Source organism: Podarcis muralis, chromosome 2, assembly GCF_964188315.1.
Source record: "Podarcis muralis chromosome 2, rPodMur119.hap1.1, whole genome shotgun sequence".
Lineage (NCBI taxonomy): Eukaryota > Metazoa > Chordata > Lepidosauria > Squamata > Lacertidae > Podarcis > Podarcis muralis.
Window position 1 is genome coordinate 126,438,605 of NC_135656.1, and position 212,616 is coordinate 126,651,220.

Here is a 212,616-nt window from a genome sequence, read left to right on the forward strand (position 1 = left end):
ATGGAAAATTAAACAAATGAGACAAAGGACTTTTGAATCGGCTAATAAATGTGGGAAATTGCTTGCTTGGCAGATGAAGAAAAGACAAAAGCTTAACACTATTACTGACTTGGAAGGAAAGAACATTCAGAATCCAGTGGAAATTAGAAAATGTTTCCAGAGGTATTTTAAACAGTTATATACACAAGGGCCTCAGAAAGAGTTTGACATAGACCAATTTTTGAAAACAAATGGATTACAAAAAATCACTCAAGAAAATAAGATAATGCTGAACTACAAAATTACAGAACAGGAGGTAGAAGGTGCCATTCAGAACATGCAGTTGGGCAAATCTCCAGGGCCGGATGGTCTAACCTCAAAATATTATAGAACTTTGAAGGGGATTTTCGGGGGGGGAGGGGTCTCCCGGCTGGGAAGCCCCCCTCCCCCCCCCGAGCTGGAGGGTGTTTTGGGGGGGTGTCTGGAGGGAGCCATTGCTGAGCCCAAGGCACCTCCCGCCACTAGGCAGCCCTTCGCCTCTTCTCCCCCCCAGGAGATAAGGGGGGGGGGGGCAGCCCCTAGAGCGCAGGCGCAGAAGCAGGAAAACTGGAGGCAGGGAGAGGGAGGGGAGGACTCGGCTTGGCAAGGGTTAAAAGGAGCAGAGCGGGATTCCTAGAGAGGGCAGGAAGTGAAGGGGGAGGGGCAAGGTCCTCCAGAGCAGGAGCCCCTCCCTCCCCCTGCATTCCTGCTTTCTTCTCTCTCCTTTGCAAAAGCCCCTCCTGGACTCGGGTGAGTCTCCTCTCTCTCCCCCCTGAGGGTGCAATGGGGAGAAGGGGGTCCCAGGGGGGCAGGGAGGGGGCATGGGGGTCCCTGCTCAGATCATGCCTGATGGGGGGAGACCCCCAAGTCGGGGAGCAGAGAGTCCTCCTTTGTCCTCTCTGCCAAGCCAGGGAGGGGCCACTTCGCAGGAAATGTGCAGCTCTGCTCTTCCTTGGGATCCAGATGCTGCCTTCCTTTTGGGGGGAGGGGGCTTTGGGTCAAGGAAATAAACCCCCTTCAGAGGGAGGGAAAAGTCACCTTTGGGAACAGAGGCTGCAGCCAGAGGGGAACATTCCCACGTGGGGGGAGCACAGGGAGAAGAAAAGCCCGTCTGCATCTCCAGACCACTTCCTGTGTCCCAGATGCAACAACACATGTCTCTCCCCCAGATCTCACTCCCAAAGACACACTCTTCCATGGTCCCCTAAGACAGATGGATGCCAACCAACCAACCATGCCCTCCCCTCCCCCTCCTGGTGCCCCTTGAAGTTGGCTTGAGGGCAGGGGGAGGGTCTTCCCCACCAGATGAAGAGAGAGGAGGTCCTTCCATCTGGAAAATGGGAATGCTTGCAAAGATTTACCTGAAGATGAGTACCATATAGTTAATAAAATTATTATTGTGTGAATTCCCCCATTTACAGTGGTACGTCGGGTTAAGAACTTAATTTATTTTGGAGGTCCATTTTTAACCTTAACCTGTGGTACCACGTTAGAAAATGGGGCCACCGCTGTGCAATTTCTGTTTTTTACCCTGAAGCAACACTGTACCCATCATTTAAATACACAACAAAATTGTTACAGAAGAGAACAGAGCAATGTGTAGAAGATCATCTTTATTCTCCCTTTTTCTCTTAGGGTCCGGTGTGCTTTGAAGACGTAGCTGTTCCTTTCACAGACGAGAACTTGGCTTTGCTGGATCCTGACCAGAGAGCTCTGCAGAAGGAAGTCAAGGAGGACAATCGTGGGATCGTGGCCTCTCAGGTAAGACTCCCTGTTGGATCCTGAAATCAGCTTTGGAATTCCATACAGATCTCTGTAGGAGAAACGAGAGAGCCAGTGTGGTGTAGTGGTTCAGAGCGGTGGATTCGTAATCTGGGGAACCAGGTTCGCATCTCCGCTCCTCCACATGCAGCTGCTGGGTGACCTTGGGCTAGTCTCTGAAGTCTCTCAGCCCCACTCACCTCACAGAGTGTTTGTTGTGGGGGAGGAAGGGAAAGGAGAATGTTAGTTGCTTTGAGACTCCTTCGGGTAGTGATAAAGCGGGATATCAAATCCAAACTCCTCTTCTTCTTCTTCTTCCTCTATTTTGAGGGAGCCCAATAGCGCCACCTACAGCATCTGAGATGTTAACACACCCACAACTCTCCATAGGAGATGCATCTCCTGTTCTGTCTGGGAATATTCTTCACCAGTCCTGCCTTTTCCAACCAGGATGAGGCTGCTCTGAGCTGCCCAGGCCTTCTTCCATGTAGGCTTCAGAGATCTTAGGGACGTGGAGGTACATCCTGTCTAATTTTCTTTTTCCCTTTCTACATTTGTCTGGCTTCGTTCTTTTGGTGAATCTAATTTTCCATGAAATATTTCCTACAGGGGACTGTTTAGAATGTGGAAAAAGCTTCACCTAGGAAACCAGTCTCAGTTTTTAGTTCTTCATAAACCGTATCCCAGAAGCCCTTGATTTTATCACATAGCCACCACATATGCAGAAGTGTCCCCTCTACTTGGTTACACCTCCAACGTAATTTTGATTTTGTTTTATACATTTTACATATCTTGGTTGGTGTTATATATCATCTATAAGACATCTTTATCAAATTTTCTGTTATTGCCTCACAAGCCGTAAAATTCCAACTCTCCTTCCATAATTTTCCCCATGATGTTATTACTTGAATAGGTTTCCCTAAATCCATAGCCAATTTGATCATTACCGCCTTTACCTGTTCATCCCTATCCTTCCACTCCAATAATGTTCCATACATTTTAGAAATTACTTTTGTTTTCTTTTGTTTTGTAATAATCCTTTATCCAATACTGAAATTGCAAAACCCTTTTTCTTGACAGCTTTGAAGACCTCATTTATTTGGTGATACTGGATCCACCCTGTTAGGTGGTGTTTTATTTCCTCCCGCAGTTTCGTCAGACTCATGCTGGTAGCTTCGAGAACACCGTCCAACCATCTCGTCCTCTGTCGTCCCCTTCTCCTTGTGCCCTCCATCTTTCCCAACATCAGGGTCTTTTCCAGGGAGTCGAGTCTTCTCATGAGGTGGCCAAAGTATTGGAGCCTCAGCTTCACAATCTGTCCTTCCAGTGACCACTCAGGGCTGATTTCCTTAAGAATGGATGCATTTGATCTTCTTGCAATCCATGGGAGTCTCAAGAGTCTCCTCCAGCACCATAACTCAAAAGCATAAATTCTTCAGCGATCAGCCTTCTTTACGGTCCAGCTTTCACTTCCATACATCACTGTCTTTAACTATACGGACCTTTGTTGGCAAGGTGATGTCTCTGCTTTTTAAGATGCTGTCTAGGTTTGTCATTGCTTTTCTCCCAAGAAGCAGGCGTCTTTTAATTTCGTGACTGCTGTCACCATCTGAAGTGATCATGGAGCCCAAGAAAGTCAAATCTCTCACTGCCTCCATTTCTTCCTCTTCTATTTGCCAGGAGGTGATGGGACCAGTGGCCATGATCTTCGTTTTTTTGATGTTGAGCTTCAGACCATATTTTGCGCTCTCCTCTTTCACCCTCAATAAAAGGTTTTTTAATTCCTCCTCACTTTCTGCCATCAAGGTTGTGTCATCTGCATATCTGAGGTTGTTGATATTTCTTCCGGCAATCTTAATTCCGGCTTCGGATTCATCCAGCCCAGCCTTTCGCATGATGAATTCTGCATATAAGTTAAATAAGCAGGGAGACAAAATACAGCCTTGTCGTACTCCTTTCCCAATTTTGAACCAATCAGTTGTTCCATATCCAGTTCTAACTGTAGCTTCTTGTCCCACATAGAGATTTCTCAGGAGACAGATCAGGCACTCCCATCTCTTTAAGAACTTGAGTGTAGCACCTTAACAGCATCCTCTTTTAAAGTTTTAAATAGTTCAGCTGGAATATCATCACTTCCCCTGGCCTTGTTATTAGCAGTGCTTTCTAAATAATAATAATAATAATAATAATAATAATAATAATAATAATAATAATAATAATAATAATAATAATTTATTATTTACACCCCGCCCATTTGGTTGAGTTTCCCCAGCCACTCTGGGCGGCTCCCAGTCAAATGTTAAAAACAGTACAGCATTAAATATTAAAAACTTCCCTAAACACGGCTGCCTTCAGATGTCTTTTAAAGATAGAATAGCTGCTTATTTCCTTTGCATCTGAGGTGAGGGTGTTCCACAGGGTAGGCGCCACTACTGAGAAGGCCCTCTGTCTGGTTCCCTGTAACCTCACTTCTCGCAATGAGGGAACCCCCAGAAGGCCCTCGGCGCTGGATCTCAGTGTCCGGGCTGAGGGCTTTAAAGGTCAGCACCAACACTTTGAATTGTGCTCGGAAACATACTGGGATCCAATGCAGATCTCTCAGGACTGGTGTTCTGGATTAATTGCAGTTTCCGGGTCACCTTCAAAAGTAGCCCCACGTAGAGTGCATTGCAGTAGTCCAAGCGGGAGATAACCAGAGCATGCACCACTCTGGCAAGACAGTCCGCAGGCAGGTAGGGTCTTAGCTTGCAAACCAGGTGGAGACAGTCGCCCAGGACACAGAATTGACCTGTGCCTCCATGGACACCTGTGAGTCCAGAATGACTCCCAGGCTGCGCACCTGGTCCTTCAGGGGCACAGTTACCCCATTCAGGACCAGGGAGTCTCCGCACCCACCCGCCCCATGTCACCCCAAAACAGTACTTCTGTCTTGTCAGGATCAACCTCAATCTGTTAGCCGCCATCCATCCTCCAACCGCCTACAGGCACTCACACAGGACCTTCACCGCCTTCACTGGTTCTGATTTACAGGAGATTCTGATTCTAAGGCCCATTTGACTTCACTCTCCAGGATGTTTGGCTCAAGGTCAGCAACCACACTACCTGGGGTGTACGAGACATCCATATGTTTCTGGTATAATTCCTCTGGAGAGCCAGTGTGGTGTAGTGCTTAAAAGTGGTAGTCTCGTAATCTGGTGAACCAGGTTCACTTCCCCGCTCCTCCACCTGCAGCTGCTGGGTGACCTTGGGCCAGTCACACTTCTTTGAAGTCTCTCAGACCCACTCACCTCACAGAGTGTTTGTTAGACTTTCCTTTTGCTTCCAGGCATATCCGCAACTGAGCGTCCTTTCGGCTTTGGCCCAGCCGTTTCATCAGCTCTGAATCTACTTGTCCTTGTCCTCCGCTCTTCCTCAGTAGCATGTTGGACGCCTTCCGACCTGAGGGGCTCATCTTCCAGCGTCATAACTTTTATATGCCTGTTGTCTTTGTCCATGGAGTTTTCTTGGCAGGGCTACTGGAGTGGCTGGCCGGTTCCTCCTCCAGGTGGATCACGTTTAGTCAAAACTCTCCACTATATCCTGTCTGTCTTGGGTGGCCCTGCACAGCTTAGCTCATAGCGTCTCTGAGTTATTCAAGCCCCTTCGTCACAACAAGGCAGTGAAAGTGGCCCAATTCAATTCCATATTTTTCTTTTCCCCAGTTATTACTTCTTGAGGTGAAATCCACCAGGGGGTTTTAGGTTCTAACAACACTTTATGTTTTCCCCATTGTCAGGGCCGCCTCAGGTCCCAGCTCACAAGAGACCAACGCCAAGTCCACTTTATTTACAAAAGTCTTTATTGAAGAACTTTGTTTGCTCCACAGCCGAGGCGCGCAGCCCCACGTCTGTTACGCTTAGACCGCTGAAGTCCCCTCTGAATCAGTCCCGCCTCTACACCAGTTTAAGAGGCTTGTGCTAGTCCACCTCTTCATGTCCTTCCTTTTCCGCAGGGTCTTTCTGCCCCCCTGGGTTCCTTCCCTCCTGCTTTCCCCTGACGCTGAGTCCCCAGACGCCTGCTCCCCCCTCCTCCGTGCTTTGGGACCAGGCTCCTCCTCCGGGCTCTCCGCATTTCCGCGCGCCTCCACATTTGAACTTGGCGTGCGTTCGCTACCTCTGACCTTCCTCTTGACAGTTACACTACTCCCTGTACTACTCTCCGCCCCTTCCGGGAGGACGTCTTGCCCCGATCTCCTTCCCCTCTCTGCTTCCTGCTCTGCTTCTCCTGTCCCACTGGAAACTCCACCCCCTTCACTCCGTTCCGGCAGAGAAGCCGGCCCCGATTCCCAACTCCCACTTGGGGTTCCCCTGCTTCTCCCCTGCTCCTGACGAGTCCCCCCTGTGGCTCCCCTTGGCCTGACCAGGGGCGCCCCCTTTTGGGAATCCTCCGATTCACTTGAAAGACTCATGGAAACCCTCAAGTCATTGTCATCCTCCTCCTCCTCGTTCCGGGATTCTTCCCCCTCGCTCTCAGTCTCCTCCCTCATCTGTGCCTCTCTCCCTGAACCCCTGACACCCATACTCTATATATCAATTTTCTTATTATATGATTCAAAATTGATTTCTTTCCATGTTTTAATATAATTTTCTTTAAATAGATTGGTGTTTTCATTTGTCAGCCAGATTCCCAAATACTTAGTTTTATTTACTGTTTCCAATCCTGATATTTTATTTAGTTCTTTTTCCTGTGTTGACATATTTTTTGCTAGCACACTATTCTTATTTTTATTTAACTTAAATCCTGCCACTTCGAAATTCAAGGATTTTCCTTATTATTTTGCCTCAACACCCCTAAGAATATTTTCTCCGAGTCCTGTTTTTTCTGTAGTTTTTTTCATGGAGCTCCAAGAGATGTTGTCGAAGACCTTCTCCATGTCTATCAGCATCAAAATGGCTTTTTTATCTGCTCTTGCTTCTAAATATTCTAAAATATCAATTATGTTTCTCATTTTATTGTGCATGTGTCTGCCTGGTAAGAAGCCAGCCTGATCTCTATGTATTATTTCATTCAATATATTTTATATCATTATTGAACAATGATATAGGTCTATAATTTTTGATTAGTGTTGGATCTGCTCCTTGTTTGGGTCTCAGTGTGATAAGTGCTTCTTCCCATGATTTTGGTATTCTTCCTTCCTTTAAAATTCCGTTCAGTACTGTTTCATTGGTTCTGATAATATATCTTCTAACTTCTTATAAAATGCCGCCGATAATCCATCCATACCTGGGGACTTTCCTATCTTTGCTTTTGAGATTGCTGCACCTCCATCATCGCTGTTGGTACATTTAGTTGTTCTACTTTCCAATCTGCTATTGTCGGGAGTCTATTTTGTGCTAAGTATCTTTCCATTTCCTCCTCTTGGTCTTCTTCTTTTGCATGGTAAAACTTCCTATAGTAGTTTACAATTTTTTTGCATATTTCTTTAGGATCTTCAATTATTTTTCATTTCTCAATTACTCTCTCTTTTTGTTTTTTCTTCAATTGCCATGCAAGTAGCCTACCTGATTTATTGGAACCACTGGAGAGGTATAGAAATGGGGCTTCTGTTGGGAAGGGGCTGCCCCATTTGTGCTTCTCCCGGGGCAGGAGAATATCTAGGGCAGGAGAATCCCTGCAGGGCCTCTGAGGCTCCCTTTCCTTCTTCCTCTCTCCCAGGACCCTGCAGCTTCTTTTTTTAAAAAAAAGATATTTATTGAAATTTCAACGTTTTACAAAAATAAGAAGAAAAAAAGAAAAATACAAAGTAAAAACAGTTAAAAACAGATCCGTTTTTCCAAGTCTTATCTTTCATTTGCTTGTTTCCCTGACCTCCTCACACCTCCCTTTTTTGTATTCCAGTTCAATTAATTAATTCAGCAAATCCTTTCCCTCTTTGATTTTATCTTAATCTTTTATCTTAATATATTGTAACTTTATATTATCACCTGTTAACAAACCATTTTACATATTCCTTTATAACATTGCTACTAAAGACCGCTTAACTTCAATCCAACATCATTAATTTTGCAGTGTTTCTGTAAATAGTCTTTAAATTTCTTCCAATCTTCTTCCACCGACTCTTCTCCCTGGTCTCGGATTCTGCCAGTCATTTCCGCCAGTTCCATATAGTCCATCACCTTCATCTGCCATTCTTCCAGAGTGGGTAAATCTTGTGTCTTCCAATACTTTGCAATAAGTATTCTTGCTGCTGTAGTAGCATACATAAATAAAGTTCTGTCCTTCTTTGACACCAATTGGCCGACTATGCCCAGGAGAAAGGCCTCTGGTTTCTTCAGGAAGGTATATTTAAATACCTTTTTCATTTCATTATAGATCATCTCCCAGAAAGCCTTAATCCTTGGGCATGTCCACCAAAGGTGAAATAATGTACCTTCAGTCTCTTTACATTTCCAACATTTATTATCGGGCAAATGATAGATTTTTGCAAGCTTGACTGGTGTCATGTACCACCTGTATATCATTTTCATAATATTCTCTCTTAAGGCATTACATGCCGTAAATTTCATACCAGTGGTCCATAACTGTTCCCAGTCAGCCATCATAATATTATGTCCAACATCTTGTGCCCATTTAATCATGGCAGATTTCACCGTTTCATCCTGAGTATTCCATTTCAACAGCAAGTTATACATCTTTGACAAAATCTTGGTTTTGGGATCTAGCAATTCTGTTTCCAATTTTGATTTTTCCACCTGGAAACCAATTTTCTTGTCCAAATTATATGCCTCCATTATCTGATAATAATGAAGCCAATCTCGCACTTTATTTTTTAGTTTTTCAAAACTCTGCAATTTCAGTTTGTCTCCCACTTGTTCCAAAATTTCCCAATATTTCAGTCATTTGGCCTCCATATTGTTTTTCTGAACCTTCGCTTCCATCGGTGACAACCGCCTTGGGGTTTTATTTTCAAGTAAATCCTTGTATCTTATCCAGACATTATACAATGCTTTCCTGACAATATGGTTTTAAAAGGCTTTATGTGCTTTGACCTTATCATACCACAGATATGCATGCCATCCAAATACATTATTAAAACCTTCTAAATCCAAAATGTGTGTTTTCAAGAAGCAGCCATTCTTTCAGCCCGCAAAAAGCTGCTGATTCATAATAAAGTTTAAGGTCTGGCAGGGCAAATCCACCTCTTTCCTTTGCATCCGTTAGTATTTTAAATTTTATTCTAGGCTTCTTGCCCTGCCAGACAAATCTAGAAATGTCTCTCTGCCACTTCTTCAAACAATCCATTTTATCCAAAATTTGCAATGCTTGGAACAGAAACAACATTCTAGGCAATACATTCATTTTTATCGCAGCTATACGGCCTAGCAGTGAAAGCTTCAAATTTGACCAAATTTCTAAATCTTTTTTCACTTCCGTCCAGCATTTTTCATAATTGTCTTTAAATAAATTCCAATTTTTAGCTGTCATGTTAATCCCCAGGTATTTCACTTTCTTAACCACTGTTAAACCTGTCACATTCTGAAACCTCTCTCTCTCAATTGCTGTTAATTTTTCTCTAAAACCTTAGTTTTTAACTTATTCAATTTAAATCCTGCAACCTGACCAAATTCTTTAATCAGTTCCAAAACTCTTTTAGTACTAGATTCTGGCTCCTGTAATGTCAGTACTAAGTCATCTGCAAATGCTCTCAATTTGTACTGTTTAGCTCCGACTTGTATACCTTTAACCAACTGGTCCCTTCTAATCATATTCAACAGGACCTCCAGGACCGATATAAAAAGCAGTGGAGAGATTGGGCAACCTTGTCGTGTCCCTTTTTCTATCTTAAATTCCTCCGTCACCACATTGTTAACAATTAGTTTGGCCTTTTGTTCAGAATAAATCGCACTTATACCATTTCCAAAACCTTGACCCACCCCCATCCCCTGTAGATTCTTCTTCATAAAACTCCAAGAAATATTGTCAAAGGCTTTCTCCACGTCCACAAATATCAAAACTGCCTTGGTATTGATATTCACTTGTAGTTTTTCTAAAATATTAATTATGTTTCTCATATTATCAGACAAGTGTCTACCCGGGAGAAAGCCTGCTTGATCTTTATGAATCTCTTCCACTAACACTTTTTTTAGTCTTGTAGCCAAAATATCTGCAAAAATTTTATAATCCGCATTCAGCAGTGATATGGGGCGGTAGTTCTTGAGCTGTGCCTTTTCAGTCTCTGTTTTCGGTATAAGTGTGATGTACGCTTCCTTCCACGACTCTGGTGCCCTTTTCCCTTCCAATATTTCATTACAGACTTCCTTTAAAGGTTGTACTAACCATTCCTTTAAAGATCTGTAATATCTAGAAGTCAGTCCATCCGGTCCTGGAGATTTACCTAATTGCATATTCTGAATGGCACCTTCTACCTCCTGTTCAGTTATTTTATAATTCAGCATTAATTTATTTTATTGAGAGATTTTTTGTAATCATTTATTTTCAAAAATCGATCTATATCAAGTTCTTTCTGTGGCCCTTGTGTATATAATTGTTTAAAGTACTTCTGGAAACATTTTCTAATCTCAACTGGGTTCTGTATGTTCTTTCCTTCCACTTCTAGATTTATAACAGTGTTTAGTTTTTGTCTTTTTTTCATTTGCCAGGCCAACAATTTCCCACATTTATTAGCCGACTCAAATGTTTTTTGTCTCATTTGTTTAATTTTCCATTCTATTTCCTGATTCATCATTGTCATGTATTGTACTTGATATAATTTTATTTCTCTCAAAATCTCTTGCGACTTTGGTTTTGCTCTCAATTTTTTCTCACCTTCTTTTATTTTCTCCAAAATTTTGTCTTTCTTCTCATTTTAGGTTCTCTTCTTTATTGCATTCTGTTGTATCAGAAACCTGACCCTGCAGCTTCTTTTGGCTCCTTGACTCCTCAGGAAGGATGAAAGGGATTGATCCTGCAAAACTAGCGAAGATGGAAGGGGGAAGATGGATGGTTGACCTGGTCAGGTTGTCTCCTGCATCCCTCCTCTCAACCTCTGAGCGTTCCCTCCCAGGGACCTCCAAGAGATCTGGTGAGTTCCAGGGGAGGGGAGATGGGGACCTGGATGGATGGAGGGTGAAGAGGGGAAGGTCTCTGGCCAGAAATGAGATAAAGCAGGGATTTTGCCTCCCAACATATTGGGAGGCTTCCCCTCCAGCCAGAAAATCTCTGCAGGGCCTCTGAGGCTCCCTTTGCTTCTTCCTGTCTCCCAGGACCCTGCAGCTTCTTTTGGCTCCTTGACTCCTCAGGAAGGATGAAAGACACGGATCCTGCAAACCTAGCAAGGATGGAAGGGGGAAGATGGACAGTTGACCTGGTCAGGTTGTCTCCTGCATCACTCCTCTCAACCTCTGAGCGTTCCCTCCCAGGGACCTCCGAGAGATCTGGTGAGTCCCAGGGGAGTGGAGATGGGGACCTGGATGGATGGAGCCGGAGAGGTATTGGGGCTTGCTCAGCTGGGGGGGGGAGGCAGGCAGGCGGATGGAGATGGAGAAGGGGAGCACCTTTTCGGGCTCCCCCACCTGCCTGCCTGCCTGCCTGCTCCTTTGTCATCTGCAGGCAATTTGAGCTAGGAATAGATCACAGCTCCCCGACCACCACAGCTCAAAAGGTCTAAAACCAGTTCTGTGATCTGGATGCCCTGCCAATGTCAGACAACTCACTGGTCCTGCTTTGCAGTTTGAATGCAGATGGGGCCTCTGTGTGTTGTCTTTTTCTTTTTGGAAAAACTTCTTATTTGCTTTTAAAAACAAGGATCATAGGACTAATAAATGATACAGATACGTAGACTAAGCCTTCACATGCCATTTGCATATCAAAAATAGCAGAATAAATTTGCAGGAATATCTATAACATGGTTCATCATTAGTGGTCAGTGTATGAGTTCTGGGTGCATGAATTGCTTTCAACTGAGTTATAGTCACTTTTCCTCTTCTGTTGCTAATGAAAAAATGCAGTCTCCTCAAAGTGAAGAAAGTGCTTTACATATAAATTTAAATTTAGACCGACTAGATTGAGGCAACAGCTGATGGGGAGCGTTCAGGTGAAGGTGTTGCTGTTTGTTTCACAGACGAGACGTGGAGGTTCCATACATACCTGTATGTGATGAGCTTCAACTCTTTGGCTGGAGACCAACAGCGTCTGGGATTCTAATATCCCCCACCGTGAACCCAGAATGGAGGGATATCAACTGTTTCCTCTCTGAATGTTCTTCGTCTAGTCATGAATTTTAAAACAGTGACCAGGCTTCTCTGAACCACCCAGGCCTTCTTAAATGCCGGCTTCAGAGTTTTTAGGGAAGTTGATGTAAATTCTGTCAGGCTTGTTGTTTTTGCTTCTGTTTGCATTTGATTGACCGGGCTCCTCCACCTGCCTGCCTGCCTGCTCCTTTGTCATCTCCTGACCTTGGAGATGGAGTGGATTCCAGGGTTGAGCCAGAACAAAATCCATTCCAGATAAAAGCCAAGCAATATGTCAGTAAATACCAGCCAACCAAAGCAGTGAAAACTGTAGAAAGGCCCCACATCTAACTATTTTTAGTTCTTCCTCTATCACAAGCATTAATTAACTTGGTTCAATGATCTGGAGCTCCATTTCTTCCTGAAGCTCTAATTCGCTTCTCTCTTCATTGCAGATGGTGAGGAATTAGAAGGGAACAAAAAGGGGGACCACAAGAGAATCCACATAGTGGAAAAGTCATATAAACATTCGGAGTGTGGAGAGAACATCCGTCAGAGCTCCCATGGCACCTCCCGTCAAAGAAAGAGCTTCGTTCAGAGGGATAGTCTCACTGCACACAAAAGAGGACAGAGCAGGGAGAAATTGTATCAGTGCTTAGAATGTGGAAAGAGCTTCAGTAACCGCCGGAATCTCACTTTCCATCAAAGAATTCATACAGGGGAGAAACCATATCAGTGCTTGGAATGTGGGAAGGACTTCAGGCACAGTAATACTCTCACTTTGCATCAAAGAATTCATACAGGGGAGAAACCCTATCAGTGTTTGCAGTGTGGGAAGAGCTTCAGTCAGAGGAACAGTCTCACTTTCCATCAAAGAATACATACAGGAGAAAAACCCTATCAGTGCTTCAAATGTGGGAAGAACTTCCGGGAGCGGACAAAACTCACTTTGCATCAAAGAATTCATACAGGGGAGAAACCCTATCAATGCTTGGAATGTGGGAAGAACTTCCGGGAGCGGACGAAACTCACTTTGCATCAAAGAATTCATACAGGGGAGAAACCCTATCAGTGCTTGGAATGTGGGAAGTCCTTCAGGCACAGTACTACTCTCACTTCACATCAGAGAATTCATACAGGGGAGAAACCCTATCAGTGCTTAGAATGTGGGAAGAGCTTTCGTCAGAAAGGTGATCTTGCTTTGCATAGAAGAGTCCATACAGGGGAGAAACCCTATCATTGCCTGGAATGTGGGAAGAGCTTTAGTCTCAGGCACAGTCTCACTTCCCATCAAAGAACTCATACAGGAGAAAAACCCTATCAGTGCTTCGAATGCGGGAAGAGCTTTGGGGATGGGGCCAAGCTCACTTTGCATCAAAAAACTCATACAGGCGAGAAACCCTATCAGTGCTTGGAATGCGGGAAGAGCTTCAGCCGGAAGGACACTCTCATTTTCCATCAAAGAGTTCATAGAGGGCATAAACCGTATCACTGCTTGGAATGTGGAAAGAGCTTTAGTCAGAAGGTGAATCTCACTTTCCATCAAAGAATTCATACAGGGGAAAAACCTTATCACTGCTTGGAATGTGGAAAGAGCTTTCGTCTGAGTGGTGATCTCACTTCCCATCAAAGAATTCATACAGGGGAGAAACCCTATAAGTGCTTGCAATGTGGGAAGAGCTTCAGTCAGAGGCACACTCTCACTTCCCATCAAAGAATTCATACAGGAGAGAAACCCTATCAGTGCTTCAAATGTGGGAAGAACTTCCGGGAGCGGACGAAACTCACTTTGCATCAAAGAACTCATACAGGGGAGAAACCCTATCAATGCTTCGAATGTGGGAAGAACTTCCGGGAGCGGACGAAACTCACTTTGCATCAAAGAACTCATACAGGGGAGAAACCCTATCAGTGCTTCGAATGTGGAAGGAGCTTCACTGTTAGCTCCAGTCTCACTTCCCATCACAGAATTCATACAGGAGAGAAACCCTATCAGTGCTTGGAATGTGGAAAGAGCTTCACTAATAGCTCCAATCTCACTTGCCATCGAAGAATTCATACAGGGGAGAAACCCTATCAGTGCTTGGAGTGTGGAAAGAGCTTCAATCACAGCCACCATCTGACTTTCCATCGAAGAATTCATACAGGGGAGAAACCCTATCAGTGCTTGAAATGTGGAAAGAGCTTCAAAAGCACCTACCATCTCACTCGGCATCAAAGAATTCATACAGAGGGGAAACAAAAAAAGAGAAATAAAACAAAAAATATTAAACAACCCTTACAAAATACAATTGTATAGAAAGGAAAAGGGGGGGGAAATACACTAAAAATACTGTTTATGACCTTTGTATCATATATATCATATCATTCGTCAACACATAGAAAGGCAGGCTCCCCCACTTCTCCCCTGCGTGACCCCCTCTTCTCCCCGTATCCCACCCTGAGAGATCCTTCCTTCCCTGCGTTCCTTACAGGTCCCTCCCACCTCCAACTGTCCTCTTCCTGTGTGTGTCCTCCTAAATTCAAAATAAAGAATCTTAATATTAAAAAAATACAAAAAATAGATGATGATGATGTTAATGATAATAATAATTTATTTATACCCTTCCCATCTGGCTGGGTTTCCCCAGCCACTCTGGGCAGCTTCCAACAAAATATTAAAATACAGTAATCAATCAAATATTAAAAGTGTCAGGACTGGTCATTGTCCTCTTCAGATCACCACACAAACGCTTCTTGTTCTTTTATAACTTTTTATTGCGTATTAACAAAACAATCTTATAAACTGTTCTTAAATATTATTCCTCAGAGTCACTTCTTTCAGATACCTTCTGAGCTCTGCTTCTCCATGACCAGCCACTCTGAAAATGGCGAAGGCGCCCTTCCCTTCGCTTTCCCGCTCTTTTTCCTACCCTCCTGGCTAGAGCTGGCTTGTATCTCCCCTCCTCTGAATCTGAGCTAGAACTTGCCTTTCCTGGGAACTTGCCTTTCCTGGGTCCCTCCCTGTTGCTCTCTTCTCTTCAATTCACTGCTCTCCTCCCCCCCTTGGGGAATGCTTTCTCCCTCTGGGAAACTGGAATCTTCTAATTCTAACTCTTCCCTGACAAAAAGCTTCCCTAAACAGGGCTGTTGGATTACTGCCTGAGTCTGGCACGTTTCCTCTGCACATAAATTCTTCCAGGCAGCAGCAGAGCAAGCAGCGAGTGCTTTCCGTGTGAGATAAAGGAAAAGTCTGCACACTGTTTCTTCTATCTAAACACCACTTACCCCAAACACAGACCTTCACAGAACTCCCCATCAGCGAGGTTCCAGGCAGAGGGACTTTATTTCAATGCAACTAATCCAGCCCGAACACTCTGACACACATGCTGGAAACAGATGTCTGGGTGCTTGGTCCTGGCCTTAAACTGCTCAGATTCTGCCAACTTCAGACAGAGCTGATTGTCTTCCAAAACAGTGACAGGCATACAACTCTCCGCAGATCTCTTGAACCAAACACACATAGAACTCCAGTTCCCTGCAAATCTCAGAAAGCGCACTGAACTCAGCCTCAGTAGATGAGAGCGCTATGAGACTTTGCTTTTGGGAACTCCACCCAACCAAAGAGCTCCCAAATTTTACCACCATACTGGACACGGACTTCCTATCTGCCAGATTCACCCAATCGCTGTCTACCCAGTACGTCAGCTTGATGTTGCCCTTGACTGGCAGCTTAAGGCAGAATTCTTTGGTATCTTCCAGGTAATGCAGGACCCGTTTGATACCATTCTAGGCTTGCACACTTGGGCTTGAAGCTTCCCGGCTGAGCAGATTAATAGCAAAGGTTATGTCAAGTGTTCCACTGGGATAGATACAATAGGCTACCCAGAGCAGACTGGAAGAGCTCAGTGTTTTTGAATGCAGCGCGTTCTACTTGCTGATTGTCTTTCACGTAGCTAGTCTCCATGGGTGTCCTAACTACTGCACACTCAGACATTTGGAGCTTCTCAAGCAGTTTCTCAATCTTACCCGTTGTGAGGGAGAATACACCCAGAGACTCCATTGAGCTCATCTTCTGCATTGCCTCATGCCATTTGCTGGCTTCTTCCTGAGGCAGTTTCGGAACATCCTCAAAAGTTTCAGGTTCACACTGAGCCACACCAACCCACACACTTGTGGCTTCAAACCTGTCAGGCAGTTTACCCTTTGTGGCTTGGGTTGATCTCCTCAGTGTGAGCTCTGGTACCCCCTCTGACCCGCTAGGGCCAGCTAGACCATCCCCAGTGTCAAAGAACTCCCCCTCTGACCTGCTGCATCTTTTGAACCTTACAGCTGGACCTGTGGGCAAGCACAGCTCACTCTTTGGCTCAGACTTGACAGTAGCCTTTGGAGGGGTTCTGGGCCGCTCCTGCTCTGGACTCTGTTCTTCACCAACAGGATCAGTTCCCTCCTCTTCCTCCTCATCTGAGTCAAGAAACTGTTCTGAAAGAACATCTGGGTAACATGGATGCGTGCCCACCCACTTTGCTCACAAAACTCAGCACTGCTGCTCACAAGCAGCCGGGACTGGTTGCCATCAGGATATGCAAACCGCCACCCTCTGGTCCCTGGTTCATATCCCAAAAAGATCATTTTCCTGGACCTTGGGCCACCCTTTCTGCATTTGGCCTTTGGGATGAGGACCCAAGCCTCACAGCCAAAAACACGTAAGAAATGCACTTTGGGCTTCTTACCGTGCAGCAGAAAACAGGGCGTGTCCCCTACAGCTGAATTAAACACGCAATTCTGCATGAACGCAGCAGCCTTCCAACACTCAGCCCAAAAGCGCTGTGGGAGTCCTGCGTCAAAAAGCATGGCAGCCATAGCCTCTTGCAGTGTTCTGTTCTTACGTTCAGCAACACCATTCTGTTGAGGACTGGGTGGTGCTGTCAACCTGTGGCTGATTCCCTTCTGGAGGAAGAAATTCTGCAGGGCAGACCCAGTAAACTCCGCCCCTCTATCGCTCTGAAAGCTAATCAATTTTGTAGAATATTTCAACTCTGCCAATGTGATCCAATCTTTAATCAGTGCAGCAGCTTCCTCTTTGTGTTTAATCGAAAAAACCAAGGAGGTCCTCGAAAAATCATCCCAAAGAAGCAAAATGTATTTGGACCCGCCCAGACTCGCTACTGGCATTGGGCCACACAAATCTGCATGGAGTAGCTCAAAGGGCTTGCTTGTCTCTCTGCTAGACCTGGGATATGAGCATGTTTTTACCCTGGATTGCTTACAGGCTCTGCAATCTAAAAACTTATCACATCCCTTTAATTTACTCCACTCTGTACACTGGGGCTTTTTTGACATAATTCCAACAAGAATGCGCCAGTCTTCGGTGCCATAAATGAGCGCACCCATCGTGTGGCGGGACGTTGGAGCACTGCACCTGTGTTACCTCAGGGGGGTCATCATCTGCAATAGGCATCTCAACCACAAACAGCTTATTCTTGCATTCAACACTGAACAGGTGTTTCCCATCCCTGGAATTTCTGGAACCACAAAAGCCTGAACCTCATGGTCCAGGAATGAACAGTACAGAGTCCCAGACAGGGTCAGTGGGCATCTGCTTCCATCTGCCAGTGACACAAATCTTCCACTTTGCACAGTCTTGCAGTTCCGAAGAAGTCCAGCCGATGGCACTCAAGTCTGGGTAGCGCCTGTGTCAACAATAAAGGGGAGGCTGGCTTCCGGTCTGGATGCTTTCACTACTGCCATTGAAGCAGCCAGATGATACAGTGACGTCTTCTCTTTACTTTCACCTCGGTTGGGACCTTGGGAATTTTTCATATGCCTGGCCGCTGTTGAGGAGCTCCTTATCTGCATTCCTTTCTGGCTGACCTTCGGCTCCTGAGCCTCTGCAGGGCAATCTCTCACGAGATGCGACGTAGACCCACAGCGAAAACAGCGCTTGGAGACAAAGGCTTTTACTGTAGTCCTCACTGCTTCTTGCTGCCCCCCCCTTTCTTGGGGTGCAGCCTGTGCCTTCTCTCCCCGCCCTCTGGCATTTTTCCTGTTCATCAATCAATCTCCCACAAATATATTCAGTCGTCAGCTCCGCAGGCGGCATAACTTCCATTGTCAGAACCAGGTTCTCATAACTCCTGTCCAAAGAGCTCAGCAGAATGGAAGCTTTCAGCTCACCTGGGAAAGGTACGTTGAGCTGACGCAGCTTAGTGAAAATGGCCAGCATCTGCACAATGTGGTCACATACCGATTCCCCTGGGGACAGTCTTTTCTGAAACAGGGAGCGTATCACATGGATCTTGGCCCCAGCTGTTGTGCACTGGTGGACCCTCGTTAAAGCTTGCCAAATTCCGTGACAAGTCAATAAACCGTCAATGTGAGGCAATTGCGAAGCCTCCGTGGCCATTACAATATGGGACATGGCTTTCTGATCCTTTTTTGCTGCGCCAGCAGCCCTTTCCACTTCGGCCGCATTGGCCCCTGCAGCTGCCGGTACTGGATTGGCTTGGGGGCACTCCCAGAGCTGCTTGCCCATTAAGCAGTAACGAATCTGGCGAGACCAGTCGTCCCAATTGTGGCCATTTAGCCTTTCAAAAGGCACATTGAAAGATTCATGAGATTGCTGCTGTGCCATCTTCCTGGGGCTTTAAGCTTACTGACGCTTTCTGCCGGCCGGTGCTTCAAAGATGCTTCCTGCAGCAAGCTCCGCTTTCACCAGCGAAATCACAACTGCCTCAGCTTCAGGCAGGATCTCAGAGCTGGACTTTGCTTCTCACACTCAGCACAAAAACGTACAGCCAGAACCGCTTGGATTACTGCCTGAGTCCGGCGCGTTTCCTCTGCGCATAAATTCTTCCAGGCAGCAGCAGAGCGAGCAGCGAGTGCTTTCCGTGTGAGATAAAGGAAAAGTCCGCATGCTGTTTCTTCTATATAAAGAGCCTTTATTTACATCAGTAGGTAAAATAACAAACAACCCCACCAGAGCTCGGACACATGCTGTGTGTCTCTCTCTCCCGGACAGAAGTGAAACTGTTTCACACAGACAAAGAACCTGCAGCTTCCCTTTACGTAGGAAGCTCCTCCCCAGATGTAGGACATTCAGGAGGTTAACCCTATTACCACCACACTCCACAAGGGCTGCCTTCAGATGTCTTCTAAAAGTCTGGTAGTTGTTTTTTTCTTTGACATCTGCTGGGAGGGGGTTCCACAGGGCAGGCGCCACTACCAAGAAGGCCACTATCAAAAAGGAAACTCCCATCTCCGTCTGAAAATCATCTGTAGCAACAATTATTCATAATTTGCACTCCAGAATAAACCCAGCTATATTTAGTATCCAGCCTTTTTCCTCCTCTTCACCAAGATGACACTTTCCCTTAATTTCCCACATAACCAAATCTTAACCAACTCAGACGCTTATAAGGATCGTCTAATAATCCAAATTAGTATTTCTCCAGTTTCGAGGTCCAGTTTCTATAAAGCTTTTGAAAAACTGTTCCAACAAATCTCAGCCAAGTCACAATGGAAAATTCTGGTCTCTTATAATGTCCATCCAATCCTGCTTCCTCTTCTTTCTTTTTTCCAAATCTTTGGACATTTTAATCCACTGGGGATGGGGAAGCAGGCATCTTAATTCCCTTTCCTCAAACGAGATCACAGCTTGCCTTGTTCACCATTTCCGGAGTTGCTTTGCATTCTCTGCCTCTCATTCCCACACCAGCTCAGCCCAACCTCCTCTTTCCCTGGGGCTCTTTCTCTCTCCTCCTGCTCTTCCCTCGCCTGCTCAACACAACCTTCTGCCTCTCCCAGCGACTCCTTTCCAACGACTCCCACCTTGTGACCCACACATTCCCCTCCGTCTCTTTTTCTGGGTCTTCAATGCCAAGGCGCTGCAGAAGCTTCTTTGGAGTGGATGCATCTGCTTCCCAGTAAATCACGCAGAGGCAAAGTTCATTGGCAAAAGAAGAAGGTTTCTCAGCTTTTTCAAGGGATCCTTATTAAACTTGGGAATGCATGTGATCCCATCTCTACAGCTGACAAAAACACCAGAGAGAAGGAGGGCTGGAGCCTGAAAGGCGAAAGCATTGGCCTCGAACGCAGGCCTCAGGAACGCTTTCCCCCATGGAGACCTGGGACCCCTTCTCCTTCTGAAGGGACCTCCGAGGAGGAAGCCAGGGTGGATCAGTCCCGGGACCGTGGAGGCGATTCCAAGTGCTCTACATTTCCTAATGTCCACAATAATCTCTTTTTTTTTTCTTTCAGCTAAGGAGGAAGTTGTTTTTTCCTGTACCCCTCCCCCAACTGCTCAACATCCTCCCTATAGGCCGCCTCCCCCTCCAGCCGTGATTTAAACAACCACCGTTGTATCATCTGCAAACTTAATGATCTTATTACGGGGGTATTTGGGGGCACAGTCAGCTGTATGGAGCGTATATAAAAGTGGGCTCAAGGGTCAAGTCCCACTGGCAGACAAGATATGATACGGTTCCTTGCCAATTTTTGAAAACATTTCATTATAATGGGTGTCAATACCACAGGGCAAAAATCATTCAGACTGTCTATCTTTGGTGTTTTTGGCAGGGGTATAACGGTACCGGATTTCAGACAGGGTGGAACGGCGGCTTGGGCCAGAGGCTGGTTAAAAATCTTCATAAAGATTCCTGCCAGTTGGGCCGAACAATCTCTTAGCACCCTGCCAGCCACCGCATCCGGGCCCATAGCCTTCCTCGTGTTTACCTCCTTTCATATTCGCCTCGCTTCTCCCTCTTCCACCCTGACAGCATTTCCTGCAGGTAGTGAGGCCAATAGCTCTGACATCCCTTTTGGAGCCATTGTTGGTGTCACCTCAAATCGGGCAAAGAAGGTCTTCAACTCTCCCACCAAGGAAGCAGTACACTCTACCACTGATGTATTTCTCGATTTATAACCAGTCAGATGTTGAACTCCCTGCCACATTTGTCTAGTATCATTTCTTAGATGGTCCTCAATTTTTCCTCTGTACTCCGCTTTTGATTTCCTGATACCCCTCTTCAAGTTCGCTCTTTCTATACCATACGGTACCCGGTACCCAGTTCTAAAAGCAGAGTTTCTGGCCTTCAAGAATCTCCTAACCTCTCCCATCATCCAGGGATTCCTATTCGGATACAACTTAACATACCTTTCCCTGGTGCGTTTCCTGTGCTGAATCTAAGACCGTTGATGTAGAAGTTTCTAGATCTTGATGGTCGAACATATTCCAATCGGTCTCCTGGAAACAGTCCTGCAACTGCTGAGAGGCTCCCTCAGGCCACACCGTAACCATCCGTGTTTGTAGCTGGCCTTGTTTCCTGAGGGGTGTGTACACTGGTGTCAGAAGCAGGGACACATGATCTGAACCACCGAGGTGCGCCTCATATTCCCGTCCAATGTTCGTATACACCTTGTCAAGAGTACTTTCTCCCCTTATTGCACACTCAATGTGCTGATGGGATTTGGGGAGTGCTGCCCTCACATCTGTGTGAGTGAAGTCCCCTGCAATAATTGCGCTGCCTCTGGGTATCTGCTCAATTCAGCATTGATGTTTTCATGCATACTACTCATGGTCCTGCAGGCATTTGCAGAAGGTGCTAGATAAGAAAGCTGCAGAGATAGTGTAGGATAGTGCGCACCCCGGAAATGATCTCTTTCAGCTTCTGCCTTCTGGAAGAAGGTACAGGGTTATAAGGACTATGACTAGCCACCTGAGAAGCAGTTTCTATCCAAATGCGATTTTGGTTTTAAATGCAGTGTAAGGTAGTCTCTATGGGAGTATATTGTATTTAATCATGGGGTATCAGAGTTTTTAGGGGGCTAACCAGGTTGGGATAGCAGGCTTGTTGGTTTTTGAATGTCTCATGTACGTTTTTTCAATTTCGTTCTGTATGGGACAATGACAATAAAGAATATTGTATTTTATGGAGAGTCATCTGGAAAGTGCTATATCATGTTCCTTTCCCCACTTGCCAGGAGCCTGAGCTCCATTTGGGGTCCCTCCTTCCGCACCCCAAGGTTCCCCTAAAGCCTTGGGGAAGGAAACTGAGGCAGGCTCTGCTTGCTTCCCAGGGCCCTTGGGGGGGGGGGGCTGTCTCTTCCTCTGGCCATGGCACCCCCAGGAAGCCTTGGAAGAAAGGCAGGAGACCCTCAGCAGAGAACAGCCAAGTCCAGGTCTTCTCCGCAATGGCTTCCTCTTCTGAGAGCTCCCTCTCTTTCTTGTCTGGGCGGGACTGGGGGGACCCCAGTTCAGCCAGTTCCCCAGTCCCCACACTGGGCTCCACTGGGCCCGTGAGACCTCTCCTGTTGAACTACTGCCTGAGGCGGAGGAACAAGTGAGGGCCATCCAGAAAGGGCTCCTGGGACCCCGAGGGGCCAGAAGGGGAGTCTCCAGCCTTCTCTGGGGAAGAGCCCCCCTTTCCCTATGGCCTGCAGGTGGAGCCCTTCTCCTAGCGCTGACTCTGGGAGCGGCTGGGGCCTCCGGAAAAAACAAAATGGCGTTCCCTCCTATTTCGGAAAAGGGCGGGAAACCCCTTCTCCTGGTCCTGCCGCTTCCATGGGGTTCTCCTGGGCCTCCCTGGCATTGGGGGGGGGGATCCAGCTGCCCCCAAATACTGGGGGGGGGGGGAGAAACAGGAAGAGAGAAGGAAGGAGAAATGAAGGAGAAGCTGGGAGGGGGAGCAGCCATGAGGGAAACTCAGGGGGGAAACTCCCTCAGGAAACCGGGCGAAGGAGAGGAGGCGGCCCAGGGGAATCTGAAAGGGGATTGGCCAGCTGTCCAATGGAGAGGCTTCTGATTGGTCCAGCCCTGCTCTGGGGCGGGAAATGGGGTCACATGGTTCTGGGAGCCCAGTGTTACCGGAAAAATCCGAGGGCTCCCTTGGACAAAAACAAAGACACCAACCAGAGTAAATTGGAGGAAATCAGCAGCCTGTAGGCTTGACCTTTATTGAACTGTTGCAACAGGGTGCTCCCCTCACTTGCAGGGGAGAGGAAAGACCCAGAAAAATGATGTGCAAGGCCTTATTAAAACTTGTGAAATTCCCACCCTGTAGATCAAGCCCACCCCCAGAAACATCACGCATACATCACAGAAAGGAGGGGTTGAGGGAGGAGTTGGTGGTAACCTGAGTGTCCTGTCACCTGGCTGGTTCCCCCTTGAGTCCTTCCCAGGTGACAGAGGGGAGTTTCCAGTTTCCTGCCCCCAGAGGGAAGAGCTGATCATTGTCCTTTATTCCAGTCTGTGCTGAATCCACTCCCATATGCAAGTTCTTTGTGATCTTGATGGTCTTCTGCCTAGGACCATCAGGGTTGGCATAGCAACTGGGCAGGGCTCCTGTGGATGTGCTGGGATGCTCAAGGGATAATGGCTGCCCTGTATCAAACCTTCCCCATTTTGTAGTCCTTCCTTCATGGAGTCAAATAAAAGTGAAACAGTGCAGATCCGATGTATGGTTGATTTTCTATGAATTTATCACAGAAGCGTAGCGTATGTCGTGTGTGAGTGTGAGTGTGTGTGGAGTTTGTGCAAACTGAATGATTGGGGAGGGGTTTCCTGCTACACCAGGAGAAACTGGTTTTCAGGCAGGAAACTCGGGGAAAGGATGGTTGGGGTCCCTCTGGCTCTGAACCGGAGTCTGGTCCCCTCTCTCCACCATCCTGCTCTTCCCCTCTCTTTTTCATGCCCCCCCCGGGTCACGTGTGCGTTTCCTTCCTGGCCTGGGACTCTTCCTCCTCTGAAAAGCGGCTCCAGAAGCAGAAAAACACGCTTGACGGGGGGGGGGGTATTTTCGGGGGGGAGGGGTCTCCCGGCTGGGAAGCCTTCTCCCCCCCCCCGCCCCCCTGAGCTGGAGGGTGTTTTTTGGGGGGTGTCTGGAGGGAGCCATTGCTGAGCCCAAGGCACCTCCCGCCACTAGGCAGCCCTTGGCCTCTTCTCCCCCCCAGGAGATAAGGGGGGGGGCAGCCCCTAGAGCAGGAAAACTGCAGGCAGGGAGAGGGAGGGGAGGACTCGGCTTGGCAAGGGTTAAAAGGAGCAGAGCTGGATTCCTAGAGAGGACAGGAAGTGGAGGGGGAGGGGGCAAGGTCCTCCAGAGCAGAAGCCCCTCCCTCCCCCCTCCCTCCCTGCTTTCTTCTTCTCTCTCCTTTGCAAAAGCCCCTCCTGGACTCGGGTGAGTCTCCTCTCTCTTCCCCTGAGGGTGCAATGGGGAGAAGGGGGTCCCAGAGGGGCAGGGAGGGGGCATGGGGGTCCCTGCTCAGATCATGCGGGGGGGGGGAGAGACCCCCAAGTCAGGGAGCAGAGGGTCCTCCTTTGTCCTCTCTGCCAAGCCAGGGAGGGGCCAGTTCGCAGGAAATATGCAGCTCTGCTCTTCCTTGGGATCCAGATGCTGCCTTCCTTTTGGGGAGGGGGCTTTGGGTCAAGGAAATAAACCCCCTTCAGAGGGAGGGGAAAGTCACCTTTGGGAACAGAGGCTGCAGCCAGAGGGGAACATTCCCACGTGGGGGGAGCACAGGGAGAAGAAAAGCCCGTCTGCATCTGCAGCCCCACTGCATCTCCAGACCACTTCCTGTGTCCCAGATGCAACAACACATGTCTCTCCCCCAGATCTCACTCCCAAAGACAGACTCTTCCATGGTCTCCTAAGACAGACGGATGCCAACCAACCAACATGCCCTCCCCTCCCCCTCCTGGTGCCCCTTGAAGTTGGCTTGAGGGCAGGGGGAGGGTCCACCCCACCAGATGAAGGGAGAGGAGGTTCTTCCATCTGGAAAATGGGAATGCTTGCAAAGATTTACCTGAAGATGAGTACCATATAGATAATAATATTATTATTTTGTGGAATTCCCCCATTTACACAAAGATTAATACAGTGGTACATCGGGTTAATAGGGACGCGGGTGGCGCTGTGGGTTAAAGCCTCAGTGCCTAGGACTTGCCGATCAAAAGGTCGGCGGTTCGAATCCCTGCGGCGGGGTGCGCTCCCGTTGCTCGGTCCCAGCGCCTGCCAACCTAGCAGTTCAAAAGCACCTCCGGGTGCAAGTAGATAAATAGGGACCGCTTACTAGCGGGAAGGTAAACGGCGTTTCCGTGTGCTGCGCTGGCTCGCCAGATGCGGCTTTGTCACGCTGGCCACGTGACCCGGAAGTGTCTCCGGACAGCGCTGGCCCCTGGCCTCTTGAGTGAGATGGGCGCACAACCCTAGAGTCTGTCAAGACTGGCCCGTACGGGCAGGGGTACCTTACCTCAGGTTAAGAACTTAATTTATTCTGAAGGTCCATTTTTAACCTGAAACTGATCTTAACCTGAGGTACCACTTTAGAAAATGGGGCCACCGCTACCACCACCATGCAATTTCTGTTCTAGTCCTGAAGCAAAGTTCTTAACCCGAGGTACTATTTCTGGGTTAGTGGAGTCTGTAACCTGAAGTGTCTGTAACCCGAGGTACCACTGTACCCATCAATTAAATACACAACAAAATTGTTACAGAAAAGAACTGAGCAACGTGTAGAAAAATATCATCTTTCTTCTCCCTTTTTCCCTTAGGGTCCAGTGGGCTTTGAAGACGTAGCTGTTCCTTTCACAGAGGAGGACTGGGCTTTGCTGGATCCTGACCAGAGAGCTCTGCAGAAGGAAGTCAAGGAGGAGAATCCTGGGATCGTGGCCTCTCTGGTAAGGCTCCCTGCTGGATCATAAGATCAGTTTTGAAATTCCATACGGATCTCTGAAGGACAAACCTCCTCTATTTTGAGGGAGCCCCATAGCGCCACCTGCAGCATCTGAGTTGTAAACACACCCACAACTCTCCATAGGAGATGCATCTCCTGTTCTGTCTGGGAATATTCTTCCACCAGTCCTGCCTTTTCCAACCAGGAGGAGGCTGCTCTGAGCTGCCCAGGCCTTCTTCCATGTAGGCTTCAGAGATCTTAGGGACGTGGAGGTACATCCTGTCTAATTTTCTTTTTCCCTTTCTACATTTGTCTGGCTTCGTTCTTTTGGTGAATCTAATTCTCCATTAAATATTTCCTGCAAGGGACTGCTTAGAATGTGTAAAAAGCTTCACCTAGGAAACCAGTCTCAATTTCCATTAAATAAAACACAGCAGGGATAATCATAGAATTTTAAAAAATGGTATAAGGCATATGGTATAACTGGTATTAGGAAACTTCATGAGGAATTAAGGAGAAAGATAGCGTTGACCCGGAGTAGTAACAAAATTTATGGTCTCTTCCCGAGTGCCAGGGACCCTCCAAAGAGCGCTTTTTTTTGTCAGAATTATTTCTTTTTTTCCCAATTTTTGGCAATTAATTGCCAATAAATGTTCTCACTGCCACTGTGGCGTAAAGAAATATTTCCTTATTTAAAACATCTTTTTCAAATTTTCTGTTATTGCCTCACAAGCCGTAAAATTCCAACTCTCCTTCCATAATTTTCCCCATGATGTTACTTGAATGTTGTTGTTGTTTAGTCGTTTAGTCGTGTCCGACTCTTCGTGACCCCATGGACCAGAGCACGCCAGGCACCTCTGTCCTCCACTACCTCCCGCAGTTTGGTCAAACTCATGCTGGTAGCCTCGAAAACACTATCCAACCATCTCGTCCTCTGTCGCCCCCTTCTCCTTGTGCCCTCCATCTTCCCCAGCATCAGTGTCTTCTCCAGGGAGTCTTCTCTTCTCATGAGGTGGCCAAAGTACTGGAGCCTCATCTTCACGATCTGTCCTTCCAGTGAGCACTCAGGGCTGATTTCCTTAAGAATGGATGCGTTTGATCTTCTTGCAGTCCATGGGACTCTCAAGAGTCTTCTCCAGCACCATAATTCAAAAGCATCAATTCTTCGGCGATCAGCCTTCTTTATGGTCCAGCTCTCACTTCCATACATCACTACTGGGAAAACCATGGCTTTAACTATACAGACCTTTGTTGGCAAGGTGATGTCTCTACTTCTCAAGATGCTGTCTAGGCCTGTCATTGCCCTTCTCCCAAGAAGCAGGCGTCTTTTAATTTCGTGGCTACTGTCACCATCTGCAGTGATCATGGAGCCCAAGAAAGTAAAATCTCTCACTGCCTCCATTTCTTCCCTTCTATTTGCCAGGAGGTGATGGGACCAGTGGCCATGATCTTCGTTTTTTTGATATTGAGCTTCAGACCATATTTTGCGCTCTCCTCTTTCACCCTCATTAAAAGGTTCTTTAATTCCTCCTCACTTTCTGCCATCAAGGTTGTGTCATCTGCATATCTGAGGTTGTTGATATTTCTTCCGGCAATCTTAATTCCATCTTGGGATTCATCCAGCCCATCCTTTCACATGATGTATTCTGCATATAAATTAAATAAGCAGGGGGACGATATACAGCCTTGTCGTACTCCTTTCCCAATTTTGAACCAATCAGTTGTTCCATATCCAGTTCTAACTGTAGCTTCTTGTCCCACATAGAGATTTCTCAGAAGACAGATGAGGTGATCAGGCACTCCCATTTCTTTAAGAACTTGCCATAGTTTGCTGTGGTCGACACAGTCAAAGGCTTTTGCATAGTCAATGAAGCAGAAGTAGATGTCTTTCTGGAACTCTCTAGCTTTCTCCATAATCCAGCGCATGTTTGCAATTTGGTCTCTGGTTCCTCTGCCTCTTCTAAATCCAGCTTGCACTTCTGGGAGTTCTCGGTCCACATACTGCTTGAGCCTTCCTTGTAGAATTTTAAGCATAACCTTGCTAGCGTGTGAAATGAGTGCAATTGTGCGGTAGTTGGAGCATTCTTTGGCACTGCCCTTCTTTGGGATTGGGATGTAGACTGATCTTCTCCAATCTTCTGACCACTGCTGAGTTTCCCAAATTTGCTGGTATATTGAGTGTAGCACCTTAACAGCATCATCTTTTAAAATTTTAAATAGTTCAGCTGGAATACCATCACTTCCACTAGCCTTGTTATTTGCAGTGCTTTCTAAGGCCCATTTGACTTCACTTTCCAGGATGTCTGGCTCAAGGTCAGCAACCACACTACCTGGGGTGTACGAGACATCCATATCTTTCTGGTATAATTCCTATGTGTATTCTTGCCACCTCTTCTTGATGTCTTCTGCTTCTGTTAGGTCCTTACCACTTTTGTTCTTTATTATGGTAATCTTTGTACAAAATGTTCCTTTCATATCTCCAATTTTCTTGAACAGATCTCTGGTTCTTCCCATTCTGTTGTTTTCCTCTATTTGTTTGCATTGCTCGTTTAAGAAGGCCTTCTTGTCTCTCCTTGCTATTCTTTGGAAATATGCATTCAGTTTCCTGTATCTTTCACTATCTCCCTCGCATTTTGCTTGCCTTCTCTCCTCCGCTATTTGTAAGGCCTCGTTGGACAGCCACTTTGCTTTCTTGCATTTCCTTTTCATTGGGATGGTTTTCGTTGCTGCCTCCTGTACAATGTTACGAGCCTCCATCCATAGTTCTTCAGGCACTCTGTCCACCAAATCTAAATCCTTAAACCTGTTCCTCACTTCCACTGTGTATTCATAAGTGATTTGACTTAGATTGTATCTTACCGGCCCAGTGGTTTTTCCTACTTTCTTCAGTTTAAGCTTGAATTTTGCTATAAGAAGCTGATGATCTGAGCCACAGTCAGCTCCAGGTCTTGTTTTTGCTGACTGTATAGAGCTTCTCCATCTTTGGCTGCAGAGAATATAATCAATCTGATTTCGATGCTGCCCATCTGGTGATGTCCATGTGTAGAGTCGTCTCTTGTGTTGTTGGAAAAGCGTGTTTGTGATGACCAGCTTGTTCTCTTGACAGAACTCTATTAGCCTTTGCCCTGCTTCGCTTTGATCTCCAAGGCCGAACTTGCCAGTTGTTCCTTTTATCTCTTGACTCCCTACTTTAGCATTCCAATCCCCTATTATGAGCAGAACATCCTTCTTTGGTGTCACTTCTATAAGGTCTTGTAAGTCTTCATAGAATTGGTCAATTTCAGTTTCTTCAGCACCAGTAGTTGGTGCATAAACTTGGATTACTGTGATGTTAAAAGGTCTGCCTTGGATTCGTATCGAGATCATTCTATCATTTTTGAGATTGCATCCCAGTACAGCTTTCGCCACTCTTTTGTTGACTATGAGGGCCACTCCATTTCTTTTACGGGTTTCTTGCCCACAGTAGTAGATGTGATGGTCATCTGAACTGAATTCGCCCATTCCCGTCCATTTTAGTTCACTGATGCCCAGGATGTCAATATTTATTCTTGCCATCTCATTTTTGACCACCTCCAACTTACCCAGGTTCATGGTTCTTACATTCCAGGTTCCTATGCAATATTTTCCTTTACAGCATTGGACTTTCCTTTCGCTTCCAGGCATATCCGCAACTGAGCGTCCTTTCGGCTTTGGCCCAGCCGCTTCATCAGCTCTGGATCTACTTGTACTTGTCCTCCGCTCTTCCCCAGTAGCATGTTGGACGCCTTCCGACCTGAGGGGCTCATCTTCCAGCGTCATAACTTTTATATGCCTGTTGTCTTTGTCCATGGAGTTTTCTTGGCAAGGATACTGGAGTGGTTTGCCGGTTCCTCCTCCAGGTGGATCACATTTGGTCAAAACTCTCCACTATGACCTGTTCATCTTGTGTGCCCTGCTTGGCGTAGTTCATAGCTTCTCTGAGTTCTTCAAGCCCCTTCGCCACGGCAAGGCAGTGATTCATCAAGTTACTTGAATAGGTTTCCCTAAATCCATAGCCAATTTCATCATTACCGCTTTTACTTGTTCATCCATATCCTCACACTGCAATAAGATTCCATACATTTTACAAATTACTTTTGTTTTGTAGTGATTCTTTATCCAATACTGAAATTGCAAAACCCTTTTTCTTGTCAGCTTTGAAGACCTCATTTATTTGGTGATACTGGATCCACCCTGTTAGGTGTTTTATTTCCTCCCGCAGTTTGGCCAAACTCATGCTGGTAGCTTCAAGAACACTGTCCCACCATCTCGTCCTCTGGCGTCCTCTCCTGCTTGTGCCCTCCATCTTCCTGGTATAATTCCTCTGGAGAGCCAGTGTGGTGTAGTGTTTATGAGCGGTGGATTCGTAGTCTGGGGAACCGGGTTCGCGTCTCCGCTCCTCCACGTGCAGCTGCTGGGTGACCTTGGGCCAGTCATACTTCTCTGAAGTCTCTCAGCCCCACTCACCTCACGGTGTGTTTGTTGGGGGGGAGGAAGGGAAAGGACTCCTTCGGGTAGTGATAAAGCGGGATATCAAATCCAAACTCCTCCTCCTCCTCCTCCTCCTCCTCCTTCTTCTTCTTCTTCTTCTTCTCTGTGTATTCTTGCCCCCTCTTCTTGATGTCTTCTGCTTCTGTTAGGTCCTTACCACTTTGGTCCTTTATTATGGTAATCTTTGTACAAAATGTTCCTTTCATATCTCCAATTTTATTGAACAGATCTCTGGTTTTCTCCCATTCTATTGTTTTCCTCTATTTCTTTGCATTGCTCATTTAAGAAGGCCCTCTTGTCTCTCCTTGCTATTCTTAGGAAATATTCAATTTCTTGTAGGTCTGCCTTGGATTCGTATCAAGATCATTTTATTGTTGTCCCCCGTAATTTCGTTGTCCCCGAGAGGGGGCAATGACAATAAAGATATTATTATTATTATTATTATTATTATTATTATTATTATTATTATTATTATTATTATTATTATCATTTTTGAGATTGCATCCCAGTACAGCTTTTGCCACTCTTTTCTTGACTATGAGGGCCACTCCATTTCTTTTACGGGATTCTTGCCCACAGTAGTAGTTATGATGGTCATCTGAACTGAATTTGTCCATCCCTGTCCATTTTAGTTCACTGATGCCTAGGATGTCAATATTTATTCTTGCCATCTCATTTTTGACCACATCCAACTCTCTACCACTGGAGAGGTATAGAAATGGGGCTTCTCTTGGGAAGGGGCCGCCCCATTTGTGCTTCTCCAGGGGCAGGAGAATATCTAGGGCAGGAGAATATCTAGGGCAGGAGAATCCCTGCAGGGCCTCTGAGGCTCCCTTTCCTTCTTCCTCTCTCCCAGGACCCTGCAGCTCGTTTTGGCTCCTTGACTCCTCAGGAAGGATAAAAGGGACAGATTCTGCAACCCTAGTGAGGATGGAAGGGGGAAGATGGACGGTTGACCTGGTCAGGTTGTCTCCTGCATCACTCCTCTCAACCTCTGAGCGTTCCCTCCCAGGGACCTCCAAGAGATCTGGTGAGTTCCAGGGGAGTGGAGATGGGAACATGGAGGGATGGAGGGTGAAGAGGGAAAGTTCTCTGGCCAGAAATGAGATAAAGCAGGGATTTTGCTGTGGGTGGGGCCCCCAACATATTGGGAGGCTTCCCCTCCAGCCAGAAAATCCCTGCAGGGCCTCTGAGGCTCCCTTTGCTTCTTCCTCTCTCCCAGGACCCTCTAGCTTGTTTTGGCTCCTCGACTCCTCAGGAAGGATGAAAGAGACGGATCCTGCAAACCTAGCAAGGATGGAAGGGGGAAGATGGACAGTTGACCTGGTCAGGTTGTCTCCTGCATCCCTCCTCTCAACCTCTGAGCATTCCCTCCCAGGGACCTCCGAGAGATCTGGTGAGTCCCAGGGGAGATGGGGACCTGGATGGATGGAGCCAAAGAGGAATTGGGGCTTGCTCAGCTAGGGGGTGGGGGGAGGCAGGCAGGCGGATGGAGGTGGAGAAGGGGAGCACCTTTTCGGGTTCCTCCACCTGTCTGCCTGCTCCTTTGTCATCTGCAGGCAATTTGAGCCAGGAATAGGTCACAGCTCCCCAGTCACCACAGCTCTAAATGTCTAAAACCAGTTCTGTGATGTGGATGCCCTGCCAATGTCAGACAACTCGCTGATCCTGCTTTGCAGTTTGAATGCAGATGGGGCCTCTGTGTGTTGTCTTTTTCTTTTTGGAATAACTTTGCTTTTAAAAACAAGGAACATTCTGTCAGGCTTGTTGTTTTGGCTTCTGTTTGCATTTGATTGACCAAAGAGATGACTGACCTTGGAGATGGAGTGGATTCCAGAATTGAGCCAGAACAAAATCCATTCCGGATAAAAGCCAAGCGATATGTCAGTAAATACCAGCCAACCAAGGCAGTGAAAACTATAGAGAGGCCCCACATCTAACTATTTTTAGTTCTTCCTCTATCACAAGCATTAATTAACTTGGTTCAATGATCTGGAGCTCTATTTCTTCCTGAGGCTCTAATTCGCTTCTCTCTTCACTGCAGATGGTGAGGAATTAGAAGGAAAGAACAAGGGGGAGCACAACAGAATCCACATAGCGGAGAAGTCATATAAGTATTCAGAGTGTGGAGAGAACATCCGTCAGAGCTCCCATGACACCTCCCGTCAAAGAAAGAGCTTCGTTCAGAGGGATAGCCTCACTTCACAGAAAAGAGGACAGAGCAGGGAGAAACCCTATCAGTGCTTGGAATGTGGAAAGAGCTTCAGTCAGAGGGCCCATCTCAATTCTCATCAAATGATTCATACAGGGGAGAAACCCTATCAATGCTTGGAATGTGGGAAGAGCTTTAATCAAAGCGCACATCTCACTTCCCATCAAAGAACTCATACAGGGGAGAAACCCTATCAGTGCTTGGAATGTGGAAAGAGCTTCAGTCAAAGCAGCTCTCTCACTTCCCATCAAAGAATTCATACAGGGGAGAAACCCTATCAGTGCTTAGAATGTGGAAAGAGCTTTCGGGAGCGGACGAAACTCACTTTGCATCAAAGAACTCATACTGGGGAGAAACCCTATCAGTGCTTCGAATGCAGGAAGAGCTTCAGGTGGAAGGACAGTCTCACTTACCATCAAAGAATTCATAGAGGGCAGAAACCGTATCACTGCTTGGAATGTGGGAAGAACTTCCGGGAGCGGACGAAACTCACTTTGCATCAAAGAACTCATACAGGGGAGAAACCCTATCAATGCTTCGAATGTGGGAAGAACTTCCGGGAGCGGACGAAACTCACTTTGCATCAAAGAACTCATACAGGGGAGAAACCATATCAGTGCTTCGAATGTGGAAGGAGCTTCACTGATAGCTCCCATCTGACTTCCCATCACAGAATTCATACAGGGGAGAAACCCTATCAGTGCTTGAAATGTGGAAAGAGCTTCAATCAAAGCGCACATCTCACTTCCCATCGAAGAATTCACACAGGGGAAAAACCCTTTCAGTGCTTGCAATGTGGAAAAAGCTTCAGAAAGAGCTCCCATCTCACTTCCCATCAAAGAACTCATACAGGAGAAAAACCCTATCAGTGCTTCGAATGCGGGAAGAGCTTCGGGGAGGGGGCCAAGCTCACTTTGCATCAAAGAACTCATACAGGAGAAAAACCCTATCAGTGCTTCGAATGCGGGAAGAGCTTCAGGTGGAAGGACAGTCTCACTTACCATCAAAGAATTCATAGAGGGCAGAAACCGTATCACTGCTTGGAATGTGGGAAGAACTTCCGGGAGCAGACGAAACTCACTTTGCATCAAAGAACTCATACAGGAGAGAAACCCTATCGGTGCTTGGATTGTGGAAAGAGCTTCAGTCGGAAGGATAGTCTCACTTCCCATCAAAGTATTCATACAGGAGAAAAACCCTATCAGTGCTTCGAATGTGGGAAGAACTTCCGGGAGGGAACAAAGCTCACTTTGCATCAAAAAACTCATACAGGGGAGAAACCCTATCAGTGCTTGAAATGTGGGAAGAGCTTCAGAAAGAGCTCCCATCTCACTTCGCATCGCAGAATTCATACAGAGGGGAAAGCAAAAAAGAGAAATAAAACAAAAAATATTAAACAACCCTTACAAAATACAATTGTATAGAAAAGAGAAAGGGGGGATATAAACAAAAAATACTGTTTATGACCTTTGTATCATATATATCATATCATTCATCAACCCATAGAAAGGCAGGCTCCCCCACTTCTCCCCTGCATGACCCCCTCTTCTCCCCGTATCCCTCCCTGAGAGATCCTTCCTTCCCTGCGTTCCTTGCAGGTCCCTCGCACCTCCAACTCTCCTCTTCCTATGTGTGTCCTCCTAAATTAGAAATAAAGGAATCTTAATAGAAAATATTAAAAATATAAAAAATACAAAAAAATTGATGATGATGATGATGATTTATTGATACCCTTCCCATCTGGCTGGGTTTCCCCAGGTACTCTGGGCAGCTTCCAACAAAATATTAAAATACAGTAATGCATCAAATATTAAAAGCTTCCCTAAACAGGGCTGCCATCAGATGTCTTCTAAAAGTCTGGTAGTGGTTTTTTCCTTTGACATCTGCTGGGAGGGTGTTCCACAGAGCAGGCACCGAAAAGGAAACTCCCATCTCCGTCTGAAAATCATCTGTAGCAACAATTATTCATAATCTGCACTCCAGAATAAACCCAGCTGTATTTAGCATACAGTGGTAAGTGGTATTTAGCATAGAGCGGTAGATTCGTAATCTGGGGAACCGGGTTCGCGTCTCCGCTCCTCCACATGCAGCTGCTGGGTGACCTTGGGCCAGTCACACTTCTCTGAAGTCTCTAAGCCCCACTCACCTCACAAGAGTGTTTGTTGGGGAGGAAGGGAAAGGAGAATGCTAGCCGCTTTGAGACTCCTTCGGGTAGTGATAAAGCGGGATATCAAATCCAAACTCTTCTTCTTCTTCTCCTCTTCACCAAGATGACACATTCCCTTCATCTCCCTCCCTAGCCCAGCTTTCAAATCTTAACCAACTCAGACAGTGCAATATGACTCTTAAAATGATTGTCTAATAATCCAAATTAGTATTTCTCCAGTTTCTAGGTCCAGTTTCTATAAAGCCTTTGAAAAACTGTTCCAACAAATCTCAGCCAACTCACAATGGAAAATGATGGTCTCTTATAATGTCCATCCAATCCTGCTTCCTCTTCTTTCTTTTTTTCCAAATCTTTGGACATTTTAATCCACTGGGGATGGGGAAGCAGGCATCTTAATTCCCTTTCCTCAAACGAGATCACAGCTTGCCTTGTTCACCGATTCCAGAGTTGCTTTGCATTCTCTGCCTCTCATTCCCACACCAGCTCAGCCCAACCTCCTCTTTCCCTGGGGCTCTTTCTCTCTCCTCCTGCTCTTCCCTCGCCTGCTCAACACAACCTTCTGCCTCTCCCAGCGACTCCTTTCCAACGACTCCCACCTTGTGACCCACACATTCCCCTCCGTCTCTTTTTCTGGGTCTTCAATGCCAAGGCGCTGCAGAAGCTTCTTTGGAGCGGATGCATCTGCTTCCCAGTAAATCACGCAGAGGCAAAGTTCATTGGCAAAAGAAGAAGGTTTCTCAGCCTTTTCAAGGGATCCTTCTTAAACTTGGGAATGCATGTGATCCCATCTCTACAGCTCACAAAAACACCAGAGAGAAGGTCTGCTGGAGCCTGAAAGGCGAAAGCATTGGCCTCGAACGCAGGCCTCAGGAACGCTTTCCCCCATGGAGACCTGGGACCCCTTCTCCTTCTGAAGGGACCTCCGAGGAGGAAGCCAGGGTGGATCAGTCCCTGGACCGTGGAGGCGATTCCAAGTGCTGTACATTTCTTAAAGTCCACAATAATCTCTTTTGTTTTCTTTCAGCTAAGGAGGAAGTTGTTTTTCCTGCACCCCTCCCCCAACTGCTCAACATCCTTCCTATAGGCCACCTCCCCCTCCAGCCGCGATTTAAACAACCACCGTTGTATCATCTGCAAGCTTAATGATCTTATTACTGGGGTATTTGGGGGCACAGTCAGCTGTATAGAGCGTATATAGAAGTGGGCTCAACACGCACCCCTGCGACACCCCCATATTCATGAGATCCACAGAGACGTGGGAACCCATCCTGACCCGTTGGGAACAGTTTGATAGAAAATTTAATATCCCCCTGCACAAACACGGTGGAAGTCCCAGGTCTAATAGTTTGGGCACCAATCTATGCGGAAGAATAGTATTAAATGCAGAACTAAAGTTTACAAATAACAATCTCGCATAGTTCCCTTTCTTCTCCAAAAGAGTCAGGACACCATGTAAAGCCACAGCATCCTCCGTGGATCCCTTTGCCTTTTACACAAACTGGTGAGGGTCAAGTCCCACTGGCAGACAAGATATGATACGGTTCCTTGCCAATTTTTGAAAACATTTCATTATAATGGGTGTCAATGCCACAGGGCAAAAATCATTCAGACTATCTTTGGTGTTTTTGGCAGAAGAAGAAGAAGAAGAGTTTGGACTTGATATCCCGCCTTTCACTCCCCTTCAGGAGTCTCAAAGCGGCTAACAATCTCCTTTCCCTTCCTCCCCCACAACAAACACTCTGTGAGGTGAGTGGGGCTGAGAGACTTCAGAGAAGTGTGACTGGCCCAAGGTCACCCAGCAGCTGCATGTGGAGGAGCGGAGACGCGAACCCGGTTCCCCAGATTACGTGACTACCGCTCTTAACCACTACACCACACTGGCTCTCACACTGGCAGGGGTATAACGGTACCGGATTTCAGACAGGGTGGAACGGCGGCTTGGGCCAGAGACTGGTTAAAAATCATAGAATCATAGAATCATAGAGTTGGAAGAGACCACAAGGGCCATCGAGTCCAACCCCCTGCCAAGCATAAAGATTCCTTCATAAAGATTCCTGCCAGTTGGTCCGAACAATCTCTTAGCACCCTGCCAGCCACCCCATCTGGGGCCATAGCCTTCCTCGTGTTTACCTCCTTTCATATTCGCCTCCTTCTTCCACCCCGACAGCATTTCCTGTAGGTAGTGACGCCAATAGCTCAGCCATCCCTGTTGGAGCCACAGTTGGTGTCACCTCAAATCGGGCAAAGAAGGTCTTCAACTCTCCCACCAAGGAAGCCATACTCTCTACCACTGATGTATTTCTCGATTTATAACCAGTCAGATGTTGAACTCCCTGCCACATTTGTCTAGTATAATTTCTTAGATGGTCCTCAATTTTTCCTCTGTACTCCACTTTTGCTTTCCTGATACCCCTCTTCAAGTTCGCTCCTTCTATACCATACGGTACCCGATCCCCAGTTCTAAAAGCAGAGTTTCTGGCCTTCAAGAATCTCCTAACCTCTCCCATCATCCAGGGCTTCCTGTTCGGATACAACTTAACATACCTTTCCCTGGTGCATTTCCTGTGCCAAATCTAAGACCGTTGATGAAGAAGTTTCTAGATCTTGATGGTGGAACATATTCCAATCGGTCTCCTGGAAACAGTCCTGCAACTGCTGAGAGGCTCCCTCAGGCCACACCGTAACCATCCGTGTTTGTAGCTGGCCTTGTTTCCTGAGGGGTGTGGACACTGCTGTCAGAAGCAGAGACACATGATCTGAACCACCGAGGTGCGCCTCATATGCCCGTGTAATGTTCATATACACCTTGTCAAGAGTACTTTCTCCCCTTATTGCACACTCAATGTGCTGATGGGATTTGGGGAGTGCTGCCCTCACATCTGTGTGAGTGAAGTCCCCCGCAATAATCCGCGCTGGATTAGATTGGATTTGATATCCCGCCTTTCACTCCCCTTCAGGAGTCTCAAAGCGGCTAACATTCTCCTTTCCCTTCCTCCCCCACAACAAACACTCTGTGAGGTGAGCGGGGCTGAGAGACTTCAGAGAAGTGTGACTGGCCCAAGGTCACCCAGCAGCTGCAGGTGGAGGAGCTGAGACGCGAACCCAGTTCCCCAGATTACGAGACTACCGCTCTTAACCACTACACCACACTGGCTGCCTCCGGGTATCCGCTCAATTTAGCATTGATGTTTTCATGCATACTACTCATGGCCCTGCAGGCATTTGCAGAAGGTGCTAGATAAGAAAGCTGCAGAGATAGTGCAGGATAGTGCGCACCCCGGAAATTATCTCTTTCAGCTTCTGCCTTCTGGAAGAAGGTACAGGGTTATAAAGACTAGGACTAGCCGCCTGAAAAACAGTTTCTATCCAAATGCAATTTTGGTTTTAAATACAGTGTAAGGTAGTCTCTATGGGAGTATATTGTCTTTAATTATGGGGTATCAGAGTTTTTAGGGGGCTAACAAGGTTGGGATAGCTGGGATAGCAGGCTTGTTGGTTTTTGAATGTCTGATGTACAATTTTTCAATTTTGTTGTTCTGTATGGGACAATGACAATAAAGGTTATCGTATTGTATTGAGACTCATCTGGAAAGCGCCATTTCATGTTCCTTTCCCCACTTGCCAGGAGCCTGAGCTCCATTTGGGGTTCCTCCTTCCGCACCCCAAGGTTCCCCCAAGGCCTTGGGGAAGGAAACTAAGGCAGGCTCTGCTTGCTCCCCAAGGCCCTTGGGGGGGGGGCTGTCTCTTCCTCTGGCCATGGCACCCCCAGGAAGCCTTGGAAGAAAGGCAGGAGACCCTCAGCAGAGAACAGCCAAGTCTGGTTCTTCTCCGCAATGGCTTCCTCTTCTGAGCTCCCTCTCTTTCTTGTCTGGGCTGGACTGGGAGGACCCCAGTTCAGCCAGTTCCCTAGAGTCCCCCCACTGCCTCCTGAGACCCACAGGGATCAGGAGTGGGAGCGACCTCTCCTGTTCAACTACCGCCTGAGGAGGAAGAACAGATGTCTTGGCCCATTTGGGGAACAAGCGAGGGCCATCCAGAAAGGGCTCCTGGGACCCCGAGGGGCCAGCAGGGGACTCTCCAGCCTGGTATTTCCCTTATTCCTGCAGGTGGAGCCCTTCTCCTAGCGCTGACTCTTGGGGTGACCAAGGATGCTGGTCTGGGGGTCAAACTCCCCTGAGGGAACCCTCCACCTTTGAGGGGATACAGCCCTTATTATTATTATTATTATTACTAATACTACTGTTATTCTTCTCCTCCTTGGGCCTTTCCTTCCTGGCCCCCTTTGCAGACCCCGGCGGATCCCCCAAGGCCGCTTGCCTGGCGTCTCCCAACAGTGAGGCCTCCTCCGTGGGGCCAACATGGCGAGGAGAGAGGCTGCCCTGCGGAGGCCAAGCCATCATGGCAGGAAGGCGGCTGAGGACCAAAGGTGCCGCCCTCCTTCAGCCGGGAGGAGAGACCCCGAGAGCGTGGGACCCCCGAGGCCCACAGGGGAGCCATGGCGTCTCTGGGAGTGGCTGGGGCACCGGAAAAAACAAAATGGCGTTCCCGTCTATTTCGGAAAAGGGCGGGAAACGCCTTCTCCTGGCCCTGCCGCCTCCCTGGGCTCCTCCTGGGCCTGCCTGGCCATGGGGGGGGGGGAATCCAGCTGCCCCCAAATAATGAGGGGGGGGGGGAGAAGCAGGAAGAGAGAAGGAGAAGCTGGGAGGGGGAGCAGCCATGAGGGAAACTCAGAGGGAAAACTCCCTCAGGAAACCCAGCGAAGGAGAGGAGGAGGAGGCCCAGGGGAATCTGAAAGGGGATTGGGCAGCTGCCCAATGGAGAGGCTTCTGATTGGTCCAGCCCTGCTCTGGGGCGGGAAATGGGTCTCCTGCCTCCATGTGGTTCTGGGAGCCCAGGAGAAACTGGTTTTCTGGCAGGAAACACGGGGAAAGGAGGGCCGGGCTCCCTCTGGCTCTGGACTGGGAAGAGTCCCAGAGGGAGGGGCCGCCCCACTGAGCAACATGTTCCCCCCTTCTTGAGCCCCCCCCCGGGTCACGTGTGCGTTTCCTTTGTAGCAGGAACCCCCCCACCCCAATCATTCTGTTTGCACAAACTTCACACACACTCACACTCACACACTACATACGCCACATTTCTGTTATAAATTCATAGAAAATCAACCATACATCGGATTTGCACTGTTCCATTTTTTACTCCATGTGACAAGGACTATCAGAGGGGGGTGGCTTGGTTTCTGGTCAGCCATAATCCCTTCACCATCCCAGCACATCCACAGGAGCCCTGCCCAGTTGCTATGTCAACCCTGATAATCCCAGACAGAAGACAATCAAAATCACAAAGAACAGTGGATTCAGCACAGACTGAAACAAAGGACAATGATCAGATCTTCCCTCAGGGGGCAGGAAACTGCAAACTCCCCTTTGTCACCTGGAAAGTACTCATGGGGAGGGGGAAAGGAGGAACCAGCCAGGTGACAGGACACTCAGGTTACCACCACAACTCCTCCCTCAACCCCTCCTTTCTGTAATGTATGCATGATGTTTATGGGGGTGGGCTTGACCTAGAGGAGGGGAATTTCAAAAGTTTTTATAAGGTCTTGCAGCCCATTGTTCTGGGTCTTTTCCTCTCTCTTGCTAGTGAGGGGAACACCCTGTTGCAACAGTTCAATAAAGGCCAAGCCTACAGGCTGCTGTTTTGCTCCAAGTTATCCTGGTTGGTGTCTTTGTTTTTGTCCAAGAGAGCCCTCAGATTTTTTTCCGTTAACAGTTGGCGACCCAGATGGGACACTTGGTTCTCCTGCAAAGGTGAGAGGGGAGATAGAGGGGATCAGGCGCCACTGGGCAACCTTAGCCCAGGGATCCTTCTTCCTCTCCCTGCCTCCTCTTTGCGGGCGGTAATCAATCGTCACCAAAAGCCCAACCAGGGGAAGCAAAGGCAAGGTCAAAGCCGGCTAAGGGGAAAGGATCCCGGGATCCACGGGGGACATCTTCGAACGTGAGTATGGTTTGAAGTAAATACATTGGGAGGGGGGTGGGAAAGTAATGTCCCCACGACAGCCAGACTTTCCTTCTTTCATTTCTGGCGTTGCCCCTCGGAGTCGGCCGGGAACGCTCTCTCTCTCTCCCCTTTTCTCCCCCGATGTTCCCCCTCGGAGAGTGGCCAGGGAAATCGCGGAACTTTTCTGTCAGGCGTTACCTCTCGGAGTCGTCTAGGGACGTCTAAAACTTTCCTTTTTCTCCCCCGATTTTCTTTTTGCGGTGTGTGACCGGGAAAATCGTGGTACTTTTACTGTTTTCCGGTGTTACCTCTCGGAGTCGTCCAGGGACGCCTTAATCTCTCTCTCTCCTTTTCTCCCCCGTTTTCCGTCTTGGAATTGGTCCGGGAAAGCGTGGCTCTTTGTTACTTCTCTGACGTCCTTCCCTCGGAGTCGTCCGGTGGCGTCTTTTCAAAAGTATTTCAACGCAAGGTCATTTGCTTCCTTTCAAACCTTGGTTGTTTTCTTGGACCCCGATCTGGCACTGCACTGCGCAGGCGTTCAGTAGGGGATTCCGAACTTAGTCTCAAAGGCTAGGCAGGAGGCTGTCGTGGGTGGGAGAGGGGGTTTAGTCTTGTAAACAGCGCTGAGGTGAAGGAATTCCGGGCAGAGGGACCCGTGGTTTGAGTTTCCGGGCAGAGGGACCCGTGGTTTTGAGTTTCCGGGCAGAGGGACCCGTGGTTTGTTTCAGGTTCAGGTTTGAGATTTCCAGAAATTAATTCGTGGTTTATAGATAAGTAGGAATTGTGTTAGTCAAGGGTACTTTGAGTACTGAAAGGATCTTTTTTCTGTCCCCCCTTTCTTTCCCATTGCCCCTCCTCCCTTGTGTGTGTGTTTCCACTCTTTCTGTCTTTAGTGTACTTCGTTAACGGAAAAAAAAAAAAAAAAGCCAAATAATAACATTTGAGAGAATGGGAGCTCACTAAACACCCTAGCTGGACTCCTCCTGGCAACAAAGCTTCCATGAAGCCTTTTTGCCCCAGAGAGGATTCTAATATGCCCCTCCAGCATCTCCAGTTGAGAAAAAATAAAATAAAATAAAGGGGCAATGTGGTCTTTCAAGTACAAAGTACGAGACCATTGTAACTTTTAGTGGGTGGCTTAGGCTCACCACCTGGAACCCAGGGCACAGCAGCCACCTCAGGGATCCTTCAACAAAATCAGGGTGTGAACCCTTAGGGAGAGCTGAAAACGTCAAATTTGTGTTGTTAAACTATAACCTAAAGCTAGAACATAAAAAAAAAACCGAAAACTTAATGGTGCTCAGAAGGCAGTAGATATAACAGCCCAGCCTGAGAGCCCATCATTAGAGATCTTAGTTATTAAAATAATAATAATAAATGAATAAGAGATGTACTCAAAGATTTATAAATGTTTCAAGGGTTTGTATTTACATTGGCCTCGGCATCCACAGACTGTTCTTAAAATGCACATAGTTTTAAATTGCAAGCTTGCTTCAAAAATTTTAAATCTAAGGAAGCTATGTTGGGCCTTATCAATCTTCAGGACAAAATGGAGAATGAAGTGTGCAAATGTTTGTTATTTGAGAAAAGCTCTAAAAGAGAGTTTTCCTCACAAGTGGTAAAATCCTGTATACATGCTACCTGTGTTCTGAAAGGAGGATTACCCCACCTCCTTCCTCTAGTTTAAGTGAGGAGGGTGATTTTAAGTCTAGTGGTAAATGATGTTTTGTTGTAACTTTTGAGTTTGTGAGTCTACATCCATTTTCCAGTCTTTTGTTCCAGTATTTTGAAATGTGCTGTGAAAAAAACTAATGTTTCTGCTGCAAAAGCCTAGTTGAGCCAACTGCTCTCTCAAGCTAAAATGCAGTGTATGTATTTCATTAAGCACATGCCTATGAAAGTGTGGTGTTCTTTCTAAGAAAATTGTTATTAAATGTAGAGGCTTCCATGGCCAGCAAAATTCTATCAGTCCAGTCCAAATATCAGTCTCTATAAGACTTCCTGGCTTCTTTTCTTAGAAGATGCCCCCCTTGTTTCATTCTGTCTCTTTCAGGTTCCCCCCCCCTCTCTCTTTTCTTCTCCTTCTTACTTCTGTGCCAGGTAAATTTACTCCCGAGTAAGCTTCCTTTAAAGGAAACTGCAAGGGGGGGGGGGCATAGATTAGGCTTACTACTCCTCTGCAAATTCAGGAAAAATTGTTCACTTTTGTATTCCTTTTAAATCAAATCTATGGCTGTTTTAATTATTTGTGAGTGGTTATATCAATTGAATTAACTTTGCTTTATAAGAGATCCTCTCCCTATCTTACGAAAACTGTTCACTTCTTCCTTAAATATCATTTCAAACTCACTCAAACTATCTTAAGATATGCAAAAAGGGTTCTGTGTAAAGTTATGTACTTTTATTTTCCTCTTCCTTAGTACATGATATGAGCATAGATGTTTCCTTTCCCAGCTGTAAATCTGTACTTAAATGTGTATGCCTCTTTGGTAGTACAAATCTTGCTGCGAAATCTTGCTGTGAACCCTATATTTTGGAGGGTTGGACTAGATGACCCCAGGGTCCCCTTTCAACTCTCCCAATTTGTGGCTGTGTGGAAGGCTATGTGTCTGCAAGCATTGGAGGGTAATTCTTAAATTCTGGTGTGGTAATGGAACTGAAATTCAGCCTAGCTTTGCTCTTTAGTTTTAAAAGGTGAGAGGTGAAGCCCAACTGGTAATATCAAGCATTTGAGTGATTACAGTGTTTATCATTTTGTCTACTATTTAAAAAATCAGATTTAAAAGTCTACTCAAAGTTTAAGCACATACAAATGAATAATCAAGTAGAATTAGCCTTGACCATTCCTGTAAATAAAGGGCAGGAAATAATAATAATAATATTTTTTGTCTGCAAATGGTAAGGCTGAAATGGCTGAGAATGTTAAAAAAAAAAATAATAAAGAAAAAATCCTATGAATTCTGATCCTCTGGCCATTTTCCCCATATATAAGGGCGTGGCATTGTTCTGCGAATAGCCAGAGGGATATTAGCCCTTTCCTGTACATAAAGGAAGCAGTCTCGTTTGCTTGGGCTGAAATTGCTAGCTTTGGTGAATACTTAAATTGCTGAGTTTCTCTTTTGTTTAAAATCAAACCCTGTTTTCAAAATCTACTCCTTACCCTTCCTTTCCCTTATTCAAATGGTAATTTAGCCAAAGGATGCAACATTCTCAATAGTATAAAAGGTTTGCTGAGACATGAACTCTGCACATGCACAGAGGCTAGATCAGCTAAAGAAGAGAGAGAGAGGAAGGGGGGAACTGTAAGGGGGGAGAGGAGGTTTCTTCGAGAACTGCAGAGAGAAATTTATCCAAATGCAAAAACTTGGAACCATTGACGGAAATCACCCTAAATGTGTCTTTGCTCCAGGGGCTACGTAAGACAAAAGGCTTAAAAAAAAACAAAAAAAAACAAAAAAAAAAAAAAAAAAAAAAAACAAAAAAAAACTAGCCCATCAAAAGTCAAGAGCTTTCCAGGTTCCAAATCTTAACATGCCAAATTCTTTTCACAGGTAAATATCAAAGCATTCCCCCCCTCAATGGGAATTTTAGGAACAGCATTTCCTGACAGGCTTCTCACATGAAATAATTTTCCCTTTTAACAGGATATGTGAACCCTGATAACAAAGTGTTTGTCCCCTTTTCCTCCCACAGCAACTTTCTTTCTGTTCTGTGAAACAAGTCTGAATCCCTACTATATTAGTAACTTCCATCTCTTTGTGGCCTTGACACTTTTTTTAAGTTACAAATAATCTGTTTTCATTTATTTAATCCGTTTCTCCATGATGTCTATGAAGTTAATCGAAGCACAACCAAACATTGTTTCTGGAATGGTACTTGTTTACCTTCGGCCTGAGCATTTCTTATTAATTCTGTCATTTTGGCTAGTGCAAGGTACCCGCACAACTTTAAATTGCCATTCATTTTTCTTGGTATTAACTCATTTCCCAGTATTCTGCTATTAACATTACAGGATGTTGTCACATCATTTGGGATGTTAAAATGCCAAAACAGATTACTTCAGGTTACTTCAAGTTTCTTATTAATTGTGTGTCTTAGCATTTATTTACTTTTGGTTCCTCATAGGTAATTTTGTGTGTGTGTGTTCTACTTTGGGGACATGTTCATCACATGTTGAAAGTCAGTTTCATGAAGTTCTTTTATCAGATAGCACATGGTGAATTTAAAGTTTTTCTCCCCATGGTTTTCCCATTTTTTTCAGTCTAGTAGTAATCTGCGTGGTTTTTGATAATATATTTAATAATAATTCTTTTCAAAATCTGATGTCTTTGTGTCAAGTTTGTTTTCATCTGACTGGTAATCTAATTTTTTGCTTTCTTTTGTATTTTTTAACCTTTATATTTTTTACAGTTCTCTTTCAATACACGTGGAGTAATTTTATTTTATAATATGAAAGGAACAACAACAACAAAAACTAAGTGAAGGAAAGCAAACAAACTTAGCAGATAATAACAGTAATTATGTGGAAATGTGATAATAATATTGAAATGAATAAAATGCTTAATGTGCTAAGATTGTTATTATTTGCAGCTTCCCATGGAAACTGGAGGACATCCTTTTTGCCTTTTGCCCCTTCCTTGTCTAACTGTGTGTTTAAGTCCCCAAAACCCTGCCCCCTTACAGGATATCACGTCTACAGATGTGCAATGATGAAAAGCAGCAACAACCCCCTCAACTCAGTTCTTCGTCATCACAAGGCACCAGAGTTTTCAAGTGCCCACAGCTATCTCTTTCAAAGGATATAGACTGACGGGGGAGTGGGGCTGACAAAGGGGGGTGGAGTTGACTTGCAAGGACATCTTTTCACTTGAACCTCAAGCCTCTGTGCTCCAGGATTCAAAAGATACATGCGTAAAAGATCACAATTGTGTCAAGATATGCAACTGATATTTAATTAGTTTGTTTTGTATTAAGTGTTGTTATGTAGGAATGTTGAAATGTGTCTGACAGTGTGTTATTTCCACAAGGGGGGGTATTTTTGTGTGTAATTTTTATGTTTAATGTCTTATTGCTTGCACACCAATTCTCATGCATTTTATCCTTTCTGATAGCTCACACTATTGTGTAGTCCAATGTTTAGATAACCACATTTCATTGTCCCACCTGGCACTCTGCCAACTTTCCCTGTCCATTTTAAAATGTGCTAAAACTTGCTTTACCAAGGAGAAGTTTATAAGATACATGAAGGTGCACATGCTTTGGTTTAGCAGGAATGATCCCTTATAGAGTTAAATTGACTTATTTGGACAAAGTGCCCTTTTAAGAACGGTTTTCCTTTAACAGATTGGTTTGAAACGTTGAGAACCATGGGCACATAAATTCAAATTGGACTCAGTTTGAATTGGGCAAGTGTATCCAGGCTGCAATTAGCTTTTTGGTCCTTAAAGTGCAAGTGAGCAACTTCCCAGGATGCAAGACCAGAGCCTGTAATAATAATAAGAAATCCCATGGATTTTGGCCAAGGCAAAGGCATTTCTCTCAGGACGTGTCTGAAACCTGTGCCAGCTGTGGTGGGTGCCAGGCTACATGATAAATATGAAAGCCCTAAGTGGATTCACCAGGGATTGCCACTACTGCGACACCATGCCGATGTGAGACCACAGAAGAGCTACCTTGACACCTGAGAACACACAAATGGCGGGGGGGAAGCAAACTGCACTTTTCAGTCATTAGTGGACCTTCCTGCCTAAATGTAAAGCATAGATCACTATTGAGGAAATATCCCTTCCAAGGTACTAGAATGCCACAAGTAACTGAGCAACAAAATATTAATTTTACATGATATCCTATGTCTAACTATGTGCACTGTTACACCATTATATTTCTATGCAAATATCCTTAAGAAGCATGACATCCAAGTCCCTTTCACGTTCACATGGACACACGGAGAATACCAGGTTATTATTTACCACCTTAAATTGTGCGGAGAAAAGGATTGCAAAGTAGCCACCTTTGCAATCTTATCTCCGAAGGGGGGAACTGTAGCAGGAACCCCCCCACCCCAATCATTCTGTTTGCACAAACTTCACACACACTCACACTCACACACTACATACGCCACATTTCTGTTATAAATTCATAGAAAATCAACCATACATCGGATTTGCACTGTTCCATTTTTTACTCCATGTGACAAGGACTATCAGAGGGGGGTGGCTTGGTTTCTGGTCAGCCATAATCCCTTCACCATCCCAGCACATCCACAGGAGCCCTGCCCAGTTGCTATGTCAACCCTGATAATCCCAGACAGAAGACAATCAAAATCACAAAGAACAGTGGATTCAGCACAGACTGAAACAAAGGACAATGATCAGATCTTCCCTCAGGGGGCAGGAAACTGCAAACTCCCCATTGTCACCTGGAAAGTACTCATGGGGAGGGGGAAAGGAGGAACCAGCCAGGTGACAGGACACTCAGGTTACCACCACAACTCCTCCCTCAACCCCTCCTTTCTGTAATGTATGCATGATGTTTATGGGGGTGGGCTTGACCTAGAGGAGGGGAATTTCAAAAGTTTTTATAAGGTCTTGCAGCCCATTGTTCTGGGTCTTTTCCTCTCTCTTGCTAGTGAGGGGAACACCCTGTTGCAACAGTTCAATAAAGGCCAAGCCTACAGGCTGCTGTTTTGCTCCAAGTTATCCTGGTTGGTGTCTTTGTTTTTGTCCAAGAGAGCCCTCAGATTTTTTTCCGTTAACACCTTCCTCGCCTGGGACTCTTCCTCCTCTGAAAAGCGGCTCCAGAAGCAGAAAAACACGCTTGACGGGGGGGGGGGGTATTTTCGGGGGGAAAGCCCCCCTCCCCCCCCCTGAGCTGGAGGGTGTTTTGGGGGGGTGTCTGGAGGGAGCCATGGCTGAGCCCAAGGCACCTCCCGCCACTAGGCAGCCCTTCGCCTCTTCTCCCTCCCAGCCTTTCCTCGGGGTCCAGGAGCCTCCATGTTGGGGGGAGCCAAGCTAACTCCCCATGGACCCCCCCTCCGTCTCCCTTGGGGTTAGTCTGGTGGGATGAGGGAAGGGGGGCAGCCCCTAGGGCGCAGGCGCAGAAGCAGGAAAACTGCAGGCAGGGAGAGGGAGGGGAGGACTCGGCTTGCCAAGGGTTAAAAGGAGCAGAGCTGGAGTCCTAGAGAGGACGGGGTGTGAAGGTCCTCCATGGCTAAATCCCCCCTCCCTTCCTGCTTTCTTCTCTCTCCTTTGCAAAAGCCCCTCCTGGACTCGGGTGAGTCTCCTCTCTCTTCCCCCGAGGGTGCAATGGGGAGAAGGGGGTCCCAGGGGGGCAGGGAGGGGGCGTGGGGGTCCCTGCTCAGATCATGCGCGGTGGGGGGAGACCCCCAAGTCGGGGAGCAGAGGGTCCTCCTTTGTCCTCTCTGCCAAGCCAGGGAGGGGGGGAGATCGCAGGAAATATGCAGCTCTGCTCTTCCTTTGGGATCCAGATGCTGCCTTCCTTTGGGGGGGGGGGCTTGGGGTCAAGGAAATAAACCCCCAACAGAGGGAGGGAAAAGTCACCTTTGGGAACAGAGGCTGCAGCCAGAGGGGAACATTCCCACGTGGGGGGAGCACAGGGAGGAGAAAAGCCCGTCTGCATCTCCAGACCACTTCCTGTGTCCCAGATGCAACAACACATGTCTCTCCCCCAGATCTCACTCCCAAAGACAGACTCTTCCATGGTCCCCTAAGACAGATGGATGCCAACCAACCAACATGCCCTCCCCTCCCCCTCCTGGTGCCCCTTGAAGTTGGCTTGAGGGCAGGGGGAGGGTCCACCCCACCAGATGAAGGGAGAGGAGGTCCTTCCATCTGGAAAATGGGAATGCTTGCAAACATTTACTTGAAGATGAGTGCCATATAGATAATAAAATATTATTTTGTGGAATTCCCCCATTTACACAAAGATTAATACAGTGGTACCTCGGGTTAAGAACTTAATTTATTCTGGAGGTCCATTTTTAACCTGAAACTGTTCTTAACCTGAGGTACTATGTCTGGGTTAGTGGAGTCTGTAACCTGAAGCGTCTGTAACCCGAGGTACCACTGTACCCATCAATTAAATAAACAACAAAATTGTTTCAGAAAAGAACAGAGCAATGTGTAGAAGATCATCTTTGTGCTCCCTTTTTCTCTTAGGGTCCAGTGGGCTTTGAAGACGTAGCTGTTCCTTTCACAGAGGAGGACTGGGCTTTGCTGGATCCTGACCAGAGAGCTCTGCAGAAGGAAGTCAAGGAGGAGAATCCTGGGATCGTGGCCTCTCTGGTAAGGCTCCCTGCTGGATCATAAGATCAGTTTTGAAATTCCATACAGATCTCTGAAGGACAAACCTCCTCTATTTTGAGGAAGCCCAGTAGCTCCACCTGCAGCATCTGAGATGTTAACACACCCACAACTCTCCATAGGAGATGCATCTCCTGTTCTGTCTGGGAATATTCTTCCACCAGTCCTGCCTTTTCCAACCAGGAGGAGGCTGCTCTGAGCTGCCCAGCCCTTTTTCAATGTAGGCTTCAGAGATATTGAGGAAATGGAGGTACATCCTGTCTAATTTTCTGTTTCCCTTTCTGCATCTGTTTTTGGTTGAGCAAAGAAATGACTGAGCTTGGAGATGGAGCGGATTCCATGACTGAGCCAAATTAAATCCATCCCTGGATAGAGCCAGGCTTTTCGAATCTCCGGATCCCATAAATAAATTAGGTAATATCAGCCAAAAAAGGCAGTAACTCCCTTCCCTTCTTCCTCTTTCACAAGCAGTCATTTGCATTGTTCAGTCATTTCAGACTCTATCTATTCCTGATGCTATTATTATTATTATATTAATTAATTAATTAATTAATTAATAATACTGCCGTGGGTTGTAGGTGTTGAATTGGAAAGGAAGAAGAAGGGAGACAATAAGAAAATCCTCACAATGGAGAAACCCTATAAATATTCAGAGTGTGGAGAGAACTTGAGTCAGAGCTCCCAGTCCACTTCCCATCAAGGAAAGCTCTTCGTTCAGAAGGAGAGCCTCACTTCACATGAAAGAACTAACGGGGGGAAGAAAGTAGTGCTTGAAATGTGGAAAAAGCTTCCTCCGCAGCTCCACCCACAATTCCCATGAGATACTTCATCCAGGGGAGTGTTTGGAAAAAGCTTCATGCAGGTCAGAAACCAGATCAGTGCTTGGAATGTAGAAAGAGCTTCATTCAGGTGGTGAATCTAATTTTCCATGAAATATTTCTTGCAGGGGACTGTTTAGAATGTGGAAAAAGCTTCACCTAGGAAACCAGTCACAATTTCCATTAAATAAAACACAGCAGGGATAATCAGAGAATTTTAGAAAATGGTATAAGGCAAATGGTATACAGTGGTGCCTCGCAAGACGAAATTAATTCGTTCCGCAAGTCTCTTCGTCTTGCGGTTTTTTCGTCTTGCGATGCACGGTTTCCCATAGGAATGCATTGAAAATCAATTAATGCGTTCCTAGGGAAACCGCCTTCAGACCAGGTCCGGGGACAGTCTGTCCTCCGACCTCTTCTGAAGGCTGGGGGGGGGGGGACAAGGGCTTTTCTTCCCACCCCCAGCATTTTAAAAAACCCTGGGACAGCGGAGGACTTCTCCGCTGTCCGGGGCGATTTAAAAGCCCCTGGGAAGGCAGGCAGAGGGGACAAAGACTTTCGCCCCCCGCCCGCCTTCAGAAGGTGTCCCCGCCCCCCCGCCCCGCTTCGGAACAGCGTTCCGAAGTGGGGCGGCTGGGGCAGGTCTTCCCGCCCCCCCTCCCCGCTTCGGAACAGCGTTCCGAAGTGGGGCGGCTGGGGCAGGTCTTCCCGCCCCCCCTCCCCGCTTCGGAACAGCGTTCCGAAGTGGGGCGGCTGGGGCAGGTGTCCCCACCCCCCCTCCCCGCTTCGGAATAGCATTCCGAAGTGGGGCGGCTGGGGCAGGTCTTCCTGCCCCCCCTCCCCGCTTCGGAACAGCGTTCCGAAGTGGGGCGGCTGGGGCAGGTGTCCCCGCCCCCCCTCCCCGCTTCGGAACAGCGTTCCGAAGTGGGGCGGCTGGGGCAGGTGTCCCCGCCCCCTTCCCCGCTTCGGAACAGCGTTCCGAAGTGGGGCGGCTGGGGCGGGTGTTCCCGCCCCCCGCCCCCCTTCGGAACAGCGTTTTAAAATGCTGGGGGTCGGGAGCGAAGCGCTGCCGACCCCCAGCATTTTAAAATCTCCCCGTGTCCCGGGAAGGTCTTAAAATGCTGGGGGTCGGGAGCGAAGCGCTGCCGACCCCCAGCATTTTAAGACCTTCCCGGGACACGGGGAGATTTTAAAATGCTGGGGGTCGGCAGCGCTTCGCTCCCGACCCCCAGCATTTTAAGACCTTCCCGGGACACGGGGAGATTTTAAAATGCTGGGGGTCGGCAGCGAACGCTTCGCTCCCGCCCGCCAGCATTTTAAGATCGCCCGGGGCAGGCGGGGGGAAGGCAGGCGGGGGGGAGCAAAGACTTTTGCCCCCCGCCGGCCTTCAGAAGAGGTCCTCTTCTGAAGGCCGGCTGTGGGCGAAAGTCTTTGCTCCCGACCGCCAGCATTTCCCTATGGGCTTTCGTCTTGCGATGCAAGCCCATAGGGAAATTCGTCTTGCGAAGCGCCTCCAAAACAGAAAACCCTTTCGTCTTGCGGGTTTTCCGTCTTGCGAGGCATTCGTCTTGCGGGGTACCACTGTAACTGGTATTAGAAACTTCATGAAGAATTAAGGGGAGAGATAGCGTTGACCCGGAGTAGTTACAAAATTTGTGGTCTCTCCCCGAGTGCCAGGGACCCTCCTCCAAAGAGAGATTTTTTTGTCGGAATAATTTCATTTCCCCCAGTTTTTGGCAATTAATGTTCTCGCTGCCACTGTGGCGTAAAGAAATATTTCTCTTTTTTTTTGTTTTGGTATATCTACATCCAATATTCCCAATAAAAAGGCTTCTGTTTTGGGGGGTAAAATTTTGTTCAAATGTTTTCTTTAGTTCTTCATACACCGTATCCCAGAAGCCCTTGATTTTATCACATAGCCACCACATATGCAGAAGTGTCCCCTCTACTTGCTTACACCTCCAACGTAATTTTGATTTTCTTTTATACATTTTACATATCTTGGTTGGTGTTAAATACCATCTATAAAACATCTTTATCAAATTTTCTGTTACTGCCTCACAAGCCGTAAAATTCCAACTCTCCTTCCATAATTTTTCCCATGATGTTAATTGAATAGGTTTCCCTAAATCCATAGCCAATTTGATCATTACCACCTTTACCTGTTCATCCATATCCTTCCACTCCACTAAGATTCCATACATTTTAGAAATTACTTTTGTTTTGTTTTTTAATGCCATATTTTTCACCCCATAGGGCGCACCTAGGTTTTTGGGGGGTGAAATAAAGGGGGGAATTATTCTCCCCCCCCCCAGGTGCGGGAACCCCAGCCCCCAGAACAGGCTGTTATCTGCTACTTCGCCCAGCTCTCCCACAGCTTGTGGAGAGCTGCGTGAAGCCGGGGGGGGGGGGGCGCTCAGCTCAGCGCGCCCCAAGCTTCTGGGTGCAGGCAGCTCTCCTCTCGCTCTCCAGGCTTCAGCGAAAGCCTGCATTCGCCCCATAGGACGCTTCATTTTTGGAGGGGGAAAAGTGCGTCCTATAGGGCGAAAAATACGGTAATTCTTTATCCAATACTGAAATTGCAAAACCCTTTTTCTTGACAGCTTTGAAGACCTCATTTATTTGGTGATACTGGATCCACCCTGTTAGGTGGTGTTTTATTTCCTCCCGCAGTTTGGCCAAACTCATGCTGGTAGCTTCGAGAACACTGTCCAGCCACCTTGTCCTCTGTCGTCCCCTTCTCCTTGTGCCCTCCATCTTTCCCAACATCAGGGTCTTTTCCAGGGAGTCTTCTCTTCTCATGAGGTGGCCAAAGTCTTGGAGCCTCAGCTTCAGGATCTGTCCTTCCAGTGAGCACTCAGGGCTGATTTCCTTCAGAATGGAGAGGTTTGATCTTCTTGCAGTCCATGGGACTCCCAAGAGTCTCCTCCAGCACCAGAATTTGAAAGCATCAATTCTTCGGCGATCAGCCTTCTTGATGGTCCAGCTCTCATTCCATGCATCACTACTGGGAAAACCATAGCTTTAATTATACGGACCTTTCATGGCAAGGTGATGTCTCTACTTTTTAAGATGCTGTCTAGGTTTGTCATTGCTTTTCTCCCAAGAAGCAGGCGTCTTTTAATTTCGTGACTGCTGTCACCATCTACAGTGATCATGGAGCCCAAGAAGGTAAAATCTCTAACTGCCTCCATTTCTTCCCCTTCTATTTGCCAGGAGGTCCGGTGGCCATGATTTTCGTTTTTTTGATGTTGAGCTTCAGACCATATTTTGTGCTCTCCTCTTTCACCCTCAATAAAAGGTTATTTAATTCCTCCTCACTTTCTGCCATCAAAGTTGTGTCATCTGCATATCTGAGGTTGTTGATATTTCTTCCGGCAATCTTAATTCCGGCTAGGGATTCATCCAGCCCAGCTTTTCGCATGATGATCTCATCTGCGTATAAGTTAAATAAGCAGGGAGACAAAATACAGCCTTGTCGTACTCCTTTCCCAATTTTGAACCAATCAATTGTTCCATATCCAGTTCTAACTGTAGCTTCTTGTCCCACATAGAGATTTCTCAGGAGACAGATGAGGTGATCAGGCACTCCCATCTCTTTAAGAACTTGCCATAGTTTGCTGTGGTCAACACAGTCAAAGGCTTTTGCATAGTCAATGAAGCAGAAGTAGATGTCTTTCTGGAACTCTCTAGCTTTCTCCATAATCCCCCGCATGTTTGCAATTTGGTTTCTGGTTCCTCTGCCCCTTCGAAATCCAGCTTGCACTTCTGGGAGTTCTCGGTCCACATACTGCTTAAGCATGCCTTGTAGAATTTTAAGCATAACCTTGCTAGCGTGTGAAATGAGTGCAATTGTGCGGTAGTTGGAGCATTCTTTGGCACTGCCCTTCTTTGGGATTGGGATGTAGACTGATCTTCTCCAATCCTCTGGCCACTGCTGAGTTTTCCAAACTTGCTGGCATATTGAGTGTAGCACCTTAACAGCATCCTCTTTTAAAGTTTTAAATAGTTCAGCTGGAATATCATCACTTCCACTGGCCTTGTTATTAGCAGTGCTTTCTAAGGCCCATTTGACTTCACTCTCCAGGATGTCTGGCTCAAGGTCAGCAACCACACTACCTGGGCTGTACGAGACATCCATATGTTTCTGGTATAATTCCTCTGTGTATTCTTGCCCCCTCTTCTTGATGTCTTCTGCTTCTGTTAGGTCCTTACCACTTTGGTCCTTTATTATGGTAATCTTTGTACAAAAAGTTCCTTTCATATCTCCAATTTTCTTGAACAGATCTCTGGTTTTCTCCCATTCGATTGTTTTCCTCTATTTCTTTGCATTGCTCGTTTAAGAAGGCCCTCTTGTCTCTCCTTGCTATTCTTTGGAAATCTGTATTCTATTTCTTGTAGGTCTGCCTTGGATTTGTATCAAGATCATTCTATCATTTTTCAGATTTCATCCCAGTACAGCTTTTGCCACTCTTTTCTTGACTACGAGGGCCACTCCATTTCTTTTACGGGATTCTTCCCCACAGTAGTAGTTATGATGGTCATCTGAACTGAATTCGCCCATCCCTGTCCATTTTAGTTCACTGATGCCCAGGATGTCAATATTTATTCTTGCCATCTCATTTTCACCACATCCAACTTACCTTTCGGCTTTGGCCCAGCCGTTTCATCAGCTCTGAATCTACTTGTCCTTGTCCTCCTCTCTTCCTCAGTAGCATGTTGGACGCCTTCCGACCTGAGGGGCTCATCTTCCAGCGTCATAACTTTTATATGCCTGTTGTCTTTGTCCATGGAGTTTTCTTGGCAGGGCTACTGAAGTGGCTGGCCGGTTCTTCCTCCAGGTGGATCACGTTAAGTCTAAACTCTCCACTATGACCTGTCTGTCTTGGGTGGCCCTGTACGGCTTAGCTCATAGCGTCTCTGAGTTATTCAAGCCCCTTCGTCACAACAAGGCAGTGAAAGTGGCCCAATTCAATTCCATATTTTTCTTTCCCCCAGTTTTTGCTTCCTGAGGTGAAATCCACCAGGGGGGTTTAGGTTCTAAGACCACTTTATGTTTTTCCTATACTCTATATATCAATTTTCTTATTATATGATTCAAAACTGATTTCTTTCCATGTTTTAATATAATTGTCTTTAAACAGATTGGTGTTTTAATTTGTTAGCCAGATTCCCAAATACTTAGTTTTATTTACTGTTTCCAATCCTGATATTTTCTTTAGTTCTTCTTTTTCCTGTGTTGACATATTTTTTGCTAGCATACTAGTCTTATTTTTATTTAATTTAAATCCTGCCACTTCCAAATTCAAGGATTTTCCCTATTATTTCTGGTATGCTTTCCTCCAGATTTTCAGAAGTTAGAATTACATTGTCTGCAAAGGCCTTCATCTTGTGCGACTTCTTCCCCCTTGTTAGACCTTTTATGCCTTGGTCACTCCTTGTTGTCATTGCTAAGAATTCTAGTACCGTAATAAAAAGTGGAGGCGAAAGGGGGCAGCCTTGCCTGGTCCCCTTACTTATTTTACTTCTCTTATTTCACTATTTAGTATCAATTTGGCTCTCTGATTTCAATATATTGCCTCAACACCCCTAATAATATTTTCTCCAAGTCCTGCTTTTTCTGTATTTTTTTCATGAATGTAATGGTTCTAGGGGTTGCTCGTGCGTAAGCCTGTGCAAACACCTGGCTGGGTTGCCTGAGTGAACCTTTTCTGTCCGGACAGCCACTCACCCGTGGCTGACTCAATCGCTGGCAGAATCCGTCAGTGGGCGTTTCTTAAACTTCTTCCAGCAAAGAAGCTCTTTGACGCCTAGTCTCCTCCTACTCTCTCTGCGCGGAAGCCTTCTGCGCAAGGAGGGCGTGGGCAGCGGAGGACCCCTACTCTCCCCGCTGGTCCCCGGCAAGGAGTCCTGGGACCGCCTCGCCGCTTCCCCCATCTGCCCCCCTTCTCCACTGGTGCTACGCTGATTCTCTTCCCCAGAAGGTGGGCTGCTTCTCCCGATCCCTGGACGCTCTCTGGAATCCCTCTGGCTTTTGCTCTCTCCCTCCAGCACTGATGGCAGTTCCCTGACAATGAAGCTCCAAGAGATGTTGTCGAAGACCTATTCCGTGTCTATCAGCATCAAAATGGCTTTTTTATCTGATCTTGCTTCTAAATATTCTAAAATATCAATTATGTTTCTCATTTTATTGTGCATGTATCTGCCTGGTAAGAAGCCAGCCTGATCTCTGTATATTATTTCATTCAATACTTTATTTTAATCTGTTGGCTAGGATGTTGGCAAATATTTTATAATCATGATTGAACAATGATATAGGTCTATAATTTTTGATTAGTGTTGGATCTGCTCCTTGTTTGGGTCTCAGTGTGATAAATGCTTCTTCCCATGATTTTGGTATTCTTCCTTCCTTTAAAATTTGGTCCAGTACTGTTTCCTTGGTTCTGATAATATATCTTCTAACTTCTTATAAAATGCCGCCGATAATCCATCCGTACCTGGGGACTTTCCTATCTTTGCTTTTGAGATTGCTGCACCTCCATCATCACTGTTGGTAAATTTAGTTGTTCTATTTTCCAATCTGCTATTGTCGGGAGTCTATTTTGTGCTATGAATCATTCCATTTCCTCTTGGTCTTCTTCTTTTGCACGGTAAAACTTCCTATAGTAATTTAATTTTTCTTTGCATATTTCTTTAGGATCTTCAATTATTTTTCATTTCTCTATTACTCTCTCTTCTTATTTTTTCTTTAATTGTCATGTAAGTAGCCTACCTTATTTTTTTCGAACCACTGGAGAGGTATAGAAATGGGGCTTCTGTTGGGAAGGGGCCGCCCCATTTGTGCTTCTCCAGGGACAGGAGAATCCCTGCAGGGACTCTGAGGCTGCCTTTCCTTCTTCCTCTCTCCCAGGGACCCTCCAGCTCGTTTTGGCTCCTTGACTCCTCAGGAAGGATAAACGGAACAGATTCTGCAAAGCTAGCGAGGATGGAAGGGGGAAGATGGACGGATGACCTGGTCAGGTTGTCTCCTGCATCACTCCTCTCAGCCTCTGAGCATTCCCTCCCAGGGACCTCCGAGAGATCTGGTGAGTCCCAGGGGAGGGGAGATGGGGACCTAGATGGATGGAGCCAGAGAGGAATTGGAGTGTGGGGGGAGGCAGACAGGTGGATGGAGATGGAGAAGGGGAGCACCTTTTCGGGCTCCCCCACCTGCCTGCCTTCCTGCGCCTTTGTCATCTGCAGGCAATTTGAGCCAGGAATAGATCACAGCTCCCTGCCCGACGCGATGAATCGGCAGGTCTATCTAAATGTCTAAAACCAGTTCTGTGATCTGACTGCCCTGCCAATGCCAGACAACTCACTGATCCCTGCTTTGCAGTTTGAATGCAGATGGGGCCTCTGTGTGTTGTCTTTTTCTTTTTGGAATAACTTCTTATTTGCTTTTAAAAACAAGGAACATATGACTAATAAATGATACAAATATGTAGACTAAGTCTTCGCATGCCATTTGCATATCAAAAATAGCAGAATAAATTTGCAGGAATATCTATAACATGGTTCATCATTAGTGGTCGGTGTATGAGTTCTGGGTTCATGAATTGGTTTGAACTGAGTTATAGTCGCGTTTCCTCTTCTGTTGCTAATGAAAAAATACAGAGTTGGTCTCCTCATGGACATGGGTGGGGGGTTCAAAGTGAAGAAAGTGATTTACGTATAAATTTAAATTTAGACCAACCAGATTGAGGCAGCAGCTGATGGGGAGTGTTCAGGTGAACATGTTGCTGTTTGATTCACAGACAATAATAATAATAATAATAATAATTTATTATTTATACCCCGCCCATCTGGCTGGGCCTCCCCAGCCACTCTGGGCGGCTTCCATAAAAACCAAAAATACAATAAAATATCACATGTTAAAAACTTCCCTGAACAGGGCTGCCTTAAGATGTCTCTTGAATGTCAGGTAGTTATTTATCACTTTGACATCTGCTGGAAGGGCGTTCCACAGGGTGGGCGCCACTACCGAGAAGGCCCTCTGCCTGGTTCCCTGTAGCTTTGCTTCTCGCAATGAGGGAACCGCCAGAAGGCCCTCGGCGCTGGACCTCAGCGTCCGGGCAGAATGATGGGGGTGGAGACGCTCCTTCAGGTATACTGGACCGAGGCCGTTTAGGGCTTTAAAGGTCAGCACCAACACTTTGAATTGTGCTCGGAAACGTACTGGGAGCCAATGCAGGTCTTTCAAGACCGGTGTTATATGGTCTCGGCGGCCGCTCCCAGTCACCAGTCTAGCTGCCGCATTCTGGATTAGTTGTAGTTTCCGAGTCACCTTCAAAGGTAGCCCCACGTAGAGTGCATTGCAGTAGTCCAAGCGGGAGATAACCAGAGCATGCACCACTCTGGCGAGACAGTCCGCAGGCAGATAGGGTCTCAGCCTACGTACCAGATGGAGCTGGTAAACAGCTGCCCTGGACACGGATTTGACCTGTGCCTCCATGGACAGCTGTGAGTCCAAAATGACGCCCAGGCTGCGCACCTGGTCCTTCAGGGGCACAGTTACCCCATTCAGGACCAGGGAATCCTCCACACCTGCCCGCCTCCTGTCCCCCAAAAACAGTACTTCTGTCTTGTCAGGATTCAACCTCAATCTGTTAGCCGCCATCCATCCTCCAACCGCCTCCAGACACTCACACAGGACCTTCACCGCCTTCACTGGTTCTGATTTAAAAGAGAGGTAGAGCTGGGTATCATCCGCATACTGATGAACACCCAGCCCAAACCTCCTGATGATCTCTCCCAGCGGCTGCATGTAAATGTTGAAAAGCATGGGGGAGAGGACAGAACCCTGAGGCACCCCACAAGTGAGAGCCCAGGGGTCTGAACACTCATCCCCCACCACCACTTTCTGAACACGGCCCAGGAGGAAGGAGCGGAACCACTGTATAACAGTGCCCCCAGCTCCCAGCCCCTCAAGACGGTCCAGAAGGATGCTATGGTCGATGGTATCAAACGCCGCTGAGAGATCCAGCAGAACTAGGAAACAGCTCTCACCTTTGTCCCTAGCCCGCCGGAGATCATCAACCAGTGCGACCAAGGCAGTTTCAGTCCCATGATGAGGCCTGAATCCCGACTGGAAGGGATCCAAATGGTCCGCTTCTTCCAGGCGTGCCTGGAGTTGTTCGGCAACCGCTCGCTCAATCACCTTGCCCAGGAATGGAAGATTTGAGACTGGGCGATAGTTGGCCATCGTGGCCGCATCTAAAGATGGTTTTTTAAGAAGTGGTTTAATAACCGCCTCTTTCAGCGGGTCTGGGAAGGCTCCCTCACGGAGGGAAGCATTCACCACCCCACGAAGCCCATTGCCCAGTCCTTCCCGGCTAGCTTTTATAAGCCAGGATGGGCAAGGATCCAGGAGACAGGTGGTTGGTTTCACTCGCCCAAGCAGCCTGTCCACATCCTCGGAGGTAACAGATTGGAATTGATCCCACTCAACTTGACTAGACAGAACTCTAGCACTCTCCCGCCCCGGCCCTGCTCCCACGGTGGAGTCTACTTCTTCCCGAATCTGAGCGATTTTATCTGCAAAAAACTTTGCAAAGTCATTGCAGGAGAACATGTGGCCCGTACTGGGCCCCGATGTTGCAGGTGGTTCCGCTAAATTGTGAACCACCTGAAAAAGTCTCCTGCTGCTGTTTTCTGCAGATGCAATAGAGGCGGTGAAGAAAGTCTTCTTCGCCGTCGCTATCGCCACTTGGTAGGCTCGACGTTGAGCTCTAACCTGTGTCCGGTCAGATTCGGAATGAGTTCTCCGCCACCGGCGCTCTAGCCGTCTCAACGATTGTTTCATTGCCCTCAGATCCGTGGAAAACCACGGGGCTGTCCGGGCTCCATGCAATCGGAGAGGGCGCTTCGGAGCCAAACAGTCAATAGCCCTGGTTAACTCCACATTCCAGCGGGCCACCAGGGAATCAGCTGAAAGGCCATCAACATGGGATAAAGCATCCCCTACCACTCTCTGGAAACCATTTGGATCCATTAAGTGGCGGGGGCGGACCATCCGAATTGGTCCCACCTCCCTGCAGAGGGGATGGGTCGCAGAGAAGTCCAGACAAGGTGTAGATGTTCCATACATACCTGTATGTGATGAACTTCAACTCTTTGGCTGGAGACCAACAGCGTCTGGCATTCTAACATCCAGACAGTGAACCCAGAATGGAGGGATATCAACTGTTTCCTCTGTGAATGTTCTGCGTCTAGTCATGCCTTTTAAAACAATGACCAGGCTTCTCTGAACCACCCAGGCCTTCTTAAATGCCGGCTTCAGAGTTTTTAGGGAAGTTGATGTAAATTCTGTCAGGCTTGTTGTTTTTGCTTCTGTTTGCATTTGATTGACCAAAGACATGACTGACCTTGGAGATGGAGTGGATTCCAGGGTTGAGCCAGAACAAAATCCATTCCAGATAAAAGCCAAGCAATATGTCAGTAAATACCAGCCAGAGAAAATGTTTGGAAAATGCTCTATAGATGGTATCTTACGCCGGCAAAATTGGCTAAAATCTATAGATCAGAAAATAAGACATGCTGGAAATGTGGTGAAGTGGAGGGAGACCTCTACCATATGTGGTGGCAATGCAACAAGGTGAAGGTTTTTTGGGAAGCAATTTATAATGAACTTAAAAAAGTTTTTAAATATACTTTTCCCAAAAGACCTGAGGCCTTTTTGCTGGGAATTATGGGTAAGGAAATAAAAAATGAAGATAAAAAAATATTTCTCTATGCCACCACAGCCGCAAGAATTATGCTGGCACAAAACTGGAAAACAGAAACTATACCTAACGTAAGTGACTGGCAGGTCAAAATGATTAACTATGCCGAGCTAGATAGATTAACAGGCAGAATACGAGACCAAGACGACCAGAAATTTCAAAAAAATTGGAGTAAATTTTGGAAATATATTGGAACGGATATATAGGAGGAACTGGCGGTATTAGAAAAACTTTATCAGCTAATAATTATAAACTTTAATAAACTAATTACGCAACCCGGGATTTATTTGATACTTACCAAAAGGGTGAAGGGAAGTCAAAGGCTAAGTAGAGCCTAATGTTTATATTATTTTTTTGTATGATTGTACGCTTACTTTTTGTATAGCATGAAAATAGGATGAATAATTTATGTTAAAATGTTTATTTTTGTATTTCTTTGTCCTTTTTTCGTTTTTCTTTTACAAATTCTGAATAAAAATTTACTTGCAAAATGTACGCTTACTTTTTGTATAGCATGAAAATAGGATGAATAATTTATGTTAAAATGTTTATTTTTGTATTTCTTTGTCCTTTTTTCTTTTTTCTTTTACAAATTCTGAATAAAAATTTACTTGCAAAAAAAAAGGGAAGTTGATGTAAATTCTGTCAGGCGTGTTGTTTTTGCTTCTGTTTGCATTTGATTGACCAAAGAGATGACTGACCTTGGAGATGGAGTGGAGTCCAGGATTGAGCAAGAACAAAATCCATTCTAGATAAAAGCCAAGCAATATGTCAGTAAATACCGACCAACAAAGACAGTGAAAACTATAGAGAGGCCCCACATCTAGCTATTTTTAGTTCTTCCTCTATCACAAGCATTAATTGACTTGGTTCAATGATCTGGAGCTCCATTTCTTCCTGAGGCTCTAATTCGCTTCTCTCTTCATTGCAGATGGAGATGAACTGGAAGGGAAGAACAAGGGGGAGCACAACAGAATCCACATAGCGGAGAAGTCAAATAAACATTCAGAGTGTGGAGAGAACATCCGTCCGAGCTCCCAGTGCACCTCCCGTCAAAGAAAGAGCTTCATTCGAAGGAATAGCCTCACTTCACACGAAAGAACACAGAGCAGGGAGAAATTGTATCAGTGCTTGGAATGTGGAAAGAGCTTTAATCAAAGCGCACATTTCACTTCCCATCAAAGAATTCATACCGGGGAGAAACCCTATCAGTGCTTGGAATGTGGGAAGAGCTTCAGTCTCAGGCACCATCTCACTTCCCATCGCAGAATTCATACAGGGGAGAAACCCTATCAGTGCTTGGAATGTGGGAAGAGCTTCAGTCTCAGGCAAAATCTCACTTCCCATCAAAGAACGCATACAGGAGAAAAACCCTATCAGTGCTTGGAATGTGGGAAGAGCTTCAGTCTCAGGCACCATCTCACTTCCCATCGCAGAATTCATACAGGGGAGAAACCCTATCAGTGCTTGGAATGTGGGAAGAGCTTTAATCAAAGCGCACATCTCACTTCCCATCACAGAATTCATACAGGGGAGAAACCCTATCATTGTCTGGAATGTGGAAAGAGCTTCAGTCTCAGGCAAAATCTCACTTCCCATCAAAGAACGCATACAGGAGAAAAACCCTATCAGTGCTTCGAATGCGGGAAGAGCTTCAGGGAGGGGGCCAAGCTCACTTTGCATCAAAGAACTCATAAAGGGGAGAAACCCTATCAGTGCTTGGAATGTGGAAAGAGCTTCAGTCAGAAGGTGAATCTCACTTCCCATCAAAGAATTCATACAGGAGAGAAACCCTATCAGTGCTTGGAATGTGGAAAGAGCTTCACTGATAGCTCCAGTCTCACTTCCCATCGCAGAATTCATACAGGAGAAAAACCCTATCAGTGCTTGGAATGTGGAAAGAGCTTTAATCAAAGCGCACATCTCACTTGCCATCAAAGAAATCATACCGGGGAGAAACCCTATCAGTGCTTTGAATGTGGGAAGAGCTTCAGGGAGGGGAACAAGCTCACTTCCCATCAAAGAACTCATACAGGAGAAAAACCCTATCAGTGCTTCGAATGCGGGAAGAGCTTCAGGGAGGGGAACAAGCTCACTTCCCATCAAAGAACTCATACAGGAGAAAAACCCTATCAGTGCTTGGAATGTGGGAAAAGCTTCAGTTACAGGGCCAATCTCACTTGCCATCGAAGAAGTCATACAGGGGAGAAACCCTATCAGTGCTTGGAATGTGGAAAGAGCTTCAATCGGAAGGATAGTCTCACTTCCCATCACAGAATTCATACTGGGGAGAAACCTTATCAGTGCTTGGAATGTGGAAAGAGTTTTAATCAAAGCGCACATCTCACTTCCCATCAAAGAATTCATAGAGGAGAAAAACCGTTTCACTGCTTGGAATGTGGAAAGTGCTTTAATCAAAGCGCACATCTCACTTCCCATCAAAGAATTCATACTGGGGAGAAACCCTATCAGTGCTTCGAATGTGGGAAGAACTTCTGGGATGGGAGAAACCTCACTTTGCATCAAAGAACTCATACAGGGGAGAAACCCTATCACTGCATGGAAGGTGGAAAGAGCTTCACTCATAGCTCCCATCTCACTCGCCATCAAAGAATTCATACTGAGGGGAAACCAAAAAAGAGAAATAAAACAAAAAATATTAAACAATCCTTACAAAATACAATTCTATAGAAAAGAGAAAGGGGGGGATATAAACTAAAAATACTGTTTATGACATTTGTATCATATATAACATCATTCGTCAACCCATAGAAAGGCAGGCTCCCCCACTTCTCCCCTGCGTTACCCCCTCTTCTCCCCATATCCCACCCTGAGAGATCCTTCCTTTCCTGTGTTCCTTGCAGGTCCCTCGCACCTCCAACTCTCCTCTTCCTATGTGTGTCCTAAATTCAAAATAAAGGAATCTTAATAGAAAATATTAAAAATATAAAAAATACAAAAAAATGATGATGATGATTTATTGATACCCTTGTAAGGAGAATCAGAACTTACAGGGTTAAACAGTTCTGAGTGACATCTCACATTCTGAGGCGTGGTTATGTTCACATACGGGAAACTTTCTTTGTGTGAAGCTCTTTCGTTTTTGACTGAGAGGCGAGAAGATGCCAGCCATTTCGCCGGGCTGATTTATGATGTTTTTCTACTCATTAAAGACTGTTGGAGATCAGAAAGAAAAGCTTGCATTCAGTCTGATTTATTACCCACACAAGGCAACAGTTTTCCTGCCACTGCAAGGACTCTGCTAAGTAAGAGAGCCGAGGGGGCTCATGTTTTCTATCGGCATGGACAGTGATGCAGCAAGAAGCGTACTGGACGCCATCTTATCTTCATAGGTTATGGGAAGCCAGCTGAGCTGGAGCCAGTTGGAGCTTTTGCCTAATGTTTTGAGGCAGAGAAGCTCGCTGGGGAGGATCTCATCTTCAGGACCAGGTGCCAGGGAGCTGCTGCTACGTGAGTACGCTGAGCCCCGGGGGAGAAGATGGCAGAGGGCCAGGAGTCATATTCCGTCCCTTTTGAAAAAATGGCAGAAATTGGGAGGAGTGGTCCAGGAATCTGAAGGCCTGGCTGGTAGCCAAGGGTCTGTGGGAGGCGGTCCAAGGGCCTCCACAGCAAGCTGCAGCCGGTGCTTCAGCAGCAGATATTGCAGCTGCCCATGCTTCGCAGAGGAATCAGAAAGCCCTGGGAGCTATAGTGCTCAGTTTGGAGGGCTCATAGCTTCCTTTGGTAGAGGGGCTTGAGACTGCTCATGAGGCCTACCAGGCACTAGAGAGAGTGCACCACAGGACCACAGCTGGGGCAAAAATCCACACTACCAGACGCTTGTTTGAGATGAAGCTGCGTCCTGGTGATAGCATCAGACAGCATGTAACTGAGATGCTTTCTGTTTTCAACCAGCTGAGACTGTTGCAAGTCAACTTTTCTGAGGAACTGAAAGTTTATATTTTGCTCAGCTCTTTGGACAAAAGTTATGACAATTTGTGTCTAACTTTGGAATCGATGAGTCCAGCCGATCTTACGCTTCAGTATGTGACTGGTAGCTTGTGTGACGAACAGGAACGCCGACTCAGAGAAGGCCGTGCTGGCACAGAGAGCCCTGCCGGGTGCAGAGGGGGGGCCAGGCCAGCAGAGGGCACAGTTCAGGCTTTTTCCACTTGTCGCTGTTTTATCTGTGGGTCTGTTGACCATCTGCGTCGATCCTGTCCGCGGAGAGCCAGAGAGGCTGGGCAGGATGTCTCCAAGGTCGCTTCCCATGGCAGTCAGCCAGGTTTCCATGGCAGCCAGTCCAGGAGAGGAGGTCAGCATGGGAATGCAAAGGGAGGACGTGACACAGGGAGTGACGGTTCTTATCAGCTTGCAGCTGCCTCCATGGCAACGCTACGGGACAACTCCAGTGAGGGCAGCATGCTACGTTGGGTCATCGACTCAGGAGCCAGCCATCATCTGATGCCAGTGCCACCTGGTGGTGAAATGTGGAACTGCAGGGCTGTTTCAACTGGGAAAACAGTCACTCTTGCTGATGGCTCACAGAGACATTTAACCACTGTTGGCAATTTGTTTGTTTCTTTTTTACAGGCGGAGCTGGAGGTCTACGTTGTGCCTGGAATGAAATGTTGTCTTTTATCTGTATCTTCTCTTTTACAGGAGGGGTATAAGGTTTGCTTTGAAAATGATGTCTGTTCTATTTCCAGGGGCGGGAGACAACTGGTCAGTGTTGCATGTCAGAACAACCTTTGTTCTGGAGACACCTCTGGAGGGTAAGAGGGACGCTGAGACAGCACAGGCTAAGTGTGTTAATGTTCCCACTCATGATTCATGTGCTCATTTGTGGCACAGAAGAATGTCGCATGGCTGTTGGAAAGATATCCAGAAGTTGCCTGAATGCACTGTAGGTTGCAAGATGAAAGCATGTGATAAATTCCTAGATTGCAGGGCATGCAGAAGGGCAAAGGTACAAAGGTGCAGTTATCCCAGATCGGAGAGGGTAACCACAAAGCCTTTTGAGCTTGTGCACACAGACCTTAGTGGTCCCATGCCAAGGCCGAGTCTGGGCGGGGCCAGGTTGGTGCTTACGCTGACAGATGATTTTACCCAGAACGGGTGGTTCTTCTCACTGAAACAGCAAAGCGAGGCAGCGCAACTGATCAAAGACTGGGTTGCGGCGGTGGAACTACAGTTTTCCACCAAGGTGCAGAGTTTTAAGAGTGACCGAGGCGCAGAGTTCTCTGGGTCTGCTCTGCAGAGTTTCTTCCACCAGAAGGGAATACGTCACAGGTTGACGGGTGCTGCTTCTCCTCAGGAGAGTGGCATGGCGGAGCGCAGGAGCAAGGCACTGGCTGAAACAGCTGACGCTCTATTGTTTGACTCTGGTTTGCCTCAGAGCTTTTGGGCTGAAGCCTGGAGGACGGCCAACTTCACGATGAACAGGTCCTATAACTCTGTTGTAGGTGACACACCATATTTCTTGCTGCACCGGAAGAAACCGAAGGTGCATTTCTTCCGTGTGTTCGGTTGCGAAGCTTGGGTGCTTGTGCCAAAGGCTCAACAAAAGAAAGGTGACCCGAGGTCCCGGGAAATGATCTTTTGTGGGTACGAGCCTGCGACAAAAGGGTGGAGGTTTGCCTATCCAGAAGGTGATCAGTCCAGGCTTCTAATCAGCAGAAATGCTGAGTTCTGTGAGCAGAATGGTTGGTCAAGGATCCTTGCGAATCCTGACGTTCTCTCAGAATGTCTGTCTGATTCTGAGGAGGAGAGAGAGTCAGAAGCTAAACCTGTTGATGAGGACCAGGTCTCTGACCAGGGTCAAGAACAGGGAGGGGCATCTCCACAGGTTGTTAAAAGAGAGCCCAAGAGTGAGCCTTCGTTTCCCGTTAGCAAAGTGCAGGAGGCCCGAAGATGCAGTAAGTCAGAGGGGGAGTCTTCTGGTATCAGTGACACACCTGCTGACCCCAGTGGGTCAGAGGGGGCACCTGAGACAGTGCTCAGACGTTCCGCACACACCACAAAGGGGGTACCACCTGAGAGGTTTCAGGTCACCAGCGTGTGGGTTGGTTTCGCACAGTGCGAACCTGAGAGTTTTGAGGAGGTTCAACAGTTGCCTGAGACAGAAGCCAGGAAGGGGCAAGAGGCAATGGGAAAGGAGTTAGAATCATAGAATCATAGAATCATAGAGTTGGAAGAGACCACAAGGGCCATCGAGTCCAACCCCCTGCCAAGCAGGAAACACCATCAGAGCACTCCTGACATATGGTTGTCAAGCCTCTGCTTAAAGACCTCCAAAGACGGAGACTCCACCACACTCCTTGGCAGCAAATTCCACTGTCGAACAGCTCTTACTGTCAGGAAGTTCTTCCTAATGTTTAGGTGGAATCTTCTTTCTTGTAGTTTGGATCCATTGCTCCGTGTCCGCTTCTCTGGAGCAGCAGAAAACAGCCTTTCTCCCTCCTCTATGTGACATCCTTTTATATATTTGAACATGGCTATCATATCACCCCTTAACCTCCTCTTCTCCAGGCTAAACATGCCCAGCTCCCTTAGCCGTTCCTCATAAGGCATCATTTCCAGGCCTTTGACCATTTTGGTTGCCCTCCTCTGGACACGTTCCAGTTTGTCAGTGTCCTTCTTGAATTGTGGTGCCCAGAACTGGACACAGTACTCCAGGTGAGGTCTGACCAGAGCAGAATACAGTGGCACTATTACTTCCCTTGATCTAGATGCTATACTCCTATTGATGAGGCCCAGAATTGCATTGGCTTTTTTAGCTGCCGCGTCACACTGTTGGCTCATGTCAAGTTTGTGGTCAACCAAGACTCCTAGATCCTTTTCACATGTACTGCTCTCAAGCCAGGTGTCACCCATCTTGTATTTGTGCCTCTCATTTTTTTTGCCCAAGTGCAATACTTTACATTTCTCCCTGTTAAAATTCATCTTGTTTGTTTTGGCCCAGTTCTCTAATCTGTTAAGGTCGTTTTGAAGTGTGATCCTGTCCTCTGGGGTGTTAGCCACCCCTCCCAGTTTGGTGTCATCTGCAAATTTGATCAGGATGCCCTTGAGTCCATCATCCAAGTCGTTGATAAAGATGTTGAATAAGACCGGGCCCAAGACAGAACCCTGTGGCACCCCACTAGTCACTCTTCTCCAGGATGAAGAGGAACCATTGATGAGCACCCTTTGGGTTCGGTCAGTCAGCCAGTTACAAATCCACTGAGTGGTAGCATAATCAAGACCGCATTTTACCAGCTTCTTTACAAGAATATCATGGGGCACCTTGTCAAATGCCTTGCTGAAATCAAGGTAGACTACATCCACTGCGTTCCCTTCATCTACCAGGCTTGTAATTCTGTCAAAAAACGAGATCAGGTTAGTCTGACATGACTTATTTTTCAGAAATCCATGCTGACTATTGGTGATCACAGCATTCCTTTCTAGGTGCTCACAGACTGTTTGCTTAATGATCTGCTCCAGAATCTTCCCTGGTATTGATGTCAGACTGACTGGGCGGTAATTATTTGGGTCCTCTCTTTTCCCCTTTTTGAAAATAGGGACAACATTTGCCCTCCTCCAGTCTGCCGGGACTTCGCCTGTTCTCCAGGAATTCTCAAAGATGACTGCCAGTGGTTCTGAAATCACATCTGCCAGTTCTTTTAATACTCTTGGATGCAGTTCATCTGGCCCTGGAGACTTGAATACATCTAGACTAGCCAAGTATTCTTGTACTATCTCCTTAGTTATTCTGGGCTGTGTTTCCTCTGCTGAATCATTTGCTCCAAATTCTTCAGGTCGGGCATTGTTTTCTTTATCGGAGAAGACTGAGGCAAAGAAGGCATTGAGGAGTTCAGCCCTTTCTGTGTCCCCTGTTTGCATTTCACCATCTTCTCCTCTGAGTGACCCCACGGTTTCTTTGTTCTTCCTTTTGCTACGAACATACCCATAAAAGCCTTTTTTGTTGCTTTTAACCTCTCTAGCAAGCCTGAGTTCATTTTGTGCTTTAGCTTTTCTGACTTTGTGTCTACACGTGCTGGCTATTTGTTTGAATTCCTCTTTGGTGGTTTCCCCCCTTTTCCATTTTTTGTACACATCCTTTTTTAATCTTAACTCAGTTAAAAGTTCTTTAGATAGCCACCCTGGCTTCTTTAGGCACCTTCCATGTTTCCGTCTCATTGGTATTGCCTGAAGTTGTGCTTTTACTATCTCCCTCTTAACAAACTCCCAGCCATCTTGAACTCCCTTTCCTTTTAGTATTACTGTCCATGGGATCTCACCCAGCACTTCCCTAAGCTTTATGAAGTCGGCTTTCTTAAAGTCGAGAAATTGAGTCCTAGTATGCTTGGCTGCTCCTTTCCGCTGTATAGTAAACTTCAGAAGAGCATGATCACTCGCGCCTAATGATCCTTCCACTTCTACCCCACTAACCAGGTCATCAACATTGGTTAGGACCAGATCTAAAATGGCTGTTCCTCTTGTTGCTTCTCCCACTTTCTGGACAATGAAGTTGTCTGCAAGGGCAGTGAGGAATCTGTTTGACCTTATGCTCTTGGCTGAGTTTGACATCCAACAAATATCCGGGTAATTGAAGTCCCCCATTACTACTATCTCCCTTCCTTTTGCATGCTTGGCCATCTGTTCCAGGAAGGCATCATCTATGTCCTCCGTTTGGCTTGGGGATCTATAGTAAACTCCCACAATGAGGTCACTGTTATTCTTCTCTCCCTTAATTTTGACCCAAATGCTCTCACTTTGGCTTTGAGGTTCTAAATCTTGGATCTCTTCACAGGTATACACATCCCTGCCATATAACCTCACTGAGTTGAACTCAGTGAGGTCTTTAGATGCAAGCAGGCCGAGAGCTGTGCACAGACAGATAGACAGATGCAAGGTTTTGGCAAAGAGCTTGGTAAGAAGTTCCGGATGTCTGACTGTGCAGAGGTCAGAACGCCCATGGAGTCCAACTCTGTGAAGGGTTGTGTTTGGGGAGAGTTATACTCACAGTTTCCCTCAGGATGCGAGACGAGAGGGGGTGTGAGGAGAATCAGAACTTACAGGGTTAAACAGTTCTGAGTGACATCTCACATTCTGAGGCGTGGTTATGTTCACATACGGGAAACTTTCTTTGTGTGTGAAGCTCTTTCGTTTTTGACTGAGAGGCAAGAAGATGCCAGCCATTTCGCCGGGCTGATTTATGATGTTTTTCTACGCATTAAAGACTATAGGAGATTAGAAAGAAAGCCTGCATTCAGTCTGATTTATTACCCACACAAGGCAACAGTTTTCCTGCCGCTGCAAGGACTCTGCTAAGTAAGAGAGCCGAGGGGGCTCATGTTTTCTATCGGCATGGACAGTGACGCAGCAAGAAGCGTACTGGACGCCATCTTATCTTCATAACCCTTCCCCTCTGGCTGGATTTCCCCAGTCACTCTGGGCAGCTTCCAACAAAATATTAAAATACAGTAATGCATCAAATATTAGAATAGAATCATAGAGACCACAAGGGCCATCGAGTCCAACCCCCTGCCAAGCAGGAAACACCATCAGAGCACTCCTGACATATGGTTGTCAAGCCTCTGCTTAAAGACCTCCAAAGTAGGAGACTCCACCACACTCCTTGGCAGCAAATTCCACTGTCAAACAGCTCTTACTGTCAGGAAGTTCTTCCTAATGTTTAGGTGGAATCTTCTTTCTTGTAGTTTGGATCCATTGCTCCGTGTCCGCTTCTCTGGAGCAGCAGAAAACAACCTTGTGATCCTGTCCTCTGGGGTGTTAGCCACCCCTCCCAGTTTGGTGTCATCTGCAAATTTGATCAGGATGCCCTTGAGTCCATCATCCAAGTCGTTGATAAAGATGTTGAATAAGACCGGGCCTAAAAGCTTCCCTAAACAGGGCTGCCTTCAGATGTCTTCTTAAAGTCTGGTAGTTGTTTTTTCCTTTGACATCTGCTGGGAGGGTGTTCCACAGGGCAGGCACCAAAAAGAAAACTCCCATCTCCATGTGAAAATCATCTGTAGCAACAATAATTCATAATTTGCACTCCAGAATAAACCCAGCTGTATTTAGCATACAGTGGTGTAGTGGTTAAGAGCGGTAGATTCGTAATCTGGGGAACCGGGTTTGCGTCTCCGCTCCTCCACATGCAGCTGCTGGTTGACCTTGGGCCAGTCACACTTCTCTGAAGTCGCTCAGCCCCACTCACCTCACAGAGTGTTTGTTGTGGGGGCGGAAGGGAAAGGAGAATGTTAGCCGCTTTGAGACTCCTTCGGGTAGTGATAAAGCGGGAGGGATATCAAATCCAAACTCCTCTTCTTCTCCTCTTCAGCAAGATGACACATTCCCTTCATCTCCCTCCCTAGCCCAGCTTTCAAATCTTAACCAACTCAGACAGTGCAATATGACTCTTATAATGATCGTCTAATAATCCAAATTAGTATTTCTCCAGCTTCTTGGTCCAGTTTCTATAAAGCCTTTTAAAAACTGTTCCAACAAATCTCAGCCAAGTCACAATGGAAAATGATGGTCTCTTATGATGTTCATCCAATCCTGCTTCCTCTTCTTTCTTCTTTCCCTAATCTTTGGACTTTTTAATCCACTGGGGATGGGGAAGCAGGCATCTTAATTCCCTTTCCTCAAACGAGATCATAGCTTGCATTGTTCACCGTTTCCGGAGTTCATAAGATCCGCAGAGACGTGGGAACGTCCGAACAGTCTCTTAGCACCCTGCCAGCCCCCCCATCCGGGCCCATAACCTTCCTCGTGTTTACCTCCTTTCATATTCGCCTCGCTTCTCCCTCTTTCACCCTGACAGCATTTCCTGCAGGCAGTGAGGCCAATAGCTCTGACATCCCTGTTGGAGCCACTGTTGGTGTCACCTCAAATCGGGCAAAGAAGGTCTTCAACTCTCCCACCAAGGAAGCCGTGCTCTCTACCACTGATGTATTTCTCGATTTACCGTATTTTTCGCCCCATAAGACGCACCGGCCCATAAGACGCACCTAGTTTTTTGGGGGGGAAATAAAGGGGAAAAATTATTTCCCCCCCAGGTGCGCTGCTGTCAGGGGTTCAGGAGCAGAGGGACAGGAAAGGGAGGAAGTAGAGACCGAGGGAGAGGAATCTGAGGGAGAAGTCAGCGAGGGTAGCCATCCGAGGTCTCTAAGTCTCTCCAGTGAATCAGAGGATTCACAGAAAGGGGCTCCCGTGGTCAGAGCTAGGGGGTTGCCAGAGGGAACACCCCAGGAAGGAGGGGCCAGAGGGGACTCAGAGAGCAGCAGCTGGAAATCGGGACCAGCTTCCCCACCGGAGAGCAGTAAGGGGGAGGAGTCCCAAACATCGGCAGCAGGCAGCCTTCCGTCAGCGGAAGGACATGAGTCAGGGTTAGCCACGCCTGCATCAGAGAGCGAGGTAACGGTCAAAAGGAAGGTCAGGGGCAGCGCGCGCGCGCCAAGTTCAAATGTACAAGAGGGGGGCGCAATGGGCAGTCCGGAGAGAGAGCCGGGTCCCAAAGCCCGCCGGAGAGAAGGGGAGGAGTCCGAAGGGTCCGCTTCCGAGGCATCCAGGAAGGAAGGCACCCAGGGGGGTAGTAGGACCCAGAGGAGGGAGAAACGTAGAAGGTGGAGTAAGGCTAGAGTCTTAAGCTGGTGTACAGGGGGCGGAGACTCAGACGAGGCTTCGCTGGTCTAGGGTCTAGACGTAGAGACGCACGCTAGTGCTTGAAAATGGAAACTAAATGTCAATAAAGACTTCTGTACAGTTCTAATGGCTAGCGTTGGTCTTCTGTGAGCTGAGACCGGGAGGCAGTCTCTGACAGCTGCGCTACACCAGGAGCTTGGGGCGTGCGGAGCTCAGCGCGGCCCAAGCTTCTGCGTGCCGGCAAGGTCTCCACTAGCGTGGGAGAGCCGGGCGCCTCTCCCAGGGCTAGCGGACCCCTGCGCTAATCCAGAAGCTTGGGGCGAGCTGAGGTCAGCGCGCCCCAAGCTTCTGCGTGCCGGCAAGCAGTCTGCTAGCCCTGGGAGAGCCGCGGGGCTCTCCCAGGGCTAGCGGATCGCTGCGCTACACCAGGAGCTTGGAGCGTGCTGAGCTCAGCGCGCCCCAAGCTTCTAGGTGCACGCAAGCAGTCCGCTAGCCTTGGGAGAGCCGCGGGGCTCTCCCAGGGCTAGCGGATCGCTGCGCTACACCAGGAGCTTGGGGCGTGCTGAGCTCAGCGTGCCCCAAGCTTCTAGATGCACGCAAGCAGTCCGCTGCCGCCCCCAGCCTTGCGCACCTGGTGGGACCTCCTGCCGGGTGCGCGAGGCTTGCAGACACTCGCCCGAAGCAGGGGGAGCCCTCCCGAGGGCTCCCCGTGCTTCGGGCGACAGGCTGCTGCCCCAAGCCTCGCGCACCCGGTGGGACCTCCTGCCGGGTGCGCGAGGCTTGCAGACACTCGCCCGAAGCAGGGGGAGCCCTCCCGAGGGCTCCCCGTGCTTCGGGCGACAGGCTGCTGCCCCAAGCCTCGCGCACCCGGTGGGACCTCCTGCCGGGCGCGCGAGGCTTGCAGGCATTCGCCCCATAAGACGCACCCCGATTTCCCCTTCATTTTTGGAGGCGAAAAAGTGCGTCTTATGGGGCGAAAAATACGGTATAACCAGTCAGATGTTGAACTCCCTGCCACATTTGTCTAGGATCATGATTTCTCAGATGGTCCTCGATTTTTCCTCTGTACTCCGCTTTTGCTTTCCTGATACCCCTTGTCAGGGGTTCAGGAGCAGAGGGACAGGAAAGGGAGGAATTAGAGACCGAGGGAGAGGAATCCGAGGGAGAGGTTAGCGATGATAGCCATCCGAGGTCTCTAAGTCAGTGTTTCCCAACCGGTGTTCCGCGGCACACTAGTGTGCCGCCGGACGTTGCCTAGTGTGCCGTGGGAGGGAGGCGGGCGAGTCGGGCTAATCCTCCGACGAGCTCCACCTCCAGACCCATTGCACAAATCCTTTAACCCAGGAGGGCGGGGAGGGGGGGGAGAAAGAGAAAAAATAAAGGGTGGAAAAAAAGAAGGGGAAGAGAAAATATTTTTTTAAAAAAAAGGAAAGAGAGGGGAAAAAGCGAGGGATGGAGGAAGGGGAATAAACAGAAGGGGAGAACAATGAAGAGGGGCGGGGCTTGGCAGGCAGCAGATAACTGGGGAGGGGGGCGCGGCTGGCGGCGGCTCAAGGCAGGAAGGGAGGAGCTGCCTCGCGGAGAGTCTTGGGCTGCAGAGATTTCCCGTTCAGGAGCGCGGGAGGCCACGCTGTGGATGGGAATCTCCTCCTCCTCTTCCTCCTCCTCCTCCAGGAGAGAGGGTGGTCCGCCCCACCGAGTCGGGCCTGCTCAAGCGTGGGAGCCTATAGTTAGAGCTCAGCTCCTTTTCTTGCCTTCCCCGCCCCCCCCACGGAGCACATTTTCCTCGCCCCCCCCAACCCCCGCATGTAGAATAGAAGCCCTCCAGCCTCCACGGTGCACAAACTCTCCCCTCTGCAACGAAGCGCTTTGTTGCATATCTTTGGTGAGGTTTTTAGGCAGTCTTGGTGCACCTTAAATCAGCGCTAATTGCGCCTGGACGCAGTATTTACTTCCGAGTAGGCCCCCTTCTCCCCCCCCCCCCCGGTAGCACCTGACGTTGCTATTCGTATCATCAGGTTTGTTTGTTGATAATTTAATTGTTTTAAAAGCAGCATGCTAAAGAGCTCTCTCCCACCCCCAGACCCTTGGGCAAAACAGAAACACACACATACACACAGAGAGAGATTGAGCCCTGCAGGTTTTATGAAATGAATGGATTCTGAATGCCTGTTTCAGTGGCTTGTCCGCCTCAGGCTGCTGGGCCAGACACCTGTTACACGGTGCAGTCCATAAGCTGTGAGCGCTGCTACCTGCCGCCGAGACCACGTAACGACAGTCTTGAAAGACCTACATTGGCTCCCAGTACCTTTCCGAGCACAATTCAAAGTGTTGGTGCTGACCTTTAAAGCCCTAAGCGGTTTCGGTCCAGTATACCTGAAGTAGCGTCTCCGCCACCATCGTTCAGCCCAGACACTGAGATCCAGTGCCAAGGGCCTTCTGGCAATTCCCTCACTGTGAAAAGTGAGGTTACAGGGAACCAGGCAGAGGGCCTTCTCGGTAGTGGTGCCCGCCCTGTGGAATGCCCTCCCATCAGACATCAAAGAGATAACCATTACCTTCTATGCTGTTACTATTTTTTTATTTTTTTTTACATAAGTAAAAAGTGACCTTTCCCCATCTGGCATGGTGGTGTGCCTCGAGATTTTTTTCATGAAACAAGTGTGCCTTTGCCCAAAAAAGGTTGGGAAACACTGCTCTAAGTCTCTCCAGCGAATCAGAGGATTCACAGAAAGGGGCTCCCGTGGTCAGAGCTAGGGGGTTGCCAGAGGGAACACCCCAGGAAGGAGGGGCCAGAGGGGACTCAGAGAGCAGCAGCTGGAAATCGGGACCAGCTTCCCCACCGGAGAGCAGTAAGGGGGAGGAGTCCCAAACATCGGCAGCAGGCAGCCTTCCGTCAGCGGAAGGACATGAGTCAGGGTTAGCCATGCCTGCATCAGAGAGCGAGGAAACGGTCAAAAGGAGGGTCGGAGGCAGCGCGCGCGCGCCAAGTTCAAATGTACAAGAGGGTGGCGCAATGAGCAGCCCGGAGAGGGAGCCGGGTCCCAAAGCCCGCCGAAGAGAGGGGGAGGAGTCCGAAGGGTCCGCTTCCGAGGCGTCCAGGAAGGAAGGCACCCAGGGGGGTAGTAGGACCCAGAGGCGGAAGGAGAAACGTAGAAGGTGGAGTAAGGCTAGAGTCTTAAACTGGTGTACAGGGGGCGGAGACTCAGACGAGGCTTCGCTGGTCTAGGGTCTAGACGTAGAGACGCACGCTAGGGATTGAAAATGGGAACTAAACTTCAATAAAGACTTTGTACAGTTCTGCTGGCTAGCGTTGGTCTTCTGTGAGCTGGGACCTGGAGGCAGTCTCTGACACCCCTCTTCAAGTTCGCTCTTTTTATACCATACGGTACCCGATCCCCAGTTCTAAAAGCAGTATTTCTGGCCTTCAAGAATCTCCTAACCTCTCCCGTCATCCAGGGCTTCCTATTCGGATACAACTTAACATACCTTTCTCTGGTGCATTTCCTGTGCCGAATCTAATATAATCCAGGACTATTGATGTAGAAGTTTCTAGATCCTGATGGTCGAACATATTCCAATCGGTCTCCTGAAATCAGTCCTGCAACTGCTGAGAGGCTCCCTCAGGCCGCACCGTAACCATCCGTGTTTGTAGCTGGCCTTGTTTCCTGAGGGGTGTGTACACTGGTGTCAGAAGCAGGGACACATGATCTGAACCACCGAGGTGCGCCTCATATGCCCGTCTAATGTTCGTATAGACCTTGTCAAGAGTATTTTCTCCCCTTATTGCACACTCAATGTGCTGATGGGATTTGGGGAGTGCTGCCCTCACATCTGTGTGAGTGAAGTCCCCTGCAATAATCCGCGCTGCCTCCGGGTATCTGCTCAATTTAGCATTGATGTTTTCATGCATACTACTCATGGCCCTGCAAGCATTTGCAGAAGGTGCTATATAAGAAAGCTGCAGAGATAGTGCAGGATAGTGCGCACCCCGGAAATGATCTCTTTCAGCTTCTGCCTTCTGGAAGAAGGTACAGGGTTGTCGAGAATCCAGCTCGACATCAGTAAGAAAATCAGTAAGAAATCAGTCTCACACCAAGATGACTTGAAGAAAAAGCTTTGGCTTCAGCCGCAATGTTTATTGTGTGCAGTAAAAAATAAATCATCCTCTCTCCTCCAGCACTGCGCTTGCTCTGCCTGGTACTCAAAGGTACCAAATCAAAGGAATGTAACCTTGCTTTTGCCCACAGACAAAGAGAGTGTTATGCTACGTGAGCCAATCATTAGTCTAGCATGAGGTGGTCAGGTGCTCATCATGCTCTTAGCAATATCTCGTGCTGTAAAATCACTCTGCAATAATAAGAACTCTGCTCATGCTCTTATGTACAAGCAATCATTTTCCCACACAGGGTTATAAAGACTAGGACTAGCCGCCTGAGAAACAGTTTCTATCCAAATGCGATTTTGGTTTTAAATGCAGTGTAAGGTAGTCTCTCTGGGAGTATATTGTATTTAATTATGGGGTATCAGAGTTTTTAGGGGGCTAACCAGGTTAGGATAGCTGGGATAGCAGGATTGTTGGTTTTTGAATGTCTGATGTAGATTTTTTCAGTTTTGTTGTTCTGTATGAGACAATGACAATAAATAATATTGTATTGTATCAAGACTCATCTGGAAAGTGCTATATCATGTTCCTTTCCCCACTTGCCAGGAGTCTGAGCTCCATTTGGGGTCCCTCCTTCCGCACCCCAAGGTTCCCCTAAAGCCTTGGGGAAGGAAACTGAGGCAGGCTCTGTTTGCTTCCCAGGGCCCTTCGGGGGGGGGGGGGGTGTCTTCCTCTGGCCATGGCACCCCCAGGAAGCCTTGGAAGAAAGGCAGGAGACCCTCAGCAGAGAACAGCCAAGTCCGGGTCTTCTCCGCAATGGCTTCCTCTTCTGAGCTCCCTCTCTTTCTTGTCTGGGCTGGACTGGGAGGACCCCAGTTCAGCCAGTTCCTCAGAGATCTGGAGTGGGGGCAACTTCTGTTTAACTACCACCTGAGGGGGAGGAACAGATTTCTTGGCCCATCTGGGGAGCAAGCGAGGGCCATCCAGAAAGGGCTCCTGGGACCGCAAAAGGCCAGCAGGGGAGTCTCCAGCCTCGTCTGGGGAAGAGCCCCCCTTTCCCCTATTCCTACAGGTGGAGCCCTTCTAGTGCTGAGTCTTGGGGTGACCAAGGATGCTGCTCCGGGGGTCAAACTCCCCTGAGGGAACCCTCCACCTCTGAGGGGATAAAGCCCTTATTATTATTATTATTATTACTACTACTGTTATTCTCCTCCTCCTTTGGCCTTTCCCTCCTGGCCCCCTTCGCAGACCCCGGCGGATCCCCCAAGGCCGCTTGCCTGGCGTCTCCCAAGGGAGAGGCCTCCTCCGTGGGGCCAACATGGCGAGGAGAGAGGCTGCCCTGCGGAGGCCAAGCCATCATGGCAGGAAGGCGGCTGAGGACCAAAGGTGCCGCCCTCCTTCAGCCGGGAGGAGAGACCCCGAGAGCGTGGGACCCCCGAGGCCCACAGGGGAGCCATGGCGTCTCCGGGAAAAACAAAATGGCCTTCCCTCCTATTTCGGAAAAGGGCGGGAAACCCCTTCTCCTGGCCCTGCTGCCTCCATTCGCTCCTCCTGGGCCTGCCTGGCCATGGGGGGGGGGGAATCCAGCTGCCCCAAACAATGAGGGGGGAGAGAAACAGGAAGAGAGAAGGAGAAGCTGGGAGGGGGAGCAGCCATGAGGGAAACTCAGAGGGAAAACTCCCTCAGGAAACCGGGCGAAGGAGAGGAGGAGGAGGCCCAGGGGAATCTGAAAGGGGATTGGCCAGCTGCCCAATGGAGAGGCCTCTGATTGGTCCAGCCCGGCTCTGGGGCGGGAAATGGGTCTCCTGCCTCCATGTGGTTCTGGGAGCCCAGGAGAAACTGGTTTTCTGGCAGGAAACGCGGGGAAAGGAGGGCCGGGGTCCCTCTGGCTCTGAACTGGGAAGAGTCCCAGAGGGAGGGCCCGCCCCCCTGAGCACCATGCGCCCCCCTCCTGCCCCCCCGGGTCGCGTGTGCGTTTCCTTCCTCGCCTGGGACTCTTCCTCCTCCGTCTCTTTTCCTGGGGTGAGAAGCGGCTCCAGAAGCAGAAAAACCCGCTTGACGGGGGGGGGGTTATTTTTTGGGGGGAGCCCCCCTCCCTCCTCCCCCCCTGAGCTGGAGGGTGTTCCTTGGGGGGGTGTCTGGAGGGAGCCATTTCTGAGCCCAAGGCACCTCCCGCCACTAGGCAGCCCTTCGCCTCTTCTCCCTCCCAGCCTTTCCTTGGGATGTTGGGGGAGGGGGAGAGCCAAGGCAACCCCCCCATAGACCCCCCCTTCTCCCTTGCAGTTAGTCTGGTTGGATGTGGGCTCCTTGGGGCAGAGGGAGGGAAAGGGGGGCAGCCCCTAGAGCGCAGGCGCAGAAGCAGGAAAACTGCAGGTAGGGAGAGGGAGGGGAGGACTCGGCTTGGCAAGGGTTAAGAGGAGCAGAGCTGGATTCCTAGAGAGGACAGGAAGTGAAGGGGTGAAGGTCCCCCCTCCCCCTCCCTTCCTGCTTTCTTCTCTCTCCATTGCAAATGCTTCCTTGGTGCCCTTCCTGGACTCGGGTGAGTCTCCTCTCCCCCCCCCCGTGGGTGCCATGGGGAGAAGGGGGTCCCAGGGGGGCAGGGAGGGGGCATGGGGGTCCCTGCTCAGGTCATGCGGGGGGGGGAGACCCCCAAGTCAGGGAGCAGTGGGTCCTCCTTTGTCCTCTCTGCCAAGCCAGGGAGGGGCCAGTTTGCAGGAGGTCTGCAGCTCTGCTCTTCCTTGGGATCCAGATGCTGCCTTCCTTTTGGGGGAGGGGGCTTTGGGTCAAGGAAATAAACCCCCTTCAGAGGGAGGGAAAAGTCACCTTTGGGAACAGAGGCTGCAGCCAGAGGGGAACATTCCCATGTGGGGGGAGCACAGGGAGAAGAAAAGCCCTTCTGCATCTCCAGACCACTTCCTGTGTCCCAGATGCAACAACACATGTCTCTCCCCCAGATCTCACTCCCAAAGACAGACTCTTCCATGGTCCCCTAAGACAGATGGATGCCAACCAGCCAACATGCCCTCCCCTCCCCCTCCTGGTGCCCCTTGAAGTTGGCTTGAGGGCAGGGGGAGGGTCCACCCCACCAGATGAAGGGAGAGGAGGTCCTTCCATCTGGAAAATGGGAATGCTTGCAAAGATTTACTTGAAGATGAGTGCCGCATAGATAATAAAATATTATTTTGTGGAATTCCCCCCCTTACACAAAGATTAATACAGTGGTACGTCGGGTTAAGAACTTAATTTATTCTGGAGGTCCATTTTTAACCTGAAACTGTTCTTAACCTGAGGTACTATGTCTGGGTTAGTGGAGTCTGTAACCTGAAGCATCTGTAACCCAAGGTACCACTGTACTCATCATTTAAATAAACAACAAAATTGTTACAGAAAAGAACTGAGCAACGTGTAGAATAATATCATCTTTCTTCTCCCTTTTTCCCTTAGGGTCCAGTGTGCTTTGAGACGTAGCTGTTCCTTTCACAGAGGAGGACTGGGCTTTGCTGGATCCTGAACAGAGAGCTCTGCAGAAGGAAGTCAAGGAGGAGAATCCTGGGATCGTGGCCTCTCTGGTAAGGCTCCCTGCTGGATCATAAGATCAGTTTTGAAATTCCATGCAGATCTCTGAAGGAGAAACCTCTATTTTGAGGGAGCCCCATAGCGCCACCTGCAGCATCTGAGATGTTAATATCTGATCTGCATATCTGAGGTTGTTGATATTTCTTCCGGCAATCTTAATTCCGGCTAGGGATTCATCCAGCCCAGCTTTTCGCATGATGATCTCATCTGCTGTCAGGGGTTCAGGAGCAGAGGCGAGGGCAAGGGAGGAAACAGAGAGCGAGGGGGAGGAGGCAGGAGAAAAGATGAGTGATGACGACGACCCGAGATCTCTGAGCCTTTCCAGTGAATCAGAAGATTCACAGAAAGGAGCACCAGTGGCCAGGGCAAGGGGGGAGACTAGGGGGACACCCCAGGAAGATAGAGCCAGAGGGGACTCAGAGGGGAGCAGTTGGAAATCGGGACTAGCGTCACCGCCAGAGAGTAGGGAAGAGGAAGGGCGCCAGGGATCAAGCGCTGGCAGCTCACAACAGGGGGGAGGGCACGAGTCAGGAGTGGCCACACCTCCATCGGGGAGCGAAGAAACGGTCAGACGGAAAGTGGAAGGTTGGGCGCGCGCGCCAAGTTCAAATGCACAGGAAGGTGACGCAGTGAGCAGCCCGGAAAGGGAGCCAGGTCCTAAAGCCCGGCGCAAGGAGACAGGAGGGTCAGGGGGGTCAGCGTCAGAAGAGTCCCGGAAGGAAGAGACCCCGGGGGGCAGAGGGACCCAGAGAAGAACAGTCAGGCGGAAAAGGTGGAGTAAGGCTAGGGTATTAAGTTGGTGTACGAGGGGCGGAGATTCAGACGGAGCTTCGCCGGTCTAGCCCTTAAGACGTAGAGTTGCGCGCAGCAGCTTGAGAATGGAAACTGTAACTCAATAAAAGACTTTTACAAGTGACCGCTGGCTAGCGTAATCCTCTGTGAGCTAGGATCTGGAAGCAGCTCTGACAGTAAGCTCCGTCTCACGTTGTGGGCATCTTCAGCCTCGCGGACAGAGGAAAAGGGGGGTGCCCACGACTCAGCTCACGAACGGCAGACAGGATGACGGCCGAACAGCAGATAGGAGAACTCAGAGAAGCAGTGACACGGCTGAATGCCGAAATACTTGCATCCAGGAAGAGAGAGGAGGACGCAGCTGCCGCCTACAGGGATCTCCAGGTCAGGTTGGAAGTGCTTACGAAGCAAGGGCAACTGACACCCAAACCGGAGGGGATTGGGTTGGGGCGAAGAACAGGCGGTCTAGTCTCTCACTTCGATGGGAATTTACAACTGTACCCCAACTTTAAAGCAGATGTACAGTGTGCACTGCAACTGCTGGAAAAGGACTTTAGAGATGAGCAAGAGAAGGTGGGATTTATCATGTCCCATTTGCATGGAGACGCTAAAGCATGGCTGCGCAATTTGTGGAGAGATAAGGATCCAGCGCTCCAAACCGCGGATGCCTTTATTAAAGCGATGGATGGCTGTTTTTTATCTAGCATTGACGTGGATCTTGCCCGGAGGGAGGTGCATGGGCTGAAGCAAGGGGGGGCCAGCGTAAGACAATACCAAGCCCGCTTTTTTGCTTTAGTCAGTGCCTTGGAATGGGACAGAGATTCCGCTCCAGTCAGAGATCTCTTTTGGGAAGGCTTGAGCGGCCCAGTTAAAGACGAAATTGCCAGGGGGGAGAGACCCCGGACCACGCAGGAGGTCGTTCAGAGGGCGCTGGCGGTTGGAGTGCGGCTGGAGGAACGCCCATGGGGCAGGGACGAAGGACGTGGAGGGCGCGAACCAGCCAGGGGCTCCTCCTTCCTTCCCAGAGAAGCAGCGCGTGCGCAATCCACGCCTCCGCCAGGAGGAGGAGCGGAACCTATGGAGGTGGGAGGTGCAAGGGCTCAGTCAGCAGCCAGAGCCCTAGCACCGGCAGCAGTGAAAGCGAAGCCTCCTAGAGGGAACAGGAAGTGTTACATATGTGATGATCCACAGCATATGGCGAAAGAGTGTCCCCGGAGGCTCCACAAGCACACTGCAGCCTCAGCAATGGTAACTGCAGCAACGCAGCAAGCAGAACCACAGCAGGGAAACGACGGAGTCTGGCTGGAGGAAGAGGCACTGGGGCCCAGCCAGACGTGTCAGTGAAGCAGTCCCCAGAGATTTTACAGCCCATGGACCCCCTCCCGCCCAAACCAGTAGTAAGGCTCACCGCATCTCTCCAGCTACCCAATGGAATCACCATGGACGTGCCAATCACCATTGACTCAGGAAGCAATGCGGACTTTATAGGGCAGGACTTTGTCGACCGGCACACTATACAGTTGCTGCCTGCCACGCTGCCCCTGCAGGTTGTCACGGTGGATGGCAGGGAGCTGCTAGGGGGGCAAGTGGTGAAGCAGACGCCTCCAATGGTGATGCGACTTGGGAATCACAGGGAAATCATCAGTTTTAATGTCACTCAGCTATCGGACACGCCCATTGTATTGGGCATGAGTTGGCTGGACAAGCACAGCCCGACGCTGGCTTGGTACCAGAGGCAGCTGACCTTCGGCTCTTCCTTTTGCGCTGAACACTGCATCATGCCCCGGCAGGAAGGAGAGGAAGAGGAGTCACAGCTGCAGCTAGGCACGCTACAAGCGGTCCCCCACAAGTACGCAGAATTTTTGGAGGTTTTCTGCGAGAAGGAGGCAGACAGGCTACCCCCCCACAGACCATATGACTGCAAAATTGACCTGCTGCCAGGGGCGGCGCTGCCCAAAGGGAAGCTGTATTCCATGTCTGAGGACGAACTGCAGGAACTCAAAGAGTTCATAGATCATAATTTGGAGCGCGGTTTCATCCGAGAGTCCAAGGCAGCGGGGGGCAGTCCGGTATTCTTTGTTAAGAAGCGGGACACGCCCCAAAAAAGACTCGTAGTGGACTATCGCATTTTGAACAGTGTGACCAAGCCATCGGACTTCCCCATGCCCCGAATCGACGACCTCCTCGCAAAGGTACGGAAGGGCAGCGTGTTCACCAAGTTGGACCTGCGGGGGGCGTACAACCTCATTCGCATGCGGGAAGGAGATGAGTGGAAGACAGCCATGTTCACGCCCCTGGGCACCTACGAATATAGAGTTATGCCTTTTGGATTGCAAAATGGCTCCCACGTTTTTCAAGCTTTCATGCATCACGTGTTGGCGGGACTTCTCTACAAGACGTGCGTCTGTTTCTTGGATGACATCCTGATCTTTTCGGAATCGCAGCAGGAGCATGACAGACACGTCAGGGAAGTGCTGAGCAGGCTACAGCAACATAGGCTTTACGCCAAGCTGGAGAAGTGCCAATTCGACGTGACGGAGGTGGATTTCCTGGGCTACAAGTTGTCTGACAAGGGGCTCGCCATGGACAGCGCCAAGGTTCGAGCAGTGTTGGATTGGAAAAGCCCACGCAACCGGAAGGAGGTCCAACGGTTTGTTGGCTTCGCGAACTTCTATCGCAAGTTTATCAAAGGCTTTGCTATGCAGACAGCGGCCATCACGGACACGTTCAGCTCCAAGAAAAAGAAGTTCATCTGGACAGAGCAGGCGGAGCAGTCCTTTCAGGCACTCAAGCGTCTCTTCGCCTCGGAAGAGCAGCTGCTTCATGTCAACCCCAGCAGGCCGATGAGGGTGGAGACAGACGCTTCGGACAGAGCCGTGGGAGCAGTCCTGCTGCAGAAAGACCCGCAGGGGGTTTGGAGGCCGGGAGCGTTTTACTCAAGGAAGCTCAGCAAGTCCGAACAGAACTACACCATCTGGGACAGGGAGTTGCTGGCCATTCATGCAGCATTCAAAGCGTGGAGGCACTTCCTGATCGGCGCCAAGCACACGGTGCAGGTCTGCACGGACCACAAGAATCTGGAGCACTGGCGCACGGCACAGTTCCTGAACCAGAGGCAAATACGTTGGGCTGAGTTCTTTGCAAACTTCGACTTCCGAATAGAGTATGTCCCGGGGGACACCAACATCATGGCGGATGCTCTCTCCCGTAAGCCACAGTATCTGGAGGAGGCAACGCCAGCGGCCGCCATGCACATCTTCGCACCGACAGTGTGGGCGTGCGCTGCGGCAACAGTTGACCTGGAGGCGGTGCGACGAGCGTTGCAGGATGACTCCTTCGCGCAAGCAAAGATGGCAGAGGTGCACAGGGGCACGGCAGCAACCGACGAGTTCCAGCTGCGAGATGGATTGCTCATCCGTAAAGGGGCCATCTACGTGCCGGGAGACGAACTTCGCGCCAAGGTACTGCAGCAGCTGCACGACGCGCCCACTGCCAGGCACTTTGGCAAGGAGAAGACGGTGGAATTAGTCGCCAGAGACTTCTGGTGGCCCGGAATGAGAGGGGAAGTCGCGGACTACGTGGCGAGGTGTGACACCTGCCAGAGGGCCAAACCAGTGCACAGACCGCCGGCCGGACTGCTGGAACCGCTGCAAACTCCGTTCGAACCATGGGAGAGAGTGGCCCTGGACTTTGTCACGGATCTGCCCAGCTCGAGGGGCAAGACGGCCGTGCTGGTGGTGGTGGACTTGTTCTCCAAGATGGCACATTTCATTCCGTGTGCGAAGGTGGCCACGGCGGAACAAACCGCCAAACTGTTCATAGATCACGTGTTCAAGGTTCACGGTCTGCCGCGGTCTACTCTGTCCGACCAAGGGCGACAGTTCATCTCGAACTTCTGGCAGAAGCTGATGGGCTTCCTGAACGTCAAGATCAACCTGGCGTCGGCTAGACACCCGCAGACCAACGGGCAAGTGGAGCGGGTCAATGCCATCATGCAGCAGTACCTGAGATGTTATGCGAATCAACAGCCTGCAACGTGGGTGGATTACCTGCCTCTCGCCGAGTTCGCCTACAACAACACGAAGCACGTGTCCACGGGGGTCACGCCGTTCTTCGCCAACAATGGGAGGCACCCCAGAACCTTCCCGGGACTGGAAAGAATGGGGGACGGGGAGCCGCAGACAGCAGATGCGTTCGCGTTGGAGTTGCAGGAGGTCCACGATCAGCTGCGGCGGCACCTGGAGCTGGCTAAACACGCATACAAGGTACAAGCGGACAAACACAGAAGGGTTGGCGAAGAGATCCATGTGGGAGACTGGGTCTGGTTAGCAGCCCACGCAGTGCCGGCCAGGTCGTTGGCGAAGAAGAAACTAGGGCATAAACAACTGGGGCCCTACCAAGTCGAAGAGCAGGTCAACCCGGTGGCTTTCAGGCTGGCGCTTCCGGAGGGTTCCAGGATGCATCCGGTGTTCCACAGATCGGTGCTCACTCCCTACAAGGCACCTCACAGGTTTCAGGAACCAGGAACGGCACCGAGTCCGCTACGAGAGGGAACCGGGCAAGGGGGAGTGCCACAGGAGGAGCGCATCAACGAAGTCACGGAGATTTTGGACTCCAGATGGGGGGAAGAGGGGGTAGAATACCTTCTCGCCAAGGAGGGCACCCCGGCCAGTGCCAACAGCTGGGTGCCGGGCTACGCTTTAGACGAACCTCTGCTCAAAGAAGAGTTTCATGCCCTCTTCCCACATAGGCCAATGCCAGCAGACTTTTTCGACGACTGGCTTTTCACGCCCACGCTTTCAGCCAGCACGTTCCGGGGGTTCGACTCGGACGAGGAACCGACACGAGACGCCCGTTCCCCGGAGGGGTCACCCTCGGGATCTGCTTCAGAACCCTCGTATTGGTGGGATGATCGACCAGAGGAGCAGTGGCGCCGAAGGTGGCTGGAGGGTCCAGGACGAGCAACGTCTCCAGAAGGAAGCGAGGGAGAGACGGACATGGACGTTTTCGGGGACGACCCGGGTTTCGAGCACGGCGGCACAGAGATGGAAGCGGAGGTGACCGTCGTCAACGAGAGCAGGGAGGAAGAACCGGAAGACTTCGGATGGAGGCCCGCCACGGGAAGCGAACTGTATCCGACATTCGTCCCCCTGACACGGCAGCACCCAGCTCCCGCACCGGAAGGAGGGGAGGGGGGAAGAGGGGGCTTCGAGGGGGGGATGGATGTCAGGGGTTCAGGAGCAGAGGCGAGGGCAAGGGAGGAAACAGAGAGCGAGGGGGAGGAGGCAGGAGAAAAGATGAGTGATGACGACGACCCAAGATCTCCGAGCCTTTCCAGTGAATCAGAAGATTCACAGAAAGGAGCACCAGTGGCCAGGGCAAGGGGGGAGACTAGGGGGACACCCCAGGAAGATAGAGCCAGAGGGGACTCAGAGGGGAGCAGTTGGAAATCGGGACTAGCGTCACCGCCAGAGAGTAGGGAAGAGGAAGGGCGCCAGGGATCAAGCGCTGGCAGCTCACAACAGGGGGGAGGGCACGAGTCAGGAGTGGCCACACCTCCATCGGGGAGCGAAGAAACGGTCAGACGGAAAGTGGAAGGTTGGGCGCGCGCGCCAAGTTCAAATGCACAGGAAGGTGACGCAGTGAGCAGCCCGGAAAGGGAGCCAGGTCCTAAAGCCCGGCGCAAGGAGACAGGAGGGTCAGGGGGGTCAGCGTCAGAAGAGTCCCGGAAGGAAGAGACCCCGGGGGGCAGAGGGACCCAGAGAAGAACAGTCAGGCGGAAAAGGTGGAGTAAGGCTAGGGTATTAAGTTGGTGTACAGGGGGCGGAGATTCAGACGGAGCTTCGCCGGTCTAGCCCTTAAGACGTAGAGTTGCGCGCAGCAGCTTGAGAATGGAAACTGTAACTCAATAAAAGACTTTTACAAGTGACCGCTGGCTAGCGTGATCCTCTGTGAGCTAGGATCTGGAAGCAGCTCTGACATCTGCGTATAAGTTAAATAAGCAGGGAGACAATATACAGCCTTGCCGTACTCCTTTCCCAATTTTGAACCAATCAATTGTTCCATATCCAGTTCTAACTGTAGCTTCTTGTCCCACATAGAGATTTCTCAGGAGACAGATGAGATGATCAGGCACTCCCATCTCTTTAAGAACTTGCCATAGTTTGCTGTGGTCGACACAGTCAAAGGCTTTTGCATAGTCAATGAAGCAGACGTAGATGTCTTTCTGGAACTCTCTAGCTTTCTCCATTATCCAGCGCATTTTTGCAATTTGGTTTCTGGTTCCTCTGCCTCTTCTAAATCGAGCTTGCACTTCTGGGAGTTCTCGGTCCACATACTGCTTAAGCATGCCTTGTAGAATTTTAAGCATAACCTTGCTAGCGTGTGAAATGAGTGCAATTGTGCGGTAGTTGGAGCATTCTTTGGCACTGCCCTTCTTTGGGATTGGGATGTAGACTGATCTTCTCCAATCCTCTGGCCACTGCTGAGTTTTCCAAACTTGCTGCCATATTGAGTGTAGCACCTTAACAGCATCCTCTTTTAAAGTTTTAAATAGTTCAGCTGGAATACCATCACTTCCACTGGCCTTGTTATTAGCAGTGCTTTCTAAGGCCCATTTGACTTCACTCTCCAGGATGTCTGGCTCAAGGTCAGCAACCACACTACCTGGGCTGTACGAGACATCCATATGTTTCTGGTATAATTCCTCTGTGTATTCTTGCCCCCTCTTCTTGATGTCTTCTTTTTTTTTTTTATAAATTTTTTATTGCGTTTCTTTCCATAGTTTTATAGGTTACAAACAAATAACATAATTGCAAGAAACAAATTTTCCCTTTTTTTAACAACAAACAAAAAAACAAACAAAAACAACTTGGACTTCCCCACCCCTTCCGATTCTGCGTTCTTTAAATTAACAATGTCAGCATTTTGTTACCTTATTTCATGCCTTATTGTAACTTTCAAATGTTATGTACCCAGATTCGATATATTGTATCTCAGTTTCCATACCTTTAAAATAAACATAACATGTTCGATTCAAATTGTCTCATTTTCTCTTTTATCACTTATTTTACAATTTACTTAATCATGATTGCTAAAGCATAACTTTTCCTAATCATGCACTATCTTAAGATTCATACAGCTTGTAGTATTTTTGCAAATAGTCTTTAAATTTTTTCCAGTCCTCCTCAATTGTTTCTTTATCCAGATCTCGGATTCTGCTGGTCAGTTCAGCTATCTCCATGTAGTCCATCAACTGCTTCTGCCATTCCTCCAGCGTGGGCAAATCTTGTGTCTTCCAGCTCTTAGCAACTCTTCTTGATGTCTTCTGCTTCTGTTAGGTCCTTACCACTTTGGTCCTTTATTATGGTAATCTTTGTACAAAAAGTTCCTTTCATATCTCCAATTTTCTTGAACAGATCTCTGGTTTTCTCCCATTCGATTGTTTTCCTCTATTTCTTTGCATTGCTCGTTTAAGAAGGCCCTCTTGTCTCTCCTTGCTATTCTTTGGAAATCTGTACTCTATTTCTTGTAGGTCTGCCTTGGATTTGTATCAAGATCATTCTATCATTTTTGAGATTTCATCCCAGTACACCTTTTGCCGCTCTTTTCTTGACTATGAGGGCCACTCCATTTCTTTGACGGGATTCTTGCCCACAGTAGTAGTTATGATGGTCATCTGAACTGAATTCGCCCATCCCTGTCCATTTTAGTTCACTGATGCCCAGGATGTCAATATTTATTCTTGCCATCTCATTTTCACCACATCCAACTTACCTTTCGGCTTTGGCCCAGCCATTTCATCAGCTCTGAATCTACTTGTCCTTGTCCTCCGCTCTTCCTCAGTAGCATGTTGGACGCCTTCCGACCTGAGGGGCTCATCTTCCAGCGCCATCACTTTTATATGCCTGTTGTCTTTGTCCATGGAGTTTTCTTGGCAGGGCTACTGGAGTGGCTGGCCGGTTCTTCCTCCAGGTGGATCACGTTAAGTCTAAACTCTCCACTATGACCTGTCCGTCTTGGGTGGCCCTGCACAGCTTAGCTCATAGCGTCTCTGAGTTATTCAAGCCCCTTCGTCACAACAAGGCAGTGAAAGTGGCCCAATTCAATTCCATATTTTTCTTTCCCCCAGTTTTTGCTTCCTGAGGTGAAATCCACCAGGGGGGTTTAGGTTCTAAGACCACTTTATGTTTTTCCTATACTCTATATATCAATTTTCTTATTATATGATTCAAAACTGATTTCTTTCCATGTTTTAATATAATTGTCTTTAAACAGATTGGTGTTTTAATTTGTTAGCCAGATTCCCAAATACTTAGTTTTATTTACTGTTTCCAATCCTGATATTTTCTTTAGTTCTTCTTTTTCCTGTGTTGACATATTTTTTGCTAGCATACTAGTCTTATTTTTATTTAATTTAAATCCTGCCACTTCCAAATTCAAGGATTTTCCCTATTATTTCTGGTATGCTTTCCTCCAGATTTTCAGAAGTTAGAATTACATTGTCTGCAAAGGCCTTCATCTTGTGCGACTTCTTCCCCCTTGTTAGACCTTTTATGCCTTGGTCACTCCTTGTTGTCATTGCTAAGAATTCTAGTACCGTAATAAAAAGTGGAGGCGAAAGGGGGCAGCCTTGCCTGGTCCCCTTACTTATTTTACTTCTCTTATTTCACTATTTAGTATCAATTTGGCTCTCTGATTTCAATATATTGCCTCAACACCCCTAATAATATTTTCTCCAAGTCCTGCTTTTTCTGTATTTTTTTCATGAATGTAATGGTTCTAGGGGTTGCTCGTGCGTAAGCCTGTGCAAACACCTGGCTGGGTTGCCTAAGTGAACCTTTTCTGTCCGGACAGCCACTCACCCGTGGCTGACTCAATCGCTGGCAGAATCCGTCAGTGGGCGTTTCTTAAACTTCTTCCAGCAAAGAAGCTCTTTGACGCCTAGTCTCCTCCTACTCTCTCTGCGCGGAAGCCTTCTGCGCAAGGAGGGCGTGGGCAGCGGAGGACCCCTACTCTCCCCGCTGGTCCCCGGCAAGGAGTCCTGGGACCGCCTCGCCGCTTCCCCCATCTGCCCCCCTTCTCCACTGGTGCTACGCTGATTCTCTTCCCCAGAAGGTGGGCTGCTTCTCCCGATCCCTGGACGCTCTCTGGAATCCCTCTGGCTTTTGCTCTCTCCCTCCAGCACTGATGGCAGTTCCCTGACAATGAAGCTCCAAGAGATGTTGTCGAAGACCTATTCCGTGTCTATCAGCATCAAAATGGCTTTTTTATCTGATCTTGCTTCTAAATATTCTAAAATATCAATTATGTTTCTCATTTTATTGTGCATGTATCTGCCTGGTAAGAAGCCAGCCTGATCTCTGTATATTATTTCATTCAATACTTTATTTTAATCTGTTGGCTAGGATGTTGGCAAATATTTTATAATCATTATTGAACAATGATATAGGTCTATAATTTTTGATTAGTGTTGGATCTGCTCCTTGTTTGGGTAGCAGTGTGATAAGTGCTTCTTCCCATGATTTTGGTATTCTTCCTTCCTTTAAAATTTGGTCCAGTACTGTTTCCTTGGTTCTGATAATATATCTTCTAACTTCTTATAAAATGCTGCCGATAATCCATCCGTACCTGGGGACTTTCCTATCTTTGCTTTTGAGATTGCTGCACCTCCATCATCACTGTTGGTAAATTTAGTTGTTCTATTTTCCAATCTGCTATTGTCGGGAGTCTATTTTGTGCTATGAATCATTCCATTTCCTCTTGGTCTTCTTCTTTTGCACGGTAAAACTTCCTATAGTAATTTAATTTTTCTTTGCATATTTCTTTAGGATCTTCAATTATTTTTCATTTCTCTATTACTCTCTCTTCTTATTTTTTCTTTAATTGTCATGCAAGTAGCCTACCTTATTTTTTTCGAACCACGGGAGAGGTATAGAAATGGGGCTTCTGTTGGGAAGGGGCCGCCCCATTTGTGCTTCTCCAGGGACAGGAGAATCCCTGCAGGGACTCTGAGGCTGCCTTTCCTTCTTCCTCTCTCCCAGGGACCCTCCAGCTCGTTTTGGCTCCTTGACTCCTCAGGAAGGATAAACGGAACAGATTCTGCAAAGCTAGCGAGGATGGAAGGGGGAAGATGGACGGATGACCTGGTCAGGTTGTCTCCTGCATCACTCCTCTCAGCCTCTGAGCATTCCCTCCCAGGGACCTCCGAGAGATCTGGTGAGTCCCAGGGGAGGGGAGATGGGGACCTAGATGGATGGAGCCAGAGAGGAATTGGAGTGTGGGGGGAGGCAGACAGGTGGATGGAGATGGAGAAGGGGAGCACCTTTTCGGGCTCCCCCACCTGCCTGCCTTCCTGCGCCTTTGTCATCTGCAGGCAATTTGAGCCAGGAATAGATCACAGCTCCCTGCCCGACGCGATGAATCGGCAGGTCTATCTAAATGTCTAAAACCAGTTCTGTGATCTGACTGCCCTGCCAATGCCAGACAACTCACTGATCCCTGCTTTGCAGTTTGAATGCAGATGGGGCCTCTGTGTGTTGTCTTTTTCTTTTTGGAATAACTTCTTATTTGCTTTTAAAAACAAGGAACATATGACTAATAAATGATACAAATATGTAGACTAAGTCTTCGCATGCCATTTGCATATCAAAAATAGCAGAATAAATTTGCAGGAATATCTATAACATGGTTCATCATTAGTGGTCGGTGTATGAGTTCTGGGTTCATGAATTGGTTTGAACTGAGTTATAGTCACTTTTCCTCTTCTGTTGCTAATGAAAAAATACAGAGTTGGTCTCCTCATGGACATGGGTGGGGGGTTCAAAGTGAAGAAAGTGATTTACGTATAAATTTAAATTTAGACCAACCAGATTGAGGCAGCAGCTGATGGGGAGTGTTCAGGTGAACATGTTGCTGTTTGATTCACAGACAAGGTGTAGATGTTCCATACATACCTGTATGTGATGAACTTCAACTCTTTGGCTGGAGACCAACAGCATCTGGCATTCTAACATCCAGACAGTGAACCCAGAATGGAGGGATATCAACTGTTTCCTCTGTGAATGTTCTGCGTCTAGTCATGCCTTTTAAAACAATGACCAGGCTTCTCTGAACCACCCAGGCCTTCTTAAATGCCGGCTTCAGAGTTTTTAGGGAAGTTGATGTAAATTCTGTCAGGCTTGTTGTTTTTGCTTCTGTTTGCATTTGATTGACCAAAGACATGACTGACCTTGGAGATGGAGTGGATTCCAGGGTTGAGCCAGAACAAAATCCATTCCAGATAAAAGCCAAGCAATATGTCAGTAAATACCAGCCAGAGAAAATGTTTGGAAAATGCTCTATAGATGGTATCTTACGCCGGCAAAATTGGCTAAAATCTATAGATCAGAAAATAAGACATGCTGGAAATGTGGTGAAGTGGAGGGAGACCTCTACCATATGTGCTGGCAATGCAACAAGGTGAAGGTTTTTTGGGAAGCAATTTATAATGAACTTAAAAAAGTTTTTAGAGTGAGATGAGCGCACAACCCTAGAGTCTGGCAAGACTGGCCCCTACGGGCAGGGGTACCTTTACCTTTTATCAGAGTTTTTAGGGGGCTAACCAGGTTGGGATAGCTGGGATAGCAGGCTTGTTGGTTTTTGAATGTCTGATGTAGATTTTTTTCAATTTCGTTGTTCTGTATGAGACAATGACAATAAATAATATTGTATTGTATCAAGACTCATCTGGAAAGTGCTATATCATGTTCCTTTCCCCACTTGCCAGGACTCTGAGCTCCATTTGGGGTTCCTGCTTCTGCACCCCAAGGTTCCTCCAAGGCCTTGGGGAAGGAAACTGAGGCAGGCTCTGCTTGCTCCCCAGGGCCCTTCGGGGGGGGGGCTGTCTCTTCCTCTGGCCATGGCACCCCGGGAAGCCTTGGAAGAAAGGCAGGAGACCCTCAGCAGAGAACAGCCAAGTCCGGTTCTTCTCCGCAATGGCTTCCTCTTCTGAGAGCTCCCTCTCTTTCTTGTCTGGGCTGGACTGGGAGGACCCCAGTTCAGCCAGTTCCACAGGGATCTGGAGTGGGGGCAACTTCTGTTGAACTACCGCCTGAGGGGGAGGAACAAGCGAGGGCCATCCAGAAAGGGCTCCTGGGGCCCCACGGGGCCAGCAGGGGAGTCTCCAGCCTCGTCTGGGGAAGAGCCCCCCTTTCCCCTAGGCCTGCAGGTGGAGCTCTTCTAGTGCTGATTCTTGGGGTGACCAAGAATGCTGCTCCGGGGGGTCAAACTCCCCTGAGGGAACCCTCCACCTTTGAGGGGATAAAGCCATTATTATTATTATTATTATTATTATTATTATTATTATTATTATTATTATTTATACTACTACTACTACTGTTATTCTCCTCCTCCTTGGGCCTTTCCCTCCTGGCCCCCTTCGCAGACCCCGGTGGATCCCCCAAGGCCGCTTGCCTGGCGTCTCCCAATGGGGAGGCCTCCTCCGTGGGGCCAACATGGCGAGGAGAGAGGCTGCCCTGCGGAGGCCAAGCCATCATGGCAGGAAGGCGGCTGAGGACCAAAGGTGCCGCCCTCCTTCATCCGGGAGGAGAGACCCCGAGAGCCTGGGACCCCCGAGGCCCACAGGGGAGCCATGGCGTCTCCGGGAAAAACAAAATGGCGTCCCCGCCTATTTCGGAAAAGGGCGGGAAACCCCTTCTCCTGGCCCTGCCGCCTCCTGGGCCTCCCTGGCCATGGGGGGGGGGGGGGAATCCAGCTGCCCCAAATAATGAGGGGGGAGAGAAACAGGAAGAGAGAAGGAGAAGCTGGGAGGGGGAGCAGCCATGAGGGAAACTCAGAGGGAAAACTCCCTCAGGAAACCGGGCGAAGGAGAGGAGGAGGAGGCCCAGGGGAATCTGAAAGGGGATTGGCCAGCTGCCCAATGGAGAGGCTTCTGATTGGTCCAGCCCGGCTCTGGGGCGGGAAATGGGTCTCCTGCCTCCATGTGGTTCTGGGAGCCCAGGAGAAACTGGTTTTCTGGCAGGAAACGCGGGGAAAGGATGGCCGGGCTCCCTCTGGCTCTGATCTGGAGTCTGGTCCCCTCTCTCCACCATCCTGCTCTTCCCCTCTCTTTTTCATGCCCCCCCGGGTCACGTGTGTGCGTTTCCTTCCTCGCCTGAGACTCTTCCTCCTCCGTCTCTTTTCCTGGGATGAGAAGCGGATGCAGCAGCAGAAAAACCCGTATTTTCGGGGGGGGAGGGGTCTCCTGGCTGGGAAGCCCCCCTCCCTCTCTCCCCCCCCCCTGAGCTGGAGGGTGTTTTGGGGGGGGGGGTCTGGAGGGAGCCATGGCTGAGCCCAAGGCACCTCCCGCCACTAGGCAGCCTTCGCCTCTTCTCCCTCCCAGCCTTTCCTCGGGATCCAGGAGCCTCGATGTTGGGGGAGGGGGAGAGCCAAGGCAACCCCCCCATGGACCCCCCCCCCTGTCTCCCTTGCAGTTAGTCTGGTGGGATGTGGGCTCCTTGGGGCAGAGGGAGGGAAAGGGGGGCAGCCCCTAGAGCAGGAAAACTGAAGGCAGGGAGAGGGAGGGGAGGACTCGGCTTGGCAAGGGTTAAGAGGAGCAGAGCTGGATTCCTAGAGAGGACAGGAAGTGAAGGTCCTCCATGGCTAAATTCCCCCCTCCCTCCCTGCTTTCTTCTCTCTCCTTTGCAAAAGCGCCTCCTGGACTCGGGTGAGTCTCCTCTCTCTTCCCCTGAGGGTGCAATGGGGAGAAGGGGGTCCCAGGGGGGCAGGGAGGGGCATGGGGGTCCCTGCTCAGATCATGCCTGGGGGGGGAGACCCCCAAGTCGGGGAGCAGAGGGTCCTCCTTTGTCCTCTCTGCCAAGCCAGGGAGGGGCCACTTCGCAGGAAATGTGCAGCTCTGCTCTTCCTTGGGATCCAGATGCTGCCTTCCTTTTTGGGGAGGGGGCTTGGGGTCAAGGAAATAAACCCCCTTCAGAGGGAGGGATAAGTCACCTTTGTGAACTGAGGCTGCAGCCAGACGGGAACATTCCCACGTGGGGGGAGGACAGGGAGAAGAAAAGCCCGTCTGCATCTCCAGACCACTTCCTGTGTCCCAGATGCAACAACACATGTCTCTCCCCCAGATCTCACTCCCAAAGACACACTCTTCCATGGTCCCCTAAGACAGATGGATGCCAACCAACCAACCAACCATTCCCTCCCCTCACACGCCTGGTGCCCCTTCAAGTTGGCTTGAGGGCAGGGGGAGGGTCCACCCCACCAGATGAAGGGAGAGGAGGTCCTGCCATCTGGAAAATGGGAATGCTTGCAAAGATTTACTTGAAGATGAGTGCCGCATAGATAATAAAATATTATTTTGTGGAATTCCCCCCCTTACACAAAGATTAATACAGTGGTACGTCAGGTTAAGAACTTAATTTATTCTGGAGGTCCATTTTTAACCTGAAACTGTTCTTAACCTGAGGTACTATGTCTGGGTTAGTGGAGTCTGTAACCTGAAGCGTCTGTAACCCGAGGTACCACTGTACTCATCATTTAAATAAACAACAAAATTGTTTCAGAAAAGAACAGAGCAACGTGTAGAATAATATCATCTTTATTCCCCCTTTTTCTCTTAGGGTCCAGTGTGCTTTGAAGACGTAGCTGTTCCTTTCACAGAGGAGGACTGGGCTTTGCTGGATCCTGAACAGAGAGCTCTGCAGAAGGAAGTCAAGGAGGAGAATCCTGGGATCGTGGCCTCTCTGGTAAGGCTCCCTGCTGGATCATAAGATCAGTTTTGAAATTCCATACAGATCTCTGAAGGACAAACCTCCTCTATTTTGAGGAAGCCCAGTAGCTCCACCTGCAGCATCTGAGATGTTAACACACCCACAACTCTCCATAGGAGATGCATCTCCTGTTCTGTCTGGGAATATTCTTCCACCAGTCCTGCCTTTTCCAACCAGGAGGAGGCTGCTCTGAGCTGCCCAGCCCTTTTTCAATGTAGGCTTCAGAGATATTGAGGAAATGGAGGTACATCCTGTCTAATTTTCTGTTTCCCTTTCTGCATCTCTCTGTTTTTGGTTGAGCAAAGAAATGACTGAGCTTGGAGATGGAGCGGATTCCATGACTGAGCCAAATTAAATCCATCCCTGGAAAGAGCCAGGCTTTTTAAATCTCCAGTTCCCATAAATAAGTTAGCTAATACCAGCCAAAAAAGGCAGTAACTCCCTTCCCTTCTTCCTCTTTCACAAGCATTCATTTGCATTGTTCAATCATTTCAGACTCTTATCTATTCCTGAGGCTATTATAATAATTAATTAATAATACTGCCATGGGTTGTAGGTGGTAGGTGGTGAATTGGAAAGGAAGAAGAAGGGAGACAATAAGAAAATCCTCACAATGGAGAAACCATATAAATATTCAGAGTGTGGAGAGAACTTGAGTCAGAGCTCCCAGTCCACTTCCCATCAAGGAAAGCTCTTCGTTCAGAAGGAGAGCCTCACTTCACATGAAAGAACTAACGGGGGGAAGAAAGTAGTGCTTGAAATGTGGGAAAAGCTTCCTTCGCAGCTCCACCCACAATTCCCATGAGATACTTCATCCAGGGGAGTGTTTGGAAAAAGCTTCATGCAGGTCAGAAACCAGATCAGTGCTTGGAATGTAGAAAGAGCTTCATTCAGGTGGTGAATCTAATTTTCCATGAAATATTTCCTGCAAGGGACTGTTTAGAATGTGGAAAAAGCTTCACCTAGGAAACCAGTCTCAATTTCCATTAAATAAAACACAGCAGGGATAATCAGAGAATTTTAGAAAATGGTATAAGGCAAATGGTATAACTGGTATTAGAAACTTCATGAAGAATTAAGGGGAGAGATAGCGTTGACCCGGAGTAGTTACAAAATTTGTGGTCTCTCCCCGAGTGCCAGGGACCCTCCTCCAAAGAGAGATTTTTTTGTCGGAATAATTTCATTTCCCCCAGTTTTTGGCAATTAATGTTCTCGCTGCCACTGTGGCGTAAAGAAATATTTCTTTTTTTGTTTTGTTTTGTTTTGGTATATCTACATCCAATATTCCCAATAAAAAGGCTTCTGTTTTGGGGGGTAAAATTTTGTTCAAATGTTTTCTTTAGTTCTTCATACACCGTATCCCAGAAGCCCTTGATTTTATCACATGGCCACCCCATATGCAGAAGTGTCCCCTCTACTTGCTTACACCTCCAACGTAATTTTGATTTTCTTTTATACATTTTACATATCTTGGTTGGTGTTAAATACCATCTATAAAACATCTTTATCAAATTTTCTGTTACTGCCTCACAAGCCGTAAAATTCCAACTCTCCTTCCATAATTTTTCCCATGATGTTAATTGAATAGGTTTCCCTAAATCCATAGCCAATTTGATCATTACCACCTTTACCTGTTCATCCATATCCTTCCACTCCACTAAGATTCCATACATTTTAGAAATTATGTTTATTTTGTTTTGTAATAATTCTTTATCCAATACTGAAATTGCAAAACCCTTTTTCTTGTCAGCTTTGAAGACCTCATTTATTTGGTGATACTGGATCCACCCTGTTAGGTGGTGTTTTATTTCCTCCCGCAGTTGGCCAAACTCATGCTGGTAGCTTCAAGAACACTGTCCCACCATCTCGTCCTCTGTCGTCCCCTTCTCCTTGTGCCCTCCATCTTTCCCAACATCAGGGTCTTTTCCAGGGAGTCTTCTCTTCTCATGAGGTGGCCAAAGTCTTGGAGCCTCAGCTTCACAATCTGTCCTTCCAGTGAGCACTCAGGGCTGATTTCCTTCAGAATGGAGAGGTTTGATCTTCTTGCAGTCCATGGGACTCCCAAGAGTCTCCTCCAGCACCAGAATTTGAAAGCATCCATTCTTCGGCGATCAGCCTTCTTGATGGTCCAGCTCTCACTTCCATACATCACTACTGGGAAAACCATGGCTTTAACTATACGGACCTTTGTTGGCAAGGTGATGTCTCTACTTTTTAAGATGCTGTCTAGGTTTGTCATTGCTTTTCTCCCAAGAAGCAGGCGTCTTTTAATTTCGTGACTGCTGTCACCATCTACAGTGATCATGGAGCCCAAGAAGGTAAAATCTCTCACTGCCTCCATTTCTTCCCCTTCTATTTGCCAGGAGGTCCAGTGGCCATGATTTTCGTTTTTTTGATGTTGAGCTTCAGACCATATTTTGTGCTCTCCTCTTTCACCCTCAATAAAAGGTTCTTTAATTCCTCCTCACTTTCTGCCATCAAAGTTGTGTTATCTGCATATCTGAGGTTGTTGATATTTCTTCCGGCAATCTTAATTCCGGCTAGGGATTCATCCAGCCCAGCTTTTCGCATGATGATCTCATCTGCGTATAAGTTAAATAAGCAGGGGGACAATATACAGCCTTGCCGTACTCCTTTCCCAATCCTGAACCAATCAGTTGTTCCATATCCAGTTCTAACTGTAGCTTCTTGTCCCACATAGAGATTTCTCAGGAGACAGATGAGATGATCAGGCACTCCCATCTCTTTAAGAACTTGCCATAGTTTGCTGTGGTCGACACAGTCAAAGGCTTTTGCATAGTCAATGAAGCAGACGTAGATGTCTTTCTGGAACTCTCTAGCTTTCTCCATTATCCAGCGCATTTTTGCAATTTGGTTTCTGGTTCCTCTGCCTCTTCTAAATCCAGCTTGCACTTCTGGGAGTTCTCGGTCCACATACTGCTTAAGCATGCCTTGTAGAATTTTAAGCATAACCTTGCTAGCGTGTGAAATGAGTGCAATTGTGCGGTAGTTGGAGCATTCTTTGGCACTTCCCTTCTTTGGGATTGGGATGTAGACTGATCTTCTCCAATCCTCTGGCTACTGCTGAGTTTTCCAAACTTGCTGCCATATTGAGTGTAGCACCTTAACAGCATCATCTTTTAAAATTTTAAATAGTTCAGCTGGAATACCATCACTTCCACTGGCCTTGTTATTAGCAGTGCATTCTAAGGCCCATTTGACTTCACTCTCCAGGATGTCTGGCTCAAGGTCAGCAACCACACTACCTGGGGTGTACGAGACATCCATATCTGTCAAAGACTGCCTCCCGGTCTCAGCTCACAGAAGACCAACGCTAGCCATTAGAACTGTACAGAAGTCTTTATTGGCATTTAGTTTCCATTTCCAAACACTAGCGTGCGTCTCTACGTCTAAACCCTAGACCAGCGAAGCCTCGTCTGAGTCTCCGCCCCCTGTACACCAGCTTAAGACTCTAGCCTTACTCCACCTTCTACGTTTCTCCTTCCTCCTCTGGGTCCTACTACCCCCCTGGGTGCCTTCTTTCCGGGATGCCTCGGAAGCGGACCCTTCGGACTCCTCCCCTTCTCTCCGGCGGGCTTTGGGACCCGGCTCTCTCTCCGGACTGCCCATTGCGCCCCCCTCCTGTACATTTGAACTTGGCGCGCGCGCGCTGCCCCTGACCTTCCTTTTGACCGTTACCTCGCTCTCTGATGCAGGCGTGGCTAACCCTGACTCATCAAGGGTCCTTGAAACTAAGACAGGAGATGAGACTGCCTAATGAGGGGACGGATAACTTCTATCCAGAAGAAAAGGCATTAATAAATCAGTTTGGATTGTTGCCTTTCCTTGCCCAATCTGAGATCTTGAGAAGATTGGAGACCCTTAGAAATAAGCTAACAGAGATGAATGCTCAGGAAAAAGTAAGAGAGAAAGAACCGGCAACGGACCAATTAAAGAAAGAGAACCTCTCTGAAAAAGCCAAGACAGACCCCATGAAAGATTACTCTTATAATACCTCTGCAATTGCAGAGATAAACCTGTTAACAACAGATCTAACACAGTGTGCAAGGGATAAACTACCATCTAAGAAGGAAACCATCCTTATGGCAACCATGAAAGACTACCCTTATAATACCTCTGCAGCTGCAGAGATAAACCTGACAGCAACAGATCTAACACAGTGCGTAAGGGACAGCAACAATCTACCATCTAAGAAGGAAACCATCCCTATGACAACCACAACGCGCTCTTGGACCAGCATGAGATACCTGGATGAGGATGAACTTGGTATCAGTCAAATAGAACACCTCAAGGTAGATTCGCCAAAAAAAGGAGTACTGATCACTAATGTTAGCACGCTGCACCCTTCAACTGATTCCATTGAGTACCTGGGCGATAATACATCTATGGACATTGCCAAAATGAATGAAATTCAACCAACAGATAAAAAGATAGGCCCAAAAAATCTTTCAAAGGCAAATTGACTAAGATCAATTTTTGGCAAGACAACGTGCAACCTTGCCTTGCTAACTTGGAATATTGCAGGTTGGCAAAAGAGGGTTTCTGACCAATCCTTTGTTAAATATATCCAGAGACATGACATTGTGTTTCTCCAGGAGACCTGGAGCACAAGTGAAGTGGAGTTGAATGGTTTTTCTGCGTTCTCCCTCCCAGGTCTTTTAAGTACTAGAGGGGGGCGAGTTAAAGGTGGGTTAGTTACTTTAATCTCAACAAGGCTAAGGGCCATATTTAAAAAACTAGACCCACTAGACCATCTGGCCACAGCTGTGCAAGTACAGTGGAGAACCCACAGCTTGCTGCTGATTAACGTATACCTACCCCCACAAAGAGAGAAAAGATTGATAAGAAATACTTGGGCTCAGTTAGAACAGTATCTTGACAAACTATCAAATCAATTTCCTGATGCCTCTGTAGTGGTGGCAGGCGACCTAAATGCCAGAACTGGACAATCTGATGAGGCTTGTATGCCCATTTCCACGAAACAGCCCCCATTATAGAGGAAACCCACCCAATACCAGCTAGAATCTCAAAGGATAAAGGCTGCAATTATGCCGGCTTATGCCTATTACACTTGGTCAACAAGTTGGACTTGGTTATACTAAATGGCCGTACAGAGGGGGAGAAGGTCGGAGAATTCACATTTATATCTAACAATGGCGCCTCCACAATTGACTATATAATCGTGTCGTATGATCTTCAAAACAAAGTTCTGGAATGCAAAGTGGAGGAGCGCTTAGACAGTGACCATCTGCCATTAAGTGCACTCGTAGCTGCGGGAAAGGATTTATCCTGCGCTGAGAAAATCGAGCATTCGAGCCCTACAGCTTTGGAGCTCAGATATTCGCGTATCAGATGGACAGATGAACTGCATAAGGAAATTTCAAGTAGGCTATGCTCAAAGGAATTCCTCACTAAGAGAGAAAACCTTATAACTTCCTCAAGCCATGAATTAAAGATAAATTTATTTCAGGAGTTAATTTCACTCCTTCAAGATTCCCTGAAGGAAAAAAGGAACAGGCCAAGTAGGCAATCCTCAGTATATAAAAACTCCAAACCCTGGTTTGATCAAGAATGTCAGGACATGAAGCTAAACTTACTGAAAAAATACAAGAATTATAGATCTGCCAATTTACCCCAACTCCCCACGGGCTGGTTTGAAGATAAACGAAATTATAAAATTTTGATCAAAAACAAAAAACTCCTGGCACAGAAAAGAGAATGGAAATGCCTAATAGATGCATCCAGAGAGAGAGATTCGGCCACCTTCTGGAGACTGGTAGCAAATGGAGTGCGATCTACTTCCTCAGAAGTGGAGTATACTATACCTGCAGGGACTTGGGAGGCATTTTTCCAATCTTCATATTCAGCTCTGCCTTTGACACAGCCACTAATACAGTGTGCGGCAGGTGATGAGTGGCCTCCGGTGTCGGTTGCGGAGATTAGGAGGCTTATTCAGGCACTCAAACACAGAAAAGCCCCGGGAGCAGATAATATCTCTCCTGAGCTTCTCAAAGCCAATATTGACTGGTGGGCCCCAGTCCTTGCCACCCTTTTCACCAGCATAGATCAAACAGCAATAATACCAGAGGACTGGGGATTGGCAATCATCGTTCCCATATTCAAGAAAGGCTGTAAACTTGATCCAGCCAATTACAGACCAATCAGTCTCTTAAGCATCATTAGCAAACTTTATGCAACTCACTTACGTGAAAAGTTTGCGGACTGGCTGGAACAGGAGCACATCCTAAAGGAAGCCCAGGCTGGTTTCAGGGCACATAGATCAACTCTAGACCAAGGACTGGTATTGCAACATCTAGTGGAGAAATACACCTCAAAGAAAGGAGGCTCTCTCTATGTAGCCTTTATAGATTTCAAATCAGCTTTCGATTTGATACCCCGGCACAGACTTTGGGAAAAATTAAATGCCACAAACATCGATAGACGTCTTTTGCTTCTTATCCGTAGACTACATGAAAATACTCGGATCCGTGTTAGATGCGACCGTTATGGGAACCTATCAAAGGAAATCCAAAGTTTCCATGGTGTCAAGCAAGGCTGTGTTCTTGCCCCTATTCTATTTAACTTCTATATAAACTCCTTAGTCGGAAAGATGGAGGAAGCAAGTACTCATTCCCCAAACTTAAACAATATACCAATCCCAGTCCTTTTGTACGCAGATGATGCGGCACTTATTTCCTTCTCTTGTGTGGGTCTAAGAAAACTTTTACGAGCTCTTACAGAGTATTGCGAAGCTGAACACCTAATAATAAATTACACTAAATCAAAAATTATGGTGTTCTCCAAGAGAAAACTCCGACATAAATGGAAAATCAATAACCAACCTATTGAGCAAGTAACATCTTTTAGATATCTTGGAATAATTTTTGATGAGAAGGGATCTTGGTGCCATCAGATTAAGAATTCCATTGTAAATGCGCAAAGATCTTTCAGAGCTATCATAAGATTCTTTTATAGAAAAGGAGGTCAATATGTTCCTGCTGCCTCCCAGGTCTTTGTTGCAAAAATACTTCCACAATTGATGTATGGCACCCAGATATTTAATTCTCAAAAACTCAAGTCCCTGGAATCTGTACAAACTAAATTTTACCGCTCCCTACTAGGGTTACCTACCTGTGTCTCCAACACTGCCATTAGGCTGGAGGTAGGTCAACTCCCTATTAATGCCAGGATATGGATCCTGAAGATTCACTTCTGGCTAAAACTCATATTTTTCCCAGTGGGAGTGGCTCCATTGACTCTACTAGACCCGTTCCAGTCTAAATGGAGATTGTCGCTTTATGAAAAATTGAAGGGCCTGGGGCTTTCCCCACAAGAACTTATAGCCTCAGGTTTTGAAAAGGCTAAAATGATGGTGAGCCAGCGAATAGGAGATGTAGAGCTTCAGGACCATATGAGCAAGATAGATAAATATCCAGCTATCCAAGATTATGGAAAAGGGTTTAATCTAACCCCATATTTGCTGGATCTACAAATCGCAAAATATAGGCGGGCGTTTACCCTTACCAGATTTGATGTACTGCCATCTGCCTTATTAAAGGGCAGATACGAGGGCATACCCTATGCTGAACGAGTTTGCCCATGTGGTCTGAAGGAGGTGGAAACGGCTTCACATGTGTTGTTACACTGCGACCTTTACGGGGATATCAGGTCACTGTTTATCTCCCCTATCGTTCAGAAATTTCCAGGTCGATCTGAATCTCAGCGGCTGAAAATCCTACTAGGAGATAAAAACCCAGAAGTAACATTGAAAGTGGCCAAGTTTTCTGCGGCCGCGATCAAGCGGAGGGCATTAGTTGTAAAAAAGTAAAAGATCTGACCCTTGGACAAGCCCCCCCCCCCTTTTTTAAGTCTATACATATACTGTAGTGCATATATGAGTATATATGTGTGTGTGTGTGGGTGTGTGTGCATATGTGTATTGTTTTTATGTATAATTTTACAACTTTTAATTGACACCATCATTCCCTCGTAAACTACTGTTGCCTTTTATGTTTTTTTTTTCTTTTCTTCTGGTCTATGACCGTAATAAATTTATTCATTCATTCATTCATAACCCTGACTCATGTCCTTCCGCTGACGGAAGGCTGCCTGCTGCCGATGTTTGGGACTCCTCCCCCTTACTGCTCTCCGGTGGGAAAGTTGGTCCCGATTTCCAGCTGCTGCTCTCTGAGTCCCCTCTGGCCCCTCCTTCCTGGGGTGTTCCCTCTGGCAACCCCCTGGCTCTGACCACTGGGGCCCCTTTCTGTGAATCCTCTGATTCACTGGAGAGACTTAGAGACCTTGGATGGCTACCCTCGCTGACTTCTCCCTCAGATTCCTCTCCCTCGGTCTCTACTTCCTCCCTCTCCTGTCCCTCTGCTCCTGAACCCCTGACATCCATCCCCCCCTCGAAGCCCCCCCTTCCCCCCTCCCCTCCTTCCGGTGCGGGTACTGGGTGCTCCGTCGTCGCGGGGGTGCTTGCCGGATACAGTTCATCCCCCATGTACTCGTCAACGTCGCTCTCCTCTGCTTCCATCTCTCTGTCTTCATGCTCGAACCCCACGTTGTCCCCCAACACGTCCGTGTCCGTCTCGCCCCTCTCCCCCTCTTCGGGTGGTCCCATCCAAGGACCCCTCAGCCACTTCCTGCGCCACTGCTCCTCTGGTTGATCGTCCCACCAATACGAGTGGTCTGAGGCAGACCCCGGTGGCGAACCCACCTGAGAGCTGGGGACTGGTGCCTGTTCCTCGTCCGAGTCGAACCCCAGGAATGTGCTGGCTGAAAGAGTGGGTGTGAAAAGCCAGTCATCGAAATACTCTGCTGGCATGGGCCTGTGCGGGAAGAGGGCATGAAACTCCTCTTTGAGCAGCGGTTCCTCCAAGGCATAGTCCGGTACCCAGCTGTTGGCACTGGCCGGGGTACCCTCTCTGGCTAGGAAATATTCTACTCCCTCTTCCCCCCATCTGGAGTCCAAAATCTCTGTGACCTCATTGATGTGTCCCTTCCTAGGCGGCCCCCTCACTCTGGGCCCTTCACTGCTCTGGTCTGGTGCGGTGTCTGGCTCCTGAAACCTATGAGGTGCTTTGTAGGGCGTGAGCACCGATCTATGGAACACCGGATGCATTCTGGAACCCTCCGGAAGAGCCAACCGGAAGGCCACTGGATTGACCTGCGCCTGGACTTGGTAAGGTCCTAGCTGCTTATGTCCTAGCTTCTTCTTAGCTAATGATCTGGTCGGCACTGCTTGCGCTGCTAGCCAGACCCAGTCACCCACCTGTATGTCTTCCCCAACTCTTCTGTGTCTGTCGGCCTGCACCTTGTATGCGTGCTTTGCTAGTTCTAACTGCCTCCTGAGCTGTTCGTGGACTTCCTGCAACTCTGACGCTAAGGCTTCCGCTGCCTGTGGCTCCCCCTCCCCCACTCTCTCTAAACCCGGGAAGGTTCTGGGATGCCTCCCGTTGTTGGCGAAGAACGGCGTCACCCCCGTCGACACGTGCTTCGTATTGTTGTAAGCGAACTCGGCGAGCGGCAGGTAGTCCACCCATGTCGTGGGCTGCTGGTTGGCGTAGCATCTTAGGTACTGCTGCATGACGGCGTTGACCCTCTCCGCTTGTCCGTTGGTCTGCGGGTGTCTCGCCGACGCCAAATTGACTTTGACGTTCAGAATGCCCATCAGCTTCTGCCAGAAGTTCGAGATGAACTGTCGCCCCCGGTCGGAAAGAATAGACCGTGGCAGACCGTGGACCTTGAACACGTGGTCTATGAACAGTTTGGCGGTCTGCTCTGCCGTGGCTACCTTCGCACACGGAATGAAGTGTGCCATCTTAGTAAACATGTCCACCACCACTAGCACTGCTGTCTTTCCCCTCGAGCTGGGCAGATCCGTGACGAAGTCCAGGGCCACCCTCTCCCACGGTTCAGACGGTGTCTGCAGCGGTTCCAGCAATCCCGCCGGCGGTCTGTGAATTGACTTGGCCCTTTGGCAGGTGTCACATCTCGAGACGTAATCCGCTACTTCCCCCCGCATCTTGGGCCACCAAAAGTCTCTGGCTACGAGTTCGACAGTCTTTTCTTTGCCAAAGTGCCCTGCGGTGGGAGCGTCGTGTAGCTGCTGCAGGACCCTTGCGCGGAGGTCATCTCCCGGCACGTAGAGTGCTCCCTTGTGGAGGAGCAACCCATCGCGAATCTGGAACTCGTCGGCCCTCGCTGTGCCCCTGTGCACCTCCTCCATCTTGGCCCGTGCGAAGGGGTCTTCCCGCAGCGCGCGACGTACGGCGTCCAGGTCCACGGTTGCCGACGCGCATGCCCACGCTTCCGGTGCGAAAATGTGCTTGGCCGCCGACGGTGCCGCCTCCTCCAGGTATTGCGGCTTTCTGGACAATGCATCCGCCATCACGTTGTTGTCGCCTGGGATGTACTCTATCTTGAAGTCGAAGTCCGCGAAGAACTCTGCCCATCTAATGTGTCTCTGGTTGAGGAACCTAGCCGTGCGCCAGTACTCCAGATTCTTGTGGTCCGTGTGGACCTGCACTGTATGTCTGGCTCCGATGAGGAAGTGCCTCCATGCCTTGAATGCTGCATGTATGGCTAGCAACTCCCTGTCCCAGATAGTGTAATTCTGCTCCGACTTGCTGAGCTTCCTCGAGTAGAAGGCGCACGGCCTCCAGTCCCCCTGCTGGTCTTGTTGCAACAGGACAGCTCCCACGGCTCTGTCTGAGGCGTCCGTCTCCACCCTCATGGGTCTGCTGGGATTCACATGCAGCAGCTGCTCTTCGGACGCGAAGAGACGCTTGAGTTTCTGAAAGGACTGCTCCGCTTGCTCCGTCCAGATGAATTTCTTCTTCTTGGAGCTGAGCGTGTCGGTGATGGCCGCTGTCTGCATGGCAAATCCCTTGATGAACTTGCGGTAAAAGTTGGCAAAGCCGACAAACCGCTGGACTTCCTTCCGATTGCGTGGGCTCTTCCAGTCCAAAACTGCGCGAACCTTGGCGCTGTCCATGGCGAGCCCCTTGTCCGACAACTTGTAGCCCAGGAAATCCACCTCCGTCACGTCGAACTGGCACTTCTCCAGCTTGGCGTACAGCCTGTGCTCCTTCAGTCTCTGCAGAACTTCCCTGACATCCCTCTCGTGCGCCTCTCGCGATTCTGAAAAAATCAGGATGTCGTCCAGGAAGCATACGCACTTCTTGTAAAGGAGCCCCGCCAGCACGTGATGCATAAAGGCTTGGAAAGTGTGAGAGCCATTTTGTAATCCGAAGGGCATAACTCTGTATTCGTAGGTGCCCAGTGGCGTGAACATGGCCGTCTTCCACTCGTCTCCGTCGCGCATGCGAATCAGGTTGTACGCGCCACGTAGATCCAGCTTGGTGAAAACGCGTCCTTTCCGCACCGTCGCGAGCAGGTCGTCTATCTTGGGCATGGGGAAAGCTGAGGGCTTGGTTTTCGAATTCAAGATTCTGAAGTCCACCACCAGTCTTTTTTGGGGCGTATCCCGCTTCTTCACAAAGAATACGGGACTGCCTCCCACCGCTTTCGACTCCCGGATGAACCCACGCTTCAAATTGTGATCTATGAACTCCCTGAGTTCTTGCAGTTCATCCTCAGACATGGAGTACAGTTTCCCAGTTGGCAGCGTCGCCCCCGGCAGGAGGTCAATCTTGCAATCATAGGGTCTGTGAGGGGGTAGCTTGTCCGCCTCCTTCTCGCAGAATACCTCCAAAAACTCCGCATACTTGTGGGGTACTGCTTGCAGCGTGCCCAACTGCAACTGCGGGTCCTCCTCTTCCCCTTCCGGGCTGGGTATAATGCAGTGTTCTGCACAGTAGGAGGAGCCAAAAGTCAGGTGGCGCTGGTACCACGCCAATGCTGGGCTGTGCCTGTGCAGCCAACTCATGCCTAATACTATAGGCGTGTCGGACAGCTGGGTGACATTGAAACTGATGACTTCCCGGTGATTCCCAATTTGCATCACCATAGGCGGCGTCTGCTGCACCACCTGCCCCCCTAGCAGTTCCCTGCCATCCACCGTGACAACCTTCAGGGGCAGTGTGGCTGGCAGTAATGCTACGTTGTGTTGTTGAATGAACTCCAATCCTATAAAGTCTGCGTTACTGCCAGAGTCAATTGTAATAGGCACTTCTAAGGTGAGTCCATTGGGCAGCTGAAGCGATGCGGTTAGCTGCACCACTGGCTTGGGCGGGAGGGGGTCTGTGGGCTGCAAAATCTCTGGGGACTTCCTCACTGACTCGTCTGGCTGGGCCCCAGTGCCTCCTCTTCCAGCCAGACCTGGTCGTTTCCCTGCTGTGGTGCTCTCTGCTGAGTTGTTTCCAATACTGTCACTGAAGCTGCAGTGTGCTTGAAACTCCTCTGGGGACACTCTTTCGCCATGTGCTCTGCACTCTCACATATATAACACTTCCTGTTCCTTCTAGGCAGCTTCGATTTTACTGCTCCCGGCGTTAAGGCTCTGGTAGCTGAGTGAGCCCTAGCACCGCCAATCTCCATCTGCTCCTCGCCCCCTCCCTGTGGAGGCGTGGACTGCGCACGCGCTGCCTCTCTGGGCAAGAGGGAGGGCACTCTCGCTGGTGAACGTCCCCAACGCCCTTCTTCTTTGCTCCACGGACGTTCTTCCTGCCTCACCCCAATAGACAACGCTCTTTCAACCACTTGCTGAGTGGTGGTGGGTCTCTCTCCCCTTGCCATCTCATCCTTGATCTGTGCATTCAGACCCTCCCAAAAAAGGTCTCTAACCGGCGGAGAATCCTTATCCCAATTCAGCGCGTTGACCAATGCAAAAAACCGGGAATGATACTGCCTTACGCTGGCTTTCCCTTGTCTTAGCCCAAATATGTCCCTCCGGGCAATGTCCAGGTCTATTTTGGATAAGAAACAGGAGTCCATCGCCTTAATGAACGCATCTGCGCTTTGGAGCGCTGGATCTTTATCTCTCCACAGGTTGCGCAGCCATGATTTCGCGTCCCCATGCAAATGAGACAAAATAAACCCCACTTTTTCCCACTCATCTCTAAAGTCTCTTTCCAGCAGCTGCAGCGCAAACAGCACATCTGCTCGGAAATTGGGGTACTGCTGCAAATTCCCATCAAAATGAGATACAATGCTGCCTCCTCTCTTCCCCAAACCGATCCCCTCGGACCTGGGTGCTGGGATCCCCTGCTTTACAAGCCCTTCCAACCTGGCTTGAAGATCTCTGCATGCAGCTGCCGCTTCTTCCTCTCTCTTCCTGGATGCGATTATTTCAGCGTTGAGTAGCGTCACCGCTTCTTGCAGTGAAGCTATTTTCTGTTCTGTAGTCATCTTGCCTGACTCTTGTGAGCTCGCAAGGCACCAGTCTTCTACCCTCCCTGCCTCGCTTCCTTAGCGATGCTTGAGGCGAAGAAAACCGATGATAACTGGAGACGAGGCTTACTGTCAAAGACTGCCTCCCGGTCTCAGCTCACAGAAGACCAACGCTAGCCATTAGAACTGTACAGAAGTCTTTATTGGCATTTAGTTTCCATTTCCAAACACTAGCGTGCGTCTCTACGTCTAAACCCTAGACCAGCGAAGCCTCGTCTGAGTCTCCGCCCCCTGTACACCAGCTTAAGACTCTAGCCTTACTCCACCTTCTACGTTTCTCCTTCCTCCTCTGGGTCCTACTACCCCCCTGGGTGCCTTCTTTCCGGGATGCCTCGGAAGCGGACCCTTCGGACTCCTCCCCTTCTCTCCGGCGGGCTTTGGGACCCGGCTCTCTCTCCGGACTGCCCATTGCGCCCCCCTCCTGTACATTTGAACTTGGCGCGCGCGCGCTGCCCCTGACCTTCCTTTTGACCGTTACCTCGCTCTCTGATGCAGGCGTGGCTAACCCTGACTCATGTCCTTCCGCTGACGGAAGGCTGCCTGCTGCCGATGTTTGGGACTCCTCCCCCTTACTGCTCTCCGGTGGGAAAGTTGGTCCCGATTTCCAGCTGCTGCTCTCTGAGTCCCCTCTGGCCCCTCCTTCCTGGGGTGTTCCCTCTGGCAACCCCCTGGCTCTGACCACTGGGGCCCCTTTCTGTGAATCCTCTGATTCACTGGAGAGACTTAGAGACCTCGGATGGCTACCCTCGCTGACTTCTCCCTCAGATTCCTCTCCCTCGGTCTCTACTTCCTCCCTCTCCTGTCCCTCTGCTCCTGAACCCCTGACAATATCTTTCTGGTATAATTCCTCTGTGTATTCTTGCCCCCTCTTCTTGATGTCTTCTGCTTCTGTTAGGTCCTTACCACTTTGGTCCTTTATTATGGTAATCTTTGTACAAAAAGTTCCTTTCATATCTCCAATTTTCTTGAACAGATCTCTGGTTTTCTCCCATTCGATTGTTTTCCTCTATTTCTTTGCATTGCTCGTTTAAGAAGGCCCTCTTGTCTCTCCTTGCTATTCTTTGGAAATCTGTATTCTATTTCTTGTAGGTCTGCCTTGGATTCGTATCAAGATCATTCTATCATTTTTGAGATTTCATCCCAGTACAGCTTTCGCCACTCTTTTGTTGATTATGAGGGCTCCATTTCTTTTACGGGATTCTTGCCCACAGTAGTAGTTATGATGGTCATCTGAACTGAATTCGCCCATCCCTGTCCATTTTAGTTCACTGATGCCCAGGATGTCAATATTTATTCTTGCCATCTCATTTTGACCACATCCAGCTTACCTTTCGGCTTTGGCCCAGCCGTTTCATCAGCTCTGAATCTACTTGTCCTTGTCCTCCTCTCTTCCTCAGTAGCATGTTGGACGCTGTCAGAGCTGCTCCCAGATCCTAGCTCCCAGAGGATCACGCTAGCCAGCGTTCACTTAATAAAAGTCTTTATTGAGTTACAGTTTCCATTTCCAAGCTGCCGCGTGCAGCCCTACGTCTTATAAGCTAGACCGGCGTAGCTCCGTCTGAGTCCCCGCCTCCTGTACACCAACTTAATATCCTCGCCTTACTCCACCTTTTCCGCCTGACCGTTCTTCTCTGGGTCCCTCTGCCCCCCGTGGTCTCTTCCTTCCTGGACTCTTCTGACGCTGACCCCCCGGACCCTTCTGTCTCCTTGCGTCGGGCTTTAGGACCTGGCTCCCTTTCCGGGCTGCTTACTGCGCCGCCTTCCTGTGCATTTGAACTTGGCGCGCGCGCCCAACCTTCCACTTTCCGCTTGACCGTTTCTTCGCTCCCCGATGGAGGTGTGGCCACTCCTGACTCATGCCCTCCCCCCTGCGGCGAGCCGCCGGAGCTCGATACCTGGCACCCTTCCTCTCCACTGCGCTCTGTTGGGGACGCTGGCCCCGATTTCCAACTGCTGCCCTCTGAATCCCCTCTGGACCCTTCTTCCTGGGGTGTCCCCCTAGGCTCCCCCCTTGCTCTGGCCACTGACGCTCCTTTCTGTGAATCTTCTGATTCACTGGACAGACTCGGAGATCTCGGGTCGTCGTCATCACTCATCTTTTCTTCGGACTCCTCCCCCTCGCTCTCTGTTTCCTCCCTTGCCCTCGCCTCTGCTCCTGAACCCCTGACAGACGCCTTCTGACCCGAGGGGCTCATCTTCCAGCATCATCACTTTTATATGCCTGTTGTCTTTGTCCATGGAGTTTTCTTGGCAGGGCTACTGAAGTGGCTGGCCGGTTCGTGCTCCAGGTGGATCAGGTTTGGTCTAAACTCTCCACTATGACCTGTCCGTCTTGGGTGGCCCTGCACAACTTAGCTCATAGCGTCTCTGAGTTATTCAAGCCCCTTCGTCACAACAAGGCAGTGAAAGTGGCCCAATTCAATTCCATATTTTTCTTTCCCCCAGTTATTGCTTCTTGAGGTGAAATCCACCAGGGGGTTTTAGGTTCTAACACCACTTTGTTTTTCCCATACTCTATATATCAATTTTCTTATTATATGATTCAAAATTGATTTCTTTCCATGTTTTAGTATGTTGTTGTTTAGTTGTTTAGTCATGTCTGCCTCTTTGTGACCCCATGGATCAGAGCACGCCAGGCACTCTTGTCTTCCACTGCCTCCCGCAGTTTGGTCAGGGTTTTAATATAATTGTCTTTAAATAGGTTGGCGTTTTCATTTGTCAGCCAGATTCCGAAATACGTAGTTTTATTTACTATTTCCAATCCTGATATTTTCTTTAGTTCTTCTTTTTCCTGTGTTGACATATTTTTTTCTCGCATACTAGTCTTATTTCCTCCAGATTTTCAGTAGTTAGAATTACATTGTCTGCAAAGGCCTTCATCTTGTGCGACTTCTTCCCCCTTGTTAGACCTTTTATGCCCTGGTCACTCCTTGTTGTCATTGCTAAGAATTCTAGTACCGTAATAAAAAGTAGAGGCGAAAGGGGGCAGCCTTGTCTGTTCCCCTTATTTACTTTATATTTTTCTCTTATTTCACTATTTAGCATCAATTTGGCTCAACACCCCTAATGATATTTTCTCTGAGTCCTGTTTTTTCTGTAGTTTTTTTCATGGAGCTCCAAGAGATGTTGTCGAAGACCTATTCCGTGTCTATCAGCATCAAAATGGCTTTTTTATCTGATCTTGCTTCTAAATATTCTAAAATATCAATTATGTTTCTCATTTTATTGTGCATGTGTCTGCCTGGAAGGAGCCAGCCTGATCTCTGTTTTTTATTTCATTCAATACTTTATTTTAATCTGTTGGCTAGGATGTTGGCAAATATTTTATAATAATTATTGAACAATGATATAGGTCTATAATTTTTGATTAGTGTTGGATCTGCTCCTTGTTTGGGTCTCAGTGTGATAAGTGCTTCTTCCCATGATTTTGGTATTCTTCCTTCCTTTAAAATTTGGTCCAGTACTGTTTCATTGGTTCTGATAATATATCTTCTAACTTCTTATAAAATGCTGCCGATAATCCATCCGTACCTGGGGACTTTCCTATCTTTGCTTTTGAGATTGCTGCACCTCCATCATCGCTGTTGGTACATTTAGTTGTTCTATTTTCCAATCTGCTATTGTCGGGAGTCTATTTTGTGCTATGAATCATTCCATTTCCTCTTGGTCTTCTTCTTCATTGTGAAATTTCCTATAGTAATTTAATTTTTCTTTGCATATTTCTTTAGGATCTTCAATTATTTTTCATTTTTCTATTACTCTCTCCTTTTGTTTTGTCTTTAATTGCCACACAAGTAGCCTACCTGATTTATTGGAACCACTCGAGAGGTATAGAAATGGGGCTTCTGTTGGGAAGGGGCTGCCCCATTTGGGCTTCTCCAGGGGCAGGAGAATATCTAGGGCAGGAGAATCCCTGCAGGGCCTCTGAGGCTCCCTTTACTTCTTCCTCTCTCCCAGGACCCTGCAGCTCGTTTTGGCTCCTTGACTCCTCAGGAAGGATGAAAGAGACGGATCCTGCAAAGCTAGCAAGGATGGAAGGGGGAAGATGGACGGTTGACCTGGTCAGGTTGTCTCCTGCATCCCTCCTCTCAACCTCTGAGCGTTCCCTCCCAGGGACCTCCAAGAGATCTGGTGAGTTCCAGGGGAGTGAAGATGGGGACCTGGATGGATGGAGCCGGAGAGGAATTGGGGCTTGCTCAGCTTGGGGGTGGGGGGAGGCAGGCAGGCGGATGGAGATGGAGAAGGGGAGCACCTTTTTGGGCTCCCCCACCTGCCTGCCTGCACCTTTGTCATCTGCAGGCAATTTGAGCCAGGAATAGGTCACAGCTCCCCAGTCACCGTGATGTATTGGCAGCTCAAAAGATCTAAAACCAGTTCTGTGATCTGAATGCCCTGCCAATGTCAGAAAACTCACTGATCCTGATTTGCAGTTTGAATGCAGATGGGGCCTCTGTGTGTTGTCTTTTTCTTTTTGGAATAACTTCTTATTTGCTTTTAAAAACAAGGAACATATGACTAATAAATGATACAAATATGTAGACTAAGTCTTCGCATGCCATTTGCATATCAAAAATAGCAGAATAAATTTGCAGGAATATCTATAACATGGTTCATCATTAGTGGTCGGTGTATGAGTTCTGGGTTCATGAATTGGTTTGAACTGAGTTATAGTCGCGTTTCCTCTTCTGTTGCTAATGAAAAAATACAGAGTTGGTCTCCTCATGGACATGGGAGGGGAGTTCAAAGTGAAGAAAGCGCTTTACGTATAAATTTAATTTAAAACCAACCAGATTGAGGCAACAGCTGATGGGGAGTGTTCAGGTGAAGATGTTGCTGTTTGTTTCACAGACGAGACGTGGACGTTCCATACATACCTGCATGTGATGAACTTCAACTCTTTGGCTTGAGACCAACAGCATCTGGGATTCTAATATCCCCCACCGTGAACCCAGAATGGAGGGATATCAACTGTTTCCTCTCTAAATGTTCTGCGTCTAGTTGTGCCTTTTAAAACAGTGACCAGGCTTCTCTGAACCACCCAGGCCTTCTTAAATGCTGGCTTCAGAGTTTTTAGAGAAGTTGATGTAAATTCTGTTTTTGCTTCTGTTTGCATTTGATTGACCAAAGAGATGACTGACCTTGGATATGGAGTGGATTCCAAGATTGAGCCAGAACAAAATCCATTCCAGATAAAAGCCAAGCAATATGTCAGTAAATACCAGCCAACCAAGGCAGTGAAAACTATAGAAAGGCCCCACATCTAACTATTTTTAGTTCTTCCTCTATCACAAGCATTCATTAACTTGGTTCAATGTTCTGGAGCTCCATTTCCTCCTGAGGCTCTAATTCGCTTCTCTCTTCATTGCAGAGGGTGAGGAATTCGAAGGGAAGAACAAGGGGGAGCACAACAGAATCCACATAGTGGAGAAGTCATATAAATATTCAGAGTGTGGAGAGAACATCCGTCAAAGCTCCCAGGACACCTCCCGTCAAAGAAAGAGCTTCGTTCAGAGGGATAGCCTCACTGCACACAAAAGAGGACAGAGCAGGGAGAAACCCTATCAGTGCTTGGAATGTGGAAAGAGCTTCAGTCAGAGGGCCCATCTCAATTCTCATCAAATGATTCATACAGGGGAGAAACCCTATCAATGCTTGGAATGTGGGAAGAGCTTTAATCAAAGCGCACATCTCACTTCCCATCAAAGAACTCATACAGGGGAGAAACCCTATCAGTGCTTGGAATGTGGAAAGAGCTTCAGACACAGTAATACTCTCACTTTGCACCAAAGAATTCATACCGGGGAGAAACCCTATCAGTGCTTGGAATGTGGAAAGAGCTTCAGGTACAGTACTACTTTCACTTTGCATCAAAGAACTCATACAGGGGAGAAACCCTATCAGTGCTTGGAATGTGGAAAGAGTTACACTGATAGCTCCCATCTCATTTCCCATCACAGAATTCATACAGGGGAGAAACCCTATCAGTGCTTGGAATGTGGAAAGAGCTTTACTCAAAGTGCACAACTCACTTCCCATCGAAGAATTCATACAGGGGAGAAACCCTATCAGTGCTTGGAATGTGGGAAGAGCTTCGGGGAGGGGGCCAAGCTCACTTTGCATCAAAGAACTCATACAGGAGAAAAACCCTATCAGTGCTTGGAATGCGGGAAGAGCTTCGGGGAGGGGGCCAAGCTCACTTTGCATCAAAGAACTCATACAGGGGAGAAACCCTATCAGTGCTTGGAATGTGGAAAGCGCTTTAGTCAAAGTGCACATCTCACTTCCCATCACAGAATTCATACAGGGGAGAAACTCTATCAGTGCTTGGAATGTGGAAAGAGCTTCACTCATAGCTCCCATCTCACTTCCCATCGCAGAATTCATACAGGGGAGAAACCCTATCAGTGCCTGGAATGTGGGAAGAGCTTTAGTCTCAGGCACAGTCTCACTTCCCATCAAAAAACTCATACAGGAGAAAAACCCTTTCAGTGCTTCGAATGTGGGAAGAGCTTCAGGGTGGGGGCCAAACTCACTTTGCATCAAAGAACTCATACAGGGGAGAAACCCTATCAGTGCTTGGAATGTGGAAAGCGCTTTAGTCAAAGTGCACATCTCACTTCCCATCAAAGAGTTCATACAGGGCAGAAGCAGAAACCGTATCACTGCTTGGAATGTGGAAAAAGCTTCAGTCAGAAGGGGACTCTCACTTCCCATCAAAGAATTCATACAGGGGAGAAACCCTATCAGTGTTTGGAATGTGGAAAGAGCTTCAGTAAGAAGGGGAATCTCACTTCCCATCAAATAATTCATACAGGGGAGAAACCCTATCAGTGCTTCGAATGTGGGAAAAGCTTCAGCTGGAAGGTCACTCTCATTTCCCATCAAAGAGTTCATAGAGGGCATAAACCGTATCACTGCTTGGAATGTGGAAAGAACTTCAGTCAGAGGTTCCATCTCACTTCCCATCGCAGAATTCATACAGGGGAGAAACCCTATCAGTGCTTGGAATGTGGGAAGAGCTTCACTCATAGCTCTCATCTCACTTCCCATCGCAGAATTCATACAGGGGAGAAACCCTATCAGTGCTTGGAATGTGGAAAGAGCTTCACTAATAGTTCCCATCTCACTTGCCATCATAGAATACATACAGGGGAGAAACCCTATCAGTGCTTGAAATGTGGAAAGAGCTTCAGAAAGAGCTCCCATCTCACTCGCCATCAAAGAATTCATACAGAGGGGAAAGCAAAAAAGAGAAATAGAACAAAAAATATTAAACAACCCTTACAAAATACAATTGTATAGAAAAGAGAAAGGGGGGGATATAAACAAAAATACTGTTTATGACATTTGTATCATATATATCATATCATTCGTCAGCCCACAGAAAGGCAGGCTCCCCCACTTCTCCTCGCGTGACCCCCCTTCTCCCCGTATCCCACCCTGAGAGATCCTTCCCTGCGTTCCTTGCAGGTCCCGCCCACCTTCAAGTGTCCTCTTCCTAGGTGTGTCCTCCTAAATTCAAAATAAAGGAATCTTAATATAAAATATTAAAAATACAAAAAAAAATAGATTATACCCTTCCCATCTGGCTGGGCTTCCTCAGTCACTCTGGGCAGCTTCCAACAAAATATTAAAATACAGTAATCCATCGAATATTAAAAGCTTCCCTAAACAGGGCTGCCATCAGATATCTTCTAAAAGTCTGGTAGTTGTTTTTTCCTTTGATATCTGCTGGGAGGGTGTTCCACAGGGCAGGCACCGAAAAGAAAACTCCCATCTTCATCTGAAAATCATCTGTAGCAACAATTATTCATAATTTGCACTCCAGACTAAACCCAGCTGCATTTAGTATACAGTGGTGTAGTGCTTAAGAGCGATAGATGCGTAATGTGGGGAACCGGGTTCGCGTCTCCGCTACTCCACCTGCAGCTGCTGGGTGACCTTGGGCCAGTCACACTTCTCTGAAGTCTCTCAGCCCCACTCACCTCACAGAGTGTTTGTTGTGGGGGAGGAAGGGAAAGGAGAATGTTAGCCGCTTTGAGATTCCTTCGGGTAGTGATAAAGCGGGATATCAAATCCAAACTCTTCTCCTCTTCACCAAGATGACACTTTCCCTTCATTTCCCTCCCTAGCCCAGCTTTCAAATCTTAATCAACTCAGACAGTCTAATAATCCAAATTGGTATTTCTCCAGTTTCTAGGTCCAGTTTCTATAAAGCCTTTGAAAAACTATTCCAATGAATCTCAGCCAAGTCACAATGGAAAATTATGGACTCTTATGATGTTCATCCAATCCTGCTTCCTCTTCATTCTTCTTTCCCTAATCCAGTGTTTCCCAAACGTTTTTGGGCAACGGCACACCTGTTTACCGGAAAAAAATCTCGCGGCACACCACCATTAAAGCCCCGCCCCCGTGACGTCATTCGGGGAGCCGGCGGCCCGGGCCTGAGCTGGAAGGAGAGGCGGTGCTTTTCGGCACAAGGCAATCGGCCTGGAATTGTTTCCCGCGCGCTGCGAAAGGGAACAGCTGCGGTCGCGCGAACCCTCCGGCGCTGGGAGGGGAAAGGGCGGAGTCGCAGAGCACCAGCTGGCCGAGCGGTTGCGCGCAGCGTTGCGCTTTTGGAGAGCGTGCGGCTGCTGCTAGGGGATCCGGGGACGTGAGCAGGCCTGGCCCGACCCGGGTTGAAGGAGGACAAGCCGGCAGCGCGCCAAGTGAGTTCGGTTGCGCACGACGGCCCCCGCTCCCCCCACCCCCGCCGGATCCTCGCCGCCGCCGCCTCTCGCCCGCCTCCCTCCCACGGCACACCACCCGATGTCTCACGGCACAGTAGTGTGCCGCGGAACACCGGTTGGGAAACACTGCCCTAATCTTTGGACATTTTAATCCACTGGGGATGGGGAAGCAGGCATCTTAATTCCCTTTCCTCAAACGAGATCACAGCTTGCCTTGTTCACCATTTCCGGAGTTGCTTTGCATTCTCTGCCTCTCATTCCCACACCAGCTCAGCCCAACCTCCTCTTTCCCTGGGGCTCTTTCTCTCTCCTCCTGCTCTTCCCTCGCCTGCTTAACACAACCTTCTGCCTCTCCCAGCGACTCCTTTCCAACGACTCCCACCTTGTGACCCACACATTCCCCTCCGTCTCTTTTTCTGGGTCTTCAATGCCAAGGCGCTGCAGAAGCTTCTTTGGAGTGGATGCATCTGCTTCCCAGTAAATCACGCAGAGGCAAAGTTCATTGGCAAAAGAAGAAGGTTTCTCAGCCTTTTCAAGGGATCCTTATTAAACTTGGGAATGCATGTGATCCCATCTCTACAGCTGACAAAAACACCAGAGAGAAGGTGGGCTGGAGCCTGAAAGGCGAAAGCATTGGCCTCGAATGCAGGCCTCAGGAACGCTTTCCCCCATGGAGACCCGGGACCCCTTCTCCTTCTGAAGGGACCTCCGAGGAGGAAGCCAGGGTGGATCAGTCCGTGGACCGTGGAGGCGATTCCAAGTGCTCTACATTTCCTAAAGTCCACAATAATCTCTTTTGTTTTCTTTCAGCTAAGGAGGAAGTTGTTTTTCCTGCACCCCTCCCCCAACTGTTCAACATCCTTCCTATAGGCCGCCTCCCCCTCCGGCCGTGATTAAACCAACCACCGTTGTATCATCTGCAAACTTAATGATCTTATTACTGGGGTATTTGGGGGCACAGTGAGCTCTATAGAGCGTATATAAAAGTGGGCTCAACACGCACCCCTGTGCCACCCCCATATTCATGAGATCCACAGAGACGTGGGAATCCATCCTGACCCGTTGGGAACGGTTTGATAGAAAATCTAATATCCACCTGCACAAACACGGTGGAAGTCCCAGGTCTAATAGTTTGGGCACCAATCTATGCGGAAGAATAGTATTAAATGCAGAACTAAAGTCTACAAATAAAAATCTCGCATACTTCCCTTTCTTCTCCAAATGAGTCAGGACAGCATGTAAAGCCATTGCCACAGCATTCTCCGTGGATCCCTTTGCCTTGTACACAAACTGGTGAGGGTCAAGTCCTACTGGCAGACATGATACGGTTCCTTGCCAGTTTTTCGAAACATTTCATTATAATGTGTGTCAACGCCACAGGGCAAAAATCATTCAGACTGTCTATCTTTGGGTTTTTTGGCAGGGGTATGATGGTACCGGATTTCAGACAGGGTGGAACGGCGGCTTGGGCCAGAGACTGGTTAAAAATCTTCATAAAGATTCCTGCCAGTTGGTCCAAACAATCTCTTAGCACCCTGCCAGCCCCCCCATCCAGGCCCATAGCCTTCCTCGTGTTTACCTCCTTTCATATTCGCCTCACTTCTCCCTCTTCCACCCTGGCAGCATATCCTGTAGGTAGTGAGGCCAATAGCTCTGACATCCTTGTTGGAGCCACTGTTGGTGTCACCTCAAATCGGGCAAAGAAGGTCTTCAACTCTTCCACCAAGGAAGCCGTACTCTCTACCACTGATGTATTTCTCGATTTATAACCAGTCAGGTGTTGAACTCCCTGCCACATGTGTCTAGAATCATGATTTCTCAGATGGTCCTCAATTTTTCCTCTGTACTCCGCTTTTGCTTTCCTGATACCCCTCTTCAAGTTCACTCTTTTTATACCATAAAGTACCCGATCCCCAGTTCTAAAAGCAGTATTTCTGGCCTTCAAGAATCTCCTAACCTCTCCCTTCATCCAGGGCTTCCTCTTCGGATACAACTTAACATACCTTTCCCTGGTGCATTTCCTGTGCCAAATCTAAGACCGTTGATGTAGAAGTTTCTAGATCTTGATGGTCGAACATATTCCAATCGGTCTCCTGGAAACAGTCCTGCAACTGCTGAGAGGCTCCCTCAGGCCACACCATAACCATCCATGTTTGTAGCTGGCCTTGTTTCCTGAGGGGTGTGTACACTGGTGTCAGAAGCAGGGACACATGATCTGAACCACCGAGGTGCGCCTCATATTCCCGTCTAATGTTCGTATACACCTTGTCAAGAGTACTGTCAGGGGCTCAGGAACAGAGGCACAGGGGAGAGAGGAGATGGAGAGCGAAGGGGAAGGATCTGAGGGCAGCGTAGGGGAGTATGGCAGTGACCCGAGAGATTCCATGAGCTTCTCCAGCGAATCAGAAGATTCCCAGAAGGAATAGCCAATGGTCAGGGCAAGGGGGGCCAGCGGGGACTCCCAAAGCAGCAGCTGGAGATCAGGACCAGCTTCCCCACCAGAGCGTAGTGGAGGGGAGGAGTCCCAGGTGTCAGGGCCAGCGTCTCCTCCAGCAGGGAGAGAAGATGAGTCGAGATTGACCACGCCTCGATCGGAGAGTGGGGGAACGGAGGGGAGGTCAAGTACAGCTAGCCTCCCCGAAGGGGGAAACAGTGCCGAGTTCAAATGTACAGGTGCGCGGGACAGCAGAAAGCCTGGATTGGGAACCAGGTCCTAAAGCCCGCCGGAGGCAGCGGGAAGACTCAGGGGACTCAGCGTCAGAAGAGTCTAGGAAGGGCGAGACCCCAGCTGACAGGCGGACCCAGAGGAGGAAAGAGCAGAGGAAGAGGTGGAGCAAGGCTAGAGTCTTAAACTGGTGTCAGGGGGGAGGAGACTCAGACGGAGCTTCAGCGGTCTAGAGTTTCAGACGTAGAGCTGCGCGCCGCGGCTGTGAAAGCGAAACTGAACTTCAATAAGACTTTTGTATATAACAACGAACTGGCGTTGGTCCTTTGTGAGCTGGGACCTAGGGCAGCTCTGACAAGTACTTTCTCCCCTTATTGCACACTCAATGTGCTGATGGGATTTTGGGAGTGCTGCCCTCACATCTGTGTGAGTGAAGTCCCCTGCAATAATTGCGCTGCCTCTGGGTATCTGCTCAATTTAGCATTGATGTTTTCATGCATACTACTCATGGCCCTGCAGGCATTTGCAGAAGGTGCTAGATAAGAAAGCTGCAGAGATAGTGCAGGATAGTGCGCACCCCGGAAGTGATCTCTTTCAGCTTCTGCCTTCTGGAAGAAGGTACAGGGTTATAAAGAGTAGGACTAGCCGCCTGAGAAACAGTTTCTATCCAAATGCGATTTTGGTTTTAAATGCAGTGTAAGGTAGTCTCTATGGGAGTATATTGTATTTAATCATGGGGTATCAGAGTTTTTAGGGGGCTAACCAGGTTGGGATAGCAGGCTTGTTGGTTTTTGAATGTCTCATGTACGTTTTTTCAATTTTGTTCTGTATGGGGCAATGACAATAAAGATTATTGTATTGAGACTCATCTGGAAAGTGCTCCTTTCATGTTCCTTTCCCCACTTGCCAGGACTCTGAGCTCGAATACATTAGGAAGAGGTTGGGTTACACCGGATTAACATATGGAGGAGGGAGGGGGGAATATGCAGAGCTGGAGATATGCGCAGATAAGCACATCCTGAGAAGACAATGGTCCATGTATGCATAGTCTGTCACCTGGAATCGCCCGGAGGAAGGGCTTGGCAGAGCGATTTGACCGGATTAGGGTCTTGACACCTTGCTTGAGGGATTATGAAGGACAGGGGAGGTGTCATGGAGTCCTAGAGAAATTGAGCAAATTGGCACTGTCAGGGGTTCAGGGACAGAGGCACAGGGGAGACAGGAGATTGAGAGTGATTGGGACGAATCTGAGGACAGCGAGGAGGAGGAGGACAGTGGTCCGAGGGATTCCATGAGCCTCTCCAGCGAATCAGAGGATTCCCAGAAGGGGGCGCCGGTGGTCAGGACAAGGGGGGTCCCAGGGGGGACGCATCAGGGACAAGGGGCCAGCGGGGAATCCCAAAGCGGCAGCTGGAGATCAGGACCAGCTTCCCCATCAGAGCGTGGCGAGGGGGGGGGAGTTCCAGTGTGTCAGGGGAAGCGGCTCCGTCAGCAGGAAAGGAGGGAAGGTCAGAACCAGCCATCCTCCCGGAAGGGGAGGGAAGCAGTGAAGGGAGTAATGTAACGATCAGAAGGAAGGTTGGGAGCTGGGCGCGCGCGCCAAGTTCAAATGTGCAGGCACGCGGGGAAACAGAGAGCCCGGATGGGGAGCCAGGTCCTAAAGCCCGCCGGAGGGAGGGGGAACAATCTGGCGAATCGGCGTCAGAGGAATCCAGGAGGGGCGAAACCCCAGCAGGCAGGAAGACCCTGCGGAAGAGGGAAGAAAGAAAGAGGTGGAGCAGAGCAAGGCTCTTAAACTGGTGCAGGGGAGGGAGTGACTCAGAGGGGACTTCAGCGGTCTAAGCGTAACAGACGTAGGGCTGCGCGCCGCGGCTGTGAAGCGGAAAATGAACTTTAATAAACACTTTTGTATATAAAGAGAAACTGGCGTTGGTCCTTTGTGAGCTGGGACCTGAGGCAGCCCTGACAGGCACGTTAATTTTCTATGAATTTTATAGATTTTAGTCCCTTTTGACATTTACAGTTGGAAATAAATGGATATATTGTAGCGAAGAAGAAGGTGAAGAAGACATGCCCCCCTTCCGTATCAGTCCCCCATTCGGTAATAGGGACTTCCAGGGTGAATCCATTTGGCAACTGGAGAGATGCGGTGAGCCGCACCACTGGTTTGGGTGGGAGGGGGTCTGTGGGCTGCAAGATTTCTGGGGACTGCTTCACTGACTTGCCTGGCCGAGCCCCAGTGTCTCTGCTTCCAGCCAGGCATTGTCGTTTCCCTGAATCTGTTCCCCTTGTTGCGCTGCCCCTGTTACTGTTGCTAAGGCTGCAGTGTGCTTCTGGATCCTCTGGGGACACTCTTTGGCCATGTGGTGCGCACTGTCGCAGATGTAACACTTCCTGCTTCCTCTAGATTTCATCTTGACTGCTCCTGGTGCTGGGGCTCTGGCTGCTGTCTGAGTCTTTGCACCACCAATCTCCATTGGTTCCTCCCCCTCCCCCAGCGGAGGTGTGGAGTGCGCGCGCCCTAGGTCCCTGGGTAAAAAGGGAGGCGCTCTAGCTGGTGCGCGGACCTGGCGACCCTCATCTCTGTTCCAAGGGCGTTCTTCCTGGCACACTCCTATCGCAAGCGCTCTCTGTACTACCTCTGTGATGGTCCGAGGTCTGTCTCCCCTTGCCAACTCATCTTTGACGGATCCATTGAGCCCCTCCCAGAACAAATCTCTCACTGCCACGGAGTCCTTTTCCCAGCCCAGCACATTCAGCAATGCAAAGAAGCGAGAGTGGTATTGTCGCACTGTAGCCTTGCCTTGCCGCAATCCATGCATTTATCGCCTCGCTACGTCTACATCCACGGTAGATTGGAAACAAGCGTCCATGGCCGCGATAAACGCGTCAGAATCCCTGAGGGCAGGATCAACGTCGCGCCATAAATTGCGCAGCCAGGCTTTAGCTTCCCCATGCAGGTGGGTTATTATGAATCCCACTTTCTCCTCCTCATCTCTAAAATCTTTCCGAAGCAAATTCAGCGCATAAATGACATCTGCTCTGAAACTGGGATAGTGCTTCAGGTTCCCATCGAAGTGGGCTACTAAGCTGCCCCCCCGCTTTCCGAGTCCAATTCCCTCTGGCCTGGACCCCGGGAACCCTTCCTTGCATGCACGTTCCCACCTGGCTTGCAGATCTTTGCATCACGCTTCTGCTTCCTCTCCTTTCTTTTTGGAGACTACTACCTCAGTGAAGAGGAATTAAAGAACCTTTTAATGAGGGTGAAAGAGGAGAGCGCAAAATATGGTCTGAAGCTCAACATCAAAAAAACGAAGATCATGGCCACTGGTCCCATCACCTCCTGGCAAATAGAAGGGGAAGAAATGGAGGCAGTGAGAGATTTTACCTTGGGCTCCATGATCAGTGCAGATGGTGACAGCAGTCACGAAATTAAAAGACGCCTGCTCCTTGAGAGAAAGGCGATGGCAAACCTAGACAACATCTTAAAAAGCAGAGACATCACCTTGCCAACAAAGGTCCGTATAGTAAAAGCCATGGTTTTCCCAGTAGTGATGGGAAGGAAATGCAGCTTCCCACGGAAGGTCTTGTGATGGCGAAGAACTGAGTTGAGGGGTTGTTGCTGCTTTTCATCATTGCACATCTGTATAACTGATATCCTGTAAGGGGGCAGGGTTTTGGGGACTTAAAAACACAGTTAGACAAGGAAGGGGCAAAAGGCAAAAAGGATGTCCTTGAGTTTTCCGTGGGAAGCTGCAGATAATTAAAAATCTTAGCACATTAAGCATTTTATTCATTTCAATATTATTATCACATTTCTACATAATTACTGTTATTATCTGCTAAGTTTGTTTGCTTTCCTTCACTTAGTTTTGTTGTTGTTGTTGTTTTTCATATTATAAAATAAAAATTACCGTATTTTTCGGACTATTGGACGCACCGGTCCATAGGACGCACCTAGATTTGGGGGGGGGGGGGAAATAAAGGCAAAAAAATTTATTCCCCCCCCCCAGGCGCGGGGCTGGGGCGGGGAAGCCCGAGCTTCCCCCTCCCCCAGAACGGGACCCAGAGCCATGCCGAAGCTGCGCGCAGCTCTGGCATCGCTCTGGGAGCTTGCGGGGCTGGGGGAGGAGGAAGCCTTCCGCCAGCCTCCAAACCATGTCGGGAGACAGCGGGATGGCGCGCTGCGCCTCTCCCGCTGTCCCCCGAGTTTGCGGGGCTGGGCCAGCCTTCTAACCAAGTCGGGGGACAGCGGGAAGGGCGCGCTGCGCCCCTGCCGCTGTCTCCCGAGTTTGCGGGGCTGGCGACGGGGAGGAGCAGGCTTCTCCCCCCGCCAGCCTTCTAGACAAGTCGGGGGACAGCGGCAAAGGCGCGCTGCGCCTCTCCCGCTGTCCCCCGAGTTTGCGGGGCTGGCGACGGGGAGGAGCAGGCTTCTCCCCCCGCCAGCCTTCTAGACAAGTCGGGGGACAGCGGGAAAGGCGCGCTGCGCCTCTCCCGCTGTCCCCCGAGCTTGTGGGGCTGGCGGTGGGGCTCTCCTGAAGCCTGGAGGTTGTGGGGCTGGTGGGGGGGGGAGAAGCAGGCTTGCTTCTCCCACCCCCAGCCTCCAGATCAGGTCGGGGAATAGCGGGATGGCGGAGCGCCGCCATCCCGCTATTCCCCGACCTGATCTGGAGGTTGTGGGGCTGGGGGGGGGAGAAGCAGGCTTGCTCCTCCCACCCCCAGCCTCCAGATCAGGTCGGGGAATAGCGGGATGGCGGAGCGCCGCCATCCCGCTATTCCCCGACCTGATCTGGAGGTTGTGGGGATGGTGGGGGGGAGAAGCAGGCTTGCTTCTCTCACCCCCAGCCTCCAGATCAGGTCGGGGAATAGCGGGATGGCGGAGCGCCGCCATCCCGCTATTTCCTGACCTGATCTGGAGGTTGTGGGGCTGGGGGGGGGAGAAGCAGGCTTGCTTCTCCCACCCCCAGCCTCCAGTTCAGGTCGGGGAATAGCGGGATGGCGGAGCGCCGCCATCCCGCTATTCCCCGACCTGATCTGGAGGTTGTGGGGCTGGGGGGGGGAGAAGCAGGCTTGCTCCTCCCACCCCCAGCCTCCAGATCAGGTCGGGGAATAGCAGGATGGCGGCGCTTCGCCATCCCCCTATCCCCCGAGCTTGTGGGGCTGGGGGGGGAGAAGCAGGCTTGCTTCTCCCCCCGCCAGCCTCCAGATCAGGTCGGGGAATAGCGGGGTGGCGGCTCTGCGCCTCCCCGCTGTCCCCAGCTTTTGGGTGCAGGCTGCTGCCCGCAAGCCTTGCGAGCCCGCGGGACATCCCGCCGGGCTTGCAAGACTTGGGATAGCTTCCTGAAGCCTGGAGAGCGAGAGGGGTCGGTGCGCACGGACCCCTCTCGCTCTCCAGGCTTCAGCAAAAGCCTGCATTCGCACCATAGGACGCACACACATTTCCCCTTCATTTTTGGAGGGGAAAAAGTGCGTCCTATAGTGCGAAAAATACGGTACTCCACATGTATAGAAAGAGAACTGTAAAAAATACAAAGGTTAAAAAATAAAAAAGAGAGCAAAAAATTAGATTACCAGTCAGATGAAAACAGACTTGACACAAAGACATCAGATTTAGAAAAGAATTATTATTAAATAATACAAAGATATTATCAAAACCACACAGATTACTACTGGACTGAAAAAAATGGGAAAACAATGGGGGGGGACTTAAAATCCACCATGTGCTATCTGATAAAAGAACTTCATGAAACTGACTTTCAACATGTGATGAACATGTCCCCAAAGTAAAACACACACACACACACACAAAATGACCTATGAGGAACCAAAAATAAATAAATGCTAAGACACACAATTAATAAGAAACCTGAAGTAACCTGAAGTAATCTGTTTTGGCATTCTAACATCCCAAATGATGTGACAACATCCTGTAATGTTAATAGCAGAATACTGGGAAATGAGTTAATACCAAGAAAAAAAAAAATGAATGGCAATTTAAAGTTGTGCAAGTACCTTGCACTAGCCAAAATGACAGAATTAATAAGAAATGCTCAGGCAAAAGGTAAACAAATACCATTCCACAAACAATGTTTGGTTGTGCTTCGATTAATTTCATATATATAATGGAAGAACTGATTTTAATAAACTGATTTTAATAAACGAAAACAGAATATTTGTAACCTAAAAAAATGTCAAAGCCACAAAGAGATAGAGGGAAGTCACTAATATAGCAGGGATTCAGACTTGTTTTGCTGAACAGAAAGAAAGTAACTGTTTGGCTTTAAGGGAAGAAAGAAGAAAAGAAATACAAATGCAATTACTTTAAATCACTGTTTGCATCCCCTCATTATCATTTGTGCTGTGGGAGAAAAGAAAGGACACTCTGTTAAAAGGGAAAATTATTTCATGTGAGAGGTCTGTCAGGAAATGCTGTTCCTAAATTGTATAGGCATATACACACACCAAAAAAAACTTATAAAATTTAAATTCCATTGGGGAGGCGAACCCTTTTGTCTTACGTAGCCCCTGGAGCAAAAGACACATTAAGGGTGATTTCCCTCAATGGTTCCAAGTTTTACATAAGGAAATTTGGATAGGTTTTACAGTTCCCCCCTTCCCCCCCTTTTTTTAACTGATCTGGCCTCCGTGCATGTGCAGAGTTCATGTCTCAGCAAACCTCTTACACCATTGAAATGTTGCGCCTTTTGGCTAAATTAGAATAAAGGAAGGGAAGGGTAAGGAGTAGATTTAAAAAATAGGGTTAGATTAAAGTATTCACCAAAGCTAGCAATTGCAGCCCAAGCAAAGCTGAGTGCTTCCTTTATGTATAGGAAAGGGCTAACATCAGTCTGGTCATTCGCGGAACAATGCCACGCCCTTATATATGGGGGAAATTGGCCAGAGAGTCTGAATTCATAGGATTTTTAACATTCTCAAGTCATTTCAGCCTTACCATTTGCAGACAAAAAAATTTTCTGCCCTTTATTTACAGGATTGGTCAAGGCTGATTCTGCTTGATTATGAATTTGTATGTGCTTAAACTTTGAGTAGACTTTTAAGTCTGATTTTTGTTAATAATAGACAAAATGATTAACACTGTAATCACTCAAATGCCTGACCTCACCAGTTCTGCTTCAAAAAATCACGGCTTTCACCTCTCACCCTTAAAAAAAACAAAGAACAAATCTGGGCTGAATTTCAACTCATCACATGCTTGTAGACACATGGCCCTCCACACAGCCGCAAATTGGGAAAGTTGAAAGGGACCCTGGGGTCATCTAGTCCAACCCTAAAATACAGGGTTCATAGCAAGATTTGTACTACCAGAGAGACACACACATACTTATGTACACAGGCACAACTGGGGAAGAGACCATAATCAATGCTCCTATCATGTACTAAGGAAGAGGAAAATAAAAGTACCCAACTTTATACAGAGCCCTTTTAGCAGATCTTGAAGCTAGTTTGAGTGAGAGTTTACTTCCTTAGACTAAAGAATGCAAAGAATGTCCCCCCCTCCCTTGTTGAAGGAAGCTTACTCGGGAGTAAATTCACTCGGCACAGAAGTAAGAAAAGGGGGGGGGGGGACCTGAAAGAGACTGAAACAAGTGGGGGAGGCATTTTCCAATAAGAAGCCAGGAAACCCTGGCTGATCTTAGAGACTGATATCAGGACTGGACTCTATAGATAGGCAATTGTTGTCTATCGAAGCTTCTACCTTTTATTAACAATTTTCTTAGAAAGAACACCTATTTTCATAGGCATGTGCTTAATGAAATACAGACACTGCATTTTAGCTTGAGAGAGCAGTTGTGCTCAACTACGCTTTTGCAGCAGAAACATTAGGTTAACTTCACATTCCAAAATAGACTGTAGACTTACAATCTCAAAGGTTGCGGCAAAGCAAGGTGGGGTAAACATTTGCCCACCTCATTCTCATTTTTTTCTTATTTAGGATTGATAAGGTCCAGCATGGCTTCCTTAGAGTTAAAATTTCGAAGCTAGCTCGTGGCTTAAACTATGCACACTCAAGAAAGGCAGTCTGTCAGAGACAGAAGGAACAGATAACACACATAACAGACAACATGTAACAGACAACACACATAACAGACAACATGTAAACATATATATTCTCATCCTTTAGTTGGTTATTGCAAGGAGTTGGGCTGCTTCCTTTGGCTTCATTAAGTGAAATTAGTAGGAGGTCCCACATGGGTTTATGAGCCTCTTTGCCTCTTCAAACACACCACCAGTTAATCAGACTGGCAGGGCTCACAACGCTTGGTTGACTGGGTACCCCTTTATATATGCATGCGTTGCTGTTGTTGCTTTTTGTTGTTTTTTTCTTTTTTTGGGGGGGTGTCTGGGATAGAGAAGGGAGAAAGAGAAGGGTTGATTGGGATTTGGTTAACTTGTACAGGGGGCTATTTAGGGTTTTTTCTATCTCTAGTTGCTTGGCAACTTCCTAATGGGTTTTAGCGAGCTCTACCTATCTAGTTTCCTCTATTCCTTTCCTTATTTCCTATTCCAAATCCTGGGGTTCCTTTCCACTCTGCCAAATCCTGCCCAATTCCTCCTGGGCTATCCCTCCTGGCAACCTCCTACCTATCGTCACAATCTCAGGAAAAGGGGCCCTACTGAACGCCCGCACTGTGCGGTGCCAGATCGGGTGATCCCTGGACAGAGTTCAAACGGAAAATCCCCCTTGCTTTTGGAAGCGGGCTCACGCACGATACACGTGTTACGTGGCCTGACCAGTGCGGCTGGGATTAATGATAGAAAGCAAGACCCCTTCCTGCCCCCTCCGTAAGGGCGCTCGGGAAGTTCGGAAGAAGAACTCCAGCCCCTTGCTTTCAACTGAGATGCCCATTGCGGAGAGTCGGCTGTCTTTCCAAGCCGGGTCTCTCCGTCTTACTTTTGGACTCTCAATTGGTGCTGCTGGCTGGAGATTTTTAGAGGAGAAAGAGATAGAGCTCAGAACCCCCCTTTTGGGTCGAGCAGCAGTCCACGGTCTCTCTCACCAATTGGACCAAGAGACAGGCGAGAAGGAGCGATGGAGAGGAGGGCAGAGAATTCAGTTGCCAGGAGATTTCCACCCCTTTCCCACTAGTGCACTGGATTTTTCCTTATACTCACATATCTTCGATTATGGTCCCGGGATCAATGAATAAGCCGGCTGGATCCCTCTTTGCTCCCCGGCTGAACTCCTGGGGCTTTCGATTACCGCCTGGAAGATGGCCGGGGGTCCAAAGGATCTTCCCAGGCAAAATGGCCCGGTGCCGGCTGAAGATTTCGGGGGCCCCGGTCAGCAACACAGGAGAACCGCAAAAGTCCCTGTTCTGGCGCCATCTGTTACGGCTAAAATCTGGGTGCGGGGCTACTCTGCCACCCAGCTCGTCGGACTAGGTCCGTGGGTCCCTGCGGAAGAAAATGAGCTCAGCCGGACAGGAGCAAACTGCAGAAGATCCAAGTTTATTGCGCAACAGGTTCAAGGCGAGATTGAACCGCGAGAAAGGGGTGACATGAACTTTTGAAATTTCCCTCCATATCCCAGAATACAGTGCAAAATACATCCCAGATTACATCACGAATACATTAGGAAGAGGTTGGGTTACACCGGATTAACATATGGAGGAGGGAGGGGGAATATGCAGAGAGCTGGAGATATGCGCAGATAAGCACATCCTGAGAAGACAATGGTCAATGTATGCATAGTCTGTCACCTGGCATTGCCCGGAGGAAAGGCTTGGCAGAGTGATTTGACAGGATTAGGGTCTTGACACCTTGCTTGAGGGATTATGGAGGACAGGGGAGGTGTCATGGGGTCCTAGAGAAATTGAGCAAATTGGCACGTTGATTTTCTATGATTTTTATAGATTTTAGTCCCTTTTGACATTGACAACTGGAAATACATGGATATTTTGTAGCTGATACGGAAGGGGGGCATGTCTTCTTCACCTTCTTCTTCGCTACAATATATCCATTTATTTCCATCTGCCAAGCCCTTCCTCCGGGCGATGCCAGGTGACAGACTATGCAAACATGGACCATTGTCTTCTCAGGATGTGCTTATCTGCGCATATCTCCAGCTCTCTGCATATTCCCCCCTCCCTCCTCCATATCTCCAGCTCTCTGCATATTCCCCCCTCCCTCCTCCATATGTTAATCTGTGTAACCCAACCTCTTAATGTATTCATGATGTAACTGGGATGTATTTTGCACTGTATTCTGGGATATGGAGGGAAATTTCAAAAGTTCATGTCACCCCTTTCTCGCTGTTCAATCTCGCCTTGAACCTGTTGCGCAATAAACTTGGATCTTCTGCAGTTTGCTCCTGCGTCCGGCTGAGCTCATTTTCTTCCGCAGGGACCCACGGACTTAGTCCGATGAGCTGGGTGGCAGAGTAACCCCGCACCCAGATTTTAGCCGTAACAGTTGGCGCCCAACGTGGGGCTTGCGGTTCTCCCGAGCTGCTGACTGGGGGCCCCGAAATCTTCAGCCGGCTCCGGGCCATTTTGCCTGGGAAGATCCTTTTGAACCCCCAGCCATCTTCTGGGCGGTAATCGAAAGCCCTAGGAGTTCAGCCGGGGAGCAAAAGAGGGATCCAGCCGGCTTATTCATCGATCCCGGGATCAACGTTGAAGACGCGTGAGTATAGGAAAAGAAATCCAGTGCACTGGTGGGAAGGGGGTGGAATCTCCTGGCAACTGAATTCTCTGCCCTCCTCTCTATCGCTCCTTCTTGCCTTTCTCTTGGTCCGGTTAGTGAGAGAGACCGTAGACCGCTGCTCGACCCGAAAGGGCGGTTCTGAGCTCTATCTCTTTTCCTTAAAATCTCCAGCCTGCCGCACCAATTGGGAGCCCAAAAGTAAGACGGAGAGACCCGACTTGAAAGATAGCCGACTCTCCGCAACGGGCATCCCAGTTGAAAGCAAGGGGTTGGAGTTCTCTTTCCGAACTTCCCGAGCGTCCTTGCTAGGGGGCAGGAAGTGATGCTTTCTGTATCAATCCCAGCCGCACCGGTCGGAGCTACGTACCACGTGTATCGTAAGCCCGCTTCCGAAAGCAAGGGGGATTTTCGATTCAAAATTCTATCCAGGGATCACCCGATCTGGCACCGCATGGCGCGGGCGTCCAGTAGGGCCCCTTTTCCTGAGATGTGACGATAGGTAGGAGGTTGCCAGGAGGAATAGCCCATGAGGAATTGGGCAGGACCGGCAGAGTGGAAAGAGACCCCAGGTTATAGGAAATAAGGAAATAAGGAAATAAGGAAATAAGGAAATAAGGAATTAGGAAAGGGAACGCAAGGAACCGGATAGCTAGAGCTCTCTAAAACCCACTAAGGAAGTTGCCAGGCAACTAGAAGCCCCTTCTCTTCTTTACTATACGTCCCTGTACTAAGCATACCAAACCCCTAGACATACCAATCCTTACAGACCCCTTTCTTTCCCCCTTTTCTGTCTAGACACGCGTGAATCATAAAGGGGTACCCAGTCAACCAAGCGTTGTGAGCCCTGCCAGTTTGATTAACTGGTGGTGTGTTTGAAGAGGCAAGGAGGCTCATAAAACCATGTGGGACCTTCCTACTAATTTCACTTAATGAAGCCAAAGGTAGTGGCCCAACTCCTTGCAATAACCAACTAAAGGATGAGAATATATATGTTTACATGTTGTCTGTTATGTGTGTTGTCTGTTAATACATATATGAGTATATGTATGTTTACATGTTGTCTGTTATGTGTGTTGTCTGTTCCTTCTGTCTCTGGCAGACTGCCTTTCTTAAGTGTGCATAGTTTAAACTGCAAGCTTGCTTCAAAATTTTAAATCTAAGGAAGCCATGCTGGACCTTATCAGTCCTAAATAAGACAAAAATTGAGAATGGAGTGTGCAAATGTTTGTTATTTGAGAGGGGCTCCAAAAGAGAGTTTTCCTCCCAAGTGGTAAAATCCTGTATACATGCTACTTGTGTTCTGAAAGGAGGATTACCCCACCTCCTTCCTCTAGTTTAAGAGAGGAGGGTGATTTTAAGTCTAATGGTAAATGATGTTGTGTTGTAACTTTTGAGTTTGTGAGTACACCTGTGTTCCAGTCTATCTTGGAATGTGAAGTTAACCTAATGTTTCTGCTGCAAAAGCCTAGTTGAGCCAACTGCTCTCAAGCTAAAATGCAGTGTATGTATTTCATTAAGCATATGCCTATGAAAGTATGGTGTTCCTTCTAAGAAAATTATGTGAGTCCAGTTTTAACTTTGATTTGGTTATTGTGAGAGTTATTGTAAGGCTCCTGATATCAGTCTCTATAAGACGTCCTGGCCTCTTTTCTTAGAAAATGCCCCCCCCCCTTGTTTCATTCTGTCTCTTTCAGTTTTTTTTCCGTTTTTTCCCCCCCTTCTCCTTCTTATTCTGTGCCAGGTAAATTTACTCCCGAGTAAGCTTCCTTTAAAGGAAACTGCAAGGGGGGGGGGGCATAGATTAGTCTTACTATTCCTCTGCAAGTTCAGGAAAAATTGTCACTTTTGTATTCCTTTTAAATCAAATCTATGGCTGTTTTAATTATTTGTGAGTGGTTATATCAATTGAATTAACTTTGCTTTATAAAAGATCCTCTCCCTATCTGAGGAAAAACTGTTCAATTCAATCTTCCTTTATTTCTCTAGGAACTTGCATTCTTTATTTTATTTTTTTATAAAAAAATTATTAATTTTTTTAAACACAAAGTATACACAAACAATACACAATACATAGACATACAAACATATAAACATGTATAATTTCATAACCATTTTTTCATAACCTTATCTCTCGGACTTCCCCATACCTTCCCCTCCCTGCATCCTTGTTTTAAACCTCCTCAGCAACTCCTCAGTCTAATTATTCAAATCGATTTCTTTTAAGTTTCCCTAAATTTGTTAATCTTCATGCATCCCGATTCCCATAATTGTGTCAACAAGTTATCATTTTCCCTTCTTACCATGTTAATATTACATCTTTTATAAAAAATTTAATTCTTATCCTAAGTTGGACTCAAATTCCCTTCCATCGATTTCACAATTTTTATAAAATATAAACATAATGACTGAACCCATAAAAGAAATTAAAAAAAGAAAAAAACACAAATTTCTGTTTTCCCCTTCCCATCCCCGGTTTCTGTCCCTTCCAAATATGTGCCCAAAATAACAGTCCTTAGCCTGGGTTCCTCACGTCCGAGGCCTTTAAATCTCTTTCCGTTCCTCTCCGCCGGATTTGTTGGTAGGCCTTCATGTTGGTCTTTGGATCTCTAAGGAGTTCTGTCCCGATCAAGCGAGATTTTGTTCCCTCAGAAACACTTAAGGACAACTGCTGCAAAAGCTCCACCAATCCTTCATATTCGAGGTCAAAATGGAGGTCCCAGTCATATTTCTTCTTTCTTTTAAGTTCTTGAATTCCAAGTATTCCAGGGGCTTCCTCCTTCATCTTTCGCTTCTTTTGCAGATTTGTAATCCATGTAATCCAAAGGTCTTTTTGTTTATAAACCACTTGTAAAGGCTTGGTACTTTCCATCGGTGCTCTCTCCTTTACTTGTTTTGTCTCCACTTCTTGCGATATCTCTTCCAATTCAGCTGCAGATTTTTTCTCATACAGTTCCTCATTACCTTCAGCAGAGCTGCTTATTCCAGAAGTCAAGGTCACAAGTTGTTTATTCATTGCAAGACTCTGCTCTTGTAAAATTCCCAAAAGATAGAATGTTCTTTCTATCTCAGCTAGTAAATTTCCATCTGCAGCCATTGTAATGTCTCAGAATTCCCCCTAGGGGGAATCTAGTTACTTAGTAGTCTTTTCCCAACAATCTCTTACTTCATTGCTTGTTTCTTTGTTTCCAACCACTTAAGTTCAATTGTATCACATTTAATCCAGAGAGGTCTTGAATAGCAAGCTTTTCCCCCTTAAATTGCCCGTTTGACAGCTTTTGACAGCTGTCAAACTCCTTTCCTTTTCAACAGGCTCAAAGACAGGGCGCTCCCGGGCCCGGGAGGGGGGTTTACATACAGCAAAGAACTTCTGAAAGTCCACTCTTACACTCCAGCTCAAAACTTCTTTTACCAAATCGTGGAAATTAATGTTCTGTCCTTTTTTCTTAACTCACCCCAAAAGGGTAGGCTCTCCTACTTAGTTCTACTTTTCCGTTGCTTTAAAAGTCATGCAGTCCGGGGAGGCAGACTTCCTTAATTTATGCCTTTCCCGTTTTCAGCCGAATTTCCAAATTCAATTTAGATGTCCCATTTAAATTGCTCAGTCCTACTCACGAGTGTTATGGTCGAATTTCAGATTCAGGAAGGAATCGGCGCTCTCCGTTAATGGCGACGCGGCTTCACTCCGTGGGCTGGGTTGCGACTCTCAGCACCGCGCTCACTCCCGATGCCGCTCCGGAGCCTTTAAAAAGGCTCTTTCGCGATACCGGGGGGCGCAAATGTGCCCACCGAGTCTCCTTGCTCACAGGCTTCTGCGCCTGTGATTTTAGGGGTCCCCCGCTCGCCGTAGCGGGTCAGACCCGAACCCGCGGAGCAGTCCTGCCTCGGAGCTCGAGGCAAGGACCGCCATTAAGCGCTGGCGCCGACCGGAAGTGCCGGAACTTGCATTCTTTAATCTAAGAAAGCAAACTCACTCAAACTATCTCAAGATCTGCTAAAAGGGTTCTGTGTAAAGTTGGGTACTTTTATTTTCCTCTTCCTTAGTACATGATAGGCGCATGGCTTGTGATCTCTTCTCCAGTTGTGTCTGTGTACATAAGTATGTGTGTGTTTCTGGTAGTACAAATCTTGCTATGAACCCTGTATTTTAGGGTTGGACTAGATGACCCCAGGGTCCCTTTCAACTCTCCCAATTTGTGGCTGTGTGGAAGGACATGGGCCTGCAAGCATTGGAGGGTAATTCTTAAATTCTGGTGAGGTGATGAGTTGAAATTCAGTCTAGCTTTGCTCTTTGGTTTTAAAAGGTGAGAGGTGAAAGCCGTGATGTTTGAAGCAGAACTGGTGATATCAGGCATTTAAGTGATTACAGTGTTTATCATTTTGTCTATTATTTACAAAAATCAGACTTAAAAGTCTACTCAAAGTTTAAGCACATGCAAATGAATAATCAAGTAGAATTAGCCTTGACCATCCTGTAAATAAAGGGCAGGAAATTTTGTGTGCAAATGGTAAGGCTGAAATGACTGAGAATGTTAAAAAAATCCTATGAATTCTGACTCTGGCCATTTTTACTCATAAATAAGAGAGCGGTTGATTGTTCCGTGAATGACCAGATAAAATGACCAATAATGATAGCCCTTTCCTGTACATAAAGGAAGCACTCCCTTTTGCTTGGGCTGAAATTGCTAGCTTTGGTGAATACTTGAATTGCTGAGTTACTCTTTTTGTTTTAAAATCTAACCCTATTTTTTTAAATCTACTCCTTACCCTTCCCTTCCTTATTCTAATTTAGCCAAAAGATGCAACACTTCAATGGTATAAAAGGTTTGCTGAGACATGAACTCTGCACATGCACAGAGGCTAGATCAGCTTACAAAAAAAGAGAGAGCAAGAGAAAGGAGGGGGGAGAGAGAAGGTTTGGAGAGCGTGAAACCTATCCAAATTTCCTTATGTAAAACTTGGAACCATTGAGGGAAATCACCCTTAATGTGTCTTGCTCCAGGGGCTAAGTAAGACAAAAGGTTCGCCTCCCAATGGAATTTAAATTTTATAAGTTTTTTTGTGTGTGTGTGTGTGTGTGTATGCCTATACATTTTAGGAACAGCATTTCCTGACAGACCTCTCACATGAAATAATTTTGCCTTTTAACAGAGTGTCCTTTCTTTTCTCCCACAGCACAAATGATAATGAGGGGATGCAAACAGTGATTTAAATACTCTATAAAAAGTAATTGCATTTGTTTTTCTTTTGTCTTTCTTCCCTTAAAGCCAAACAGTCACTTTCTTTCTGTTCAGCAAAACAAGTCTGAATCCCTGCTATATTAGTGACTTCCCTCTATCTCTTTGTAGCTTTGACATTTTTTCTTAGGTTACAAATAATCTGTTTTCGTTTATTAAGTTCGTTTTATCAGTTCTTCCATTATATATATGAAATTAATCGAAGCACAACCAAACATTGTTTGTGGAATGGTATTTGTTTACCTTTTTGCCTGAGCATTTCTTAATTCTGTCATTTTGGCTAGTGCAAGGTACTTGTACAACTTTAAATTGCCATTCATTTTTTCTTGGTATTAACTCATTTCCCAGTATTAACATTACAGCTGATGTTGTCACATCAAGAAACACTATTTTATTTTCATTTGGGATGTTAGAATGCCAAAACAGATTACTTCAGGTTACTTATTAATTGTGTGTCTTAGCATTTATTTATTTTTGGTTCCTCATAGCTCATTTTGTGTGTGTGTGTTTTACTTTGGGGACATGTTCATCACATGTTGAAAGTCAGTTTCATTAAGTTCTTTTATTGGATAGCACATGGTGAATTTTAAGTTTTTCCCATTGTTTTCCCATTTTTTTTCAGTCCAGTGGTAATCTGTGTGGTTTTGATAATATCTTTGTACTATTTAATAATAGTTCTTTTCTGAATCTGATGTCTTTGTGTCAAGTCTGTTTTCATCTAACTGGTAATCTAATTATCTAATTTTTTGCTTTCTTTTTATTTTTTAACCTTTCTTGTATTTTTTACAGTTCTCTTTCTCTACATGTGGAGTAATTTTTATTAAGTGAAGGAAAGCAAACAAACTTAACAGATAATAACAGTAATTATATAGAAATGTGATAATGAATAAAATGTTTAATCCACTAAGATTGTTATTATTTGCAGCTTCCCATGGAAACTGGAGGACATCCTTTTTGCCTTTTGCCCCTTCCTTGTCTAACTGTGTTTTTAAGTCGCCCCAAAAACCCTGCCCCTTACAGGATATCACTTCTACAGATGTGCAATGATGAAAAGCAGCAACAACCCCTCAACTCAGTTCTTCGCCATCACAAGACCTGCAACAACAGACACCAGACTTTTCAAAATGCCCACAGCTATCTCTTTAAAAGGATATAGACTGACGGGGGAGTGGGGCTGACAAAGGGGGGAGGAATTGAGTGCAAGGACATTTTTTTTCACTTGAACCTCAAGCCTCTGTGCTCCAGGATTCAAAAGATACATGCGTAAAAGATCACAATTGTGTCAAGATATGCAACTGATATTTAATTATTTTTTTGTATTATGTGTTATTATGTAAGAATGTTGAAATGTGCCTGACAGTGTGATTTCCACAAAGGGGAGCAATTTTTTGTGTGTGATTGTTTTTATGTTTAATGTCTTATTGCTTACACACCCCAGTGGAGGATTCTCATACATTTTATGTGTTCTAATAGATCAGGCTATTGTGTAGTCCAATGTTTAGATAACCACATTTCGTTGTCCCACCTGGCACTATGCCAACCTTCCCTACCCATTTTAAAAATGTGCTAAAACTTGCTTTACCAAGGAGAAGCTTCTAAGAAACATGAAGGTGGATATGCTTTGGTTTAGCAGGGATGATCCCTTATAGACTTAAATTGACTTATTTGGACAAGTGCCCTTGTTAAGAATGGGTTTCTTTTAACAGATTGGTTTGAAGAGTTGAGAACCATGGGGCAAGAAAAATTCAAATTGGACTCTGTTTGAATTGGGCAAGTGTATCCAGGCTGCAATTAGCTTTTTGGTCCTTTAAGTGCAAGTGAGCAACTTCCCATGAGTGCAAGACCACAGCCTATAATAAAATCCCATAGCTAAAGGCCAAGGCAAAGATATCTCTCTCACGAGATGTCCAAACCTGTGCCAGCTATGGTGAATGCCAGGCGACATGGTTAAATGAAAGCCCCGAGGGGATTCAACAGACAGGATGTGTTGCTGTAGCACTATGTCAGTGTGAGACCACAGAAGAGCTAGCTTGACACCTGAGAAACACACAAAAATGGCGAAGGGCAAAACACCAACTGCATTTTTTTCTCAGTCAGTAGTGGACCTTCCTGCTAAATGTAAAGCATACACCACTATTGAAAATGTTTCTCCCAAGAACTAGGATGCCACGAGTAATTTAGCAACAAAATACAACAGGTGTTCTTTTTATGTAATATCCTATATCCAGCTATCTGCACTGCTATACTTGCAAATGACCGCAAGAGGCATGGCTTGCAAGTCCCTTTCAAGTTTGCATAAAGCCACACATTTGGTATTATTTAGCGCATATCTATATAACACGCGTGTACATTGTATTCGTCCGTGTTGCTCCCTCTTTTCCTGCCCTGCTCAACCCACCTCCTTTTCCATTAGAGCCTATTCCCGGTCAGGGAACCTCTACATTCACAGAGATTTAGGGTGCGGAGAAAAGATTTGCAAGTTCTTACAGAACTTTAATGCAAATCTATCTCCGAATGGGGGACTGATACGGAAGGGGGGGGCATGTCTTCACCTTCTTCTTCGCTACAATATATCCATTTGGCCGAGGACAAAGATGGCGTCGTCGGTGGAAGCACTGATTTGAGCTCCGCAGCAGTTGTGCGGTTTTTATTAGTTTTATTAGTTTTATCAGTTTTTTATTCAGCTCTTATCAGCCTCAGTATTTCATCTACAACATTTGGCAGCTGCTTTTTAACTAATATACTCACAAGGCTTGAGTTAAAAGCTCAAGTTAAAAGTCCCAGAAAAAGGAAGAGGGGGAGGAAAAACGCCGAGAAACAACATCCTACGGAGTTAATGAACCAAGACGAGATTTACTGTGGACAGCTTTATGACCTGCTAAATGGTAGGAAGAGGTGCTTAAAACCCAAGCTTCTTCTGTCAGGGTGAAGATTAAAGTAAAGATCTGACTCTTGCTAAGTCTGACTTTTAAGACATTGAACCGAAATGACTGAGAATTGTAAGTAAGCAACGAACTTTACTTTTCTTTCTTCTTCGCTCTCCACTCCCCTGCTTCCTACAATACTCTCTAAGGTGTATTAGGATACTTCCAATTATTGTGGATATTGCTTCTAATCTCCACTATGGGCCATGGCAAGCGGCCAAGGGACCTGGATGAGGCAATGCCTCCCCCGAGGCCCAAACAGTCCAAGATTGATACTTTTTTTCTTAACTGTAACAGAAATAACGAGGAAGTTAGCTACATGGTTGAAACTCACAATCGTTTTAATCCTTTAATTGACCTCGCAGCCGATATAGAAGTGGAGGGGGTGAACTCGAAGACAACGAATTATGCTAACGATAATGACAAAGAGGTGAGAGTCACCTCGAAGGGGGAGCCCGAGTTGGCCCTCGGCGATGGCATGGGACTCGATCATTTCCAATTAATAACCAGGACCCTGCGCTGCATCTTTAAGAGCATAAATGGGATCTCCATGCAGGTGGATAATCTCCACCAAAAGCTTGAGGCCCATTTGCTAGAGCTCCAGCACAACCACACTCTGCCTCCGAGGGATTTAAAGGGACAGAGGTGTACCTCCCTTATTAGACATGAAAGTGGTACTGGTGGTCACCTCCTAAAAACTCAATTGGACTCTCAATCTCTGATTTTACAACCAAACAAAATATGTCTAACTATACACAGTAGGGACCACAGGTCCCCAAGGTGGAATAATCCGAGAGATGTCAAAGATCATCTGAGGCAACTCCTTCAGATTTGGCCTCCGCTAATAGACCTCAGTACAGTGAAACTTTTAAACTACCACCATCGGCTCCAAAAAGTATTGCTCTCCTTCCAGTCTCCAAAAATTCCCTCCATACTGGTTAGGCGTAAAGCGTTTCTGGCCACCTGGGGCATCTTCCCAACAAGAGTCTTTAATGACACCAGGATTAAACCTCTCTTCTGCAGCACCGTACAAAAAGGTAGCTGCCCGCCAGACAGGCGCGACTCAGTCTTGAAACTCAAGTTGTCCACCCGGGAACCTCACCCTCCCTCTCAGCCCAAGCTTCCTGGTTTACCTACTCCAGCAACAAAGAAGCATGACCAAAGCGGGCCCAGCCATCTGGATGCCTCAGAGGAGAGGGACCTCATTTCATCCTATGGCGAGTTGCCACTAGTAGAACAGCAGGAAGTTATAAACAGGCTTGATACACTCAAGCAGCAACTTACACATGTACTTCAAGAGAAAATCTCCTCAAATCCTGGACATAGCAACCTATTAAATCAAAGGAACGCAGTTATGAAGGGGCTAACACCCCAGAAACCCCTGCCAAATACTGGGACTCCAATAACGGATGATTTGGCAGTCTGCCTGGCGGAAGCTCCTCATACACCGTCGCAACGCAGACCCCCTTCACCTCTACTAATAGATCTGCAATCAACTACCTCGTCCTCCGCCTTAAAGAGCAACGCGCCAAACACACCTCATCCTGGTAATCTGTCAATGTCCTATTCTTCTATGCCTGACCTGGAGTCTTCAATCAGTGCGGTCCAGTCAAATGACTCTATATCCTCGTCCTTTGCCAGTCAACCTCTTTTGGTAGAACCTCATTTATCCGCAACCTCTTCAAGCCAATATATAAACGTTAAGGAACCCACTGTGCAAAGAGACAACTCAGGTTTTACTGAAGACCCTGCTGGTCACATCAATCAACTCACCACCCCTTCGATACCTTCGGTAGTACCTCGCCTGGCGCTGTCTCAGACCCCTGGCAATGTCCTTCCCACCAGCAACCAGAGCAATTGACTAGCACATAGTCCCTCCTCAAATTGCTTTAATGTGCTATCCTGGAATGTGGCAGGATGGACGTCCAAACAGGATGACGGGGATATGAAAGAGTTTTTAGCGAAATTCCAGATTATGGGTATACAAGAGACCTGGTGCTTAGAATCTTCACCCCCCCCATCCCTACCGGGCTATGACGCCTTTGTGATTCCTGCGACCAAAACACATTTGTATGGGCGCCCTAGTGGAGGCCTGGTAACATTTGTTTCGCAGGAGCTTCAGCTTAATATCTCTCCTATCTTTTGGTTAGAGAGTAATTACATTCAAACTTTGCACATCACTAACAGCTCGCTTGGGGAATTCATATGTGTAAACTTGTACAATCCATCTACCTACTCCTCTTCTCATTCAAATCAGCTTTGGGAGGATTTAAGATTTATTCTAGATAAATCTGGGGCTGAATTTCCAAAGTCAGAGATCCTTATAATGGGGGACTTCAATGCCAGAATCGGAGCAGATATAAGCTTATTCACCGATAAGTCGCAATTATTCATAGAAGAGGAGTGGTTTCCTACGTGGAATTCACATGACAAGACCATTAATAGGGCTGGCATCATACTGCTGGAGTTCACTATAAACTGCGGGCTGCACAGCTTGCACGGCACACCCAAAGACTGGTCCGGGGGATACTATACTTTTCTAGGATCTAGAGGGGCAAGTGTTATAGATTACATCTGGTCCTCCTCAGCATTTAATGATGAGGCATATTGTTTCAATGTGTTCAACAGAACCGAAAGTGACCACCTTCCAATTGCCATCTCCTTTCACCACACACAGCTGGGGCCTCCCAGCTCACCACACCCCCAGGATTCACTGACCTTGGCCCCCGGACGCAAGAAGTGGGACATCTACCTGGAGCAAGACATAAAAGTCCTCCTAAATTCCCCTGAGATCCTAGCCCTGAAAGCTCAGCTGTTAACAACGAATGTGAATCATTTCTCAATTTTCCAGCAAATTCTAGCCTACTTGCTCCCTTCGCTTACGAAACCTTCCCGTGCGATTCTAACCTGGAAGAATCAAACCTGGTTCGACCAAGAATGCAAACAGTGCAGAAGTAGGCTTAGATTTCTTCAGTCTGACATGAAATCAGACAGCACTCAGAGCAAAATCAGGGAGTTAGCCCAATTTCGTTCATACTATAAGAAGCTGCTCCAACATAAGAAATTGCTCTTTGCGAAAGAACGCTGGACGGCTCTGTCAGTGGCCATTAAAACCCGTGACGACAATAAATTTTGGAATTTAATTAATGCAGGTTTAAGACCCCCCTCATTCATTGTTAATAACATCACAGCAGCCAGCTGGCACTCTCACTTTGCTCAGCTGTATTCCACCTCAGATTCTGACGTAAATGTAGTCACCACCCTTCCAGCATCTGCCTTGCCCACCTGGGAGCCAGTCTCCCCAGAGAGATGTACTCAACTAATTAGCATGCTATCAGGGGATAAATCCCCGGGGGAGGATATGATACCACCTGAGGTATTCTTATCGAACCAGTCGTGGTGGGCCCCTGTCTTAGCATCTCTCTTTACCACCATCAATGCTACTCTTAAGATTCCACCTAACTGGAAACAGAGCATAGTTATCCCAATACATAAAAAGGGGGACCCACAAGATCCGCGTAACTACCGACCTATCAGCCTGTTGGACATATCATACAAGGTTTACTCTAGATTCTTGCTAGAGAAATTAATTGAGTGGGCAGAAGAAACAAAGCTATTCCATCCGGAACAGGCTGGCTTCCGCAAAGGTCACAGCACATCTGGCCAATGTCTTGTTCTACTTACCCTGATTGATAAATACCTAAACAGGTTCAACTGCAAACTACACGCGGCTTTTGTGGACCTGACCTCCGCCTTTGACTCCATTCCCAGAGATAGGCTATGGCAGAAGCTTAGTTACACCAGCATAGATAAGAGACTCCTCCTCCTTCTTATGGAAATTCATAATGACATATCGGCCAGAGTAAAATTCGGCCCTCTGGGAGCTCTTTCTGATTCTTTCCCTCTGAATAAAGGGGTCAAACAGGGTTGCCTCTTGGCCCCTTTTCTATTCAATTTCTATATCAATGACATCGTCACAACTATGAAGGCCCTAAATCAATCTGCCCCCTCCTTACAACAGCTCAAGATCCCCATATTACTCTATGCGGACGACATGGTGATACTGTCATTAACCAAGCTGGGCCTAAACAACACGCTCAGAGGGCTCATGACATATTGTGATACCAACTCCCTTAAAATTAATTTCGCCAAAACCAAAATTCTTACTTTTGGCACGAAAACTCGGAAGTCACTCTGGAATTTTGAGGGCCATTCTATTGAATATTGTTCAGCATTCAAGTACTTGGGTATCATTTTTCAGCATGGGCTTAGCTGGTCAGCTCACCTAAATACAACCATCCTGGCTGCCCGCAGAACCATCAAAGCCTTGGAGAAATTCTACTATGCAAAAGGCGGCCAGCTGGTTCCACCAATCAGAAAAGCATTTATCAGCAAAGTCCTCCCGATGTTACTGTATGGGGTTGAAATCTGGGGGTGGAATTTAAAAACACTACAACGGCTGGAGATTCTACAAAACTCTTTTGCACGGAAGATACTGGGTCTCCCCAAGGGCTCGGTTGCAGCACAGTTAAGAACAGAACTGGGCCTCCCCTCCATTGTTGCGAGAGCCCACATTAGAATTATTAGCTTTTATTGTAAATTAATCAATGCCCCAGGTTCCCTACTAGCCAGGCAAGCCTTTTTAACGTGTTCTCAAAGCAATAAATGGTCCAAGGCCATGGTGACTATTACTGCACGCTACTCTCTCCCAAATCTTGACTTGCTGTCCTCTTGGGACAAACATAAAATCCGGGCCTGGATTCTTACAAGAGACGAGGCCATGGACCGGGCACAGTCCACCTCAGCTCGCCTCTCCATGTGGCTCCCTAAAGTGAAAGTGGTAAGATCACTTGCCAACTACTTGATAGACCTGACGGAGCCCAATTTGAGAAGAGCGTTTACTATGGCCCGCTTCCATTCTATACCCACGGCCTTCCTGCAGGGGATTTACTCTAAGACCCCTATTACCCAGCGTCTATGTCCATGCACAATGAATGAAGTAGAGGACTTCATACATTTCTTTTTCTACTGCCCTATTTATGAGCCAATAAGATCTAAGCTCCTCCTTTTGATCCCGTCCACCATTACATCTAAGGAAGACTGTTTGAAATCGCTTCTTGTGGACGCAAATCCCCAAATCTCACGTGGGGTGGCAATCTTCATAGTGCAGGCTCTGAAACTCAGGGCTACTCTGACAGGGTAGCGTGCTCTAGACCTGGACCTGTTTTAATTCTTTTATTACTTTTAACTCAATATGCTGAGTCTGTTCTGGGGCCATTTTGTGCTTTATATATACCCGCATATTAGTTTTTGGGCGCTGGCTACTATATCTTTGCATTATTGTCTTCGGGTAACTTAAATGTCACTACGCCAGCCAAAACACCTGAATTTTGCTTGGTTGCTTGTCTCTAGTTTGTCTTTTTTCTTTTTTTTGTATTGTCTTATTTTGCTATGGCAGTTTGCTAATGCAATAAAGGTTTGAACTGAATATATCCATTTATTTCCATCTGCCAAGACCTTCCTCCGGGCGATGCCAGGTAACAGACTATGCAAACATGGACCATTGTCTTCTCAGGATGTGCTTATCTGCGCATATCTCCAGCTCTCTGCATATTCCCCCCTCCCTCCAGCTCTCTGCATATTCCCCCCTCCCTCCTCCATCCAGCTCTCTGCATATTCCCCCCTCCCTCCTCCCTCCAGCTCTCTGCATATTCCCCCCTCCCTCCTCCATATGTTAATCCAGTGTAACCCAACCTCTCCTTAATGTATGCATGATGTAATCTGTGTAACCCAACCTTTCCTTAATGTATTCATGATGTAACTGGGATGTATTTTGCACTGTATTCTGGGACATGGAGGGAGTTTCAAAAGTTCATGTCACCCCTTTTTCGCTGTTCAATCTCGCCTTGAACCTGTTGCGCAATAAACTTGGATCTTCTGCAGTTTGCTCCTGTCCGGCTGAGGTCATTTTCTTCCGCAGGGACCCGCGGACACTTAGTCCGACGAGCTGGGTGGCAGTGTAGCCCCGCACCCAGATTTTAGCCGTAACATAGCGAAGAAGGAGGTGAAGAAGACATGCCCCCCCCCCTTCCGTATCAGAACAGTGCAAATCCGATGTATGGTTGATTTTTCTATGAATTTATCACAGAAGCGTAGCAGCGTATGTCGTGTGTGAGTGTGAGTGTGAGGAGTTTGTACAAACTGAATGATGGGGGGTTTCCCCGCTACACCAGGAGAAACTGGTTTTCTGGCAGGAAACACGGGGAAAGGAGGGCCGGGGTCCCTCTGGCTCTGAACCGGAGTCTGGTCCCCTCTCTCCACCATCCTGCTCTTCCCCTCTCTTTTTCATGCCCCCCCCCGGGTCACGTGTGCGTTTCCTTCCTGGCCTGGGACTCTTCCTCCTCCCTCTCTCTTCCTGGGGTGAGAAGCAGAACAACCCGTCTTTTCGGGAGGGGAGGGGTCTGCCGGCTGGGAAGCCCCCCCTCCATCCTCCCACCCGCCAAGCTAACCCCCCCCCCATGGACCCCCCCCCCCCGCCTCCCTTGGGGTTAGTCTGGTGGGATGTGGGCTCCGTGGGGCAGAGGGAGGGAAGGGGGCAGCCCCTAGAGCGCAGGCGCAGAAGCAGGAAAAGTGAAGGCAGGGAGAGGGAGTGGTGCCTTCGGCTTGCCAAGGGTTAAAAGGAGCAGAGCTGGATTCCTAGAGAGGGCGGGAAGTGGAGGGGAGGGGGCAAGGTCCTCCAGAGCAGGAGCCCCCCCCTCCCTCCCTCCCCCCCCTCCCTGCCTGCCTCCTCTTTCTCTCGCCTTCGCCTCGGTGAGTCTCCTCTCTCTTCCCCCTGAGGGTGCCATGGGGAGAAGGGGGTCCCGGGGGGCAGGGAGGGGGCGTGGGGGTCCCTGCTCAGATCATACATAGTGGGGGCAGACCCCCAAGTCAGGGGGCGGAGAGTCAGGGCAGAGGGAAAAGGAGACGCAGCACTGAAGGGGGCGGAAAAGGGGGAGAAGGGGTCCAGGGGGTCAAAGCAAGGGGGGGGGAGGCGCCCCCTGGCTCGCTCCCCCCCAGCCTGGAGGTCAGCAAGGACCTCTTCCTGCTTTAGGTAAACTCGCCCCCTTGGGTGTCTGGGGGGGGGGGGAATTGGGGGGCCAAAAATCCCTTTGCCTGGTGCAGAAATCCCTTCAAAGGAATCCATTACAGGGATCCGATGGAAGCGCCCAGTCCCTGCAAACATTCCCAAATGATTTAGCCCTCTGCACAGCCGAGGAAGGGAACACCCCTCAACCCTTGCCTTGTCTGCCTATCTCTCAGGGCCAGTCTTTTTGGCCTGCCAAGCCCATCATCTGGATCCCAATCACTTCGAAGATTATTTCATGCTACTCTTCGAGGGAAGAGTCAAGAAAGTAGAAAAGAATGTACTACGGCACTGACAAAATAGGAGCTGTATTTTGTACAGACTGGACTTGGGGGTCAACTGAAAAGCTACATGTTAATGTATTATGTCACGATGTTGATTTTGACATTATGAGAATCTGTATCTAATTCTAGAGAAGTAGTTTCTAGTAAATAACTCAGAACACCAAATGCATAATAAAACAAAAACAAACCAATGATCTCTCCTCCCACAAACATATTTCAGAGGCATGTCAACCTGCCAAAGGCCCAGTTATAGAAAAACCTTTTTGCCTGGCACCTCAAGATGTCAGGAAGGGGCCAGGCGAGTCTCCCACGAATGGGGATCCACGGCAGAAAAGGCCCGTTTTTGTGTTGCCGCCACCCAGACCTCTGGTGGAGAAGGCGTGCAGAGAAGGGCCTTAGAGCAGAGGCTGGGTGGCCCTCGGTCAGGGATGGTCTAGTTGAGATTCCTGCACTGCCCCGGGGGGTTGGCTAGATGACCCTCAGGGGTCCCTTCCAACTCTGCAATTCTCTGGTGCAGGCTTGGGCAGATTTTTAGGTACAAGTTGGATGCGAGGGGTGCGTAGGATCCGGTCGCCGTGGAGCGCAACCCGAAAGCGCTCAACCTGAAGCATATTCAACCCGAGGTATGACTGTACTTTGGTGGCTTCCATGCCAGGGTGGGGGCCACATTTCGAGACCGGAGACTTGCAAAGATGGTGTATAAGCACTGGGAATATCAAAGAAGGAGCGGTGTATTAGTCTCAAGATTATTCAGAAATGTGGCATCACCAGCTCCTCTGCTTCCACATACAGATTTGGTCCCCATGCAACCCCAGACAGCGGCAAATACAGTGGTACCTCAGGTTACATACGCTTCAGGTTACATACACTTCAGGCTTCAGACTCCGCTAACACAGAAATAGTACCTCGGGTTAAGAACTTTGCTTCAGGGTGAGAACCGAAATTGCACGGCGGCAATTGGAGGCCCCATTAGCTAAAGTGGTGCTTCAGGTTAAGAACAGTTTCAGGTTAAGAACAGACCTCTGGAACGAATTAAGTATGTGACCAGAGGTAGCACTGTATGGCCACAACACCTGCCTGGCTTGCGATGAGGGAGCTCAAAGAGCGTCAGCAGGGCTCTCTATACAAAGCACCTAGCATGGGGGAACCTACAGGTAATGGCTACTCATCTATTTCCTGCCCATGCTCTGGGGTTGCAGTTTTCAGGCTTAGGGACAGGAAGGTGACTGGTTTTGACACCAAGTTGTGTCCATAAGCCCCACTGAGTTCAAGGGGATGTACTCTCAGGTCACTACTATGCAGACCCTGCCAGCCTTACGAAGTGGGGTGAGGAGTAAACAGGTGAAATTGGAACCACTGGAGAAGTTTAGAAATGGGGCTTCTGTTAGGGGCAGGAGAATATCTAGGGCAGGAGTTTCTCTGAGGCTCCCTTTGCTTCTTCCTCTCTCCCAGGACCCTGCAGCTTCTTTTGGCTCCTCGACTCCTCAGGAAGGATGAGTGAGACAGATCCTGTCAAGCTAGAGGAGATGGAAGAGGGAAGATGGACGCATGACCTGGTCAGGTTGTCTCCTGCATCCCTCCCCACAACCTCTGAGCGTTCCCTCCCAGGGACCTCCGAGAGATCTGGTGAGTCCCAGGGGAGATGGGGATGTGGAGGGATGGAGCCAGAGAGGAATTGGGGCTTGCTCAGCTTGGGGGTGGGGGGAGGCAGGCAGGCGGATGGAGATGGAGAAGGGGAGCACCTTTTCGGGCTCCCCCACCTGTCTGCCTGCTCCTTTGTCATCTGCAGGCAATTTGAGCCAGGAATAGGTCACAGCTCCCCGGCCACCGCGATGTATTGGCAGCTCAAAAGGTCTAAAACCAGTTCTGTGATCTGGATGCCCTGCCAATGTCTGACAACTCACTGATCCATCACGCAGCACTAGAGGCCACGACTCTTTAATCTGATCCTGCTTTGTAGATTGAACGCAGATGAGGCCTCCGTGTATTGCTTTTTTCTTTTCTTTTTGGAATAACTTTTTATTTGCTTTTAAAAACAAGGATCATAGGACTAATAAATAATACAATTACGTAGGCCAGGTCTTCTCATGTCATTTCTATGTAAAATAGCAGAATAAATTTGCCAGAATATCTATAACATATGGTTCATCATTAGTGGTCAGGGTATGAGTTCTGGGTTCATTAATTGCTTCCAACTGAAGAAAAGGGGGAGAACAGGAGAGAGCAGAGAACATTCAACATCGCAAAACTGAATGCCTAGTCAGGAGCTCTTGTGGCTGTTGTGCCTAGATTAATTTTGAGCAATAGTCATTATTCCTCTTCTGTCACCAATGAAACAATACAGAGTTGGTCTCCTCATGAAAATGGGAGGGGATTCAAAGTGAAGAAAGAGATTTACGTATACATTTAAGTTTAGACCAACCAGATTGAGGCAACAGCTGATGGAGAGTGTTTAGGTGAAGGTGTTGCTGTTTGTTTCACAGACGAGACGTGGACGTTGCTGGATCCTGACCAGAGAGCTTTGCATAAGGAAGTCAAGGAGGAGAATCATGGGGTCATGTACCCTCTCGGTAAAACTCCCTGTTGGATCATAAGATCAGTTGGTTTTTTAAAATTTATTTAATCATTTTTTCTATACAAACAGCAACCGCAAAAGACACTACTGTACAACAAAAACCATAATAACAATAATAACACAATTTGACAATTCAGATTTAAAGACACTGATATACCTGTGACTGCACCCTTTTAACAATATTTTCCCACCTCTCTCTCCTCCCCCCACTTCCCACCTCTATCCACCTTATTGCTTAAATATTCATTCCAGATTTCTTCCTATTTATCCATTCTTAATTTGCGTTGACATGCAATTCTCCCAGTATATTTGTTTTAGGCTTAGTAGACTGAACTCAATTTTTTAAGCTAGTATATTATTCAGTTCTAATGTTAGTTGTTGTATTCTTTCATATGTACCCTCAGATGTATTATTTTCCATATCACCCCATAGTGTTTTTAAAGAAATGTTTAGATTATTTTACTTTAATCTTTGCAGCTTGGCTTTGTTGGCAGAAAAGGATATTATCTTCCCTCTGATGTAAGCTTTATATCCTTCCCATTCCATCAGTCTTGACGTTCAAGATTTGGAGTTATTTTAAAAATATATTTGTATTTCTTGGCTTATATATTGAATGAAGTTTTTTTCCCCATTTAGTAATGATATATTAATGGGACGCGGGTGGCGCTGTGGGGAAAACCTCAGCGCCTAGGGCTTGCCGATCGCATGGTCGGCGGTTCGAATCCCCGCGGCGGGGTGAGCTCCTGTCTTTCGGTCCCAGCTCCTGCCCAGCTAGCAGTTCGAAAGCACGTCAAAGTGCAAGTAGATAAATAGGTACCGCTTTCTAGCGGGAAGGTAAACGGCGTTTCCGTGTGCTGCGCTGGTGCCGGCTCGCCAGAGCAGCTTCGTCACGCTGGCCATGTGACCTGGAAGTGTCTCTGGACAGCGCTGGCCCCCGGCCTCTTAAGTGAGATGGGCGCACAACCCTAGAGTCGGACACGACTGGCCCGTACAGGCAGGGGTACCTTTACCTTTTTAATTATATATTAAGATATCATCTCCTCATACCTTCCTGGGTTTTTGATAAATTATTTTCCAGTATTACTGCTGAGTGATTAACTATAATGGGAATATCAATGTCACATCGGCTAGTAAAGGGATGTAATGCTGGTGTTAGAAAAAAATCAATTCTGTGCTGGGTATTATGAATTCCTGCAAAATATGTATATGATTTTTCCTTAGGGTGATGCAATCTCCATGATCCCACTAAATTCCACTGTATCATATAGTTATTAATTGTCTCTCTAACCTTTGTCCTTTTTTTCCTGGCTACTGAGGTGGTATCCATCTGTGAATCTAAAATTTCATTAAAGTCTCCACCCCTTATCAAGTGGTGATAAGATAGAAGGCTTAATCTCTTAAAGCAGTTGTGAATAAACTTATGGTCATCAGTGTTTGGGGCACAGACATTTACTATTGCTATTTCTGTCCCTTCTGTTTTAATTACAATTATTAAGCATCGGCCATCTTCCTCTCTTACTATATCTTGTATTTCATGAGGCCAGCCTTTCCTAAATAAAATTGTGACTCCCCTAGCATTTTCGTCTGAGTTTGTTGAAATAACGTCTTTTACCCATTGGCATTTCAAAGTTTGAGCCCCTTGTGCTGTCAAATGTGTTTCCTTTAATAGACCTAGATCAGCCTTTAATGACTGTAGATATTTGAGTGTTAGCATTTGTTTTTTTCTTTTCCTTTAACCCCTTGACATTCATACTTATAATTCTCATTATGACTTTAATCTGTAAGCTTCCTTGTCCTCTATTTTATCTTTAGCAAAATTGTTTGGAAGGCCTAATATAGACCAAATATACTGAAAATTATTATCGCTCCAACCTGAGTCATATATTAACCGTGCGTATATTTAACATATGGATTACGAAATATATGAGTAATTAACATTCTTGCATATCTAAATATATATAAGGCAGACTCTACCCGTTATACACACTGAAATTAACTTTAAGTATTCCCAATTAAATAATTATTATTTGAAAATATTCAAAGGAAGAGAGAAAAAGAGAAAAAGGTGTAAAGTAGTTCTATCAACAGTAAAGGGTAGGCTCAAATATATACCAATAGCCAACAATTAATAATATAATATCAGCACTAACGGTAAGAAAACAAAACATAAACTACTTAATACACTCAACAATAAAACAGAGATAAATAACAAAAAAGAACAACAGAAAGGGGGGACCAAATTCATGACTTTCGCTCTATAGGAGATGCAAACATTCAGCCCTTTGAGCTCCTAGGTTCACATATATATAATAGTCAGGAGTATGTTGCTGTTTGTTTTACAGACAAGGTGTGGACGTTTCTGGATCCTGACCAGAGAGTTCTACATAAGGAAGTAAAGGAGGAGAATCGTGGGATCATGGACCCTCTTGGTAAAAATCCGTTAGATCATAAGATCAGTTTTGCAATTCCATTCATACCTCTATATGATGAACCTTCTGTCAGGGAAGAGTTAGAGGTTTTCAGTTTCTCAGAGGGAGAAAGCATTCCCCAAGGGGGGAGGGAGGAGAGCAGTGAATCTAATAGAAGAGAGCAAGAGGAACAAGAGGGAGGGACCGGCTGTTCCCAGGAAAGGCCAGGGTTCAGTTCTAGCTCAGATTGGGAGGAGGGGAGAGACAAGCCAGCTCTAGCCAGGAGGGTAGGAAAAAGAGCGGGAAAGCGAAGGGAAGGGCGCCTTCGCCATTTTGAGAGTGGCTGGTCATGGAGAAGCAGAGCTCAGAAGGTAGCTGAAAGAAGGGACTCTGAGGAAGAAGAGTGAAGAACTGTTTATAAGAATGTTTTGTTAATACGCAATAAAAAGTTTTATAAAAGAACAAGAAGCGTTTCTGTGGTGATCTGAAGAGGACAACGACCAGTCCTGACAGAATACCTTCTGCTCTGTGCCTCTTCACTATAAGTAAAGAAGGAGAAACCAAAATGGATGGAGCTGTGGCGCCAGTTGGGCAAGGAGAAACCCCAGCGCTCCAGCTAACATTACAGGACTTATGGCAACAGAACTTACAGTTGAAAAGTCAAGTTGATGTACTATCGGCAGCACTGGGAGAACATAGAACCATGCTGCAATCGACGTGGGGAGATAGAGTGAGTAAAACATTGACTGTACGCCCATGTAGCTTCCAGGGAGAAAGCTCTGAATACATGGCTTTCAAGACAGAAATTTCTTACATAATTGAGATAAAGGATAAAGAATTTCAATCTGAGCAAGAGATGGTTGCTTATGTGATTAATTTCTTGGAAGGGAGGGCTAAGGACTGTGTTATACCCCTCATATCTCGGAGGGATGCCGCCCTAGGAAATCTACACATTTTTCTGCAGTATCTAGACACGATTTTCTTCGACCCTGCGCATGAAACAACCACAGCTAGGCAGCTGTTGAGAATGAGACAAGGAAAAGACACTGTGGGAGTTTATTGGTCCAACTTTAGTTTGCTGGTGCAGAAATTAAAATGGGATCTGAATTCCCCAACAGTTGCAGCCCTTTTTAGGGAAGGACTGAATAATGAGATTTTAGACCAGTTGGCCCAAATGCCAGAACCTAGTTCGTTGGACTCTCTGGTCCGAACGTGCCTGCAATTGAGCCTACGCGTGGAACGGAGGGCTAGTGAAAAGAAGGAACAATGGAGACCACGGTGGCGGGAAAATAATATCGAAAGTACAGAGAGCAGAGCGGGCAACGTGACAGGACGAGAGCGGCCAGAGCCCATGGAATTAGGAGCAGCCAGACCCCTCCCAGTTACTACCTCTTCCATGGTAAGAGGAAATGCAGGGAAAGGAAGAGATGCAAGGCGTTGCTTTGTCTGTGGAAAACCAGGGCATCTAGCACGACAATGTCACAATCGTAAAGGATGGGAGTCTCTATCTGGAGCAGACATGAGAGACGACAATTGCCCAGAGGAACTGCATCAGGGAAACGAATGTCCCCGGCTGGAAATGGGAGCTTGCAGCCGGGTGGAGAAGCAATAGAAGGCTCTCACGCGGAACCACCTATCCCATGGCTAACGGTGAAGGTGCAACTACAACTACCCAATGGACACAGCGTCCAGGTAGAGGCGTTGTTAGACTCAGGAGCGTCAGCAGATTTCATAGACCAGAAATTGGTACAGGAACACAAAATCGCTTTGTTACCTTTGAGTTTCCCACTGCGAGTGACAACAATCGACGGCAGACCGCTACTTTCAGGAGAAGTGACTTATGAGACTCCACCAATGAGAATGGACATGGGTCATCACTCAGAGACCAGGGCATTTCATGTGACCAAACTAGCTGGGCACCCAATGGTGCTGGGCATGAGTTGGCTCAATCGTCATAATCCGGTGATTGCCTGGCATCAAAGATCTTTGGTTTTTGGTTCGATATATTGTATGACACATTGTTTGGGGCAAAAGGGAAAAATCTCGGTGGAAGTAATGGGAACAGAGGTAGAAGGGAAGTTGGTGGGGAATGAAAGTGAGATTCCATCACAATATATGGCTTATCAGGATGTTTTTTGTGAAAAAGAAGCAGATAAACTTCCACCACATAGGCCCTATGATTGCAAGATAGATCTAGACCCTGGGGCACAGTTGCCACCAAGCAAGATATATGCCATGTCGGAAGTAGAATCTGCAGCATTGAGGGAGTTCCTGCAAAAGAATTTGCAGAGAGGTTTTATTAGAGAGTCTACGGCCTCTGGGGGTGCTCCTGTCTTTTTTGTCAAAAAGAAAGGTGAGGAAGGGGCACCAAGATTAGTATGTGACTTCAGAATCCTTAACAGTCAAATGAAGCCTCGTGTGTGCCCACTGCCACGTATAGATGACCTCTTAGAGAGAGTAAGGTCAGCCAAAGTCTTTACCAAGCTTGATCTACGAGGAGCATATAATCTGATAAGGGTCAGAGAAGGGGATGAGTGGAAAACCAGTTTTTGTACTAAGTATGGTGCGTTTGAATTCTTGGTAATGCCTTTTGGCTTGCAAAATGGCTCAGGGGTATTTCAAACTTTCATCAATCACGTCTTAGCAGGTATACTGGATCAGTTCTGTGTCTCTTATTTAGATGACCTCTTAATATATAGTGAAAGTATGGAGGAACACGTAAAACATGTCACACAGGTGTTAGAGAGATTGAGGACCAACAGGTTATATGTGAAGTTAGAGAAGTGTAAATTCCACACACAAAAGGTGGAGTTCCTGGGATATTGCATTTCCCACAAAGGGGTGCACATGGACCCCAGTAAAGTTCAGGCAGTGGTGGAATGGGAGGCACCTAAAACTAAGAAAGATCTACAGAGGTTTTTAGGATTTGCTAATTTCTATCGTAAATTCATAGGTAATTACTCCAAAATCACAGCGCCACTAACTGATTGTCTAAGACAGTGTTTCCCAACCTTTTTTGGGCAAAGGCACACTTGTTTGATGAAAAAAATCTCGAGGCACACCACCATTACAGCCCCGTGACGTCAGCGCGCAGCGTCGCGCCGGGAGGGACGCACGAAAGTGTAAGCTTCAATTTTTTCCCCTCCCCTCCTGTGTAAAGGGGAATGCACTCTGCTAAGTAAAGGCACTTGCCACAGCAGCGTCAACGTCACAGCACCCACCGGCACCCAAGAGAGAAGGGGTCTCAGCAGCCCTTTTGCCAGGAAGAGGAGCAAGAACGAGAGGAGGAAGAGGAAGAGAGTCCCCCCCCAAAAAACATTCTCCTTTTGATCTTCCTTATTTGCAATTCCTCATTGCAAAACAGCGGTTGATATAGAGCTGATTTTTTTGTTATTACAGTCCCCACCCCCTCACCTAGAAAAACACCCCCTGTCAATTTTATTATTATCATTATTATTATTATTATTATTCCCCGCCACTCTGGGAGGCTGAAGCCCTTTAAGGCTTCCTTCTGTCCACTCTCTGTGAATTACCTGCCCGGAGCGGGTTTCTGGGGGGGGGGGCGCTGCTGCCGGTGTCCTCCCCGTCGAGTCTCGCCTTGCCCGGCGCGTGGCGGCCGCCCTTTCCCACACTCTGCCGGCTGCGCTGCCAAGCCCCGCGGCTCGGCCTGTCAGCGTTACCGGGCTCGGCGGGTGGTAATTCCCGAAGAAAGCCGGCGGCGCTTGAAGAGCTGGCAAGCCCCCATTTGCATGTCTGTTTTCCGCAACCCTTGGAGAGGATTAAGTTCCCTCCTTCCTGCCGGGGAACCTCCAAGCTTTGGGGGTGGGGGGGGAGGAGGCAGCAAAGCGAGGCAGGAAGGAGAGCGCGGCTTGGCTGGGTGAGCTTTGGCAGGGGCAGGGAATGAGAGCCGCGAGGCGGGCGCTGCGGGCGGAAGCGCTGCCCGCCGAGCTCGCAGGCAGCCAGGCAGGCAGAGGGCGAGAGCCCCGCGCTGGGCGGCCTCTCCTCGCCGCCGCCGCCCCGCCTCTCGCCGCCCGACTCGCCCGCCTCCCTCCCACGGAGGTAGGCTGGTGTGCCGTGGGAGGGAGGCGGGCGAGTCGGGCGGCGAGCACACGCGGGGCGGCGAGCGAGCTCCCTCCCACATCCCATCGTCGCTCGCTTCGGCCGGCCTACTGGGCTGTCGCAGGCGGAAGGCCTGCGCATGCGCGAGGTTTTCGCGCCTTCCTCCAGTAGGCCGGCCGAAGCGAGCAGCGATGGGATGTGGGAGGGAGCTCGCTCGCCGCCCCGCCTCTCGCCGCCCGACTCGCCCGCCTCCCTCCCACGGAACACAAGGCAACGTTCCACGGCACACTAGTGTGCCGCGGAACACCGGTTGGGAAACACTGGTCTAAGAGGCAAGGGGCCATTCAGATGGACTGAGGAAGCACAGGAGGCCTTTGATAAATTAAAGGTGGTGTTTGCTTCAGAAAAATATCTTATGCACCTAGATCCAAGTAAGCGTATAAAGGTAGAAACTGATGCCTCTGACAGGGCTATTGGGGCCATTCTGCTGCAACAGGACAAGGAAGGGGACTGGAGACCCTGTGCATTCTACTCTAGAAAATTAAATCAATCAGAACAAAACTACACCATATTTGATAAGGAACTTTTAGCTGTGCACGCTGCCTTTAAAGTGTGGAGACATTTTTTGGAAGGGGCATCACATCAGGTGGTGGTACAAACAGATCATAAGAATTTAGAGTATTGGAGAACTGCTAGACAGCTAAACCAAAGGCAAATTAGGTGGGCAGAGATTTTTTGCTGGGTTTAATTTTAGGATTGAGTACATACCTGGGCATCAAAACATTCGTGCAGACGCGCTATCGCGCAAACCTGAGATATGGAAGGGGAAGCACCTCCCAAGTTGCGAGAAATGCTGAGATCGGATCAGTGGGGGTGTGCAGCCGTAGTAGTGGACGGCAGGGAATTCCAGCAATTGACAGTAACAGATGAGTTTGCACAAAAGAAAATGGAGCAACTGAGAAAAGGTAGAGGGGAAGAGGAAGGTTTCAAGGAAAAAGATGGATTGTTGTACAGGAGAGGGGTGCTGTATGTACCTGCAGGTGAATTAAGAGGTAAAGTGTTGAGGCAACATCATGATAACCCGACTGCAGGACATTTTGGTAGAGAAAAGACCCTGTATCAGATCACACGGCAGTTCTGGTGGCCAAAGTTGAGGGAGGAAGTAACACAATATGTAAGAGGTTGTGAAGTATGTCAACGAGCCAAGGCACCCAGAGCAGCTCCCGCAGGGTTGTTGCAACCTATGCCCACGCCGGGAAGGCCTTGGGATGTGGTGTCTATGGATTTTATAACGGATCTACCGTCATCGCACAGGCAAACAGTGATCTTTGTAGTGGTTGACATGCTAACCAAGATGGCACATTTCATACCATGTACCAAAATTCCGACCGCACAGGAAACTGCAAAGATGTTTTTAGATAATATTTTTAGGTTGCATGGTATGCCATCACAAATCATTTCAGATAGAGGGGCCCAATTTACATCACAATTTTGGAAGAGGTTAATGCAGTTACTAGATGTGGAGCTAAGCCTCACGTCAGCGAGACACCCGCAAACCAATGGGGAAGCTGAAAGAACGAATGCAACACTACAACAATATCTGAGGTGTTATGCTGGTTATCAGCAGAGCAGGTGGTTAGAGAAGTTGAGTCTAGCAGAGTTTGCGTATAATAATGCAATGCATGTGTCTACGGGCAGAGCCCCATTTGTGGCAAACTATGGCTTGCATCTAAGGGCATTCCCAGGTCAAGAGGAGCAGTTAGCAGTACCAGCAGCAGAACAAATGATAGAGGAGTTGAGGTGCATTCATGAGATATTGAAAGAGGATTTGGAAGAAGCTAAAGAGGCTTACAAGAAAGCTGCAGATAGGCACCGGCGAGTTGGGGAAGAAATCCAAGTAGGGAGCTGGGTATGGCTGTCTACCAAGGGACTACCAATACGAGGGAAGTGTAAAAAGCTAGAACCAAGGAGATTGGGACCTTTCCAAGTAAAGGCTCAAATTAACCCAGTCGCTTTCAAGCTTCATTTGCCTGAAAATATGAGAATACACCCTGTATTTCATAGATCTTTATTGTCAGTGTTTGTACCAGCACATAAGTATCAAATTTCAAGGGAACCACCTCTTTTTCCCACCATGATGGGGGAAGCGGAGACCGAAGTGGAAGAAATATTAGACTCGAGAATAAGTAGGAGGAAATTACAGTATTTGGTTGCATGGAAAGGGTTAGAGGAGTCTGAGAACTCATGGGAACCAGCAGAAAAAATTAACGTTCCAGAATTGCAGAGAGAATTTCATAGAAGATATCCCCACAAGCCAAAACCCCAGAACTGGCATCTTCAAGAAATTTTTGAAGAGACAGATAGCGAGGAAGAAGAGTTCATAGGGTTCGGTCCTTCAGAAACAGAGGAGAGCGAGGAGGAGGAAGGGGGGCTTAGGGGAGGGGGTGATGTCAGGGAAGAGTTAGAGGTTTTCAGTTTATCAGAGGGAGAAAGCATTCCCCAAGGGGGGGAGGAGAGCAGTGAATCTAATAGAAGGGAGCAAGAGGAACAACAGGGAGGGACCGGCTGTTCCCAGGAAAGGCAAGGGTTCAGTTCTAGCTCAGATTCGGAGGAGGGGAGATACAAGCCAGCTCTAGCCAGGAGGTTAGGAAAAAGAGCGGGAAAGCGAAGGGAAAGGCGCCTTCGCCATTTGGAGAGTGGCTGGTCATGGAGAAGCAGAGCTCAGAAGGTATCTGAAAGAAGGGACTCTGAGGAAGAAGAGTGAAGAACTGTTTATAAGAATGTTTTGTTAATACGCAATAAAAAGTTTTATAAAAGAACAAGAAGCGTTTCTGTGGTGATCTGAAGAGGACAACGACCAGTCCTGACACCTTCACTCTTTGGATGGAGACCAAGAGCATCTGGGATTCTAACACCCCCCACCGTGAACCCAGAATGGAGGGATATCAACTGTTTCCTCTGTGAATGTTCTGCGTCTAGTCATGCCTTTTAAAACAATGACCAGGCTTGTCTGAACCACCCAGGCCTTCTTAAATGCCGGCTTCAGAGTTTTTAGGGAAGTTGGTGTAACTTCTGTCAGGTTTGTTGTTTTGGCTTCTGCTTGCATTTGATTAACCAAAGAGATGACTGACCTTGGAGATGGAGTGGAGTCCAGGATTGAGCCAGAACAAAATCCATTCCAGATAAAAGCCAAGCAATATGTCAGTAAATACCAGCCAACTAAGGAAGTGAAAACTATAGTAAGGCCTCACATCTAACTCCCTTCAGTTCTTCCTCTATCACAAGCATTCATTAACTTTGTTCAATAATGGATGTGAACCACGTCCCCTTCACTCTGAGTGGGGTTGGGGTCCGGGGCAGCGATGCAGAGTTTGCATGACTTACACTAACGTGGCAGTGCATTGGTGGGGGAGGGGTCAGGTGGTGGGTTTGATGGTTCTGTGTCTGCGCCCCTGTCATAGTATGCTGGCAGTTGCGCCAAACTGGTTTCAAGAGAGTCAGGCGCCCTGCAGGCGTGCTCAAACGCTGGGAGGGTTGAAGATGCCACACATTGACAATGACATTAAGTTAGACTTCAAGGATGTCCTCTTGAGGCCGAAACGGAGCACTCTCAAGTGAGGTGGGGAGAAAACATTGTTCAATAATCTGGACCTCCATTTGTTTTTGAGGCGCTAATTAACTTCTCTCTTCATTGCAGATGGTGATGAATCAGAAGGGAAGAACAAGGGAGACCACAACAGAATCCACATATCGGAGAAGTCTTATAAATATTCAGAGTGTGGAGAGAACATCCGTCAAAGCTCCCAGTCCACCTCCCATCAAAGAAAGAGCTTCGTTCAGAGGGATAGCCTCACTGCACACAAAAGAGGACAGAGTAGGGAGAAACTGTATCAGTGCAGAGAATGTGGGAAGAGCTTCAGTCGGAAGGATCATCTCACTTCCCATCAAAGAATTCATACTGGGGAGAAACCATATCAGTGCTTCGAATGTGGAAAGAGCTTCAGAAAGAGCTCCCATCTCACTTCCCATCAAAGAATTCATACGGGTGACAAACCCTATCAGTGCTTTGAATGTGGAAAGAGCTTCAGCCAGGGGATCTATCTCACTTTCCATCAAAGAATTCATACAGGGGAGAAACCCTATCAATGCCTCGAATGTGGAAAGAGCTTCATTTACAAGCTGAGTCTCGTTTCCCATCACAGATTTCATACAGGGGAGAAACCTTTTCAATGCCTTGAGTGTGGAAAGAGCTTCAGTCACAGGCAGGGTCTCACTTCGCATCAAAAAATTCATACAGGGGAGAAACCCTATCACTGCTTAGAATGTGGAAAGAGCTTCAGTCACAGGCAGAGTCTCACTTCCCATCAGCGAATTCATACAGGGGAGAAACCCTATCAGTGCTTAGAATGTGGAAAGAGCTTCCGGGAGGGGACTAAGCTTTCTTCCCATCAACGAATTCATACAGGGGAGAAACCCTATCAATGCCTGGAATGTGGAAAGAGCTTTAGTCAAAGCGCACATCTCACTTCCCATCAAAAAATTCATTCAGGCGAGAAACCATATCAGTGCTTTGAATGTGGAAAAAGATTCATTCTCAGGCAAAGTCTCACTGCCCATCAAAAAATTCATTCAGGGGAGAAACCCTACCAGTGCTTAGACTGTGGAAAGAGCTTCTTGGAGGGGACTACGCTCTCTTCCCATCAAAGAATTCATACAGGGGAGAAACCTTTTCAATGCCTTGAGTGTGGAAAGAGCTTTCGTCACAATTCCAGTCTCACTTGCCATCGAAGAATTCATACCGGGACGAAACCCTATCCGTGCTTGGAATGTGGGATGAGGTTCAGTCGAAAGGATAGTCTCACTTCCCATCAAAGAACACATACAGGTCAGAAACCGTATCAGTGCTTCCAATGTGGAAAGAGCTTCAGTCAAAGCTCGAATCTCAAGACCCATCAAAGAATTCATACAAGGGAGAAACCATTATGGAGGCCTCCCTCTCTGGTAACAGGACACCCATGAAGTGTTTGGCAGCAGTCCTGTATCTCAGTGACTCCTATCTGCTCATATGAGCATGCAAACAGCAGAGGAAACGATAGCTGAGCTGTTGGAAGTATGTAGTATCGCTATTTATTGCTGTGTATCAAATCAAAACAAATCAACACAAATCATAATATAGAATATAGCAACAGTATGAGGAGCAGCTCACTCACATCCTGTCTGTCTGGGAGACAGAACAAAAAGATGAAAAACACAATGTCAGAGACTGCCTCCCGGTCTCAGCTCACAGAAGACCAACGCTAGCCATTAGAACTGTACAGAAGTCTTTATTGGCATTTAGTTTCCATTTCCAAACACTAGCGTGCGTCTCTACGTCTAAACCCTAGACCAGCGAAGCCTCGTCTGAGTCTCCGCCCCCTGTACACCAGCTTAAGACTCTAGCCTTACTCCACCTTCTACGTTTCTCCTTCCTCCTCTGGGTCCTACTACCCCCCTGGGTGCCTTCTTTCCGGGATGCCTCGGAAGCGGACCCTTCGGACTCCTCCCCTTCTCTCCGGCGGGCTTTGGGACCCGGCTCTCTCTCCGGACTGCCCATTGCGCCCCCCTCCTGTACATTTGAACTTGGCGCGCGCGCGCTGCCCCTGACCTTCCTTTTGACCGTTACCTCGCTCTCTGATGCAGGCGTGGCTAACCCTGACTCATGTCCTTCCGCTGACGGAAGGCTGCCTGCTGCCGATGTTTGGGACTCCTCCCCCTTACTGCTCTCCGGTGGGAAAGTTGGTCCCGATTTCCAGCTGCTGCTCTCTGAGTCCCCTCTGGCCCCTCCTTCCTGGGGTGTTCCCTCTGGCAACCCCCTGGCTCTGACCACTGGGGCCCCTTTCTGTGAATCCTCTGATTCACTGGAGAGACTTAGAGACCTCGGATGGCTACCCTCGCTGACTTCTCCCTCAGATTCCTCTCCCTCGGTCTCTACTTCCTCCCTCTCCTGTCCCTCTGCTCCTGAACCCCTGACATCCATCCCCCCCTCGAAGCCCCCCCTTCCCCCCTCCCCTCCTTCCGGTGCGGGTACTGGGTGCTCCGTCGTCGCGGGGGTGCTTGCCGGATACAGTTCATCCCCCATGTACTCGTCAACGTCGCTCTCCTCTGCTTCCATCTCTCTGTCTTCATGCTCGAACCCCACGTTGTCCCCCAACACGTCCATGTCCGTCTCGCCCCTCTCCCCCTCTTCGGGTGGTCCCATCCAAGGACCCCTCAGCCACTTCCTGCGCCACTGCTCCTCTGGTTGATCGTCCCACCAATACGAGTGGTCTGAGGCAGACCCCGGTGGCGAACCCACCTGAGAGCTGGGGACTGGTGCCTGTTCCTCGTCCGAGTCGAACCCCAGGAATGTGCTGGCTGAAAGAGTGGGTGTGAAAAGCCAGTCATCGAAATACTCTGCTGGCATGGGCCTGTGCGGGAAGAGGGCATGAAACTCCTCTTTGAGCAGCGGTTCCTCCAAGGCATAGTCCGGTACCCAGCTGTTGGCACTGGCCGGGGTACCCTCTCTGGCTAGAAAATATTCTACTCCCTCTTCCCCCCATCTGGAGTCCAAAATCTCTGTGACCTCATTGATGTGTCCCTTCCTAGGCGGCCCCCTCACTCTGGGCCCTTCACTGCTCTGGTCTGGTGCTGTGTCCGGCTCCTGAAACCTATGAGGTGCTTTGTAGGGCGTGAGCACCGATCTATGGAACACCGGATGCATTCTGGAACCCTCCGGAAGAGCCAACCGGAAGGCTACTGGATTGACCTGCGCCTGGACTCGGTAAGGTCCTAGCTGCTTATGTCCTAGCTTCTTCTTAGCTAATGATCTGGTCGGCACTGCTTGCGCTGCTAACCAGACCCAGTCACCCACCTGTATGTCTTCCCCAACTCTTCTGTGTCTGTCGGCCTGCACCTTGTATGCGTGCTTTGCTAGTTCTAGCTGCCTCCTGAGCTGTTCGTGGACTTCCTGCAACTCTGACGCTAAGGCTTCCGCTGCCTGTGGCTCCCCCTCCCCCACTCTCTCTAAACCCGGGAAGGTTCTGGGATGCCTCCCGTTGTTGGCGAAGAACGGCGTCACCCCCGTCGACACGTGCTTCGTATTGTTGTAAGCGAACTCGGCGAGCGGCAGGTAGTCCACCCATGTCGTGGGCTGCTGGTTGGCGTAGCATCTTAGGTACTGCTGCATGACGGCGTTGACCCTCTCCGCTTGTCCGTTGGTCTGCGGGTGTCTCGCCGACGCCAAATTGACCTTGACGTTCAGAATGCCCATCAGCTTCTGCCAGAAGTTCGAGATGAACTGTCGCCCCCGGTCGGAAAGAATAGACCGTGGCAGACCGTGGACCTTGAACACGTGGTCTATGAACAGTTTGGCGGTCTGCTCTGCCGTGGCTACCTTCGCACACGGAATGAAGTGTGCCATCTTAGTAAACATGTCCACCACCACTAGCACTGCTGTCTTTCCCCTCGAGCTGGGCAGATCCGTGACGAAGTCCAGGGCCACCCTCTCCCACGGTTCAGACGGTGTCTGCAGCGGTTCCAGCAATCCCGCCGGCGGTCTGTGAACTGACTTGGCCCTTTGGCAGGTGTCACATCTCGAGACGTAATCCGCTACTTCCCCCCGCATCTTGGGCCACCAAAAGTCTCTGGCTACGAGTTCGACAGTCTTTTCTTTGCCAAAGTGCCCTGCGGTGGGAGCGTCGTGTAGCTGCTGCAGGACCCTTGCGCGGAGGTCGTCTCCCGGCACGTAGAGTGCTCCCTTGTGGAGGAGCAACCCATCGCGGATCTGGAACTCGTCGGCCCTCGCTGTGCCCCTGTGCACCTCCTCCATCTTGGCCCGTGCGAAGGGGTCTTCCCGCAGCGCGCGACGTACGGCGTCCAGGTCCACGGTTGCCGACGCGCATGCCCACGCTTCCGGTGCGAAAATGTGCTTGGCCGCCGACGGTGCCGCCTCCTCCAGGTATTGCGGCTTTCTGGACAATGCATCCGCCATCACGTTGTTGTCGCCTGGGATGTACTCTATCTTGAAGTCGAAGTCCGCGAAGAACTCTGCCCATCTAATGTGTCTCTGGTTGAGGAACCTAGCCATGCGCCAGTACTCCAGATTCTTGTGGTCCGTGTGGACCTGCACTGTATGTCTGGCTCCGATGAGGAAGTGCCTCCATGCCTTGAATGCTGCATGTATGGCTAGCAACTCCCTGTCCCAGATAGTGTAATTCTGCTCCGACTTGCTGAGCTTCCTCGAGTAGAAGGCGCACGGCCTCCAGTCCCCCTGCTGGTCTTGTTGCAACAGGACAGCTCCCACGGCTCTGTCTGAGGCGTCCGTCTCCACCCTCATGGGTCTGCTGGGATTCACATGCAGCAGCTGCTCTTCAGACGCGAAGAGACGCTTGAGTTTCTGAAAGGACTGCTCCGCTTGCTCCGTCCAGATGAATTTCTTCTTCTTGGAGCTGAGCGTGTCGGTGATGGCCGCTGTCTGCATGGCAAATCCCTTGATGAACTTGCGGTAAAAGTTGGCAAAGCCGACAAACCGCTGGACTTCCTTCCGATTGCGTGGGCTCTTCCAGTCCAAAACTGCGCGAACCTTGGCGCTGTCCATGGCGAGCCCCTTGTCCGACAACTTGTAGCCCAGGAAATCCACCTCCGTCACGTCGAACTGGCACTTCTCCAGTTTGGCGTACAGCCTGTGCTCCTTCAGTCTCTGCAGAACTTCCCTGACATCCCTCTCGTGCGCCTCTCGCGATTCTGAAAAAATCAGGATGTCGTCCAGGAAGCATACGCACTTCTTGTAAAGGAGCCCCGCCAGCACGTGATGCATAAAGTCTTGGAAAGTGTGAGAGCCATTTTGTAATCCGAAGGGCATAACTCTGTATTCGTAGGTGCCCAGTGGCGTGAACATGGCCGTCTTCCACTCGTCTCCGTCGCGCATGCGAATCAAGTTGTACGCGCCACGTAGATCCAGCTTGGTGAAAACGCGTCCTTTCCGCACCGTCGCGAGCAAGTCGTCTATCTTGGGCATGGGGAAAGCTGAGGGCTTGGTTTTCGAATTCAAGATTCTGAAGTCCACCACCAGTCTTTTTTGGGGCGTATCCCGCTTCTTCACAAAGAATACGGGACTGCCCCCCACTGCTTTCGACTCCCGGATGAACCCACGCTTCAAATTGTGATCTATGAACTCCCTGAGTTCTTGCAGTTCATCCTCAGACATGGAGTACAGTTTCCCAGTAGGCAGCGTCGCCCCCGGCAGGAGGTCAATCTTGCAATCATAGGGTCTGTGAGGGGGTAGCTTGTCCGCCTCCTTCTCGCAGAACACCTCCAAAAACTCCGCATACTTGTGGGGTACTGCTTGCAGCGTGCCCAACTGCAACTGCGGGTCCTCCTCTTCCCCTTCCGGGCTGGGTATAATGCAGTGTTCTGCACAGTAGGAGGAGCCAAAAGTCAGGTGGCGCTGGTACCACGCCAATGCTGGGCTGTGCCTGTGCAGCCAACTCATGCCTAATACTATAGGCGTGTCGGACAGCTGGGTGACATTGAAACTGATGACTTCCCGGTGATTCCCAATTTGCATCACCATAGGCGGCGTCTGCTGCACCACCTGCCCCCCTAGCAGTTCCCTGCCATCCACCGTGACGACCTTCAGGGGCAGTGTGGCTGGCAGTAATGCTACGTTGTGTTGTTGAATGAACTCCAATCCTATAAAGTCTGCGTTACTGCCAGAGTCAATTGTAATAGGCACTTCTAAGGTGAGTCCATTGGGCAGCTGAAGCGATGCGGTTAGCTGCACCACTGGCTTGGGCGGGAGGGGGTCTGTGGGCTGCAAAATCTCTGGGGACTTCCTCACTGACTCGTCTGGCTGGGCCCCAGTGCCTCCTCTTCCAGCCAGACCTGGTCGTTTCCCTGCTGTGGTGCTCTCTGCTGAGTTGTTTCCAATACTGTCACTGAAGCTGCAGTGTGCTTGAAACTCCTCTGGGGACACTCTTTCGCCATGTGCTCTGCACTCTCACATATATAGCACTTCCTGTTCCTTCTAGGCAGCTTCGATTTTACTGCTCCCGGCGTTAAGGCTCTGGTAGCTGAGTGAGCCCTAGCACCGCCAATCTCCATCTGCTCCTCGCCCCCTCCCTGTGGAGGCGTGGACTGCGCACGCGCTGCCTCTCTGGTCAAGAGGGAGGGCACTCTCGCTGGTGAACGTCCCCAACGCCCTTCTTCTTTGCTCCACGGACGTTCTTCCTGCCTCACCCCAATAGACAACGCTCTTTCAACCACTTGCTGAGTGGTGGTGGGTCTCTCACCCCTTGCCATCTCATCCTTGATCTGTGCATTCAGACCCTCCCAAAAAAGGTCTCTAACCGGCGGAGAATCCTTATCCCAATTCAGCGCGTTGACCAATGCAAAAAACCGGGAATGATACTGCCTTACGCTGGCTTTCCCTTGTCTTAGCCCAAATATGTCCCTCCGGGCAATGTCCAGGTCTATTTTGGATAAGAAACAGGAGTCCATCGCCTTAATGAACGCATCTGCGCTTTGGAGCGCCGGATCCTTATCTCTCCATAGGTTGCGCAGCCATGATTTCGCGTCCCCATGCAAATGAGACAAAATAAACCCCACTTTTTCCCGCTCATCTCTAAAGTCTCTTTCCAGCAGCTGCAGCGCAAACAGCACATCTGCTCGGAAATTGGGGTACTGCTGCAAATTCCCATCAAAATGAGATACAATGCTGCCTCCTCTCTTCCCCAAACCGATCCCCTCGGACCTGGGTGCTGGGATCCCCTGCTTTACAAGCCCTTCCAACCTGGCTTGAAGATCTCTGCATGCAGCTGCCGCTTCTTCCTCTCTCTTCCTGGATGCGATTATTTCAGCGTTGAGTAGCGTCACCGCTTCTTGCAGGGAAGCTATTTTCTGTTCTGTAGTCATCTTGCCTGACTCTTGTGAGCTCGCAAGGCACCAGTCTTCCACCCTCCCTGCCTCGCTTCCTTAGCGATGCTTGAGGCGAAGAAAACCGATGGTAACTTGAGACGAGGCTTACTGTCAGAGACTGCCTCCCGGTCTCAGCTCACAGAAGACCAACGCTAGCCATTAGAACTGTACAGAAGTCTTTATTGGCATTTAGTTTCCATTTCCAAACACTAGCGTGCGTCTCTACGTCTAAACCCTAGACCAGCGAAGCCTCGTCTGAGTCTCCGCCCCCTGTACACCAGCTTAAGACTCTAGCCTTACTCCACCTTCTACGTTTCTCCTTCCTCCTCTGGGTCCTACTACCCCCCTGGGTGCCTTCTTTCCGGGATGCCTCGGAAGCGGACCCTTCGGACTCCTCCCCTTCTCTCCGGCGGGCTTTGGGACCCGGCTCTCTCTCCGGACTGCCCATTGCGCCCCCCTCCTGTACATTTGAACTTGGCGCGCGCGCGCTGCCCCTGACCTTCCTTTTGACCGTTACCTCGCTCTCTGATGCAGGCGTGGCTAACCCTGACTCATGTCCTTCCGCTGACGGAAGGCTGCCTGCTGCCGATGTTTGGGACTCCTCCCCCTTACTGCTCTCCGGTGGGAAAGTTGGTCCCGATTTCCAGCTGCTGCTCTCTGAGTCCCCTCTGGCCCCTCCTTCCTGGGGTGTTCCCTCTGGCAACCCCCTGGCTCTGACCACTGGGGCCCCTTTCTGTGAATCCTCTGATTCACTGGAGAGACTTAGAGACGTCGGATGGCTACCCTCGCTGACTTCTCCCTCAGATTCCTCTCCCTCGGTCTCTACTTCCTCCCTCTCCTGTCCCTCTGCTCCTGAACCCCTGACACACAAGCACAAAGAACGGAAGTTCTGTGTCTGAGTTTCCGTTCTTACACTTCTAGAAGTGTGGAATGCAAATAAGGATCACATGATCCAGAAATGGGAGAGTGAAAATACTAGCATCCTACCCCTTTTCATGACAACCATTGCCGCGTATTTAGCTCATGTGCACTTTATAGTCAGTTGCTCTTTGTTAATAACATTTGACAACAAATCAGCAATTTCTTTTCCTGGCATATAGGACACACGAGTCCTGTTTGGATACAATCTCTTGCATGATATAATTTGATCTGCAAGTATTTGGTTCTTTGCTTATGTTAACGGAGAAATCCGAGGGCTCCTTTGGACAAAAAGCAAGGACACCAAACTGTGAAATGTTGATTGATTTGACGTGACCCCCGCTAATTGATTTGCGATCCTCAATTAGCTATTTATGGCAGCCCGGCACACTTCCGCTCGGAGCTCTCAGTCACGCCTCAGCAGAGTTGAAACACAGCGGTGGAAAACTGTCACGTAGCTTGGCTTAGCTTCCAGACAAACACACACGGAGCCCAGGTTTGTCTCTTTCAGTCCTTTATTCCGATATTCCCCAGGATTCTCCTCCTGGACTCACCGCAGCCATGACAGAACTGCTTCCTTTCCCTCTCACAGCACAGAGAGGAACAGAACGAAACTCCTCCCAGCTTCGAAAACTGACGTCAGAATGCTGAGGCATCATGGGAACAACTTAACCAGTTAAGTTCCAAACCTCACACCCCCTCTTGCCGAACCATTCTGACAAGACCTTTCGGAGTTCAACACCTTCCCCTTTGCCTTGTGCCCCTTCCCGGCATCTTTCCCAGGCACCTGTTGAACCCCTGCAACACTCCCAGAATCACATTGTGCGACACTTATCCACGCACTTGTGACCTGATACCCTACTGACCCATTAGGGCCAGCAGTTGTGTCGTCTCCATCAGACTCTTCCCCCTTTGACTTGACAACCTGTCCGTGAGCTTTCTCCATTACGCTTACCGGAGATGAAGCCTCACACCTGGACATTCCTTTCACAACCCTTGGAGATGCCCAAACCTGCCTTGAACCCTGATCCTGGACCTGGTCCCCATCACCGGGTTCTGAACCCTGATCCTGGACCTGGTCCCCATCACCGGGATCAGCCTCTGCCTCCCTCTCCTCCCCTTGAGGAGACTTTGCACCCGTCACCTGGTGACGTATTCCCTTTTCCTTGAAAAACTCCTCCAGAGCAGACCCAGTAAACTGTGACCCTCGGTCGCTCTTGAACCCTTGCACCCTGGTGGAGAACCTTCGTTCCACCTCCGCAACCCAATCCTGGATCAGTTGCGCCGCCTCCCCCTGTGTTTTGAGAGAGAAACACCAGGCAACCTGGCTGTGGTCATCTGTCAGTGACAGCACATACCTGGCCCCACCCAGACTCTCACACCTCATGGGTCCTGACAGATCTGTGTGAACAAGCTCAAAGGGCTCTTTGGCTACCCTCCCAAACCCGGGAAAACTATGTACCTTTGCACCTTTGCATGCCCTGCACCCTTGGGACCTCCTCCCACATTGTGTGATTTTACACCCTTTTGTGCACCTGTGCAACTTTTGCACATGACTGGGAACCTTAGCACACTGCACCTGTGCTTTTCCAGCATTCCCACCACCCTCCAGAGGTGACTCCAGAACAAAGAGATCATTCTGCCCCTTTTTACCCTTGGCAAATATCCTCCCTCCTTTGGAGATGGAACAGGTGTCATTTTCAAAACAAACATTGTATCCCTGCTTCATTAGAGCTGATACAGATAAAAGACAACAATTCAGTCCCAGCACAACGTAGACCTCTAGCTCCTCCTGTAAAGGAGAGAAAAACACGTTAGCCACATCACAGACTGAGTTTCGTGTTCCGTCTGCGAACATAACAGTCATTCCAGTTGAAACAGCCCTGCAGTTCCGTTTGCCTCTTAACACCAGGCAAAAACCACTCCGCCTCCTGCCGCAGCTCCTTTGCTCTAAACCGCAAACTTCAAACGCATTCCGGCAGCACCAGTGACAGTTTTACGAGCGGTAATTAAGTACCCATAACCTCTGAAAGGTTGATTGATTTGACGTGACCCCCGCTAATTGATTTGCGATCCTCAATTAGCTATTTATGGCAGCCCGGCACACTTCCGCTCGGAGCTCTCAGTCACGCCTCAGCAGAGTTGAAACACAGCGGTGGAAAACTGTCACGTAGCTTGGCTTAGCTTCCAGACAAACACACACGGAGCCCAGGTTTGTCTCTTTCAGTCCTTTATTCCGATATTCCCCAGGATTCTCCTCCTGGACTCACCGCAGCCATGACAGAACTGCTTCCTTTCCCTCTCACAGCACAGAGAGGAACAGAACGAAACTCCTCCCAGCTTCGAAAACTGACATCAGAATGCTGAGGCATCATGGGAACAACTTAACCAGTTAAGTTCCAAACCTCACACAAACAGGAAAATTGGAGCAAAACAGCAGCCAGTAGGCTTGGTCTTAATATTGAGACTGTCGCGATAGGACTCCAACTCACTGCAAGACGAAGCAAGATGGAAGCCCCAAACAAAAGAAGACCCCACCTTTTCTTAGCTACTAATCCCCCATGCTACACCCCTAAGACTACATCAGAACTACATCATTGATACATCACAAAAAGGAGGGGTTGAGGGAGGAGTTGTGGGGGTAACCTCTGTGTCTTGTCACCTGGGCAGTTCCTTCTTTCCCCCTCCCCATGAGTACATCCCAGAGGACAAAGAGGAGTTCATGGTTTCCTGCTTCCAGAGGGCAGGGTTGGTCACTGGTTGTTAAGGCACGGGTTCCTTCTCCTAGGATGTGACCAAGGTATTTTACTTCCCTTTGGCAATACTGTATTTTCTTTGGGGATACCTTGTGTCCTTTATGTGCTAATGCCGTGAGAAGAGCTATGGTGTCCAGCTTACAATATTCTAAGTCCCACCCACATCGTAAGATGTCATCAATGTGTAGAAGGAGGGCGGACCCCTTTGGAAGGATAACGTCTAGCAGATCCTGATTTAGTATAGCGGAAAATATTCCACATAGTCCTGGGGTAGTCACGTCCATGTTAATCGTCTGGTTTGCCAGGTGAAGGCATCCACTGGGATGCTGAAGAATGCAGAACATAAATCAATGACAGAGTAAACTACAGTTCCCTCCGGAATTGGTGATAAGGATTGGCATGGTGGGGAATGACAAAGGAGTTCACAAGTCTCAAGTCCTGAACCAAGCACCCTTTTACAGTGTTCGTGTGGGGCTTGTGGACAGGGAGAAAGGGGGTGCTACAAGGAGAAGCGCAGGGAACTAGAACTCCCATTTTTAATAATTCCTCAATCATCGGAGTAAGTCTTTCTATTGCTTCCTTTGGTAATGGGTATTGTTTGGTACAGGGAAAAGGCAGGTCTTTCCTGTACTTCACCTTTACTGGGGCGGCGGACTTCAAGAGTCCAACCGATGTGGATTCAGTTCCCCACAGCTGGGGGGGGGACCCCATTTAGGAGCTCGGGGGAAGATCCAGATCTTTATTATCCTTCTCTTGTAAGATTCCTTGGTAGTTGAAGATAGATTCATTGGGCATCCCCTCCTGTCCACACTGGATGGTGGCATTTAGTTTTCAAAGCAGATTCCTCCCCAAAAGGTTGACGGGGCTAGAAGTTAATAAAAAAGTGTGCTTAATGGACGAAGGTCCAACTGACACTTTGGCAGCCTTGGAAAGGGGGCAAACTCTAAGAATCCCGTCCAGTCCCATTACAGTCCTGGTTTCTTCTCCTGGGGTCAAGTGACTATTTGTGAGAGTAGAATAGGTGGCCCCCATGTCTAGCAGACAGTCTTAAGATTGTCCGTCTATCTGCATGGTGCAGATAGGATCCGAGGATGATGGTTGTAGGATAGGGCAAAGGAAAGGAAAAGAGGCGGGATCTGCTTCTGGTTGTCAATAGTCATTGTATTCCTGCATTAGTATTTCGTGGGAAGGGTTGCAGGGCGGTTTGGATGGTTGAAAGGATTGGTGTTCTTGGGGAGAGTCCTAGGTCGCGGTAAAGGAGGAGGAAGCACCTTTGGGGCTGCATTTGGGAGGACCCATAATCAGGGAGTTTCCCTGAGCCTGGGGTTAGCTGGTTCCCTGTATTCCGGCCTCAGTGTCCTTGGCTCTCTTATAGTCTGATCTCCCGGGCCTGGATTCATGGTGTCCGGTTAATAATGGGCAGTTCCTTCTGATGTGTCCTTCCTCATTGCAATGGAAACAGACACCTCTGTCTGGCTGTTCATGTCCTCTTCCCTTCTGCCTTTCCCTAGGAGGGGGAACCCCGGTTGCGTAAACTAGCACTTGTGGGGATTCTCCCCTCTGGTCCTTCCTTTGTCGTTCATCTCTTGAATTAGAAACTGACTTGGCAATAGAGAGGAACTCATTTATCATTTTCCTGTCATAGCCGAGGTGTGCGTTTAACGCCTTCTGTATGTCGGCAGTGGCTTGTTCTTTAAAGAATCCCTTAACAATAACCTCATGTTCTGGACTTTCAGGGTCGATCCCACCCCAGGTTCCTTATTGCGGACATTAATTGGGTATAATAATCAGAAGGGTGTTCATCGGGTCCTTGTAGGATGGCTTGGGCTTTAGTCCAGTTCACTGTTCGCTGTCCTGCAGCTTGCAAGCCATCTAGGATAGCTTTCTTAAATATCTTCAAACCCCATATACTCCCAGTTGTGTTATAATCCCAGGCAGGGTCATTCAGGAGGTTTTGGGCTGTCAAAGGGGGCATATCAGCGGGTCTGTCTGCTTGATAGTCAGGTCTGCTCAAAGCTTCCTCTGCCTTCAGTATCTCCCTCTTCTCAGCTTCATTAAAAAGGACTCCTAACAACATGTGCACCTCAGTCCACGTTGGATTATGAGTGGAAAAGATAGTGGCTCCTTGTCGATGGCATTTATCGGGGTCATCTCGGAGGGAAGGCATTTTATCTGACCAGTTCATTAAATCGGAGGTGAGGAAAGGCTGGTGGGTGAAAACCATGCGAGGCGGGTCTCCTGCTCTTGCCGGGGGTATGGGTAGCGCTCTGAGGGGGAGCACAGCCTCTACTTCTCCATTGACTTAAGTTATTTCTGTGGTGAGCTTGCCTAGAGATCGGTTCTTCAACTTCCTCCTCTGAAGGAGCCCCCGCAGGCAAAGCATTGGGGTCGGGATTAGCTTGTTCCCCCCTCCCTCCTGGCACGTTATAGAGAAGGTTATTCTGAGCTGGGGTTTGTAGGTTTTGGGAGAGATCGGGGGCATGATTCCCCGGGCTGTCTACAGCTCCGGCTCCGGCCCCGGCTCCGGCTCCTGGTCCAGCTGGCAGGGGTTCCACTGGTTCAGGGTAGTAAAAGCAAACCTAGACAGCATCTTAAAAAGCAGAGACATCACCTTGCCAACAAAGGTCCGTATAGTAAAAGCTATGGTTTTCCCAGTAGTGATGTATGGAAGTGAAAGGTGGACCATAAAGAAGGCTGATTGCCGAAGATATTGATGTTTTTGAATTATGGTGCTGGAGGAGACTCTTGAGAGTCCCATGGACTGCAAGAAGATCCAACCTCTCCATTCTGAAGGAAATCAGCCCTGAGTGCTCACTGGAAGGACAGATCGTGAAGCTGAGGCTCCAAGACTTTGGCCACCTCATGAGAAGAGAAGACTCCCTGGAAAAGACCCTGATGTTGGGAAAGATGGAGGGCACAAGGAGAAGGGGACAACAGAGGACGAGATGGTGGGACAGTGTTCTCGAAGCTACCAGCATGGATTTGGCCAAAATGCGGGAGGCAGTGGAAGACAGAAGTGCCTGGTGTGCTCTGGTCCAGGGGGTCACGAAGAGTAGGCCACGACTAAATGACTAAACAAAGTAAAAGGAAATGAGTGACCTATCTAACTGTTCCTCTTGCATCCTGATTTCATTATAAGGAGGGGGTCTGGGGGTTCCCAGTACAGCCATCTGCCGAGCGATCTGTGCTTGCTTACATTTAAAGAGTTTGTGGGCCTCCACAAAGGCATTTAGGTAGTAAAGCTGTTGGGGTTTTTCATCAGCTGAGTAGGATCTAAGTGCTTGCATCTTTGTAATGTTAAAAGAGCCTTGAGGTGGCCATTGAGACCCTGCCTCTAGGTGATGGGTAAAAGCCACCCATGAAAAGTTACAAAGCTCTCTATTTGGACTTGGAAAGACCCTTTCGCCCCTTTAAACTTTTCCAGTTGGAGATGACAAAACTGGAGAGGCGTATCAGAATCCTCTCTAGGGCAAAGAGGCTTCATGGAAGCCTTGTTGCCAGGAGGAGTCCAGCTAGGGTGCTTGGAGGGTTGAGCTCCCATTTCCCTTTTATACCGGGGGGGGGGGGGGTTGCTCAATAACAAGCTATACAAGGAGATAGACAAACAGATACAAGAGAGGGGCAAGGGGGGGGGGAGAGAAAAAGAATGTCTTAACAGTATTCAGTCTAACACCCAGGTGCCCCTCGCAGTCCTTTCTGGGCAAACTGACGGATCGGACCGGAGAAATCTAAAGGCAATCCCTGCCTACAACTAAAACGACAGGCAACTGGCCTGCAAACCAGGGGTCTCCTGACCCAGAAACCATGGATCCAGAATTCACTCAGTGCTGCTCACAAAACTATTCCCTGGGGCTCTTTCTCTCTCCTCCTGCTCTTCCCTCGCCTGCTCAACACAACCTTCTGCCTCTCCCACCGACTCCTTCCCACCTTGTGACCCACACATTCCCCTCCGTCTCTTTTTCTGGGTCTTCAATGCCAAGGCGCTGCAGAAACTTCTTTGGAGTGGATGCATCTGGTTCCCAATAAATCACGCAGAGGCAAAGTTCATTGGCAAAAGAAGAACTTTCGACTAAAGGTTTCTCAGCTGTCTTACTGAAAAAAACTTCAGGACACTTTGCAGACATAGTATTTTCCAGTATTTTCCAGTTTCTGCCCTCAAGACTTTAGCCATGGCATTTTGTCTCACTGCCAGGAAAGCATCTCTAGCTCCCTCGTTTCTGTGGCAACACATTTTGGGATGCGGTTCTTTGCAGACCCATTTGTATTTCTTTCCACTTTTCTTGTGGGTTTCTGTGGGTAACCTCCAGTCTAGGAACCTTTTTTAAAATTTCTCCTATATATACATGACTGGATTTAAAAATAAATAAATCTGAAAGTGATCTATAATGAGACTGGAACATTATAATTATTGCTAGAAACAACTCTTTAAAACTTTCAAAAAATGAATCGGCAACAAATTTTAAAACAAATTTTCTTGCTGTGAAGTTGAGTGTACAGATGTGGGGGGAGGCGGATATTCCGAAGCAGAGCCCATCTTTTTCAAGGGATCCTTATTAAACGTGGGAATCCCATCTCTACAGCTCCCATAAACACCACGGAGAAGGTGGCCGGAGCCAGAAAGGCGAAAGCCTTGGCCTCGAACGCAGGCCTCAGAGACGCTTTCCCCCATGGAGATCTGGGACCCCTTCTCCTTCAGAAGGGACCTCCAAGGAGGAAGTCAGGGCGGATCAGTCCCTGGAACTGGGGGGGGGCGATTCCAAGACTCACCAGGAAAGTGCCATTTCATGTTCCTTTCCCCAATTGCCAGGAGTCTGAGCTCCATTTGGGGTTCCTCCTTCCGCACCCCAAGGCCTTGGGGAAGGAAACTGAGGCAGGCTCTGCTTGCTCCCCAGGCCCTGCAGGGGATTCAGGGTGGGGGGCCTGTCTCTTCCTCTGGCCATGGCAGCCATGGAAGAAAGGCAGGAGACCCTCAGCAGAGAACAGCCAAGTCCCGTTCTTCTCCGCAATGGCTTCCACTGGAGAGCCAGTGTGGTGTAGTGGTTCAGAGCGGTGGATTCGTAATCTGGGGAACCAGGTTCGCATCTCCGCTCCTCCATATGCAACTGCTGGGTGACCTTGGGCCAGTCACCCTTCTCTGAAGTCTCTCAGCCCCACTCACCCCACAGAGTGTTTGTTGGGGGGGAGGAAGGGAAAGGAGAATGTTAGCCGCTTTGAGACTCCTGAAGGGGAGTGAGGCAGCCCTGCTTAGGGAAGCTTTTAATGTTTAATAGGTTATTGTATTTTGGTGTTCTGTTGGAAGCCGCCCACAGTAGCTGGGGAAACCCAGCCAGATGGGTGGGGTATAAATAAATTGTTGTTGTTGTTGTTGTGGTGGTGGTAAAGCGGCAGGACTCCCCTGCCCAGCGCCTGAAGGTCCCAGTCCTGCCCCTCGCCCCCTGGCCTGGGACGGGGCCTGAGGGCCAGATGCTGCCGCTGGTCAGAGGGCTCCGTTTTGTTTGTTTGTTTGTTTTTTGTTTAAGTTGCTGTTATTTTTTACCTATGTCATTTTAAACTGTGATATTAATGCTGTATTCTTCATTTTAGATTTTGATTTATGTGGAAATTGTTTCCCATTTGGTTGTGTATGTTTTTATGTGGTTTCTTTATTGTTTATAACTTTGGTAATTACAGTGGTACCTCAGGTTAAGTACTTAATTCGTTCCGGAGGTCTGTACTTAACCTGAAACTGTTCTTAACCTGAAGCACCACTTTAGCTAATGGAGCCTCCCACTACTGCCGCGCCGCCGGAGCACAATTTCTGTTCTCGTCCTGAAGCAAAGTTCTTAACCTGAAGCACTATTTCTGGGTTAGCGGAGTCTGTAACCTGAAGCGTATGTAACCCGAGGTGCCACTGTATGTAAACCTTGTTATGCTGTGAGCCGCCTGTGGAAAGGTGGCATACAAATAAAAAAGGATGATGATATCAAATCCAAAGTCTTCTTCCTCTTCTGAGGGCTTCCTCTCTTTCTTGTCTGCGCTGGGCTGGGAGGACCCCAGTTCAGCCAGTTCCCCAGAGGCCCACAGGGATCCGGAGTGAGAGTAGTTCTCCTGTTGAACTACTGCCTGAAGCGGAGGAACAGACGTCTTAGCCCGTTTGGGGGGCAAGCGAGGGCCGTCCAGAAAGGGCTCCTGGGACCCCGAGGGGCCAGAAGGGGAGTCTCCAGCCTGGTATTTCCCCTATTCCTGCAGGTGGAGCCCTTCTCCTAGTGCTGACTCTTGGGGTGACCAAGGATGCTGCTCCGGGGGTCAAACTCCTCTGAAGGAACCCTCCACCTCAGAGGGAATGAAGCCCTTATTACTATTCTTCTTCTTCTTCTCCTTGGGCCTCCGAGACAGAGAGGGCCTTTCCCTCCTGGCCCCCTTTGCCTGTCCTGGCGCAGAACCCAGCAGATCCCCCACGGCTGCTTGCCTGGCGTCTCCCAGCCGGGAGGAGAGACCCCGAGAGCCTGGGACCCCCGAGGCCCACAGGGGAGCCATGGCGTCTCCGGGAAAAACCAAAATGGCGTTCTCCTGGCCCTGCCGCCTCCATGCGCTCCTCCTGGGCCTGCCTGGCCATGGGGGGGGGGTGGAGGTTATCCAGCTGCCCCAAATAATGGGGGGGAGAGGAAGAGGAAGGATGAAGGAGAAGCTGGGAGGGGGAGCAGCCATGAGGGAAACTCAGGAGGAAAACTCCCTCAGGAAACCGGGCGAAGGAGAGGAGGAGGCCCAGGGGAATCTGAAAGGGGATTGGCCAGCTGTCCAATGGAGAGGCTTCTGATTGGACCAGCCCTGCTCTGGGGTGGGAAATGGGTCTCCTGCCTCCATGTGGTTCTGGGAGCCCAGGAGAAACTGGTTTTCTGGCAGGAAACGCGGGGAAAGGAGGGCCGGGGTCCCTCTTGCTTTGAAGCAGCTGCGTCTGTAACAGGGGCAAGCCAAGCTCAGCGCCACCTCCAACCCCCTCCCCACTTCAAAACCACAATTTTGAAAAGAAATACCTATCAAATACGAAGAAATCCGCACTTCCACCTGCTCAGCACCTGCTTTTCCCCTTGGTTTTCAGGGAGGGCTTTTCTTAGCCCCTCACCCCCCAATTCAAAATAAGGGGCAGGCCAGCTGGAGACCCTTCCCCCCCCCCACCCTCTTATCGTTATTTAATGGCATCCCAGTTATATGTATTCCCCTCCAGGAAGTTCTCCTCGGCCTTTGAGCCACGTTGAGCCTGGAGTGTCCTGGGGAACCTTCTGCCACTGGAGAATCAGACTCAGGCGCCTTCTCCTGGCAGCCCATTCAGAAGACACCCCCACAAGTGATGTCTTCTCCCCGTGAGATAGTTTTCAACTTTTTGTGGTGTTACTATGTTGGTTTTTCTTTTGCTGTAAACCACTGCGGTATATTTTTCAGATGCCACTTCTATCACTGTTAACAATCCATTTTTTGAGGCATTTTAGGCTGAGAGACAGGGACTGACTGGCCCCACGCCCCCCCTGAGCTTCTCTCTCTCGCTTCCCAGGCCCCGCTCTGCAGAATAGAACTGATAATCCCAGGATCTCTGAAATGAATTGATAAATGCACAGGACAGTCCACTCTGCAGATTGAACTGTTCCAAGGATATACAGGTGAAACTCGAAAAATTAGAATATCGTGGGAAAGTTCATTTATTTCAGTAATTCAACTTTAAAGGTGAAACTAGTATATGAGATCGAGTCTCATATACTAGTTGCAAAGCAAGATCTGCTTCTACTTCTCAGAGGTCCAATCTTGCTTGATTTGCTGATTTCCTTGAATAGAATATCTCAGAAAATTAGAATATTCTGAGATTGTTAATTGGGGGTTTTCATCAGCTGTATAACAAACCAAGGCTTGACATATCGCGCTCTGCATGTCACGAGTCAATCTCATACATTAGTTTCACCTTTCAAGTTGGATTACGGAAATCAAGGAACTTTTCCACGATATTCTAATTTTTCGAGTTTCACCTGTGTGTTTCCAACATCCAAAATGGAAAGCAAGAGCGGAGCTGGGATCAGGACAGAGCCGGGCCATCCGACCCGCGAGATCCCAGCTCAGGGCAACGTTGGCAAGAGGGGAGCTTCCTGCCCTGCCGCAGGGGGTCAGACTTGGGGGTCCCACCCCACTCTACAAAGGGATCTTTCCAAGGGGAAACCGTCTTTCAGCTCATCCTCACTGGTTCGCATGAACAAAAACCTCTGCCAAGTTTCCTTTGCTAATGCAATTTATTTCCTTCACGGGTGATTCCTGCGTGATATGTCTTATTTTTGCAGAGAGGTGCAGAAGGACCCCCCACTCTCAGTCTCCGCCAGCATCTTGGGGGGGGGGAGTGAACGTCTCCTCAACGGTCGGGACGGGGGTGGGGGTGGCAGCCAGTTCACGTGGAGCATGAAGAGATACCTCGGGCTCTGCCGGCAAGGAGAGGGTGGACTACATGGCCTCTGGGTGGCCCCTTCCAGCTCCCCCATTCTTTGGGGGCAGGAAGAAGACGAGGTTGAGCGGGCGTCCTCGATGGGGGTCGCAAATAATTATTCCTGGAGCGTGGGGCTGCAGCTGAGCTCTCCCTCCGCCACTCGCCAGACTTCGTTGCGCCTGTTCAAAATCTCCATGGGGCTGTGGGGGAGGGAGGCAGAAAGAGGGGTAGGTGAGCTCCAGGAAGAGGGGGGTGCGGACCCCTTCCCTCGTGCAACGAGGAGACCCAGCCCCCCCTCATCCCAGTAGGAAGTCAGGGGGTCCTCCTCACAAGGACCCTGCCAGGGAGGCAGTACCACCCACCGAGCCCAATGGCCCCCGGAGGGTTTGAACCCTGGTCTCCTGGGAGACCGCTCTAACCACTAGGTCATCCTAGCCCTTCGGTCCTGTTTGCTCTCCCCTACCCGCAGCCAGCAGCCATTCAGAGGCAGCCCCCCTGTGGTGAAGGTCCTGTGAGTGCCTGTAGGCGGTTGGAGGATGGATGGTGGCTAACAGATTGAGGTTGAATCCTGACAAGACAGAAGTACTGTTTTGGGGGGACAGGGAGCGTGTGGGTGTGGGGGGCTCCCTGGTCCTGAATGGGGTAACTGTTCCCCTGAAGGACCAGGTGCGCAGCCTGGGAATCATTTTGGACTCACAGCTGTCCATGGAGGCGCAGGTCCATTCTGTGTCCAGGGCAGCTCCATTTGGTACACAGGATAAGACCCTCCCTGCCTGCAGACTGCCTCGCCAGAGTGGTGCATGCTCTGGTTATCTCCTGCTTGGACTACTGCAATGCTCTCTACGTGGGGCTGCCTTTGAAGGTGACCCGGAAACTGCAATTAATCCAGAATGTGGCAGCCAGACTGGTGACTGGGAGCGGCTGCCGAGATCATATAACACCGGTTCTGAGAGATCTGCATTGGCTCCCAGTACGTTTCCGAGCACCATTCAAAGTGTTGGTGCTGACCTTTAAAGCCCTAAACAGCCTTGGTCCAGTATATCTGAAGGAGCGTCTCCACCCCTGTCATTCAGCCCGGACACTGAGGTCCAGCTCCGAGGGCCTTCTGGCGGTTCCCTCATTGCGAGAAGTGAGGTTAGAGGCAGTGGGCCTTCTCGGTGGTGGCACCCGCCCTGTGGAACGCCCTCCCAGCAGATGTGAAGGAAATAAGCAGCTATCTTATCTTTAAAAGACATCTGAAGGCAGCCCTGTTGAGGGAAGTTTTTAATATTTAATTCTGTATTGAAACTCAGCCAGATGGGCGGGGTATAAATAATAACAACTTATTATTATTATTATTATTATTATTATTATTATTATTATTATTATTATTATTATTATTATTATTATTTATTGGACCTGATGCTGGACTGAGACCCCTCTCTCCTCCCGGCAGGCGCCCGTTATCTTGAGGCTGCGAGTTCCGCAGGTCAGCCCCCTCCCCTCTCACCTGTTGTAGCCAGCGGTGTAGTGCCGGCCGGCCTGCAGGAGGTGCCCGTGGGCGCTCAGCTGCCCGTCCAGGTAGCGCAGCTGCGCCAAGCGGTTGGTGTCCGTAATCCAGCCGCCGAAGACGCGCGCAAAGACGCGGAGCTCCGGGAAGCGCTCAATGAAGACCTGGCGCCGAGGAGGGAGGAGGAAAAGCGCAGCTCAGTCTGGAGAGCAGCCGCCACGGCGGGGGGACGGGGGGGGGACGGGGCGACCCCTGGGCCCCCCTCTTACCGTCTCCTCGGTGGGGGCGGGCGGGTCCCCCCGAAAGGCCTCCGGCAGCATGAAGTAGATCTCGAACTCGCGGCTCTCCGGGTCGTCCCGGACTCGGGTCAGCACCGGGCCGGTCATGGGGATGTGGGTCCCTTTTTGGAGGGGGAAGGGGGGAGAGTCACAGAGGGAGGGTTGCCCTGAACAAGCACGCGCCCCCCTCCCTCCACCACAATCCCGGGTCCCCCCCCCCCCCAGGGCGGGAGGCGGCGTCCCCTTTCCTGCCTGTGCTGCTTTGGGGGGGGGGGCTTCCACATCTGCCCCCTTGAACCCCCCCCCCCAATTGCGCAGGCGTTTCATTCATTGCATGGGACACTCCCTCATCTGTCATCGGGGGGGAAAAAGAGGCTGCACAAGCAGGAAGGTCTACTTGGCCGGGGGGGGCAAGCAGCCCGGGGGGGGGGCTCTCCTGGCTCGGAAGCCCCCCCATCCCCCCCCCACTCCAGCGGCTCCTGGTTGATGAGCTGGGTGGATTGGGGGGGGGGAGGCGTCTTGAAGGGAAGGGGTTTAACCCCAAGAGTCTCCCCCAGTTTTGGCCTCATGGAGCCTCCCGCCTCCGTGGCAGTCTACCTGGGAGCCCAGCGGGCAGCCCCGCAGCCCAGCCCTCTGCACGCGCCCCGAGGCTCCCTTACCCGCCGCGTTCTTCCCTTGGATGTAGCGGAAGAGCCGCCAGAAGCCGTGGATCAGGGCCGGGAGGTAAGCCGAGCCGTCGCTGACGCGGGTGCCCACCCAGACGGAGGGCGGGTAGAGCCGAGCCTGGCAAGGGGGCAGGGGGAGATGGGGGTCAAGATGCAGCCGGGGGTCCGTCCCCCCGACTGAGCAAGGGGTGGGGACGGGGGGGGGTCGCTCACCTCGTAGCCGGAGCCGTTGCAGACGAGCGTGTAGGAGAAGCACTCGCGGCCCTTCTTGCAGGGAGACACTTCCCTGGAAAAGGGGGGGACAAGACATGGCTGGATGGCCACCTGCCAGGGATGCTGGAGCTGAGATCCCGGCCCTGAAGGGGGGTGGGCTAGATGACCCCTGGGACCCCTCCCAACTCTGCCATTCTCTGACCCGAGGAGTCGGGACTCGGCATAGTTTCTCCAGGGAGACGACCTGGCCAGAGGGGGGCAAACGACGCTTGAGAAGAGGGGCCAGCAAACTTTTTCAGCAGGGGGCCGGTCCACTCTCCCTCACACCTTGTGGGGGGCCGGATTATATTTTGAAGGGAAAAAATGAACGAATTCCAGTGCCCCACAAATAACCCAGAGGTGCATTTTAAATAAAAGGACGTTCTACTCATGTCAAAACAAGCCGATTCCTGGACCATCCGCGGGCCAGATTGAGAAGGCGATTGGGCCGGATCCGGCCCCTGGGCCTTAGTTTGCCTACCCATGCTTTAGAAAGCTGGTCTCACGAAGTGGGGAGGGGGGCTATGATTGGCTGCGCTTCCTGCCTTGCAGGGGGCTGGACTAGATGACCCAGGGGAGTCCCTTTCAAGGATTGTGGGGGGCAATACGCCAATCCCCCCCATCTAGCTTACCTCTCTTCACAGGCGCCAAACCCCACCAGGAGGAGGAGCAGCAGCAGAGGGGCAGCTTTGGTGTGCAGCATTGCTGGGGTGGGGGCTAGAGAGGGAGAGACCCCCCAATGGGTTAGGAGACCCAGCGACGGAGGCACAGACCCAGAACCCCTTCCTCCCTGAGCAGAGCACCCCCCCGGCCTTCTCTGCCCCACTGAACCCCGACCTACCTTCCCTCAATCTGTGGGGTTTCCAGGCGACAAAGATTCAGGCAGGCTCCTCTCTCTCCTGTCTAAGATGCTCCCATCACATCCAGCCCGAATTTAAGGCATTTTGTGGTCCCGCCCCAGGGAGGGGGTCGGTTATGAAACTCCCCTCCCCCCCCCCCCAGGATCCCCTGGCGCAATCCCAGGAATGCAGCCTTGTGTAACGGGAGAGTTTTGTAAGCTGGAAAAACAACAACATGCTGGGGCCTGGCCTGCGCTGGGTTGGCACAGGTTGGGATGCTTTGGCCCAGCCAAACCCCTATCCAGGATCACCTAAATTTGGGTGTCTATGCTCCGGGGAAGCGGGTGGTGCTGGGGGTTAAACCAGAGCCTAGGACTTGCCAATCAGAAGGTCGGCGGTTTGAATCCCCGCAATGACGGGGTGAGCTCCTGTTGCTCGGTCCCAGCTCCTGCCAACCTAGCAGTTCCAAAGCACGTCAAAGTGCAAGTAGATAAATAGCTCCGGCAGGAAGGTAAATGGCATTTCTGTGCGCTGCTCTGGTTCGCCATGCTTAGTCATGCTGGCCACAGCGAGATGAGCACCGCAACCCCAGAGTCGGTCATGACTGGACCTAATGGTCAGGGGTCCCTTTACCTTTACGCTCCGGTGATCTCCACGTTGGATTACGGCAATCTGTTATACATGGGGCTGCTTCTGGGCAGTTCAGAAACTTCAACCGGCGCAGAATTGGGCAGGTTGCACCTCACACTGATTCTGGTCCAACTGCACTGGCTCCCCATTAGTTTCCGGTCCCAATTCAAAATTTGGAAGCCTTAAAGGGCTCAGGACTGCAACACCTCAGGGACTGTCTCCCTCCATATAGGGCTGCCAGATTTCAAAATCTGGACACAGTTGTGGAGCTATTTTTGCCAAAGGAGCTACTCTCTTTTTTGCAGAATCTCCCCCCTTCCAAAATGAAGCCTTGGAGCTCTTTTTAAGGAAATCCGCCCAAATCGACGTGGGTTGCCATAAATCTGGATTTTCCCAGACATTTAAGCGAATTCCACCCAGACACTTTTTCTGATGGCCGAATCCCAGCTCTGTCCAGAAAATTCCAGACATACGGCCAGCCGACCCCCATATGAAGTGACCCGGACGCCGTGACCATCCTCTTGTCCATGAGAGGTCCAGAGGGCGGCAACTGGAGAGCAGGGCCCTCTCTGCACTGGCCCCCCACTTCTGAGATGCTCCCCCCAGGGAGGTCCGCCTGGCGCCTTTGTTGTGCCCCCATTCCTCTTCAAGCAGGCCTCTGAATGATTAACAGTTTATATCCTTTTCAATGTCTTTGTTGGAGGGGCAGCTATTGTTCTGTTTCATTATTGTTTTTATTATGTATTTTGTGTTTTCATCTTGTATCTTTAGGCTCTGAACCGCCCTGAGAGGTACGGATGAAGGGTGGTATACAAATTTAATAAATAGGCAAAACAAGTCAAGAATCTCTATGCAGTTGTGTTATTCTTTAGCTGAGAGTCCTGCCTTCATAGAATTGCAGAATTTGGGGGGGGGGGGCTCTACGGTGGTCGTCTAGTTCAACCCGTTGCAATGCAGGAATCTTTTGCCAAACGTGGGGCTCAAACCCTGAGATTAAGAATCTCTACCTCTACCAAGGGAACAGGGGGTTGGGCTAGAAGACCTCGGGGTGTCCCCCTTCCAGCTGTACAATTCTAGGGTTCTATGAACATCAGTCTCTTGGTGGAGGCTCCCAAATGGCAGTAGGTTTTGTGGGGGCTGGGAAGTTGGTGTAGAAATATACAAACTGTGTTCGGGGCCACAAAAGAGATCAATAAATATTTATAGAGAAGGTTCAGTTTCTTTGTTTTTTCTTTAAAAAAAAAAAGAGAGACTCAAACGAAGTTAAGTTACAAAAATCTCAGAGGTAAATGGAGGCAGACAGAACAAGATGCGGAACTGGGGGGGGGGGGAGCAGATAAACAGCATTAACTCTGGGAAGGGCAATGCAGGGGAAAGTGTTCTGCACCCCACGTTCTCCCTAGAGGGGGGCAGAAAGAGGCCTCCCCAACCCTGCAATTATGACAAAGGTCCTGGTCTTCCCCCTTTCCCTGGGGGGACAATTTGAATTTCACAGACACACACACAGACACAAAGACATGTTGGTTGGTGGCACTCAGCTCAGAGTTGCCACCTTTCCTGACCGCTGGCTGCTCCTCTGCTGGGTTTCTGGCGGTGGGGGGGTGGGGGTGTCCTTGTTCAGATGGGGATGTGAGCCCCCTCCCCCAAAGTGCCTGCTCTCCTGAGCCACGGACCGCCCCCCCTCTTGACACCCACAGGACAGACACAAGGGGGGCGGGGAGAGGAAGGGTGCTGACTGCTACATGACCCCCCCAACTGAGACATGGAAGGTGAGGGGGGGTATTTAGTGTTCAGTCCCACACTGGGTCCCTTCCAACACTACAACTCTATGGTTCCCTCCTTGCAAGGTGCAGACATGGGGGACATCGACTGACAACGGAGAAGGGTGGGGGGCTGTTTACAAGGAGCAGCAGGGGGTCCTGATCCTTCCTGGGGGAGACGGGGCGGCAGCAGAGGACCCGCTCTGGGCGGGGTGGGGGGATCAGTCCAGTGGTGCTGTCCTGCCCACCCCCTAAAGCTCAGTCTGAGGTGGGGGACTTGCGCCCAGTCTTGGGCTGCCCCCCTGCTCCCCTTCACATCTTACTGCTCCCCGCAAAGCCCAGTTCGCTGCGGGGGGACCTCCCGGTGCCCCACTCGGCCTCGGCCCCCATCCGGGAGGGCGACGCCGCCTCCTTCTTGGAGGCTGCCGGGCCGCCCCCCGCGGGGCCACCGGTCCCCCCTCCGAGGCGGTGCCTCCTCTCGCAGTGGCCCTTGTGGCGCATGAAGCTGTCTCGCCACATGAACTTCTTGGCGCAGACGTCGCACTCGTAGGGCTTGAGGCCCGTGTGGGTCTTCATGTGCTCGGTCAGGTGGTGCTTCATCTTGAACTTCTTGTTGCAGACGGGGCAGTCGAAGGGGCGCAGGTTGAGGTGCATGTTGACGTGCCGGTCGCGCATGCTCTTGTGCGAGAAGGCCTTGCCGCAGTGGCACATGAAGATCTTGTTGCCGTCGCCCGAGCCGGCCGCCAGCTGCACCGCCCCGTGCTCCACCGGCGCCTGCGGCGGGAAGACCACGATCTGGTTGCCCTGCATGTCCATGGGCAGGAGGGCGCCGCGCGGCGCAAAGGGGGCGGCCTCTTCCAGGCCCTCGTAGGCCGAGGGGAAGTCCTCCGAGGACTCGCAGAAGTTCACCTGCTCCTCCAGCTTGCCCCCCGAGCCGCCCCCGCCGGGCTCCGTCAGGGTGCGGACGTCGCTGATGCTGAGCGCCGCCTCGGGCGCCGGCCCGGCCACCTCCACGGGGTCCTCGTCCTCCTCGCAGGTCAGCACCAGGTCCTCCTGGGAGCGCTCCTTCTTGACGAAGACCCACTGCTTCTGGGGCATGATGCTGGGCCGCACGTAGGCCGGGCGCCGGCCCTCGCTGCTGTCGCTGACGTCGTCGTCCGTCTCCAGGACGAACTTGCTGCCGCCGGCGAAGGGGTCCGGGCAGCGCGGGGGCCCCTTCTCGGCCTGGAAGATGACCTCCTCGTCGTGGTCGTCGCGCTCTCCCGCCAGCGCCCCCCGCAGCGGGTGGAACTTGCCGTGTTCGGGGCCCTCGCCCGAGTCGCGGGGGCTGAAGTAGTTGCTGCTGCTGGGCGACTGGTTGTCGCTGGTGCGGCTGGAGTGGGCGCGGAAGGAGGAGGAGGAGGAGGAGGAGGAAGGCCCCAGGAAGGCCCCCCGGCGCTCCTTCAGCAGCTCGGTGCACTTGTCCACGATGTGCCACATCTGCAGGACGCTGCCCACCGTCAGGTAGTTGACGATCTCGTCCGAGGCCATGCTCAGCTTGCCCGTGTAGGCCGAGCCCAGCACCGTCTCGAAGGCCACGGGGTCCATGACGCTGGGCAGCACGATGGACGTCATGTTCTTCAGGAGCACCTGGTCGTGGAAGTAGGGCGAGGAGGCGGCCAGCACGGCCCGGTGGGCCCGGAAGACGCGGCCCTGGACGTGGATGGCGATGTCGCACAGCTTGCCCTCCACCCGCTGCTGGTTGAGGTTCTCCAGCAGGGCACTGGTGACCTCGGGGAAGTCGACGTGGACCACGGGGAGGCCGGAAGAGGCCTCCATGGCGCTGGGGAAGAAGGAGATGGGGAAAGAACTTGCGTTAGAAGGCTCGGAAAAGGAAGGCGGTTCAAGCGATTGCTTGGAGGAGGTGCCAAGAGAGCCCCCCTAATGCTTAAGGCCTCAAAAGCAGGTGGAGCGGGGATACTCTGTTGAAGAAATGCAAATTAATGGAAAAGGAGAGGGCTGTGAATGGCTGCAACCAGGACGGCTCTTCTCTGCCTCCACAGTTGGTGGCAGTGTTAGAAATTTGCCAGCTGCGTCTTGCGACTGGCACGGGTTCCACCGCCCCCCGTAGAGATCTCTGGGTGCCACGTTGGCAAGCGACTTCTCCCTCTGGCTGCCCCCCCCCAGCTTTCTGAAGCAGCCAATAGAAGAGCTTATTTTGTTGCATTTATGAAAACATATTATCCAGTTACTCCCTACAACGACCCTGTGAGGTAGGCAAAGAGGCTGCGACCAACTCCAAGGTCCTCCGGGGAGTCTGAGTGGGGATCTGAACCCGGATCTCCTGAGTCTGACGCTCTCAGCACCACACACACACCCACACACCCCGGTTTCCTAGAATTCTTCTGCTATGGGGCAGCTCTATGAATAAAGTAGGTAAATAAATAGGAGGAAAGCCAAATGTCACCCAGAGAAGGATCTGAAATATTTTCCTGTGAGACTGAGGTCAACAGGCAGGGAGTTCCAAAGGGTAGCTGATGCCACTCTAAAAGGTTGAGTATTATGTGGGGTGAGGCGATCACAGAATCATAGAGTTGGAAGGGACCCCCCAAGGGTCAGGATCTTGTAGGTAGATTGGTCCCAAATGGCTCTGATCTCCGAGGAGCAAAGGCCTCCATGGCCTCACTCCCGTCAGCAATTGCACTGCAGCATCCTCCCCAAATGCAGCTTCCGGATCCGCCGCGAGGGAAGCCCCACAGAAAGTGCCTGGCATGAATTTACTCAGAAGTAAGACCCCCCCCCCCGTCCATGGCGCTTGTTTCCACTTGCACGTGCAATTGTGATATAACATTATTTTATTGCACGGATTGTGATATAACATTCTTTTATGCAAGTGCAGCGGAACCAGAGCTGCTTGACTTTTATAACTCCCTGGGCTGGCAGGAGGCTCCTCAGACTCTTGGCACGAGAGCCGGTGATTCATTTCGCTGGCAAGAGAGAAGCCCTTGGCTCTGAGGCCACCCGGAGCTCTTCATTTTCCCAGCCGCTACACCTATTCTATTCAGATAAAACCACCAAAGGGGGTGGGAACTTTGAACCCGCTTCTCAAAGTATTCATGACAGATCCAAGGCCTGTGGAACTCCCTGCCTGCTGACATTGCTGGGGTCTTTCTGTGGCCTCCTTAGAAAACAGTTATTTAAGCAAGCCCGGTGTTATGTACTGAGTTGAATAGGATCCAAAATGCAGCAATCTGATTGGGCCTAGAACAATAGGATTCAGAATGCAGCAGTCTGATTGGTCCTAGAACAACAGGATTCAGAATGCAGCAGTCTGATTGGTCCTAGAACAATAGGATCCAGAAGGCAGCAGTCTGATTGGTCCTAGAACAATAGGATTCAGAATGCAGCAGTCTGATTGGTCCTAGAACAATGCAGCAGTCTGATTGGTCTGCAGGAGCCACCCAATCCTGCTCCAGGTGGAAGTGAATCCGCGACCTGATTGGCCTACAGGAGAATCCTGGAATTAGTCAATCACATGCGGCCCATTGTGTAAATAATGTATATAAAGCAGATATTTTGGGGAAACTTTCATTCCTCACTACTATGAGCTGAATAAAGAGAATGAAATCCACCCTTGACTCCGAGTATATTTCACCCATCCAGACAGGCAGAAGCCACACGACTTTCATTTCTTCTTAGCTGCTGTCCATTTCAAATACCTGGCTTTAACCCAGCAATTCCAAGATCAGGGGCACATGTGCTTCAGCTGTGATTCTTGCATTGCAGGGCGCTGGACCACACGACCCCTTGGGGCCTCTTCCAACCTCACAATACAGTTCTAGATTTTCTAAACCTCTTATAAGAGGAGGAGGTGCTGCTGCTTTTTAAACAAGCAATTGGGATGTACATTTCATTAAATTAACTAAAGAAGGGGTCTGCGTCCTGGGTAACACCACTGTTAACCCACTCCCTTGGGGTCAGGTCACTGTTTTGATCCTTTTACACAGTTTTGTGTAATTGTGTGAATTGTGACTTGTTGTTCTTTTTATTGATTATATTTTGGTGATTATTTTATTGTGTATTATTAAATTCTAATGGGCTACTGATTATTAGTTTATTTGCTATAGGTAAAGTTATGTTTTTAGAAGGACCTTTTTTTGCACTGGATCCGATTGTCGTAAGGCTTGTGACCTTTGCTGTATCTTTTGCCGTTTCTCCCGCTCACAAACCGCCTTGCGCATAAGAACATGGAAAGGCAGCGTGCAAATTAAAAAGGAAATGGAATGAAAACGGTTCTGCAGAGACGGGGCGTTGCAAACAGAGAATCAGAGGATCGCAGGCTTCAAAGGGGTGCTGCGCTGATGCTTCTGGGGGGGCAGGAGGGGGGCAGTTGAGATGCCGCCCAAATCCCAGTGTTGGAGGGCAGGAGAGGGAGGGGGCTGACCAACTTTGGGGGCAAAAGCCTTTGGGTTTGGTCTCCGTTCCTTGTCCCAGGCCTCTCACCCCCCCCCCCCAGAAGTGACCGGTAGCAAATCTGCTGAGTTCTGAATGCCAGATCAGTCCACAATGAAACCCTGTTTGTTCAGGATCCGACTGTGGGTGAGCAGGTGTTTTCTTGCTTGGGGGAGTCACCTGCATGGGCCTGGCCTTACCCAGCTGTGCCCACCTGTGTTTCTGGTGCCAGGGGGCTGAGGGGTGGGTGTTGCTCACCCCCTCCTTGACCTTGTGATGGGCTTGGAGGGCCTGGCCTGAGGCTGCACCAGAGAGACGGGGGGGGGGTCTGCTGCTCCACTGCCCCCCTGGCAGCACCCCTGATCTGGCTGCCTGAGGCAGTCCCTGAGGGATTGTTGGGGGACCCCAAAACAACAACAACAACAATAATAATAATAATAATAATAATAATAAAATTTTATTTATATCCTGCCCTCCCCAGCCGAAGCCAGGCTCAGAGCGGCTAACAACAATAAAATAAGACAACATTTTAAAATCAATTCATTAAAAAATTACTTCAAATCAAATTGATGGCAGCCATTGGGTAGAGTTCTGTGCAGATTGCCAGAGGAGGGGGTCAGACTGTGCCTTGGCCCAAGGCCTGGTGGAACAGCTCCGACTTGCAGGCCCTGCAGAAAGATGTCAAGTCCCGCAGGGCCCTGGTCTCTTGTGACAGAGCGTTCCACCAGATCGGAGCCACAGCCGAAAAAGCCCTGGCTCTAGTTGAGGGCAGCCTAACCTCTCTGTGGCCTGGGACCTTCAGGATGTTTTTATTTGCAGACCGTAGGTTCCTCTGTGGGGCATACCAGGAGAGGCGGTCCGGTAGGTACGAGGGTCCTAGGCCGTATAGGGCTTTAAAGGTTAAAACCAGCACCTTAAACCTGATCCTGTACTCCACCGGGAGCCAGTGGCGGCTGCGCTCTGGGATGCTGCTGGGAACTAGATCATCTCCAGTCTATTTAACATCTACATGAAGCTGCTGGCAGCAGGCATGAGGCCCCGATCAGGTGGAACGCGCTGTCCCAAGAGACCAGGGCCCTGCGGGACTTGACATCTTTCCGCAGGGCCTGCAAGACAGAGCTGTTCCACCAGGCCTTTGGTCAGGGCACAGTCTGACCCCCTCTCTCCTTCGGTAATCCTCACAGAACTCTAGCCCAATGGTTGCCATGAATTTGATTTTGAATGGATTTTAGAATGAGTTTTAACTAATTGATTGTGATTTTAGGTAAACTGTGTTACTTTTATTGTTGTTAGCCGCTCTGAGCCTGGCTTCGGCTGGGGAGGGCGGGATATAAATAAAATTTTATTATTATTATCATAGAAGGGACCCCAGGGGTCATCTAGTCCAGCCCCCTGCAATGCAGGAATCAGAACTAAAACATCCATGACAGATGGACTCTGTTTAAAAACCTCCAAGGAAGGGGAGCCCACCATCTCGGGGGGGGAGTCTGTTCCCCTGCCAAACAGCTCTTACTGTCTGAAAGGTTTTCCGCTGTGTTCAGTCGCAATCTTCTTTCTTGTAACTTGAAGCCACTGGTTCGAGTCCTACCCTCCAGAGCAGGAGAAAACAAAGTAGCTCCATCTTCCGTGTGACAGCCCTTGAGATCGTATCTCTCTGTCTCCTCTTTTCCAGGCTAAACATTCCCAGCTCCTTCAACCGTTCCTCACAAGGCTTGGTCTCCAGACCCTTGGTCGCCCTCCTCTGCTCCCGCTCCAGCTTCTCCACATCCTCCTTAAACTGTGGTGCCCAGAATCGGACCCAGTATTCCAGGTGGGGTCTGACCAAGGCAGAAGAGAGAGAGACTATGACTTCCCTTGATCTGGACACTGGACGTCTGCTGTTGCAGCCTAGAAGTTCCAGGAGGTGCCGTCTGTACGCTGATGACCCTCAGCTCTCTTTCTCCATAACATCTGAGTGGGGAGAGGCCACTGTTTGGACGTAGTGGCTAAACGGATGAGGAAAACAAGCTGAGCTTGAATCCTGTGGGCAAGGAGCTCCCAGAAATGGCTCAGCTGCCTGGCTGGGCTGAGGGAGCAGGTTCCCAGCTTGGGTACTTCTGGAGCCCCTGTGACCAGGAGGGCCTCTGCGCAATTGCAAGCGGTTCAGCGGAGGCAGCAACCATTCCTGGGCAGGAAGGCCTGGCCACAGCTGCTCATGCACTGGCTACTTCAGGGCTGGATTACCGCAATGCGCTCTCCGTGGGGCTTCCCCTGCAGTTAGGGGCGGATGCTGCAGCAGGATTGCTGACAGGAGGGAGGCCTGGCCAGGACGGCACACTTGTGCTCAGAGGTCTGCCCTGCTCACCAACGTGCTGCTGGGCAGAGTTCAAAATGTTGCTACCAGCATAGAAAGCCCTGAACAGCTTGGGACCAGTTCACCTGAGAGCCTGCCTGACCCACATGCCCCCCTCCAAGCCGCAGAAGACCCATTTCCTGCATTTGTAAGAACACAATCCTTTCATGCCCAGGGGCTGCAGCTTTGATCCCCCTACGGGACGGCCTGGCAGGGGGTGGGGCTGGGTGACCCCCGGGGTCCCTTCCAACTGCACTTTGGAACTCCCTGCCTCTTGAGATCTAGCAGGTGCCTGCCAAAAGCATTCTCGCTCAGCCGAGCCTCATCGGACTGGGAGATCCTGCCTTGGGATCTGAACTTGGGCACCTTTCAAAGCAGGACCACCGCCCCGCCCGCCCCCCCCCCCGAGCTGATTCCGTAGCAGGCGCCTCCCCAGACCCTGCCCCGTTTGGGAGAGAGGGCAGCCCCCCAAAGCGGCGGGCGGGCAGGTAGACTGGAGGCCCCCCCCCCCGCCGCCGCCGCTTTGTCTGGCCCCCCCGCCTGCCCGCCCTCTGCACGTGCTCAGGAGCCGCCCCGCCCCGCTCCTCCTCCTCCGCTCACCCTCCGCGCTCGCTCTCTCGCTCGCCGCCGCGGCCTCTTCCTCCGGCTCGGCTTCCAGGCGCAGCGCCCGCCTCCCGCGTCGCCTTTAAGGCGCGCGCATTGGACGCCCGACGCAAAGCGCGCTCGCGGCGGCGGCGGCCGAGGGGAGGCGGGGCGGCGCATGCGCAGGGCGGGGCCGCATTTGCCTACGCCTCGAAAACCCGGCGCCGGAGCCCAGGCGGGATCGGGGGCTCCGCGGAGAAGATCGAGAGAAAGGGCAGAGGAATTGGGTTCAGGTAGGCGGCTCTGGTGGTCTGACATAGTCGAAATAAATAGAAATATTTTTTATAAAAATTCTGGTCCCTGAAGAAGTGTGCATGCACACACAAACTTATACCCAGAAGAAACTTCGTTGGTCTCTAAGGTGCTACAGGACAATGGTTTTTTTTAAAAATGATTTTTTAAAAGGATCTTTCCGAGGAATTTTAAAGGAAATTTGAAAACAGTTTTTAAAAAATCTAAAAATTAAAAAAAAATCTTTGTCTTTATTTTGAGTTTATGCAGGTTATAGTTGATATTCATAAGAAGCGGAGGCTGGATCCTGGCAAGAAGAAGGGGTCGTGTGCCCCGCCTCTCCTGGGAGGATCCACTTTCTGAGGGTCTGACTGGACTAGATGGCCCTTGGGGATACCAACCCCCCAATTCCGTCCTGGGCTTGGCCCCCAAAGCCCTAAGAGCATCTCCCGCCACATCAACCACCTCTGGGCCCCGCAATGAGCAGGGGGTCTGGGCCGAAGGACTGCCCCCTAGGGACCCCACAGCAGGGCCTTCTTGGGGGTGGCTCCCCAGAAGGGTCTGGAAGGCCCCTCTGCCTCCCCTTGCCAGTAACCTCAGGTCTCCGGATTGTGGGTTCGAGAGCCATGGGGGCTGAAGGATTCCTTCAGGGGAAACCCGGAACACCCCGTGTCTTTTTCCAGTATTGTAAAACTGTGTGTGTCTCCCGTTCCTCTGAGTCCCTGGAGTAGAGCAGGATTATAAAGTGCCTTTCATCACCCACAGTAAGGGGCTAAACCCACTCCCCACTCCCACTTGGGGGGGGGGGGAGGAGAAATAATAGCAACAATTTTATGTGTGTGTGTGTGTGTATAAAATAAAATAAAAATAATTTTTTTAATTTAGGCCAGCCATCTGACACGAGTTGTCCTAGCCACTCTGGGCTGCTCCCAACAAAATATAAAAACACAAAAAACCCTCAATGGAAAGCACAGAAACAGGGAATAAACCTCCCCCCCCCCAGATGTGCTCTCCCCAAACCACCCCTGTCTCCCTTTAACAGAACTCACACTCACAGCAGCCTACAGAAAAATATTTGCCTATTTTTAATTCCCCCCGTTTTTGTTTTTTTTTGCAAAATGAGCTCCCAAATGGACAGAACACCAATACACCCCCCACCCCCCATGGCAACCAGAAGAATACAAACACGGCAGTCCCCGCCCTTTGCCCCCCTCATGCATCACGCAGAAGCCCCCCCACCCCGTGAGTCCATGAAGGCAGAGTCACCATCTTCCAGCAAGCCAAGATTTTTTTTTAGGGGGGTTTCCACCTGTCCTTCTGCTCCCTGCCCCCCAAAGTCTGTGCCAGATTGTGGTGAGGGGGCTAATCCGAGTCTGACAGGACGATGATCTCCTCCGGGTCGCACTGGGTCGCCACGCTGGCCTGCGGGGGTGGGGAGAGAGGGGGGTCAGAAGAGGAGGAAACCGGTGCCCTGCACCCCCTCCCTCCCCAGAGGCCCCCGGCCGCCCCACCCGGCTCAGCAGGGACCTCCCTGAGGCAGACCAGCTGGGAGGAGGGGGGCAAAGTTTAGGAAAACTCTTCTGGCGTGAAGAGAGGAGTTTTTCTTCCTCTCACGTCACGGCTGGAACTCACGGGCGTTTGAGGAAGCTCAACATGGGAAGATTTGAGGTGGGCAAAATAAGGTCCTCCTCAGTTGACGTGTGGAACTCCCTGACACAAGAGGCAGACACAGCCAACCAGCTGGGTGAATGGAAAAGGAGATACCTAGGCGTATTTGGCCACTATGAGGAGGGGAGGCTGGAGCAGCCACTGGCCCAATCCAGGAGGCTCTGCTCAGGCGCTGAGTCCCAGGGGAAGAAGCGGGAGCTGAGCTCCCCCAGGGCTGGTGCTGGGAGAGGAAGGAAGAGGCAATTTGGGGCTCCCGACCGGGGCTCTTGTGCCTGGGGCAAATCCACACCCCACCCCCATTTAGTACCTTCCAGATGGCTGCAAGGAGGCGGCCCCGATTCTGCGGCTGGGGGCTGCCCTGGGAGCTGCTGACCAGCCCCAGGCCTGGGGAGTCGGCGCAGGTGGAGTCGGCCAAGGGGGCCGGGCTGAGGCGCCCCTCTCCGTCCTCGTCTTCCTCCTCCAAGCCAGTGCTGGGCACCTCAATGCAGCTGCCAAAGAAGAAACACACATTGACGGGGCGCTTGCACAGCCTGACTCCCCCCCCCCCGGCTGAGGCGGCTCAGAGCCTTTGGCAGAGTTGGAGAAGGGACCCCGAGGGGTCACCCAGCCCATTCCGCCTGCCCTGAAGGAATCGCCCCTCAAGCATCTCTGAGCCCCCCTGACAGGGACCCTTGAGGGGGTGGGGCTAGATGACCCTCAGGGTCCCTTCCAAGTCCACCCTTCTCTGATTCCATGACCAGTGGGGGGGGGTCAGGTGGGATTGCTAGGAGGAATTATGAAATATGGAGCAAGCCATTGTGTCCGCGATGAAGGCATTGCGTTGACTGGGTTTGATTCATTGGCAATCGTTTCTGATCGAATCCCCCAGGCCTCTCCACCTCGGCCATTTGCTTTCTCTACACCCGACAGGCACGCCTAAGCATTCAGAAACACAGGCCAGTTGCTTCCTCAGGAATCCTCAGTACATAAAGATAGTCGGCTACTTTGATGTAGTTTAATCTTTAGATAGATCTTAAAAGCCAGGAAGAGAGTTCACAAGGAGCTGGTAAACGCTGCCATCCTGTCTCTCCTGTTTTGCTGAATGCATTCCTCCTTTTATTCCTATTTTATTTACTCTGGACTACTATGCATGCTACAGGGACGCGGGTGGTGCTGTGGGTTAAAGCCTCAGCGCCTAGGACTTGCCGATCGAAAGGTCGGCGGTTCGAATCCCCGTGGCGGGGTGCGCTCCCGTCGCTCGGTCCCAGTGCCTGCCAACCTAGCAGTTCGAAAGCACCCTTAAGTGCAAGTAGATAAATAGGGACCGCTTTATAGCGGGAAGGTAAACGGCGTTCCGTGTGCTGCGCTGGCTCGCCAGATGCAGCTTGTCACGCTGGCCACGTGACCCGGAAGTGTCTGTGGACAGCGCTGGCTCCCGGCCTATAGAGTGAAATGAGCGCACAACCCTAGAGTCTGTCAAGACTGGCCCGTACGGGCAGGGGTACCTTTACCTTTACCTTACTATGCATGCCCAAGTAGGAAATAGTTTCCTTGTAGTTTGAACTTCAACTTTGTTCCCACGTGGGGTTTTTTGAAATGCTCAGAGGAAATCTGATTGGTTCTTACGAACACTGTGTAAAAAGTTCTTTTGTGAATAAAACGACCTGGGCCGAGGGGTGGACAGAGGAGAATTATTATTATTGGCACCTCCTCCCAGAATCTTGCTAGTCAAGCCTTGTGTGTATTTTAATAATCAGAGTCCAATCCTTCCTTGCTTTGGGAAGGCTACAACCAGCTCTCAGGGACTCCACGACATCCCTGGGGAAGGGGGCTGCCCTTCAGCCTCAGGTCTGGGCCTGGACATCTCAGGGTCTGGCCACCCCCACGGAAGACCCACAAACGGTGTCTGGCCAAGACAACGCCGAGAGTCAGCAGGAAACTTACTCTGCTTTGGGGCAGAACTTTGGGAAACGCCATTTGGGACTTGATCTGGACTTGCCCAAAGAACCCCTGGCTCATCCCAAGCTCTGCTTAAAAACCGCCAAGGAAGGAGAGTCCAGCTCCCTCTGGACTAGGCTGAAAGATCACACCAAGAGTCAGAGCACATTTCAGAGCAGAAATCAGTATCTGGCTTCCCCCGACAGCAGACTAGCGGCCGGCTGCCTTTGCACCTGCGTTCCCAAAGGCCGTGATAACAACCACAACAATAGTAATAAAACGTGGCTCCTGTCCAGGTTTCTTAATTGTCTTACTTTAAATGTTGTGAGGATCCTATTCCCTTTTAAAAGGTGGCTTTTGGCAGGGGGGATTTGCTAGGTTGTTTTTATTTTATGTATTTTGTGGTTCAATATTTTGATTTTATTCTGTGAAACGCCCTGAAACCCCAGGGTATAGGACAGTGTATAATAATAATAATAATAATAATAATAATAATAATAATAATAATAAATCTTCTGGCGGGACAGCAAGGAAGGAGCCTCTCTTGCCAGGCAATCGTGCACTCTGAGAGCAGTTGCAGAAAAGACCCAGAGGCGGAATTTTAAAAAATGTGCAGATGAAACATCTCTGCAATTTACTGTGTTTGCCAGACATATTGAAGTAAGAAAAGGCAAAAACATTCCTCTTCCAGCGGGCCTTGGGCGCAAGTGGGTCAGCGACTGGTATTGTGCTTTTGGTCATTATGTTCTGCATTTGCCTTTTATCTTGTCAAGCACCCTGTGCTCTTGGGATGAAGGAAAGTGTATAAGTTAGCATTCCTTAAAAGAGGCTCTCCCTCTGAGGGCTCAGCACCCAGGCAGGTTCGGGGCAGGGCCTATAGATTCCTTCTGGGCCGGCCTGGAACCCTCAGCCCCCTTGCAATCGCAGAACTGCACTTGGAAGGGACAGCCAAGGGCCCTCTAGCCCCCCCCCCGCTTGCCCCCCCCTTCCCATGGAGTCTCCTCTCCCCCTTACCACCTCCCTGCCCCTCCGCTCACCTGTTGGACTCCTGCCTGCTCCGCTTGCTGGGGGGCTGCCCGTTCACCCCACGCAGGGGCCCCTCGTTGTCCTGAGCTTGGCCGCGCTTGGCCGGGGGTCTCTGGGGATGGGGCGGCTTCTGGCGTGACCGGAAGACGGGCGAGGCCCCCCTGCCCCCCTGGGTCTGGTGCGGGGGGGAGGGGGTGGGGGGCGGCGTCTCGCCCGCCTCCAGTGTCAGGGCCTCCTCAATCTCCAGGAGGAACTGCTGGGAGGGGGAGGTGCCCATGGCAGGAGGGGGGTCTGCAGGGGCCTGCCCCACGCGCTGTCCACGTTCCTCTCCTTGGCGCCCCTCCGGGTTGTGCTCTTCCTCGTCCTCTTCGTCCGGCTCTTCCTCCGAGGAGGACAGCACCAGCTCAGGGGCCTCCAAGTCCATGTGCTGGTCGGCCTCCACTTCCTGGACGCGGGGGTCATCATCTGGGAGGGACAGCAGGGTTATGTTGTTTTAATTTATCATTTGGCCAATTATTTTTATTGATTTACCAAATTACTACAAATCAAACCAAATTAATTCAATTTAATACCATTTTCCCGCCCTCGCTACAAAATGTGAACAAAATACAGAAGTACTGTTTGGGGTGGCAGGGGGTGGACAGGTGTGGGGGACTCCCTGGTCCTGAATGGGGACCAGGTGCACAGCCTGGGAGTCATTCTGGACTCACAGCTGTCCATGGAGGCACAGGTTAATTCTGTGTCCAAGGCAGCTGTCTGCCAGGTCCATCTGGTACGCAGGATGTGACCCTACCTGCCCGCGGACTGTCTTGCCAGAGTGGTGCATGCTCTGGTTATCTCCTGCTCTACTGTATGTGGGGCTACCTTTGAAGGTGACCCGGAAACTACAACTAATCCAGAATGCGGCAGCTAGACTGATGACTGGGAGCGGCCGCCGAGACCATATAACACCGGTCCTGAAAGACCTATACTGGCTTCCAGTATGTTTCAATTGTTGGTGCTGACCTTTAAAGCCAGAAAACAGCCTTGGCACAGTATACCTGAAGGAGCATTTCCACCCTCATCGTCCAGACCGGACACTGAGGTCCAGTGCTGAGGGCCTTCTGGCAGTTCCCTCCCTGCGAGAAGCCAAGTTACAGGGAACCAGGCAGAGGGCTTTCTCGGTGGTGGCACCCGCCCTGTGGAACACCCTCCCAGCAGATGTCAAGGAAATAAACAACTACCTGACTTTTAGAAGACATCTGAAGGCAGCCCTGACATCACTTCACATTTGTTGATCACACGACATGCATTCAGCTGCCCCTTCACCATCCCACAAACAGCCAACCTCATGCCGCCGCCTCGTTGTCGTCCTCTGCCTCGGCCAGCTTCCACGGGGCGCAGAGCCCATGCAGCTGGCCTGGGCGGCAGAGGCAGCCTCCCCGCCACCGCTTCCTCCTCCCGCTCTGCTCTTGGCCTCAGCAGGAAGGAGGGAGATGTCACCCAGAGACGTCCACGGCTTCATAATAGCTGCAGGAGCTTCCTGCTGCCAATCCAAAGCCGTGCCAGCGTCGCAGAAGTCAGTCCCTGCGCGCCATGCCGGTTTAGCGCAGGGACGGACTGGGTGGGCGGCGTAAGAGCATGCGTAGCTCGATTCCGGACCTTGCGCTCCTTTGTTTTTTCTCTTTCTGCTTGTGTGTGAAATGGCAGGACCCCCACCACAAAAGGCCCCTCTGGCTGGGCCCCCAGGGTCATGAAACTCAGCCAAGGCATCCGCACAGCCGAGAGAGCCTGAGACTCTTAGGGTGGCGGGTTCGAGTCCCGTGACAGACGGCCTCCCAGCCTCTGCTTAGAAACCTCCGCAGGAGGAGGAGCCACCCCCTTCCAAAGGAGGGACAGACTCCTTCAGAAAGTGGGGGGTCCCTTCTGATGCCACCCCAGCCCCCAGCCTACCTGGGGCAGCCCCTTCCTCCTCCTCCTCCTCCTCCTCCTCCAGGCTCTTCTGCAGCTCGGCTTCTATGTCCGACTCTGACGAAGACTCTTCCTCCTCCTCCTCTTCTTCCTCGTCCTCCTCTTCCTCCTCCGCCCCTGCACTGGCCACGCTCCGGCCGGGGCTGCCCTAGGGAAGAGAGACAACGAGGGTCACCCTCTGATCCTGACAATGCCAGGGATGGACAGACCCGCCCCCCAGAAAGCGCTGCGCCCCCTCAAGATCCCAGAACGGTGCCCAGAGCAAACCGCCCCAGAGAGACCCTTCCCCTCTAAGGAGAGGGGTCTCAAAGCAGCAGCAGCTGCCCAGGCCCCCCCCTCAGGAAGCAAGCCCCCAAACAGCCCCTCCCTGCCCACACCTGGATCCACCCTCACAGGAGGGACCCCAGGGGCCATCTAGTCTACCCCCCTGCAATGCACAAAAAATGCATTTATTCATTTACTACGTTAAGCATGCATGGGCATAAAGAAAATATCAGAGCCGTCGGGGATCTCCGTGTGATGCCTGATCATGGAGAAGAGCTACTGGCAGCAATATTAAGAGAAAAAGATAATTAACTTTTTGTAGCAGAATGGAGGCCCTTTTTTAATGTCTGGAAAAGCACTGCAAACAAATGAAATCACAGGCAGGATTTGAGGTAGGGCTAGCAGAAGAAAAACGGTAAAGGAACTGTACTAGAGAGAGGTTGGTAATAGATCGAGAAATTGAAATATAATGCAGTAGAAAAGAGTTTGAATAAAAAGACTAGGTGCTGGGAAGTCAATACGCAAAACAATCTCTCTATATAACCTGAAGTTAGCTTGTAAAAATTTGGAAACTCAATGAACATTACATGGGGGGGGGGGAGTGTTACAGTCACAAATCTATTGCAGGAAACTGGTATCCTTAATTTCCCGGTGGAATACAGAGGCTCTCGGCCAGCCTTTGAAGGATGGCTGGAAGATGCCTGCTGAATCTCCAGGGGCAGGGAGTTCCACAGGGCTGGGCCATCAACACTTTATTATTATAATTATTCTTTGTTGATCGACATAAAAGGCTCCGCTTCCGAGTGTTGTCTGGCTGACTGAGGGAATGGCCAGTGATGCTCTTGCAGGTGGGCCCAGATGGGCTGGAAGGGTTCAGGCGCAGGCCTTTGTGAATCAACGTTGAGGACCTTGAACCCAGGGGGTCCTTTCAAAGGAGGCAGGTGGGGAAAGGCCCCCGCCCAAAAAGAGCCCCCTCTGCCGGAAGCCCAGCCTGCCGTGAGGGGCACCATCTTTTCCGCGCCAAGCCCCCTCACCTCCTGGGGAGAGGCTGGCTCCCCCTGCTGGCGCCCAGGGGCATCGCTGGGCCCGTCTCTGCCAGCGCTGCCGCCCCGCGATTCCCTCCGGCGCCGCTGCCCCTCGTCCTCGCTCCTGTCCTGCAGCTGCGCAAACTGGGAGGTCACCTCCTCCAGGCGCTGCAGGGCCTTCTCCCGGTTCTGGCGCAGGCGCCGGGCCAGCTCAGGGTCCGACAAGGCCGGGTCCGAATCTGCAGGGGAAGAGATGGGCCGGGCGTTGCAGCGGGTTGGGATGGATGACCCCCGGGTCCCGCAAAGCTCCACAGTGCCAAGAACCCCCCGAGCCCCTGCCCGGTCTGGAGCTTTGTAAGAGTCGGACAATCTGAAATAGGCTCAGGTGCCACAATGGGTCCGTGCACCCGGCTTTTAACCAGAAAGGCGATGGGATGGCCGTGGGCAGAAGTCCCGCACTCCCCCCTCAAAATGGCCTCCTCTGAGGGAACCGCCAAGATCTCCCGCCACTTGTTTCGTTTGTGCATTCGATGGCAGTTTCCCTCAGAATGGCTTCCTCTGAGGGAAATTTTCAACAATTCCCACTATTTCCATGGTGTGTGCATGTTTCTGAACTTTGAAACATCTTTAAAGCCCTACGGGAATGATGGCCAACTCCCCCCCCCCCCGGCCTCCTCGGAGGGGAATTTCCATTTCCCCGCTATTTTTATTACGTGTGCCTTTGTCTGAACTGAGGCACCTGTGTGTGTTCAAACAGGCCGGGGAACATGGCGGCCGGCCTGTTGTGCACCCTGCACCCCCCCACCTCCCGCCAGTGCCCCCGGGCGCTCACTGGGCCGGTACTGGTCGGTGAGGTGGCTGCCGAAGTTGTAGACGAGGTCGAGGTGGCGGCGCTCCTGGAGGCGGTTGCCCACCTCGCGGAAGGCCTCGGCCGCCATGCTCTCCATCTGGCGCTTGGGCAGGCCCAGGCCGTGGTGGGTGCTGGCCTTCTGCACGGCCTTGAGGATGTCGGCGTAGTCGGGAAAGGCCTCGGGGCGGTTGATGAGGCGCTCGATGCGCCGGTTGACCTCCGGGTAGCGGGTGCCGCGGTAGGGGATGCGCTGCTCGATGACGCGCCCCGTCAGGCTGCTGCAGTCCTTCAGCTGGCAGAGGCGCTGGAAGATGCGCACCATGCGCCGCTTCAGCCGGCTCTCCTGCAGGTACGTCGAGTCCTCGCTGTCCAGCTCCTCCAGGTCCAGCTCCCGCTCCTGCAGCTTCCGGATCTCCACCTCGTGGAGCCGCAGCAGGTCCTCCAGGTAGCGGATCTGCCGCTTGGAGCCCTCGCCCGGAGCCTTGGCAGCGGGGCCCGGAGCATTCGCGGGGCTGGCAGGGGCGGCGCTGGGCCCGGGGGCCTCTGGCTCTGGAGCCGGCAGGGGCGGCTTCCTCTTCTGGCTGTGGGCCCGGAAGACGGTGCAGAGCTCGTTGATGTAGACGTAGACCTTGGTGCTGCGCGCCTGCACCCGCGCCAGGCAGCGGCCCAGGACGTTGCGGAACTCCACCGAGGAGAGGAAGGCGGGCGCTGCCTTCTGGTGCCGCCCCGTCAGGTAGGGGATCACCTCCGGGTGGTCGGCCGTGTGCAAGGAGCAGAAGGCCACAAACTGCGGAGAAAGGAGAGGAGAGGGTCAGGGGCACAGGGAGCCCACCCACCCAACAACCGAAGTCTGCACCCACGGGAGTCCCTGCCAGGGACTAGAAACCTGGAGGGGCCCCCTGGAACTGGCCAAGAGAGGGGCCATTTTGAAAGGCAACCCTCTCCTGTGCCTGGGGCTTTCTGGTAGCAGAAAAGGCAGCCTGATGGAGGAAGCAGGGAGAGAAAACGTTTCTTCTCTCTCTCTCTCTCAACACTCGAACTCGAGCTCCAAGGAAGCCGGATGTCGGGAGATTCGGGGCAGATCAAAGAAAGGACTTATCTGTGCAGCACATTGTTCAACTGTGGAACTCCCTCCCACAGGAGGCAGGCAAGGCCACCCGTACTCCCTCCTACAAAGCTGCCCGAGTTTTGTGATCTTCAGGCGAGGTCTCAGGCACGTTGGAAGAGAAGGAAACCAAACGCATTGTGGACGGAGCCTGCCAGGGAGCGGCAGCCTTTTGACAGGCCCTGCACAGAGGAGGCTGCAACGCCCCTGGAGGACTTCCAGCGTGGCTTTGAGAGAAGGCGGAGGGACTGCACAACGGAGGAGGCCTTGTCCGTGGCGCATCCACCCTCTGCCAGCCAAAGGTCGCTCCCAACCTGAACGCAAGTGTCAGAGCTGCCCCTGGTCCCAGCTCACAAAGGACCAACGCCAGTTCCTCTTTATATACAGAAGTCTTTATTGAAGTTCATTGTTGGTTTGACAGCCGTGGTGCGCAGCCCTACGTCTGAAACCCTAGACCGTCGAAGCTCCGTCTGAGTCTCCTCCCCCCAGACACCAGTTTAAGACCCTAGCCTTGCTCCACCTCTTCCTCTGCTCCCTTTTCCTCTGGGTCCGCCTGTCCGCCGGGGTTTTCCCCTTTCTAGACTCTTCTGACGCTGACTCCCCCGAGTCTTCCCCCTCCCTCCGGCGGGCTTTAGGACCTGGTTCCCAATCCGGGCTTTCTGCTGTCCCGCGCGCCTGTACATTTGAACTTGGCGCACGCGCCCAGCCGGCCACCTTCCTTCTGACCGTTATACTGCTCCTGTCGCTGCTTCCCTCTTCGGGGACGCTAGCTGGGCCTGACTCCTCCTCCCTGCTTGCCGGAGGAGACGCTGACTCTGACCTATGGGGCTCTTCCCCCCCACTACGCTCCGGTGGGGAAGCTGGTCCTGATTTCCAGTTCTGCTTTGGGAGTCTCCGCTGGCCCCCTGCTTCTGGTGTGTCCCCCCTGGGACCCCCCTTGCCCTGGCCATCGGCGCCCCCTTCTGGGAATCTTCTGATTCACTGGAGAGGCTCATGGAATCTCTCGGGTCACTGTCATTCTCTCCTCCGCTGCCCTCAGATTCTTCCCCTTCGCTCTCCATTTCCTCTCTCCCCTGCGCCTCTGCTCCCGAGCCCCTGACAACAAGACACCGGGGGGGGGGGCAGCTTCCAAGTCACAGAAAGGTCATCTAGTCCAGCCCCCTGCAATGCAGGAATCTCAGCTCCAGCATCCAGGGCAGACGGCTGCCCAACCCCTGCTTAAAAACCTCCAAGGAAGGAGAGTCCGCTACCTTCCTGCCCTGTGCCCCCAGAACCTTTTTGGCAGAGGAGGCACCTGGTTTCATTTCCCCAGAATCAGCCCCCAGAAGTGGTATCGTCCTGCTGGCCACCTGACCCGGAAAGCTGTCTGTGGACCAACGCCGGCTCCCTTGGCTGAAAGTGAGATGAACGCTGCACCCCAGAGTCGCTTTGGACTGAACTTCACCGTCCTGGGGCCTTTACCTTTTTACCTATATGCTGATTGGCTCCCTTTCACACTCTGCTTAATTGCAGACTTTGGGATGCTGGGCTCTAGGCCAGGGTCAGCAAACTTTTTCAGCAGGGGGCCAGTCCACTGTCCCTCAGACCTTGTGGGGGGCCGGACGATATGTTGCCATGATTCTGACCCGCATTTTTGGCAAAAACTCTTATTTGGACCAACCCCAATGTTACCCAAATGTGATTTGCGGGGGTGGGGGGGGGGTGGGGGGGTGGGGTGTTCCCTCACACACCCACACCGCTTCCTTTGCATTTTACGCATTGACAGTTGTTATTTCTCTCATAAGGCAGGGTGGGGGGCTGAGGTAAGCGCGCCATTCTTGAATCCTTTTCCCTCTTCCCCACCCTGGAAGAAAAGATTGCAGCGCACGCGCGCACGATGGACAGAAAAGGGGCTTGTTTCAAGCAGCCGCCCACCTCACTTTTGACCCCCAAGCCTGGATGAGTCACAAAAAAACATCGTGTGCATGCTATGCCGGCTGCCTGGATTCCTGGTCTGTCCGCAGGCTGGATCTCGAAGGCAATTGGGCCTGATCCGGCCCACAAACCTTGGTTTGCCAACTCATGCTCTAGGCCCAGAGAGGGGAGAAGCTTTGGAGAGCTGCCCGCTGAGGCCTTGCCAGTGTTAACAGCTCATATACAGAATATGAGCAAATCCCCAAATGCCACCTTAAACCTAGGTCACAGTCGCCACAACGAAACATCTAGGCACCTTTGGGCAACAAAATTTGTTAATAATAATAATAACAACAACGCATTTCTAAATGTCTGGGCAGGTTCACCTGCACAGAAATTTTTTGAGCAGGAGCCAAAAAGAGCACAGCAAACACACCACTCCTGACATCAACAGACAGGGAATTCCAGAGCCGCCGCTATAAGACCAGTTTCTGACAAATGCGGAAGAGGCGTTCTGTGACACCTGCCACATGGCTAGCAATGACCACCCTGGGAATGCCTGAGGCTGGAATGCGAACCTGCAGACGCACATCCCCTGCGGCTTCAGGTGGACCACCGTCAGGAGCCCAGGCAGACCAGCTCCCCAACTCCTGGCGGAAGAGGAAAGGCCACCCCCCCCATCCCACCGCCCAGGGCATGGCACCCTCCCCACCAAAAAGCAGCTCTGAGTCACTAAGCCCAGCCGAGAAAGGACTTGGAGAAGGAAGCCCAGCCGGGGGTGGGGGGGGACCAGAAGCCCCCCCTGCTCCATCCCCAGGCGGAGAAGAGGGTCTCGGGGTCCCCACATTCCCCTTTGGACTGGGAAGGAAGCACCTGCGTGGGCCTCCAGAACTCACCTCGGCAAAGAGCCGCTCGTTCTCGGCCTTGAGGCTGGCGGGGTCCTTCCCTGGGGCTTTCTGCCCCGCTCGGCCCTGAGGCGCAAGGGGGGCTTCCCTGCTGGGGGGCTCCTCGTCTTCATCCAGGATGATGATGCTGCCACTGGGGGAGGCCATGGCGGCGCCGGCAGGTGGGGGGTCGGAGCGGGGGGCCAGGCAGAGCACCCTCGGGCCTCACCTGCGGGGAGCAAAGAGGAAGTCATTCCCCACACCATGGGGGGGGGGTCTCCCCTCCCCCACCCCACGGGGCCCCCAGAGCCTCCCCTCCCCCTCCCCCCAAGAGCAGGGATCTCATCGCTTCTCCCCCGCCCACCTGGCCCAAGAACCAAGGCCCCAGGCCCGGCCCCGAGGCCTCCCCGACCCGCCGCCCTCCGGCTTCGCTTTCGTTTCCCGTGCCTCCTCCGCGGCCAGCCAAGAAGAAATGCCTCCCTTCCTCCCGGCCCACTGCGCAGGACCGGAAGTCCCCGCCTTTCCCGCCATCTTGCCGTACGGCGCGGAGCCGGCTTTCCCCGCTCCCTCGGCGGCGCTTGGCGGCCCGGCTGCGGCCGAGCGTCGGGCGCTTCGCCCGCGTCTCCGCGGGGCCCCCCCCTCTGGCCTTCCCGCCCCGACCGGGAGGCCTCGCCGGGGCCTCGGGGCGCCGCCACCTTGCCGTACGGCGTCGCCTCTTCCGGCCACGTGACCGCCGCCACCCGCCCGCGATTTGAATCCGAGGGAGCCGTTGGCTTCGGCAGGCCCCGCCCCGGCCCCTTCCCGCCTTGCCTTCGGGGGAGAGGCCCCCTCGCCCTCCGCTCCCCGCGGCCCCGAGGAGCGCGGGAAGGAAGCCCCGGCCGGTCAGGTCCCTCCATTCGGCGGGAATGAAGTCCTTGGCTCTGAGGTGCTCGCGCATGCGCCCCGCGCCCTCTTTCTCTCGAGCTTCCTGCTCGTTCCCTCGGCGCCGCTTCCGGGCCTCTGCGCATGCTCTGTGTTCTTCCCGCTTCGTGGAGGCAGCCATCATGTTGTACGGCAGCGGAGGGGGCCGGGCGAGACGACAAAGGCGGGAAGGGCTGCTAGCTTGGCGGAGTTTCCAGGGGGAGCCGGAGGGCCAGGCTTGGGCCAAAGCGGAGGCCTGGATTAGGGAAGGCTTCAAGGCCGGGTGGTTTGGTGTCTTTTTAATCTTTTCTTGGAAGCCGCCCAGAGTGGCTGCGGAAACCCAGCCAGGTGGGCGGGGCAGAAGTCACATTTTATTATTATTATCATCATCATCTCTGTCTGTGGGCAGCCTGGCCCAGAACACTCTCGCCCAAGGAGAAAGAGCAGCCTCTCGACAGGCAGAAGTTCAACAGGTGGAGACACAGGAGAAGGTTCCCCTGGGGAGTTTCTGTTTGGCCGTTCTGCCCTGGAGAGAAGGGACCTTTGGGTACCCTCCTGATGCTCATATGTTGAACCTAAACCCTAAGCAGCCTTCGCCCAGGATCCCTGAAGGAGCGTTTCCACCTCCATCGTTCAGCCCGGACACTGAGATCCAGCGCCGAGGGCCTTCTGGCGGTTCCCTCCCTGCAAGAAGTGAGGTTACAGGGAACCAGGCAGAGGGCCTTCTCAGTGGTGGCGCCCGCCCTGTGGAACGCCTTCCCATCAGACGTCAAGGAAATAAACAACTACCTGACTTTTAGAAGACACCTGAAGGCAGCCCTGTTGGGGGAAGTTTTTAATGACTGATGTTTTATCGTGTTTTTAATATTTTATTGGGAGCCACCCAGAGTGCGGGGTATAAATAGTTATTGTTGCCTAAGGGCACCAGGAGAACCTGCAGCAGCTGGATCAGGCCAGAGGGGCACGCCTGCAGACAGGATCCGAGCACAAGAGCAAGCCTCCCCTCTCCTTTGGGAGGGAGTTCCATAGATTAACCAATAAGTCCTTTTTTATTAGATTCTGAATCTTGCATTGTTCAGCTTCATGGGGTGTCTTACGATACAGGAGAGAGAGAAACTTTTCTCTATCCATTTTCTTCATCCATTATGTTTACCATGTCATTATGTCATTTGCCTTTTTACTAAACTGTGTTAGAAATATGTGTATAATGTTATAAAAACAGAGACGGCTCTGGTTGCCCTAACAGATGATCTCCGTAGACAACTGGATCGAGGCGGGTCAGAACTGCTGATCCTTTTAGATTTGTCAGCAGCCTTTGACATGGTCAATCATGATCTTCTGGACCACCGCCTCGCAGACATGGGGATACAGGGCATAGCCCGTAACTGGCTGTGCTCTTTTATCTCTGGTCGGGGACAGAGGGTGGCACTAGGGAGGGAAATGTCATCGCGCCATTCCTTGGTGTGTGGAGTGCCGCAGGGCGCAATTCTCTCCCCCGATGCTTTTTAACATCCTTATGCACCCCCTTGCCCAGATTATCCGGAGCTTTGGGCTGGGCTGTCACCAATATGCTGATGACACTCAGCTCTATCTGCTGATGGATGGCCACACCGACTCGGCCCCGAACACACTGACCAGATGCTTGGAAGCTGTGGCTGGATGGTTTCGTGGGAGCCAATTGAAACTAAATCCTTCGAAGACAGAGGTCCTATGGCTAGGTCGGGATGGCATGGGGATGAGGGACCAACTCCCTTCTCTTGCGGGGGCCCAATTTGTGCCATTGCCTTCCGTTAAGAGTTTGGGTGTAATCCTTGACCCTCCCTTTCCATGGAGGCGCAAGTTACAGCAACAGCCAAGGCGACATTTTTCCACCTTTGCCGCATCAAGCAGTTAGTCCCTTACCTTTCCCGCCCCGACCTTGCCAGTGATCCATGCGACGGTCATCTCCAGGCTTGACCACAAACTTGACATGAGCCAACAGTGTGACGCGGCAGCTAAAAAAGCTAATGCAATTCTGGGCTGCATCAATAGGAGTATAGCATCTAGATCAAGGGAGGTAATAGTGCCACTGTATTCTGCTCTGGTCAGACCTCACCTGGAGTACTGTGTCCAGTTCTGGGCACCACAATTCAAGAAGGACACTGACAAACTGGAATGTGTCCAGAGGAGGGCAACCAAAATGGTCAAAGGCCTGGAAACGATGCCTTATGAGGAACGGCTAAGGGAGCTGGGCATGTTTAGCCTGGAGAAGAGGAGGTTAAGGGGTGATATGATAGCCATGTTCAAATATATAAAAGGATGTCATATAGAGGAGGGAGAAAGGTGGTTTTCTGCTGCTCCAGAGAAGCGGACACGGAGCAATGGATCCAAACTACAAGAAAGAAGATTCCACCTAAACATTAGGAAGAACTTCCTGACAGTAAGAGCTGTTCGACAGTGGAATTTGCTGCCAAGGAGTGTGGTGGAGTCTCCTTCTTTGGAGGTCTTTAAGCAGAGGCTTGACAACCATATGTCAGGAGTGCTCTGATGGTGTTTCCTGCTTGGCAGGGGGTTGGACTCGATGGCCCTTGGGGTCTCTTCCAACTCCAAAGAAGGAGGTCCTTTTATATATTTGAACATGGCTATCATATCACCCCTTAACCTCCTCTTCTCCAACCCCCTGCCAAGCAGGAAACACCATCAGAGGTCGTTTTGAAGTGTGATCCTGTCCTCTGGGGTGTTAGCCACCCCTCCCAGTTTGGTGTCATCTGCAAATTTGATCAGAATATCGTATATAGAATACGTATATAGAAGTAGTTAAAACTGAAATTACTGCCTATGCTTAGGAGTCAGAATGGTAACAAGCCCAAACCTGCTGAAAAGGAATGATTTGAGGATGACACCTTAATAAGGTAACAGGAGTTTCTAAGCAGAAAACAATTCCAAATATGGTGTGCCCAATTGGAAGGCCAGGTAGTGTGTCCGTGAGCTGCTTACGCATTGCTTTAGCCAATAATATTGCAAAAATGATATGGGCGCAATAATTGCATGTATTTACCTGATAGAGGAGTAGCATATAAAAGCCTGAGGGCATGTACTGTGGTCAGACCATGATTGTGGCAACCGCCTTGTGGTTGACCATTCAGCGCTGTCTTAATGATGAATAAATCTCTGTTCAGCCTACCCTGTGTACCTGACTCCTCTTTCCTTAGAGGTTTTTGGCTGTCTGCTCCAAGGAAGGAACCCTCCGAATTTTCCTAACGACTGAAAAGACCCAAACATTGCAAATGAACATGTGTGTGTGCGCCCCAAGGGCACATGGAATCCGGAGTCCTTGAAGTACCTACTTGGTGCTGCTTTAAAAACAACGGCACTGGTGATCGCCGCTGCATCTTGTGGCAGCAAATCCCACAGTGGCCTGAAATCTCCCGCCTTTCAGCTTTGCTGGGTGCCCTCCTGCCAGAGCTCAGAAAATCTCGTTGGCCCAAACTGCTGCAGCCAGATTGCTGACCAGGACCGGTTAGAGGGAGCACATGGGTCTTGCTAGAACAGCTCTGGGCGCAACCCAAAGGGCTGGCTTTCATCTATAAAGCCCAACATGTCTCAAGGATCCAATTCCCTCCTGTGGAAGCTGCCCAGGAGAGGCCCTTGCTTGGAAGTGCTACGCCCCCAAACAGGCCACTGGTCATCAGGCCCACAGGGTGGGGGAGGAACCTGGGGTTGCTGTTTCTCTGCTGCCCCCACCCCACTGCAGACAGATCAGTGTTTTGCAGTATCTCCTCCCTGGCCTGAAAACGAGATCGTTGCCTTTGACTGGGTCCTTGACCTTTTTATCTTCTCCCTGCCACCTGAAGGTGAGGCAGGGGTTGTGCTGGACTCAAGAACAGACTGGATGAGAACCAAGCAGGGAAGCTCCATCCAGACAAGACTGAGGTCCCCGAGGGCAGGCAGCTGGGACACGGCCTGCTCTTGATGGGGTCCCTCGGGAGGAGTGGGGACATAGCTTAGGGTCCTCCTGGATCCTTGGCTGGCCCTTGAGGCTCCCTTGGACTCTGCGTTCCCCATCCAAGGCCCTTCTTTGTGTGTCTCCTCCGCGAGAGATCAAGGGGGTGGCAAGACAAGAGCAGGTCCTTTTCTGCGGTGGCTCCCCATTTGCAGGAGGCTCGCCCGGCGCCTTCACAAGACACCTTTGGGCACCAGGCGGAAACGTCCCTCTTCAAGCAGGCCTTGGGTTGATTACACAATCTGTGGTCTTTTAAAGTGTGTGTGTGAGAGAGAGGGAGCTCTTGTTTTGTTAGTTGTTATGGTATGCATTTGTGTGTTTCTGAAGGTGGTATGGTAGGAAGAGGTTCTGGGGAAAGGGCTGGCACTGTCAAGGCAGCAGGCTTGGGGGAACCTTTTCTATTTCCTGCCCCACCACTGATTTCCCCTCGCAAGTGCTGTTTCAGCAGACCTAGAGGAGGTCCCTGGCCTGTTTGTGAGGCCAGTCTGGGGTCCTTTGTCTCCTGACCTGACCTGCTGTATGGCTGCTCTTGCACCCGAGAGCTGCCCCAGGAGGGGGCTGGCGGCTGCTCAACTGGGGAACGGTCTCCCCAGGGAGGGGGACTCTCCTTCCATGGAGGTTTTCAAGCAGAGGCTGGGTGGCCATCTGTCAGGGATGCTTGAGCTGAGATTCCTGCATTGCAGGGGGTTGGACCAGATGACCCTCAGGATCCAATTCAACAATTCTCTGATTCTGTGATCCACAATCTGAGTAAGCAAGCACAGAAGCACCCAAGACCCTGCCCTTGAGGAACCCCCCCCCCATTCCAGCCCCCCTCCCAGGCTCCCTCTGTTCTGGCCCTCCAAGGAAAGCACAGTGGAGAGCTTTGCATCCACCTTCCCTCCTGCTCTCAGCCGCTGCTTTTATATCTATATATATCTGATGCTTTTGTCTTGCTGGCCATTTTTAGAATTGCACTCTTTCATGCTTGCAAGTTGCCTCGAGGTCACTTGCTGCAAATAAATAAAAGGTGAGGCCTGCAGAAGAAGTGCCACTCGGGCGTTATCAGCAAGAGGAATTCAAGGGCCCAGATCCCTGCCGCTCGCCCACTTGCACCCTGCATGGCATGGCTGACAGAACCAGACCCATGGCACTTCCCTCCCTCCGGGGGGCTGACCTCTTAGCCTTGGCTGGCCCTTCCAGCAGCAGTGTGGGTCACCCAAACAACCCCCAGCTCTGGGCAGGCTGTCTTTGATGGAAGAGTGCGAAAACCCACCTTGCAGCTGCTCCTCTCCTAATAATAACAATTTCTTATTTATACCCCGCCCATCTGGCTGGGTTTCCCCAGCCACTCTGGGTGGCTCCCAACTGAATTCCAAAAAACACAATACAGCATTCAACATTAAAAACTTCCCTCAACTGGGCTGCCTTCAGGTGTCTTCTAAAAGTCAGATAGTTGTTTATTTCCTTGACATCTGGTGGGAGGGCGTTCCACAGGGCGGGTGCCACCACCGAGAAGGCCCTCTGCCTGCTTCCCTGGAACCTCACTTCTCACAGGGAGGGAACCGCCAGAAGGCTCTGGAGCTGGACCTCAGTGGACTGAGGTCATGGGCTGCAGAAGGTGGGGGAAAGCTCCAGAGCCTCCTGGGGGCAGCAGAGGGAGGAAGCCCCCCCTCTCCCTCCCACGGGATAGGGGTGCTTTCGGTTGGCAGCGTAGTGGCAGGTTCCGAAGTACAGGGTCCCTTCCCAGCCACCCCCTTCCAAGGTAATGCATCCTTCTAAGAAGATACAATCATCATTGAACCGTAGAACTGTAGAGTTGGAAGGGGCTCCAGGGGTCATCTAGTCCAACCCCCTGCAATGCAAAAATGGCAGCGCAGTCACCCAACATCGGCTCTAAAACCCCCTTCCCAGGTCCCCCGTCAAACAGCTCTTATGATTACACAGTGACAACGATTAGGAGTGTATTGCAAGGATCAGCTGCGCATCTCCACAGGTTGCCTTTGGGCCGGATCAGACCCTTTCTCTGCAAATGGTCAGCTGGGTGACAATTTCTGTTGGAGACTGCAGTCAAATCTAACTAGCAAACCGAGGGGTGAAGACTCCGGTGACAAAGTGAAGCTTCTTTCTTCTTTCTCTTCTGCCGTGTGAAGCTGACCAGGGACCGTGTCTCCTAAGTTCTTGCTGCTGCATGGAATAACGCATGAATCTGACCTTTGGACTTTGTAAGTAAAGCATTCCAAGGGACTAACAGTGGGGCCTGTTCACTGCAAGAGGGCTGGAAACAAAGCCCTGCCTATTTGAAAGGTAGAACAGCCTCTTATTCCTGCGCTTCGCTGTGCTGCGTAATTCTGCGATTCTCAACTGCTGGGGGCTCCCTCTTGCTGGAGAGAGCGCTGAGTCCCGTGCCTCAGATCTCAGGATGCAGTGAATTCTCTTATGAACTAACCTGACACGGGTCATATACCTTTCTTTTTCGGGTGCGCCCCCCCCATAGTATTATGCCCGACAGAGCTCGCTCAACTTTCCCTTGAGAGTGAGGCCCTTGCACACTCACGCTCCCAAATACTTTGCTCTGGCCACCCACAACTCTGGAACCCTTCCTGGGGGGCAGAGAACAGTTGGGGGGCTTCTGGCTGAAGTTCTCTCTCTCAGCCCGACCTGGACACGGGCAGAAGCGCCCCCCCCCCAGCAGCCAGAAATTTGCCAAGTGCCCACTGCAAGGCCCTCCACTCTCGTGACTCCAGGAGTGGGGAAGCCCCTGAGGCTGGGGCACTTGCCCCACAGAAGCCCCCCCATCCCACCCCTCCCCCTGCCTCTACGGCTGATGTGGCATAAAAGACCAATTGCTTTTTATTAAACATTTTCGTCTGTTTTCACCACACACTCCAGAAAAAAATGAGAAAAAAATAAATTTGACATAAAATAAACTTGAGAGCTTGAGAGAGAAAGAGAGAAGATGCCTGGGGAGTCCGGAGTGACCTGAACCCCCCTTCCAAAGGGAGGAAATATGTACACAGGCTCTGAGTTCGAGAGAGAGAGGGGGGGAAGGAGGCAGAGAGAGAGAGAAAGAGAGAGAAGGAGCAGCTCTTCATATGTACAGTACAAATCCCGCGGTAATTACACCAGGGGGGGGGCAAGTCCGTGGGGAGCAGGCAGCGGGGACTTCACATATGTACAATCTCTTTATATTATAATAATAATAATTCATCATCATAATAATACGTATAAATATC

At 49.6% G+C, this 212,616-nt stretch overlaps 7 protein-coding genes and 1 long non-coding RNA gene across 24 annotated transcripts; 5 read left to right on the top strand and 3 right to left on the bottom strand.

The window, feature by feature from the left end:
• Positions 1 to 662: 662 nt before the first annotated feature.
• On the top strand, positions 663 to 63,617 carry LOC114589645 (uncharacterized). 3 transcript variants are annotated; one of them, XM_077923257.1, is made up of 5 exons: positions 663 to 768; positions 25,513 to 25,638; positions 48,697 to 48,822; positions 56,569 to 56,743; positions 61,353 to 63,617. In XM_077923257.1, exons 4-5 carry the CDS (start codon positions 56,644 to 56,646, stop codon positions 63,110 to 63,112), a joined length of 1,860 nt encoding a protein of 619 aa, XP_077779383.1. In that variant the 5' UTR covers positions 663 to 768; positions 25,513 to 25,638; positions 48,697 to 48,822; positions 56,569 to 56,643; the 3' UTR covers positions 63,113 to 63,617. The 3 variants fall into 3 exon arrangements, 2 of the variants coding, with proteins under 2 accessions (XP_077779383.1, XP_077779384.1); XM_077923258.1 differs by lacking the exons at positions 663 to 768; positions 25,513 to 25,638 and adding an exon at positions 31,115 to 31,173; XR_013391636.1 differs by lacking the exons at positions 663 to 768; positions 25,513 to 25,638; positions 56,569 to 56,743 and adding an exon at positions 47,683 to 47,791 and having other exon boundaries at positions 61,353 to 61,489.
• Positions 10,691 to 33,820, top strand: LOC114589644 (uncharacterized). 3 transcript variants are annotated; one of them, XM_077923198.1, is made up of 4 exons: positions 10,691 to 10,840; positions 11,022 to 11,246; positions 12,443 to 14,218; positions 32,368 to 33,820. In XM_077923198.1, the coding sequence occupies exons 1-4, from the start codon at positions 10,708 to 10,710 to the stop codon at positions 33,777 to 33,779; spliced, it is 3,546 nt and encodes a 1,181-aa protein (XP_077779324.1). In that variant the 5' UTR covers positions 10,691 to 10,707; the 3' UTR covers positions 33,780 to 33,820. The 3 variants fall into 3 exon arrangements, with proteins under 3 accessions (XP_077779324.1, XP_077779322.1, XP_077779323.1); XM_077923196.1 differs by lacking the exon at positions 32,368 to 33,820 and having other exon boundaries at positions 11,022 to 11,195; positions 12,443 to 14,667; XM_077923197.1 differs by lacking the exons at positions 11,022 to 11,246; positions 32,368 to 33,820 and having other exon boundaries at positions 10,695 to 10,840; positions 12,443 to 14,667.
• LOC114589789 (uncharacterized) lies at positions 31,121 to 116,362 on the top strand. 8 transcript variants are annotated; one of them, XM_077923182.1, is made up of 5 exons: positions 47,708 to 47,791; positions 79,605 to 79,729; positions 90,572 to 90,746; positions 112,628 to 112,801; positions 114,039 to 116,362. In XM_077923182.1, exons 3-5 carry the CDS (start codon positions 90,647 to 90,649, stop codon positions 115,970 to 115,972), a joined length of 2,208 nt encoding a protein of 735 aa, XP_077779308.1. In that variant the 5' UTR covers positions 47,708 to 47,791; positions 79,605 to 79,729; positions 90,572 to 90,646; the 3' UTR covers positions 115,973 to 116,362. The 8 variants fall into 8 exon arrangements, with proteins under 8 accessions (XP_077779314.1, XP_077779308.1, XP_077779311.1 ...); XM_077923181.1 differs by lacking the exon at positions 47,708 to 47,791 and adding an exon at positions 78,469 to 78,699; XM_077923188.1 differs by lacking the exons at positions 47,708 to 47,791; positions 79,605 to 79,729; positions 90,572 to 90,746 and adding exons at positions 31,121 to 31,173; positions 95,144 to 95,269.
• LOC144326690 (uncharacterized) lies at positions 43,391 to 137,789 on the top strand. The gene is made up of 2 exons (XR_013391662.1): positions 43,391 to 44,508; positions 136,318 to 137,789. It is a non-coding gene; the product is annotated as an uncharacterized LOC144326690 (long non-coding RNA).
• Positions 137,790 to 145,924: 8,135 nt separating this feature from the next.
• Positions 145,925 to 174,353, top strand: LOC144326640 (uncharacterized). 3 transcript variants are annotated; one of them, XM_077923262.1, is made up of 6 exons: positions 145,925 to 146,923; positions 147,753 to 147,926; positions 148,784 to 148,870; positions 151,218 to 151,304; positions 159,040 to 160,597; positions 167,147 to 174,353. In XM_077923262.1, exons 2-5 carry the CDS (start codon positions 147,794 to 147,796, stop codon positions 160,359 to 160,361), a joined length of 1,629 nt encoding a protein of 542 aa, XP_077779388.1. In that variant the 5' UTR covers positions 145,925 to 146,923; positions 147,753 to 147,793; the 3' UTR covers positions 160,362 to 160,597; positions 167,147 to 174,353. The 3 variants fall into 3 exon arrangements, with proteins under 3 accessions (XP_077779388.1, XP_077779389.1, XP_077779387.1); XM_077923263.1 differs by having other exon boundaries at positions 145,925 to 146,375; XM_077923261.1 differs by lacking the exon at positions 145,925 to 146,923 and adding an exon at positions 146,931 to 147,454.
• Positions 174,354 to 178,178: 3,825 nt separating this feature from the next.
• LOC114592644 (heme-binding protein 2-like) lies at positions 178,179 to 182,074 on the bottom strand. Its single transcript, XM_028720960.2, has 7 exons — positions 181,914 to 182,074; positions 181,705 to 181,789; positions 181,034 to 181,106; positions 180,815 to 180,938; positions 180,147 to 180,277; positions 179,878 to 180,041; positions 178,179 to 178,588 (listed from the first exon to the last, which is right to left on the bottom strand). The coding sequence occupies exons 2-7, from the start codon at positions 181,773 to 181,775 to the stop codon at positions 178,504 to 178,506; spliced, it is 648 nt and encodes a 215-aa protein (XP_028576793.2). The 5' UTR covers positions 181,776 to 181,789; positions 181,914 to 182,074; the 3' UTR covers positions 178,179 to 178,503.
• A 1,651-nt stretch (positions 182,075 to 183,725) lies between these two features.
• On the bottom strand, positions 183,726 to 191,791 carry ZBTB22 (zinc finger and BTB domain containing 22). 3 transcript variants are annotated; one of them, XM_077925248.1, is made up of 3 exons: positions 191,665 to 191,753; positions 190,246 to 190,717; positions 183,726 to 186,123 (listed from the first exon to the last, which is right to left on the bottom strand). In XM_077925248.1, exon 3 carries the CDS (start codon positions 186,117 to 186,119, stop codon positions 184,614 to 184,616), a length of 1,506 nt encoding a protein of 501 aa, XP_077781374.1. In that variant the 5' UTR covers positions 186,120 to 186,123; positions 190,246 to 190,717; positions 191,665 to 191,753; the 3' UTR covers positions 183,726 to 184,613. The 3 variants fall into 3 exon arrangements, with proteins under 3 accessions (XP_077781374.1, XP_077781375.1, XP_028576687.2); XM_077925249.1 differs by having other exon boundaries at positions 190,246 to 190,700; positions 191,665 to 191,733; XM_028720854.2 differs by lacking the exon at positions 190,246 to 190,717 and having other exon boundaries at positions 191,665 to 191,791.
• A 1,208-nt stretch (positions 191,792 to 192,999) lies between these two features.
• DAXX (death domain associated protein) lies at positions 193,000 to 205,485 on the bottom strand. Of its 2 annotated transcripts, none has more exons than XM_028720753.2 (8): positions 205,330 to 205,485; positions 204,532 to 204,748; positions 200,620 to 201,424; positions 199,797 to 200,026; positions 198,481 to 198,646; positions 196,560 to 197,013; positions 193,913 to 194,093; positions 193,000 to 193,359 (listed from the first exon to the last, which is right to left on the bottom strand). In XM_028720753.2, the coding sequence occupies exons 2-8, from the start codon at positions 204,685 to 204,687 to the stop codon at positions 193,300 to 193,302; spliced, it is 2,052 nt and encodes a 683-aa protein (XP_028576586.2). In that variant the 5' UTR covers positions 204,688 to 204,748; positions 205,330 to 205,485; the 3' UTR covers positions 193,000 to 193,299. The 2 variants fall into 2 exon arrangements, with proteins under 2 accessions (XP_028576586.2, XP_028576590.2); XM_028720757.2 differs by lacking the exon at positions 205,330 to 205,485 and adding an exon at positions 204,884 to 205,026.
• Between the last annotated feature and the right edge of the window lie 7,131 nt (positions 205,486 to 212,616).

What these genes read in the sequence shown, in the direction of transcription:
- LOC114589644 (XM_077923198.1), top strand. Translation starts at nt 10,708, where the DNA reads ATGAAAGGGATTGATCCTGCAAAACTAGCGAAGATGGAAGGGGGAAGA. An exon ending in AGGGACCTCCAAGAGATCTG is followed by an intron (nt 10,841 to 11,021) that starts GTGAGTTCCAGG and finishes CCTGTCTCCCAG; the next exon opens with GACCCTGCAGCTTCTTTTGG. An exon ending in GCATCAAAGAATTCATACAG is followed by an intron (nt 14,219 to 32,367) that starts AGGGGAAACAAA and finishes GAGGACAGAGCA; the next exon opens with GGGAGAAACCCTATCAGTGC.
- LOC114589789 (XM_077923182.1), top strand. Translation starts at nt 90,647, where the DNA reads ATGGAAGGGGGAAGATGGACGGATGACCTGGTCAGGTTGTCTCCTGCA. An exon ending in AGGGACCTCCGAGAGATCTG is followed by an intron (nt 90,747 to 112,627) that starts GTGAGTCCCAGG and finishes CCTCTCTCCCAG; the next exon opens with GACCCTGCAGCTCGTTTTGG. An exon ending in AGGGACCTCCAAGAGATCTG is followed by an intron (nt 112,802 to 114,038) that starts GTGAGTTCCAGG and finishes TCTTCATTGCAG; the next exon opens with AGGGTGAGGAATTCGAAGGG.
- LOC144326640 (XM_077923261.1), top strand. Translation starts at nt 147,361, where the DNA reads ATGGCCACAACACCTGCCTGGCTTGCGATGAGGGAGCTCAAAGAGCGT. An exon ending in TAGCATGGGGGAACCTACAG is followed by an intron (nt 147,455 to 147,752) that starts GTAATGGCTACT and finishes CCTCTCTCCCAG; the next exon opens with GACCCTGCAGCTTCTTTTGG. An exon ending in AGGGACCTCCGAGAGATCTG is followed by an intron (nt 147,927 to 148,783) that starts GTGAGTCCCAGG and finishes TTTGTTTCACAG; the next exon opens with ACGAGACGTGGACGTTGCTG.
- DAXX (XM_028720753.2), bottom strand. Translation starts at nt 204,687, where the DNA reads ATGGCCTCCCCCAGTGGCAGCATCATCATCCTGGATGAAGACGAGGAG. An exon ending in ACGAGCGGCTCTTTGCCGAG is followed by an intron (nt 201,425 to 204,531) that starts GTGAGTTCTGGA and finishes CTTTCTCCGCAG; the next exon opens with TTTGTGGCCTTCTGCTCCTT. An exon ending in AGCCAGCCTCTCCCCAGGAG is followed by an intron (nt 198,647 to 199,796) that starts GTGAGGGGGCTT and finishes TCTCTTCCCTAG; the next exon opens with GGCAGCCCCGGCCGGAGCGT.
- ZBTB22 (XM_028720854.2), bottom strand. Translation starts at nt 186,119, where the DNA reads ATGGAGGCCTCTTCCGGCCTCCCCGTGGTCCACGTCGACTTCCCCGAG.
- LOC114592644 (XM_028720960.2), bottom strand. Translation starts at nt 181,775, where the DNA reads ATGCTGCACACCAAAGCTGCCCCTCTGCTGCTGCTCCTCCTCCTGGTG. An exon ending in CCGCCCCCACCGAGGAGACG is followed by an intron (nt 180,042 to 180,146) that starts GTAAGAGGGGGG and finishes CCTCGGCGCCAG; the next exon opens with GTCTTCATTGAGCGCTTCCC. An exon ending in TACACCGCTGGCTACAACAG is followed by an intron (nt 178,589 to 179,877) that starts GTGAGAGGGGAG and finishes CCTCCCCCACAG; the next exon opens with CCCCATGGAGATTTTGAACA.
- LOC114589645 (XM_077923257.1), top strand. Translation starts at nt 56,644, where the DNA reads ATGGAAGGGGGAAGATGGACGGATGACCTGGTCAGGTTGTCTCCTGCA. An exon ending in AGGGACCTCCGAGAGATCTG is followed by an intron (nt 56,744 to 61,352) that starts GTGAGTCCCAGG and finishes TCTTCATTGCAG; the next exon opens with ATGGAGATGAACTGGAAGGG.